This window comes from Cydia strobilella, chromosome 14, assembly GCF_947568885.1.
Source record: "Cydia strobilella chromosome 14, ilCydStro3.1, whole genome shotgun sequence".
NCBI classification, from domain to species: domain Eukaryota; kingdom Metazoa; phylum Arthropoda; class Insecta; order Lepidoptera; family Tortricidae; genus Cydia; species Cydia strobilella.
In genome coordinates this window covers 15772984-16051005 of record NC_086054.1, presented here as the reverse complement: position 1 = coordinate 16051005, position 278022 = coordinate 15772984, and the positions used below count along the sequence as shown (strand labels likewise).

The 278022-nt window shown below is 39.0% G+C and overlaps 10 protein-coding genes, 1 long non-coding RNA gene and 1 other non-coding gene across 15 annotated transcripts; 9 read left to right on the top strand and 3 right to left on the bottom strand.

The window, feature by feature from the left end:
* Positions 1-2634: 2634 nt before the first annotated feature.
* On the top strand, positions 2635-7023 carry LOC134747275 (uncharacterized). Its single transcript, XM_063681894.1, has 2 exons — positions 2635-3565; positions 4966-7023. Exons 1-2 carry the CDS (start codon positions 2685-2687, stop codon positions 4970-4972), a joined length of 888 nt encoding a protein of 295 aa, XP_063537964.1. The 5' UTR covers positions 2635-2684; the 3' UTR covers positions 4973-7023.
* Positions 7024-48253: 41230 nt separating this feature from the next.
* Positions 48254-50454, top strand: LOC134747171 (uncharacterized). The gene is made up of 2 exons (XM_063681751.1): positions 48254-48714; positions 49726-50454. Exons 1-2 carry the CDS (start codon positions 48376-48378, stop codon positions 50452-50454), a joined length of 1068 nt encoding a protein of 355 aa, XP_063537821.1. The 5' UTR covers positions 48254-48375.
* A 67317-nt stretch (positions 50455-117771) lies between these two features.
* Positions 117772-119301, bottom strand: LOC134747242 (splicing factor C9orf78). Its single transcript, XM_063681848.1, has 2 exons — positions 118657-119301; positions 117772-118258 (listed from the first exon to the last, which is right to left on the bottom strand). Exons 1-2 carry the CDS (start codon positions 119063-119065, stop codon positions 117774-117776), a joined length of 894 nt encoding a protein of 297 aa, XP_063537918.1. The 5' UTR covers positions 119066-119301; the 3' UTR covers positions 117772-117773.
* Positions 119302-120173: 872 nt separating this feature from the next.
* On the top strand, positions 120174-135224 carry LOC134747295 (malate synthase-like). The gene is made up of 8 exons (XM_063681917.1): positions 120174-120599; positions 121181-121439; positions 122577-122904; positions 126238-126412; positions 127624-127732; positions 130077-130331; positions 131192-131325; positions 133456-135224. Exons 1-8 carry the CDS (start codon positions 120358-120360, stop codon positions 133571-133573), a joined length of 1620 nt encoding a protein of 539 aa, XP_063537987.1. The 5' UTR covers positions 120174-120357; the 3' UTR covers positions 133574-135224.
* A 3939-nt stretch (positions 135225-139163) lies between these two features.
* Positions 139164-149626, bottom strand: LOC134747241 (AN1-type zinc finger protein 2A). 2 transcript variants are annotated; one of them, XM_063681846.1, is made up of 7 exons: positions 149385-149626; positions 149165-149207; positions 146289-146475; positions 145601-145755; positions 142593-142722; positions 142245-142362; positions 139164-139730 (listed from the first exon to the last, which is right to left on the bottom strand). In XM_063681846.1, exons 1-7 carry the CDS (start codon positions 149437-149439, stop codon positions 139540-139542), a joined length of 879 nt encoding a protein of 292 aa, XP_063537916.1. In that variant the 5' UTR covers positions 149440-149626; the 3' UTR covers positions 139164-139539. The 2 variants fall into 2 exon arrangements, with proteins under 2 accessions (XP_063537916.1, XP_063537917.1); XM_063681847.1 differs by lacking the exon at positions 139164-139730 and having other exon boundaries at positions 140459-142362; positions 149385-149618.
* A 2494-nt stretch (positions 149627-152120) lies between these two features.
* On the top strand, positions 152121-160078 carry LOC134747268 (probable pyruvate dehydrogenase E1 component subunit alpha, mitochondrial). The gene is made up of 8 exons (XM_063681884.1): positions 152121-152325; positions 152435-152509; positions 153120-153288; positions 153453-153676; positions 154444-154615; positions 155553-155702; positions 157123-157298; positions 158247-160078. The coding sequence occupies exons 1-8, from the start codon at positions 152272-152274 to the stop codon at positions 158430-158432; spliced, it is 1206 nt and encodes a 401-aa protein (XP_063537954.1). The 5' UTR covers positions 152121-152271; the 3' UTR covers positions 158433-160078.
* Positions 160079-160857: 779 nt separating this feature from the next.
* LOC134747267 (uncharacterized) lies at positions 160858-168714 on the top strand. 2 transcript variants are annotated; one of them, XM_063681882.1, is made up of 9 exons: positions 160872-160996; positions 161656-161724; positions 162038-162082; positions 163100-163349; positions 164195-164358; positions 165068-165166; positions 165668-165847; positions 166443-166661; positions 168554-168714. In XM_063681882.1, the coding sequence occupies exons 1-9, from the start codon at positions 160934-160936 to the stop codon at positions 168695-168697; spliced, it is 1233 nt and encodes a 410-aa protein (XP_063537952.1). In that variant the 5' UTR covers positions 160872-160933; the 3' UTR covers positions 168698-168714. The 2 variants fall into 2 exon arrangements, with proteins under 2 accessions (XP_063537953.1, XP_063537952.1); XM_063681883.1 differs by lacking the exon at positions 161656-161724 and having other exon boundaries at positions 160858-160996.
* A 3387-nt stretch (positions 168715-172101) lies between these two features.
* LOC134747251 (DNA topoisomerase 3-beta-1) lies at positions 172102-201238 on the bottom strand. Its single transcript, XM_063681860.1, has 15 exons — positions 201088-201238; positions 200720-201009; positions 199946-200165; positions 190654-190900; positions 189797-189914; positions 189197-189279; positions 187867-188003; positions 186689-186876; positions 185408-185524; positions 181675-181830; positions 180021-180275; positions 178083-178270; positions 174587-174739; positions 174064-174244; positions 172102-173184 (listed from the first exon to the last, which is right to left on the bottom strand). Exons 1-15 carry the CDS (start codon positions 201176-201178, stop codon positions 173029-173031), a joined length of 2580 nt encoding a protein of 859 aa, XP_063537930.1. The 5' UTR covers positions 201179-201238; the 3' UTR covers positions 172102-173028.
* On the top strand, positions 176362-176509 carry LOC134747504 (U12 minor spliceosomal RNA). Its single transcript, XR_010128339.1, has one exon. It is a non-coding gene; the product is annotated as a U12 minor spliceosomal RNA (small nuclear RNA).
* Positions 201239-201956: 718 nt separating the features above from the next.
* LOC134747279 (NEDD4 family-interacting protein 1-like) lies at positions 201957-217501 on the top strand. 2 transcript variants are annotated; one of them, XR_010128307.1, is made up of 7 exons: positions 201957-202137; positions 202245-202344; positions 206137-206273; positions 206626-206764; positions 207823-208008; positions 209029-217202; positions 217408-217501. XR_010128307.1 is itself a non-coding variant. In XM_063681900.1 (6 exons), the coding sequence occupies exons 1-6, from the start codon at positions 202117-202119 to the stop codon at positions 209130-209132; spliced, it is 687 nt and encodes a 228-aa protein (XP_063537970.1). In that variant the 5' UTR covers positions 201957-202116; the 3' UTR covers positions 209133-217501. The 2 variants fall into 2 exon arrangements, 1 of the variants encoding a protein (XP_063537970.1); XM_063681900.1 differs by having other exon boundaries at positions 209029-217501.
* A 3099-nt stretch (positions 217502-220600) lies between these two features.
* LOC134747290 (multidrug resistance protein homolog 49-like) lies at positions 220601-272591 on the top strand. Its single transcript, XM_063681913.1, has 25 exons — positions 220601-220758; positions 249313-249483; positions 250106-250151; positions 250643-250836; positions 251130-251274; positions 251655-251755; positions 252568-252739; positions 253276-253400; positions 254466-254655; positions 255192-255413; positions 256188-256429; positions 256944-257031; positions 257485-257693; positions 258209-258387; positions 259095-259351; positions 260712-260863; positions 261287-261401; positions 261702-261951; positions 262719-262914; positions 265140-265302; positions 265781-265870; positions 266033-266137; positions 267424-267633; positions 267806-267952; positions 268553-272591. The coding sequence occupies exons 2-25, from the start codon at positions 249329-249331 to the stop codon at positions 268787-268789; spliced, it is 3990 nt and encodes a 1329-aa protein (XP_063537983.1). The 5' UTR covers positions 220601-220758; positions 249313-249328; the 3' UTR covers positions 268790-272591.
* Positions 224859-272591, top strand: LOC134747301 (uncharacterized). The gene is made up of 2 exons (XR_010128311.1): positions 224859-224999; positions 269093-272591. It is a non-coding gene; the product is annotated as an uncharacterized LOC134747301 (long non-coding RNA).
* Positions 272592-278022: the final 5431 nt, after the last annotated feature.

Here is a 278022-nt window from a genome sequence, read left to right as displayed (position 1 = left end):
ATTTTTAGTTTTTAGTTTTTTTTTTCTTTTTATAATTATTTGACGACATAAATATTTGCGTAGGTTTTTAGTACTTAGATGTTTAGTAAATTTTAGTTTATATAATTATATAGGTACAAGCATCTTTTGTTTTCATGGCTTGTTTGTTTTTCTATTTAATTTGATATCTATAGGTAGTCTTGTAGTCTTGTGACATCCCGGTTACTGTTAAATTAACTTATTTTTATGAATTGGATTTGTCATTTTGATGCGGTTGTTATACTTCCTTGGATATTTAATTGGATACACACTTTAATTTATTTGACACCTTTTTTTAAATAATTTGTTGTAAATGGTTTCAACATTTTTCTGCATTTTAATTAAAAGGTTGTAGGTCTTTTATTGTAATTTTAGTTTTTAAAATAAGTAGGATTGACATTGTTATTGATTTTATATTTCAACTAAGTTTTTTTTTAATTGTAATTTTATTTCTATTGAAAATATAGGTGACTTAGGTATTTGAATACTTTCCATGTACATGATAATAAATAACACTGTATATTTGTGACATTTTTAATAGATATCGATGAATGTGAATAGTATTTGTATTCCTAATAATTTTACACAAGATTTATTTTAAGGCTACCTATTTTTGTATGTTGTCTTTTTTCGTCGCCTTTGGTTTGCATTTTTTATTTTTATGTTTTAATTTGTTTGTGGATTTAACGCTATTTTCCATTTTATTATTTCTGTGAACGGTGTATTTGTAATAAAGTTAGATGCAGGCTCCCAACAAATTCGCGGTGTCCCCATTGTCCTAATTCTCCGCGCACCTTTACGGACCATGGGCTGAAAGTGCATATAGGGCACATACACAAAAATGTTCCCCGAGCGACGCTCTCCCCCTCACCCTCTGTTGCGGTGCAGCAGCATCAGCAGCGGGTTCTGTCGGCCGACAGTGGTAGTACTCCGGGCTTGGACGACCTGGCTACTTATAGAAAGTCGGTGCGGGTGTTGCGTCACGTCCCTAAGGGAGCGCGGAATCTAGCGGCGGGTAAATTGTGCAATGTGATCGATAGATGCATCGATGCCAATGGCACGTCGGAGTGGTTCGAGTTGCTATCCTTTGCCTATTCCGCATTGAAAGCGCCAGAAGCAACCGGTCCGGGTAACTTGACCACAAAAGTGAAGCGTAACATTGAATCGGTGGGGGTCATTGACATATTATTTGGCGAAGCCGAGTCGGTGTCCTCGAGACCTTACTCGGTCCTTAGAACTATCGAGTCTAAAGTTTTCGAGGGCGATCTCAGGGGTGCAGTCAGGGTGTTGATGTCGGATGATGCGGTGGCACCGTCGAGTCCTGAAACCCTTGCCAACTTGCAATTAAAGCACCCTGTCCAATCCCGGCCGTTGTTGTTCCTACCGGAGCCGGACAGATCCTGCCCACCTCTCACAGTCAGGCCGGAGGAGGTTGCACAGGCTCTAGGATCATTTAACAGTGCTTCTGCGGCAGCTAAATCCCTTGGTCTGCCCTTACATATACGGTGCGTCCTTGTGCGCGCTGTCGAAGAAAGATGGCGGTTTAAGGCCAATCGCTGTCGGCAGCGTCTTCCGCCGTTTGATTGCCAAGCTTGGTTGCTATGCTGTGCGAGAGATAAGATAAAAGAATTATACAAGAGTAAGAAAACTTTAGTGAAGTGCTTAATAAAATGGATAAACATCTGGACAAAGAAAATTTAAACAAAAACCAGACAAAGAAAGCGGGATCAAGGATTCCTGTACCCCTGGCACCTTTGCCAACTTTGCCGGGCCATTTGCTGAACAAATCACGCCAGAGACCTCCGATGAATACTTTATCTGGCTCCAGTGGACTCACCCATAATGTGCCCTCTTCAAATTTGTTATGCGAGGCTGGCCCAAGCAATTCAAAAACCAAAGGACTTGACACTACATTTGTCGTCAATAGACCAAAAAGTTATTTTCAAATGGACACTACATTTGTCGTAATACACCCTGTCGCACGGGGTTGTGAAGATATCGACGATTTTGTCACTTACCAAGAAGAGGAAAGTGTTATTATTATTAGCAGTGATGAAGAAATTCATTCGCCCGAAACGGATAAAGATAAAGATGGCCTTGCTAATAAGAAGCGAATATCAGAAAGTGCCCCTGATTTAGTTGCGAAATCAGACATGGCAAACGTGGACACAGAATACATGGAGGATATTCTATCCTACCGACTGCGCCATGTAGTAGTGTAAGCTTTAATTAAACGCCGGTTCGTATGAACACTTGTTTTATTTAATAATTAGGTTTTTCTTACATACAGTTCTTATCGTTGCGGCAGCTTCTAAGTAAGAGAGCGGGGTCACCCATTTGACATTAGATATCAATTTTTAAAAGATGCGTTCGGAAACGTTCTATACTAATGCATTTATTTCGGATACTATTACCACTGATATTACATCTTCCCCTTTCTTTTTTTAAAAATTTCATACAATCTCTTCCCCCTTTTCTTTTTAACTAACGCTGCATTACAAATGAAAATTGATGTGTATTTGTATATACCTATACGTAGTTATAAGGCGTTTGCGCCGACTGCTTAGCCAGTAATAAACTAGCTTGCGAACTAGACGGTTGTTTCACTCATACATCTCAGTGGCGAACGAGGATTCTGAAGTACCCGCGCTAAGTGAAAAAGTGACATGACGTTTTTTGGAAATTTAACGAATTTCGATCACAAAACTGGCGAATGGCAGATATTTCACAGCAAATTAAAGCAATTTTTTGTGGTGAATAAAATTTTGCAGGAAGGGGACAAGCGCGCCCTTTTATGCACTCACTTAACGGACGAAACCTACCGCTTGTTACGTAACTTGGCTCATCCAAAGGAATTAGAGGAGCTCGAGTTCAAGGAGCTAGTGAAATTACTCGACGGCCACTTCAAGAAGAAGCAGTGTACGTACGCTGATAAGGCCAAGTTTTATGCTGCGACGAGAGTACCAAGCGAGACTTTAGGGGACTGGGCGGCGCGATTAAGAGGATTGGCAACTTATTGCAATTTTGGCGCGGCTCTGGAAGCGAATTTAGCAGATCGTTTCATCCTAGGCTTGGGCTCGGGGCCCGAGCGTGATAAATTATTTGAAAAAACGGCTACCCTCTCGATGGCGGAGGCTCTGGAGATTGCAGAGAAAGCAGCGGTCGCTAGGGAAGCGAAGACGGAGTTGGCGGCATCTTTCAAAGAAGAGCCCGTATTTTATGGGGCTAGTGGAAATGGGCACGGCCGAGGCGGCTGGAACAAAGGACATCGCGGCGGTAGCAACAGCGGTGGCGGAACCCGGCCGGCCGGAGGCGACCAGAGGCAGCGAGATGATTTCCGATGTGCTGTTTGTGGAATGAGAAACCATGATGAAGATAGTTGCCGTTACAAGCGTTATCGATGCCAGAAATGTGGAGTTATAGGACATTTAAAAAAAGTATGTAAAAGCAAGCATTCGCGCGTGAACTGCATCGCCACTGAACTGGAGGAAAACGTGACCGTAGGAGCTGAGCAGTGCTGTAGGGAGTGCCAAAACTTTAATTTAAGGTACGTGCCTAATATTAAACCAATTGTCTTAGATGTGATTTTAGAGGGTAAAAATTTGTCCATGGAACTAGATTGCGGTTCAGGAGTGTGCGTCATTTCAGATAGTTTATATTACGAGACCTTTTCTGAGTACCATTTACAAAAATGTGACCTTAAGATGTGTTTTTACACCGGCCATCAAGTCTCGCCACTCGGTTGTTTCCAAATAGGGGCTACCTACAATAGTAGAACCGAGAAAATTAATATATTTGTTGTAGTTGACGGTGGCCCACCCTTGCTTGGTCGAGATTTTATGGCCGCCTTTGACTTGATTGTAACAGAAAAAACAAACCTTAATAGTATTGGTAATAATAATGATGTACAACGATTGTTAGAACAATATCCAGACGTTTGGCGCGATGAGCTCGGTTCATTTAACAAGTTCAAGGTCACCTTGCGTCTTAAGGAAAATTCCTACCCAAAATTTTTTAAACCACGGTCGGTTCCCTTTGCCTTAAAAGCCAAGGTAGAGGAAGAACTGGATAGGTTAGTAAAGTTAGGTATTTTAGTTCCTGTGAATTACTCAAATTACGCTACCCCTATAGTGCCTGTGCTTAAAGAAAATGGAAAAGTTAGGATAGCTGGAGATTTTTCCGTGACATTAAATAAGGATCTGGTAATTGACAAGTACCCCCTGCCTCGAATAGAGGAGGTTTTTGCCAAGTTAGGTGGTGGCGAACACTATAGCAAAATAGACCTTAAAAATGCATATAATCAGTTTATATTGGATGACTCATCGCAGGAACTCACGACGATAAATACCTCGATAGGATTATTTAACCCTTAAATGCATAATGATGTATATATGCATCGTATATTTGATGGTCCGTGGCTCAATATGCAGCTATCCAAAATCACATTTATTACTTTTATACAGCATGACACATCTATTTCAATTTATTAAAAAGTTATACAAAAAATCATGCATTTAAGGGTTAAATATACACGATTAGTGTACGGCTTGGCTAATGCGCCGGCGATTTTCCAAAAATCTATGGAAACCCTTCTCACGGGTATTGAGGGCGTGAGTTGCTGGCTTGATGACATTTGTGTAACAGGGCCCAATAAACAGGTACATTTGGAAAGGTTAAATTTGGTTTTAAATAAATTAAACGATGCGGGGCTGCGTTTACAAAAAGAAAAATGCGAATTTTTCAAAACTAGTGTCACCTATTTAGGTTATGTTATTAATAAAGACGGCCTACAGACATGTCCCACTAAGGTTCAGGCCATTTTGAACGCACCAGAGCCGACAAATGTGACAGAGGTGCAGTCGTTTCTAGGCTTAGTTAATTACTACAGAAACTTTGTTCCTAATGCATCGGCGTTAATGAGTCCCTTACACGAGCTGTTACGTGCAGGAACTGAATGGAAGTGGGGAGAGCGGCAGCGGGACGCCGTGCGCGCGGTGCGCCGCGAGCTGGCCTCGGAGCGCGTGCTGGCACACTTCGAGCCCAGCGCGCAGCTGGTTCTCAGCGCGGACGCCGGACCCGGGGGCCTGGGCGCTCTATTGGCACAACGAGCCGCCGACGGACAGGAGCGACCGCTGGCGTTTGCATCCCGCTCCCTCACCTCCAGCGAACGTAACTATAGCCAGATCCAGAAAGAGGCGGCCGCTTTGATCTTCGCTGTAAAGCGTTTTCATCAATACCTATACGGCCGTAGCGAACCTTTTATTCTAAAAACCGACCACAGACCGCTAGTTTCCATTTTCAATCCCCAAACCGGAATATCAGCCACTACAGCCTTACGTCTTCAGAGGTACGCTATTATATTGTCGGCGTATAATTATACTGTGCAATATGTTTCTAGCCGTAATAACTTAGTAGCAGACTATTTTTCCCGCGCGCCCGTGGCGGACACGTACAGCGATAGTGATAAGGAATTCGATTCATTATGTGCACTACATTTTTTAGATTCGGTTTCATCGGCGGTCACCGCGCATGATATTAAAAGGGCTACCGAGGTCGATTCAATTCTTCAAACGGTAATTAAATATATGGACAAGGGTTGGCCGCGTAAAATCAATTGCAAATCGGTCCAACCTTATTATAATTGCAGAACCGATTTACAATTTCTAAATGGATCCTTATTGCGGGGGCATAAAGTCGTAATTCCAGTATCACTTAGAGGACGCATGTTAAGCGAAATGCATAGCACGCACTCAGGTATTGTTAAAATGAAATGCGCGGCGCGCAGTAGGATGTGGTGGCCGGGTATCGACCAGGACATCGAGCGCTGCGCGGGCGCGTGCCAGGCTTGCGTGGCGCTGCGGCCGGCCCCGCCGCGGGAGCCGCCCGCGCCGTGGCCGCGCGCGCCCGGTCCCTGGCACCGGGTACACATCGATTATATGACGATAGGGCAAAGGGTATATTTAATTGTGGTCGATTCTTATAGTAAATGGGTGGAATGTCTACACATGCAAAATGGCACTAGCACACAATCATTAATAGCGAAATTAAAATACATTTTCTCAGTATTCGGTATACCTAAAGTTTTAGTATCGGATAACGATGTAAAAATTAATTGCGCTGAATTTAGGTCATTTTGTTCTAACAATGGTATAAAATATATGAATTCGCCTGTCTATCATGCCAATAGCAACGGCCAAGCCGAGAATTCCGTTCGCACATGTAAAAAAATGCTAAAATATATTTTAAAACAAGATGTAATACCACACGTAGTACATGAAAAATTGTTAAATTACTTGTTTGACTATAGGAACTCTGTGCACTGTACGACCGGGGAAACTCCGGCCAAACTTATGTTTGGAAGGGAGCTGAGAACTCGTCTTGATTTAATATTACCCTCAGACAGTACCGCGAGCGCGATTGATAACGACACAGCAACAGCTGTTTGCACACATAAGCGAATATTTCAAATTGATGACATAGTTTGGGCTCGGTGGTACAGTGCAAGGAAAGAAAGTTCCCAACTCCCAAGTTAGGTCAAATTAAACAAAAAATAGGTAATATGATGTTTAAAATATATGTAAACAAATACGATACGACCTGTATAAGACATGTGGATCAGCTTTTAAAATATAAAGGTCAGGCTATCGACAATTTATTTGAAGGGAAAAATGACGTCTCGAACGATCCTATACCATTGCCCACATTTCCTTCCCCATCTATTTCAAGCAGTATGCCAATATTACCTACCGATTCAGCGGTGGATAGTTCACCTCCCGCTGAAATAGTTGTGGAGGAAAGGAGTGCAGATGAAGCTGGGAATGAAGTGTGGGCAGAGTGCGAGGGACAGACAGGTGAGTGCGGGCCGTCTGCGCACGAGCCCGCTGTCGCCGCGCCCCCGTCGTCGCCGGCGCAGCTGCCGAGCGCGGCCGCAGCGCGCGATCCTAGTACGCCCGCGCCTGTCTTAGACGAGGGCCAAAGGCGATATAATTTGCGCCCCAGAAAAAAGGTAGATTATAAATAAGATTTATAAGCTTTAGTTAGTTAAAACATATGTATCAATTTAGTTATATACTTACATTTAGTTTTCAATACTTATGTTACCTACTCATTTAGTTTTAAAATAGTGGTGAAGGGATGATGTGTATTTGTATATACCTATACGTAGTTATAAGGCGTTTGCGCCGACTGCTTAGCCAGTAATAAACTAGCTTGCGAACTAGACGGTTGTTTCACTCATACATCTCAACAAAATTTAAGTTTCAACTACCACTACAAATATTCTTAAGTTTACTAAGTTGTCTTAAAAAAATAACCAGAGCCCGACTTTTCTTAAATACTACCTTATGCCTAATAATGTAAGTATGCTAAAATACACAATATAAGGGTCTATGTAGCCACACACTCAACCAGTTGCATAGCGCCGGAAGACTACCAATCACCCAGGTCGAACATGATACGAAGTTCTAGTGTACCTAACATTATTGTTATCTATAACCTCATAGGACCTCAGTCCATTGTTTTTAACAATTTGGCCTTGTAGCCACTTATTACTATTACATTCTTTTTTAAACCAGACTTTCTGGCCAACAACAAAATTATTTTTCCTTTTGGTATTAGCATTATAGTTTAGTATATTTCTAGAAACAGTCTTATGAAACTCACTTTTAATATTAATATTCAGTCTTGGCATTAAGTATTTAGATGTGACTGGTATTTTATTTTTCTATTCATTAACAATTCAGCTGGTGAAAATTTAGTGCCACAAACAGGAGATGATCTATATTGTAAAAGCGCTAATCTGTAGTCTGTGTTGTCCTCCTGGCATTTGATAAGCATTTTTTTAGCAATTTGTACAGCCTTTTCAGCCATACCATTCGACTGTGCGTACCTAGGGCTAGTGTAGGTAAATTTAAATCCGCATATATTAGCAAAATTTTTACATTCTCGTGAGTCAAACGGAACATCGTCAGAGACTATCTCACTTGGTACACCAAATATACAGAAAATATCTATTAGACTACTTATGACAAACTTGGCGCTTTTATTACTTATTGGTTTTACTTCTAGCCATTTAGAAAAATAATAATATATCACAAGATACCTTTTATTTTTATACTCCATTATGTCTGTTCCTAGTTTTGAGAAAGGCAAGTCTGGGATGTTGTGACATAGTAGTGGCTCTTTTGTGTTGTTGTTTTGATATGTTTGACAAACAAAACACTGCCTTACAAAATTATCTAGATGTTCATCAATTTTGGGCCAATAATTTATCTTCAGCTTAAACATATTAACGGTCGCGCTGGTCGTGCCGAAGTGCAATAAGATAAAAGAATTATACAAGAGTAAGAAAAACTTTAGTGATGTGCTTAATAAAATGGATAAAAATCTGGACAAAGAAAATTTAAACAAAAACCAGACAAAGAAAGCGGGATCAAGGATTCCTGTACCCCTGGCACCTTTGCCAACTTTGCCGGGCCATTTGCTGAACAAATCACGCCAGAAACCTCCGATGAATACTTTATCTGGCTCCAGTGGACTCACCCATAATGTGCCCTCTTCAAATTTGTTATGCGAGGCTGGCCCAAGCAATTCAAAAACCAAAGGACTTGACACTACATTTGTCGTCAATAGATCAAAAACTCCTTTTCAAATTGACACTACATTTGTCGTTTTACACACTGTCGCACGGGGTTGTGAAGATATCGACGATTTTGTCACTTACCAAGAAGAGGAAAGTGTTATTATTATTAGCAGTGATGAAGAAATTCATTCGCCCGAAACGGATAAAGATAAAGATGGCCTTGCTAATAAGAAGCGAATATCAGAAAGTGCCCCTGATTTAGTTGCGAAATCAGACATGGCAAACGTGGACACAGAATACATGGAGGATATTCTATCCTACCGACTGCGCCATGTAGTAGTGTAAGCTTTAATTAAACGCCGGTTTGTATGAACACTTGTTTTATTTAATAAATAGGTTTTTCTTACATACAGTTCTTATCGTTGCGGCAGCTTCTAAGTAAGAGGGCGGGGTCACCCATTTGACATTACATATCAATTTTTAAAAGATGCGTTCGGAAACGTTCTATACTAATACATTTGTTTCGGATACTATTACCACTGATATTACATCTTCCCCTTTCTTTTTTTAAAAATTTCATACAATCTCTTCCCCCTTTTCTTTTTAACTAACGCTGCATTACAAATGAAAATACAAAATTTAAGTTTCAACTACCACTACAAATATTCTTAAGTTTACTAAGTTGTCTTAAAAAAATAACCAGAGCCCGACTTTTCTTAAATACTACCTTATGCCTAATAATGTAAGTATGCTAAAATACACAATATAAGGGTCTATGTAGCCACACACTCAACCAGTTGCATAGCGCCGGAAGACTACCAATCACCCAGGTCGAACATGATACGAAGTTCTAGTGTACCTAACATTATTGTTATCTATAACCTCATAGGACCTCAGTCCATTGTTTTTAACAATTTGGCCTTGTAGCCACTTATTACTATTACATTCTTTTTTAAACCAGACTTTCTGGCCAACAACAAAATTATTTTTCCTTTTGGTATTAGCATTATAGTTTAGTATATTTCTAGAAACAGTCTTATGAAACTCACTTTTAATATTAATATTCAGTCTTGGCATTAAGTATTTAGATGTGACTGGTATTTTATTTTTCTATTCATTAACAATTCAGCTGGTGAAAATTTAGTGCCACAAACAGGAGATGATCTATATTGTAAAAGCGCTAATCTGTAGTCTGTGTTGTCCTCCTGGCATTTGATAAGCATTTTTTTAGCAATTTATATAGCCTTTTCAGCCATACCATTCGACTGTGCGTACCTAGGGCTAGTGTAGGTAAATTTAAATCCGCATATATTAGCAAATTTTTTACATTCTCGTGAGTCAAACGGAACATGGTCAAAGACTATCTCACTTGGTACACCAAATATACAGAAAATATCTATTAGACTACTTATGACAGACTTGGCGCTTTTATTACTTATTGGTTTTACTTCTAGCCATTTAGAAAAATAATAATATATCACAAGATACCTTTTATTTTTATACTCCATTATGTCTGATCCTAGTTTTGAGAAAGGCAAGTCTGGGATGTTGTGACATAGTAGTGGCTCTTTTGTGTTGTTGTTTTGATATGTTTGACAAACAAAACACTGCCTTACAAAATTATCTAGATGTTCATCAATTTTGGGCCAATAATTCATCTTCAGCTTAAACATATTAACGGTCGCGCTGGTCGTGCCGAAGTGCAATAAGATAAAAGAATTATACAAGAGTAAGAAAAACTTTAGTGAAGTGCTTAATAAAATGGATAAACATCTACACAAAGAAAATTTAAACAAAAACCAGACAAAGAAAGCGGGATCAAGGATTCCTGTACCCCTGGCACCTTTGCCAACTTTGCCGGGCCATTTGCTGAACAAATCACGCCAGAGACCTCCGATGAAATACTTTATCTGGCTCCAGTGGACTCGCCCATAATGTGCCCTCTTCAAATTTGTTATGCGAGGCTGGCCCAAGCAATTCAAAAACCAAAGGCCTTGACACTACATTTGTCGTCAATAGACCAAAAAGTTCTTTTCAAATGGACACTACATTTGTCGTGATACACCCTGTCGCACGGGTTTGTGAAGATATCGACGATTTTGTCACTTAAAAAGAAGAGGAAAGTGTTATTATTATTAGCAGTGATGAAGAAATTCATTCGCCCGAAACGGATAAATATAAAGATGGCCTTGCTAATAAGAAGCGAATATCAGAAAGTGCCCCTGATTTAGTTGCGAAATCAGACATGGCAAACGTGGACACAGAATACATGGAGGATATTCTATCCTACCGACTGCGCCATGTAGTAGTGTAAGCTTTAATTAAACGCCGGTTTGTATGAACACTTGTTTTATTTAATAATTAGGTTTTTCTTACATACAGTTCTTATCGTTGCGGCAGCTTCTAAGTAAGAGGGCGGGGTCACCCATTTGACATTACATATCAATTTTTAAAAGATGCGTTCGGAAACGTTCTATACTAATACATTTGTTTCGGATACTATTACCACTGATATAACATATGTAAAGATGTATCATTCATTAAGAGTCTTTTGTCTGAGATTTTGCCTAAACAAATTAATTGTACTGTATATAATGACTATCACAGTGCTCAAAAACTTTTACAAGCTAAGGAATACTGTCATAAGCGAACAAAACACATCGACATAAGGTATCATTATGTTAAAGATTTAATATCTAAAAATGTAATTAAAGTAGAGTATTTGCCTACAGACAAAATGATTGCCGATGTGTTGACTAAACCATTAGGTAGAGTTAAGCATAATGAGTTTATCAAAGCTATGAACGTTTGTTAAGACTTAATTCGAAAACTAGAGCACATAAACCAAATTATGATTGTACTTTAAATTTATTTTATTACTAGTATATGGTAGAGTCAATATAAATTTGTTTGAAATGTACATTCAATGTTAATTTGTGACATTTAATGTGGTAGAGCCAAATTTTAAGTTGTTTTATATTAATTGTAAGCTTGTAAGAAGTGTTAATGATAATAGTATATGCCATGAACCCCCAGATTTGACCTCTATAATAAGGCAGCTGTCTGAATCTTGTTCTTACAAAGGCTGATAGCATTCTTTTGTATATTAGTATAATATGAGTATGAAGACTATGAAGTGCACTACTGAGTCACTTATTTATTTTATTGTATTAATGCAGCTAGCAAACTGACTGCCTCTCTTCTGGATAAGGCTACAGAATTTTTGATTAGCAAAGGAATAATAAAAATGACATGCCAATGCTTAAGCCTCAAAAGGGTTCAGCATATATTATAAATGTTTGGTACAGACCTTAATCTAAAGAATTTATTCCAGCAGCTTCCAGAATATTGTTATTATTTGTAAACAATATGTCAGCAGTTAATTAGCATACAATACTAGAATAAGCTAGTTGATATTTATGTATAGTAAGTACATGACACCGGACCACGTCCATGACTGTGACAAGATGCATTAAATTTGATCCAGGTATATGGATTTATGGATCTCTTGTTAGGTCAATCTCAGGTGTTAATGTCATTATAAGAAATTAATTAGCTATTAAAAGACATTTCATGTATTATCATCCCACGGATGACGTGTTTCTGGTCATATATTTAATTCCATTTTATTATTGAATAGTCGGTTCTCTTACTTGTCCCACGGACGAAGGGCTTCTTGCTATGCAATGAGCATTGTAATTGAAGTCATTTTAAAAAGATCTGACCCTCGTTCCACGAACGAGGCACAATGTCGCCACGCGACATGTGGATATTTTTAAGCCAACATCTCCCAGAATGTCCCACGGACAAAGAGAACATAACACCATGTCGTCACGCGACATATGGATATTTACAAGTCAACCCTTAAACAATGTCCCACAGGGACATAGACAAACTCGTCACACGAGAATGTATAAGAACTAGATAAAAACTTTGTATAGGTATTTTATAATAAAGTGAGGTTAAGTACAAAAACTATTGTATCAGACTTCCACGTTTCCCCACGGGAACACTTTTAACACCTTATAGTAGCAAGAATTTGGAAAATGAAGACGGCTTCAATTTGTTATGCAGAGCCCGGTCTCGGGGTGCACACAGCAGAAGGAAATGGTGCGATGGTGAACAAAAACCACGTCGTCCTTTAAACACTGATGTTTTACCATCGTCCACAAAATGTTAAAGGTCAGATACATTAACTTATAAATCTTATAATATTAAGAGAGTAAATCTAGTTACGTTGTACATCGAACGGTCTGATATCGAAGAACAAAGAATGACGAGCGATAAGTTGCCAGAGTCAAAATTAACTAAAGACGCCCATGTATGAGCATGTCACAACTAAAGTGTGCCATTGACTTTCCAACACTTCCCCTCAAGGGCACACTGTTATCTTAATAATAACCACAGTAGACAAATTTTTCAAAAAGAAAATTAATATAAAACAACTTAAAATTTGGCTCTACCACATTAAATGTCACAAATTAACATTGAATGTACATTTCAAACAAATTTATATTGTCTCTACCATATACTAGTAATAATATTAAAGTACAATCATAATTTGGTTTATGTGCTCTAGTTTTCGAATTAAGTCTTAACAAACGTTCATAGCTTTGATAAACTCATTATGCTTAACTCTACCTAATGGTTTAGTCAACACATCGGCAATCATTTTATCTGTAGGCAAATAGTCTACTTTAATTACATTTTTAGATATTAAATCTTTAACATAATGATACCGGATACCGCCGACACTTTTTTGGCCTTACAGGCAAAACATCCCCCAGGTCCCACCATCCCACACTTTTTGGACCCACCAACGGCAAACCAGGCCTCCATACAAATAAAAAACAGAGACGTAATCGAAGGTATTTCTTCATTCAAAATCGGTTCTGCTGCAGGCTTGGATGGGCTCTCACCCCAACACTTAAGAGACCTTACATCTCACTCCGTGGGTGATGCTGGTAAGCGTCTCGTCGACTCCCTTACTAAATTAATCAATCTTATGTACACAGGCCACGTGAATCCGGAAATAGTTCCGATTCTATACGGGGCAAACCTCATCGCTCTCACCAAAAAGGACGGAGGGGTAAGACCGATTGCCGTTGGCTGTACTATCAGACGTCTCGCCTCCAAAATTGCAGTCAGGTATATATTTTCAAAATTAAAACCACTTTTTCAACCTGTACAGCTCGGTTTCGGCATAAAAGGAGGTTGTGAGGCAGCCGTCCATGCCTTACGTACTTACCTCTCAAATTCATCCTGTGACATGCTGGTCAAAATTGATGTTCGTAACGCTTTTAACTCAGTAAACAGGGACACCTTGCTGACTGAAATAAAAAACAACATACCGGAAATTTACAACTACCTCTTGCATTGTTATGCTGACCCTACAAATTTGATCTACCGCGAAAATGTATTATCTTCTGAAGTCGGTTATCAACAAGGTGATCCTCTCGGGCCGGCAATATTCAGTTTGGCTATTAATAAAATAATTCAAAATTTAAAATCAGAATTTAATGTCTGGTATTTAGACGATGGAACCCTGGGAGGCGACCTCGAATCCGTACTGTCAGACCTCTTGACTATAAAATTAAAAATTCAAGAAATTGGCCTAGAGCTAAACTATAGCAAATGCGAACTTTTTGTTAACAACGCCTCTCTAAATTTTCCGGATATAATACAAAAATTTGACCTGCTTACGCCCAATATTAAAGTATTAGACGAAAGCTCTCTTTGCCTCCTAGGGTCCCCCATCTTTGAAGATTCCATATCCGAATTTCATTTCCGATACTACTTCAAAATTATGAAAGTCGTCTTCTTGAAATTAGTCCGCATTTCGCTTTAGCCATAATCAAATTCTGCCTTTTTATTCCAAAATTAATGTACGTACTTCGCTGCTGCCCCTTTTCAAAATTTCTAAATTCATTAACACCCCTGGACGACTTGATCAAAACCAATTTGGAATCTATTCTAAACTTGCAGCTTAGCGAAGAGTCCTGGACCCAGGCATCCCTTCCCATCCGCCACGGCGGATTAGGAATCCGCAAAATTTCAAGTGTTTCTAGCCCGGCGTTTTTATCTTCCGTTCATAGCACAGCAACTCTCGTGGGAAAAATCCTAAGGGCCTGCCCTTCAAACTACGTGATTGCTGGCTTAACGGAGTCTAAAAACGCTTGGTCAATTGCCTGCCCGGGTAAGGATTTTCCAGAAAATCAAAATTCGCAAAGGTCCCGGGACGACATTCATTGTAAAATCATTTATGACTCTCTTTTAAGCCGCAGTTCAGGTTCAGCACGCGCCAGACTGTTAGCAGCAGGTGCCAAGGAATCCGGCGCCTGGCTACACGCCTTCCCATTGCTACATACACCGGTAAGAAGGTACCGACCTTCCTGGAACCGCACACTCTGCGCGTTGCTGCCTGTCTGCGACTCGGCGTCCGGGTCTGTGCCCCACATAGGTGCCCCTGCGGCACTGACGTCGACGCCCTCGGACACCACGGGCTCTCCTGCCAAAGGAGCGCCGGTCGCTTTTCTAGGCACGCCGCGCTTAACGATATTCTCCGCCGGTCTCTTGCCAGCGTCAACGTGCCAGCTCTTCTCGAGCCTGCTGGTATTGTAAGAGACGATGGTAAGAGACCGGACGGAATGTCACTGGTTCCGTGGAAGATGGGACGGGTGCTGGTGTGGGACGTCACATGTGTAGACACCCTAGCCCCGTCTCATCTCCACGGCACTACTGCAAAAGTTGGCGCGGCGGCAGAGTCGGCTGAGAAATTAAAAAAGACAAAATATAGGGGTCTCGGCCCCGAATACGATTTCGTACCTTTTGGGGTCGAGACCCTTGGCCCGTGGGGTCCGAATGCGTCTTCATTATTTAAGCAATTGGCTTAAAAAATTATAGACGTCACTGGTGATCGTAGAGCTGGCAGCTTCCTCGCACAAAGAGTAAGCATTGCAATACAGCGAGGAAATGCTGCCAGCATCTACGGCACCATGCCGCGTGCCGCAGGGGATTAGTTTTTAGGTATTTATTTTAAGATTAGTTTTATTTATTTTTAGTTTTATTTTTTTAAGTTTTATATGTATTTCTGATAAAATGTCCGATTAAAAATAAATAATTATTTATGATACCCTATGTCGATGTGTTTTGTTCGCTTATGACAGTATTCCTTAGCTTGTAAAAGTTTTTGAGCACTTTGATAGTCATTATATACAGTACAATTAATTTGTTTAGGCAAAATCTCAGACAAAAGACTCTTAATGAATGATACATCTTTCTTTCTTTCTTAATATCAGTGGTAATAGTATCCGAAACAAATGTATTAGTATAGAACGTTTCCGAACGCATCTTTTAAAAATTGATATGTAATGTCAAATGGGTGACCCCGCCCTCTTACTTAGAAGCTGCCGCAACGATAAGAACTGTATGTAAGAAAAACCTAATTATTAATTAAAACAAGTGTTCATACGAACCGGCGTTTAATTAAAGCTTACACTACTACATGGCGCAGTCGGTAGGATAGAATATCCTCCATGTATTCTGTGTCCACGTTTGCCATGTCTGATTTCCCAACTAAATCAGGGGCACTTTCTGATATTCGCTTCTTATTAGCAAGGCCATCTTTATCTTTATCCGTTTCGGGCGAATGAATTTCTTCATCACTGCTAATAATAATAACACTTTCCTCTTCTTGGTAAGTGACAAAATCGTCGATATCTTCACAACCCCGTGCGACAGGGTGTATTACGACAAATGTAGTGTCCATTTGAAAAGGACTTTTTGGTCTATTGACGACAAATGTAGTGTCAAGGCCTTTGGTTTTTGAATTGCTTGGGCCAGCCTCGCATAACAAATTTGAAGAGGGCACATTATGGGTGAGTCCACTGGAGCCAGATAAAGTATTCATCGGAGGTCTCTGGCGTGATTTGTTCAGCAAATGGCCCGGCAAAGTTGGCAAAGGTGCCAGGGGTACAGGAATCCTTGATCCCGCTTTCTTTGTCTGGTTTTTGTTTAAATTTTCTTTGTCTAGATGTTTATCCATTTTATTAAGCACTTCACTAAAGTTTTTCTTACTCTTGTATAATTCTTTTAGCTTATTGCACTTCGGCACGACCAGCGCGACCGTTTATATGTTTAAGCTGATGATGAATTATTGGCCCAAAATTGATGAACATCTAGATAATTTTGTAAGGCAGTGTTTTGTTTGTCAAACATATCAAAACAACAACACAAAAGAGCCACTATTATGTCACAACATCCCAGACTTGCCTTTCTCAAAACTAGGAACAGACATAATGGAGTATAAAAATAAAAGCTATCTTGTGATATATGATTATTTTTCTAAATGGCTAGAAGTAAAACCACTAAGTAATAAAAGCGCCAAGTCTGTCATAAGTAGTCTAATAGATATTTTCTGTATATTTGGTGTACCAAGTGAGATAGTCTCCGATCATGTTCCGTTTGACTCACCAGAATGTAAAAATTTTGCTAATATATGCGGATTTAAATTTACCTACACTAGCCCTAGGTACGCACAGTCGAATGGTATGGCTGAAAAGGCTGTACAAATTGCTAAAAAAATGCTTATCAAATGCCAGGAGGACAACACAGACTACAGATTAGCGCTTTTACAATATAGATCATTTCCTGTTTGTGGCACTAAATTTTCACCAGCTGAATTGTTAATGAATAGAAAAATAAAAACTAAATTACCAGTCATCACATCTAAATATTTAATGCCAAGACTGAATATTAATATTAAAAGTGAGTTTCATAAGACTGTTTCTAGAAATATACTAAACTATAATGCTAATACCAAAAGGAAAAATAATTTTGTTGTTGGCCAGAAAGTCTGGTTTAAAAAAGAATGTAATAGTAATAAGTGGCTACAAGGCCAAATTGTTAAAAACAATGGACTGAGGTCCTATGTGGTTATAGATAACAATAATGTTAGGTACACTAGAACTTCGTATCATGTTCGACCTGGGTGATTGGTAGTCTTCCGGCGCTATGCAACTGGTTGAGTGTGTGGCTACATAGACCCTTATATTGTGTATTTTAGCATACTTACATTATTAGGCATAAGGTAGTATTTAAGAAAAGTCGGGCTCTGGTTTTTTTTTAAGACAACTTAGTAAACTTAAGAATATTTGTAGTGGTAGTTGAAACTTAAATTTTGTATTTTCATTTGTAATGCAGCGTTAGTTAAAAAGAAAAGGGGGAAGAGATTGTATGAAATTTTTAAATAAAGAAAGGGGAAGATGTAATATCAGTGGTAATAGTATCCGAAACAAATGTATTAGTATAGAATAGGGTGGTCCTTATTTCTCGATTTCTGAAAAGTGAATGGGGCACCTCTTTAAATTGTTATTTAGCATGAGTTATTTCCACACAATTTTTTTTAATTTTTTTTATTTAGTTTTAGAGGTCGCTACCGAAGGTCAAAGTTTTAAAAAATGTAAAAAAATATAACAATTTTATGAATCGAGCCAACTATTTATTCGTGCGTTTTTGTTATAAAATTTTGACTTGTTAAATGAAATCAAGTGCCGTTGCCTACTAGCGATGCACTGACGCGTCCTCCACCCCCCTCTCACACCCCCGCGATGCGACCGCGTGGGACGATCTTCAGTCCATTTTCGTTATTGTGAGAGTCTGCACGTAATCCTCAAGCGTATCGTTGTGAAGTATTGTAATGGCGTCTACAAGCAGTGGAATACGCGTCTCAACGCGAAATACAACTAACATCTGGCTTATAGGCCAGTTAACACCAAGTTTGAAGCAAACAAAATTGCCGTCAATACGTGAAGTGCTAAGTTTGTTTTTTCACTTTAAAACCGATGAAAAAAAAACTATAAGAGAGTCTGCGACGGCGACCGCCCATTCCGTCTTGACCATATGGGAAAAAGCTGCAATACCAACAAGATTAAAGAAACATGTAATAGCCAAAATTGAATACCACTTTAAAGAGTGGCAGAAACTTAAAAAAAATAAAGAAAATGCTTCAAAACGCTCCGCTGTAACAGAAAAAAAAGAACAAGAATGGCTAAACCAAATAGAACAATTATTCGACATTGCGCACGCGAAAGCCTTAGATATGATGACTATCGAAGAAGATAAACAATTCTTACTGCAACAACGCGTTAATCGGGCAGGCATTATGACTACAGTGGACAAAAAAAGTTTACAGAAAGAGGCTCAAAATTTAAAGAAAGAAGCAAACCTAAAAAAACGCCGCAAACGCGAAGAACAAAAAATTCATGCTCTGCGAGGAATACATAACTTTTCATCTACATCTAGCAGTGAAAATCCCACGCCAACACCTGACATGAACGACGAAGCAGGGCCCTCAACACTTCCAACACCGCCACCACAAAAGCGAGGAAGAAAGCTTTTGATTGATCCCCACGTAGCGGCGAGTCTTGATGCCGCTAAATTAACTGACAGGAAAGCCACTATCGTCTTAGCATCTGTTTTAAAAAAAACTTGTACAGAACCTCAAAAGTTCAACATTAATCGTTCTTCGATTCGCCGGCAGCGGATAAAGCATCGTAAAGTCATAGCAGAGTGTCTAAAAAAAGAATTTAAGCCCGATTTGCCCTTAACAATACACTGGGATGGTAAACTTATTGAAGATATAACAGGACATGAAACGGTGGATCGCTTACCAATATTAGTGTCTGGGCATGGAGTAGATCAGCTGTTGGCAGTTCCTAAACTTGAACGCGGAACCGGTGAAGCATGTGCCTCTGCTGTTCATGAAACAGTACAGACATGGGGATTAAGTGACAAAGTTAAATGCTTATGCTTTGACACAACGGCAGTTAACACTGGACTGCGAAACGGATGCTGCGTTATTTTAGAACAAAAAATGGAGAAAGATATGCTTTGGCTCGCCTGTCGCCATCACATAATGGAAATTATGTTAGAAGCCATCGCAAATCAAGCCCTTGGTCCATCTAGTGGCCCAGAAGTTTTGTTATTTAAAAGGTTCAAAAAGAATTGGACCCATATTAATCCTAAGGATTACAAGAATGTTATTTCTGATCCCGAGTCTGCCAAATATGTTGAAAATATCTCTTCAGGAATGATTTCTTTCGCACAGGATCAATTGCGTGAATACCAACCGCGTGATGATTACAGAGAGCTATTAAATCTCACAATCATTTATTTGGGAGGTATTCCCGACAGTGGAGTCGCATTCAGAATGCCTGCAGGCCTTCACCGTGCTCGTTGGATGGCAAAAGCGATGTACTGCTTCAAATTATTTATGTTTCGGCATCAATTTAAAATGACCAAAAGAGAAGAAAAAGCAGTAAAAGATATTTGTACTTTTACTGCCGTCATATACGTGAAGTATTGGTTCGAAGCACCTGCTGGGCAATGTGCACCACGAAATGATTTGAACCTGCTGAAAGACCTCATAACATTTAAAAATATTAATCTGGCGATGGCCAACGTTGCTTTGAAAAAGGTTTTAGGTCATTTATGGTACCTAAGTGAAGAACTTGTTTCATTTGCATTTTTCGACGACAAGCTTCCGATTGAAGTAAAGAAAAAAATGGTGATGGCACTAAAAAATGAAGGGCTGGAGTATTGTCCCAAAAGAATAAGCCTAGACGCCAAACATATCATGGAAAAAGATATTGAAGACTTTGTGACAAGTAACTCTTTAAGGTTCTTCCAAATACTTGGCATTTCATCACGGTTTTTTAACAAAGATGTTGAAAATTGGGAAGGTGACGAAGACTTTAAAGCGGCAAAAAAAATAGTACAATCCATGCGGGTGGTAAATGACATCGCAGAACGCGGAGTGGCATTGATGGAGGAATACAATAAGCTATTAACAACTAATGAAGACCAAAAACAGTATTTGCTTTTAGTAGTAAAACAATTCCGAAAAAAGTACCCCAACGCCCAGAAATCCACCCTTTTATCGTAATTTGTTATTTATGTTGTTGTTGTGTTATGGATACCTGATTGTGTAGTTGATTCAGATGTCCATTTTAGAGATTATAACTGCAATCTTTAACACTTCAGAGTTTTTTTTACAATAAATCTGATTTTGCATGTAATACGTTTGTTTAATTTTATTTCACAAAGTTCAAGCTGCGGTAGCGACCTCTAATTATTGTCCAAAAATTATGAAAAAAATACTCTTACCTATTTTAATGTTAAATAATCAAAAGAAATGGTGCCCCGTTAAAAAATCGAAAAAAAATTTTTTTTTGCCATATAAGGACCATCCTAGTATAGAACGTTTCCGAACGCATCTTTTAAAAATTGATATGTAATGTCAAATGGGTGACCCCGCCCTCTTACTTAGAAGCTGCCGCAACGATAAGAACTGTATGTAAGAAAAACCTAATTATTAAATATAACAAGTGTTCATACAAACCGGCGTTTAATTAAAGCTTACACTACTACATGGCGCAGTCGGTAGGATAGAATATCCTCCATGTATTCTGTGTCCACGTTTGCCATGTCTGATTTCGCAACTAAATCAGGGGCACTTTCTGATATTCGCTTCTTATTAGCAAGGCCATCTTTATCTTTATCCGTTTCGGGCGAATGAATTTCTTCATCACTGCTAATAATAATAACACTTTCCTCTTCTTGGTAAGTGACAAAATCGTCGATATCTTCACAACCCCGTGCGACAGGGTGTATTACGACAAATGTAGTGTCCATTTGAAAATAACTTTTTGGTCTATTGACGACAAATGTAGTGTCAAGGCCTTTGGTTTTTGAATTGCTTGGGCCAGCCTCGCATAACAAATTTGAAGAGGGCACATTATGGTTGAGTCCACTGGAGCCAGATAAAGTATTCATCGGAGGTCTCTGGCGTGATTTGTTCAGCAAATGGCCCGGCAAAGTTGGCAAAGGTGCCAGGGGTACAGGAATCCTTGATCCCGCTTTCTTTGTCTGGTTTTTGTTTAAATTTTCTTTGTCTAGATGTTTATCCATTTTATTAAGCACTTCACTAAAGTTTTTCTTACTCTTGTATAATTCTTTTAGCTTATTGCACTTCGGCACGACCAGCGCGACCGTTTATATGTTTAAGCTGATGATGAATTATTGGCCCAAAATTGATGAACATCTAGATAATTTTGTAAGGCAGTGTTTTGTTTGTCAAACATATCAAAACAACAACACAAAAGAGCCACTATTATGTCACAACATCCCAGACTTGCCTTTCTCAAAACTAGGAACAGACATAATGGAGTATAAAAATAAAAGCTATCTTGTGATATATGATTATTTTTCTAAATGGCTAGAAGTAAAACCAATAAGTAATAAAAGCGCCAAGTCTGTCATAAGTAGTCTAATAGATATTTTCTGTATATTTGGTGTACCAAGTGAGATAGTCTCCGATCATGTTCCGTTTGACTCACCAGAATGTAAAAATTTTGCTAATATATGCGGATTTAAATTTACCTACACTAGCCCTAGGTACGCACAGTCGAATGGTATGGCTGAAAAGGCTGTACAAATTGCTAAAAAAATGCTTATCAAATGCCAGGAGGACAACACAGACTACAGATTAGCGCTTTTACAATATAGATCATCTCCTGTTTGTGGCACAAAATTTTCACCAGCTGAATTGTTAATGAATAGAAAAATAAAAACTAAATTACCAGTCACATCTAAATATTTAATGCCAAGACTGAATATTAATATTAAAAGTGAGTTTCATAAGACTGTTTCTAAGAATATACTAAACTACAGGATAGGACTGGAGTATTGGCGCTGTTATCTCGATAACGGTAAGACTTTTATAGTGTACACTGACCATTCTGCGTTAAAATGGTTCTTATCTCTAGAAAATCCCACTGGTAGATTAGCACGTTGGGGAGTACGATTATCTGCGTTCAATTTTGAAATGAAGCATCGCCGCGGAGTCGATAACGTTATGCCTGACGCTCTTTCTCGCGCTGTCCCAGTCAATGCTATTTCTTTAACCAATTCTATAACTAACACGAATGATGATTGGTATAAACGAATCTACAACGGTTGCCTTAATTCCCCGAGTAATTCTTTGTTTCGGCTATGTAAGTCCAAATTTGATCAACTTACTTCGGAATTTGATTGGAAAGAGGTAGTGCCAAGCGAATTTCGCGAACAAATAATAGAAGAAAATCATTCTGAACCAACAGCTGGACATCTTGGCATATTTAAAACTTATCGGCGGTTAGCATTAAATTATTTCTGGCCTGGCATGCACCAGGATGTCGTTAAGTTCGTGGGCTCGTGTTCTGTTTGTTTGTCGTACAAATCACAAAATCATACGACCTTAGGAGAAATGGGACGTCCGAAACAGTGTTCACGTCCATTCCAAATGATTTCTGTAGATTTTATTGGCCCGCTACCCGTTACACGCAAACAAAACAGCTACATTTTTGTCATTACTTGCTGTTTCTCTAAGTATTGCGAGATATTTCCACTACGTCGTCGTGCGACTAGCGATGCAGTAGTTAACATTTTAGAGGAAAACATATTTTTGGTCCATGGCGTTCCCCAAACCATATTCCTCGATAACAGATGCTCTTTTTAAACGTTATAACGTTCCAAATGTGTACTTTACACCAAGATACACTCCGCAAATTAATCTCGTGGAACGCTACAATAAAACAATAGTCACGTGTTTGTCTACATTTGTCCAAAACGACCACCGGACGTGGGACACTTTTATTCCCAAAATTAAGTTCGCCATAAATAACTCTGCGAATGAATCGATTCGTGGTTATACACCATCTTTTATTGTGTATGGTCGTGAACTTGTGTGGATCTCACTATACAGATAATGATCTAGGTGACGAGATATTGTTCTTACCTCGCGATGTTTATGTAGAAAACCGTGGTTGTTTGGTTTCTGTGTTTAATGATGTGCAGGCTTTCATTGTGGCAGGCACGTGTAAAAAACACGGCTCAGTATAATTTACGGCGGAAACCTGCTGATTTTAATGTTGGAGATATAGTCTTAAAACGCACGTATATCTTAAGCGATAAAGACAAGTACTTTAGCAAGAAATTAGCGCCTAAATTTATTAAGTGTCGTATAATCGAAAAGAGGTCTCCTCTTGTGTATGTCTTAGAGGACATGAATGGAAAAAATCTAGGGGTCTGGCATATTAAAGATATTAAACTAGCCAGCAACCTTAGGTAAACGCAAGCCCTGTAGATAAGACCTTGTTATTAGTATAAGTCATATGTGCAATATATCACAAATGCCTTTTGTATGAAAGGACGCGTTGTCAACTTTAAAAGTTGCATTTGCTTCTATGTTTGAGATGAAGTCTGAAAGGAAATTGTGAGAGATGATCGAATGAAAGTGTAATGCTAATACCAATCCAATCGGGTTTTCTTTTAGAATAAAACGCTTTCGTTGGAGAGGGGGGTAAGTGTCGGCGTCCTTTGACATCCCCGCAGGCGGCGATTTCCGAGTAATACCACTGTATTACTCGGAAATCTGCACGTGCGCCGCGCGGTCGCATTTACCTATTATAGTAGATATATAATGTCTGGAGATGGTAAGTAAATTAATAATTTGTTTTATTTTATTTATTATGTACTTATATTATATACGATACAGTGACAATTTTTATTCCCTGACCTCCATTAAATTTCCCTGACTTTTCCATGACTAGCGAAATTCCCTGACTTTTCCCGGTTTTCCAGAAAGTGGCCACCCTGTTATATCTCTTAAACGGTTTATTAGATTAAAGTTATTTTTAACCTAAAATAAATATTTTAACAGGCACTACAAATGCAACGTTTCATAATGTTAAAAAATGATATTTTTTTAAAGAAATCGAATATTATTCAACATTTCGTGCGTATGCAGCTCGAAAAAAGCGTGGCCGGCAGTCGTGTGCTAGCTTTGAGACGAGGAGGGTGTGTCGCTCGTCGCTCCGTGCCTTCCTTGTACTCTGTATGCTTGTGCTGAGCCCAAGTGCAATAAAATTGGAGTTATTGTGGCCAAAGACTAAATAACTGCAGAAAGTTGATTTGGTTCTGACGCGCTTTAGCGCGCCTAACGCGGTGTTTCGCAGCCTATTATAACGAAAATAATGACAATATTTCCACTTATGTTTGAGAAAGCTTCATTTGAAATATAAAAATAAAAGTTTTCTAACATGCGCGGACATATTGCCATTTTAACGTTTTGAATAAAGTTCGATTCCTAACAAAACAATAATTAATTGATGAATATAGGCTATCAATTTACGTTGTATGTAGATATTTATTTATTTATTATTATTATTATTTTAAACTTTATTGCACATAAAAGTGTACAACAGGCGGACTTAATGCCATTATAGGCATTCTCTACCAGTCAACCATAGGGCTAAACAGAAAAGCGTCAAGGTGGGTGCACTGAAAGAAAAAAACCAATAAAGAAAAGTAACTTTTGAACGAAGTAAAAGTAGTAAAATTTCTACATGCATAATATAATAATATGCTTAATATATGAATAAGCAAGGATAAATACATATACATACAATTGCACGTGCGTTAATGGTTACCGAACGACTAATACCTACTATGCCTGCCTTAGCAGGTGGTTATAAAGCAAACGTTTGAAAGTTAACTTGCTTGGAGCCTGTCTGATCGTCAGAGGGAGCGAATTCCAGACGGATTGCTTGTACGGTGAAGGAAGAACAGAGAAAACCACTATGGATATTTATTCATTTTTAAGTTGAATTTTTTTTAACTGTGTTGGGAGATTGGGTAATCAGCAAAGAGGGCTAACGCGTATGAATTCGCCGCTAGGGGCGCAAGTGTAGATGGTGGTCTTTTCCATAGTTCGAAATGTCAAATGTCACTTTAATGACTGACAGCTGTTCTTTAGTCTTTTGGACCACCATCAACAGAGGCGCCAACTGGTAAGCAAAAAAACGATAGCTCTCATCGATTGGCGGTGGTTGATGATGGAAACGAACAGTGACAAGTAAGAGTCAATTGATATTCTTTTATAAGGTAATCATAAATGAAAGTACGCATAACCCAAATATAAACTATTTATAAATCATGACCCTTACAATTGATTATGCCGCTTAGTAAAAAGACCAAAACGGCCTGTCGTATTTTTTTGGCGAAACTATGAATTAAGGAGAAAGGAAAAAATCAAACGTACGATACCACCGCAACGATAATACGAGTACCTAAGCTATAATGTAATGTTCGTATTTTACAATGTTCAGATACGAATAGACCTTACATTTCGTGGAGGTGGTAAATTATTATAATGGTAAATATTACCTCTTTAATTCAGAAACTGTATACTTACTTACTGTAACGGTCTAGAGCGTATTTCTTCTAAATGGGTAAACAAAAAAATTATGAAAAAAATATTTAGGTATGAATCTTTATTTATTGTTCAACAATACATACATACATTTAACATTTTTCTTGAAATTTATAGTTTTACCGTAATAAAAATAATACAACGGGCCATTTTGCGGCTAACTTTGGTTATTTCTACTTAACGGCTAAATCAATTAAAATTATTTTTAAACTAACAATAATAATGTTTTCAAGAGCTGACGGTCTTTCCACCGCGACGCAATAGAACCAGCCGACGATTTGTATTATTAACAATATCATCTAAATTCTAAACTACCATCTGACAAAGTATAATGAAATTGGATGCGATGACTGAAAAGATTTTTTTTTTACATATTCATGTGACCAGCTGACCTTCCACCGAGATATAACCGACTGACGATTTTTTTATTTATATTAGCATCTAAACTATCATCTGACAAAGTATCATGCGGGAGGCGATGACAATTTTTTTGCTTGTTTCGCTGGCTGCCATTCCTCAACCCACCAACGGAGCGGCAGCTGACGTCCACGGGAGTTCATCATACATAGCCGTTTACCACTATATCGGAGTTATTGTGGCCTAAAAATAAAAAAACTGCAGAGCGCTGATTTGGTTGTGGCGTGCTTGTAATTTAAATTTCCCACGAATGATATTCCCACGTAATGTTTGAAAAAACTTCGAACTTCGAAAAATAATACTAGTTTAATACTAGTTCCCAAAATTTTATATGTAGGTAGACAAGGTAGTAGGTAATTAATTTTATAAGTTAACTATAAATGGCATTATTTATATTTATTTATTGCGGATAAAAAAAATGACTATAAAATAAACACACTGTACGCCTCAATTTAGTACATACCAAGCTCTAGCTATAAATTTGAATCAGTCGAATTGACTTAGGTATTTATTTGTAAGAAACAGATAAAACACAAATTAACTAATTGAGGCTCACACAGTATAATGCACTAGGGAATATATTTTTATTATAATTTACGACCTCCACTAAACGCGTGATCTACTCATACTCAAACGACAAAATATCTGCAAAAGATACACAAATACGAGTATAGCGCCAACCGCGCGCCTCTGGGCTGTAGCTTATTCTTTGAACCTCGTTGTGGTAAATTCACGTACGATCGCAGTGAGCGGGGTGCGGGTACAGAGACGCTGAGACGCTCAAGGACACATCAGCGACTATCGTCTTAACCTCTTGGCCCTCATCTACCGTGTGTGCTGTCTCTGCTATTCAACCTGTGCCTTAGCCACTCTTATCTGCCGCCTGATTTGTTGGAGACTCTGGTGGTGCCCGTTATTAAGAACCGGACAGGTGATGCTGCGGATGGGTCAAATTACAGGCCTATCTCCCTGGCTACAATTGTGGCAAAAGTGTTTGACAGTGTGCTTAATTCATATTTGAGAACCTATGTCAAACTGCATGACAATCAGTTCGGATTTCGACCTGGGCTGTCAACAGAAACAGCAATCCTTGGCTTAAAGCACACTGTCAAATACTACACAGATAGAAAGACGCCGATATACGCCTGTTTTTTGGACCTGTCCAAAGCCTTCGATCTCGTCTCCTACGATATCTTATGGCAGAAATTACAGAAGTCGAAGCTACCACCAGAGTTCATTCACCTTCTTAGGCATTGGTATCTCAATCAAGAAAACCGTGTGAGGTGGGCGGGTGAGCTTACGGGCTCGAATGGGCTCGAATGTACGACAGGGTGGGTTAAGTTCGCCAATATTATTCAACTTATATGTGGACGCGCTGATCGAGCAGCTTAGCAGCACTCATGTCGGCTGCCATGTTGATGGCGTGTGCCTGAACAACATCAGTTACGCAGACGACATGGTGCTGCTGGCGCCCTCGGTTGGCGCGCTCCGCAAACTTGTCTCCATATGCGAGTCCTATGCCTCCTCACACGGTTTGATTTACAATGGTAAAAAGAGTGAGGTAATGGTTTTTAAGTCCGGTAACAAATGCCCCTCACATGTGCCCCCAGTTCGACTCAACGGGATCGCTCTCGAGAGAGTCTATAGGTTTAAATACTTAGGGCATATTGTTACCGACGACTTAAAGGACGATGAGGACATGGAGAGAGAACGTAGAGCGTTGTGCGTAAGGGCGAATATGCTGGCCCGAAGGTTTGCTAGATGTTCAAAAGCGGTCAAAATAACTTTGTTTAAGGCGTTTTGTTCATCCTTTTACACAGGTAGCCTTTGGGTCAGCTATACCCAAAAATCGTATAACGCTCTACGAGTGGTGTACAACAACGCCTTCAGAGTACTGGTTGGGCTGCCTTGGTTCTGTATCGCCTCCGCCATGTTTGCGGAGGCTCGAACCGATGGCTTTGTAGCAATTATACGCAAGAAAGCGGCCTCATTACTGCGCAGAACCAGGGATAGCACAAACAGCATTCTAAGGATGATTGCTGATCAAGTTTGTTGTCCAATAATGATAACCTTAATTAAATTAATTAAATCTAATATAACTTTTAAGTATTAACATAGTTTTTAAGCCTTATAATATGTAATACTAACAATGGGATCATGTTATCTTGAAAATCAATAATTAAATTGAATTGAATTAACATAATATGAATGACTTATAATAATTATTGCTGTTTATGCGATTACGCTTTAATTGGATTTATATTTCAGCCGAGACTCGCCTTAACAAACAGACAACCGAAATTCAAGAATCAACCCAATTAAATGAAATCACCGTGTCATCAATCATCGCTAATAACATACTCGTGAACCTGAAAAGCATACAAGACACTTTATTGGACACCATCGCTAACGTCATTTATGGCAAATTCAACATTCACCTCTTGACACCACAACAGTTGAAAGATGAGCTGAATATCATCGCCGGGCAGATGCCAAAGAATTTGACTCTACCCTGCGAAAACATCAACACCGACTTACCCAAACTATATCAATTAATGAAGGTGCGAACAAGAATGACCCGTCAATACCTTATCTTCGAAATCAAGATTCCCTTAGTTTTTCAAGATGTGTACGAACTATTTAGATTAATATCAATTCCACGTCAAGTTGGAAAAAAGATGATCAAAATACAACCCATAGCAGATCAAGTGGCTATAAATATCAAAAAGGAATCGTATATACCTATGTTGGATGAAACCGTAAATAAATGTTCGCACTACGATTCTAATACTCTTATTTGCAAATAAAAAATAATAATTATCTTTATGCTGCCAGTGAGTTCAAGTAGTAGCTAACGTTAACGGTAGATTTTGTATTGTGGTAACAGTGTACAAACGTCATCGTCACTTACTGATTTTAACAAGGCCTCAGGCTTGGCCTGGTGGAACCTATAAATGATATAAAAGAAGGATAGGTCGCCAAGCGCATTCATATGTCAGTATGTATGTTATGTTGTTAACCACTTTTATTTTATCTTCTTTCATGGTAATTTTGAAGGAGCGCGAGAGAAGCGCCATGCAATTAATTAATGTATATAATTCATATCTAATTCATTATTTTAATCATAATTAAAATGGAAAAAATATTATAAATAATTAAAATTTAAGTTATTAATAATTAAAATTTAAAAGTTATTATTATAGATAGCTGTAAATGTAAATTTACTACTTATAAAAAAAAATGTTTATAAATACATTAGTAGATACTATTTGCATGTTATGTTACCTGTACCTGCTATGCAGTTAAATTTAAAAAAAAATAAAAAAAAAATTAAGTATTGTTATGTTAAATTGCATGAAATAAAAGGCTATTATTATTATTATTATTAATTTTGAAGGAAACTTTTATTCTATTAAGTCAATGATTTTAGTTAGATAAAGTAAATTGGATTCAACTTTATTTCTTTAAGTTTCAAATTTGAAAGGCTTGTAAGGGCAACCTTGATTTCAATAATTGATTTTATTAAAATAAATAATGAATGGAATTACTAAAAAATTAATAAAACTAAATTATTATAAAATAAAATTATTGAGGTAATATTATTAAAATTTTAGATTAAAGGAATTTAGGTTATATAGGTTTGTCTCTGTACGTTACAGGCTTAGACAAGACTAAGGCTTAAACAAAACATCAAAATGGACGACATTCTTTTAAGAAGGCTTAGGCTCATTAACAACAAACTCACTACGGACTTAGAAATAATTCCTGATATCGTAAATTCAGAAAACTTAATGCAGGCTCAAATTGCATACAGTAAATTGGAAGCGTCTCTGAAAAGGCTTGGCAGCGACCTGATAGAATATTTCAGACTAGCTGCGAGTCCCGCGTCTGATGAAATCTGCTTAATGAGTGAATTACAACTTCAAGCCGAGGAGACTTTAGCGGAGCTTAAGGTGAAGATCGACCAAGTGACTTTGACGAACAAACCTTCCGAGAAACTAACAGAACCGAACTCCTCGTGCCGACTTCCTAAACTTCAACTGCCGGTGTACAGCGGGGACGTACTAGCCTGGTGTGAATTCTGGGACGTCTTCAGAAGCAACATCGATTCAAGGAACCTGCCTGAAGTTGACAAGCTATCGTATCTTAAGACTTCAGTGGTAGGAGATGCCAAGAAAGCCATTGACGGACTGTCAACTATTAATGCCAACTATGGTATCGCAGTTTCGATATTGAAAGAGCGGTTTGGCAAGACGTCTCATTTAATAGATGCACACTATGCTGCACTATATAAGATTAAGATGGCAAAAGGCTCCGCTGAAGATTGCAGGAAGACATTCAACGAAATTGAGAAGCATCTTAAAATTTTAGAGTCGTTAGGTGAAGACATTAACCACAATCATCTACGATTCATGCTATTGGAGAAATTTCCTTCGGAACTAGTATACGAAATAAAACTAAAAGTTAATGATGAATCTATACAGGAACTCAGAGGCCAGTTAGATAGAATTATCACCGCTAAGGAGGATTCAGAAAGGATCTCAGGCAGGAAACGCCCTCATGAAAAGGAAGATAGTACCGTTGGAACTCTTCATATAAACGCAAAACGTGCGAAATACGCAAACCAATCCCAGCACCTCCACCATTGTGGCCGCCTCTCCCCTAGCCGCCTACGGTATATAAATGAGACCGTAAAAAGGGGAAAGGCGGCAACAAATATATGGCTACTTTGGGTGTAAGAGGAATAGAATGCTTAGCATACATACCTTCATATTCTATGAAGGATTCTTCATCCTCGCTCTCTCTCTGGACCTCTGCTCTACTCCAGGGCCAGAGGAGCCTCAGTCTATGCTTCGCTTAATTTATGGAGGCTGTATTATCGCACCGAGATCTGTGGGTGAAATTGCTCTATGAACAATTAACCCCACACATAAATATAACATCTTTACTAGCGAGCCACATCTTACCCGGCCGGATGTAGGATATATCGGCCACCAATGTAGCCACCCTTCGCAAAGGGTGTACTTAGTACTTGCGTAATACGTGCTGATAAAGGAATACCTAGCGACCGTAGTCATCTCTGCACTCCTGCACAGGATAAAGGAGAACTTAGCACTCAAGGCCACAGAACTCCTAAAGCCGGCCACCACTGTGGTCACTCCTACATATTGATAAAGGAGACGTCAGCAGCCGAAGCCACCTCTCTCCTACATAATCTATAAATTACCTAGTCCGCCTTACCTAAGATGGGCTCCACACAACTTCCACTGCGGAGACCGTAGCAAGTTGTACTCACACAAACTTATTGCTTCCACGGATAAGGAAATAAGGAGATAATCGTATAGAGAAACCATACCACCACTGCGAGCCACTAAGCAGATAAAATACTTAGCTTTAGATGATTCTGGACAGCTGTAGACTTCCTCACTTTATATCACTTTCGAGAACTCGCGCGCCTTGCTCGTTCACACGCGCCATATTGTCTTTTACTGCCTCAACCTTCACATCGGATTAACTTACCACAATTCCACCTAGAGGGCGCTGCTCGGCGTTGCCGCAAGGAAATTCGTCTTGGGCGTTATAAATTCGCGTCTGTCGCGACAACAAGGTCCAATTTATCAACTAAAGTCTGACTCACACCTCTGCATTGCCGATCAAGTTTCAAACGAGTGCTCCGCTGACTCTGACACTTGCCGCAACATATGGACGGAACTAAAGCACTATGAATACATACCTATTCTTTTGTTGTGACGACTGTACTGCGAGAATCATATGCGGACAGGAGGTCAAGGCCGAGCATTTAAATAAGGCAGGAATCATAACCCTTCAAACAGAGTGCGTGTTGAACGGAGACGCCTTTACCATATTTCCATAGAAGAAACTTTCAAACGACATCAAAACACATTCGACGTGCCGTCAATAAACAACGTTATAAACTTAACAGTACCAGTCTTTCAAGGCGAATCAAATGCGCTCAAAAACAATGACAAGTATTTCAAGGTCATCAAAGACCAAATCGAACACATGAAGAACGAGGCAGCGCTATCAAGATACAAGATATCAGACAGAATAAACTATCACTACGTTCATCATTGTGTTAGCAGCGCTGTACGTGCGCCGCTGCATTCGACGCCGTCAACTCGTCGCGCGCCTCACCCCTTCGTTCGCCGCCTCCGCTGCCGCCGCCGCCCCCCGGGAGAGTGGTTGCAGACCAACCTCGATATCATCCACGTCGCGCAGCTCCGTTCCATCAGCGACCGAGCACAATCACAGTGGACAACCCCCTGAGGTGACAAGATCATCGCGGCGCGGCAACTGCGCTCAACTCCACAAATACTTCTATGTTTAGGGGATTTACTTCTATCAAATAATTTTATTTAACTTAAATGTTATTTCACTCTTACGATCAGTTTTATATAAAAATATTTCAGCATCTCTTATCAACTTCTCATCTCCTGGCGGGGAATATGTACAATGCAAGTAACGCACATTTCACGCGTCAGCATTTAACATAATATGCAGGGGCGTATTTACCCTAGGGCCAAGGGGGCCATGGCCCGGGGCGGCAGGCCGCGAGGGGGCGGCGAAGGCTTTTACGGGCGCCCTTTATAATCAAACTTAGCAATATTTTTTATTATGACATTGAAATTAATAAACAAACGAACGCTTCAAATCAAACCCCACTAATTACTTAACACCAACAAGTACCTAAACTAAACGACATTTGCGTTCAAGAATTATTAAACATACAATACATTACTTATGATTTACTTACGTAACTAAAATAAAATGTTACGCGATTTACGCGGCAATGTATATAACATGACTTTGTTTTATCTACGGCACTAGACCAATTCTTTCGAGACGCGGGGCACACGAACAGCGCAGCCGCAGCGCATGCGCGAGGCGGCGCGGGCGGCGGGGGTGACGTAAGTCATGACGTGATCTCGCTTGTTTCGTTTCAAATTAGCGCATCAAATAATAGTATTTTATACAATCGTGATATAATACAGAGCTTTTCAGTCGAGTACCGCGTTTAAGCAACGAAGCTTGCTGAGTTGCTTAACTAAGGTACGAGATTGAAAAGCTTGATTATATCACTATTGTATACAATACTTTTTCTACGAGACAAAAAAATGATACTTTCCACTAGTAGAATCATACCACCAAACCAAACCAAAACCAAAAGTATACAGCTAAGATACGCGAGCTGCCGCGACCCGTGATACCTTCATACTCGTACTCGCCCGGCCGCGGGGCCCGGCGCCCCCGGCGGGTTGGACAACGACACCTCCTAGTAATCATGAGGCCCTGGTACCTGCTCCGCGCTAAATTCAATTTTAAGACAGTTTTTTCTCGATTTTGGCCACCGTAGCCTATGGAGACTAACGAGCAACGCTAAGCGGTTTTCGTAGGGTATGGATGTTGCTATATGTAGGGTGTCACATGCGCGTTTCTGACTTATGAAGCAATTGTATCTACTACAATATAAAATAAAATGTTTTTGTTGGCCAACCAATCACAAAGCAGATGCGACGCAGCAGCGTGTTTAAGTAGGCTAATTTGCATTGAATCGAGTCTCCTTAAACAAGAAATTTTATCGAAATGTATGAAGTTCCATTTTCAAAATTTTTATAATTGACTAAACCGTATCGATAAAATTCTTATGCTTGAGTCGGAAGTGCCATAGACTATCCAACGTTGAAAAGAGTGTAGCATCTCATACCTGGGTCCTAACTCCCAGTTCTTACTCCCACGGGCTGATGCTCTGGATTCTCCAATCGGCTATAATTCCTTAACGCTTTTGCCTTCTCTTCCTGTCTGATTCTCGTCTTCCAAATTACTCCCTGAAACTTTTGATTTAAAATGTTTACTTTCTGGCTACCATTTCTAAATTCTTCCTAAACTCCTTCTACCCTAATACGGCCCTGACCCGTCCGGTTACTTACCTTGCTGTTTTTCTAATCATTTCATGTTTTTATAATGATTTCAAAGCTAATCGACCTAAAATTCACTATAAATTTTCCATTGACATATTTCTTTCTTTGTTTTGACTTTATCCGTCAAACTAATAATTTACTCTAAATTCTTTAGCATGAAGTTTAGGTCGTATAGTTTTCAAGTAGTTTGTTCTAAATTTTACCTAAAAATTGTTACTGGTGAACAAATATTTTCAAATATTTTCAAAATTAATAACGAAGTAAAGAAGAATTCTAGAAAATGTTATTGCTAGCTATATAAGCGGCCCAGCGGACATCTGAATTCAGTTTGCTTCTAGTTCCCAATAAAGGAACGTCAGTGGTAAGGGTCCGTGCGGGGCCAAGCCAGGCCCCGCACCATCAAGAAACCCTCGCTCGCGCTCATTAAAAAGTTACCTGTGTTCCTGGCGAAGTCTGGCGCTCTCTGCACGCGCCCAAGTCCGGTGGTGCTTTGCGGTTGCTCTAGCGGAGCGCCTCGTCTCCTAGGCGCGCGCTATCGGCGCGCCTCGCCTCAACAGGCGCGTGCTGTCACCGCGCCTCGCCCGCTATCGGCGCGACTCGCCTCAACAGGCGCGTGTTGTCACCGCGCCTCGCCTCTTCGAAGAGCGTGCTTATCAGCGCGCCTTACCGTGCGCGCGCTATCAGCGCGCCTTACCCAGCGAGCCTTACCGTGCGCGTGCTACCAGCGCGCCTTAACTGTGCGCGTGCTGCCAGCACGCCTCACCTTTGCGCGTGCTATCTGCGCGCCTTACCTTTGCGCGTGCTATCTGCGTGCCTTACCCTTGCGCGTGCTATCTGCGCGCCTTACTGTGTGCGTGCTACCAGCGCGCCTCACCTTGCGCGTGCTATCTGCGCGCCTTACCTTTGCGCGTGCTATCTGCGCGCCTTACCTTTGCGCGTGCTATCTGCGCGCCTTACTGTGCGCGTGCTACCAGCGCGCCTCACCTTGCGCGTGCTATCAGCGCGCCTATCCGTGTGCGTGCTCCTGCCTTGCGCGTGCTACTAGCGCAACTATAAACGTATTTTTATTCTTTTTATAATTTAAACCATCTGTTAGCGTGTCATATTTAGACTATAGCCGATAAATAAAGAACCTACCCCTGTTATATCTATCCTTTCCTTTCTACCTCCTCACTCCCAGCTCCGTTACTCACTCCTCCAATATACGTGGAGGAGGGAGTAACGTAACAGTTTTGGCGCCCAACTTTTAAATTTACCGGCTTTCTTAACCCACTAAATTCTAAATTATAGACAGCATCCTTGTCTTTAAATCTTAAATAACTTTTCGGCCTTTTTCTGTTTAATTTTCAATTTCTTTAGTCAATATGGCACGTCTTTTAGGTTATCAGCTAAATTAGACTAGAAGCTACTTTTTTTAAATCACTTTTATTTCTAAAGATGTATTTTTTATAGGTCTTTAACTTTATAATAATTGTACTTCTTTTACTCTTCAGCTCAGCCCGTCCTCCTTCGCCCTTTTTTTTCTTCTTCAAGCTCGTTTTCATTCTTCATTAACTGCCATTTTCCATTTCTTTCATTTTGAGTGAGTGTGTCATCTGTAAATATTTCTTCATATTCTCGGGTGGCTTAATAAGCCAGGTGCCCTTCTTTTTCTTTTCTTCACCCTGCAGAGCGGTAGTCCAACTCTGAAGAAAAAAATAAGCCTTATGGTCAAACACTCTTCTTTTTTACTCTACTGTGGTAGGTCTACCCCTACCACAACCTAGAAGTAGGCTCTACCCCTACTCTCTATTCTCGTCGGCTCTAAACCGACTAGAACTTGTACATAAACTTATCTTCGCGGAGCGGCTGACTACTCCCTTAAAATAAGCCTTAGGTCGTTCATTATTATCTTATTATCTTTTCCAGTGGAGCGGCTGACTACTCCCTTCTATAAAGAAGCCTCAGGTCATAGCGAGGACTTCTTAGGAGTGTGCGTCATAGAGCGTGAACCACATCCCCTTCCTTTGCCAGAGACTTATGAATGCGTGATTATGACAGGAGATGTATGAGTGCAGGGAAGTTCCTCGATCTATTCATCTTCTTCTCCATTATATCACTCATCCTCTCATTCCATTTATTCATCCCCATTAACGAGCTTGCTCTTTCTTTCTTCTGACTTACTGACTTACCTACCTACTTACTTACTTACTTACCTGCTTACTTAACTACTTACTTCCTTTACTTTCCCCTAAAACTTATCTCTTCACAAAAAAAAACTTTTCCGTTTAAGATTACGACAAAGTTTTTTTTTTTCCGTGGTTTTTGGGGTAATGTAGCATCTCATACCTGGGTCCTAACTCCCAGTTCTTACTCCCACGGGCTGATGCTCTGGATTCTCCAATCGGCTATAATTCCTTAACGCTTTTGCCTTCTCTTCCTGTCTGATTCTCGTCTTCCAAATTACTCCCTGAAACTTTTGATTTAAAATGTTTACTTTCTGGCTACCATTTCTAAATTCTTCCTAAACTCCTTCTACCCTAATACGGCCCTGACCCGTCCGGTTACTTACCTTGCTGTTTTTCTAATCATTTCATGTTTTTATAATGATTTCAAAGCTAATCGACCTAAAATTCACTATAAATTTTCCATTGACATATTTCTTTCTTTGTTTTGACTTTATCCGTCAAACTAATAATTTACTCTAAATTCTTTAGCATGAAGTTTAGGTCGTATAGTTTTCAAGTAGTTTGTTCTAAATTTTACCTAAAAATTGTTACTGGTGAACAAATATTTTCAAATATTTTCAAAATTAATAACGAAGTAAAGAAGAATTCTAGAAAATGTTATTGCTAGCTATATAAGCGGCCCAGCGGACATCTGAATTCAGTTTGCTTCTAGTTCCCAATAAAGGAACGTCAGTTGTAAGGGTCCGTGCGGGGCCAAGCCAGGCCCCGCACCATCAAGAAACCCTCGCTCGCGCTCCTTAAAAAGTTACCTGTGTTCCTGGCGAAGTCTGGCGCTCTCTGCACGCGCCCAAGTCCGGTGGTGCTTTGCGGTTGCTCTAGCGGAGCGCCTCGTCTCCTAGGCGCGCGCTATCGGCGCGCCTCGCCTCAACAGGCGCGTGCTGTCACCGCGCCTCGCCCGCTATCGGCGCGACTCGCCTCAACAGGCGCGTGTTGTCACCGCGCCTCGCCTCTTCGAAGAGCGTGCTTATCAGCGCGCCTTACCGTGCGCGCGCTATCAGCGCGCCTTACCCAGCGAGCCTTACCGTGCGCGTGCTACCAGCGCGCCTTAACTGTGCGCGTGCTGCCAGCACGCCTCACCTTTGCGCGTGCTATCTGCGCGCCTTACCTTTGCGCGTGCTATCTGCGTGCCTTACCCTTGCGCGTGCTATCTGCGCGCCTTACTGTGTGCGTGCTACCAGCGCGCCTCACCTTGCGCGTGCTATCTGCGCGCCTTACCTTTGCGCGTGCTATCTGCGCGCCTTACCTTTGCGCGTGCTATCTGCGCGCCTTACTGTGCGCGTGCTACCAGCGCGCCTCACCTTGCGCGTGCTATCAGCGCGCCTATCCGTGTGCGTGCTCCTGCCTTGCGCGTGCTACTAGCGCAACTATAAACGTATTTTTATTCTTTTTATAATTTAAACCATCTGTTAGCGTGTCATATTTAGACTATAGCCGATAAATAAAGAACCTACCCCTGTTATATCTATCCTTTCCTTTCTACCTCCTCACTCCCAGCTCCGTTACTCACTCCTCCAATATACGTGGAGGAGGGAGTAACGTAACAAGAGTAAGGTTGTAGTGTTGCATGTGAAGTTGTAATACACAGATTATACTCGACGAGTAGAAAAACGTATGTTTTAGTTTGCCTCGGTGAAAACTTATCTACCGGTTATAGTACTTTTAGTTATTGACGTGAGAGGGAAATTTTGCGGTTTGTGATTGACTTGTTTGTTACTGAAATGGATGGGAAAAGAAAAAAACTGAGCGGACACGCATATCGAAAAATAGTTAAAGAAAAAAAACACAAAGAAAAGAAAGTCGTCAACCAAACACATAAAATTGACAGCTTCTTCAATAAAAATAATGCCGAAGTATCAACTTCAAATTTGTCTAGTTTCGAACAGGACCTAGCAGAAGTCACGACAGACGCGGTAAGTATCTTTAGCCCTTGAATTAGTAATTTATTTTATTTCAGTCTGTTAGAACGTATTTATTCGATCTTGAATAGAATCAAATCGAATACAAATATGATACCTGAAAATATTTTTGTTATTTTATATCCATTTAAGTCAAGGTATATATTACATATTATGATATTATATTACCCAAACTGCAACAAACTTCATGGGTCTTTACCTTATTAGTAGACCTTATTACGTGTATACCTTATACGTGTAGACCTTATTACGTTGCAACAAGGTTCATTAATAAATAAATAATCTTACTTACCTACATAATTAAATTAAAATCTTACTAATGTCACTAATAATGGAGAGTTTGTGATTTATTTATTAAATGTTTGCTTACTCAACTTCTGCGACGTTTCACTTACCTAGTTTGGTATAAGCGTAATAATTGCATTATTTTTAATGTCCTAATAAATACTTGAACAAGTTATTATTTTTTATATTCGGCAAACACGCAACGTCGTTTTTGCCGTGAGGTGAGGTGGATGGAAGGCTTATACATACTCGTACATAATACATCGAACGCAAGAACGCAACTGCTTATTTAGCGTAAGCTTAAAGTAAAGAAGAGAGAATCTCGGGTCCGAATCCAGTTCAGTATACACGTAACAGTCGTGTCGTAACACATTATTGTTTTTTATTGAGCTTACTATGGAGCTCTTCGTAGTAATCTGTAATGCCCCCGAACCTGGTAGGTAATGGTCTATTTATTTGACTGACTGAACTGACCACTGATCCATTAATCACAGTGCATTGTTAGGGCTCTTTCTTTTTCTTATTTGTATTAAGTGTAGATCTAAAAACAATGTTTATCTTTAATTTCTTGCAGAATGTGATGGAAGGGGGAAATAAACATAATAATAATTTAATATCACCCAATTTAACAACATCAGATGAAGTTACTACTAATATAACTAACAATACTAACACTGCTGCTGATCCTGTGACTGTGATAATCCAGCATCCTCCTCTGCATGCACAAGCTATTTAAATTCAATTGCTTCGCTGTCTGCACCTTTGCATGAAGATTACGTTTCCGTTCCCGATGTTTCCACCACCAGTACAGTTACAATCGAAAATGATCCTGCTCTGTGGCAAATTACGGAAGGCTTTCGCAAAAAAACGGCTTTAAACAAAATATTGAAAATGAGGATTTTTCTAAATCTAAACGATGGGCTGATGATCGGAATAGGTATTTGAGTAAAGATGTGTTTAAAACCAATCTAATAAACGGGGAAAGGGTTTCCAGAAGTTATTTGATTTACTCAAAATCACTGGGGTCTGTATTTTGCGGCCCGTGCCGCATTTTTGACAGCGGGAAAAGCCCACTTTGTTCCCAACAAGGATTCAGTGATTGGAAACACGCAAATGAAAGAATCCATAAGCATGAAACTAGCTTGGGGCATAAAAACTGCGTTTTGAAATTAAGACAACGGGCAGAAACAGACGGCAGAATAGATGCTAAATTGTGTTAGCAGTTAGAAGATGAAAAAAAATACTGGCGAAATGTGGTGCTTAGAGTAGTTGTAGCAGTTAAATCGCTAGCTACGCGTGGACTATCATTCCGCGGAAAGACAGATAAATTTGGTTCTCCAAATAACGGAAATTTTATGATGGTTTTAGAAGCAATTGCTGAATTTGATCCCTTTCTGGCAAAACATATACAAAATTTGGGCAATCCTGGAAAAGGCAATACATCTTATTTGTCTTTTGCGACATATGAAAAAATTATTAAAATAATGGGAGCTAAAGTCACAACAACAATAATCGAAGAGCTCCAAAGGGCTACTTTTCCTTCAGTGTCGATTCAACCCCCGATAACACGCATGTAGATCAGCTTATATTAATCCTGCGATTTGTTAAAGACAATGGAGATTCAGTTGAACGATTTATATGTTTTCTACCTAACACTGGTAACAAAGGAGGGGATATGTTGCTGAGCGTAACGGAGATTTTCGAAACTCTGAACATTGACATAAACAATTGCAGAGGTCAATCTTACGACAATGCTAGTAACATGTCTGGCCAGTATAATGGTCTCCAGGCCAAGATAAAAGAAAAATGCGCATATGCGACATGCGACATACGTGCCTTGCGCGGCACATTCGTTAAACCTCGTCGGCACATCGGCAGCTGAATGTTGCCTAGAAGCTACTAAGTTTTTCGGGTTGCTGCAGAATCTATACGTTTTTTTACAGCGTCAACGGAGCGCGCAAAAATACTACAAGATTTTTTGACCGCGCCCGAAAATGTCACTTTGAAGAGCTTATCCCAGACGAGATGGTCAGCAAGGGACGATGCTTGTTCCAGTCTTAACAAAGACTGAAATCAAGTGCTAGCGGCCCTTGAAACCATAAAGGGGTCTGGCAACCAAACCGCTTTGTTGAAAAATGAAGCTATAGGGTTGATTAAACAGCTAAGTTCCCTGGAAACGGCCATCTTGTCAGAATTTTGGGGAGCTATTTTGAAGCAATTTAACATAGCTTCAAAAGTTCTACAAGGGGTTGACTCGGACCTGGAGGTTGTTTCTAACCTTTATGACTCCTTGATTCATTTCATTCAAATTAAAAGAGAATGTTTTGACGAGTTCGAAGAGGCGGGTAAAAGGAAATCAACCGAGGAATACAAGCAGAACCAAAAAAAAGTTATCAAAAGGAAGAAACGTGATGACGAGAGTCGCGAAGGAGAAGTGCTACTACAGGGACGTGACCACTTTCGAGTCAATACCTTTTTCCCAATTTGTGACCAGTTGTTAGCCGAGTTGAGGAGGCGCAAAACGTCATACGACGCAGTGACGGCTAATTTTTTCTTCTTAGGTAAATTAGACACAATGTCCGAGGAAGAAGTTAGAAGGAGTGCCATAAACCTTTATACAGTATACCCGTTAGTACAGTATACCTCGCGGTAGACCTACAAGACGAATGTGTTTTATTAAAACATTTTTTTACCGCCTACAAAAATAAAATGAGCCTAAGGCAACTAAGCTTACTCATAAAAAATAAGGGACTTAAAGAAGCATTCCCATATGTAGAAATTGCTTTACGCATTTTCCTTTGCACCGCAGTGACTAATTGCAGCGCAGAACGATCATTTTCTGCACTCAAAAGAATAAAGAATTATCTACGTTCCACTATCAGCGAAGAGCGCCTGTATAGCTTAGCTCTTCTTAATATAGAAGCTGAGCTGACAAACGCATTAAATTACGACGGCGTCATTGATGATTTTGTCAACCAATTTGTATATAAGAAAACAATGTAATTATGCATGTGAATAAATGGTTAATTTTTAGTTTTCTCATTTAGTTTTTATTTCTCACCCCAAAGGTACTTGTTGCAAGTTTTTTTTCTTAAATAAAATACTTTTTCGTCACTTAAGGGGGGCGGCAAATCAAAATGGCCCGGGGCGCCAAATCTGTAAATACGCCCCTGATAATATGAATGACTTATAATAATTATTGCAGTTTATGCGATTACGCTTTAATTCGATTTATATTTCAGTTTACGTACATACGTGCTCCTAGCTATAGGTAGTACTCATTATATACCTTGGTTATAAATAAAGACATACCTAAATCAGTGTTTCCATCAAGATATCAATCAACCATCAAGATCAAGAATCATATCAGCTCAGATGTACAACCCGTACACTGATAGTTGGTTGTATGGGGACCACTCGCGATCCAAGGTCAAATGCCCCCTCGTTCTTGTTAGGATCGTCAGTATAAACTGCAAGGTGGTTACCTTGAATCTGGTCGTCGTCGTAGAACTTTCAAATGATACTTACGTAATAATCTACAAAATTTTCGTTAAATAAAAACAGCTAAAAAGTTATAAATAAATAAAAAATATTATAAAAAAAAACAAAAAACCCGACTGCACACTAAAAAGAGGAAAACAAGCCCCACAAGAATGTTGTTTAATCAAATGCTAAAACCAGGCTATGGAATACCGTTTAAACAATATAAAATGCACTATGAAATGTGTTCGTAATCGATAGTAAATAAAAACTTATTCTAAATACTAACTAAATATAATTTATAAATGTTGATGGTAATAAAGTGTAGGCATAGAATATTAGGTATTTATAGGATTCGAATAACATGTTGTCGCGAGTGCTGGGCACCGCGATGACGTCTTCTACCTTAAATTCACCGCTGGCAACCCTACCAGAGAGTAGCGTGTCTATGGTAAGTAGACCAGATCAAATCTATGGTAAACGGTATCTATGGTGTGTAAACCAGATCTAGTCTATGGTAGACTAGTCTCGATGGTCAGTACCATTTCCGGACACGTAGCTAATGGACAGTCAAAATTCGCCGCCGTAACGTGTGGAACAGTAAAGTGTGCTTGTGAGGTTACCGAGATTCATCCTACGAAGCAGGAAACCACATGGGCTGGTTTCCCTTAAGCTGAGTATTCTCCATTGTCGATAATCTGCCTTGTTCTATATCATGACCATGTAATCCGAACACGTAACGTAACTAATCCATTTTGCCACTTGTTTCATGACTTGATACCCTCCATGGTAAAGATAATGATTGATGATAATCAAGCCGTACAGGTATCTCCCCCCATAGGTTAGGCGGAGAAGAGACAAGTGTTGAAGGCCCGTGCGGCTTTGGCCCAAAAGGGGGTCTGGTTTGATGGCCCGTACGGCTTTGGCCCTACGGGGGTCTGGTTTGATGGCACGAGCTGCTTTGGCCCTAAGGGGGTCTGGTTTGATGGCCCGAGCGGCTTTGGCCCTAAGGGGGTCCAGTGTATCGGCAGCCCGTGCGGCGTTAATGCCTCGATAACTCGACATACTGAAGGGTATGATCTCCGTGAACTTACTGATATGCTGACAATACGACAACGCAGTTCCCCTGACATTACTGACCTAACGAACCTTATTGGACGCATGTTCTTTGCTTACATCTTATCATGCCAACTAGAACTAGTAGCTCTGTTAGCTTCACCCAAGATATCCCGAGATGCTCAGTGATAACGGTGATGTCATAGATCACTAAACATAAACAAGCATAAGCTAATCTAATCGAGCATCTAATGCTCGTGATAATTACCGTACTCTTGGCTGCATTAGTACAATGCATGAGCTTGGAGTTACCTTTAGAAAACTTTATTCCACTATTCAAAAATGAAACATTCCACCATCCTTTAGAAAGGCATTTTCGTTTTAGAGAAAATACAAGCCTCACATTTCACACCTATCCTTCCCCACCAGATTGTGACAGGGTTCTAACAGTGAACACCTCTCTAGTATCCGGCACAGTCTCTATTTGGAAGATATATACCTCATCCAATCTAGAAAGAGGAGCCCTCATATGGAAAGAAGAGATCAACACTCGAGTCTCATGGGGCTTCTTTAACAACTATCACTCATCTATCTTGAGTAGAAGGGTAATCAGTTTGATCGATCCTCCCAGCAACACCACCTTAAATCAAGTGTTCAACCAACCTCTCGGAGCTGCTGTTGAACTTGACGAACTAGATACATATGGAAGGTACAACTGGCAATATTGTCATTATGACACAGAGAAAACATATCAAATGACTTACGGCAGTAATACTAGGATAACACGCTCTTATGACGGACGTATAAGCAACCCTCCAGGACTATGGGTACGTTTGGCACCAAATCTTTACTATGATGGCAGCAGGTATCTGGGAGTATGGGCGGACAAGAACGACAAGAGTTGTCCATTCAAAATATATGAAAATCGAGCTGCAGTAATTTCCCAGACTGAGAATAAAAACTGGTTTATCTCAGTCCCTTCAATATCACTACAGTTTGACCTAACACCCAACCCGTACGACATAAAGTGGACATTTCAGAGTAAGAATTATCAAATTATGAAAACATTGGGAGGGTATCTTATCTCTCTAGATATACCGGGATATAATTCATTCTTGGATTATTCATCTGGAAGGAAAACAATCTGGAGAACTAAGAGAGAAATATTGAGCACCCCCTTTATGGATCGGTATGAAAGATTTATGAACACCAAACAACGATCAAAACGAGCTATAGAGAACTGGGAGTTCTCTGACACCTTAAAACCGTCTACTGACTATGCTCAGCTTAGATATGAGACCCAATATGTAATCAAACAATTGAACACAGGTTTTGCGACTCTACAGCTCAGCATCTGTAGGCAAATGTTTAAAGGAAGGGCACTGCTTGACGGTGGAAGCATGAGATCTTACATTACAAAGGACTTCGCAAGAAAATTCAACTTGCTAACCATAGAAAATAGTCATCTTACTATATTTATTTTTGGTTCCAATACACCTCAAGAAATAGAAAGTCCTAAAGTCAAGATCTAGATGGTGACACAAACCGGTGAAATTGTTTCAATTAATGTCAACGTTGTTCCTGTGATTGCAAGAGGCGTTCCATATCTAGGACCTGATCGCAGATTATGGAATCCGGACTACAAGTTAGCTGATGATGGATCCTTCGGTGAACGGATAGACCTCTTAGTAGGTAACGACTACTATCTATCTATGTTATTGCCCGAGATAATAGAATTGAAGAAAGATCTCTTCATGATTAACACTAAATTTGGATGGACTTTCGGTGGAAAACCAAAGACGGAAACAGATAATAACTTGGAAATCATCACATATTGTCAGACTAACTTGGATATAGGAAGAAATAAACCTGATTTACCATTAGAAGGCGTAAACCTAAAAGAACTGTGGGATTTGGAAACAATTGGCATTGTCGACTCTCCGAAGGAGAACAGAGAGGAAGAAGAAGCCTTGCGTCACTTCAACAAGACGACCCGATTTGAACATAGCAGATATCAAGTCTCGTGGCCGTTCACTACCTACCACATCACTGTGTCAAACAGAAGAATAAACCTCCGCGCATAGTATACGACGCGTCGTCTAAAATCAAGGACAATAAGAGTCTAAATCAGTGTCTTTATTGTGGTCCCTTAATGCTGGAAGAGCTAACAGGAATATTATTGAAGTTTAGATCCCATAAAATAGGTATTTGCGCCGATGTAGAGAAAGCGTTCTTACAAATAGGTTTACAAGACAAAGATCGTGACGTAACTAGATTCCTTTGGTTCAAGGATCTAGAAAAACCAGTAGAAAAGGATAATTTAATTCATATGAGGTTCTGTAGAGTCCCATTCGGTGTGATCAGTAGCCCGTTCCTACTGAACGCCACAATAAAATACCACCTATCTAAATCAACGTCTTCAAAACCTATGCATCCGGTTCATTTATGGCTTGCGAAAATATGATCACGTCTCCTACTATCGTTCGCAGCTCAAGTGGCTTCCTATACGTTTGCGACGTAATTCCCACATTCTAGCTCACCTATACGGTATTCTCTTCAACCCCTCTACCCCGCTTTACCTGAAGGAGCGCTTCAAATACCTCTCTTCTTTAAGATGCTCCCAGAATTATCTGCTTACCCAAGTTTCTTCTTCTTCTAAATTCTATAACGATTCTTTTACCTTCCAAGCGATTCGGTTGTGGAATGCTCTGCCGTCGGAGCTAAGACGAGCTAAATCACTCCCCATTTTTAAGGCTCAGCTCAAAATCCACTATCTGTCCCTTCCTCAAACTCGTTAATTATTAGATTCTGTCTGTCTATCTGTATTGTGTGATATATATATATATATATATATATATATTTATTGTATATATTACATTTATGCATGTATTGATATTGTTATATATTTAGTTGTGCTGATATATATTTTTTTTTCCTGTACTCGTTCTCCATTTATTTTTGCTACCCTTATACATATTTCTTACTTGCGCTAATTTCTACTACCTGAAAGTTGTCTGGAAGAGATCGCTTTTAAGCGATAAGACCGCCTGTTGCTGCTTAGTTTTTTATGTTAATTTGCTGTATTTAATCATGTTTCATTGTGCACAATAAAGAATATTATTATTATTATTATTATTATTATTATCAAGCTTAGAGAATATACAACGTGTTGCTCATGACATCTACGTGGATAATATGGTAACTGGCACAGATACTGTAGAAGAGGCTATAGACTTGTATAGCAATACAAAGCAAGACTTTCAACAGATGTCAATGAACTTGCGGGAGTGGAGCTCCAACTCACGTGACTTCACAGAACAGGTTCCAGACAGCTATCAAGATAAGATAGTTAAGGTACTCGGACTGGACTGGAACTTAGAATCAGATACACTTCACCTACGACTGAAGGAACGTGAGTACCCGAGTACAAAGAGAGGAGTTCTACAATGCATCGCATCAGTGTACGACCCTTGCGGGTATGCAGCACCCTCCACACTATAATTTAGAATCATTTCATTTAGAATCATTTATTCATCAATTGTGCATTACAGGCAATGAATACAGGTGTTATAAACAATTTGTTCTCTGTAATATGTCTTGCGACGTACAATTATTTTGGTTACCTAGCGCATGCAATATTATTAGAAATGTCACTTTATTTAAAATAAAAATAATCAATAAGTTGTAATTAATAATTTAAAATAAATAATGATTAATGGGTAATTATATAAGTCAATCATTCATTTGTCAAAGTGTCCATCAGAAATTCATCAATATTCTAATAACATTTATCTTTTAATATTTTTTTTAGCCTAATCTCAAATGTCGACAGCTGTTCATTTCTGAGCAGATCCGGTAATTTTTTAAACAATTTAAGGGCTATTGTGTAGATGGTATTTGTATAAAAGCTTGTTTTTGAAATACAATTTCCTGGGGGAAGAATTTTTAGCGTATTTGTAGCTGGGCGAGGATGAGTATTTACATGTACAGTGAATCGGTCCATATATTGTTTTACAAATACACATGCTTCGTAAATATACATAGAATGGAGTGGTAACAGGCCAAATTTCTTAAACAAAGGTCTACAGCTTGTCATTTGGTTAACTTTAAACATACGAGGGGCGGCTGATAAGTTCTAAGCCTATGGTATTTCGAGGTCGTATATGCGTTTATGGTACTGGCCACTAGAAAGGCCATTTAAAAACGAATTATTAAAAACAAAATCATGTCATATTTGTTTGAATTTTTCTTGAGATATTCAACGACAAAGTTCACCATGTCTGAATTATCAACAAATATTACGAAAATTGAGCACCGTGCTGTAATTAAGTTCCTTACAAAAAGTGCTAAATAACCGCAATGTATTTTTGAAGAAATGGCTAGTACTTATGGTGCCTCTGGACCTTCTTATGCTACGGTCAAAAAGTGGAGTCGCTTATTTAAACTGGGTAGGGAGTCGATTGAAGACGATCCCCGTTCAGGGAGGCCAATATCGGTGGTGACTGAAGAAAATGTAAGAAAAGTCAGAAAATTGGTATTAGAAGACCGGAGAGTTCAGGTTTGGCAAATAGCTGATACTGTAGGCATTAATAAAGAACGGGTTGGAGAGATTTTACATGAACATTTGAACATGACTAAGGTCAGCGCTCGCTGGGTACCAAAAATGCTGACGGCGTTCGATAAAGAACGTCGTGTTGAAACTTCCCAGGCATTTTTAGATCTGTGCGGAGTTGGCATAGATGAAGTTTGCTCAAGAATAGTAACTGTTGATGAAACATGGATCAGGCAGTATGATCCGGAGTGTAAATCTGAATCCATGCAGTGGATTGAAAAGGGTGAAAGACCACCGAAGAAGTTTAAAGTGCAAAAATCGGCTTCTAATGGCAATTTTACACAGGGTCAGTTACTGACGTCAGTCGACTGCCGAGTCAGTGCTGACCTGGCACTGCCATCGTATAAATTGATTTCAAGTCAGTCGCGTCAGCACTGACTTCAATATTCCCGCTTCATATTTTCGGCGTCAGTCCGCTCCCCCCGCCACCCGCGCCAGCGCAATTGAAGCCGTGTAAATGGCGAAGTCAGTCGCTGCCACTGTATTGTACGGGGACCACGCTGCGTCGCACCACTCGCACCGCATCACAAAATGACGCGAAAACTGAGCGACACGGAAAACTTGAAGCTTATTCAACTATACCGCGATAATGAATGCCTGTGGGATAATAAATCACAAAATTATAGAAATAGAGAAATGCGTGCAACATCATTACAGAATATTGCACGAGTATTGAATTTAGAAGGGTTTGGTCCTACCGAGCTCAAAAATAAAATTAAAAACTTGAGGGCAACTTACTACTTGGAACTGGATAAAATTAAAAAGTCCTCAAAATCAGGCGCTGGTGGAAATGTGTATATCCCAAAAGTGAAATGGTTCGAAGAAATGGACGCTTTTATAAGAAATGTATCTATACAAAGGAAAACAACAGTAAGTACCCACAATATTTATTTATTTTTAGTATAAAAATCACACAAAACTTACACACTTAATAAATTCTGTTTAACTGCCACGGTACACTTCCATTCGTCATAAAGTATTCTTTTAATAAATCTCCTCTCTTTCGCATTTACGGAGTGGTTACCTCTAAGTTGATCAGTTATACTTGTTAATGGAGTTATTTCCGATCTCCAAGTACCTGGTATTGTTTGTCCTTCAGAGTCCTCTCTGTCTACACAAGTAGGTGTTATGTAGGAGTTAGATTTTTTTTGCAACCAATTATGAAGGGCACAGGATGCACAGACGATTGCATCAACTGTTTTCAAACTGGTGGGAATTGCTTTTTCAAACACACGGAATCTGGAAACTAGAATTCCAAAAGCATTTTCCACTATACGCCTCGCACGAGATAGTCTGTAATTGAAGATTTTTTCACTGGTAGACAGTTGCTTACCTGGATACGGTTTTAGTAAATAAGTCTTTAACGGAAAAGCGGCATCGCCAACAATTACTCCGTCCACTGGCAGTAATCCATCTTCTAAACGGCGATAAATGGAAGAATTTTTAAAGACTCCCCCATCAGAAGCGCTGCCATTCGCACCAACATCGATGTATGAAAAACAGTAGTTATGGTCTACAATAGCCATCAAAACAATACTATTTGTTTTTTTATAGTTGTAAAATTTACTTCCACTATTTGGTGGAGCTTTGATAAGAACATGCTTTCCATCAATTGATCCGTAACACGAGGGGAAATTCCATCTGGTGTTAAATCCGTATTCGATAATTTTCCATTCATCCTCTCCAGCTGGAATCTGCAAATGAAAAATAATAATTGTATTAAACAAACAATAAACAATAAAATATTTTCTCTTGTAGTAATGTGTGTGTAGGTAGGTACCTACTTTAGGTACCTTAGGTACACACATCTATACTAATAATAATAATAATACATAATAATCGATTTAGGTACTCGTTAACTAACTGATTACTTATTTTCAGGATAATTCTGATACTCCCAGAAATATTCCTGTTTCTGGTGATGATGATGATGATGAAGATGAGATAAGATCAGAGAGAAGACAGCTTAGTAATGCTGAAAATAATAACAATGGGAATTCACCAGCTTCAGAATCCGGGCCGACCACACCAAACTCCAATCAACCGCAAAGACCGAGGTCAAAACGTAGCAAACTGTCTCAGATGTCCGAAATGATAAAAGACATAAAAAATGTATCACATAGTATCAATATGCCATCAGACGAAGAAAATGATTGTGATATTTACGGAAAGCATGTGGCTTCTCAGTTAAAAAAACTCTCTGAGGAACAATGTATAATAGCACAGGAAGAAATTCAGAGAATAATATCTAAGTGTAGACTGGCAGATCTAGAAAAGAGAAGAAGAAACGTGAATATCTACCCAAATACACAATTTTCTATGAGGGCCACTACTAGTACACAGCCTCAGCAGAACCGTTATACTCCTAGTCCAGCTTCTACGACAAACAGCGGCAACAGTAGCTCCTTAGGATTTTATCCCACCCAGTCTACACAGACAGCTGTCCCCAGTAGTAGCTCTATGGGAGTTTACTTTTCATCGCCAACTGAAGGTCCAAGATATGTAGATCCCAGTCAGGTGCTCATCAGTGTCGCCCGTCCTGATGTTGAGTGGGAAAGCGACAATGCAAGTGCAACTAATGTTATTGATTATGCTTTTGATACAGCTTAGTACCTACTTTTGTCTGGATTATAATGATTTATATGTGATTGTTTCTTTTTTGATACTTTAGTACTTTTTCAATAAATAACTTACCTTAATCTGTGTTTTCAATGACTCATATATTGCCCAACACACTTCCGGTATTAAATTAGAAATAGATGGTATCGATACACGATAAAAGTGACTGAGATTTCGAAACGACATGCCAGAAGCCAAAAATGTCAGCGTGATTTCGAGTTTCACTTTGGCTGGCAAGGCGTCTCTCATAAATGTGTCTTGACGCTGAATGGAGCTTGATAACACCATAAGCAATTCGTCGAAGTTGTTTGACGTCATTCTCAAAGCCAGTTTATATTCCCGGGGATCTTCAATTCTCAACTGGTTTAGCAACATAGCAGAACCTCCATGTTTATCTCTGTCATCTATCCATTTTCTCACCCAAATTCTTTTCTGTTTGGATAATTCTTCTTCTAACATACCAGTTACTTCTTGCATCATGACAAACGTAAATTTTCTCAACAAATTATTTAGTTTTATTTTTTGCTGTTTTCGAGAATTCATTTTTCCGCACTGACTTTACAAACGTGTGTACACCGAAAGAAATATCCTCGACTACTGACCAAATACTGACTGCGTCTAAATAGCACGAGTCAGTTTTCGGCGCCAGCACTGACGTCAGTTACTGACCCTGTGTAAAATTGCCATTATTATGTTCATCTATGTAATAAGTTCAAAACTAGTTAATTAATTTTAAAGTGTAATATTATCATTTTTTACTAAGTATTTTGTTTTCTAATTATTAATGACATTTTTAAAATCCACTACATGAAAATTACAGTTTTTATTGTCATATAAGCTTGTTTGGATACCTTTGGCCTGGGGTGTATACACCGTGACCCTTAATAACCCGAAAGATTTAAGCTAACGATACTAGCCTAATTAGAGTATATAAAGTTATGTAACATATAGTCCTAAAACTCATAATTAAGGAGATATTAATTATTTACAACAAATCAAAAGTTAAAAAATCTCCAGTGTAACACACCTTAAGGGCGTGAGCATGACGTAGCCACCTACTTCTTTTACACGTAGATGCACTAACTGTATGGTTGTTAGCCAGTTTCATAAAGAAGTTTGGTATCTATCTACAAAAAGTTTTTACTACCGAAAATATTTTCATCACGAGATAAAAGGATATAACATGCAACTAAAATGAATAATTATAATATCTAATCTTACACACTTCAATCTCAAGTAGCTTTTTTGTTATCACTGAGAATAGATATAATTAGGTTTGTTCTGTTCTAAGTCGCGAGAGTGGTTCTTCTTATAACTGGCTAGTTTGAAATTGATTGTCACTAAAATGACACATTACAAATGATAACTAATTGTCACGCAAGATAAAATAACATTGAACATTTTATTGACTGTAATAAATAATATTCGCTATGCCGCATTATCCTTCGGCTCATTTAGCAGATATCCACTTTGTGTACGGATTTTGTGATGGGAACTCGCTCCAGGCAGTCGCCGAACACCGAAGACGATACCCAAACCGTCGTATACCTCACCATTCGACTTTTGCGGATGTCCATCGACAGTTTCGCGAAAACGGGCTTCGAAAAGTTCACAGAGAAAGGGCTATAAATCTAGATGAACAAGCAGAGAACAGAATAATGAACATCATAACAAAAGACCTAACTTTGTCATCAAGAGCTGTAGCAAGAATGGTCAATGTTAACTATCAGCTCGTATTAAGGCTATGGAAAAGGTACGGCCTGCATCCTTTTCACTACAGGAAAGTACACGGAATCATTAACAATGACGGGCTAGGCTAGAGTTGCCTTTTGCCAAAGGATGAATCAGAAATTAGTGGAAGATCCTGGATTTCTAAATAAGATATTCTGGACAGATGAATCGTTGTACACGAGAGAGGGAGTTTTTAATTCCCATAATCAGCATATGTGGTTAGAAGATAAACTTTATTAGGTGCTACGACATTCCCCATGCGAAAAGGGAAAATTCATACCAGCACAATTTTTCCGTAAACATGTGGGCTGGCATTATTGGTAATAAAATAATAGGTCCCGTCATATTTCCAAATAGATTGAATTCTCACAACTATTTATTATTTCTAAATAATGAATTAAACGACCTGCTAGAAGATGTCGATTTGGAAACCCGACGAACTATGTGGTTCCAGCACGACGGATGCCCGGCCCACTTCGGCTTGGATGTTCGTAATTGGCTGAACCAACAATACCCCGTGAGATGGATCGGCCGTGGGAGCGAAGTTTTAGCATGGCCTGCCCGATCACCGGATTTAACTCCGCTAGATTTCTTTCTATGGGGAACTCTGAAAGATAAGGTTTACTCAACACCTGTGAACTCCAGAGAAGAGTTGTTAATAAGAATTGAAACGGTTTCAGAAGAAATCAAGAACACTTATGTTAACTTGAATCATGAAATCCGTTCAAGATTGAATATTTGTGCTGAAAACGGCGGTACACATTTTGAAAATCTAACTCATTAAATTACTCGTAATAAAAATGCGTAACTGTTTCATGTTGTTGTTTATTTTACTGTAGGTACAGGTTAGCATGATCGCTGTTACAACAAAGTCCCTTTCCTGTATGAGGTAAGAGGTAAGTATGATGTAAAAAAATAAGTAGTATGATTTCCTTCGAATATTATCATGCCTAACAATTTATGGTTGTGATTGTTAGTTAAAAAAAAAGATACCTAAGACACAAAGTTTCAATAATAATGTAAGAGCACTTTAATGTCGTAGCACCTAATAAAGTTTGGATAGATAAGTATTTGTGGTATTTTGTGGTGCCAATAAATAAAAATAATTTCAACACAAACATCGTGCTAGACATAACTTGACACTTCTTGTCATTCATGGAATACAAGTCACGCCATTCGCCTTTCGTCGCATAATTTCGGAGCGATTCGTGAAGTGTCATGCTCGCTCTCTGTTCTTCAACTTGAGATTCCCACCTAAAGGCTTGTTCACAAAGAACCGGGCAATTAATAAGATTTAATTCGTACTGAAATAGTAATTTAATTAAGACACATAATTAGACCCATGTGGATATAACATTATTTACTCGTACAGTCGTCAAAAATATGTGGTTTAAATCTTTCGGGTTATTAACGGTCACGGTGTATAACCTCAAAGTTTTTTTAAAGTAGGTCAAGTTGTTCGTTTTTGTCAAAAATTGTGATACTTGACTGGAGGAAGACTATGAGGAAGACCCTGGACGACCTAGCAAAAACGGCGGCGGAGATCCCAAAAACAATTGAGGGTCTTCGGCCGACCGTGACGGGCACTTCACACCAGCCACCAAGGGACGAAGAGCTGACAGAGGCCATCTCCAGGCTAACTCAAAGGATTGACCACCTCACAGAATCCACCGAAGATCTGAGAAGCCAGCGACACCTCGAAGCACGACAAACCCCAGCAAACGAAACCATGACGGAAATAGGGGAAATGAGCTCTAACATAAAAACCTTGACGGAGGAAATAAAAACCGAAAAGGAAAGAAGCTCTGCCCCCACCTCAACCCTAAACACCGAGCTGGCACTGGCCGAACTCAGGCAGTCGGTCAGTGAAGTGAGCAAAGAGGTGACGCAAAAAATACAATCACCAGCCTACGGTCCCAGGACGTACGCACAGGCTTCGGCGCTGCCCAAACAGGCACACACCCCAAATCACACCGCAATAATATCATCGAAGGACCCGACCAAAACAAGCGATGGCGTCCTTAAAGAACTGGATAAAGCGCTAGACGTGCAGAACAGCGGAGTACGGATCGAGAGGGTGCGGAAGGCAAAAAACCAAAAGGTGGTGGTTAATTGTGCCAGCGACAGAGACCTGGAGCTACTCAAGAGGGCAACGGAGGGTAAACTCAACGCGGAATACCCGCAATTGAGAAACCCCCTAATTTGCATAAGGGACGTCCTAAGCTACCATAAGGACGAAGACCTGCCGCAAATGTTGCTCTCCCAAAACCGACACCTTCTGGGAGGCCTAAACGTGGACCCCTCTCACATGAAACTTAAATACCGTAAAAAAGCTCAGCAGAGGTGTCACATGGTGTTTGAGCTGGACCGACTGCAAAAAGAGGTGTTAAGACGGAAAAGACGTATAAGAAACGCCGCCCCAAACAGAAGGCAGTACGTAGTCGACCAATACCTAGAGGTAAAGGAAGAATACGCAGCTAAAGCAATGGAGGCTCAGACGGCTAGCTGGAAAGAATTTTGTACCACGCAGGAGAGGGAGACAATGTGGGACAAAATCTACAGAGTTTTGAGGAGAACGGCTAGACGTCAAGAAGACACGTTGCTTAGGGACGAACAGGGGAACACCTTAACACCGAAACAGTCGGCCAAACGACTAGCGCAGTGCTTCTATCAGGATGACCGCAGGGAAGAAGAGTGCGACCATCACTGGTGCACCTGGAAGATACAGAAGGGGAAAATCCAGCAGTGGAAACAGACCTCGCTGACGACGATCCCGAACCCGAAAAAAGCACCTGGGTCGGACGGACTCACCGCGGACACATGCGCAGAAGCCATCCAGAGCAACAAGGAAGTATTTTTGTGTCTAGCGAATTCCTGCCTAAGGCTAGCCTACTTCCCCAAAGCCTGGAAGGCCGCACATGTCTGCATCCTGCGGAAACCCGGAAAGGAGGACTACACCCACCCCAAATCGTACCGACCGATTGGTCTCTTGTCGGTACTAGGGAAAATCCTGGAGAAAATGCTGGTGAACAGGATAAAATGGCACATCCTCCCGACCCTGAATGAACGCCAGTACGGGTTTATGCCACAAAAATCGACAGAAGACGCCCTCTATGATTTGATGAGACACATAAGAACAGAAGTAGAAACGAAAAAACGCATCGTACTACTGGTCTCACTCGACATAGAGGGAGCTTTTGACAACGCTTGGTGGCCAAAGTTAAAAACCCAACTGGCAAAAAAACGCTGTCCGAGGAACCTTTATCACACGGTATGCTCCTACTTGGAGAACCGAATGATAAAGGTACACTACGCGGGCGAGGTCAGCGAAAAGCCAACCACAAAGGGATGTGTCCAGGGGTCTATAGGCGGTCCAATTTTCTGGAATATAATTCTAGACAGGTATACAAGGTATAGAGCTCCTCAAGGATACAGAAGCCCATTGTCAGGCGTTCGCAGATGACGTCACCTTAGTGTTCTCCGGAAACAACTCAGGCATCATAACGGCACAGGCTGAACAAATACTCCAGAGGGTGGTCAAATGGGGCTCCGAAAACAAGCTAATCTTCGCTGCGTACAAGACCGCAGTGGAGCTCGTCGACGAAGACAAACTGCTGGGACTCACCATAGACCGCAAACTTACCTTCAACACACATGTAGCAAAAACGTGCCAAAAGGCAACGGATATCTACAGACAGCTGTCGTGTGCAGCAAGGGTGTCTTCTTGACTTTACATCTCTCGTCAAGATGTAAATTGTTAGACTGCTTAGTAGTTTGACATGTTGGTTCTCTTTCACGAGTTTCACGCGTAAAAAAGTTCACAGTTTTATAAAAGTAAATAAGTTAATGAGTTGTATTTTAAGTAATATACTTAATGTTTATTTTATTGCAATTCTTATTAACCACACAAACATTGCAATATATGAGTAATCCTATTCTGAACTTTAATAAGAATAGTTCTTATTATTTCTAGGATACTCATACCGTAACTTGAATCAATAGCATAGAATTTAGAAGTAGGTAAATTAAGAGTGGAAAAAACCTGCCTCATTGTCTGGCACAAGACAGTGAATTTTTCCACTTTTAATTTATATAGAACCTTAATATAGCATCGTTTGCAGACGTTTCTGCTTGATACAAAAACAATTTAGATTATAGTTGTCGTTTGACAAATAAATAACGAAAACATGTATCCCTATTCTACCGATTATAGCAAGTTTTACCGTAACATTTTTTATTATAAGATTTTTTTTTATGAATTATATGCTGCTACTCTTTCCAATTGATGTACTAAAATAGTTAAAATACATTTAAAACACTGTTAATAACAGCAAAATGTTGTTAAAACAATAGGAAAATAAAAACATTCATACTCAAGTCAAAAACGTGTTTTTTTTATAAATACTCATAATGAATCCCAAATAAAGAATATAAAAAAAATACAAAAAGTTCTTTTCTCAGCGAGGATTAGAACTTATAACATTAAAAAACACAAAAAGGCAATGGAATCGAACTGAGGATTCGAACCTGCGACGTATGTGTCGATCGCAGTTTACCTTAGCATGTTACCACTTGACCAAGATGCTACATATGTCATCAGACGAAATTGTTATACCGTTTTGTGTACACAACCAAGCACTGTTCTTAGGGGGTATACTTAACTCTGACGCAGACTGACAGACGGCAGGAGGTACCTGCTGATCCGGCCGCAGATAAAGAAGCTCACCAGAGGCTACCTTTCAAACGCACCAGCTGACCTCGGCGCTCCCGAGACGTCCCTACACGACCGACCCCAGGGCCTGCAGTACCAGCTTGCCACGTCAAGGGAGTACCCGCCTACGTCAGCGAAAACAGACAGGCTATTTTTTAAATTAACGGACCACTACCACGACCTCCCTCGGGTTTTATTTTCAATATATTTTTCTTTGTTTGAAAGCGTTTGGGATTTTAATTCAAATTCTCGTACCCTAACCGCTTCATACATGGAAGCTGATTCAATGCACAGCAGTATTGTAAGTGCAAAGAAAAACAAGGACGTACTCTATGATGGATTGGAAAAACATTTTTAAGAATGCTGGATTGAAAGGAGTGTACAAAGACTACAAAGTTGGCAAAAAAAAGGTAAAAGAAATATCCCTATCACGTAAAAGAATTTAAATACCTACAACGAGTTTTACGATCTAAAACCAGGGACCGAATACCGGTATATTATTTTATATATTGCCAGTTCGGGCAGCAACCTTAAGAAGCTTTTCAACTCAACACGGAGCAACCGGGTTTACCACACAGAGAGATCCTACTAAAATAGGGGAATATTTCATCGAGCTTCGCGTCTACAAAAGTCGCGAAGCGGAACGCTTAGTGAAGGAAGAGCGCTTCAGCGCTGGCTCTCACAGGGAACCATCACAACGGCTATCAAAGATCTTACTAAGACCAAACACCAGGAAGAATGGGACAGTCTGACGGGTCTAAAGCACTCAAAGCTGTTTATACAAGGGGTAGACTCTGGTTGGAGCAAAAAGCTTTGGAAACTTAGCAAACGGCAACTCCAAATAATAACGGGGGTGTTTACTGGCCATTACGGGGTCAAGGGAATCCTGGCCAAGATGGGGCACGCTGACAACACCGATTGTCGTATGTGTGGCGAAGAGGAAGAGACAATAGAACACCTTATGTGTGAATGTCACGCCCTCGCCAGACAAAGAATGGAGGACTTTGGAACAGGCTACCTGGTACCAAAGGAATTCAAAAAGCTACCCATAAGGTCCATCATCCGGCATATGGAGATGGTGGGGAAGGCTCTTGAGTAGCGGACGGATCTTTCCTAGGGGGTAACTGCACAAAAGATCCCTATGGGTCGAAGTGTATCCGTAAGGGCCCCCGAAACTATAAGATAAGATAAGATAAGAAGGAAGAGCGCTGGAAGAACGCCCTCACTACGACAAATACGGCCGTGTGGAGGGCAGTCGCTAAATTAGTGCAAGTGGGGAAAGAAGACTTCGCTAAGATTCAGCCCATAACGTACCCAAGTGCTCAATAGTAAAAAAATCTTACATTGCTAGCATATCTATTGGGATGAATTATACTCCCTTAATATTACTAATATCCCATTTATTCCATGTAACCAAATTATATTTAAATCCTATTTATAATCTCAATTATATATAACACATGTGACCTCTTCTTATTTTATTTCACAGCATAAATTGGCTAAAGGAATTAAGGCAAAAAGACAATAACATAATAAAATAAATAAAGATCATGAAATAAAACTATGAAAACGGATTATATCGGATTATGGGTGTAGGGTTGGAGCCGGCGTAGTTTTTATCGCGTATATATATATATATATATATATATATATATCTTTACTTGAAAAATAATTATAGTGTATAAATAGCCTTATGAACCGATTTTGCATGTACAACCAGCCTTAAAGTTTGTAGTCTATGATTGTTCATTATTTTAGTATGTGGGTATTTTTGCACTTTGTAATTTTTTTCCTCAGTCACCCGTTGACCACGAACGCTGTAAAGAGTTCGAAACGTCGGGATGTATTATAAATTCAATATACGCGATATAATCCGTTTTCATAGTTTTATTTCATGAGTAACTATCGCGGTAACCGAAGACAATATTAAATAAAGATCATTTCAATCATCTTATTATAATCTCCATGATGACCATGATAAACGGACCATGGGTGTTTTATCTTATTTAAAAGCATAAATTGACTAAAGGAAATAAGGCAATAACGAAATAATAAATAAAGATCATTTAAACATATACATAATTATTAAATAGATTTTGCAAATTTCATTTGTAATACTAAGTAAATATGTTTTGCAACGAGTGCAAAATTAATGTTTCCAATTTTCCTTCTTGTCTTTACTTGATAGAAACACTGCGTATTAAAATAAGAGTAAACTGTACTTCAATAAAACAAGTATTATCTTAGGTAGAGGAAAACTAGAAAATCTGTATTTAAGAAAACTATTCGGTTCGTTATACTTAAAACTACATTGCTTTACATGGAAGAAATTTGCTTTATATTAAGAAGTCTTTTTTTCTGTGTAGTACAAGTACGTAATATCGAATTTTATGAAAACGTATGGGATGATTTTTTATTTTATTTTTCATTTTATCAAAAAAAAGCAACACTTTTACATTGAAAACAAAGTTTTACTGATGATAAAATTTTAAAACCGAGGTTACCTTATGGCCTATGGTGAAGACATAAAAAAGTTATGACTGTGTCATGCTCTAAAAATTCTCGTATCATTCTGAAATTTTCGGTGACGTTGCAAGTGGCGGTATTGTTAGTTTTTGTTATTGTTGATTTTGTTGTTGCTGTTCTGTTGTTTTGTTATTTGTTTCTGTTATTGTTCTTTTGGTATTTATTATTGTGTTTGTGTGTAATAATGGACCATGTTGCGATTCCAATTACCGACCTGGCGGCAGTCAATGTGGCAACCGACATTGAATCTTTTGTGGTCATTGGCCGGACCCTGGACCTGGTGAAGCCTGGAGTTCGGAGTGTTCGGACCCAACTGTACGTGAATGACAGCTTCTTTTATGAATGTCGCAACATCAAGATGTTAGACGCGTTGCGCGCCCGACATCAGGATGTTGCCGACATCCACGAGGTGGGTCGAATTCCGTCTTTTGGAGACGAACTTAGAGGTGGTCAGGGTCCTGCTTATGGTCACCAAAGACCAATCTCGGATGTAGTTCCAGGTTTTTTACAACCAAGTCGTTGTGCCCACCGTGTCAGACCTCCCGCCGAGGTCTGTCACGAATGAAAACTGTGGCAATTTGTTCTCAAACAAGAATGTCAACGTTTTCCATTGCGGTCTCTGATTGGGAGGTGTTGCGGCGAGGGGCGATGTTGAGGTTTGAGGTCGCACTACTCGCACTTGAACATCCAAGCGACGTACTTTTATGTCTGTGAGCACGGGCTCAAGGCTCCACCGTAGGCGGTGCTCGAAAGGTTGGCAACAACATGCAACCTTTTGAAGCACGAGCCTTGAGTTCGTGCAACTGCATATGGGTGCGACAATAGACCCAGCGTTGCCAAATTCGACCGTTCTCCATGACCTCAACGAAACTAAAAAACTGCTGGGGAGAAATGAGGGGCGGCATGGTTCTGTAAAAATAAAACCACATGGCGTGGCTCGGGACATTTAGTGGTGTGAAAAGTGCGGTGCGGTGTGTCTCGTACGTGCAAGCCAGTGCAAGCGTACGAGAAAATCAGCCACTTAATCCCGTGCCACGAGGACCAAACGTAAACGTCCCTCTTCGCGTACGTACTGGCTCAGTGGTACCCGGGTAGCCCTCAACTGGGACAGCGCGCTCGAGCGTGGCTGCAGCAACTGAAACAATTTGTCGACGCCCAAGAATGTGCCGGGGATTTAAGCATATAAATTGTGTCAGAATTTGAGGGCGAGGACATCCCCGGCACAGAATTATTCGAAATCGAGTCTGGGGCGGAGAACTCCATCGGTGCCATGGTTAGGACGCTGGTCCAAAACCCGTTGAAATGGGGAACTGGGCGGAGTTCGTGCAAGACACGGGGGTGGACTACCTGAATCGGCTGGAAGCGGCGGTGTCGGCGGAGAGGCAGAACTGCTGAGTGAAGGACAACCCCCAAAGGTACGACGACGAATTTATCCGGCCATTCTTGACAGCGGGGTTCATAAAAAACAGGTTCCAGTGTCGGAAGTGGTGGAGGCAATAATGAAGCCAGAGCGGCTCATTGTCCAATTCGCGGTGGCGAACGTGCCCCACATAACAGAGGAAGAGGTAAGAAAGTACGTTGAGCGTACCATCGACGTCTTCCCGGCGTATTTCTTGGGCAAAATGTACCCACACCCGGTCAAATATGTTAAGGTCATAAAAAACCTTAAGAAAGTCGTTGCCAAAATAAGTTGACGGCGACGGTACTGCAACAGAGACTGAACCTCATGCAGTACAAGAAGAATTTCGTGGCTAAGAGCACGCAGACCGAGGGCACAGTAGGTACCAATGATAATACCGGCGGCTGTCTCCCAGGCCGAAGACGATCCAGCCCTGGCTGAGTTGGTAAAGTCCTACCAGCTGTTAGGCCAAAAATCGCCCACGCCCCCCACGTCATCAGCTCCAGCTTCTTCGGCTCCTCAGAGCAAAACCCCATTAAAGGTGGTCGAGCCGCAGGTAAAATGCCCGAAATTCATGGACGCACTCACCGCCTTGCTGCTGTGGCGAGGTACGAGTATATGTACACGTATGTATAGGTATAAGTAGGAACTAAGTATATGAGTAACCATATCATGTAATGTGTTAGGTTTTAAGCAGTCAGTAATAAACGACACGTCGAACAGATTGGTTGTTTGCCTCACTTACGTCCCACCGATACCCCCCACTTCAGATGGCGATCCTGCCAGAGCTTTCCGCCTACTAAGGACTTATTACACGCGGAAAGGATGACGCAATCGTATCCCTACACTCGCGCAGCGGTGTCGCGTCTCATTTATAACGAAAAATACGGCAAACTATACGAAGATGGGAAAGGAGTGCTCTAAGTGCATTTGTGACAACAAGGAGGTGATTGTTAACCAACATGGCAGCGCCAACGATGCCGGAGCTGAGATAAGGAACCACACAAGCGTGAACAATATTCTACTATCGGTGGTGCTGGCGCTTTGCGGGGCAGGCGTCCTTTACATCATATACAGGCAATATAATAAATGCCACAAAAAGTTGGTGCGGAACGAGTTACGTGAAAACGCATTTCGGAGGATTCGTCTAAGGTTGTCAGGGCGCGGAGATCGTGCCAACGGCGACCACGTCGAGGACCATGAGGTACCGGTACCGGCTACTTAAAAATGAGCGTAAAAGGATAGGATACTTCAAAAACTCGGCGGTATAGTTATGTAAGTTTTCTTGTTTAAATTTAGAATTAATAGTAAGTATATTTTATGGAAAACCTTGATTTAGTATTTGAGAGCTTAAAGAAAATTCAAGTAGCATTAAGAAAATTAGGTCAAAAAAGGCATTTATATCCATTAAATGTAAGTGAAAAAATTAAAAATGCCAAAATATTTTATGACCAATATAAGTTGATTCTCGCTAACTTGAATAAAACAGACTTAAGTATAGAATATGCAGAATATACACTAGAAAATTTAATAGTTAATATAGAATGTACTTATAAGAAAATTTAATCATATCAGTGTTATGTAACACCTGACTGTTCTAAAAATAGCTGTACGATAACCACTACCATGGACAAGTTCGAATTAAAAACGGCGGCGACTTTGTTACCTGTAATGGACGGTTCAGAGGACGTCACAAATAACTTAATAGATGCAATTAGTATGTACGAAGGGTGTCTGAAAGAAAGTAGCTGCAAGCAGTTATTAATTAAATTTTTTCTTGCCACAAGGTTAACAAAGTCCGCAAAATTGAAACTTAAATCACAGTATGGCACTTGTGAGGATTTACTTGCGGAAATGAAAAAGTATTTGCTAACTAAAAAGTCAGCTAATGCTTTATTGATGAAACTTAACAGTGTTTCGCAGGGCGAGATGTCTATCTCACAATACGCAAATCAGATAGAAGATATTTTCGTAAACTTGACTATCTCACAAGCCAATACCAACGAAAAAGCCTGTGAGGTACTCAAACCAATAAATGAGCAGCTAGCTATAAAAAAGTTTCCTGACGGATTGCGGAATAGACGTCTCAGTACAATTGTAGCGGCCCGGGACTATACAGACTTCAAGGATGCTGTGCGTGCTGCACAAGACGAGGAGACTGCACAGCCAGAGACCAATACGATGCTGAATTTCAGAGGTAGGTCTTTCAACAGGAATCACTTTGGCTTCGGATATCGCGGATATAAACCATATAGAGGTAATTTTAACACCTCAAACCGAGGTTATCAGCAGTATAGAGCTAATTTTAATGGTTCAACACGAGGACATCATCAGAATCGAGGTAACTATATTATGCCTACATATAATAGGTATCAGTCTCGCGGGAGCTACGTGAGATCGCGTTCGAATCGCGGTCGAGTTTCTCGTGGTAGGGGACATGTACTTACCACAACGCAGATGAACAATGAAACTACACAGCCGAATACAAGTGAGTTTTTTCGTGCCTAAACACACACATATATTAACATTTGACGAAAATGTCGGATATGTATTTTTCAATACAGTATATAAACAATGTTCGTGGTTCGTGGGAGCTACGTTATCAGCAATCAAGTCCGAATCATTATCGGAACATGCTATTATATTTAATCAAAACAATGAGGTACGCGGTATAGGCGGTACATTACATTCCTACGGATATACGTTCATTGAAATACATACTCCTAATGGCTACGTTATTAACCATAAATTTCACATTTTTGACAATTTACCAGTGCAATCAGATGGAATACTTGGGTTTGACTTTTTAAAGCAACATAGAGCAAACATTGACTTAGATAATTTTCAGTTAACATTAAAAAATCAAGATAAATCGACGACAGTACCGATTTACAGATCTCCAAAAGTTAGCCGCGATTATTTAACAATTCCCGCTCGAAGCGAATCTATTCATTATATAAGTTTAAATAAAAAGATTTCTGAGGACTGTGTCGTATGCCCACAGGAATTACAAGAAAATTTGCTTCTAGCTGGATTAATAGTAAAACCAAATAAAAATGTAATACCTATTAAAATTCTTAATACTAGCCATAGCAACATAACAATTCCAATATTTCAACCAACGTTGTACTTATTGCGCGACTACAACATGTGCTTATTTAGCAAGTGCGACTCAAGTTCCGTTCGGGCTAAAGAGTTGTTATTGTTACTGAAACTTGATCACTTGCAACAAAATGAGCGTGGGACTATAGAAGCCATTTGTTCTAAGTATGCTGATGTATTTCATTTACCGGGTGACAAACTAACAAGTACTTCTGTGTGTGACCATACAATAACGGTTAAAGAGAATAGTAGTCCAGTGTATGTAAAACCTTATAGGCTACCTAAAACTCAACAGCAGGAAATACAAAGACAAATAAAACGAATGCTTGACGATGACATAATCGAGGAAACGCGAAGCGAATGGTCTAGTCCTATTTTGTTAGTTCCGAAAAAGGGAGAAAATAAAGATAAAAAAGAGTGGAGATTAGTAATCGACTACCGAAAATTAAACGAAAAATTAGAAGACGATAAATTCCCCTTACCGAATATTACGGAAATCTTGGATTCACTTTCTGGTGCTATATACTTTTCACACTTAGACCTTAGCTAATCTTATTATCAAGTCAAACTTACCCCAGATTGTCGTAAATACACAAGTTTCAATACAAATTCAGGACAATTTTCCATGAAAAGGTTGCCAATGGGTTTACGAACAAGTGCAAGTACTTTCTCTAGAGTAATGACAGTAGCAATGTCTGGTTTAAACTTAGAAAAGTGTTTTGTGTATCTCGATGACCTTGTAGTATTTGGACGTAATTTAGAGATCCATAACAAAAACCTTTTAGACATTTTCGAACGGTTGAGACAAGTAAATTTAAAACTTAATCCTTATAAATGCCAATTTTTAAAGACAGAACTTCTTTACTTGGGTCACGTCGTATCAGCCCAGGGCGTTTCGCCGGATCCTGAAAAAATTAAAACAGTAAAAGACTACCCAGTACCAACCAATGTAGATGACGTCAGACGGTTCGTGGCGTTCTGTAACTACTATAGAAAATTTATAAAAAATGTTGCTACTATCACGATACCATTAACTAATTTGTGTAAAAAGAATGTTCCTTTTAATTTCACCCAAGAATGTCAACAAAGCTTTGAATATCTAAAAAATAAACTGATTTCACCACCTATATTACAGTATCCTGATTTTAGTAAACAATTTATTTTGCAAACAGACGCGTCAGGTATAGCGATAGGAGCAGTTTTATGCAACGATGACATGAGACCGGTGGCTTACGCCAGTCGGCCATTAAACCAAGCTGAAAAAAATTACCCAACGATACAAAAAGAGTTACTTGCTGTCGTATGGGGTATAAAATATTTTAGACCATATCTATTTGGGAAAAAATTCACAATTATGACAGACCACAAACCACTTATTTACCTCTTTGGGATGAAAGATCCATCAAGTAGATTGTTAAAATTCCGATTACTATTAGAAGAGTACGATTTTAATGTTTGTTATGTAAAAGGCAAAGAAAATGCTGTCGCAGACGCGTTATCGCGTATAAGGTAGTAATTACTTCAAACGAATTGAAGGACATGAATAATCAAATTATCACAGTAATGACGAGAGCACAGAGTAGAAGAATACAAGAAGCGAATAAGACAGGAATTGAGCAATCCGATCGCCAGCGGTCGCCATCGCTGCCACCGCCGCCGCCACCAAGCACGCAGCCAACATTGGCAGGATATTTTAAGGCATGCTCATTTGCCAAAAAACTCCCCGATGCCTGGGCCCTCCTTCGCTCAGATGCTTGGGTCCTCCTTCGCCCAGATGCCATCACCTTCGCCGCCACCGCCCAGCACTGATTTTTTAGGCCCTCCTCTGCCCCAGTACGCTCCTCCGCCCCCACGTCCACCTCAAAAAAGCCGTTCACAAAAGAGAAAGACATCAAAATTTAGGCTTTCCTCTCAAACCCCTACAACTTTGAAAGGGCCAAGGGGTTAATGGGTTTGGGAGGAAGGCCAAATGTTTGACCAGGTGCTGCAGATGAGGTCAGCGTGAGTCTAATAAACCGGCTAATAAAATAAATTAAGCTACAAGCTAGCGAAAAATTATTCGCCTAGCATTCTGGCGGCGAGCTACGGCATGGAACTCGAGAGCAAAAGCATTTGTAAAAATGTTTAAAAAATCGAAAGCCTCTCGAGTTCCCCATCTCATCATCCTCCTAGCGTTTGTTCTGGCTTTAGACCTTCCAACCCGGAGGAGAAACTGTCCCTTCGAAACAGAGTTGAGTTACTGCATAGGTACACCATGTCACGTGGAGACAATGACAGCGGTATTTTTAAAATACTTATTTTTCAAGCGTTTCCTGCGTTGATACACACTTTGGCACCCTTCGCTGGATCATCTTCAATATACCTACAATAGGAAAAAAAATATTTTTATGCAATGCAAATGTTTAGTTTAATGTTATTGCAAGTAGAAACACTACCATATAAGTCAAATATAAAGGAAAAAGTGACTAAGGCCACCATTGCCCAGGGCTGGAATCGAATAATAGTTAGCGTGGGTTATTTAAACAGACGTTTAAAATAAAAATTAGGATAGTGGTTCGCGTGACAGTAAGATGGTTGACAAAACCGGCCCAGGGGGCGAGGCGAGGCCCTGTCGAAGAACCTGCAACTTCAGGACATATTGGTACCTACCACAATCCGCCGAGGTCATGGCAATCTCGGTGTCAAGCCGAATCCCAGCAGACTTCTGGATTGACCAGCCAAGGGTTTGATTTATCCGGACGGAGGTTGTACTAACACCACAGCGGATAGGTGACGATTCAAAATTTGATTGGTGATGGTGTCCAAGCTGCTACGGAGATTATACTTCGGTTAACAGAGGATTTTTGGAGAAAATTTCTGTTAGAAATTGTTTCTACAGGCTAAAACTATAACATACGTCCGTTTATTAACGAATCCTTGCGCACTCAGTTAGTTGAAGCACTGGTTCTGTCCAAATTAAATTACATAGACTTAGTTTATGGTCCACGTCTCCTATCAAAAACTAAAAGAGTTATTCAACGGGTACAAAGTGCGTGTGCTCGATTCTGCTTTGATATTCCGCCAAGAGCCCATGTCACTCCATTTTTGAATAACCATAATATTCTTAAAATGCTGCCCCGTCGCAAGCTTCATCTAGCATGTCTTCTTTTTGGTATAGTAAAACACAAATCCCCATCATATCTATTCGAGAAGTTGTCATGGATGTCCACTCGTAGGTCGTTAGGGGCACGATATTGCAGTGTTCAGTTGGTGACACCGCGACATGCTTCAGCAGCTTTTCGTAGGAGCTTTTTATACATGGCCAGCCGCTGCTGGAACAATATACCTCCTCCCCTCAGGAACCTACAAAGTATCATAAGTTTTAAAGCCAAACTTAAACTATGTATACTTCAACACCAGCGGCAGCAGGAAGTTTTTAGAAATGACACAAGTTTCATCCAGTGGCGGTACTTCCATACAAGCTCAAAAGCCGGGCTTGCCTTAGTTACCTTACCGAACTTACGTAGTGATAAGATCAATATATTTAAATTAAACCGCGCGCCAAAATAACTCGTAATGCCCGTATTATTAAATTCAAGCCACAGCGCTCAGACCGCGGCACAGAATAACTAATAGTACTACCGAAGTACCGACCGCGGCGCGAGTGTTGCAAATTTTTGCCGTGGCGCCTCTTCTGCGCGAAAGCTAGCTCGCTCTCGTCGGCTTGCAATTGAGGCCTCTTTGTCCCGCCAATTATCGGAAGAAATATCAAAACATACTCGTAACATGCGCGTTGACAACAATCGTAGTGTTTTTCAGAGGTTAGTCGATATTGTGTGCCATTTAGCACGACAAGAACTTCCGTAAAACCGTATAACTTTGCCGTTCGGATATAGCTTTACTCACCCCGTCACATTTCACAAAAACCGTAATATCCCAACACTAGCTGAGATGTACACTTTTTTATAATCTGTGACTCAAAGCCAACTATGAAGCGGACAACACTAGCGGCTGACAGGCCCGTACCTGTCGTCAGTTACGCGTGAGCAAGCTTTGAGTACGTACGTGTTTTTTTGCGGGCCAAACAGTACTCGAAAACTTTAGTTGTATCTCGGAAACGGAAACTCGTACAGGTATGTGTTTTTGACTGTGATTATTATGTAGTTAAATAACGTCATGGGTGGGGCTTATAGTTAATGTTTATTAGTTTTGTAATTATGGCGATGGGCAATGTCATAAGCAGATTTTCGGCCACTGAATATGACTTTGCCCGGCAAAATTGGACCCTTAGGGTTGCCACCCAAGTTATTTTAAACAAGTTGGTTTTTACTTTTCTCCATGCAGCACGTGCCTTGGTGCGTCCGAATTTGTCTGAAAATGTAGGTAAATGTTCGTATGGCAGGCAGGGACCGGACAACCCTTTCCGCGATAAAACCCTTTCAATGGGCGACACTTAAACACGGCTAACACATTGAAAGACTTTCCCTTTTAAACTGCAAGCCCATTCATACCCTTACCTTTGACTAACCCTTACCGAAAAGCTAACCAAAAATAAGGCTAGCTCTTAATAAGGGTTACCCTTATCTTTAAGCGCTTTTTATAAAGGTTTCCCTTTGCGTGAAAGAGACAGGATTAGTATATATCTACGGTAGTGTATGAAAAGAAAAGAAAATACGTGCCTAGTCAAAGAACGCCACCGTCGCCGCCAACGATCGCTCGGATTCGAAGTAATGTGTGTTTTATGAACAAGGTAGACGACTTAAATTAGCACGCTTATATGCTAAAAGGGAAGCCCTTTATAAGGCTAACCCTTATAAGCAATATGCAAGGTGTTGGTGAGCTGATGATAAGGGTTTTGTAAGGGTATTTGGGCTACCGATTACTCAAGTGTGGTAGCTTTATATAAGGGTTTTTAAAAGCAAAACAAAGGGTTTCGTCTGGCAAAGGGTATGGTGAGTTAAGCCTTATGCAATACCCTTATAAAACCCCGATAAGGGATAGCGGGCCGGTCCCTGATGGCAGGTTGATCGTACGGAACGTTTCGACCCGAGTAGGGTCTATCTTAACTGCACGAGTAATTATTAGGTGTTTACCGACCTATGAAATTGTCGTCTGTTATTATTTATACTGCGAAAAAAGTGATTCTAAAGCTAAATGATATTTTTGGAATGTTTACTTACCTTCTTAATTACAATAATTGTTATCATATTATTACCAACTTTAATTGCTGAGAACTTGTAATATAGCTACTCAGTTCATATTTAAATACATTTATTTAAAAAAAGTCAAAACAATTTCAGTACAGACATAATCACCATACCTAATTATAATGCATTTATTTTTAGAATGGACAACTTGCACAGTCCCAGTTGAAAAAAAAGAACTAGACGAAAAGTAGGCCTGAGAAACTATAAAAATTATACAGACGACATGCTAGATCTTGCTGTTGACATGGTGGATAAAAAAATCTTATCAAGTCGAGATGCTGAAAAACAGTTGGGTATCCCAAGACGAACCATATTAAATAAAAAAAAAAAAAAAACAAATGAAACCGGTTGGAGGGCAAAAAAAGTTATCAGATAAAGAAGAAGAAAAACTTGTGAAAGTTTTGATTGCTGCTGGAGACTTTGGTAGCCCGATGACTAAATTAGATTTAAAAATGGTGGTCCACAAATATTGTGAAAAAAATTCGTGCGACATATTTAATGGAAAATTGCCTAGTAGCACATGGGTGGCCAGTTTTCTGGAAAGACATAAATCGAAACTGACGAATCGAACCACAAAATATTAAAAAAGTAAGAGCAGAAAAGACTATTAAAGAAATCGAAGACTATTTTGAAAACTTAGATGAAACGCTTAAAGATGTCCCTCCAGAAAACATACTTAACTACGATGAGACGAATTTAAGTGACAACACGGGAGATACAAAATGTATTTTTCGAAGAGGCATAAAATACCCCGAGAGGATCTTAAATACATCTAAAAGCTGTATTTCCATAATGTTTACTATCTCTGCAGCTGGATACTGTCTGCCAACGTATGTAGTATATAAATCAACTAATATATATTCTGAATGGGTTGAGGAAGGACCTACTCAAACAAGATATAATTGCACCAAGTCCGGTTGGTTTGATTCTGCAACATTCGAAGATTACTTTAAAACAATTATATTGGAATGCGCAAAAAAGTTAAATGGACCAAAGGTCATCATTGGTGATAATTTAACAAGCCATTTAAATGTCGACGTAATAGAGCTATGCCAAGAGCATAATATACGATTCGTATTTTTGCCACCATAGTGTAGGAAATAAAGGTAGTGGACCCCGCAGTAATTCCTCTGCCAGAAAAAACTTTACAGTATGATAAAGTATCAATAAATAAAGAGTATTGTATAAATTTCCAAAGAATAATAATAATAGGATAGATATTGTTCTATCCCCCCTCATATTGAGAGTATAAAACAACAGTTCATCGCTAAGAACAGTAGGCGATTTACGAGTCCGCGCAATTGAGATTTGCCACTTAGCGGATATCTCTCCAGTATTACGTACTGGGGTTTGAAGGCCGGGTGTACCTCCTGAGAGGGCATAAATTGTAACTTCCGGCAATAGGCAGAAAACAAAACAAGATGGACAACAAGGTTGGTCCCTCTAAAAAGAAACAAAAACCCCGTGTTAATAACAACAACGCGACCAGCAATGAAAAGATTTATAGGACCAAAGCCTATACTTACCTAGAAAGGACGGCAAGTTGGTTAGAGTACCAGGCGCAACACCGGTTGAAGGAGTAAGTGTTATACACGGCCCTCCGCCACAAGAGAAGCTAGCAGCCCTAAATAAGAAAATGCCGGCGCCAAAGAAAGTATCCTTGTCAACCGTAGCAATAGTCTTATTGTCAATCCTGTTAGACAAGGTCGCTGGCCAAATCCACTACAAAATATCTACTAATCCAGGATGTTTTGGTGATGATACTCAATGTTGGTGGCTGACGTACGGTTGGAACACACCTAAACCGTGTCAGAAATGTCCCTACGTTGACAATCACAAACATATAATCATAGGCGCAACTGGCTACTCTGGCAACACCAAAGACACTCTTTTGTATATAAACATGACTACCAAAGCAGTGAGCAACGACTGGCTTTCAATAAGTAAAATAGCACCTTTTAAGCAAGGAACTCTGCTACATTATCTCTACGAGAGCAGCGGTAATGCTGAGAATTCAATAAGCGAACTGCGTATACAGAACGCTAGGCTAAATGATAGTTTAACAAACACAAAAAATGAGCTGGAACAAATGAGAAAACTAAACGTAGATCTAAACGCGCGGCTTTCATTAGCGGAACTGGGGATCAACTCAGTGCGCGAGGAAATGCAACATCTTGTCTTAGACGCCGTCAATAATTATATGGTGAACCAGCCAACGGTGGACATCGAATATGGTGTGCATGCGGCAGAACTGGGACCCAAAATAAGACGTAAGCGTGAGGAGACCCCTATTCCCGTCGATCAGTACGTGTTGGACGATCAGATAAATAAGATGGTTGAGCAGCAGTTTCCATCTGAGCTCCCTAAAACCACTTCAGAAAAACCTCAATCTAGGAAAGCTGCTAGCCCACCCAAGATGTTGAAGATCAAGCTAGGCACAAATGAAATTAATGACGTGTAAAATACTAAATTTTATTAATAAATATCTGAATCTGAATCTGAGGATTTAAGTAAATACCTAAAGTCTAAAATCGTTAATATCTTTTTACCGAAAAATGCTCTGTTCAAACTTTCTTCACCGGACATATTCATGTAACGTATTGCAACAATATATGAAATATCCAAAAAAATATCCTAGCAGAAATACCAATATTAATAAAATATTTTTTTTTGGCGTGCCTTGGACCTGAAAATTGCTCAGTCTAATTTTTTCACTGGAATGCCATTTTATTGCCGTTTTATACCTACAAAATGAAAATCTAAAAAAAATACCATGTAACTATACTACTTTCAGAAATTGCCTTTTTACTCACTGTAGAAAATTTCTCTGTCCATTTTATTTATTGAATTAAGTTCACAGTTTTCTTTCCATTCAACTATAAAAACATCCAAAAAAATATCGAGCTTATTAAAACCTAAACATATCGAAGCAGTGTGGTAGGGAGCGGGGTGTACAAGCGGGGTGCGGGAGCGGTACCGGCCGCCGCCCGCGCGCGTCGCGCCTCGCCCGGTGCTGGCGGCTTGCTGCTTCTCTATTCATTCACGTATCGCCGAGGTGAAGAGGTTACTGTTTTCTTGTCTGCGGTCGTACGGGAGCAAAGTTCGTTATGGATATTGGTATTTTGTGCAACAAAAACCTCGCTGGCTTGGGAACTGTGACAGTGAAAAAAAAAGGTGTGGAAAATATCAAAAAGTGCAGCATAAAGAGAAACGACGGATTAGTGCATATGCTCGATAAAGAACAGCTAGTCGTACACGTCTCTTGCAGAAAATCATACATTAATGAGAATATGATCAAGTCATATTTGAAAAAGAAAAGACTAGAGTCACAGGGACAAGGTTCTGAATTTGATTATAAGCTGAAATGTATTTTCTGTAACCAAGATGCAAAGGAGGACAATTTAAATAAAGTAAGTTACCATGTCATAAAATTACTTGTGGTATTTTCTATAAAAAGGGACCTTATTGTCGATGGCGCTTACGGCATTATAAACGATGCTCCGATATAAATACAATGCCGCGCGACGCTGTGCGGCGTAAGCGCCATCAACAATAAGGTCCATTTTCATAGAAAATGCCCCACTTACATTGTAGGTATTATTTTGACGCGCGGGTCGCATCGCGGATCTAGTCCACTCTGAAACTGCAAAGTAGGTAGGTATATTTTTCTGTTGTGTGTCGCTGTGCTGTTTCTAAGTTGCTACTAGGTTCATAGCGGACTGGATCCGTGACGTGACGCAACCTGTACCAATCTAAATTGTTATCGGTTTTAGGTATAAGTACTTACTAGAATGTACTGATGTACTTACGTCTATAATATTAATAACTGACCACGGGGAAATTCAAAAAAGTCATGGACGGAGCGCTATTATCTATGAGGCAACTTTTTAACGCGTTTTAAACATCTTATTTCCTCTAATCTAATGGAGCTGAAGTGAAGACATGATATCGAAGTAACTATTTAGTAATCTGCGATGATATTCTAGTTGGAGCACAGATTATCTAATTGTTCTTACGAACAGATACTTATCTCTCAAAGAAAACGCAAATACCTACCGTTTTGATACCTACACAAAAATACAATGGCCTTGACCATTGACCTTCAGCACGCCGCTTCCCACACCGCGCGCACCGGCATCGGCACAACGCTAGGGTCGCGCGCGGATAAATACCTATCTACTTAAACAGCGGAGTGAAATAAAATGAAATCTAAATCTTAAATTATGTATTTTAATCATTCATTTGCAACTGTTTCACTTTTAAGTATATTTTTAGGGTTCCGTAGCCAAATGGCAAAAAACGGAACCCTTATAGATTCGTCATGTCTGTCTGTCTGTCCGTCCGTATGTCACAGTCACAGAAACTATAAGAACTATACTGTTGAAACTTGGTAAATAGATGTATTCTGTGAACCGCATTAAGCTTTTCACACAAAAATAAAAAATAAAAATAATAAATTTTGGGGGCTCCCCATACTTGGAACTGAAACAAAAATTTTTTTTTCATCAAACCCATACCGTGTGGGGTATCTATGGATAGGTCTTCAAAAATGATATTGAAGTCACTTCCAAAGTGGTAAAATGTGCCCCCCCCCCCCCCCTGTAACTTCTAAAATAAGAGGATGATAAAATTGAAAAAAATATATGATGTACATTAACCATGCAAACTTCCACCGAAAATTGGTTTAAACGAGATCTGGTAAGTAGTTTTTTTTTAATACGTCATAAAGATTAGATGTATCCCTAGGTTTAAGATATACTAATACATAATTTAGAATTAAGTTTTACTAACCACATTATGAGTGTAACTTACTTGAAATAAATGAATTATTATATAAATCGTAAACCGCAATTTACCTTTCACTCACGTTTCGCATAAAAATACATTGTTAAAATTATGTAATGTACGGAACCCTCGGTGCACGAGTCCGACTCGCACTTGGCCGGTTTTTTTCCTTCTCTAAGTGATCTGTTATTAAACTTGATTGTGGCTGGTGTTAGTGTAGGTTTCAGTTAATGAGAATATGTCTTTTGCGACAGTAGGTATAGCGACTATAGATTCTATAGATAGAAGATACCTACATACTTAGGTACAAGTATAAATTTTAAATTGATTTATCATACTAACATTACAACTTGCCATAAGGTATATACCTACAGCATAGCGTTAAACGTTAAATAACTACATATAAGCAAGTTCCAATAATTATTACATTCCGTTTATGCGTTAGTGTTTGCGAAATACCTACTCATTTTAAAAGGTCATATGTCCCTGCAGTAACCGCAGTGTTTACGCCGTTTTATAAACCGCGTAATGAACCCAGCCAGAATTAGTTTTCAAACTTCGTGTAATTTTAAACCAGATAGAGATTAATGTTACACAATAAAGAAAAATAATAGAGAACCCATGAATATAGGCAATTAATTATAAGATAACCAGAGCATAAATGAGTAGGTACTTTCCGGTGTAAAGTTAAGAACTTACTGCCGTTAGAATAAACATTTACCAATAGAACTTAAAAGTTTGCTACCTATTTCAAATAGGTAGATATCTAACTATAAATTTGTCGTAATAAACACTACATATTAAAGAAATTCAATAGTACCTACGTAACTTGTAACTACCTATCGTAAAAATTGACAGTGTGGCCCGCGGTGACGCGTGTGCGTGAGCGCATGTAGCTGTCGGCGCAGATCGTAAAATCGGGCATATCGAGATATTCCTAGGCATATCATGAAACGCCGCCATTTCATGATCTGACTAGCGAATACCAGCCATATCGTTCAAACCTCAACGTTTGACGATTTGCCTGGCGACGTTTAGGCATATCAAATAAGTAGGGTGTGATATTCCTAGACAGTCATGAAACCCCGGCATTTCATAATCTGCCTAGCGACCACTAGCCATATCGTGCAAACTTCAAGGTGTGATATTCCTAGACAGATCATGAAACGCCAGCATTTCATTAGTATACTATTACAGCTATGGAAGAAATTTACACATTTATACAAAGTCACTACGAAGAGTGTCAATTTACGATTGATGACTTTAAAGGTGCAGTGTCAGGTGTGTCCTAATGAAAGGACGATAGTAAAAAAAATTAAAGAAAAATATGGCGATCAAGTTATTGTCTCTAGTTCGGCGGGAAAACCTACAATTTTCTGTTTTGGAAGTTCGTTTTATAAAGTCCTCCATGATGCGTGGTATACAGCCAAATGTGCAGACGAAAAAGAAGAAAAGCTTAGAATTGTTAAAACAGCTGCCTCTATAATATTAGAGGAAATCAGAACTACGCCCTATGACACGTCACAATATCCACCACCAGATCGATTTGTTGAATCTGCCAAAGATGATATACCAGAATGTTTGTATACGTTATTAGAACAACTGATAGTAAAGAGTAAAACAGATACTGCCGCCGCCTCGCGAAAATGTATAGCCATAGCACACGCCATTATAACGGCTTGCCGACCACGTTCATTCACATCTTCTGTTTTACTTGGTATCGCGGCATTAATTGATCAAAAATATGCAGCAAAATCTCTTATTGAACTACTATCATCTCTAGGTTTCTCACTTTCTTATCACGAAGCCTCACTTTTTAAAATTTCAGCAATTGCTCATAATTGCCACACTACTGATGAAAGTCCAGAGTTTTGTCAGTACATGTTTGATAATGCAGACCATAACGTGAATACAATCGATGGACGCAATACGTTTCACGTGATGGGTGGAATTAAGTGTAATGCGCCACCAGCAAAGAAGAATGATTCAGAAGAGTGTATTATTCGGCAGAAAAGTATTCCTTCCTCTTTTGTGGTTGGTAATTTTGGATACGTACCGCTTGAGTATCCTGAAAGTGCTGGGAAAAAAGGTTTAAAACAAATTTTGGTTCGCAATTTTTCTACTGAATCAGACATAAAAACAATTTCTGTCCTGGAGTGAACTTCTATGGTTGTTTTCAAAAAAGCAAGGGTTTCAGAAAGAGTCGATTGGGCTTCAAAACAGGTTGTGTACTAAATATGATTTTCTAACATCAGAAATAATACCACTGCCCTTCATAAACAATCCTCCATCGCAGTATGAGACAATTTATACTTCGATTCTCATGGCAGTTAGTAACTCAAAGGCTAAGATGCTCAACTCTACGATCATAACTAATGATCAGCCTTTGTATCAAAAGGCAAAAGAAATTACGAGTTCATCCGAAGACCCGCGTTTAAAATCTGTAGTCATCAGACTTGGAGGGTTTCACACACTTATGAGCTACATGGGAGCGATTGGATATATAATGAATGGCAGTGGTATAAAAGAGTTATGGTCTACAGTTTATGCACCAGCATCTGCCAACACAATGTTAACTGGGCACGCATATTCTCGTGCTGTCAGAGCTCACACATTGACACATTTATCATTGGCCAAACTACTTCTAGATAAGACAAAATATGATGACGAAGACGTCCTAGCCTTAGAAGACAAAATTTTGGATGAAACTGATGAAACTGTCTCCGATGACTTAATGCCATTAGTGGAAAAGTTTGATGACACATTGGAAATAACAGCTGCAAATGGTCCGACTGCAAAACTGTGGGTTTTGTATTTTAAAATGGTCGTAGTCCTGAAGGAGTTTATTGAAGCTGAAAGATGTGGGAACTGGAATCTACACTTAAAAGCTTTAAAAAAAATGCTACCCTTTTTTCATGCTTCGGGCCACTTCTCATATTCCAAGTGCGCTACACTGTACCTGCAGGATATGGAAAATTTACAAAATGTTCTCACTCCAAGTGAATATGACAAATTCACGAAACAAGGATGTTTTACTGTACGAAGAAACAAACATTTCCGATGTGGAACTTGGAGTGATATGGTGATAGAGCAATCACTCATGCGCTCGATGAAGAGCTCCGGAGGCTTAACACGCGGTCGAGGTTTATCCGATGCTGTTCTCGCAAAGTGGATCTTGGCTGCTCCGATATTGAGTAGTGTCTCAGCTTCCGTTGAAGAATTTTCTGGTAATAAAACATTTTCATCCAGTGAACAACATTCACAACTTTCAAATTCCCGAACAAGACGCGATTTGTGTGATCTGGAAAAATTTGATGAATGGTTTAAGAACCATGATCCTTTCCCAAAGTTGGACAAAATCATGTCTTTAAGTTCAGGTATCACAGGCGACAAAGACATTAACTGTCATGAAGCACAAGAAATTGGACTAAAAATGATGGCAAAGTCCGAAGGTAACAACTTTTGTGATTTATCATACTCTAGAAAGGATAGAGTTTTGCCTTTGGCAACAGTGAGTTCGTCACTAAAAGTTGATAATACACGCATTGCCGTGGAACCTGATATGCTGTTTAGAAGAATAGCCTTCGCCAAAAAGTCACAAGAAGAACTAAGACAGTACTTACAATATGAATTAGCACCAATTCCATTATCTTTATTTGATGTGAATGGTATGAGAAAAACAAAAAAATCTAGCTTCTACGATTTTTTTCAACCAATCGATGATCAACCTGCAACTGAAAATAAAAGATATGTTGTAGACGGCGGATACCTTTTACACAAGGTTATATGGCCGAAAAGTGTAACCTTCTCAGTAGTGTGTGATAAATACGCCAAATATTTAATCACGCATTTTGGACCAGATTGTGTAGTAGTATTTGACGGCTATCCTGATGCAGATGATATGAGTTTAAAAACAGCAGAACGTCAACGGCGTATGAACCGTCAAATGTGTCCAGATATAGTTTTTGATGCAAATACGATGATCAACTTCGCCCAGGAGAAATTCTTGAACAACGAAAATAACAAAAAAAGATTTATTCAGCTTCTGATGAAAAAACTTCAAGACAGTGGAATAGAAGTCAAGCAAAGCGTTGAAGATGCAGACCATCTTATAATTACTACTGCACTGGATAAAGTCGAACACTGTGATGCAGTAATAATCGTCGGAGAAGACATCGACTTACTGGTGATACTCACAGGAGTTGAAGATAGCAGAAAAAACTCTGTATTCTTTATGAAGCCCGGAAAAGGAAAAATTGAAAAACGTTTATATTCAAGTAACGCTTTCATTGAGAAAGGCCTAACCCCTCATATCCTTTTTATACATGCTTTTTCCGGATGTGACACCACCTCTGCAACTTTTCGTCAAGGAAAAAAAAAGTTGGTAGACATTTTAAAGAAGAGTGCCAGTTTACAAGATCTGTGTGAAACGTTTAAGGATTCTAATGCTAGTAAAGAAACAATCACCAAAGCTGGAGAACGAATAATGGCGTCTTTATACACAAGCAGAACAACTAAAATGCTTGGTGATCTCCGCTACGAACTGTTTGCTCGATCGGTAACAAAAAGTAGATTCAATCTTGCATGCCTACCTCCGACATCTGGTGCTTGTGAACAGCATGCCCTCAGAACTTACTGCCAAGTGCAATCTTGGCTTGGCATAAACAAAGAACCAAAAGATTGGGGTTGGACTTTTGCAGAAAAGTTAATTCCAATCCCTACCCTCGAAAGCCCCGCACCTCCAGAAATATTGTCCGTTGTCTCATGCAAATGTAAAAATACATGTGGAAGGAACTGCACATGTAAAAAAGCGGCATTTAATTGTTCTGCTATATGCGGTGACTGCAGTGGGAAACCTTGCACCGGTGATATAATCTTAGAAGACTCGGATAGAAGTGAATCGGAATCGGACGAAAGTCCCGCACCTCCAGAAATATTGTCCGTTGTCTCATGCAAATGTAAAAATACATGTGGAAGGAACTGCACATGTAAAAAAGCGGCATTAAATTGTTCTGCTATATGCGGTGACTGCAGTGGGAAACCTTGCACCGGTGATATAATCTTAGAAGACTCGGATAGAAGTGAATCGGAATCGGAAGATGATGACGGTAATGAAACGTATGAAGACAATAAACAAAACGAAATTGACCTTGAACAGCCAACTACATCTAAGAAAAAAAAACACTAAGGTAGTAAAGAAAGTAAAAAATACTATTTTGTGTTTTTATAAGTACGAAATATTAAATATCGGAGTAAATATCGTATCAGCTGATTGACTTTTCTATGGTAGGGCAATTTTTTTTACATTGTAATTGTGTATATGTAAAAAAATAAGGGGTTATTGCAATAACACCATGATTTAAAGCTTAAAGCATTTTATTTTAAGCCCTTTAAGGCTTAAAGCCTTTTCAGCATTTTTTATTACACCCTGTATGAACACAAAAAATATAAATATAAGTAGAAATATATAATTCTGTATTGTATAAAATATAAATCTTGTCAATACAATATTTTAAAAATATTGTTTGCTCCTTGGCAAATACATTGCTATTTTCCGAGGGGCCTCAGTCTTAATTCGACCCTGATTTAGCCGTCAGCTTAATATTGTTACTTACCTACTATTTTACTTTCAAGATTTTTACTTTTTGATTATTTAAAGCCTGTTTAATTACAAAATTAAAATAAACATCGTTTTGAAAAGATTGCTACTTGTTTCTATTTTGACCTGCCTAATGCCTGCCTGTCTGTCTAGTAAGTATAGTATCTACCGTACCTACAAATTAAGTAGGAGGGTATGCGGTATATGGCGGTATGTCCAGTTTACATATTTCTATTATTTAAGTCAATTTATTTAATTCGAGCCGTACGTATGTAATATTGTTGGAGTTGCATAATATTCATAAATGTCATTCTATGTGGGCGTCTAAAGAAGGTAGCTGGCAGTGACTGGATGCACAAAACCGGAGATCGTGCTTTGTGGCGCACCTTGGGGGAGGCCTATGTCCAGCAGTGGACTGCAATAGGCTGACGATGACGATGATAAAGTATCTTTCAGCTTATAGTGCAAGTTTCATCAAAATTGGTTCAGTAGTTTTAAAGATCTCGACGGTTAAGTTTTAAGATATCGCAATTTATTAATGATAAGCATACGATAAGTAATCTTTATTACGTGGCAAAAATTCTAGTAGTTGTGTTCGATGTCGGTTGTTATTTGTTATTAACGTCTTCAGCATGATATGTGGCATTTTCTATAAAAAGGGACCTTATTGTCGATGGCGCTTACGCCATTATAAACGATTCTCCGATATAAATACAATGCCGCGCGACGCTGTACGGCGTAAGCGGCATCGACAATAAGGTCCCTTTTCATAGAAAATTCCCCAGATTATTCTAATCAGTTACATGAAACTACGTAAGTATATATTATTCGGTACAAAGAAAACGCAAAAAATCACTTAATGTAGTGTAAAGAATCAGACACCAGTGACAACGACAACTCCCTTCTTAAGTGCGGGCGGTTACGCGGTCGGGTCGTACTAGTAGCACAAGCACGCTAATCTGCACTTAACTGCTAAAGGAAGACGGTACATTATTGCGTAACCGCGTGATGGATTTATCTTCGCTCCCAAAATTTTGGTGTTCTGGATGATACATCTTTTGGATATTTTGGATTTAAGTGTATACGTGACTACTTAGTATATATTTAAAAAGAAATCAGGCTGAGAAATTTTTCACTCTCAGTTTTCAATAGTTCTAAATTACATAAATGTGGGTATGCATTTTTTTTGGATTTTCTTACCCACTACGCCAAATTATATTCTAAGATCATATAAGAAGAAAAAAATGACGGAGCAATTTTCAGATGAAAATTAAAGTCAAAAAAAGGAATTATCATTAAAAAAAAATTGTCATGTTTGACAAAAGTTTTGTATTTTTTTCTAGTAACACGTACTGACGTACAAATAACTTATTTGGTAAAATAATTTTGGACGGAGGAATTACTGGGTTCAATATATAAACAGATTTGTATTTTTACGTATAAATACCTAACTTAGGAGTGTTTTTTTTTTTGGATATTTATATGTTTAGTTTCGGCTCATACTATACAATAACCAAGCAAAATTTCATCGACTGAGGAATTAATGCATGGGTCTCCATACAACAACTTGCTTCATTTCCTACACTACCAAACTCAACTCATCTTACTCAGCCACTGGACGTCGCATTTTTTGCTCCGCTTAAAAGAGAATGGAAGAAAATCTTGTTAGCATATAAGATCCAGAATCCAGCACAGACTACCTTAAACAAAAAACATTTCCCAAAACTTTTGAATCAGCTCATGCAAGTAATAAAAATTAAAGAAAAAGAGATAATCAAAAGTGGCTTTAGAGCAACTGGCGTTTTTCCTGTTAACGCAAGAAGCGTTTTAAAGAGGATCCCTGAATATTCAAATGAACAAGAGTTCAGTGTAGAATCAGCTCTCATAGATTACCTGAAAAAATCAAGAAGCCCCAATCCAATGGCTGTAAAACGGGCTAAGAAACTGCAAACAGAACCAGGGAAATCCGTGTCTCTTGATGATATTTTGAAGCCCAGATCAGAAACACCAGATACAGAGCACAAAAAAACAAACCACAATAAAACGTAAAATCGTAAAAAAACACGAAAAAAATAAAATTGTAAAGTCAGGAAACATTATAATAAGAGAACTGATAGACAAAACAGAGACAAAGGCTGCATTTAAAAAAAATCAGAAAGATATCGCCAGGAATTCAGAGTTTCAATTGAATATAGTGGATGATATAATTAGTGAATTAGAGTTATCTGAATCCATCCAAGAAAAAGAACCACTGTCAGCGATTACCGACAATAGATGTGACCCAAAAGCGTATAATCCAAAAAGTCTAAATGGATTATGTGTAAAAGTCATTAACAACTTCCTAACCAGCAGCTCATAGTTTTGATACACCACGTCCAGACATCGTTCTATTGAATAATAACTTAAAAAACGACCCACAGAATATACGTTTCTGTGCGAATAGTACTGATCATTTGCCTAAGGTTTTACAGGGTCATATGTCACAAGAAAATAAAGGATGCTCAAGTACTTCTAAAGTCATAATAACATCTGGTGAAAAGGTTGACATCAAAAAGATATCTAAGCTTATCCGGACCCCTAAAAATAAGGGAATCAATTACATAAATGGGCCCCCAGTAATTTTAAATTCGCTTCAAACAAAAATAGTGGGTAAAGAAAGTGGACACAAATCTCTGGCACGAAAATATAAAAAAAATAAAAATGCCTCATCTACCCACGAAGCCAATGATAAAAAAATAGATGTGTAAACACCGAAGGAAAAAAATGTAAGCCGACACCTATTAAAGAAAAAAAATCTAGGAAAAACTATAAGTTACAAAAGAAGTCGAAGAAATATGTAGAATCAAGCTCTGATGACTCTGATTTGCAGATGAGTTTCGCCGAGTCAGATAATTCTGATTGTAATAATTATGAAAGTTACATCATGGAATGTCTTGGAGAAGATCAGGAAGAAAAAGAAAATTTCGATCCAGATATTGTCAATGTACCATTTGGTATAAGTGATATCGACTTTTGTGATGGCGAGACAAATCATTTCAAGGAGAATGACTGGATTGTGGTCAAATTTGTAACAAAAAAGAGCGTTAAACACTTTGTCGGTCAAGTATTGCAATTCGAGAACTCTATTCCTACTGTTAAGTTCTTAAGAAAAGTTAATAATACGAAGGGAAACAAACTGATCTTTACGTATCCACACGTAGAGGATGTTTGTAAAATTAAACACACGGATGACATAGTTTTTATGCTACCCCAACCAACTGTCTCCCGACGCGGTCAAATGACATTTGACGTTAAATTGAATAATTTTAATATACAATAGTCACTTACCTCCAATTGAAAGCTTACGAGTACCAAATACTCATTTTTGATTACTATCACATTTTACCTATCCCGACAAAGCCAGGGTTGGTTGGTATCTAATTGAAAGGTAATTCGATTTGCTTAACGTTATGTTGATCATGAGACTTAGTAAGTGCGGGTAATAATTTCATTCAAATTAAAAAATACAATACGATTTGTTATTATGATTTCAGATTATTGTTTCTTGCCTTATACGAGTAAAACTAGACATGATTTTTTTGTGCGTATGTTTTTTGTTGATGTATGTACACTTACTCATGATTAGAATTACAGTAAAATACTTACTCTAAATGGGTTTGTTGCCATTCTCTCAAATGAGCCCAGGATTCTTTTCAAAATGATAGATCTCAGATTCGATGGAATAATTATTAGGTATGTGAACATTCGAGTAAGAAATCATAAATTTTAGATTAAGACGAGTACTTAGTACAATAACAGTTGCAAATATGATCTCAGATTATTGTTCCTTGATTTACATACATAACTAGTAAGTAACGTGATTTTTTCGTAAGTTAAATACTTTTTTTGTTGATTTATGAGTAACCTACACTTATGTAGAATTACTGTAAAATAATATACCAAATGTTGTAGTTTAGATTTAAAAGAGTGTTGGTTGGCATACTATTAAATGCGTCCGAGATTCTTTTTACTTTCAAAATAATTAATATAAGACTGACAGATACTAAGACTCGTTTGAATAACGATTATGTGAAAATTCGATTACTAATCACAAATTTTAGTTTAAGATTAATTTGTGCAATAGCGCTTGCAATTATGATCTCAGATTTGGTATTGTTACTTACTCGTACCTGTATAACTAGTTACGTGATTATTTTTGGATGTGAAATATATTCTTGTTGATTTATGCATAATGTAAGGTGTCATTAAATGGACTTTGCAAACTATGTAAACAAACTGCGATACTGAAATTGTCACTCTTGATAACTTATGATTATACACTAATATTTAATGTTAAAAACACCAAATGGTGTAGACTCTGATTCGAAAGAATGGTGGTTGCCAAATTGCTAGGTGCACCCAGAATTATTATGTGGGTACACATTTCAGATACTTTATTAAGATTATTGAGGATTAATGATTAATAGTCACAATAATATAGGTGAAAATTATAAAAAAAGTAATTGTTGTTTACATAGAAGCTAGGCCGTGCGGGGTTACACTTCGAATACATTTTACTATTCACACAGGTAACGCCGTGGTATAAATATAGTCTTTAAATATAATATAATAAAACCTGCGTCTCAAGAACCTCTATCCATTTGGGGAAAACCGTTAACATAATTTTCCGACTTTGTTTTATTGTTATACAAAAGATAGACATTATATACGTATAGATATATAATCGGAGTAAGGTAAGTTATGTAATAAAGATAACCCTAGATTATTCTCATATTAAACGGTACGCAATTCATTTTATCCCAGAAAATAAGAATTTAAATTGTTCACAGTAACGGAAAAAACTGTGTGCTAAACTCATAACTCTACCTTCTAACCTGGTGTAGTCGGGTAAAAACCAAAACTGACAACCCTAGCACTAGGAGATTTTTGTATGGAGAGTGCAAGATTTCTGTTTGTGACTTTGCCCAGTTCAATGTTGTGAGAGCTATGTGCTTTAGGGAAATATTATATAGATGAAACTAAAATATAACTATTCTGCATTATAGTCCTTAGCTACGCTAACCATATGGTTGAAAATGCCAGAGCAATAAACACTTCCACAAAATGGGCAATGACGTAATTTTTTAATTTTTTTGGCCCGGCACTTCGATTGCGATTTTTACTAATTACGACGCTTGTTTTTGAACTAGTTTCCGGACGTATGTAAAAAAGGGCCTACAAAATTGTTTATGTTACAAATAAGTTTTATAAAATGACACGATAAACTAGTGAAAAATACAAAAGTTTCCAAAAAGCGGGCAAAGTTATACGGTTTTACGGTTCCTTTTAGAGGGCACCTCGCCTCGACACGCTAGCAGATGCATTTGAGTCCGAAGAGTGAAGATTGGGCAAATGGGCAGTTATTACGAAAACGTATCTTTCGGCTTGCCCTACTCCAAAACTCTAGGCACGCCACTGGTTTCAACTAGTGTAATATAATTTTAGTCAAATAGTTATGTGCTTACTATAGGTATATTATATGCTTTACCAGTGAGCAAATCAATAAGCAAATAATATACCTGTTTTATGTCCTATCCTCACAGACGCTCAAAGCGTCCGTATTGTTGTCATCATTTCCACTTCGTCTATTGTTTGTTTTACGTTGTATGTTTGTATTTCATCTTGTTTGTAGTGTTATCGAGTTTATTTCATGTAATTATCACGAAAACGATTACTGTTTAACTCTCGTATCGGTTTTGGATCACAACCCTAATTTCTTACAACTTCCGTGATATTTAGGGCAACACTAATAGTCCATTTCCGGTAGCAACAACTCGTTCTCGTTACTTTCGGAGAGAACTCACGTTGTCCTGTGCTCCGTTGTCGAAAACTACCTTAAAGTCGCTTTTTAATTTCAATTTATTCAATAAAGATAACATGATCTTAATTTTTGTTAGTATTTTTAGTAGTAGTTTTAGCCTTAACTATAGGTAAGTATAAAACAATATAAAATCAGTGCCAATCACATGGGTGTTGTGGAAAAATACAAAGCTAAGCTCGTAGGCTGGTCCAGGTAGAGGGTAATTCGGTAAGACAGCTGCACGATATTCCTAGACACCAAAGCCGCCCAAAGCTAGCCTTATTCTCAGCAAACCTCGGATTAAAGGTAATGTGATTTGTGCACTTTCGATTCATATTTACTTGTTCCGCGAGTTCTTATTGGAATATAGTATAATAGTATAAACGTGTGTGTAAAATTCGTGTAAACATTTTTAGCAAATACAGTCCATTAAAACCAAATTTTATCGTTATTGCACCCAAAAACAATTACACATTTTTTTAAATGTTAGTATTTTAATTTTTGATTATTTGTATATTGTTTCTTTTTCTTTTTGTATTTTCTGTGTAAGTTAGCAGGGTTTGGTAATTTACTGTCATGCTGTTTAACTTGTTTGATAAAAAAAAAAAATATATATATATATATATATTAATTTAATAGGAAATTCATCTAACAACACTTGTGCGTCATGGCCTTCTAAGTCATCATGACATTTTAGCGCAGGCGCAGGGACGTCACCGCAAAGTGGATGCGTTCGGTGATAGATAAGGCCGTGTTGTACGGTTGCGTTCGTGGCCCACAAATGGTCTCGCCGGAAGACCAGCGCTGACTTTAAGGTTAGCATTATGCTGAGGCGGGAGCATTTCGTGGTAAACTAGGTATATACTTTTTTGTTTTAAATATACTTTTTCTTTGTAATTTTCTTTGTATGAAATGTAGATTACTATGAATAAATGAATTCTATTCTATTCTCAAATTGATTTCGTCTAACTTTCATTTACACTACTTCAGTCATAAATATCTTCATGGATAACAGAATTTTGTGGGTGACTGGGAAAGCTATTGCTGATCCAAAGTATGTGGAAGCAGCTATACCATGGGACTTAGTATTAAATGGAAACACATATAGAGTTGAATCTCACTTCATAAACAAAGAGGAAAGGCCTGCAGAAGCTATTGGATCCTGCTTGCCCTTTCGAGTATGCGAACAAATTAATTGCTTGCTATGTTGGAAATATGTTCGCGCAGTTAGATGCTGGAATTGGTGGACCACCCTGACATTCTCACTCTTTGCTCCAGCTCTGATACTGTCTTTATTTTTTGTAGTAGGGAAGATACTCATATCAGTGGGCATTGTCAAAAGGACTGTGCTTGGTATATTAAATGCATTATGGATAGGATTCTGTCCCTTCCATTTCTTGTTTTTGTATATGCTGAAGCATCTCAAGAAAGGAGCTTCCTCTATGAGCAATGTCCATAAAAGGATGGTGGATCACCATGGTGAACTTATTAGAGAGTCATCTCTATCTTCCGCCACAGGGAGGCTTACTGGGATTCAGATAGATACTGGTAATGAAGCTAGACCAAGCTCCTCTAATGATCATTTGTATAGGAACTCTTTTGCCAAGCACAGAGCGACTTCTGCTAGACTGCCTAGTCACCTTAGGCTAATGAATCTCATGACTATAAGCGTCTGCATCATATCTTGCTTAATACATGGAGTGGAAACTTGCTCTAGAGCTTCAGTGCTTAGTGTTCCAGAGGAACACTGTGTCAAGGAATCAGGGAAAATCAAATGCACGGTCGACACTAATTCCTTAATATCTGTAGGGACTGGTAAGCAAGAGCTCTGTTTCCTCATGAAGGACAAGGAAGGAAGAACTATATCGTCTGTAGTAATAAAAACTGAAGGGGTCTCATTAATGTGCTCAAAGACTAGCCTATATTATGTGTTCAACCCATCAATCAGACTCCTGTCTCACTCAAAGTGCTATTGGGCAGGTAGGTGTTGGAACGGACCAGATATAGAGTGTCCAGCTTTCCTTAAGAGCAAGTTGAAACAAGATGAACTCTTCCCCTCATCCATAGGGAAACTTAGAAGACCCTTGTGTCTCCCTAGACCAGGTTGCATTGCTAATGGATGCCCTATGTGTAGTGATGCTTGCTTGTTTGGAGCAGTGTTAATTGATAATCCTAGTAGAGAAGTGTTTAGAGTAGATAGCTGCTCTCAGTGGTTATATTCTCTAAAGGGATCCATCATAACCATGTCTGGAGATCTGGAGGTTACTCAGAAATTCAGTTTACAAGGTTCTACACCTCAAGACATGTCAGATATATCTCTCTCACTAAGCTCAGTCTCCATGCCCCCATCTCCTGTCATAAACAAATGTTTCATGAAGGAGGGGTCCCATTCATCCATGGTAGACTGTCAAAGTAGAAATTCGCTGGTGCCCGGAATCGTTGGAGAATGTAGATGTCCTAGAGCAACAGAAGCTGCCAATCCCACTCCAGAATGTCATTATTCTGACGAATTAGTCATAGTGCATAGAATGGGTCAGACATGGTTGTCCAAGTCCAACTTCATTAACATCAGTAAGCTCCATGCTGACAACCTCCTCCCTAGATCTTTCGGCGAATATCTAATTGAATCCTCTGGAGATCAGTATGTAGCGTCCGTTCCATCCAGTTCTTTGTTGCAGCTAAACATGAAAGCTACTGGCTTTAAAATTGAGTACAAATCTTCTGACTGATAGTTAAGAGTGTGTCTGTTAATGGATGCTTCTCATGTTCTGAGGGAGCTAATCTCAGTGTGACAATAGATCATGTAGAGAATGCTTCTCCTACAGAAACCATCTCAGTTGATGTGACTTGTGCTACAGCAGGATTCTCCACCCTCCTAACATTCTCATCTGGCTCTAGGTCTGTTTCTCAGATGATCAACGTGGATTCTTCTTCCATAAATGAAGATTGCATTATAGTGTGTGGATCTAGAAAACAATCTTATTCCTTAATGTCAAATCTCTTAGAGAAATTTGATTCTGATCCTCGACAGTCTCATACAATTGTATTGTCAGAGGAAGCAGGAGTAGATCGTCCTATGGATTACATGCAACTCTCTGCCACTATGCTATTCATGGCAAAGAAAATAGCTATGATCTTTGTTGGAGTGGTTGTGGCTATTCTGATTGTATTGACTATAATCAAAGTAGCAATGGGTCTTATAAAGAATAGGGCTAAGGCAATTTTATGAGGTGCACTGGATAGCATCAAGCAAAATAAGAGTCACACATAGATTTTATTATGGTGCACTCCTACTATAATCAAAGTAAGATTAAGTTAATTAGAATATGTATTTACTGTATTTAGTGTAAAATAGAATTAAATAGACACATAGATATAAATAGACCCGTCAATGTCTAAAAATAATTAATATTTAGTTTATAAAAATAGGTTTATTAATAACTGTATAGTTTTTAATGTTGTTTACAAGGATGCAGATTTTATTCGTGCAAAGCGTAGTGTGTGTTATACTGTATATAAAAAGAAATGTATCACTCTCCAATATCAAAAAGCGTATACTTGTCGCTCTCTGCCAAGAAAACGGTACTTGAAGCTTTTATTGTTGTGCACAGATCTGCGTATTATAATTTGGATGCAGATTTTATTCGTGCAAAGCGTAGTGTGTGTTATACTGTATATAAAAAGAAATGTATCACTCTCCAATATCAAAAAGCGTATACTTGTCGCTCTCTGCCAAGAAAACGGTACTTGAAGCTTTTATTGTTGTGCACAGAGCTGCGTATTATAATTTTATATATTTTTTCCGATGTAAGTTATAATTTTTTTCTTTGCCAACACAGTCCGATATTCAACACAACCCGCTGCCACATGTGTGCCCTTAAGCCCTTTAACCATGGTAACTGTAATGTATTATACGTCCTTTTTTTATGAATTAAAATAACACGAAAAAAAACATACAATTTGACGCTAGGGTTATTAAACATACGATCGTTAAACACTGGCCGCGATGAATTCATCGCAGCCATGGATGAACATAAACCAGACATTTTAGCACTGAATGAAACATGGCTGCGAGAGGGCGAAGAAAAATATATACCTAAAGTACCTGGTTATACCTTAAAACACAATCCACGCCCATATGGGTCAAAAGGAGGCGGGGTGGGGTATTATATACGTAAGAACCTACAAACTCGAGTCAAGCAACACCCGTCTTCCGTCCTCGAACAAATGTGGTTAGAGTTACAAATTAAAGGTATGGGACGAATCGCTATCGGCACCGCATATAGACCGGAATCTGTGTCGGTTGACAATGCCATTGACGCTTTAAACGAGTCGCTTGATATGTTCGCAACCTGTAAACATGTGTTTCTTTTGACTGACTTCAATGTAGATATAAAAGTACAAGATAGGCCTAACGTAAAAAAGCTAAAAACATTTTTAACTCAACGAGGTTTGGAACAGCTCGTTAATGAACCCACCAGAATCACTAAGAACAGCTCATCTTTATTACAGACAGTATTAATGTGTGTAAGGAAATATATGTCCGCCACAACCCCCAACTCAGTGACCACGCAATTATTCTGGCAGAACTGAGAATCTCCAAGCCAAAACAAGTACCTAAATATATTTACAAACGACTGTTAGCTAGGATTGATATGACAAATTTCAGGACAGATCTAGAATACGTACCTTGGTCAGAAATCATATTCGGGACCTTAACGGGAAAGTGAACAGATTAAATAACTTACTCACAAGCTTGTTTGACAAGCACGCGCCTGTTCGTAGACTGCGTACTGATTGCAAATCACACCCCTGGATCACTGATAATATTAAGAGTATGATGCACCTACGCGATAATGCGTTGAAGAAAGCACAGAGAACAAAAAAGGAACAACACCTAAAATATTACAGAGAATTACGTAACTACACATCAGGGGCATTAGAACGGGAAAAAGCTGCGTATTTTACATTCTATGTAAATAACAATAAATCTCACCCGAAACAAATGTGGAAACACCTCAAGAACTCGTGTTGTCTGGATGACGGCAATCTTTCATCGATCCCCCAACATTTACGCAACCCTGACGAAGTAAACAACTTTTTCCTAGCTGTACCTGGAAGCCCAGACACCAATCGCGAAATGCAGGCCTCTTTTCACAGTCAACTAATTGATAAACAGTTCAATATTGAGATATGTACAGAAAGTCAAGTACGTAAAATAATAAAATCCATAGAAACGAATGCAAGTGGTCACGATGGTACGACGATAGATATGATTCGCCTAACGCTGGATGCCACTCTGCCTATAATAACTCATATTATTAATACATCCATCGCAACCAATACTTTCCCAGAGTCTTGGAAGCTTGCCAGGGTTAAACCGATCCCAAAATCAAGTAGGATTGAAGTGTATAAGGATCTACGGCCAATAAGTATTCTCCCTGTACTCTCTAAAGTTATAGAAAGAATCGTGTGCGAGCAACTATCCAAGTACCTAGAGGAAAATAACGTACTACCACACATACAATCAGGTTTCCGCAGTAAACATGGAACGGCTACAGCCATGGCGAAGGTCACAGATGACATTATTGCTGCATCTGATAAGGGAATGGGTTCTGTTCTGGTGTTATTGGACTTCTCGCGAGCTTTCGACTGCCTCAACCCAACATTACTCATTTCTAAAATGGCTCATTATGGCGTATCTCCATCGTCCTGCAAATGGTTCCAATCATTTCTCACGGACCGTAAGCAATATATTGAAATAGAGGGGGATCAAGGAGAGGTGCTGAGATCAAAAACGCGCGTAATTGGCCGTGGCACACCCCAGGGATCTATTTTAAGCCCTTTACTTTTTATTTTGTATACAGCCGATTTAATCAAAAATATTAAGTACTGCAGTGCACACCTATATGCGGACGATACCCAAATCTATCACTCCTTTTCACCAAGCAACCTCGAGGACTCTGTGAGTAAAATTAATGAAGACTTAGAAACAGTGGCTGACTGGTCGCGAAAAAACAATCTCGTTTTAAATCCTACTAAATCACAGTTTCTGGTAGTGGGGAACAAATGGCAATGTTTAAAAATTAAGGAACAAAGTCCGAAGATTATAATCGGAACCGAAACAATACCCCGTGTAGAGAAAGCTAAGAATTTGGGCATAATAATGGATGAACAGCTTCGGTACATAGAGCACGTTAACTTAAAAATTAGAAATGCTTTCTATCGGCTTAAAGTACTATATGGGATTCGTAAGTATCTTTCCATAAAAGTCAGGGAAATCCTGGTTGAATCACTAATACTTTCCCAATTCAATTACGCGGACATAGTATATGGGCCGAGACTCCTGGTACAGACGAAAAAGTCCATACAGCGTGTACAAAATGCGTGTGTTCGATTTTGCTACGACGTTCCCAAAAGAGCGCATATTACCCCGTTCTTAAACGAAAGAAAGCAGCTCAATATGGACAACAGGAGGAAACTGCACCTAGCCTGCGCGGTTCGGAAAGTATTGGAGTTTCAGAGACCTTGCTACCTGTTTGAAAAACTAAAATGGGTCAATGATACACGCAGCAAATCGCTAAGGAGATGCACGAAACTTGCGATACCTACACACAAGACTGCATTCTTTAAAGGGAGCTTTAAATTTGCTGCTGCAAAGATTTGGAATGACCTGCCGCCACCCATACGAGAACCGATGGGACTATTAAAGTACAGGCGGTTAGTCAAAATGTATTTAGTTGATATGCAGAGCAAATTTTTTTCTCCCTCCTAAAGGCACAAAATTTGGCAAACAATTGGCACTTACGCATTCGCACGCTTAACTCATACCACTCCGACACACACACACACACACACACACACACACACACACACACACACACACACACACACACACACACACACACACACACACACACACACACACGCGCGCACGCACACATACACACTAGATATGCGAGCCGCGCCGGCTAGCCGCCGCCATAAAGAGGTGGCGCGCCGCCGCCGGCCTTTTCGAAATTCGCGCCGCGACAGCATTATCAAGCTCACCCGCGATTGGCCAGCGCAAAAAAATTTAAAAGCCGTACGGTACCGTTTACCAGATTTAGAAAAAGAAGCCGATTCCCAAGTGCAATACTTTCGTTTACTTGAAAAGCCAGCGCGCACTTTCGAAGATGATAAAAATGACCCTATTTCTGATGAAGAACAGGAACAGGATTTATTTACCCAAAACGATGGACAGCATCGGGTTGGCGGGTTGGATAATCCAATCCAATTAAACTTGGATCACGTTCCAAGTATTAAATTAGCAACACCAACACGTTGGCATAGCGTACTTGAAATGCTCAAGAGCATGATCCACTGCTGCAATCGCAGAAAGCTTGCACCTTGAATGTGGCATTGGTTTTCAAGTCCGAAATAAAGGATGTGTTGAATTCTATCCCAGAAGACGAAACCTTTATCATAATGCTGTCCTTGAAAAGCAATATGATGAAGCAAGTTGACAAGAGGTTCCCTACAACAAAAGCAACCATAGCAACAGCTCTGCTAGACTACGGGTTCATGGGACTGACGGAGATAGATGTGTATCTTGAAAAGCATAATATGACTCGTGCATCATTTCTGGCTGGGTATTTTAAGGATATTGTGGAAACCAGTGACAGCGAGACTACTCAAGCAGTAGTTCCTAGCACTAGTACTGTCCCTGTCCGTAAAACAAAGGACACAAGCTCTTCTCAGCTGTTGTTAAAGTTAGCCAAGAAGCATTGCTCTTACAACAGTATTGGCTTTCAAAACGAAGATGCAATTGATTAAGAAACGTGGAAATATCTAGCAGCTGACGGTCCCACTGAACTTGATGATGTCGACCTGCTATCTTTTTGAAAATAAAAAAGAACAACCTCTTTTCCGTTGCTGTCAACTTTGGCTAGAGCGATGCTTTGTGTCCCTGCCACAAGCTCACCGAGAGAGCGGGTATTTTCTGTTGCGGGACTAGTGCTCACGGCAAAAAGATCACGCCTGATGCCCCAGCGTGTCAATAAAATTATATTTATCCACGATAATTATCGTGTGTGCAAAGACTGCTGCAGTGTGTGCAGACGCAGACGACTAAATAATTTAAAAACGTATAATTGATTCATGTATTCTTTTATTTTTACAACAATGATCAATCGTTAAGTCATCAACATCATTCGAATATTGTTTATCATAGTCAGATTGTCTAAACTGTTAGTATGGCTTGATTTCAGCCTAAAAGTTAGATTAGGGTAGAAATCAAAAACGAGCCGCCGGCTAGACGCCGCCGCCGCGAAAATTTTGCCGGCGCGCCGCCGCCGACTGTTTCGCACCCGGCTCGCATGTCTAATACACACACGCACGTCCATGAGCACACAAGTTTTTTAAGTTTTTTATTTTTTTATTTTTTCTACATTGGTCCGATTTATGTTAGTTTATTTTTTTGTTTTACTTCTAATTTGTTTATTTCTTACTTACTTCCTTTTTTTTAATTTTATTATTACGAATTGTTAAGCCAAGCCAAGCACGGTAATTTGTTAACCTGCGACCGACCGATCTCAAGGGTCCAATCTGAAAACCAGCGCCAGGCCCTCTATTTGGAGTGCTTCGCATATGCTGAGATTGGAGCCCATTGCCCAATCTTTAATATTAAATGTTTTAAATTTCTTATTAAATTGTACCTATTTTTAGTATTTAAGATTTATATTTGTACTTAGTTCTTAAGGTATTTTTTTTTGTGGCAATAAATGTTTTTCTGATTCTGATTCTGAAATAATAAAAATGTAGTCTGTAAAAGGTGGAGTACAGGATATGTGTAATACAAAATTACCATTTTTAGCCGTCCAAACTTTACGAAACTTGCAAATGAGACCGACAAAATCAGTGCTTTACGCGCGTTTACCTAAACGTCCATCAGAAAAAAAAAACATTAGTCTGTTTTAAAAAAATTGATCTGTAAAGCGGCAAGATGAGAAGACGTGCTAATAGAAACTAGTACTTGTTATTTCTATTAAGTAACAAAAGGTGTACAATTTCATCGACTAAATCTATCAATTTTACATTTTTGCGACTAAAATCGAAACGGGCTCTTAATTATACGTCTGGTTTTAGTGGTTAGGTACTAAGATATTTACGTTATTGTAGTGTATACTAGATATAGTTATGTACGTAGCATATATATATATATAAGTAAGGACCATTTACTCTGAACACTCGTTGTTTCTACTCAACTCCGAGGTGAGGTGAGAACGTGAGGGATCTTACATGACGACCATGCAATATACGGTGTCGCGCGTGCGTTTAGTCACCGAGTGATATTGAGGGCTCAACTAATTACAATGTAAACATAGCTCAAGTGGTCAATCAATAGAACGATTAAATAACGTAATGCTGCGTATCACGGGTAAATGGTTACGCTGTAACCTGTGTGTATCATGGGGGCTACAACATCAAAAGAATAAGTTATTATCGCACAAACTGCGGCCGTAGGTGACGATAAGGCTTCTGCGGGCACCAACGAACTTCAATTCCACGCAAGTACCACTAATATTATCCTGGGAATAATGCTCGTCATATTCGTCATTAGATGAGGCCACGCCCTGTACAGAAAGTGAGTTTCATGTGATATATGGGCCTTTGTAAAATGGTTTACATTCGTCGGCTTCTTTCTCTGAGAGCGGTATGAAAGAGTCCTTTTGTATGTTCATGGCAACATACTCGGAAATAGGTATAATACTGATCATTGCTTCACCTTGCTGTTGTGGTACAGGTATCAGGTGGTAGATTTCGTCGAAGACGACAACTTGTGTATCAAGGATAAAAATCAGTCAAATTGCAGGAGTTTTTGGGAGGAGGATTGGAGGTTTTTGGGAGAGGAATGACGTGGGCATACTTCCAGGATGCCGGAAACGTGCCAGTGGATAGGGAAAAATTAATGATGTTGGAGATGATGGGTGAGATGAAATCCGCCACGAGCATAAGCATATCCACACTAAGGTTATCGTCACCGACGGCTTTCGTTTTAATAGATTTCAGTATTTTAAGTGTCTCTTGCGAAGAAATACAGCCTACATCAAAGGGAGCTAAATTAGAGCTGGTTGAAGTAGCAGCAAGAAGCGATAGGGTAGAGCGTTTAGTTAAGGGGTCAAGAGTAACCGAAGAAGTACTAAAAAATTGGTTTATACCATTTACGTCAAGAAAACTAGAACCAACCGATTGAGTTTTGCCAACCCCAAGTGTTTTTAAAAACTTCCACAACTTAGCAGGGGGACATTCCTCAATGGATTGGTGGATGTAGCGGCGCTTTGACTCCCTACAGACCTTGTTGCAGCGGTTACGTAATGACATATACTTCTGGCGATTACTATCCGAGGGGTTTTGTCGAAATTTTACTCGAGCTCGATCTCGCTTGGCTTGGCAGCTTGATTTCCGGCGTGAGCCACGGCGCAGGGAAGTGTTTAACGCGCGTAGGTTTCAACGGCGCGTGTTTGTCAAAGGTCCCAAGCAATATGTCATTGAAAGCCCTCACCTTCATATCGATATCTGCGAGATTCTCTAGCCCTTGCCAATCCGCACTCGTTAAGTCGGCATAAAAGGCTTGCAGATCCAGGTCACGCAGATTTCGCCGCATTATGATTCTATGCTTCCGTTTTGGAGGACGGATTCTGAATGCCGCAAAAATTAGATCATGGTTGGAGAATCCGGGAGCATGAAATTGGCCATGAAGAGAAACCAAGCCTGGAGAAGAGGTAATAATTAGGTCCAATAAAGAAGGAGGTCCATTATGCGGAAAATGTGTGGCCGTGAGCGGTATAACACTGAGGTTCAGAGAAGTGACAAGTGAATGAAGCTTAGAGGAGCGAAGGTCATTTTTAAGGAGGCAGGTGTTGAAATCGCCCATGATAATGCTATGGTTAAACTGGGGGGTTAAATCAACTAAAACAATATGCAGAGCATCAAAATAATTTATATTGGAAGATGGGCTGTAAAAAACGCCAAGAAGGACTTTGGTGTGATGCAATGTGGCTTCTAAAAAAAGATGCTCGGAAGAGTTCGAGTAGACTGATGGTGACTGCGAGACTATCTGACAAGCAATGTTACTTTTAATATAAATAGCAACGCCACCACCGCGGACGGTTCCCGATCCACCCCCACTAGTGCCGGTCCGGTCGTTCCGTATCAAACAGTACCCTGGCAATGGATAAAGCGTAGAAGGAAGAGAAGGTTTTAACCACGACTCAGAAATGAGAATTGCATGAATATTCTTATTGGAGCTAAAGGCTGAGAGCAGTTCAGGGTAGTGTGCCGGCACACTCTGTGCATTGATGTGGACGACGTTAAAGTTTTTACACGAAGAGTTAAACGTATATTGCAAGCGTTCACCCAAATCAGGCAGATCTGACGCATCACTCAAAGAATCATAAAGGCTTGAAGAAGAAAGAGAAAAAAACTCGCTGTCTAAACTAGCATTAAAAACATCTGACATTGTATATGGTTCATTACTATCTTATAATGTATATATAGTGTATTTTATATGTAAAATTATTCAAAAATATATATATAATATAATTATCACTATTTAGTACTATTAGTAACTCAATACTAAACCGCCTCATTTGCTCGCCAGCAGCACTTATAAATTATACAAATAAACACAAACATATAATAAAAACAGAAACAAGCATAGAATTCACATTAGAAAAATAACCAGAAACTAAAATATGCAGAAAAATACACTTTCACGATGCAAAAACAAAACGCTGAATACGTCAAAGTCAAATGTCATTGTGACAGCACGGCAGGGTAGGTTATAAAAGCAGGCTTTTAAATCAACTAGAAATTTTAAATGTACCGCTGCTAAAACTGAAGTGATTTCTTAATGTACCGTTAAAAAAATAAAGATTTTGATCTGGTGACGTCACAACAGAACGGAAATAAAACAAGAGTAGATTGAAATTGACACAGATAGAGCCGACATCGGAGCTCGCAGCAAACCTCGTTTGGCGTGGTGGTCTCGGCGCTACCACCGCCGACGATGCCTTCCCTCCTGCCGCCGCCTGCGTCTCAGTCTGCACTCCTCCGACGACTTCAGCAGCACTTGGCGGGGCCGGCAACGCTTGCAACTCGGCCAGCATATCAACTTTACGACGTACCCCGTCGTGGCACTGCACCACTATGCGCCCATCACTCGTCCAGCTGCCCTTAACACCGTACTGCTTGCGGGCCTCTAGAAAAACTGCATGCCGGGTGCTAGTAAGAAACTCAGAAAGAGTTCTGCCTGAGCCCTTCAACAGCTTCTTAGCGGCCCAGACTGCATCTCTAGTCTGGTTGCAGCCAAACTTAAGAAGGATAGGCCGTGGTTTCGGCGGTATCAGATTCCTGCCCAGCCGATAGCATACCATCAGCCTGACTCCCTCCACCTTTAGAGTCTGTTGGAGAATGTCCACCACTGTCACTAGTGTCTTCACCTTGTGCTTCGGGTACACCATGAAGCAGAAGTATATTGATAGATAGATAAAACGTTTATTTGGATGCTGCAAAACACACAATTTTAGTGTAAAGTATAAGTAGGTACATTGCAGTCAGAACAAAACTTAAGTACTAAATTAAATTAACAAAAAATTTTTTACTTAAACACGAAATATTAGTTTTTAGTAGTTAGCTGCACTCTGTTCGATATTGGTTCGAGAACGGGACTCCATCTCTTCAAGGGTTCTCAGTTCAAATTCCATTTGGTCCTGGAGAGTTGAGACAGCTTTCCACACATGTATCTGTCAGGAGTTGACACTAACTGCGACCTTTGAACTTTAGTATAGGATACTGTGAGATGCCTAAATTTTGAGTAGAGAGTAGTGATAACTGCTGTGGGTGCAAATGAGGTGCAAAATATCACATGTAAGTTATTATTACATTAATACAATGTAAATTACTATTTTTTTCCAATTTTAAATTAAAGCCCTACAATTTTGACGTGTTGTTTGTTTGGCTACCCACACAAATTAAGTGGTGTATATTTATAGTGTTTGAACGAATTAAGTCAACGAATATGCATCATAAGTATCATAACTTATTCCATTTTCATTTTTCAGATGTTAGAGACTTCTGTTATTGCGCGGCAATTGGATTTATAATAATTCCAACTGTGAGAATACAGTGCCAAGATACAGCTGGCAAAAAAAAAACCATAAAGCCAAGCATTCAAGAAGCTATGAACAGTTTCATTCTTCATGCAAAGGTAAGCAATACACGCCGCCTACGAAAATAGACATACCGCAATTATCTTGCCTGAGTACAAGCCTAGACAAATTGACAGACACCTCAAGCAATTCGTCTGTCACCCTAACAAGCTCACTCGACAACAATACGTCGACCGAATTAGAGATCAAGTTGAGCGGAAGATATATCAAGATGCTGTCGACAAGCTTGAAGCAGGCTATGGGTTCGGCACTCAAATATTACCATTCACAAAGATAAAGAAGCTCTCAACTGGCAAGAACAAAGCTCCTAGAATGATATAAGGTAGGGATATTAAGTTTAACGTAGAATATGGTAGATGTATAAAACTCATAGAAGATAAGTGTGGCAAAAGGGTACAATTTGCAAATAGTTTATTACTACCCCCAATGTAACACCACTACTCACGCCTCCTTCGAAAATAGACATACCCCAGTTATCCTGCCTGAGTAAAAGCCTGGACAAATTGACAATTGTGTCAATACAATTCCCTTCAATAAGTAATTCGTAGCTATAAACGATTTAAAAATCCTCCTGTCGCCGTAGTAAACAAAAGGCGCTGCATCTGTGACCATTCGGGAATCCGCTTACAAGAGCTGCTAGAAAGTCTACAGGTAATAATCGACCTGCGTTTTCAATTTTTCATTTTCGCATTAAGCCAACAGGTGTTGTAAAAAAATTGATAATCGAAGGATATCTAAACATTTTTCAAGCTCTCCATCTCCACGGTAGTAAGAAGTTCTATTACTACCCCCAAAGTAATACCACCACTCACGCCGCCTACGAAAATCGACACCGCAATTATCTTGCCCGAGTACTGTAGCGGAGTGACGTTTACGAACGCACTCCTAAAATTATGTTATCTATGGCTGTCACTTTGACAGCTCTCTTACCTATATCCTATAGCTTGACCACAACCGCTGTGCCGCTCCTTAGGTATGCGAGCGGCGAGACGGGGGGGCAGAGCAGCCACTGCGCTCTGTCATTCCGCCGTCGTCGCTCGTGGCGGCGTGTAGTGTTATCTGTTGCGGGCTGTCTATGTCAGACGCACATGAGATAGAATGTCCAAAGATGGGTCGTGCTTTATCTCGAGATGTTAAAGCTGTCATTTTCAAAGTGGCCGAATATTTTAGGAAAAGAAAAGCAGACAAAGATAGTTTCGAACATGAAAGTGACGCAAATATCGCCAAACTTGTGGCCGAAGCTACTGGGTACTGCCAAAGAACCGTAAGAAATGTAATATCTGTAGGAAATTCATCAATTGAAAATGAGGGCCAACCGAAATTTAATTCGCCCAAAAAACCGAAAGTTATAAAGAAAAAATATGTAATTGATGATTTTGACTTGGGAGTGATCAGGAGAAAGATTCATCAGTTTTATGAGATCGAAAAAACAGTGCCAAGTATTCGTAAGTTACTGTCAAGTTTGAGACAAGATGGTGTTTTGAATTGTGGACGAGAATATTTGAGAAAACTTTTACACACAATGGGTTACCGGTTCAAAAAATGTAGATCGAAAAGACATCTTCTTATAGAGCAGCCTAATATTACAGAGTGGCGGAGGAAATATTTGACAGAAATAAAAAAATATAGAAGTGAAAACCGCAACATATATTTCCTAGATGAGACATATATTAACGCCAGTCACAATGTTAGCAAATGTTGGCAATCATCGTCGGAACTTGGAATTCACACTGACATCGGGAAAGGACGACGCTTGGTAATCGTTCACGCTGGAAGTCGAAATGGCTTGGTCGAAGGTGCATTGACTATATTTAAATCCGATGCTAAGACTGGCGACTACCATGGAGACATGAACGGGCCTACTTTTTATAAGTGGGTGGATGAAAAGTTGAAAGAAACTGCTGCCGAATTCTGTAATTGTGATGGACAACGCGTCTTACCACAGCGTTCAAGTTGATAAGAAACCGACCATGACAAACCTCAAAAGTGAAATGCAGAACTGGCTGCGGCGTCACAATGTTGAATTTCCGGAAAAAATGAAAAAAAATCAACTGCAGATTCTTATAAATGCCACTCAAAAAGAGCCTGTTTACAGAATCGATGACCTCTTAAAAGCTCATGGGCACACAGTCCTGCGTTTACCTCCATACCATCCAGATCTGAACCCCATCGAATTGGTATGGGCTGATGTTAAAAACAATATAGCGCAAAACCATATTCATTCTTCTCTAGATGAAAAGATAAACGCACTGAATTTATTATTTTCGGAGTTCACGGCAGAAAAATGGCAGAGGTGTGATGACCATGTCCAAAAAAATGAAAACGATTACTGGGATCGCGACAACCGTTTCGACAATATTATTGACCCCATAATAATAAATTTGCAGGATGACAATGATTCAAGTTCCGGTAGCGAAATGGAAGATGAAGATAAAAGTGAATCTATGTCAGAATAGTCACTGTATTCATTAACTAGAAGCTTATGTTTTTTTGTTTTTCGAACTGATTCTGTTTTAACTCTCGAAACTATTTATTTTTCCGATAATTACACATTAATTTGACTTATATTGGTTTTTTTTATTTGTGCTTACCTAAAAATCGTATTGTACCATAATAAAAATTGGATATAATAAGTATGTACCTATACAGAGCCAAAATATTGTACTTCGGTATCTTCAGATCTATCCGACACGACGACAGACTCTTGTGTGTCCGTGATCTTTCCTGCCCGCACCCCGCCTCCCCGCGCATACCTAAGGAGCGGCACAGCGGTTGTGGTCAAGCTATAGCTAGGCGGACGTATTTGCCGAATTAGAATATATATAAGAAATAATATTAAGAAGCTACTTACTACTAAAATAAATACAAGAACAAGATCATCAAGTGTTTTATTGAAGATACTACATGGCGCAGCCGCAACGGAGACGAACTAACGAAGATTAAATAAGATTAATAAGGTACACGTTTCAACCCGTCCGCCATTTACCGGTACATCATGGGAAAAGATGATGAAATAATACAAAATAAAGAAGACCTTTTACAGCTAAAAGTTGACAACATGTGTGCGGTGGAGTATAAAATGCCACCGAGCTTAAATCTCGACAATATAGAAGATGCGTGGCCACAATGGCAAAAGTTCAAATTGTCGTTCAAGAACTTTGTGTTAGTGGCGGGCTTCGAGAAGTTGTCGGAGGCTAGGAAAGGAGCTATTTTAATAAATTGCATAGGACAACAAGCACAAGAGCTTTACTTCAAGGTGTTGAAGAAAGAAGAAAAAGACAAGAAATAAAACTATGAAAACGGATTATATCGCGTATATTGAATTTATAATACATCCCGACGTTTCGAACCCTTTACAGCGTTCGTGGTCAACGGGTGACTGAGGAAAAATTACAAAATGCAAAAATACCCACATACTAAAATAATGAACAATCATAGACTATAAACTTTAAGGCTGGTTGTACATGCAAAATCGGTTCATAAGGCTAGTTATACACTACAATTATTTTCAAGTAAAGATATATATATACGCGATAAAAACTACGCCGGCTCCAACCCTACACCACGGACCCGAGAAGATTTAATTCCCTCCTAAATTGTAGGAGGGTATCCCAATATGGGACCGGCAACAACACCGGTGGGTTTTGTTGCCGGTCCCATATTGGGGACCACGAACGCTGTAACGGTTCGAAACGAACGTCGGGATGTATTATAAATTCAATATACGCGATATAATCCGTTTTCATAGTTTTATTTCATGAGTAACTATCGCGGTAACCGAAGACAATATTAAGAAAAAGACAAGTTGGACGAAGTCATTCAAATTTTTGATGATTACTTCAAGCCAAAACAATTAAAGTAATGGAAAGTAGGGATGTGATATTCATATTGGAATTGGATATATTTGACAGGGCTTCCCGTCAACTTGTGCAATTAATGCTGTTTCTAGATTCAATTTAAGTGATTATTGTCAGCTGCTAGCTCACCTTCATCTTGCAAATATTGTGAAACACCTGAAGACAAAAATACTTTCATGACAGCGTACTACGGCCTACTAATGACACTTGCGGGTCACGGTAATGCCCCCTAAACGCCTTCAATCTAAGAAGAGGGTCGCACAATCGGAATCATCGTCGTCTTCTGAACGGGCTGAATCGCCTGGATCACCTGAAGACAAAAATACTTTCATGACAGCGTACTACGGCCTACTAATGACACTTGCGGGTCACGGTAATGCCCCCTAAACGCCTTCAATCTAAGAAGAGGGTCGCTCAATCGGAATCATCGTCGTCTTCTGAACGGGCTGAATCGCCAGGATCAGTGTATTGCTGATTTGGAGAAGCGCATATCTGATTTGCCAATTGGTCCCGAAAGTCAGCAAGAACTAGCACGTCTAACAGGAGAGTTAATAAAGCTTAGAGAGCGTCGTGACACTACTGAGAAGAAAAGAGGTCGTCCTCCCAAGAAATCTGTTCGAACAACCGGGGAAGTTCCTCCCTCACCTGCATTGAATCCGAGAGTTAGGACTCCAACACCAACACCTTCGATTCGTCCGATTGGGATAGACGCAAATTCTGAGGCTGTCATCGCAAAATTGTCGACTATAGAATCCCAAAGAAGTGTTCCGAGACCTCCCAGTCCGATACCGGGCCTGGTCGTTGAAGCTGGTCCATCCTCTGGTGATCTTACTGTTCGTCAAGAACCGCGATCTAGATTGATAATGGCTGGTCTCTCAGTTGAGCAGGAAGAAGCTATTCGAAATTTGGTCGGAGAAGCGATTAGAACATCTAACAACGCGTTCAATGAGTCTCTTTCGAACATTAATGAAAGACTTGCTCAAGTGACCAGACGTATATCTGAGGCGCCTATGATCCTTGACAACTCGGGTTATGTTAATTGGTCAGAAAAACATGATCGATTGAGGACCAGTAAATTTCTAAGTCAGTCGGATATAGTGATAGCACTGGATGATTGTATGGATGAGCGCTTTACCGTATCGGCTGGTAGAAACGCGATTCGATCTAAGTTTCCTGGTCGAGGTTTCGCTCGTGTTAGTCGCAGCGATAGATTCCCTGCAAATGGGATTTATATCGACTGGACGAATCCTGTTATTTGTAATTACGTCACTCGGATATTGAATGTTCTCGACTATGGTGAAAAGACTCAGGATCAAGAAAATGCTAATGTTGTGGCGCGTAAGTATGCATCGTGTGACGATGCCAAGGTTTCTTTCTACACCACCATGCAACAATTACGTGCCTATGTCGATAAATGCGAAATGGACGATCCCGTTAGAGGGTCGTTCACTCGTAATCATTTCGAAAATCATTATTCTTTAACTTGGAAATGATTAATTGCATGTAACATATGATTATAAAAATAATAAATCTTTATGTGTTAGATTTAAGTCCTTGTTTAATTGTTTCTTTAATTCTTTCTTATGTTTCAATTATTATTAAAACACAAAAAAAATATGAAGTCATTAATACATATAATCTCAACAAACGGAATCAAGAAGAGGGCGAATCTTTTGACGCATACTACACGGCAATCCGAAAATTAGCGGAGAACTGTAACTTTAAAGACAAGAAGGACAGGATGATAAGAGACAAGATTGTCAGAGTACGGGACCAAAGGGTACAACAAAAGCTGTTGGAAGTCAAGGACCTAACACTGGACAAGGCGGTTGACATCTGTCGGTCTACAGAGCTGTCCAGGGAGTTTGTCAAGACGCTCAACAACCCGGAGGTGCATGCGGTCCAGTCTGGCAGGCCAGCGTTCCACGGGCAACAGCTCAGTAAAGCTAAGTATTATAATAATAACAACAGAAGTTGATCCCAATCTGCAAATGTTAAACACAGTAGCAGCACTAATTATAACAGTCAGTTTTATAAGTGTAGAAAATGTAATACTGAACATGGGCCACGGCAGTGCCCAGCCTTTGGCAAAATTTGTTCTAATTGTAACAAACCAAATCACTTTAGAGTAGGTTGTACCATTTCTAAACCGTAAACGAAGGGTTCATTATGTAACTCAGGATGGTGACAATGCCTGCAATGATGTTCAGAATTTGTGACTAGTATATAAAGTATACTCCATCAATCTTGATGACAAATTGACCAGACTTTATAAGCACTTCAAGCAATTCTTCTGTCACCCTAACAACCTCACTTAACAACAAAACGTCGACAGAATTAGCAATAAACTTAAGCGGAAGATGTATCAAGATGCTGTCGACGAGCTTGAAGCGGGCCACGGATTCGGCAGTCGAATATTACCATTCACAACGTTAGAAAAACTCCACTGGCAAGTACAAAGCCATAGAATGATGCAAGGCAGAGATATTAAGTTGAACGTAGAATAAGGAAAATTTATAAAACCCGTAACAACCAGTCTTACGTTAGAAGACATACTAGCAGCCAAAGAACACAACCGCAAAATAGGGGCGCATGGATTAGTGGGAGTAGGCGCGACAACGGGCCGCCCGTTACGGGCGTGACATTAAGTATTTCCAAGCTCTCCTATATAGGCTGAATTGTGGGGTGCGACACGGGGGGGCTGACATCGCCCAAGCTGTTCAGTCTCTACGTTAATGGCCTGATTGGTGAACTCAGCAAGACCAAAGTTTGGTGTTCGATTGATGGTAATTTTATCAATAGCATAAGTTACGCAGACGATATGGTCTTGTTGAGTCCATCAGTTAGTGCACTTAGGAAGCTGCTCGGGACTTGTGAAGGGTATGCGGTCGTCCATGGCCTCAGGTATAAAATGTACAAAAGAGCGAGTTCTTAGTATTTAAGCCAAAGGGGGGGTACCGTGGGTACGGTTCCACCGATGTACCTGTACGGAACGGAACTAAAACGAACCTCGCAGTTTAAATACCTAGGGCACTGGGTGACGGAAGACCTGTCAGACGGCATGGATATAGAGAGAGAGAGAGAAGATCCATGGCCGTTCGTTGTAATATGCTTGCCCGCAGGTTTGCACGAGGCAGGTAAAGGTCACTCTTTTTAAGGCCTATTGTCAGAGTTTCTACACGTGCAGCCTGTGGGTAAGTTATTCTATTAGTACCCTTAACACACTGAGGGTACAATACAACAATGCATTTAGGATGCTGATGGGGCTGCCGCGCTATTACTGCAGTGCTTCAGGTATGTTCACGGAGCCCAGGACAAACGGCTTTCATGCCATTATGCGTAAACGTGCGGCATCCCTGATGCGACGCGTGTGCGCCAGCCCCAATAGCCTCCTACGTGTAGTGGCCAGCAGGCTGGATTGCCCGTTCCAGCACCACTGGATGAAATTACATGTCCGATGACAGCGGGCAATCTAGACTGCGCAGTTGATAGGTTAGGATTTTTAGTTTTAGTTTTTTGTTTTAGCCTTAAGTAATACTAACATTATCCTTGTTTTGTTTTTGTTTTGTTATTTGTTAAATACTAACCAATGTTTATGGATACCTAATGTGTCTGAAATAAAGTTTCAATTCAAATTCAATTCAAAATGACATTATTGCACTCGAAAATAGAAAAAGGCTAGTAGCAATAGTAGAGACAATATTGCTATGCGGGCGACAAGAGATGACATTAAGAGGAGACAATGAATCAGGTGCTATAAGACTAGATGAGCCCACACACAACGATGAAAATTTCCGAGGACTCCTACGATACCGTGCTCGATCTGGCGAGGAAGCACTTAACCACTGCCGATCCATGTACACGTCAGCGCAAATCCAAAATGAAATTATTGAATTATGTGCAAATGATATTCGTCAACGTATTATAAATAGAGTCAACGACAAAGAAGACGGCTACTTTACTGTTCTTGCTGATGAAACTCAAGACGTATCGCGACAAGAACAACTTGGATTTTGTGTACGCTACGTTGATTTTTCATCCGGCAAAGCTCTAATACGCGAGGACTTCCTCGATTTCGTCCACGTCGAAGATCTAACTGCGCAAGGTCTAGCAACAACTATAATTTCTAAATTATTATCCTATAAATTAAATATGGACAATCTGATTGGACAAGGTTTTGATGGAGCTGCGGTCATGAGCGGACGACTAAAAGGTGTAAGAACACTAATTGCAGAACAATACCCAAAAGCTCATTTTGTTCACTGCGCCGCACACGTTTTGAACTTAGTTTTGGTGCATTCTTGTAAAATCCCCATAATTCGCAATTGCATCGGAACCATAAAAAGCGTGATCAATTTCTTCCGGTTATCTCCACTTCGGGATCATCTTTTTAAAAAAGCTGCCGATGAAATTGGTGCATCCCACTCAACTCTGATTTCTCTTTGCGAGATACGCTGGACAGTCGAAAGATTTGTCGAAATGTTCCCTGTTGTTCTTGACACTCTTGATGTAGGTAATTAAAAACGGTAAATCTGGCAACCGAGAGGTGACCACATAAGCTTGTTACTTAAAACTTGCACTAGAAAATAATATTCATTATATCACTCGTCATCCTAAGAAAAGTATTCTCATATACAACTAATTTGAGTAAAGCACTGCAGAAAGTAAATGTCGATTTAGTTGATTCTTGTAACCATGCCAACACAGTCAAAGAGACTTTACAAAAAAATAGAGACGAAGGTGAGTTTTCTGCCCTTTTTGAAAAGGCAAAAATACTAAGCCCCAGCGGTGAAATAGTGGCTCCTCGGACAACTGGTCGCCAAACCCACCGCAATAATGTTCCAGGAGAGACTGCGGAGATATACTATCGACGCAATGTATACTATCCTTTCCTGGAACATTTAATAACTGAATTAGACGCGAGATTTAAGCCTCACGAGAACACTATTGGAACATTACAGAAGATTTTGCCAATGAAGACAAATATTGACAACAGAACAAAAACGGAACTCTCAAAAGTCGCAACAACATTTCTTGGTAAAATAGAAGAGAAAAAATTTAAGTCGGAATACGAACTGTGAGAGACAGCCGACCCGCTGACCGGAACCCTACACGTTATTTAGTAAATGATCCTAAGACATAAATTATAATTAAATTCCTTAAGTTGTATTCGATAAAATAAAGATCTTGATCACAGTAGGTAGCCTTAAGAACTAGGTAGACTGTATTAAGCCTAAGTTGTAATGTTATTTAAGATTTAGTAACAATTTCAAATAGAACGTTTAAAATTCAGATCCTTTCGTTTCGAACTTGAATTTTCCCAGACCCAGAGCTAGAGCTATCGTAGATGTAACTGTAGGAGAGCGTCGTCTACACGAACTATGGCGCAACCACTGGTCGTCCCTGGAGCCTGAAAAAATTAGGGCCAATTGACCAGTGCGACCCAAATTTATTTCCTCTAACAAGAAAGTTGCTGCTGATACTAGCCACGTTGCCAGTATCAACAGCAACTGCCGAAAGAAGTTTCTCAACTTTAAAAAGGTTGAAGACCTATCTTCGTAATCGGACAGGACAAGAGCGCCTTACTGGGCTAGCGCTTATGTCTATCCATAGAGAAGTAGCTTCCTTAATAGACGCCCATGACATAGTAAATGAACTAGTTTTAAGAAGGAAACGATTAAATATAATTATATAAGTACGCTAATAGTGTCTTTCAATTTGCATCAATTAAATCTGTTGACTCTACCGTGCCACTACATTTTTGAAACTGCTGTATTTGTAAAAACATCTAAATTTATTTAAACAAGTGTTACAAATATTTAACAGATACCTACCGCGCTGACAACCTTTGCATAGTATTTTCTGGCACCGCACTGCACTAATGCGGAAAAGTGTGTTTTGTCTGGCGAGCAAGATTTTTAACAAAATTCCTATAGCTCTAAGAATGAAACCATTGCACTTGCATTGTTAAATGACTTGATTAAATTATTAGTTTCCAAGCGCTTTTATTCGTTGCCAGAGTTTCTTGGTGACACTTTAAATTAGCTTGTAAGTAATTGTATACATTTTATATTAACACGTTCGCTGCGATATAAGGCTTAAATGCCCTATGCATGTACTCCCGCTCCGTGCGGAGGCGAAAAACGGTGAACTTCCCCTGGTGCGGGGGGTGTATAAATGAGTATTTCTATATGTACAAAAGAGACAAGTATAGGTTTGACTTTAGGACTTTAAGGGCTACTAAATAAAGCATTAAAACTGTGGTAAGGTTTTTCGGCCTGATAACGCACTGATTAATATTTTTTTTCGATTCCTTGCGGGTAATAGGCCGTAAGGCCCGACATAGATCACAAGGCCTCTCCACCCTTTTCCGCACTGTTGTAGTGTAGGTGATAGAATAGTTTACTTCCGATTAGTGTCGTGACATCATTAGCGGGAATAGACGTAAATACGATAGTGCACTATTCGAGTCTTTGTTTACGTTTTTGTGATAGTTCATGGTGTTTGATCATTTATTATGTCTCGGTCAAATAAACGGTGTAGAAGAATGCTGGAATTATCGTTTCAGCGAGATGAAAACACAAAATTCTGATGCGGACAAATCGAGACGGAGAAAAGTGTTTGTGAAAAATAATATAAAAAATAATGACTCGCAGCAAAATCGATCCGAAATAAACATCGTCCATCCTGGGCCAAGTAAGGAACCGGAAACTGTTCCAGAGCTACAGCGGAACTACGTGAGTAGAGGGACAGCGAGCACAATTAAAATTACCGCTCCTAAAAAACGCAAATATAATGTTCCAGAGCCTAATACCAGTCGACTTTCTCCAATTAATTTGAAGCCGTTATTTCAAACCGATCTAGAAAATACCCCTAAAGCCCGAAAAGTACAACTGTTGAACGAAGGTGACAGAGTCGATTTACGTGAGCCCTAGTACTGGTAACACCTTACAAATTTTAAAAAATGCTGATCCGTTACCAATAAACAACCCACAAACTCAATCCATTTTCCGTTCGCCGGCAGTCACTAATAACGCGTCGACGTTGACAAGCAGGTGTAGTTCCGTAAGCGATATATCGTGTGCAAAATCTCTTCCGTGCCCGTTAAACAAAGAAGCAATTGATGAATTATTAGCTGGACCATCTTTTGAAGACCAACAAAACGAATCGTTTTTGGAAACCAGCTCTCATAACATGAATGCAGCCTCTCCAGCCCAATCCTCAAATCTTCGCAAGACTGTTCGTAGTCCGTTAAATAATGATGCAATTGATAATATAGTAGCTGGACCATCTTTTGAAAACCATCAAAACGAATCGTTTTTGGAGACCAGCTCCAATAGTGTGAATGTAGCCTCTCCAGCCTATTCCACAAATCTTGATAACTGCTCGTAGGATAGGGGAACCGGTTGACATATTAGAACCTACCAATGAAGACCACTCGGACACGGATGAAGATTTTAACCCAAATCTAATTAGTTCTCAATCAGATACCTAGATAGATATCATAATCAGATATCTAGATTTTTTCAGGCTCCAGGGACGACCAGTGGTTGCGCCATAGTTCGTGTAGACGACGCTCTCCTACAGTTACATCTACGATAGCTCTAGCTCTGGGTCTGGGAAAATTCAAGTTCGAAACGAATGGAGGCGATGCAACCAGCAGGCGAGGGTAAATTATTATCCTACATCTCACGAAGACTGGCGAATGAATGGTTTTGAGCGTCAGACTTGTCTCCATAAAAAAGGGTCGCACTTTATTGAGATTAAAGTTTACAAATGCGAGGATAATCGATATTAAATAATAAAACAGGTATAATCTGTACACAACACAATATCAAAATTTCCCTATTTTCCCTTCATGGGTGAATATTCCCAGGAATGTTTCCAAGTGTATTTTTCCCATAGTATTTCAGAGGAACAACGCGACCAAGTATGTACTGTTTTTCTTCAGAGAGAGCAACTATGACGATATGACAAAGACTGCTAAGGAATGAAGCAGTCAGAAGAAAATAGAGCTTAAAAGGCAGTTTTACCCTAATTTGTATTAATAAGTTTATTAATCAATTTAAACAGCTCGAGACGGCTCGTTCGGTGAAGCTTAATCGCAGCGAGCGGAGAGTAGAAGATCAAAACGTCAATCAAGACTCAACGACTGAGAAATACCAAGAAAATTGTGTGTACCAACAACATTTTTTCAGTGAGAATTTGAATCTGAAGGGAAGAGGTATAAAATCATCAGTTAGGTAGTAGGATCGCTGCTATCAGGTTAGATTAGTACATTAAGGTTTAGCACGATAATTTTGCGTTAAACGGAGCTAAGGTATAGTTACTCATACGCCAAAGACGATTTTTGCTGGATTTTTTCATTATTATCAATATAATCGTGCGAGCATTAAAACGATATTCAAAAAACGATGATATTCAGTTCAAAATAAGTAAACATGGAAAGTGAAATATGTAGATATCGGGATAAGTCGCCCTTTACTTTCGCAAACAAAAACTGCGCATCAATTTGCCCCATTTATGAAACAACAACGTATTTAAAAACACTGCCTGCGGAGACAACTACTTCAGAGGCACTTTACAATAGACAGAATCTAACTGCAACATGTTTCTGACCATGATTTTCCGATGCTGTCAAACTACGGTAGCCTTCTTTTATCAGATTGAACCAGGATAGAACACGTCCGTGATGGACAAAGTGAAGGAAGAAAACTCAATAATAGAGATTTCCGACGCACCACTCGCCTCAAAATAGAGTTGGAACTTTTGCTTCCAATCCTGGAAAGCCTGTTTGATATTGTTCCCTGTAAGACTCAGGGGCGCCGGCGGCCTCAACATGTCCATTTTTAGTTTGCGATAGAAAATGGCGTCCCATACAAGTTTTGTTTATTTGTCCCTTAAGTTTTTTATTTGACATACCGTTATATTATTATCCTGTCCTCAGCGCCATGATAATAGTAATTTATTTATTATATTTTCAGTTCGAAACGGAAGTTTTTTTCCCTTTATCCTCATCGGAGGAGGATTCGCTGTCACCGCCGCCTCCAAAGGCTGGCATTAACGAAAAATAGAAAAAATCCAAGCCGGTTAGATGTGAAGCCGCACGCCACTGGTGCTTAACTATTCGGCGCCAATAGCGACGACGACGGAATGTAGGCGATGCAACCAGCAGGCGAGGGTATATTATTATCCTACATCTAACGAAGACTGGTGAATGAATGGTTTTGCGCGTCAGCCTTGTCTCCATAAAAAAAAGGGTCGCACTTTATTGAGATTAAAGTTTACAAATGCGAGGATAATCGATAATGAATAATAAAACAGGCATAATCTATACACAACACAATAACGAGAGTATCTCGCCGCGACATACACCTCTCCCTCCCTACCACCCCTGTCCCTCTTTAATTCAGACATTTAGTAACAGACAGGTTGTCTATCTCGCGGCGAGATACTGTCACGACAATCATGTGCTCGGCCTACTGAAATGTTTCCGGGGGGTATTTCCCAATATTTCACAGGAACAACGCGACCAAGTATGTACTGTTTTTCTTTAATTAATTAATTTATTTATTTATTTGGGAAACATACAGCACAGGGTAAAAGATATTGTTAGAACATAGGCCAAAAGAGTTTCCACTTATAGTTAATACAAAATTTAGAGAGAGCAACTATGACGATATGACAAAGACTGCTAAGGAATGAAGCAGTCGGAGGAAAATAGAGTTACTCTAATTTGTATTAATAAGTTAATGAATCTATTTATTTATACAGCTCGAGACGGCTTGTTCCGTGAAGCTTAATCGCATCAAGCAAACAGGGTTCAAGAAAACATTTGTCCGGGACTATAATGTAATTTAAATACAGTGTCTCAAGCAAAATGTTGGTTTTCAAGCAGAATTGTTAAATAGTATGGATGGAGTTTAAAATACCCCTTAAAGAGTCGCACTCATTGAAAATTACCGCCAAAGCTCAAAGTTTTCTATATGAAGCAAGGAAGATCCAAGATTTAGCTACATGGAAGTAGCAATTTAATAGTAATTTATTTATTATATTTTCAGTTCGAAACGGAAAAGACTGCTAAGGAATGAAGCAGTCAGAGGAAAATAGAGTTACTCTAATCTGTATTAATAAGGTAATGACATTAAAGCTCTCCAAGGGGCCTCTACGTGTTAGATCAATATCCCCACGCAAGCCTATCAAAAGACCGGGATTTATAGGCCCGTGAAATCCACAAGGTAATGAATCTATTTATTTATACAGCTCGAGACGGCTTGTTCCGTGAAGCTTAATCGCATCAAGCAAACAGGCTACAAGAAAACACTTGTCAGGGATATTATAATGTAATTTAAATATAGTGTCTCAAGCAAAATGTTGGTTGTCAAGCAGAATTGTTAAATAGTATGGATGGAGTTTAAAATACCCCTTAAAGAGTGGCACTCTTTGAAAATGTCCGCCAAAGCTCAGTTTTCTATATGAAGCAAGGAGGATCCAAGATTTAGCTACATGGAAGTAGCAATTTAATAGTAATTTATTTATTATATTCTTTATTATATTTTCAGTTCGAAACGGATGAGTTTTTCCCTTTATCCTCATCGGAGGAGGATTCGCTGTCGCCGCCGCCTCCAAAGGCTGGCTTAACGAAAAATAGAAAAAATCCCAGCCCGAGCTCGAGCAAGCCGGTTAGATGTGAAGCCGCACGCCACTAGTGCTTCAACTATTCGGCGCCAATAGCGACAACAACGGAATGGAGGCGATGCAACCAGCAGGCGAGGGTAAATTATTATCCTACATCTCACTACTCGAATTTATCTGGCGAATGAATGGTTTTGAGCGTCAGACTTGTCTCCATAAAAAAAGGGTCGCACTTTATTGAGATTAAAGTTTACAAATGCGAGGATAATCGATATTAAATAATAAAACAGGTATAATCTATACACAACACAATATCAAAATTTCCCTATTTTCCCTTCATGGGTGAATATTCCCAGGAATGTTTCCAAGTGTATCTCCCCATAGTATTTCAGAGGAACAACGCGACCAAGTATGTACTGTTTTTCTTCAGAGAGAGCAACTATGACGATATGACAAAGACTGCTAAGGAATGCAGCAGTCAGAAGAAAATAGAGCTTAAAAGGCAGTTTTATCCTAATTTGTATTAATAAGTTTATTAATCAATTTAAACAGCTCGAGACGGCTTGTTCCGTGAAGCTTAATCGCATCGAGCGGAGAGTAGAAGATCAAAACGTCAATCAAGACTCAACGACTGAGAAATACCAAGAAAATTGTGTGTACCAACAACATTTTTTCAGTGAGAATTTGAATCTGAAGGGAAGAGGTATAAAATCATCAGTTAGGAAGTAGGATCGCTGCTATCAGGTTAGATTAGTACATTAAGGTTTAGCACGCTAATTTTGCGTTAAACGGAGCTAAGGTATAGTTACTCATACGCCAAAGACGATTTTTGCTGGATTTTTCCATTATTATCAATATAATCGTGCGAGCATTAAAACGATATTCAAAAAACGATGATATTCAGTTCAAAATAAGTAAACATGGAAAGTGAAATATGTAGATATCGGGATAAGTCGCCCTTTACTTTCGCAAACAAAAACTGCGCATCAATTTGCCCCATTTATGAAACAACAACGTATTTAAAAACACTGCCTGCAGAGACAACTACTTCAGAGGCACTTAACAATAGACACAGAATCTAACTGCAACATGTTTCTGCCCATGATTTTCCGATGCTGTCAAACTACGGTAGCCTTCTTTTATCAGATTGAACCAGGATAGAACACGTCCGTGATGGACAAAGTGAAGGAAGAAAACTCAATAATAGAGATTTCCGACGCACCACTCGCCTCAAAATAGAGTTGGAACTTTTGCTTCCAATCCTGGAAAGCCTGTTTGATATTGTTCCCTGTAAGACTCAGGGGCGCCGGCGGCGTCAACATGTCCATTTTTAGTTTGCGATAGAAAATGGCGTCCCATACAAGTTCTTGATAGTAAACACGTTTGTATTATTTATTAAAGCTATAATTAAATACAACAGCTTAGCCATGACCTAGCTGGAATCATAGAGAGAGAGAGTTGTTAAGACTTGCCACAGATACTCAAAACCACAGATAGCATATCTGACAATGTATTATTGCCAACATCTCTGTACACAGTTATTGAATAAATATCTTATCTTATCTTCTCATCTCTGGAAACGTACTATGCTTGAAATTGAATGAATGAATGAATGTGTCTCAAAAATTAGAATTTAACTCCTAGTGTAAACTTTTAGAATAATCCCTTCAGGAATGTGCTTGATAATTTAAGTAGAAAATAGAAAATTAAGCCCGTTATGTAAAATGTTTTTGGTGACAATAGATTTGGCGTAAAGGCAATAAGTTTGTTTTCTTTCTGTTTACACCCGCCTAGAGATGAATCTTCTCTTCTTCTTCCTGCCCTTATCTTACGTTATGTGGGGTCGGCCATATTTTCATAAACTATCTGGAGTAAAACTGTTTCTGTGTTCTCTGCCTGGCGCCCGCGGTAAATCTTTAGTTATTTTATATAAACTTTCTTTTAGGGAATGTTTCCCATCATTAGTCTTTACTTTTTTTCTATCTTGGCAGAATAGACAGACAGTTTAAATTTTTATGGAGAACGTGGCGTGGTGGCCACCTGACTGAGCCTTAGTCAGATTGGAAGTGCGACAGCCCCAAGAGGTACGTTACAATAGATACATTAGGACTAGATATTAAAAATTACATCAGTAAGTCAAATTCCACAATACATAAGTTAGATTTATTTGTTAAAGACCAATTTGAACTATATTCAGATTGAATAAGCGAAGAAGACTAAAGTACAATTGAACAAATATAATATTAATTTGTATTATTTTAACATGTATTAAAGCCATGGTTGGATCCACTTTTGAAAAAATCAGTGAATGATTTATTGTCAAATTATGTTTGATATTTTTATTATTTTGAACATGTATTAAAGCCATGGTACCCTCCCCAATCCTTCTCGTCAAGCCTGAGCCGCACAACACTCAACAGGCAGTCAAACTTTGACTATCGCTCAGCGCGCACGTTTCTGTTCTCGACGCTCCAAAAAGTTGCAAGTTTTCCAAAGTGTATATATATTTTTTTCTGTTATTTTCATAAAGTTTTATTAATGGATTCCAGTTATTCAGGTAAGAATTTATATATTTAGATAACATTATATTTGTGACGTCCATCATTTTATTTGGGCCAGTTAAATATGATCTTTCACAAAATTAGAGTTTTGAATGATTCACGGTTTCACTAGACTTATATTGACCGGGATATAGACTGTGATTACCTTTGCGACCGGACCAACAAGTGTGAATGCGACCGTTGGTAACGTTGAAAGTGAACGCAGCCGACGCGCAAGAATGAGGGTAGACAGAGCGCTGTCTACACAACTTTGACACCCACCCGCTATCTTCAGTCACCCGTGAACATGATGCATGTAACTGCGTCGAAATATCGGGAGCTCACAAATAATACAAAAAAGGTAATCACGGTCTATATCCCGGTCAATATAAATCTTTCACAAAATGTTGTTTTTTTCATAGATTTTGATTTTCAAACGTATTTTTGTTATACTTTGGGGTGCGTCCCTGTAGTGTATTACATATATATTTGAACAGAATACTTATTACTCTTTATGATCACAAAATTAAATTAAATTAAATTCTTGTTAAAAAAATTAGCCGCAAACGCCGGACTTAGACGCTTTCAAAGATAACCTATGAAAAAAAATCGCCTTTTTTAAATTAATTAAAATTTTGTTTTTATTACAGGTGAACCCATTGCTTCCGGGAGAAAAGTTCTCACTCGAAAATATATTTTTGAGCAAATACCACAATTTACTAACTTTCCGAGTGAAAAGTGCGATTATTATGAAAATCATCTTGTGCTGAACAACAAAGGAGCTCAAAAAATATTTGAAACTATGTCAAATCACAAATCAAACAAAGGTGGTTGAAAGCAGGCAAAACGAAAGCCAATTTTTTAAAATTCGTCGAGTCTTAGTTTGAAGGAACTTCGAGATTCCAGTAGCGTCCTCTAGAACACGTCAGGCCGGCCATGTAAACCTTTTGGGGAATTACTTCGCGATGCTCGCTTCGCCAAACCTGAACAAAAAGAACTTGAGGCGTTCTTGAACTTCAGCACCTGGGACTGGGATTCTTAGTCAACCAATACTATTTCAAGATTTTAGCACAAGAAATTAAGAAAGCAAGAAGCGTAAGCCATTTGAAATGAGCATGAAAATTGCCTACAATTGTTTCTCTTGCCCCAACTGACCTTATTCAAATTAATGTCAGTAAAATGTTTAAGCCACAAAAACATGATTTTTATCCCAATATTTTCCAAAAACAATAGCTTAAAAGCTGCACATTATACGTTATTTATTTCTTGACAAGACACGAGCGAAGCAATGTTCGTAAACCAAAACCACCAAGACCAGTGATATCAGAACGAAATATTCCCCTTTTTTAACTTCCATGACATAATATTGCTAGCGAGGATAAACCAGAATTTTTGTGAAAAAATATTAACATGATTTAATTTTTTTTGACAGAAACGCCAAGCAGGATTGACTGAAAGAGGGACCATTTTCTGCATAGAAATTTGTATGCAGAGAGGTACGTTTCTCTGCAACTGACCATCAATCGATTCAATTTTATTTATTTCACAAATGACTGTACGAAAATAAATCACCCGATGGAAAGATTCAAACAAAAACTACCCAAACTCAAGTAAAATTCCACAAACACAAGAGACAATCATCTTATTAAGGCTATGAAGCAAGTTTCTGACTATAGATAGTTCTGTCACAAGACTTTTTTTTATATTTTACAATTGCCCAAAAAAAATTGTATTTTCATTTTGCATTTTCAAAAGATTTCTTTTTTTTATATTTTTCAACAGAATTAACTGCCATAAAAAATAGTTTATTCATTTCGTATTTTCACAAAACTCCTTAAAGTGGTAAGAAAGCTCGAAAAGTTAATTTTACCAGAAACAAGGAAGGAGAAGAGGATAATTTGACCCAACAAGAACCATAAACATCGAATTACAAAGGCGAAACCTAAAAGACGTAGTGAAATATCAATTTGATTATCATTGACATGGTTGCCACCACTATCAGCAGTAAAAAACATTATATACGAAAATTGTTCAACCTTGAAATGACCTTGCTACACACATTCATGTTCTTCAAGTTTAAGTGTGTTTTTTAATGCCAGGAATAGTTTTTGTATAGGTTGTTGTATAGTGTACTTGTATGCCAATTATTTGTAAAGGATTAAAAAATAGGTCTGGAATAATAGTCACTTTTAGTACCGCCTAAATTGTTTCTTAAATCTCTCATAATGGTAATCATCAGTCGCTCTTTCACCTTTAGCTTTCTTAACAATTTTATCTACACTCTCATCTATAGCACTTGTAACAGTCTTAGGAGCCTCCGGTTTCTCAGCTTTGCGTTTCTTTACGTCATCTATATTAAACCTATTGTGCTGTACAAAGTTTACAGCCATATTCGTGGGGACGAATTGTGAAGGGCTATCTTTTTTATTCCGTCGCTCCCATAATAGTTTCATTTTAGCTTCTTCCGTGGCCTCAATATTTTTAATTTTGGCATCAATGCCCAAGTCAACCTCAGGGATGCCGCTGAGCATTTGATTTGAGAGCATTTCTTCAGATCTGTGTGTGGAGGAGACACGGAGGTGCTCAGGCAGGGATAACAAGGCAGCTTCTTCAGGAGATAAATATTTGAGTGAGTCATTGTGTTCTGAATCTTTGTTGTCACTGTTGCATCCCTCTGCAACAAAAAAATAATGTTACTGACAATATAAAACAAAGCTTAACACAGTGTCAGGGGCGTGGCCTTGTGTTAAAGTATAGGAAAGGGGGGCCGTTCTACAGCTGTGACTGTTACACATGTAGAAATTATAATCGTAGATACACAATAAAAGAGAAATGAGGTTCGCAACTGTCAAAGGTTTGCATAGATGGCGCCATCATAGCTTGCCCCTTTTCTATGAGACTTGGCTTAATTCTAGGGATTGACAGAGCAAGCTATGTGGCCCCATCTGCTAAATACTTCTACCGGCCAACCCAATTGTTAAAAATCAATGATTGACAGAGCAAGCTATGTGGCCCCATCTACTAAATACTTCTACCGGCCAACCCAATTGTTAAAAATCAATAACATCTTACCTTTCCGTTTTGCTAGCTGCTCGTCAATATATTTCATCATTTCCTCATCTTCATCTCGTTTGTTGGTCTCGGCAGAAAACTGCGTCCCTATTCCAGTGTCGTACGCATCATCCACTTGCTTAACCTTTCCACTCTTCAGCGCTTGCATATTCACCATGCCCCCTGCTTTCACCTTAAACGGATCCTTGCATGTCACTTCTTCATCTAGGGTAACTTTCTGACCCGTAGCGAGCGCTATGACGTTGACCCCGTTGGGACGCTCTCGAAGCTTCTGTAGCTCCTTGGCCTCTTCTAATTTTGCCAATATCTGCTCTTCATCGTCGGATTCTTCATCTTTAATACGCTGTCGGAGGTTCCGCTTCTTGATCGATTTAAATTTTACCTCGGGAACCTCGCCTGCTGACGCCATTACGCGAGCCTCGTGTATTGATTTCGATTCTACATTATATTGAGATATTGACGTATAATGGTGTTTGTTGCTGTTACAGCCAAATATTACGTAAACAGAACATGCGCTTTCTTTAGTTTAACCGAAATAAAATATTTTACTTCGTTTCACTTGGCAAACAAGACAAAAAGTAAAATAAACGACCACCACATTCACCTTGCTTCGAATAGTTCGAATGCTTCGATCTGGAGTATCTATCTGGACGCCATATTGATTGACGCTTGACGCCGACGCCGACGGTGCGGGGAGTGCGGGATGCGGTGAAGCTGAAGTCATAGATGGTAGGATCCTATAGGTGAGTTATACGCGTGCGACCGTGAAGGACAGAACATACGCAATGAGACAAATTTGAAAACACGTTTTTACATTCCTGACAACATACCAATAACAACCTACGTAATTTGGTCGGGTTATTTGTTAGTTGGAAATGACCGAACGGGATAGTGTTATGTAAGTATCTTTCAGTAGGAGTAGCAGAGAAAGCGCTGTTATTGTTTGTCCTTGTCACGAGCTTGTCACAGTCACATTTTTTTTATTCCCCACCGTAAATTTAGTATGGTTTATGGTGGCGGTGGGCTACAAAATTATTTTATAGACAGAGAGAATCATACTATCTTTGTCTTACACTAGTACCAGCACCCAAAAGAAAAGGATGAGTAGTATTTTTTGTTCTTATTTACTGACAAGATTTGCTTGATCAACCATAAATACCTTATTGTTAAGTCGTATCGTATCTCCACACTCGTGCGCGAATCGCGGCGCGAAGCCGGAATGCGAGTGTGGAGTCTAGTTCGCTTATCAGCGATTCACTATTAGTTATTCTGTGGCGATTCAGCGAAATCGACCACACTCGCGTTCGCGTCTTCGCGCCACGTAGTCTGGAGTGTTCTTTATCGTTGATATTTTCGTGTAGAGGATCTATTTTGTTTTCAAGTCTTGACATGGCAGTAGGCATGACGTATTTGACTTTGACATTGCTTCGATTCGACAGGGTCCGAGTCGGACTCAAATACGTCATGCCTACTGTCATGTCAAGACTTGAAAACAAAATAGAACCTCTATCCGACAGATATGACAGGAGCAGGAGATAAGAAATCTAAAAAACTGATAAGAGTGATAAGGAAACAAACTTTGACCTTCGTAAGTTCGTCATGTATTTACTTCAATATAAGTTGTTGTTAAATGGTGAAAGACTTTATAACACCGGGCTATTTCACAAGAATTGGTTGTTCCTGTGATAACAAACATACGAAATGGCAAACGTTATTCTTCTTCAATCGCCGCCACCAAAGTTAGAAGATGTACAAAAGAAAGTGTTTAGCGATGGAGCTTTAGAGTTTTTGGCTAATTTACACAAGGAGTTCGATGAAGAAATCAACCATTTGTACGACAACCGACAAAAAAGGGCGATGGACTTACAGTTACTAGACTTTAAGAAATCACCTGAAAGGTTGGACAGATCGTGGACTATTGCGCCGTTGCCGTTGAGACTTCAGTAAGTAAAACTTAAATAAGTAACTAACTAATCAGTATTAATTATCCCTAATCATGTTATGTATTATGCCATTACCCTTGTGAGGATTTGTTTAATGTTAACATTTTTTTGTGGTGTATCCTCTCTTCTCAGCATGTTTACGTCCACTGCTGGACATATGCCTCTTTCATGGCTTTCCAATGTGTTCTGTACGCCGCGCTTCAATGCCAGGTTGGCCCTGCTGTCATTTTGATGTCGCCCGACCATCTGGCTAGCGGTTTTCCTTCCCTTTGACTTCCCAGTCAAGGTTTCCAAAACAGTCGCTGGCCCCATCGGTCGTCATCCCTGCGACCGACAGATATGGCTGGCCCATTTCCACTTCAGTTGTGCAATTCTTTTGGTGATGTCGGTCACTTTCGTGCATTGGCGAATGTCCTCATTCCGAATTCTGTTTCGCAGGGAAATGATGTATCTTATGTAGTACATTACCTCCATAGAATAGTCATTTGACTCGCAGTATTGTGCGATGAAAATGAATATCCTGATATATAAATAAGTAAAGCCATAAGTTTTGATAATCAAAACAACAATATTCTTTCTAGAAATCGTCATTTAGATCTCGGGGATGTATCTCCCACCAATACAGCACATTTTGTCTCCGCACTCGAAACCGACGTCCAAGGCATCCAAGTGGACTTTGATGATGGACATTGTCCGACATGGCGCAACCAGCTCATAGGCTACCAGAACATCTACTTGGCAGTGAACGGGAAGCTGCAGGGCGCTCCGATGAGCATCAGTATGTGCCCTGTGCTTATGCTGAGGCCAAGGGCTTGGAATATCATTGAGCACAATATACTGGTAAGTGTTGCGTCAGTAAATAATAAAAACGGTCAAGTGCGAGTTGGACTCGTCCACTGAGGGTTCCGTACTTTTTAGTATTTGTTGTTATAGCGACAACAGAAATACATAATCTTTGAAATTTTCAACTGCCTGGCTTACACGGTTCGTGAGATACAGCCTGGTGACAGTGGAGTCTTAGTAATAGGGTCCCGTTTTTACCCTTCACGGAACCCTAAAAACTGCTGATATTTATAAAAGCCAAATTCTTATCCATATTCGTACGACTTTTGCATCTCTGAATCTTTTATATTTAATAGGTGTGGCATTTAAAGGAACAATAGTTAAATGTGTGTCAATGCTGATATCATTCATATCATATAATTTATTGAACCTTTATTGCACAATACAAGAAAGTAAAAAAGGCAAACTTAATAGCCTTAATGCATTCTCTACCACTCAACCATTGCTCCCTCCTACACACATAACAGCATGGTTACGAAATTCATTGCAGCCGTAGTGTGTTCTTTAGTTTTTAGGGTTCCGTGCCCAAAGGGTAAAAACGGGACCCTATTACTAAGACTCCGCTGTCCGTCTGTCTGTCACCAGGCTGTATCTCATGAACCGTGATAGCTAGAGAGTTGAAATTTTCACAGATGATGTATTTATGTTGCCGCTATAACAACAAATACTAATAAGTACGGAACCCTCGTGCGCGAGTCCGACTCGCACTTGGCCGGTTTTTAAGATATATTGTATAATATGTATGCTAGTTTTTAGGCATGGGGTCAATAATTGCCTGAAAATTCAAAATTAATTTTATTTTTATTTTATAAAAACATATATATGATGCAGGGGATGGAGTCACCCGGTAAGCAAATAAATGCCTGTGTTGGGAGGCACCACTCTTCCCTAGGTTTATAAGGTTTACAAAAATACTTGAGTATAAAACCTTTTACTATTTCAAACAAAATAAACAAATAAGTAACTCAAGTACTACAGAAAATTGGACATATTATTTACAATTTTCAACAAATAAAGATTTTCATTTCATATTATTGCATCCATCAATAATTCCATCTTCCTAACATTGCTCCGACATTTCGCCACAGCTCCCTGGCAAAGCCCGTAAGAAAGTTAAATACATATTATTTTCAGATTGATGGCAAAGAAGCAATAGGACCACTTGTAGACTTTGCAATCCTTATGTACCACAACGCTAAAAAACTTCATGAAGCTAACAGCGGACCATACTTCTATCTATCCAAACTAGAGGGCGCAGGTGAAGCCAAACTATGGAATAGCGTATTCGTATGGGCGCAGAAACAGTTAGACATTCCTCAAGGAACTATAAAAGCTTGTGTTCTGATTGAGAATATTGTTTCCACATTTGAAATGGAAGAGATCCTTTATGCTCTGAGGGAACATTCTTTGGGGCTTAACTGTGGTATCTGGGATTATTGTGCATCTATTATTAGTAAATTCGGTAAGTGTAGTTTGTCAAAGGACTGTCTCATTTCAAACATAGACAGAGAGAATCATACTATATTTGTCTACTAGTACTAGCACCCAAAAGAAAAGGATGAGTATAGTTTTTTTTGTTCTTATTTACTGACAATTTGGTTTGACTAGGGAATGCTAACCGGTTTTTAATAGGGTATTTGACAACATTAAAAATATATAACGAATTGCTGTCATCCTGAAAGATAATAAACTAATAAAGTATATTTCACTATATTTGAATGTAAATTATTTTTAGTTTTTGGAATATAAACGAAAGAAAATTTAATATTTTTTGAAAGTTCATCAGGGACGTGAACGCTCTGTGATTGGTCAACGCTCGGATGACGTCACACGCGCGTAAACATTCTTGATTGCCTTGAGTGTTTTAACCGTTTTATTTGTATTTAGTTAATTTTAGTTATTGTTCCACAGTTTTCGGATATATTCCGATTTATCCGTATATAGCACAATATTCATAAGAATCTCAAAATGGAGCCGAAATATGTGAAAGCTGATAGCGGCAACCTACCAGACATAGACGCATCAATGGTTGCACTTTACTTTAAAGATAATCCATAATGTAAAAACAGCTATGTGAGTATACGTAGAAATTGTTTATTTACGAACATTTCGATTTCGATGATACGAATACGACGACGATATATATATAGAATACGATGACGAGAATAGTATCTCCATACTGCACTGCTACTAATGCTGAAAGAGCTATGTTATGAGGTTATGTGAGGCCCCACTTCATCGATCTAAAAATACTTACCTTAACATCAATATACATTTTGGAAACATGTAAGTTTGTAAAAAAATACCCTCAATTTTATACCAAACATTCAGACATACCCCGACGCTACACCAGCAGGTTTGAAAATAAGTTGGTGCAGGTTATCCCCTCGAAACTAAAACTACATTCAAAAAGTCCTAACTCGATGGCAATAAAAATATTCAATAAAATTAGTAACGAAATAAAAAACACCAAGTCCGACAATGAATTCTTTAAAAAATTAGCAGAACACCTGATTAAAAAAGCCTATTACACATTAAATGAATTTTTTCACGACCAATAATTATAATTAATAAAGTACCCGTTATATAACCTTGTACAAAAACCTCGTTCTCCTCTTGAATAAACTGTTTGCTGTGCCCTACAGGGTGTCATGTTGTACACGATTCTATGTTAAGTATAGGTTAAGATACAATGTGATATGCAATAAAGATTATGAGTATGAGTATGTAGTAATACATTAAATACCTAGATCTTGTTTCGTTAAATACAACAAAATCCGCTGCTTTAACTACCATATTTATTTACAGTTAAATATTACTTACATCGAAGTGGTCTTCACACATAAAAACATTTGTATGCGCTAAAATGCTCTTTGGGTCTCTTCGCGCTAGTTTTAACCACATTTTTCTTTTTTTGGGATTCGTTGGAACGGAAACAAACAATTTATCTGGACTTTTTATAGTCGTACTTGAACATTGCGGCACTATACACCATTTATATACCATTTTCAGGGACCGGACAACCCTTTCCGCGATAAAACCCTTTCAATGGGCGACACTTAAACACGGCTAACACATTGAAAGACTTTCCCTTTTGAACTGCAAGCCCATTCATACCCTTTGACTAACCCTTACCGAAAAGCTAACCAAAAATAAGGCTAGCTCTTAATAAGGATTACCCTTATCTTTAAGCGCTTTTTATAAAGGTTTCCCTTTGCGTGAAAGAGACAGGATTAGTATATATCTACGGTAGTGTATGAAAAGGAAAGAAAATACGTGCCTAGTCAAAAAACGCCGCCGTCGCCGCCGACGATCGCTCGGATTCGAAGTAATGTGTGCTTTATGAACAAGGTAGACGGCATAAATTAGCACGCTTATATGCTAAAAGGGAAGCCCTTTATAAGGCTAACCCTTATAAGCATTATGCAAGGTGTTGGTGAGCGGATGATAAGGGTTTTGTAAGGGTATTTGGGCTACCGATTACTCAAATGTGGTAGCTTTATATAAGGGTTTTTAAAACCAAAACAAAGGGTTTCGTCTGGCAAAGGGTATGGTGAGTTAAGCCTTATGCAGTACCCTTATAAAACCCCGATAAGGGATAGCGGGCCGGTCCCTGACCATTTTACAGTGAAATAATCAATTCAATGCACATAAACCATAAGATTTACTAAGGTCATTGACTGAGTTTACTCGCGTGTGACGTCACACGTGTCACGTGATTAGCCCCTTTGCAAAAACAGCGTTTAAGGCGCGTTCAAAATAAATAAACTTTAACATTGATTTTTTATATTTAATACAGGAAATTTCACGGAAATATCAATGACTGGGTAATTATTAAGTCATAAACAATCATAATATTGTCTTCGGTTACCGCGATAGTTACTCATGAAATAAAACTATGAAAACGGATTATATCGCGTATATTGAATTTATAATACATCCCGACGTTTCGAACCCTTTACAGCGTTCGTGGTCAACGGGTGACCGCTGTAAAGGGTTCGAAACGTCGGGATGTATTATAAATTCAATATACGCGATATAATCCGTTTTCATAGTTTTATTTCATCATAAACAATCAATTAAAACCATTTTCAAAAATTAGTCAAATAGCCTATTATATGGAAAAACCAATTAATAGCCGGTTATTAACCGAAATTTCATACAAATAAAAACCGGTTGGCATTCCCTAGGTTTGACCAACTATATATATTTTAGCTTTTAGTTTTACTTTTTTATTTAGGAAACATACAGTCACATACTAATACTTATGTTTAAACTTGCAGATATAAAATTAAACCTATAGTTCCATTAAATAAAAAATGTTCGGCACTGCCTATAAATAGGAAGATACACAAAAGTAACAATTGGATACACAACTAGTAAAGTACCTAGGTAGTAGGTATCTACCTAAGTATCAATCATGCTTACAAACATACATATTGTTGGTCAAGCAGATCTTGTCAGTAGAAAAAGGCGGCAAATTTAACTTATAGAAGATTTTTTCTTAACAATTTTTATTTTAAATGTGTTTAAATTGCTGTGATGTGAAACACTTATCAGCTTATCACATATAACTATTTTTTTAAAGCACTTTATTTTATCTAGTTATTTTTATGAGTATTGAACACTAACAAAATTTTAGTGGAAACTACTAAAAATGTCCCCAGTGGTATCAACCGAGAAATAAATACCAGTGGGAACAGGTAAGAAAAAAAAACGCAGTTGTTACCACTGGTATCGACTTGGTGGTGTAGTGAGAATAACCTTTACGTTACTAATGTTATTTCAATTGCAGGCAGTCGCAAAGAATTCCTGCTCCCCGACCGTAACAAGTACGTGAACATGTCCCGGCACTTCCTGAGCTGCTACCTGCGCCTAGTCGTGGGCACGTGCCACGCGCGAGGAGCGCCCTCCACGGGGGGCATGGCTGCCTCTATGCTGAAACCTGGTGCCACAGCTCAGGACGGAGAGTGAGTGTTTCTTATACAGTAACAAATACGTGAACATGTCCCGGCACTTCCTGAGCTGCTACCTGCTACTAGTCGTGGGCACGTGCCACGCGCGAGGAGCGCCCGCCACGGGGGGCATGGCTGCCTCTATGCTGAAACCTGGTGCCACAGCTCAGGACGGAGAGTGAGTGTTTCTTATACAGTACCAAATACGTGAACATGTCCCGGCACTTCCTGAGCTGCTACCTGCGCCTAGTCGTGGGCACGTGCCACGCGCGAGGGGCGCCCGCCACGGGGGGCATGGCTGCCTCTATGCTGAAACCTGGTGCCACAGCTCAGGACGGAGAGTGAGTGTTTCTTATACAGTACCAAATACGTGAACATGTCCCGGCACTTCCTGAGCTGCTACCTGCGCCTAGTCGTGGGCACGTGCCACGCGCGAGGGGCGCCCGCCACGGGGGGCATGGCTGCCTCTATGCTGAAACCTGGTGCCACAGCTCAGGACGGAGAGTGAGTGTTTCTTATACAGTACCAAATACGTGAACATGTCCCGGCACTTCCTGAGCTGCTACCTGCTACTAGTCGTGGGCACGTGCCACGCGCGAGGGGCGCCCGCCACGGGGGGCATGGCTGCCTCTATGCTGAAACCTGTCGCCACAGCCCAGAACAAAGAGTGAGTGTTTATTCTTCTTAATAGTGTTATCACTCACTTATTCTCTTACTTAGGAGCCGGGGGTCCGCTCGGCAACGAAATCCCAATATTTGGCACAGGTATTGTTATTAATTGGAATAAACGATTTAGAAAAATGGATTATATCTATCAGATTATCCTTGTCAAGTAAGAAGTATTTAGTAGTTGATTTTACTTTACCGTAGAGCAAAATAACCGATTTGATTTATGCAGCGAAAAAAAAAGGTGTTTATTCTTCCCAATAGCACAGGGCGGACACGCTATAGGTACATCAAAAATCACTTGCGTTTCTGTGTGAACGGCACGTGCTTAAAAATAGTACTGAGCGGCCGGCAAACGGCCGTCAATCTTCTGTCGCGGGGCGAGGTAATTCGAGTCGGGGCGGGGCGGTGCGTGGCCGTTCTGTATGATAATACTATTACTTATTCTGTGCTAATAGTTGACTGTTTGTGATATTGGTCTAGCTGGTTTTGTATTTAGGATACTGATATGCTGAACTGTACAATAAGTAAACTTTTCATAATTGTTTTTATTTGTTTAGATCCAAAGAGATAATAAACAAGATTCTGGATTCAAAGCTTAAAGAAATCGAGGCAGGAGTCGATGGTTTCATGGTGTATGACTCGAGAGTTGTGCCCTTCGTAAATGAGGTAATATACATATGTATTGGAACGAAGTTTTGGAACGGTTTTCTTCACGGTGTGCGGGGGGGGGGGGGCTAGGCGAAAAAAAGTGTAAGATTTTGCCGTCACTAGTACTATTTAGTGCGATATATGTAAATGTCAAATATTAGCGTCACAAACCATACTAGTGCGATATATGCAAAACGATTGTGTCAAACACGCAAATTATAAAAACTGTAATAGATGTCATATATTAAAGAAAGTCACGAAGCCCTCCAGTGGTGAAGGCAGGATTCGAACCGGCGTCTTTAGCTATCGCGGCTAACGCCATGAACCCCTAGGCCACCCCGCCACGGCGGTGCCCGTCCGAATTTCTCGACTAAATGCCATCTTAGTAAGACTAGGCGTCTTTGACCAGCTCTAAGGGCAAGCAGTGCGCGCTTGCACCTCCTAAACTTACTCCTTACGGACGGGCACCGCCGTGGCGGGGTGGCCTAGGGGTTCATGGCGTTAGCCGCGATAGCTAAAGACGCCGGTTCGAATCCGGCCTTCACCACTGGATGGCTTCGTCACTTTTTCTTTAATATATGACATCTATTACAGTTTTTAATTTATATATAGTAGTGTGACTACTTAAAAAACACAAATCAAAATATTTAATAAAATAATTTGATTTGTTCCCAAACTTGTTCACGCAAATTATAGTTTGATTCAATTATATTTTTATAGTTTCTACTATTATTGACTTTTGTTTATTTACTTTTGATTTTTCTATCTTCACACAGATAAATGTGGATTTAATACTCGCTTTTATATACTTGGAATGTACCTGTAGCTCTGTAGGTACCTAATTTATGAATAAGGTAAAAAAATAAATGTAGGTAAGGTATTATAATAAATACAAATCGTATTCCAAACACAAAAAATTAAGGTATAGAAACCATGATTCATATACTTAGAAATAGAGTAAATGTGCAACCAAGGTTAATCAATTTATTTTTTATAGCTAAACTTGTTAAGGCTTAAATAGCTCATTGTGTCCACTGAATTATTATATAGGTAGTTTTTGCCTAGAGTAATAAGGAAATGATTTGCCTTTCAATGTAATTTCGACATTTTTAAGGGTCCGTACCCAAAGGGTAAAAACGGGACCCTATTAATAAGACTTTGCTGTCCGTCTGTGTCTGTCCGTCCGTCGCCAGGCTGTATCTCATGAACCGTGAGAACTAGACAGTTGAGAATTTCACAGATGATTTATTTCTGTTGCCGCTATAACAACAAATACTAGAAACAAAATTAATATTTAAGTGGGGCTCCCATACAACAAACGTGATTTTTTTTCCGTTTTTTGTTTGCCGCACTTGGCCGGTTTTTTTTTACTGTTCGAATATTGAAGTCTCGAAAACTACTTCATTATACCATTATCGAGCTAGAGAAAGATGGAGATATATAACTTAGTTTACGATTTCCGCCAACCGGATAAAAAATGTGTTCGGGTAAATGGGGTTGGCAACTGTCAACGGTTTGCAGAGATGGCGCCATCATAGCTTGCTCTTTTTCTATGAGATTTGGTTTAAAGGGCTGGCATCCAGGGCATTAAAAAAACAAAAAATTGACACAATTCTAGGGATTGACAGGGCAAGCTATGCTGGCGCCATCTGCTACTTATTTCGACCGGCCAACCCCATTACAATTCGACATCTTTGACAAATAAAACATCTGACAAATTGACCGTAGTTCTGTAGAATGCGACCAATTTTTTTTGTCAAAGTGACTTACACCCTATAACGCAGTGGCTTTGGTCGCTTTCTGCATTGAAAAAAAAAAACCGGTTCCGTACCATTACGCAAAAAAACGGCAAAAAAATCACGTTTGTTGTATGGGAGGCCCACTCAAATATTTATTTTATTCTGTTTTTAGTATTTGTTGTTATAGCGCCAACAGAAATACATCATCTGTGAAAATTTCAACTGTCTAGCTATCACGGTTCGTGAGATACAGCCTGGTGACAGACATACGGACAGCGGAGTCTTAATAGGGTCCCGTTTGCCTTTGGGTACGGAACCCTAAAAAATGGAGTTGGTCGTTTTCTGCATAACTACGGTCGAATATTCTTCGGAACAAAAAACTGGTAACCATACGTCGCATTAAAGCGGGCATTTTGCGGACAAGTCATTTGGTAAGGTTCACAAATCAATTTTCGAATTGTCAGAATAAAGTATTTGTACTTAATATATGGTACCTAGTATTTGTATGTACAAATCCGAAAGTTGATTTGTGAACCAAATGTCTTGCCCGCAAAATGCCCGCTGTAGTGCGACGTATTATGCTGGTAACATTAGGACGCGTTTAATTTTATTATATTTTTCAGCTTTGGAACAAAAACAGTCCAACCCCCAACCAGATATCCAAGCAGCTGTCCCTAAATATAACTGCTGAAGACCTTCTAACCATACCCAGCGGAGGAGTCACCATGCAAGGGTTGAAACATAACGTGGCGGTCTCCATACTGTTTATATACTACTGGTTGGCTGGCGTTGGACATTTCTTCTATAGTGGCAATGTGGAAGATTCGGCCACTGCTGAGATTTCTAGAACGCAGATTTGGCAGTGGATTCGGTTTGCGGTAAGTGAAATTTGAAATTAAAAATGTGACGTTTTAACCAAAATATTGTCGAAGGGGTCAAAAATAGGCAAAATATAATCACATCTACCCTAGCCAGGCCTATGGAACTCTCCGCGCGAGCTTGGATTTATACCTACAAATCGCGTCCCCTTCACGGTACCAAGCCACTTGGTTGCCACACGCGCTAACGCACACACGTCACCGCCAGAGATCATACGAAAGAAATATGTTCGCAACGAAAAAATAGGTCAGCTTGTAGTGTGAGTGGATGCAGGAATACCAAAACAAATAATAAATCATCGTTTTTCGGGTTCCGTACCCAAAGGGTAAAAACGGGACCCTATTACTAAGACTCCGCTGTCCGTCTGTCTGTCTGTCACCAGGCTGTATCTCATTAACCGTGACAGCTAGAGAGTTGAAATTTTTACAGATGATGTATTTCTGTTGCCGCTATAACAACAAATACTAAAAAGTACGGAACCCTCGGTGCGCGAGTCCGACTCGCACTTGGCCGGTTTTTTTTACTCTTCCGGCAAATGAGGAAAAGTAAGTTATTATTTTTACAATAGTTACAAGCTACGTAGGTACAACTCAATTGTTTTAAAGATGTAGGTAATGTTTTTTACGACACATTTATAGTTAGATATCTACCTAAGATACCTAAGTATTTGAAAGAAGCGTCGGCAACCCTAGCGTTGTGCCGGCGCGCGCGGTGCGGGGAGCGGCGCGTTGAAGGTCACTCCATTGTATTTTTGTGTAGGTATCAAAACGGTAGGTATTTGCGTTTTCTTTGAGAGAAGTTCGTAAAAACTTATATAATCTGTGCCCTAGCCGCAACTAACGTTTAATTTTGCTTTCAGCCTTACCTAGAAGACGACCCGAAGAAGCAAGTGACAGCTGAACTGGTAGAGATTTCCGCCGCGAGCTTCGCTGCGCACGCGCACAAGAACCTCTGCCGATCTAACGCTGAGAAGAAAAGACTCACAGCGGCGAGGTAACTGAACAAGCAATGTTTTAAACATATTGGGCATTTTCTATGTAAAGAGAACTTATTGTCGATGGCGCTTACGCCGCACAGCTTCGCGCGGCATTGTATATATATCGGAGCATCGTTAATAATGGCGTAAGCGCCATCGACAATAAGGTCCCTTTTTATAGAAAATACCACATATTCTTAAGGTGGGTCTCTATTGTTTCCCATATAGATTTAAGTCATAATGTATTGTTTGTCCACATTTTCGTTAGTCATAATTTGGTTTTTCTTAGAAACGGATTGCCATAAAACAAACCTAACCTATCTATGGGATAACCTAAGGACAATCCTGAAAAGTTAACGGTTTCAGAATTATGACATGATAATATGGGGCATTTTCTATGAAAAGGGACCTTACTGTCGATGGCGCTTACGCCGCACAGCTTCGCGCGGCATTGTATTTATATTGGAGCATCGTCAATAATGGCGTAAGCGTCATCGACAATAAGGTCCCTTTTAATAGAAAATACCACATATGACAATCATTACATTATGACTTTCAATAATTATGTCAAACAAAGGTACCCCTCTTAAACAAGGAAGGGTATATTCCCATTTGTCCACGTACAACGTGGGGACAGGCGAGAATGTTTCATATGCACCTATTCCCGTCTGTGCCCGGCAAAGACAACTGCGTGTACACCAAAGGAAATAATGGGTAAATTCGTACACGTCTGGCAAGCTTTGGTAGCTCAGTTGGTTAGAGCGATCGAACCGGTGTTCCGAAACGTCGTGAGTAGTCATGCGCAAAATGTGTCACTAAAAAGAAGATTGATACGCATCTTTCATACGCTGTGAAGTACTTCACTCTTTTAGTTCACTAGTTCAGTTTAGTTCAGTAGCTCAAAAGATTCATCTATATCAATAGTACTGGTTTTCTATCTCTCATTCGCGGATATATTGAGTTGAATGAAGGATTCGATTGATAATTTCATTCAATATGAATCACTCAAATAAACGAATTTATGAATCATGGTTTAAACGTGGCGTCCTTGTCACTCTCTAAGCGAATGAGCAAGTAAATGAAAAGATAATTAAACTGAACTGCTGAAGTAAAGAACTAAATAAATCCTAACTGAACTAGTGAATGAAAGAGTGACATCAAGTGAAGTACTTCATTTGAATCTTTCATTCGCGAACTACTCATGTCTAGTCGTGAGTTCGAATCTTGCCCGAAGCGGTGATGTCCATTGTTAAAGTTCCGTACCCAAAGGGTAAAAACAGGACCATATTACTAAGACTCCGCTGTCTGTCCGTCTGTCACCAGGCGGTATGTCAACGAATCGTGATAGCTAGACAGTTGAAATTTTCACAGATGATGTATTTCTGTTGCCGCTATAACAACAAATACTAAAAGCAGAATAAAATAAATATTTAAGTGGGGCTCTCATACAACAAACGTGATCTTTTTGCCGTTTTTTGCGTAATGGTACGGAACCCTTCTTGCGCGAGCGGCGACCCCGACTCTCACTTGGCCGGTTTTTTTAAATGTGTAATAAATAATAGCTCAGACAATGCTTATTATATATTATTTTAAACGTTAATCTTCTATGAAATTATGACGTTTAAATAACACGCGCAAAAATAATAGAGTATATTAGAGTTGGTCAAAGGCGCCTAGCCTTTCAAAGATAGCATACACCAGAGAATTTGGGACGGGTACCGCCGTGGCCGGGTGGTCTAGTGGTCAGGACGTTAGCCGCGTAAGCTGCAATGAAGACGCGGGTTCGATTCCCGCCTCGGCCACCGGTGGACTTGGTCACTTTTTCTTCAGGGTATGTTATCTATTTCAGTTTATAACACTTGCGCAGTCTGGGCTATCAAAATCGCTGCAAATTTAGCTTGGTCTATTTTTTTAAACTTTTACCTATAAGAAGTTAAATTTAAAAACACCTTTAAACTTTCACGATTTTTTTAATACTACGTCGGTGGCAAACAAGCATACGGCCCGCCTGATGTTAAGCAGTCTCCGTAGCCTATGTACGCCTGCAACTCCAGAGGACACTCATTATTATTCACAACGACGGGACTTGCATGCGATTAAGTCCCGTCGTTGCGAATAATAATAAAAACACCTTTGTTTACACACAGGTACATGAGCATGGAGTTGTTCCTGGCGCGGAACCCGCCGGAGTTCATCACGAGCTTCCTCAATGATAACCACAAGTTCCGGACGCTGCATAACAAGGCGCTGCTGAGCAACCTTTAACATTTACTTATCCTCCTAAGTCCTGCGGTACCAAATTTTGTACATAATAAAATTCACCCGTCAGTCCCAGCATTAAGTAAGTTACTATAGCAATAAACACCGATAGTACATATTTCGGTACAAAATTTTTAGATGCCCCCCGCTTTCAAATTTGAATGCTCGCGCGGAATATTCTGACAGTCCATAGAGTTGTAAATAGTCCGTTCAGGACTGACAGCAAATATTTATTATGTGCAAAAAAATGAACATGAGGCCTCTAGGACTATGACGTTTAAAAAAAGCTGGGACTTAGGAGGCTATAGGTAGACAGGGGTGCGAAACTCCTAGCTTCGCGCAAACTCGGCTCCGTTCGGCTCAGCATTGCTCCGAGTATTGGCACAACTTGACGTCCATTTGCGTGCACGACCACAGATAAGATAATGACCTGAATTTTGACAACCCTAAATAGCCGAAATGGATAAAGTCGTCAATAGAACTTGCAAACAATGTCAAACAAACTGTTTTACCTTCATTACTTCGTAATCTCGCTTTTTAAAAGGACAACCATCACCTTATCAACAGTCTATATACTGAAATATTTTATTTATATAAATTTTTACTTAAATTAAATGTTAATTATTAATATTTCAGCGAAAATAACCTTCGTAAAAATGTTAGGTTATGTGTCAAACGCTAAGAAAATCTGTCATGTTTGTTTAGATTGTTTGCAAGTTCTATTGACGACGACTTTAGTGCCATATATAGAAAGGGACATCAAAGGGTCATGAATCATGATTCGACCCTGAACCGCTGTCAAACTTCGGTTTTGTAGGAAGTTTTCTTTCTGTACGGTAGTACTATGTATTATTAATTCTGTGCTATGGGTGTGTATGTTGCAGGTTTTCAAAAAGTCGGTAAAGATTCACGCAAAATTCAGGAACATTTTACAAAAAATATAGGAATTTTTAGTTTAGCGACCGAATGGGCACCACAGATCACCCGAGGCAGAGGCAGGCCAAAAAGATGGCAAGACTGGCAAGACGACCTGTGCCCTGTTTATCAAAAGCTTGTAATACAAGCGGAACTCACTTTTTGACAGCTTTTGTTAGAGAGGGACTTCCACTTGTATTACAAGCTACAAGCTTTTGATAAACAGGGCTCTGGACTCTTTTTGTGGCGATTGGCGGGAGCATGCACAAAGCCGCGGTAAGAGCGTGCGACTTGCAATCCGGAGGTCACGGGTTCAAACCCCGGCTCGTACCAATGAGTTTTTCGGAACTTATGTACGAAATATCATTTGATATTTACCAGTCGCTTTTCGGTGAAGTAAAACATCGTCAGGAAACCGGACTGATCCTAACAAGGCCTAGTTCGCCGTTCGTTCGATCGCAATAAGGCCTAGGTTAACCTCTGGATTGGAAGGTCAAATGGCAGTCGCTTTCGTAAAAACTAATGCCTACGCAAATTCTTGGGATTAGTTGCCAAGCGGACCCCAGGCTCCCATGAGCCGTGGCAAAATGCCGGGACAACGCAAGGAAGATGATGAAGTACTCTCTAGTACCATAACATAAATATGTAGTGTATACATGGTGTAGTAAAATGAAAATACATGTTATGAAATTAAGCTTCACCATAAGTATTGTACAGTCGCCATCAAGATATATCGGAGCGGCCGAGGTGCTCAAAAATATCTGAACACGCACCTAGCGCCTTGACAATAGATGCGTGTTCAGATATTTGTGAGCGCCTCGGCCGCTCCAATATATCTGATGGCGACTGTACCTATGAGTTTACAAATGAAACTAGATTTATGATTTTTATTTTATATAAAAGGTTGGGTTGGCTAAGGGATCACAAATTAGATCTATTCCAGTTATAGGTGCATCGATATTACCATAGAGTAACTTATACTAGAGCGGTACTGTCATAGTAAATTTTGTAACCACAGTAAATTCACTGCCATCTATCGACACACTTTAAAACTAAAAATGAAGATTTATAAAAATACGATAAAATGTATTTAAATATGGATAAATGATTTTTTTTATTGGCATTAATTATTTTTATGATTTTGGCCCATGTTCTTTCACTGATATGCGTAAAAATTGTTAAATAACAAACGAAACCGTCAACGCCATCTATACGACAGTAGGCCAAAGCTAGTAGCGCCCTCTGATCGAGAGTCAAATTTTCTTGATTTTCGAGGCACGTTTTTTCCTTAGACTGTGTCCATCTATTACGGAGGTATATCTATCTTTGATATTACTGTGATATTTATAAGCAATATTTAAGCCAAATGACAAATTATTTTTTAATAAAGTTATTTTTTCGCTATTTGTGGTTTTATTTTTATCACTATCTAGTCTGGTTGTCGGTATTATACATTTAAGCCCCATCTCATTAACCCGGGGTTAAGCGGTTAAATTAACCCAGTGTCAAATTGTACTGGTAACCATGGTAACGCCAGGTTTAACCGGTTAATGCTGCAAGTGGCCCTAAAAGGAGGTAAGGAATAAAAAACAATTCAGTTAACATTGATGTATGTATTTAAAAAATATAGATCTTGGAAATTCTTAGCTAAAGTGAACACAGCAAGCAAAGGTGTTTCTGAAAAACAACTGTACCGAAATAGGTTGTTATAGCAATATTTAACTAATATCAACTTTTTTAGTATTTACATATGGTTTAAGATCCAAGCATAAGGAAGTGTTACAGTCGCCATCAGATATATCAGAGCGGCCGAGGTGCTCAAAAATATCTGAACACGCACTCTAACGCCTTGACAATAAAGGCGTGTTCAGATATTTGTGAACGCCTCGGCCGCTCCGATATATCTGATGGCGACTGTACCAAGTCTCTTTAGAGATTTTTTAGTGATATAATTCGTTTTTCTAAAATATGACAAAATATATCCACAGAAATATGCATAAGATTGAAATATGCACATGAGTGATATTTAATAATCATAACAGTTATTGAATGCCTCATACTTTTGCGTTAATGCTAAATGCTAATAACGATCTATTTAGGTTCAGTTTTTTTTTTACATTATTGTGATTTTGGAAAAACTGAGCAAATCCGTCTCAATGAGGGCTATCGTTTTTTTGCTCACCAGTTGGCGCCTCTGTTGATGGTGGTCCAAAAGACTAAAGAACAGCTGTCAGTCATTGAAGTGACAAGTGACATTTCGAACTATGGAAAAGACCACCATCTACACTAGCGCCCCTAGCGGCGAATTCATACGCGTTAGCCCTCATTGACAAGCATGTCATAATATGTCAAAACTTTTAATAGACAAAACTTTACTGGATAGCAATTATTATTTTATAATATTATACTTTTTTAAACCTTGAGTTTTTTAAGTTTGGCGAGTGTTTATGAAAATAAAATGTTATTTCATTGTGATTGACATCTGTGCATATTATTTATAGATTGTAATAATGTGGTACTTACGTCCCACAATAAAAAAGGAAAAATATATTAACATTTAAAATAAAAGTTATAGTCAACACAGATTTTTTACAGTCTAACCAACTTTTTGTGACAATACAGTAAATGCATAGTCTTTTTTTGGAACTAAATATATAAAATGCAATAATATAAGTTACATAAAGTTTGACATGAGCTTAGTAACTATTAAATATTATGAGTAAATTATACTAACACTAACGTCTAATAAATTGAACAGTAAGATATGTTTAAAATAATCATAGAATTTATAATTGAACATTTAATAAGTGCATTGTCAGGTAAAACAATCACATTTACAATCAACTAATTTCACACTGCCTCGTCCTATTGTCTTATGTTAGAACGAGAAAACTCACCAACACAGTACGTACTTCCTTTTATAATTAGGAGATAGATATTATTATGTGATGATGCAGGGGAAAAGGGCCCGCTTTGTTAATAAGGGCGATTTCTCATAATCGTAATTTTTGCACCATATTATATAAAATGTTCATATTAATATTATGCTGAAGTAGCGCTTATCCATTTAGGCATATCATTCCTCAAAGTACAAGCATAGTGGGATTAGTGAGACAAACTTTGACATATGTTAGGTAAAATCAAACCTCATGCCAGTGTCATAAACACTTAAAATGTTTTTTTTTTTACATAAATTTGCCTGTTATAAGCCATACTTATTATAGGCTTACATATGTGACCCTTTCAAGTAAAAAAAACGGGCCAAGTGCGAGTCGGACTCGCACACGAAGGGTTCCGTACCATTACGCAAAAAACGGTAAAAATATCACGTTTGTTGTATGGAAGCCCCACTTAAATATTTATATTATTCTGTTTTTTGTATTTGTTGTTATAGCGGCAACAGAAATACATCATCTGTGAAAATTTCAATTGTCTAGCTATCACGGTTCATGCCTGGTGACAGACGGACGGACAGACAGACAGACAGCAGTCTTAGTAATAGGGTCCCGTTTTTACCCTTTGGGTACGGAACCCTAAAAATAACTTACACCCGTCAACCTTATCAACAACTAGTAATGAGGTACCTTTTAACTGAAAATGCCACAAAAAGGTTTTCCTATACTTACTACTGGACCCAATAATGTAGGTTTTCAGATAAATACATGATCAAATATCATTGTTCATTGTCAGTCATGCTACATAAGTAGACTTCCACTTCGTGTTTTAGCATTAGAAAAAGACCACGAAAAATTAGACAGCAAATCTTTCTTCCTCGCGTTATCCCGGCATTTTACCACGGCTCCTGGGAGCCTGGGGTTCGCTTGACAACTAATCCTAAGAATCGACGTAGGCACTAGTTTTTACGAAAGCGACTGCCATCTGACCTTTCAACCCAGAGGGCGAACTAGGCCTTGTTAGGATCAGTCCGGTTGCCTCACGATGTTTTCCTTCACCGAAAAGCGACTGGTAAATATCAAATGATATTTCGTACATAAGTTCCGAAAAACTCATTGGTACAAGCCGGGGTTTGAACCGGCGACCTCCGGATTGAAAGTCGCACGCTCTTACCACTAAGCCACCAGCGCTTTTTACATATTTGCTGTCTAAAAATTAGACAGCAAATATGTAATAATAATATAGCATTTATGTTCATTTACATTATTTTGGTTTCATAAGTAATAGTTACTATTTTTAAAGCATTTTTCATTAAAAATACACGTCAAGATCGTGTAGTCTTTTCTAATGCTAAAAAAATGAGGTATGTCACTGTGCCAGTGAGGGCTAACGCGTATGAATTCGCCGCTAGGGGCGCTAGTGTAGATGGTGGTCTTTTCCATAGTTCGAAATGTCAAATGTCACTTGTCACTTCAATGACTGACAGCTTTTCTATAGTCTTTTGGACCACCATCAACAGAGGCGCCAACTGGTGAGCAAAAAAACGATAGCCCTCGTTGTTTGGATTTGAGCCATTGTCAATAGAGGTGACAGAAGGGTGCCATCTGTTGGGCATTAGCATAGCAAAAGTAAATTAGTCAAATCCTGATAATCTATATTGGACTGAAAGAGGAAATTTTATTTAAGAGGCCCACTGACTATCAGTCCGCCGGACGATATCGGCCTGTCAGTTAGAACAAAAATTTTACAGTTCCGAACAACTGACAGGCCGATATCGTCCGGCGGACTGATAGTCAGTGGGCCCCTCTCCATACAAGATATATACAGTGGTAAAGTCGAGTTCATAAATATGTATACATGTTTTTACCTTATAAGGTGAAGAAGTGTATACATATTTATGAACTTTACTGTACTACGTAAACGATATTGGACCTAAAAATCTTGAAAGTTAGAGTAATTAAGCATGCTGACAATGGCGACAGGGGCGCTGTGTGACAATTGAGAATTAACAGATATTTGACATGAGAACATTTTTTTTGCTACGGCATGCGCTGGGCATGACTGACTATCTCTACCATGGAATGCGAATACACGAATGTTACAACAAGATAAAAAATCTGAATAATTATACAAATCATCATCGTACGTGTTTCTTCTAGATTCTAGACGAAGATTAAGAACGGCAACATATACGTCAAACTAACGAGAACATATAAAGTTATAAACACAGCGCCTATAATCATTAAAACGTCGCAGAGATTTCTAGTGTTGGGTTGGGGGCCGATTGGGTCTCGTGTTTCGCTGCGACGTGGAGGTCGATTCGGTCCCCTAGCTTGACTTTGACTGCCTAAAGCTGTTAGCAATACAATCCAGTTTTAGTATGTACAGTAAGCTGCAGAGATAACTGATCCCCTCTGGATGGGGGAGTCAGTTATCTCTGCAGCTGCTAGTGTACATTGTGGCGAAAATTCAGGGGTAACCAACCTTTATTGCATCGAAACAATGTTATTGATAAAAAGTGACTGGTTGCATGGGAACTCCTGGCATAGTTAGTCGGGCCTTTCAGGTATATAATGAGAAAAAAATACGTTGTCAAATGGATCAGGTTCAGGACCATTGTGAATTTAATGACTAATTTATAGAATGTCTGAGTATGATTTGCTACTATAAATTAGTATAAATAACCTGTAGTAAAGTAAACTAAAATTAAATAGAGTTAGACCAAGAAAAGTCTGCAGCGATTTTGAAAGCATATGCAGTGCTTCAAGTGTTATTTTGAACGTCAAACTTCTATGAAATTATGACGAATAAATAACACTTGCACTGCGTGTGCTATCAAAATCGCTGCACACTTTTCTTGGTCTAATTTTAACATGTTTTTTTTAAATTGCAGTATAATAGGTTAGTATTTTTTTATCACTGGACATTGCTCTAATTATTTAAATAAGTATAATGTTAAGGAACAGGCAAAGCTAAGCATTAAGGGCCCATATCGATCGCCTAAGATACGCAACGCAACAATCGACCGATCGACATGAATCGATGATCGATTTGTGTGATCTTTTATAATAAATACACAAGTGAAGTGGCGTACCTTTACTCTTTAAACATCGCAAAATTGATCAACAATACATACAGATTCGAAAACAAAGCGTACATAAATAGATTACAATTTTAATTCGGTCTTAAATAAGATATATGCAGAGAAGGGTCTTTATGCTACATGCAGTTGGAGCATAAGGGCCCTTTTCTGATGGAAAGCCACATATTTTCAGGTACAATTGTAATATTTGTAATACATAATAATAATCACAGCAGAATGGTACATTTTCAGGTACAATTGTAATATTTGTAATACATAATAATAATCACAGCAGAATGGTACATATACGTAGGTTTAGCGCACCCCTTCGCTTTAATTTCGTGCAAATAAAATCTTACAATATGACGTAAATTGTTGTCATTTAAAAAACGTACCAGTTATAGTTGGTCAAACCAAATTGTGAGTAAAGAGGAACAAAAAAAAACTATACTTATCCTTTTCTTTTGGGTGCTAGTACTAGTGTAAGACAAATATAGTATGATACTCTCTGTCTATGTTTGAAATGAGACAGTCCTTTGACAAATTATACATATATCTTACAAGCAATTTGATCTCTTTATAAGTATTAATTTATTACATAAATATATAGGTATTTGTGACAATTAAGTAATATTAACAATAGTTGCGCATGCGATTCGAAACTGGCGAACGGACAAGCAATTCAGAAAATATCTCATAAGAGACTGGTCATTTTAATCACTTTTATTACAAAAAAAAATCACTGTCATTATTGTAATTACCCGGCTAGATTTTACAGACCACTGACAGTCACGTACAAGCTTTTCCAATTCCACTTCTGAGAGGCCGATTCGACCCCTAAACACGTTCGCGGACTGTGAGTTACGCCATAGGCAAATGGAAACAAAAAACTACGCGAATGCTATAGCATTCGTGTCCGCGAATGTGTTAAAAGACTACAGCACGAATCTTTCAAATATCGCTCAAGCTTTCTTAATCCTTCAAGTGGCATACGTCATTTTTGAGTTGTTGGTACTTTCATGTTATTTTAATTAATCAAATATCAAATTTAATTGACGTAATTGATCGGGAACCGGTTTCTGCCACTTGAAGGGTTAACCAATTCTCGCCATATATTAACCTTTCGTATGCCTTGTCCCGTATACGTAACACACAATTTGGACTGTAATTTACGGTTTCAAGGTTATTATTTCAGTTGCAAATTTTGGACAAATGCATACGAAGGGTTAATTGTCTCACAGAGCTAGTTAAGTTTAGGACCGTAGGAGATGTATTAGGCCTCCTATGAGACGTATATAACAGCAATTATGCTCTCAAAGCTCTTACCCAAGCAATTAAATCCCTTGGAGATCTGTTAGGCCTCCTATCAAACAGCACAACACTACTCTCTCAACACGCTCGTTCTATCCACAAACCCATCCCACATTAATATAAGCTAGTTAATAAGTCTAGGACTCTTGGAGATGTATTAGACCTCATATTCGTTACAACACGAATGATGCTCTCAAAGAACCCATCCCACATTATTCATAAGCTACTTTAAACTCTCGCGTTTTAAACACATATTTAATTATACGAACGGGTCTACCGCTATAAGGTAAAACCAATGACGCATTAGACCCGTTCGTATAATTAAATATGTATTCATATTCATAAGCTAGTCAATTCGTGGAGCCAAAGAGACCTCCTACGACACGGTACGCCTCTCACATAAGCTGATAAAGTGTAGGGCTGTGGGGATGTATTAGGCCTCCTAGGAGACGGTACAGCGCGAGTTCTGCTCACCTCCGACGCGGCGGGCGAGCGCGCGCGCGACGGCCACGTCTCCGCTCGCGCCCGCGCCGCCCAGGGAGGAGCTCTGCAGGGACAGCGACAGGGCGTGTGCTAGGGCTTCATCTTCCGACTGGAATAAACAAAAAAATATGTAATAAATAAAATAATATCTTAATAAACGTCTATTTTTATCCCCGAAATCATTTCTTAAGGGTGTAAAAAATGGGGTGGAAATTTATAGAGTGGACCAGTTAGGGGATGAAAAAAAGGATGGATTTAAAAGCAGATTTGTTTAAAAATTTAGGTACCCAAATTACTAATTCCACGCAGACGAAGTCGCGGGCAAAAGCTAGTATTTACCATATTGCCTTGTACCGCCTGCACGTCTTGTAGAGTGGCGACGCGAGCGCGGCCCGGGTTGCTCGCTATAGGTGTTTCAAATTGGAACTTATTCGTTTGACCGCTTTGTAACCTCGCCATGGCTGCCTCACTGTTGACAAAATAAAAATACATTTATAATTTTTTTATTTTATTTAAGATTGACCATAATTGTTATTTGATGTATTTGGGTAAAAAAAGTGCCTACGCCAATTCTTGGGTTTACTTGCCAAGCGGACCCCAGGCTCCCGTGAGCCGTGGCTAAAAATGCCGGGATAACGCGAGGAAGATGATGATGTTTTTTTTATTTATTATTTAACAGGACCTTTACACTGTACTGTTGTACAAATGTACATATCGGCCCTATTAAGTCCGCTTCTTATAGTTGCTCTCTCTGCGTCTCGCTGCGTCGCGCGCCGCTTGCGTCCAGTCCGCGGCCTTATGGGTTCTAAGTCATTCAAAAAGAAAAATGTTTAAGGAAGCTTTAAAAAATAATTTCATATCCTGATATAACGATACCGCAGTAAATCTATGGATCGCCATTATCGAATCGCCATAGTGTTTTTATTTGTGGTTGTGCCCATTTTTGTACAGTGGGCGGGACAAAACGTTGTATGTCGCGGGTCGCTGGTAACCGCGCTATAAACACCGAAATACATCAAATTCAAGTTATGCTTAATAAATATATTATAATCATTTTAAATATTCACTTAAGCATTTGGATTTTTTGTGGTTGTAAACTCGGAAACTATAAGAAGCGGACTTAATAGGGCCGATATGTACAATAGGGTGTCCCGAATTTTTTTTTTTTAGTTTTCACTAACGCAAGACCTCTCAAAAGTTGCGTAATTAAATGTAGATTACAAAAATATACTTAAAAATGGTATACAAGTACGGCATTAGGGTTCTACAGACGTTCAAAGTTTTGAAAAAATTGCATTTTTTATTCTATATGAAATGTTTCACCTTTAGCTAATTTTTCAAAACAAATAACCTTTTGTTTTATTTAGTTGTATAACATACTTGATATTATTTTTTGCGTGAAATGAAATGTTACCATTGCATTAGCATTTGTCACGTTTTAACTTAAAACTACCCTCAAATTTCAACTTTTGTCTAGTACGTTTATGACTTGACTCGCGAGCGTTTCCTTTCTGTCGAAGTTATTATTTGAGTTATAAAAGTACAGTTGTGTTCATTAGTTTCGATTTATAAGTATAAGTTCAAAACGTAGTGGCACTAAATGTGCTATATTGGCATCTTTCAAAAAACTTGATGCGCGACAGCTAGCAACCATAAAGGACGTCATTCGATTTATTTTGTTTGTCAAAAATAACCTGAAATCGAACTGTAATGAAAAGATTCATCAAATTCAGATGTATATGCGATTGTTTCTGAAGAGATCCATAATATTTGGACCAAAGCTTCGGTTCCAACTGTCACGAAGGAACGAGTTATTCAATTACTGAAACACTATTTCGTAAAATACCAAAATTTGAAAAGATATCCCAAAATTAATCAAAATGATAGTTTTAAAAGCAGTTTTAAAGTTGTGTTTAATCATCTGTGAAGCTTTTTGATGTTGCTGCTTGTAAATGCACTTCATTTGAATCTCTTACTACTCTTAATCCATCCGAAGAAATGAAATTGCTTGTCAACTTCTCGGTTAAAGTATACGCACCTATTTAGTTCCTAATAAAGAAAAATCCGTCTTTTATAGATGGATCCAAACATATTTTCCAAATAGTTATTTATTCTCGATTTTTTTCCCGAAAATCTGAGATTTGTTGTGGATTCATTCTTTTATCGAGAGAAATTCTTTTTTTGCCCATGCAGAAAACTTACTACTCACTAGAAAGATATCACATTCGGGACCTTGCATTGCAAAGAATAATAAATGCCAGAGAAGCTGAAAATGGCACTAAACGCAGGATATTTAGACCACCTAAAATAAACTTTTCTGTTACTGTTTACACCGATATTATTATATGGCGAGTGTAATGTTTCAGCACCACCAGTTCTTCGACATGTCTCTAACGAGGATCTTAAGATCATGACGACAGATAAGTTTACTTAAGCAGTTGACTGTCACACAAAATCTGTAGAAAGATGTATTAAAGTGGTAACAGAGGTCTCACAAAGTGTAATAGACGCTACTTCTAGAGATGGCTTAATTAGAAACAAGTTGCTGTCTCGTGCAGAAATGCCTCATTCTGGACACAAAAATTAGTCTAAATTCTAAGGGTTTGTCATTGATTATAATAGCCATTTTGTTTATTTTAGTTTATTTCTGTTACTTTTGACAATTCTATACCCTTTGACCATTCTTTTGTATTATTTTAGACGTACGGTATATTTCTGCGAAATCGAAAAAATAATAAATATTCAAAGGCTGGTAGAGCCCTCAAGATAACACGTAATTCAATTTTTTTTTAATTTTTCGTAATGTTTGTAAATTTATGCAACTTTTGACACCTCTTGCATTAGTATACGACAAAAGTTTTTTTTTTCATACAACGTCGGGACACCCTAATGGACACCACTCAGCATATGCTCTAACATATAGGTATATGCTACAGCGCTGGTCTTCCGTGGAGCCCAGGGCAAGAAGATAGCTCAGAACAGTAAAGGCAGTAACTAAAAACAATATACAAGGAAATTTTTTAAAGTAGATGTGGAAGTGAGTGGTTTGGTAATATGTGAAAATATATATAAAAAGGTGTAAGTCAAGCATGTATTTAGTTTAATATATAGTGGAGCATATATGCCTTAAGGCATTAGGTCCGCCATTTGTAAGTACCATCATGTATTGAGCAAAAAAGATTAAATAAACATATATATACATAAAATCGAATAAATAAATAATAATTAAATTTATTAAATACAATAACTAATAAATATTTGTGAGTTGGTGCTTCGTAGTTAGTTGTAAATAGGTTTTTAGAGAAGGCATCGATCGACGATTAAAGATTTGAACGAAGTGTACTTACGCCGCACGTTTTCTCTTAGCCGCCAGTGGGCCCTCGCAGGCGTGGTCCGTGAAATGTCGATGCTTCAGACAGTAATTAAGAGTACACTCGCCGCACACTACTGGTATCATCTCTCTCGTCTTGCAACCTTTGTAGGCGCAGCGGTTTGTGTAAACCTAAAAAAAATGGTTCAGTGAGCTGTAGACCTCCGTAAAATCCACCTTAATAAAAAAATTGAATCGACACAAAAAGTCCATATCATTTTAAAACTTGCTTACAAAATTTCACGAGAATCGAGTGAGAAATGCGGCAGAAGGACAGCAAGAGTTGTAGAAATTAATTTAGTAAACATATTATTATGATAATTTATTCAGAAAAACCGGCCAAGTGCGAGTCGGACTGGCCCACCGTGATAGCAAGACAGTTGAAATTTTCAGAGATGATGTATTTCTGTTGCCGCTATAACAAATACTAAAAACAGAATAAAATAAATTTTATAAATTTTTTAATTTTTTTAATTTTATTTTATTAATTTTTTTATTTTTTTATTTTTTCCCATACAACAAACGTGATTTTTTTGCCGTTTTCGCGTAATGGTGCGGAACCCTTCGTGCGCGAGTCTGACTCGCACATGGCCGGTTGTTTTAATATTTAGCGGATTTTTTTTTCTGATATTGATTGCATATTTATTTTATCCTCAATGTTTTACCTTTTTTCTCCTTTCTTTAGCTGGGTCAGACTGGCATTGGTTGTCTATGTGTTCGCTAACGGCCACATCTGGTCGCTCCCCGCGCTTCCCCGGCACGGGGGCCCCGCAGAGCGGGCATTCAGGTACTTGGACATCTCTAGTGTTCGGCGCAGGGCAATCATGGTTTATGTAGGCAAAGTGGTCTGAGCTGAAATACATAATGTTAATGAGGGTAAACACACAAAGTTTAATGCGGATGGTACTGAAATCTTTTAAAAAATGTATCATTACCATATCAGTTGCCATAACTGCCTGCCTGCTTATTAAATAATAATAAATAAATAAATTACACATGTCAAATTTAGACTTTTTTTGAGTTCCTGACAGTAGGAATAACTTATAATCTGTGGGTTTTTAACCTTTAGCTTTGCTATTTCACAGTATAATAATGTACTCTACATAACTAATGATATTCTGTCATCCGTTTTTAGGGTTCCGTACCCAACGGGTAAAAACGGGACCCTATTACTAAGAGTTCGCTGTCCGTCCGTCTGTCACCAGGCTGTATCTCATGAACCTTGATATCTATACAATTGAAATTTTCACAGATGATTTATTTCTGTTGCCGCTATAACAACAAATACTAAAAACAGAATAAAATAAATATTTAAGTGGGGCTCCCATACAACAAACGTGATTTTTTTTGCCGTTTTTTGCGTAATAGTACGGAACCCTTCGTGCGTGAGTCCGACTCGCACTTGGCCGGTTTTTTTTGGGTTCCTGACAGTAGGGATATCTTATAATCTGTGGGTTTTTAACCTTATTAAAACAATAATTTAGCTTTGTTATTTCACAATATAATAATGTGCTCTACATAACTAGTGTTATTCAGTCATACTACTCATACTTTTTTACATGCAAAACAATGTTTAGTATGTGGGTATTTTTGCACTTTGTAATTTTTCCTCAGTCACCCGTTGACCACGAACGCTGTAAAGAGTTCGAAACGTCGGGATGTATTATAAATTCAATATACGCGATATAATCCGTTTTCATAGTTTTATTTCACAATGTTTGAATGTTAATGTTTTAATTAATATGGATTGTCGCAAAGTAATGCCTAAATTAATAAGTTATTTATAATATTGATTGTCAATAAGCCTTATGTGTCATAAAAACAATTATTCGCACAAATATAATGATATAATTTCACTGGGAAAAACATGTGCTTATGCAAGTGTATGCAAGGACATAAAAATATGCATTAAATGTTTGTTTTGTTATCTGACAGTAACAACCAGTGTGAAGTTTTTATCATAATCATAAAAATGTTTACACATTCATTTTTTATTTAAAACAGGGTATTTAAAATTCTGAATACACAAATATTTACTAGTATAAATCAATATTTACTAGTACAAGAATTTCATACAATTGAATATTATGTACATGGAACTAGAAGGGTTAATTATTATATTTATTATTCACAACTTAATCACGTAAAATTTAGTTTTAAATTTACCTTCGAAACACTCCGAAAAACTCGCGCGCCTAGAAGATGTTGATGTCAACTTTATCCAGTTTTCTCCGAGACCACAGGGACAACGCCATCCTCGAAACGTCGTAGGTAAATTTAAAACGTAAAATTATTACGTGATTAAGTCCCATAGTTGTGAATAATAATGAGTAAAATCGTGAAGGGTTAATCACCCTCCATAGTCTTCTTTAGGAATTATCTTTAGTGGTTGGTGTCCTCAATCTACGAAGTCACCCTTGTACTTATGAAATTTGTTGAAATTTAACTTTAACATTAAATTAATTTGATTAACTTAAATTTAACATACACAAGTCTAAAAAGATGCAAGTCACTATTGCTCATGGGGTCTTATTCATAAAGTCATAAGGTCGTATTCATAAAACTTTACAGGCCTTATTTAGTTAAATTATGTTTTATCCCTTTCTTACAAATACATAAGTCGAAATACATAAGACATGTAATGCGTATGAATAATGCCATAAGTCAGTAGAAGAGACAATAATAAGGGGTCATCCATTAATTACATCACACATTTAGGGGGGGGGGGGTCAAGAAAATGTGACACGTTGTGACAAGGGGTAGGGGGAGTCACAAACTTTGTGATGGCACTTTAACTTATTTAGATTATTTTATACGCTGTACAGTTAAATAGCAAGTTTTTGGAATAATAATTGTTTTTCCTAATTGTTTTGGGTTATAAAATTACTAATATTTCTTTTGCCAATACTTAATTCGATTTGCCGATCTCATTGAAAAAATGTGACATTACACCAGGGGGGGGGAGGGGTTTGCCAAATGGCCAAATGTGACCAAGTGAGACAAGGAGCCCCCTCCTCAATCAAAAAACCTCGAAATTCGTGTGACGTAATTAATGGATGAACCCTAATGAATCAGCAACAAATTGATTCCTCATTGACACATTGATTGATGAACAATTTTTTATTACCATGATGGTGGCAAACAAGTCTGCCTGATGTTAAGCAACCACCATGGATTTCATGAACAAAAATAGAACTATATACACAACTATATACAGCAGGGGCCCGTTTATCAAAAGCTTGTAACTTGTAATAAAAGTGGAAGTCCCTTTTTGACAGCTTTTGTTCGAAAGGGACTTCCACTTGTATTACAAGCTACAAGCTTTTGATAAACGGGCTCCAGCTCTAGGCTATAATTATACTGAGATTTATGAATTAAAAAATACAATTTCACAAATGCAAGGCCAAAGCGTTCTCATTAATTTGTACTAAAAATGCAACATGATGCAAAAGGAAGTAAGTGTAACCTTAAAAGTAACCAAAAAATAATTAACTACATATTGGAAAGGAATGCTGTTATTTTAAACTAGTTAATAACTTACCAGAACGATCCTAGACACGCTCCACATTTCATGGGCAAGAAATCTGTAAATTCAGAATATCCTTATAACATTTACAGCATAATGTAAACAAGGTATTTTAAGAATTAAGTAGAAATGTTGCAAATCACGCATAGTAAGTTACGGTAACTTGTAGAAGTAAGTTACACTCATTTATACTGCCAAGAAAATGCCTAAACTTTAACATATTGTTATCACTTACCCAGTCTATTACAAGTGTTAAAAGCACAATTTCGTCCTAGGTGTGGAAACTCCATAATAATTGTTTTAACTACAACACTTCACAAGCACGGAAAGACCACTCCGACACTTCTACGAGGAATAAAGTGATTAAACTGTGCTACCCGTTGCAAAACTAATTTATACGTTCAATGATAATGAATTCGTCATCACATCATTTCTCAATAAAACGACATTTTCGCATCATTTTCAGACTCCTAGTTTATGAAGGTAGCTTTGACTGGCACATGAGTTGACATGACTGTCAGTACCAAGTCTGAAGCTTAGATAAAATATTTTTGGATAACTAAATTAAATTTATCTTATCTTTCATAACATAACCAAGTTAACCAACTTTTTTATTATGCGATAATCAAATCAAAACTAATCAACAAAAAAAAACAGTTTAGCAATAGCTAGCTTTAGTAACAGAAACATGTCGTCGGCCTAAATCGCAAACCTCGTAACTCAATCTGACCAAATTTTACAGGAGGCACAAAAAACTTCATTACCAAAAATTTTGCATGAAGACTTGCTTAGTATTTTCTTTAGATAATGTTAAGTTAAATTTAGCCATCAGATTGTTAAAAACTATTTTTTATAAATCACCTGAACCTGGAAAATTTGGAGTTACGAGTTTTTCTTGAAAATTTCTAGAAAGCTAATCGGGAGTTAAGAGTTTTGCTATAAAAATCCGTAAAAATAGAGGATAATCTTTCGATCTCAACAAGGTAATTGTGGATTAGAAAAATAAATAACTTGCAAATAAAAATATATTTATTAAACTTAAAAACAGAAAAGCCTCCTCTGAATTGCAGCGAGTCGGTACTGTCGGTAGTAGGATCCTAGGTATAATGCTTGTCAACTTCCTCGAGAGAGGGGCTTTTCTTGATGCTTTCGTTCTTCAACCATTCTAGGGCATTTATTTGTATGATGAGCACAGAATAGATATTTGTTCCTGAGTCATGGGTGTTTTCTATGTATTTATATATTATATATATATAGTTGGCTAAGTACCCATAACACAAGCCTCCTTGGGCTTACCGTGGGACTTAGTCAATCTGTGTAAGAATGTCCTATAATATTTATTTTTTTATTCAAGAAAAAGCCCCAAAGGAAGTGGACATGATGGAGTCCAGATACTATGACAAAAAATGAGATCAATTTCACCGTAACCGACAAAAAGCATATATATATTCAGAGACGTCTCAGTGATCAACAGGTTCAACGCCGGTAGTGATCACCGACTTGTTAGAGGCTCTCTGAATATCAACTATAAGCTCCAGGCTCCGACTTCCGACCTAGGCTGCTCTAAACTATTGTAGGATCTGAAGCATTTCAGCCGAACCTGGAGAACCGATTCGCTGCCGTGGAAAGCACAAATGCCGTTGACATAAATCAGACCCTCAAAACTGTGGTTGGAATCCTCAGGAAAGAAGGTATGAGATCTTGCGAAGTACAGCGTAAAGCCGGGAGGTCGAAGCTTTCAGAGGAAACCCTCAGGCTCATGATGGAACGACGGGAAAGACCCACCTGCCAAATGGCAAAAGAAGAAGGAAGGTGGGTGGGCCCTCCCTGGGTGGAAGAAGTCTTCACAGCGACGGGCTCTAAACAAGAAGATCGGCAAACTAGTACGACGTGACTTTCAATGCTCTAATACACGCTTCATTGAGCAAGCAATCGGGGGTCAAAAGTTTTTGTTCAGTCCCTTGGAAGAAGCCACCTGACGAAGTTGACCACAACAACTGATGGGCTGTTGTACCCTCCCGGTAGGGGATTCTCTCTGAAATCAAATCTACGCTTCGCACGCATCTTAGTCAGATCCCGAAATGAGAATTCTAGAATTGATCCACACACATTTTATGCGGCAAAGCTTCTGGTTTAAGATAAGCGGTTCTCATCACGATGAGCGGATTTCGTGGCTTGAAAAGCGATTTTTTTGTGTCCACAAGGTGCCTCCAGAGGCAAGCTCTTGAAACTAGTTACCAGCAGAAAACCACGTAACTAATCTTCATAAGTAAAGATCCACGCGAAGCAAACCTCGTATGTCCATGGCACGCAACCAAACAACATTTTTAATAGTCTAATGTGTTTAAATATGATAAATATCTATCAAGAATAAACAATCAGTAAAATCGTACAACCTTATTACACATACCTGTTATTCAGCACCCGTTTTCTTCCTAAATATTTACACAAAACTGACGAGCAGTCGCAACACCATCGCAAACTGTACTGACGGGAGTGGCGGCGGGGGAGATACGAGGTATTTTTTTGACAAAAATGACGGTCGGGAGTTGCGAGGTTTTCTATTTTGCTTTTTAAACGTAAACGGTTTATTTTTGGTATTTAAGAGTTTTGCCGTTAGATGCGTTCAGAATAGTACTATCTAAAAGTGTCAAAACATGATTTTCAAAAAAAATGGAGTTACGAGGTATGCGATTTAGGCCGACGATGTGTCAGTGTGACAGTGAATAGTGAATTTCGCTTGACATAAGATATGACACAAACATATTCAAGGTTTATTTAAAACTGATAGAATTTAATTATTCATTCATATATTTAATTATTTCGATATATCAGAAAACAAATAATCATACATAAATTAATTTACCTTGTTCTTGAAAAACTGTGCATTTAGATTCAATTATTATTTTATTAAAAACACATAAAAAATAGCGGTGATAAACGTGTCACAAATGTGTGACCTTTTTGTCCTGAATGACATCTGATCTGTCAACTCTTCACGATCAAATACGTCGGGGGTCGGCCTGTGTTTTAAGAAGTAATATCAATTAAATTGAATAAAAGTGGTCCTAATTGTGGATCACTGATTTATACTGGGCTTTATCAAAAATTTAGTGACCAAAATGAGTAAGCTAATTCCCTCTGCCGCTAAACTTTTGTCCGGAAACACAATCACAGTAAGTACTTTTTTCGTTACGAATTTTTGGCTTTCTTTTCTGCTAACATGATCAGCGAATACTCGGTAAAAGTTAATATTGATGATCTCATTATGATGTTATTTTGTAGAAAGCGGCCACCCCGGTTGTAACTACTACGAAAGCAAAATACAGCACTAAAAGTGAAGCTACGTTTGAGATTAAGGTAAGCTTAAAAAACAGTTATTGATGTATTGATACAAATCAGATGAACCTATTGTATTGTGTCAAGGTCAAAGTTAGTATTTTTGAAGTAAGTTGCAGCTGAAGTTAAAGTTACTTTCACTATAATTATACATTTCTTATGTAACCTAACCTTCAAACTTATTTATTTTGAACTTGTCGTTATCTTTCCGTATCACATGTCTAATGTCTGATGCACTAGATATATGACATTGTGAATGCTATACTATCTTGAGTTCCACATTGTGTCTACTTTGTTGTTAAAACAATGTTTCCTTTTTTAGGGTTCCGTACCCCATACCCAAAGGGTAAAAACGGGACCCTTAGAAATGTAAAGCTATTAATTCTGATTGAGGCTACAAGATGGTAGATAAATTTTGTGGCCAAAAAGGCAATGCGTGTGTTCCCTATGAAAATGAATGAACACAATATTCTTAACCCGTTCCGTACCTTTTTTCAGGAGTCCGTGCTACCACTATGGGTTCACAACTTGAAAGTGAAAGCACACTTGGACGACTTTGTCATATCATTTTGTATGCGGACAGTGAATGTGTTAACTGTGCAGTTAATTTTATTTATTTTGTAATCTCCAGCCCTACAAACTCCACAAATTGGACAAGGGCCCAGCTCAATCAGCCACCCTCACATCAGAAGATGCCCTCAAGATTTACAAGCACCTTGCCACGCTACGGAGGATTGAGACTGCCGCCGGAAACCTGTATAAAGAGAAGATCATCCGTGGCTTCTGCCATTTGTACTCAGGTGGGTAAAGATAAATTAACCTCCTAAGCTATGGCTGGCGTACACGAAAAAAATCCAAAATTTGTCAGTGAAATTTGAACCTATAATGTATGAAATAGAGTTGGTTTTGTTTTAAATTGGAACAAAACAAATTAATGCAACAAAAACATGTTTTGAACCCTCAGGCCAAGAAGCAGTAGCGGTGGGCATGCATCAAGCCATGCGTGACGTGGACTCGGTGATCACGGCGTACCGCTGCCACGGCTGGACGCACCTGCTGGGCGTCAGTGTGCTGGGCGTGCTGTCCGAGCTGACGGGCCGCCGCACGGGCTGCTCACGCGGCAAGGGTGGTTCTATGCATCTGTACGGAAGAAACTTCTATGGTGGAAACGGAATCGTGGGAGCTCAGGTCAGTATAATAATGTATATTTTGTCTAAGACTTTAAAATATTTGTTAATGTATTGTTACAAAAAAAACATTGTTTGTTGCAAATGTTTTTGTTGACTGCAATAAATCGTTACCGTAAGTTCGGGTTAATTTAGCCCCCCAAGGTACTTTGTTCACCCATGAAAACCTATTTTATTGAATTGAGAATGTGTTAATGACAAAACTAAGGAATTTTGACATGCTATAATTCTTAAACTAGTTATATTGAGAATATATCTAAATCATGTTATGCTCTATACGTCACTGAAAAATCAGGGCTCTAGCTATCACAAAATTACAGTATGTTGAAAATAGCCTGAGTGGCTTCGAGAAAAGGATGGTACGGCCGTGCTTCTTTGTTTTGATCGACTTGGCGGGGGCACTGCCGTGCCCCCAGATCACATTTATAATCGGTTCTAACGCGAATTTATTTTGTTACCTTTATTTAACGACGTTTCACACAAATCTCTGTTTTGACATTTTGCTGGGACGTCAGTTAGCCGCGACCACGACCAGTGAAACCTGTGTCGAAACGTCGGTAAATAAAAGTAACAAAATAAATTCGCGTTAGACCCGATTGTAAATATGATTTAATCATCTTCATATACTTAAGAGTAAGTCTCTTGTCGGTGGAGCAATTTCCATGTTTCGCGGTCCTCTGCTTTCTCTTTGACAGCCTGGTCAGTGTTTTGCCGAAACTCGACGATTGGCACAGTTGACATTAAATTTAATTATTTCTATTTATCCAGGGCCCCCTAGGCGCGGGCGTGGCGTTCGCACACAAATACAAAGGCGACGGCGGCGTCTGTTTCGCCCTTTATGGCGACGGTGCCGCCAACCAGGGCCAGTTGTTCGAGGTGTACAACATCGCCAAGCTGTGGGACCTGCCCTGCGTGTTCGTCTGCGAGAACAACGGTTACGGTAAGAAACCTGTTAAGTTGCCACTACTTAACACGAAAAATTCTGCATTGGAAAAAAATACAAAAAAATATATACAATTTTCGGCTTACAACTTACAACATAGATTGTACCCGATAAATTGGTAACTTTAGGATGTCATCATAACCGGTTACCAAAGATGCGTAAAATCTAAGACAATTTCGTGCTTCGAATTTGACAGGTAAACGAGATGGCGCTGTACAGATCCATACATTTTGCTGTATGGATGGTATAGAAAGGATCGCAATCTCTTATGGCAGAATTGCTGTAAAAGTGACCGCGTTAAGCTTTAAATAATAGTTCCTAATCTCTTCGGTGGCGCTAGTTAGGCTCTGGGACATGAGTATAACATGAACCATATAAGGCAACAAATAACCCGACCAAATTACGTAGGTTGTTTTTGGTAGTATTTCGGTATATGGTGGCGCCGCCTAATTACTGTTTTTTGATGGACACTTTTCATACATAGAGATTTGGCTCCTTTATACAGTCTCCATGATTTTGCTGTAACTCTGATTGTCAAAAGTTGACGTTTGACAATTCAGTGACCGCAAAACATATAGCACAGTACAGCGCCATCTGTTTTGGATGTCAAATTAAGGGGTACGTTTTTTTCTTAGACTACCTCTCTATTACAATCAATTCGCTTTGCCGTTTACTTTCATATAACCGGCAAAGCGAATTGCCGGCTATTAATGCTATATGCTATTCAATCATTGCTATATGCAATGATATTCGTACTTCTTTAACCGGTTAAATGAGCCAAAACGTGTCCGTTTTTATAAGTAAGAAACCGGTTAAGTATAAGTCGTACTGTAAGCGGTTACTTCAATTTGAATGCAGCAGATGTAACAACAGGATTTTTTGTAACATCTGCGTAACATATTTCTATGTATTAGGTTTTTTTTTTGTTTCCCAGGCATGGGCACAAGCGTGGACAGGTCCTCGGCGAGCACGGAGTACTACTCGCGCGGCGACTACGTTCCCGGAATCTGGGTCGATGGCATGGACGTACTGGCCACTAGGGAGGCTACGCGATATGCTATCGACTACTGCACCCGTGGGAAAGGTAAGATAAAATCACAAGTTGTTGTCCTAAGTCGCCCTAATAAGCTCTATCGATTTACAACATAGAGCACATAAGACAACGTGCCCACAATCTGGGTTGATGGCATGGACGTACTGGCCACTAGGGAGGCCACGCGGTATGCGATCAACGATTGCGCCACGGGTAAGCCAGGCAACTGATTGATATAAAAAACACAACACACAAAAAAATCAAACGTAACATCATTTATTTTCAGGCATTTAAGGCCCCTAGCATAGTATAAACAGGTCACGCACACATACAAGTCGCGCGCGGTGCGTTTGTATGAAGATAACATACTTTGCCTTGTTTAAACTATGACAAAACCTGCCGCCGCCAGAAAGTGCGACATTTATGTCCGTTGTTAATTTGCAGTTAAAATATTTCGCACTGTTTACGCGTCTTAATATTACTCGTACTGTTACAAACCAGGGCTCGAAACCGGTTTTTATGAAAAACCCGAAATAGCCAAATATTTTTTATTATTTTATGCTCTTTACGTAGGATCATGTATTTAGGTGACAACTTCGTATTATCAGATTGTCCCATTAAAAAGGAAATAATAAACTAAAGAACGAAAAATAACGTAATAATACCGGTGTTTTTGGTATGAGGAAAAAACCGGTTCCAAGCCTTGTTACAAACTACTATCAACTAAAATTAAATTAAGTCAAAAAGTCAAAATATTCTTTATTCAAATAGCAACAAGCACTTTTAAATTGTCAAGTTTTACAAATATTACCTTAATCTAAATATAAGAGCAATTTATTGATGCAGTTATAGCGAAGGTGCTGGCTATGTAGGTCCAGAAGGTTTGTAGCAGAAGTAACCACTTGTCTGTGTACAAGAATTGAATGAATTTATTTACAAAATGCACGGTTTATATACAAAAATGGTGGAAAGAATGAAAGAGACGTATTTACATAGAAGAGTGAGACAAGAGATAACCCCGCGCGGGGCGCGCGGGGGAGGTACGCTGGTACGTGCCGCAGGCGCGCGCGGCGCGCCTATAAAACTGAGTGGCCCGCCCTCGCGAGTCCTTTCGCTCGCCGGCCGCTGTGGAGTCAACATCGCGTCGTCGGTCCGCCGTGCCTCGCTGCGCCGCTTCGCGCTCGCTGCTTGGAAACAAGACACGACGAGTCCGATGAAGATGCTGCAGGCTCCTGGTTGCGGATATTCAAACTGTCCTTCTCAGGGCAATCTAAACTGCTCTTATCAGAGCAATTTCATGTTTCTCTGCTTAACCGCGGAGTATGTCAATCGCACTGTTTCTCAGCCTCAGCACACGGTGTCAATCGATGTATATCTTCATTTGTGTAGTGTGTTCCCACACAGTTATTATTATTCTTAAAAACATTGAATTATTATAGATATGTCAAACTTGATAATATTTTTTGTCCAGGCCCGCTAGTAATGGAAATGGAGACATACCGCTACTCCGGTCACTCCATGTCGGACCCGGGCACGTCGTACCGCACCCGCGACGAGGTCCAAGAGGTCCGTCAAACCCGCGACCCCATCACGTCGTTTAAAGAAAAGATTATCAACAACCAACTTGCGACCCCCGATCAGCTTAAGGTATGTTTTTATCCTGCTGAGGTGGTCTTCAAATTAGGACATCGCTATGTACAGTCAGCAAAACTATTAACTGAGCACCCCTTCATACAAATGTGTATATCTAATAGTTTTGCTGACTGTACGTACATAGCGAAGTGATATGGTTTTTTGTTTAATTTTGCATAATTTCTGATACCCTTATAAAGGTTTTATAAGCAGTAACAATTTTGAGCTAAAATGTATTTTGATTAAATTTTGACACCATTTTGCCTGTAATATATATAATATAATATATTCCACACAAGAATATACAGGTAGTAAGAAACAAAATATACATTTAAAATATTAGGAAATAAAAATTAAATTATACATGTGTGGATTAAATTTTGTCACTATTCTGCCTGTAATATATATAATATAATATATTCCACACAAAAATATACAGGTAGTAAGAAACAAAATATACATTTAAAATATATATTTTTTTAATAGCCTACTTTAGTGTCCCACTGCTGGGCAAAGGCCTCCCCTCGTTTCCTCCACTCGACCCTGTCGTTTGTAGTGTCCCGCCAATCCGGATAAAATGCGTCCAAGTCGTCCCGCCATCTCCTTTTCGGCCTGCCTGCACCCCTTTAAAATATTAGGAAATAAAAATTAAATCATACGTGTGTGGACCCCTTCTGGATAAAATTCTCCCCGAAAGTGTTCCATGTGTCTCTGTCTGTGGCTGTATCGAACCACTTTTGCCCTGCTGTCCGTAATATTTGTTTTTTTACGGATAAGCGCATTTTTGCGTGTATAGTGATTTATATTGAGTATATTAGATTTTAAACTTGGTGTATATTTACAATATCAAACCAGTTATTATATTTTTCATCAACAAATGAAACACCCGGTCTAATATAACTTATACCCAGTCTGAGACGGTTTAAAATGCTAATTATCTAACTGTATATCATAATGTTTTAGGAAATCGACGCCAAAGTCCGGACAGAAGTGGACGAAGCGACGAAGCAGGCCAAGTCGGAGCCCGAAATCGGCGTCGAGGAGTTGTCCGGAGACATCTACTGCAACAACGCGGAGCCCTACATCAGGGGGCTGCACCCCGACGCGCCGCTCAGGCACGTCGAGGTCATGCCTAGGATGCGCAATTAAACCTTCAAATACGTAATCAGTTGGGCCCAGTGACTACAAGTTCGTCTTTTTAGCATTAGAAAAAAGGTAAACAATCTTTTTTTGAAAATTAGTAAAAAGGCTTTAAAAAAATTTAGTCCGTAGCGGCAACATACTTGCCATCATACTTAATACAAAAACGAATCTCTGCTATAAGAATGACGGTTCGAAATCGAACGACTAGAAAGTAATGTCAAATCAGGCGTGGCTCACTCCGCGATTTCGTCGCGTCGCTACAAGGACACGCGGTCCACACCAATTTTGGTGTCTAGCCATAGTAGTTGCCGCGCACCGCTACGGAACGGACGCCTGCTCGCGCTTGCGGTCATATCTGTCGTAATAGACGCATTTTGTGAAAGAGTGAACCTTCTGTATTATTTATTCTGTGGTCAAATGGTTAAATTGCTTATAAAAGCAAAATAATGTAAAATATCGTATATGGTTTATAATTGTTAAATATTTTTCAAAAGTGACTTTTAATAAAGAAGACACGTAAAGATCGCGTACCTGCTTTCTGATGCTAAAAAAACGAACATAAAAAGTGCGGAGGAAGGGCCTCTGACCTACGCCATACAGGCTATACTCCATGGCACATGCCCCAACTGACCATTTAAAATGGCAAAGACTCACTAAAGGTGGATTGCTTCAAAGTTGCCGTCCTTTAAAATGGTTTAATATTAACCGGTTAGTAGAGTTTTATCTAACTGTTGTTTTTAATTTCTATTTTTCATTCAACATTTTAAGGTTAACCGGTTTTGAACCGGTAAAATTTTGAAGCAACCGACGTTTAGCAAGTCATTGTCACTAGAAATATCGCCTCCGTACAAAGCCGAGTTAGATTACGACGAATTCAAATCTTAAGCATAATGAAAAGTATGTTCATCGAATTTTCATATACGAAAACCATTTTTCAACTGAATTTCTACTATTTTTATTAATTTTTTAAATAATTTATATTTACTTTTATGTTTACTGCGAAGTTTAGTCCACGTTTAAATAATTTAATGGTAAACATATGTGGTATTTTCTATAAAAAGGGACCTTATTGTCGATGGCGCTTATGGCATTATAAACGATGCTCCAATATAAATACAATGCCGCGCGACGCTATGCGGCGTAAGCGCCATCGACAATAAGGTCCCTTTTCATAGAAAATGCCACATATATCAAATAAAATCGTAAATAAATATCGGCTTTTTACCTACGCAGATACTTTTTGATGGCACTTTATTGTACAAAGCATTATTTGTAGAAGAATTTTATAGCAAATGTGATGAGTAAGTGATGAATACCGAATAAAGTTTCGTAAATCTTTGTTATTGTATATATGTATAAAACCATATGTATATTTAGTTGGGATTGAAGATCTAGTGCTACATTTTAGACATAACTCTGGGTTACCGTACTTAGAAATAGTTAAATAATCAACGAATTATTAAACATAGCCTACGTTATTTTATTGTTTCCTACGTTATGGTGAATAGGACAATAGCATTTTTATGATTGTATCCACCGTAAGAACTGCCAAAACGTATCATCAATTATCAAGGAAAGGCACATGATTATTTATTATGTTGCACGTGTTGATATGTCTGTAAGGGTAATTAAATTATTAATAAAAAAACTATAAATAACTTTGTCATTTTATTATTAGTACAGTTGAGTTCATAAATATGTATACATTTTTTCACTTTATTGCAATGGATTAAGGTGAAGAAATGTACACATATTTATGAACTCGACTGTACTCGTACAATATGCTAACCAGGGACCACGCTTAAATTGCACTGACTTGACAGTGACAATGCGTAGGTACCTACATAGACATGGTATATACAAGTAGTTATAGACATGAAACCGAGCGACCAGGGGTAAGAGAAAGACATATTCATGTATTAACAGTTTCATGTATGGCAGCATAATCCCTTTTCTCTTTCACTCTCACAAATTTCGGTATTTCGCCATCGGCTCCTTGCTATGATGCAATAACCCGACCATGAAAAAATGCCCGGTCGGTGATAAAGACAAAACATGGCACTATTTTCTCTTTCCTCTTATAGGAATCGCAATAAGAGTATTTTTCTCTATTAAAGAGTGTACCTACACATATCCTGGGAGCCCATAGTTGACGTAGCATTTGGCATGAAAACTTAGCGTTTTCCAACTCTATACGCAATCATTTGTTTGCACTCAATTAGGTGTAATTTATCCTTTTGCAAAGACTTTTAACCGGTTTTATATACATAAACCGGTTTAATAATTCGGTTTCGCTCCTAGTGAGTATTATATTCTTTGAATTCTTTGGTTTCGCTGCAATACAATTGTCACAATGAGGTTCTGATGCCGCGCAAGGGACCTTGTTGTGTTTTATGTTTTTTTTTCATTGACAATAATGAATGACATTAAATTGACACTTTCATAATATTTCAAACAGTTTATTTATAGTTTAATGCAAAATAATTTAAATATAAATTTCAGATAAAATGTTAGGTAGATGCAGCAAACAGTTTCATAACAAGTTCAAAGATTTTGTAAAATATGTTTTGGTGAGTATAATCCGTTTTCATAGTTTTATTTCATGAGTAACTATCGCGGTAAACGAAGACAATAGACTTCGAATTGAAAAGTTGGAATACTAAAAAAAATAGAAATTAAAATTTAGAAAAGTAGATAAGTGGGATGAAGATTGTTTAGACCAAGTATGTTTTATTGCCCTATCATAAAAAAAACCATTAGATTCAAATAACATTCATCGGCGCACTTTATTTTTCACCTACTATACCTATATAAGCTTAGTTATTAATAAATGAAATATGAGGTGTTTTCGGGTAGGTAGGTAATTTCGAATCACTTTTGAATGTCCGAAAATCACTCCTAATACCATCACATTAGAGTCGATTTTCGAAATACCTTACAATCGGAGGTGATGACATAAGTGAATCTTGAAAAGACGATCGCGTTTATTTTATTCTTTTTTACGACTAGAAAGCGTTTCCAACGCGGTCGCCTCGTGTCCAGCGCTTCATGGAGCTGATATCCGTATATCTAACCCAGGCCATCAAACCGTTCCCCGTAAAGCCATCAATGATCGAAAAGCCATTGACGACCCAAACATCGTGTCGCCGCTCAGCCGGTTGTGTATTGAGGCCTGGGAATTATAGAAGAATAATATAGGTATTTATTTCTTTTGTTTATTTTTTTACAGAAAGAAAATTTTCTAAGTAATATAGGTGCGTATTTTAATACGCGTTTGTTAAGTGGCTATGAGATACAGGTTGGTAAAAATGTATCTTCTTTAATACATATTGTATCTTTTTTATATAGTTTGATAGGACCAATGTATCATTTGAGTAGGTACAATACGAACCATATGTGCTATTGTTTACTCAATATAGAATTTTTCATTTTACTAAAAATTGATTTGTTTGATTGATTGATCATTTATTTGTCAATATGGGTTACAGAGGTCTTAAAACTATTTACAATATGTAATTACATAGGATCTCCACATTGTGCCTACAAACTGGCATACAAATTAGATTAAACTAGCCTAAGTCCATGCATATTATATTAACTATTTGTTACAGAAACCGATCCGACAATATGCTGCTGAAGCCACGGTACCAATTTCAGTATGTAAAGTTTCATATTCTTTGACTTCACATTTTTAGTTTCTCCAGAAACAGATATAGGTATCATCAAAGATAGATATAACTCCGTAATAGATAGATACAGTTTAAGGAAAAAACGTGCCTCGAAAATCAAGAAAATTTGATTCTCGTTCAGAGGGCGCGCGGGTACTAGTTTTGGCCTACAGTCGTATAGATGGCGTTGACGGTTTCGTTTGTTATTTAACAATTTTAACGCATATCAGTGAAAGAACATGGGTCAAAATCATAAAAATAATTAATGCAAATAAAAAGAATAATTTATCTATATTTAAATACATTCTATCGTATTTTTATAAATCTTCATTTTTAGTTTTAAAGTGTGTCGACAGATGGCAGTGAATTTACTGGGGTCACAAAATTTACTATGCCAGTACCGCTCTAGTATAAGTTACTCTATGGTATCATTCATGAATAAATAAATAAGACTGACGATGTCTAATACAAAATCGCGTTCTTCCAATATTCTTGCTATTGCCAGATATCGTCACTAACGCAGCAGATCTCAGTTCCATCCATTTTGTTTGGCGTTTAGACAAAATAACCAAACTACCCATCAATAGATGGCGCTGAACTGGAGGAACGCGTAATAGTATAAATGAAAAACTCGCTTCCTGCTGTCTGTCTGTCCCTATGTATGCTTAGAACTTTGAAGCTACGTGACGGATTTTGATGCGGTTTTTTTTTAATAGATAGAGTGATTCAAGAGGAAGGTTTATATGTATTACATAGTAGGTATAACTAGCTCCAAGTGCGTTTCTGATAGTTTTGCTTAGGCACTGAATATTGATCGCTATTATTCGTAGAGCGTAAGTAGTAATTCTACAAACGTGTGTCGTTTTGAAGCACGCTGTACCACATTGTCGTTCGCCATAAGGATGCTCTGACAGGTTATTCGTATAAAGATACCAAAACGTCATTATGGTAAGCGACAAAGTGGTACCTTTTGATTGAAAACGTCACATATAAACCCTTGTTCAGCCCCCAGAAGTTCATTGTTTCGACGCAAGCATAATACCTACCGAAGTAAAAATCACAAAGGCAGAAGCTCTAGAATTATACGAGAACATGGTCCTCATACGGCGCATGGAGACTGAGATCGCGAGTTTGTATAAAGAGAAGAAGGTGTTTGGGTTCTGCCATCTCTACGCTGGCACGGAGGCGGTGGGCGCTGGCATAGTCGCGAATATGAAGCCGGTGGATAATCTGATCACTTCTTATAGATGCCATGGTAAGTGGTGTTAAGTTTTTCAACGATATAAAAAGCCGATAGACGAATTTTTCTACGAATTTCCGTGTCAATATTGCTAGGTCAGGGGTCAAACTTTAGAAGAAGAGCCAAATGCAGTAGAAATCACCCGTTTTAGGAATCTGAAAGAGCCGCAAACGTTTTCTGACTTGGTATAAGAGATTGATGAAGAGCTGCAATTCTACTTCCAAAGAGCCGCGAAGGAGTCGGGCTATAGGGTACATGTCGCACACGGTGCGGTAGGTACAATCGTTTCTTAAGATAGTGGCAAGGGTGCGAAACTCCTCGCTTCGGGCAAACTCGGCTCCATTCGGCTCAACACCGAGCAATTATTAGGGTTGGCACAACTTGACGTCCCTTTGCGTGCACGACCACAGATAAGATAATGACCTCAATTTTGACAACCCTAATTTGCCTAAAGGGATTGTTATATTATTATATTACTTCAACCTCAAAAATCATTTATTCAAGTAGGCTTAATAATAAATTAATAAGCACTTTTGACAAGCCATACAAAATATAAGTACCTAAATATTACAATCATTAATTAAAAAAAAAAGAACAGAATTATTATTATATTAAAAATAATACAATTAGAAAGGGACATCATGGTTCAACCCTGAACCGCTGTCAAACTTCGGTTTTGTAGGAAGTTTCCCTTCTGTACGGTAGTACTATTATTTATTCTGTGATAGTGGGGTAGTCTGGCATCCCTAGAGGGTTGCGACAGTAAAGTAATGCTTAGGACATAATTGAATGCAGTAAAATAACGGCTAGTTTTAGTTGTTTTTTACACATTTTATTTTAAATTCTTAACTTTGCTACAGCATTCGCCATGATGTTTCAAAACAGACAGAAGAAGAACGGGCCGTATACAGTGATGTCGGAGCTTGCAGGCAAAGCTGACGGTGTATCGGCTGGCAAGGGAGGTTCTATGCATATTTACGTGCCGCCGTATTTTTATGGCGGCCAGGGAATTGTAGGCGGACAGGTAATATGAGGACGATGGTTATATGTGAGACCACGTACCTACCAAAAATCTCCTTTACATTTCGCCCCTAGTAATTAAATACTCAAAATTTGGTAGGTACGCAGATTTGACATTACGTAGTTTCGTCATCAAAATTCTGTTTAGGTCGACTCGTCGTGGTATTCTTTCCCAAAATCTGGGCTAAATAAATGATTTACCAAATTTTGTCTACTTATCCTTACCAAAGATAGATATAACTCCGTAATAGATGGATACAGTCTAAGGAAAAAACGTGCCTCGAAAAAATTTGATTCTTGATCAGATGGCCCTACTAGTTTTGGCCTACTCTCGTATAGAGGGCGTTGACGGTTTCGTTTGTTATTTATAATTTTAACGCATATCAGTGAAAGAACATGGGTCAAAATCATATAAAAATAATTAATGCAAATAAAAAAAACATTTATCCATATTTAAATACATTTTAACGTATTTTTATAAATCTTCATTTTTAGTTTTAAAGTATGTCGATAGATGGCAGTGAATTTACAGTGGTTACAAAATTTACTATGACAGTACCGCTCTATCTTATTATATCCTCTTTGTCCTTACCTACCTATCCTTAGCAATTAATTTTTTATCGGATCCAAGACAGCAATATCTTGCCAGCCTAAAACCTTTTTTTGAAACATGAAATATTTTTCGAATATGGGTGCGTTTGTCTTGTCTATAGGTACCACTCGGCATCGGACTGGGTTTTGGACATATGTACTCCGACGACGGGGGCGTAGCCTTCGCCCTGTACGGAGACGGGGCCTCCAATCAAGGACAGGTGAACCTGAATACTCTGCCTTATAAGATAAAGAGCAAAATCAGAGCCAAAAAGTGTTTCTTTCTCTTAATGAATCCATGCATGCATTTATGGTACATTAATTGCGTTAGTGGCGTCCATCTAATGACACTAATATAGCAGCTATTTGACACATTATTTATTTCATACTTAGTTGAAATGCTATATAAAATCAAAATTTGGGTCCACAAAACTTCACATTACTGCCACGATGTCGGCGAATCATTTTTAGGGTTCCGTACCCAAAGGGTAAAAACGGGACCCTATTACTAAGACTCCGCTGTCCGTCTGTCTGTCACCAGGCTGTATCTCATGAACCGTGATAACTATATAGACAGTTGAAATTTTCACAGATGATGTATTTCATAACAACAAATACTAAGAAGTACGGAACCCTCGGTGGGCGAGTCCGACTCGCACTTGGGCGGTTTTTTTTAATTATTTTCTTGCTAAACTTATCAAAAAACCATGCTTGTTATCCAGGTATACGAGTCGTTCAATATGGCGGCGCTACTAAAACTACCAGTTGTCTTCGTATGCGAGAACAACTTATACGGTATGGGTACCGCGGCCAAGAGGTCTTCATCCAGCCTGGAGTACTACAAGGCGAGCAGGGCCATCCCCGGGATCAAGGCGGATGGCATGGACGTTATTACTACTAGGGTATAATATGACCATCTCTCAACCATTCTTTTTTCAGGGTTCCGTACCCAAAGGGTAAAAACGGGTCCCGTTTTATTACTAAGACTCCGCTGTCCGTCTGTCTGTCACCAGGCTGTATCTCATGAACCGTGATAGCTAGATAGTTGAAATTTTCACAGATGATGTCGCCGCTATAGCAACAAATACTAAAAACAGAGTAAAATAAATATTTAAGTGGGGCTCCCATACAACAAACGTGATTTTTTATGCCATTTTTTGCGTCATGATACGGAACCCTTCGTGCGCGAGTCCGACTCGCACTTGGCCGGTTTTATCTTAAAATTCAATTGGTAGGGAGAGGTTGACGATCAGCTTTCCACATTTCTGTTCATTGAATTCATTCATAATTAGCGAGACGAAAAAGTTGTATCACACTTTTAATCCCGATCCATGCTATATATTGCTAGACCTCTATGGCTAGACCCCAGAATTGGGGGCGGCCGCATGTACTTGTAGCGGCGCGACGAAATCGCGGAGTGAGTCACGCCTGCTTAAGGTTTTAAGGCACTTTCCCTCCATGGCCCATTCATTCTTTCCACACTGTATTTCTTTCCAGGAGATAGCCAAGGTAGCGAGCGACTACACCCGCGCCGGTAACGGTCCAATACTTCTCCAATTCGAATGCTATCGCTACTACGGTCACTCCATGTCGGACCCGGGCACGAGTTATCGTACCCGCGAGGAGGTGCAACAGGTCCGGCAGTCTAGGGATCCCTTAAACCATCTCGAGGCCACGCTCACGGACACACAACTCGCAACTGATGAAGAGATTGAGGTAAAGATCATTTGGGGCATTTTCTATGACAAGGGACCTTATTGTCGATGGCGCTTACGCCGCACAGCGTCACGCGGCATTGTATTTATATCGGAGCATCGTTTATAATGGCGTAAGCGCCATCGACAATAAGGTACCTTTTTATAGAAAATACCACATTTTAATATGCTTCTTTGACAGCGTTGGCTGTTCCCGTGAATGCGTAGTTTCAATTTAACGTAGGTAATATTACTAAGCGCATATATATATATATAATTCACTGCAAACATTTATATGTAAACGTAATTTATGCTATGATCTTTATCTTTATCGAGCAGGCGCTTAGTTCATTTTTGCATACTTTGCGTACTGTCTTATTAACTGTATATAAAATTTGATATAAATAAGAGACTCTGTAAGCTAAATAATTATAGAATTATTTTATTTCTTATATGTGCTTATTATTATTATATTGAGGAGGCGTTGATGGAAGTGGGAGAGGAAATTGGGAATGCAAGGATTAGACAAGGAGTACGACAGGGGTGTCCACTTTCACCTTTAATATATACATAGAATACGCTATACGAAAAATCGTTGAAACAGACAAGGGAGGGGTAAAATTCAATGGGGAGAAAATACATTTTATACGATTTGCAGACGACATCGCGGCGTTTGCAGAAACTTCAGCTCAATTAGAACATCTAATGTTAACAATGGACACAGTATTTAACGAATTAGGCTTAAAGATAAACATAAAGAAAACTAAGACCCTTACAACTTCAAAACGCAAAACTAATCATCCTCCAATAGTTCTCAACAACATCCCAATTCAGCAGGTTGAAAGTTTCAAATATTTTTTTTTTTTTTTACTAGCCTAATTTAGTGTCCCACTGCTGGGCAAAGGCCTCCCCTCGTTTCCTCCACTCGACCCTGTCGTTTGTAGTGTCCCGCCAATCCGGATAAAATGCGTCTAAGTCGTCCCGCCATCTCCTTTTCGGCCTGCCTGCACCCCGGCCAGCACCATCTATGGTGTTCCGTGGGTCCCACTCGGTAACCATTTTGGCCCACCTTTCAGGGTGCATGCGGCAGACATGCCCAGCCCAGTCCCACTTAAGCTTCAAATATTTAGGTAGCTTAATTACCAGGGACTCCAGGTGCACACCAGACATCGTTTCAAGGATTGCTATGGCAAAAAAAGCTTTCAACCAGAAGAAACAATTATTGAAATCCCGTTTATCATGCAGAAGCAAGAAGCTACTGATTAAGGTGTACATCTGGAGTATAGCCCTTTATGGAAGTGAAACGTGGACAATGACCCTATATAAGAGATAGAAAGAGAATGGAAGCATTTGAAATGTGGTGCTGGAGGCGAATGGAAGGCATTAGTTGGAGAGACAGGATAACGAATGAGGAGGTGCTAAGAAGAGTGAGTGAAAGAAGAGCTATTCTGAACACTATTGCAAATAGACGCGGGAAAATGATTGGACACTTAATACGACACGACTACTTCTTTAAAACTATCCTGGAGGGGCGGATAGGAAGGAAGCGGGGTAGAGGAAAACCCAGACGCAGCTTTTTAGATCAAGTGAAAGAAAAAGTAGGGGTCGTGTCGTATCAAAAAGTCAAAGAGAAAGGGATAGGGAAAGCTGGAAGATACTCCACCGACAAGAGAATAACTCATAAGTTAATGATGATGATGATGTGCTTATACTGTGTGTAGTAATAAAAATGCTTGGAAGATGCTCCCCAGCAGGGCCACAAGAGATGCGATTTACACCGAAAACTATTAATATAGATTTTTTTAAATGGTTATACAATTTTATATATTTAATACATTATATTGAAATTCAGGAGCCCTGATGTGGATAGTGCCTCCAATCCCTGATAACTTTATTTCTCCCTTTTCTCGCCAGGAAATTAACAAGAAAGCAAAGAAACTGTGCGCAGAAGCAAAGAAAGCAGCCGAGGCGGCCCCCGTGCCGAACGTAAAGGAGCTATACACAGATCTCTATGTGAAATATCTCGAGGAACCGAGAAGAAGGACATGTGTTGGGTGATTTTTATGACATTATAATAAGTTCTGAGACAGTGGCGTAACTAGGCGTGGCCGTCGCCCACGGCCTCGCGCCGCAAGAAGGGCCTCGCGCGAAGCCCCTTCGGGCACAGTGGATGATAAGGGCCTCGCAGATACGATTTCGTCCACGGCGAGATTAGTTCACAGTACGCCACTGTTCTGAGATATACCTAATCCAGTCAATGTTCCGATGTGAATCCTAAAAAAATGATTTTCAAAATTTAAATTTGTTGTAGGTAATGTATTCTTATATAAATTGTATTTTTCATATTTATAGTTTGAAAGTGGATATTTTTTTACGTGTTTATATGGTGTAAGTGATGTTATATTTTGATATATTTCTTGTTTTTGTTATTGTTGTAAATGTGAATAAATTATACAATGTGAAATTTAATTTAATTTTACTATTTTTTTATAAGGGCAGACGGTCTGATTGGCAAAATGCATTCATGGGGCAAGTGTATCTAGATCTACACTGTAGATTAGGTATACAGCCCCCCAGGTAGCATTTAGACGTCATTATGACGTCCGTTACGTCATTATGAGGTCACTTGTACGTCGCTGACGTCATTTTGCTACCTGGGCCACTTTCAGAAAGTTGAAGTTGCGCGATTGCTTCCTTGTAGAAAAATATTTAATTTGGAACTAGATCTTATTGAAATACGTATTTAATGGTTGTACCTTGTTTTGGAGAAAATCGTTTCATAGAATGTAATGTTTCGCAGAATTTTCATTTCGTAGAAAACATATTATTTCACAAAGAGTCGCAGTTCCAACCTAACCTACTTTTCTGTTAGACCTAATGTGTTTTACACAATGACGTTTTAGCTGTACCTAAAAAGTTAACGGTTTTTGAAGAAAAAAAAAAGTTTCTATGAAATGAAAATTCTGCGAAACATTACATTTTATAAAACAATTTTCTGTGAAAGAAGCGGACACCTTATTTAATTTTTACTTACTAAGCATTAAACTTGTCAGTCGCCTTCCATCACAAAGTAGTGAACTTTCGTAATTTTAATTTAATTTAATTTTTATTCATAGACCAACTGAGATCATTGTTGTTAGTACACATAAAGCTTAAATATATGGTTAGTATTATACACTAGTAGTAGTCGTAATAGTCCGAGTTAAGAGGTAAACTTAGGGTCGGTTGCACCAAACTCTTTGTCATCGTTAAAGAGTTTGCTAAATTTTATTGTATGGAATGTTTCATAGTAAACCGCCGCGGCGCGCCGGGTGACATTGATCAGTCTGTCAAGTGCGGATGGTGCAACTGGCACTTATAACCGGTAAAGGTATAGTATGAATCTTATCAAATTAATTTTCCAGCCTAAGACGCTAATCTGTTAAATAAAAGCCATTGTTTCTTTTATGTGAGCGGTGGGCTCCCATTTTGAGCGCGTGGCAAAGCAACAATGTCGTTTAAGAAGCGGCTGTATCGTGGTGGTTTTAAGTGTCAAATCTATGTACGTGTAACATGTTTAGGTAATGTAGGATGATCGACCACCTCAATGAAGGCGAGCGTCATATTACATAGATTTGAACCTTAAAACCACCACGATACAGCCGTTTTTTAAACGACATTGTTGTTTTGCCACGCGCTCAAAACGGGAGCTGACTGCACATAAGAAACAATGTCTTTTGTTTAACAGATTAGGTCTTAGGCGTAAAATCATCATTTGAGAAAATCCATACTATACTTTTATTTATTTACTAGTGAATCAACTATTTCTTGTTGTTATTGTGTCTCGTCAGCCAGGGGACAATATTAGCACAGTTTGTTAGACGGAATGTTGTATAACGATCCACCAGGGGCGCAGCTAGAGGATATGGCGCCGGGGCAACTGCCAAATTTGCGCCCCCTGACGACTGACAAAAGTTTCCCTGCTGCTGCCTTTTGCCCATTTTGGCGCCCCCCCCTTGGATGGCGCCCGGGCACTTGCCCCCTCCGCCCCCCCCCCCCCCTAGTTACGCCACTGCGATCCACAAACGTGCTTATTAGTGGTAGGTGGAAAGGCCTTATATGTACCACAAAAATGCATGTTTGGTTATTTTAATTACCATAAAATCGGGGTTTTAAAAGTGACCCAGGAGAACGTAACCATTGCAACGAGTGACAAGAAAAAGTTGATTCACCCACTAATGTTACAGGATGGGATTCAAAAGAAACTAATGTAAGTTAGAAACATATTTATTTAACTTAAACTAGTATAAAATAAATACAAAATGTACTAAGGTATAACAATTAACTTAGACTTGATAGAAAATTCATTATTACAGTTATCCTCCTGTCATTGTGTCAAAATTTTGACAGTTAATTTAATTTCCGTTTAATTAAATCTAGTTTTAATGAAAGGTTGATTGGGACCAAGGAAAGGGCGAATACTAGTACGATAATTAGGAGCTTATACTTAATCAAATTTTAGATTAATAAAAATGCGAAACTTAAATAATCTACAATTGCACATATGGGCAGGGCTCGGAACCGGTATTTTTTAAAAACCCCGAAATAGCCCAATATTTTGTTTTTTTTATGCTCATTACGTAGGACTGAATCATGTATTTAGGAAACAATTTTGCATTATTAAAACGTCCCATTAAAAATGAAATTATAAACAAAAGCGAAAAAGAACGTAATAATACCGGTATTTTTGTATGGAGCAAATACCGGTTTTCGACCCCTGCATATGGGTCAAAATTCTTTTCGTTCTTGTTTTGTCCTCAAAAAATTTGTTGGAGTGGAGCTTTTTGTCTGGGGTGAAATTTATTTTTAATTTTTATCAAGAGAATTATAATCTACAGCTAGAAAGACATGCAATAGCACTCAACTTTTTTTTATTTATTTGATAAAAGACAATAATAGAAGCGTGACAAGAGTGGTTAGAAACAAGACAACGAAAATAATTTTAACCCGTAAAACAAGCTGTGGTATTATGATATAGTGTAAAACTTATTAGAATAGATCTGATTAATTATTATCATAAATATTATTAAGGCCGGTTATAAATTTAACTTTTGGAAAGAATTCAATTTACTCCATTCATATCCAGAATTAGAAAGAGTTAAATAAAATGACGAAAGTGTCTTTTTTTAGGCATTTGTATGTAGTAACATGATTGAGAACTTTAATTTATAAAAAAAAGTTCAAGATCATTAAATATGCGTATTACAAGCAAAAGGTACCCCATTGTCGCTTGGCATAAGGACGCTCTGAAAGATTTTTGTATAAAGATACAAACAATTTTCGTCCTTATAAGCGACAATGTGGTACCTTTTGATTGAAAACGTCACGTGCGTTTGTAAATACTTTTTTTATAATTCTGGATACACGTTTGACGTTACTTACTTTTTTAAATTGATCATGTTTTCGAGTTCGTTATTGTACAGTCGCCATCAGATATATCGGAGCGGCCAATGTGCTCACAAATATCTGAACACGCCTCTATTGTCAAGGCGTTAGAGTGCGTGTTCAGATATTTTTGAGCACCTCGGCAGCTCCGATATATCTGATGGCGACTGTAGTAGATGTGTAAACTGAGTGGTCTTATGTTATGATTATGACGACAGACTGCCTCAACCACTAAACGGACCACATAAGACAATCGAGATCGTAGATTTATTCCTACAATTTACATATTTGTGACGTTTTCAACCAAAAGGTACCACATTGTCGCCTGTCGATAAGGTTGATTTCAAATTGGAGCTATATGGAAATAGCGCCTTATTGACGACCGACAATAAGTACCCTTTTGGTTGAGGATGGCACATTTGTTAAAAATGAATAATACAAATTTGTCGATTATTATGTTTTCTGGTACACAAACTTGTTCAATCTACAATCTTGTCACCTGTAATTGTAAGTTTTATGATATAGGGCCCTGGTCTAGCAGATTAATACATGATTGACGCGACAGTATCTCGCGGCGAGATAGACTACCCGTTCCTCTTTTATTAACATAGTTAGAAAAAGACGGGTATACTGTCGCGCCAATGATGTCAGTCCGGCTGGGGTCGGCAAATTTTTGAGAAGAGCCAACCGCAGTATAAATCACCAGTTTTAAGAATCTGAAAGAGCTGCAGTTGTTTTCAGTGGTGTAAGAACTCTAAAGGATTTGCCACACTGGATGCGTTCTGCCGGCAGCGGTCAGGTCAAACTTCAACTTCAAAGGTTGCTGTCAATGTTGTTCATCGGGTTTGACCTGACCGCTGACCGCAGAACGCATCCAGTGTGGCAAATCCTTAAATGTGATCGTTTAGGTCGGTTGTAGAGCCACAATCGTACCTCCAAAGAGCCTTGGGTTGTTGACCCCTGCCCTAGACGAAGTAGGCGGCGAGCTGCGCCATCTTGTCCTTGGGCGGCTTGGAGCGGTGCTTTCCCCGCCCCGCGCCCCCCGCCCTGCCGCCGCCACCCCCGCCGCCGCGTCCCCGCCCCGCCGGCGCGCGCGCCGCCACCGCGCGGTGCTTCTCTAACTATACGACAAGGGAACACATTACACGCCAGCCATGCGAGACCCGCTTCGGCTTAGGCGACAACCATAGGTTGGAGCGAGACACAGCGATCGGAACTTTCGTTCCCACCTTAGCCGAAGCCAGTTGCGTAATGACGTGGCTAGCGCGTTAGTCTAAATAAAGATAGATATAACTCCGTAATAGATGGATACAGTCTAAGGAAAAAACGTGCCTTGAAAATCAAGAAAATTTGATTCTCGATCAGATGGCGCCACTACCTTTGGCCTTTGGATAGATGGCGTTGACGATTTCGTTTGTTATTTAACAATTTTAACGCATATCAGTGAAAGAACATGGGTCAAAAACATATAAAAATAATTAATATAATAAATGCAAATAAAAAAAATCATTTATCCATATATGTATAAATACATTTTTTGATATTTTTATTTTTAGTTTTAATCGTGTGTCGATAGATGGCAGTGAATTTACTGTGGCTACAAAATTTACTTTGACAGTACCGATCTATCCTATTACATCCTCTTTGGTCTCAAATAGATGATACGTGACAAGGTTGCCGAGCCCCCCGGGACCCGAAGCCGGGACGTATACGTATATTAAATATATTAAACCGGGTCACTCACGTAAACAGGGTGGCTAAAAAATAAGTGCATTACCGTTGCCAGGGAGGTTTTGGGATTATACTGAGTATTTTTTACTATGGGACTAACCACTAAATCGCGAAAAAAAAAATTTACCCACCCATAGAAAATGGACCAGCCAAAATGTATGAAACACCCAAATTTATTTTAACGATTAAGTACAGTCAGCGAGAAAAGCTTGTAACAAAAATGATTTTTAATTAAAAAACTTATATATATTTCAAAATATTGTACGTACCTGTGAACTGAACGCGGGCTCGCAGTAGAGACAGCCAGTCATCTCGGTAAGAGCGGCCGGCAAGGGCGTCCTTTCCGGCCGGTACTCGGCCGTGACCAGCTGCGCGCCGCACAGAGAGCATTGCTGCTCGCACACAGACACGCGGATTGCGTCTTCGAACACGTTTATTATTACGTCGCATCTGAAAAATAAGGAAATGTAAGTACATTTGGAATTGAAACTTTTACAAAAAAAATACCGATGGTGAAATTTTTAGTATGCAACTTTTAGGCACCCGTATTTTAATGCCTTTCATTATGTAGCAATCTCATAAACTACTATCATCTCATTTGCGGGAGAAAAGTTATACAAATTAGACGAGGTTATAAAACCATTTGTGAGTGAATTGTTCTACGTATGAAAAACATAAATTTTCATTATTAGAGTTACTTACAAAAAAGCATACGAATAAAATTTGTAGTTGAGTCAACCTTTTTAAGTCCTTTTCTCTTTAGTCACCAACAAGTGTATTAATGATACGGACCTGTTGCAAGCGAGCTTCCATTTTGGCGCGGCGGGGTCGAGCACCAGCACGCCGGCGTCGCACTCCACGCAGCCCGACACGCCCGTCGAGTTGACGCCGTACGCGCACGTCGGGTGCGTGCACGAGTTGCAGCCGAACCCTTTCTTCATGTCCCTGTAACAAGAGGTAGCAATATAAAAAATAATTGACAATTTTAAAGGTGCTTAGAAACTAAAAAAAATCATAAAAAAACCGTTATAGCTTGTATGTAGCCAAGTAGAAGGGGCCTATAACTACTATATAATTATAGCGAGCTGCCAAATTGCATGCACATAAATTAATTGATAAAGTGGTCATGCAATTTTGCGGCTTGGTGTAGATTAAATAACGTTATTGGGCCTCTCAAATATGAAAACACAAGATAATATTAAATAATAAATAAACATATATAAACTGTTGTCTCGCCGCTATCAAGCAGTGTGTTCCAGACAACCTTTGCAGAGCAAAGAAAAGGAGAAAACAAAAACATAAACTTTATAAATATGTAAAATACACTTTTCTCAAAAATGCAATGAAATATCGTCCTTATGTGCGTCAAAACAGGCTCCAAAGTGTCACGTTTCGGGCGGAGCAACTCGAGAGAACTGTAAAGGAATTTCATACAAAATTGAAGGCCTAGGCCCGTTAGTATTTTTTTTTTAAATTTTAATGTAAACATGGAGTCTGTGTTCATGCGAATAGGCTAAATAGCTGAATTTTTTTTCAGTCGTAGCGAAAAAAAAAAAAAAAAAATTTCGTTCCCCTCTAGGTGACCCTTAATTTATATTGAAAAAAAAAAAAAAAAAAAAAAAAAAAAAAAAAAAAAAAAAAAAAAAAAACTTTATAGGGCTGTATCTCCTAAACCATGCGTCATAGCGCAAAAATAATAAAATTTTCGTTCCCCTTTATGAAACCCCAAAGTAATGTACAAAAAACACAATGAAAAAAAAATGTATAGGGCTGTATCCCCTAAACCATGCGTCGTAGCGCAAAAATAATAAAATTTTCGTTCCCCTCTAGGTGACCCTTTATTAATATTAAAAAAAAAAACCAAAAAAATATATCCAAAACCGTGCGTCGTAGCGCAAAAATAATCAAATTTTTGTTCCGCCTCGATATTCCACGCACTGAATAACCTATCACATTACGACATGAAACAATCATCATCATCATCATGTTTGTATTATAATTTCATTGCATGTTTGAGAAAAGCACTATACATACCTCGGCGTGAAAAGGGGTTGCCGGCCTCATAGCTAGCCGGCCTTATTCTATTCGGCCGGCAACCCCTTACTTTACGGCCTCTGTAGTAATGTACTATTTTTAATTAATCCAACTCTTATTTCATTATTATTCGCGTTCGCATAGAACTGTCAATTTATTCCCGTTATTTAACAAAGACATTACCCTTCTTTACGTCGCGCTGCGGGTAAAAAACACAACTAGCGTAAATGACTTGTCCTACAATTTGTTAAAGACAATAACGACGGATCAGTGTTAGGGCCGATACAGACGGACTGCGATCCGACTGCAATTTGTATGGGAACTGCACCGACTGCACGTCAACTGCAGTTCCCATTCCCATACCTCTGTACCGGCCCTTATGGCGCGAGTGAACCGTTATAACTTATAACACACGTTTAGCAAAGAATAAAGTTTCCCCAATTTCCCGCTAGATGTCTCTGCGCGTCAGTTAGATGGCGCTATCGTTGTGCTATCGTAGTTTCATGACCCGTAGTTCGCGCGAACAGCTCCTCGTGCCTCAATCTAATGAGTAAGGAAATTATTGGGCCTTGATGACATCTCGGCTATGCCCACCGGGCGGAACACTTTTTGAAGGGCAAAGGTCGTCCCCTTGAGCTGCGCGCCTACTTTGCGCGTGGTTCGGGTGAAGCGATCTACCTGGTATCATTTTAAAGTTAATAATGGGCAAAAAGCGATATCAAAGATCAAAGATAGATATAACTCCGTAATAGATGGATACAGTCTAAGGAAAAAACGTGCCTCGAAAATCAAGAAAATTTGATTCTCGTTCAGAGGGCGCTACTAGCTTTGGCCTAATGTCGTATAGATGGCGTTGACGGTTTCGTTTGTTATTTAACAATTTTAACGCATATCAGTGAAAGAACATGGGTCAAAATCATAAAAATAATTAATGTAAATAAAAAATATCATTTATCCATATTTAAATACATTTTATCGTATTTTTATAAATCTTCATTTTTAGTTTTAAAGTGTGTCGACAGATGGCAGTGAATTTACTGGGGTTACAAAATTTCCTTTGACAGTACCGCTCTAGTATAAGTTACTCTATGGCGATATCTATATCGATATATTTTTTTGTAATATAAATCGATGACAATAGCTATTTATGCAACAAGTGCGGAAATCATCTTTACGCACGTGTATCATACAATGTTTTACTATGCATTGTGCGAGTAAATAAAAAAAACATATAATGGCAAATAAGATTAATTATTAAAAAATTGAAAACAAAAAGCACTAGTGCGGAAAAGTGCTCTTTTCCGCACTAGTGCGAGAGAGTAGCACCATATGTACTGTATAAAAAAAAATTAAAACAAAAAGCACTAGTGCGGAAGTAGTACTTTCCGCATGATATAGCTCCGAAGCAAACGCACTCTTCGAGCACATGCATTGTAAATTAAATATTACACGCACACACTTTTTTTCTATTTTCCATGTTCCATTTTCTTCAATCCCTTTTAATTTTATAGTTTTGGTTCTAAATTGGGTATTCGCTCCGTGCATGACTGTGGCGTCGCTCTAGGGTGTGTAAGTGTAGGTAATATTGCTTATTTGAAAGTTGGCAGCTGTCAAATAATATGAAGATGCAGTGGCGGATTTGCAGTGTCTGCCGCCCTAGGCCTCAGGCCTACTTACTACATACTAGCCGCCCCTTTCTCAGCAGTCTCAGTGTCCACCATATAGGTAGAATGCAGTGCCGCCCCTAATATCTCTAGCTCTAGGCCCGGGCCTACTTCGCTTTAGGGTAGATGTCGTCTCACGAAAGTTATTTTCACAACGTCGTGCGTTGGCGTCGCTTGTATATCCCCCACAACCAACTTCGCACATAGCCAATATCAAAGAGGATAGAATATGATAGAGCGGTACGGTCATAGTAAATTTTATAGTTTGTAAATTCACTGCCATCTATCGACATACTTTAAAACTAAAAATGAAGAGTTGTAAAAATACGTTAAAATGTATTTAAATATGGATAAACGATCTTTTTATTTGCATTAATTATTTTTATATGATTTTGACCCATGTTCTTTCACTGATATGCGTTAAAATTATAAATAACAAACGAAACTGTCAACGCCCTCTATACGAGAGTAGGCCAAAAGTAGTGGTGACATCTGATCGAGAATCAAATTTTCGTGATTTTCGAGGCACGTTGTTTCCTTAGACTGTATCCATCTATTACGGAGTTATATCTATCTTTGCCAATACGAACCTGAAGGGAGGGTGGTTGTAGCAGTAGGGGCAGAGCGGGAAGCTCTTGCCCTTGGTGCCGGTAGACCAGGACAGTAACTCGAAGTCGTCCAGCGGACACTTGAGCTCGCGGTAGATGCGGACGGTTCCGTTCTGGGGGAGGCCGTACGTGTCGTCGCAGTGCGAGCAGTGGAGACGGGTGGGTTTTGCCTGGAATGTGAGATTTTATTGTTTTATCTACACACATATCATAAACCATGGAGACTGTATAAAGGAGCCAAATCTCTATGTATGAAAAGTGTCCATCAAGAAACAGTAATTAGGCGGCGCCACCATACACCGAAATACTACCAAAAACAACCTACGTAATTTGGTCGGGTTATTTGTTGCCTTATTCTGTTCATGTTATACTCATGTCCCAGAGCCTAACTAGCGCCACCGGAGAGATTAGGAACTATTATTTAAAGCTTAACGCGGTCACTTTTACAACAATTCTGCCATAAGAAATTGCGATCCTTTCTATACCATCCATATCATAAACCCTCTATGATGCCTTCAAAATCCGTAAATAATGGCCAACATTAAGATAAACTGTTTTCTTACAGCAATTTTTTTATCTGTGAAAATGTTATTATTGCTAAATGTATTCAAATTTCGAACCTCTCTGAAAAACAAAGAAATTTGATTTGACCTCTATTCTAATATCAGTCGAGATGACGTTTTATTCGAAATGAAATGTCAATTGCATACAAATTTGACAAATCTCGTTTGTTAGTTGGTATCGAACGATATGGCAATCGACCCCCACTCTAGTTTGTCTCTGAATTTAAAAAAAAAACTACGGATGCGTGACATGCGTGAAAAAAGTTTTCTTTGCCGCCATTTGGCGTGCAGTTTATCTTTTAATTAGTTTATAAGTAAAAAATAATTTGTTTTGTTGTTTTTAAAGTAACTCTAGCAAGTTTCGTGTAATGTGCGATAAAAATATTTCGGAGACGCCACCTCATATCCGCGAATTCCGCCAGAGAGCAACTATACCCCAATGTTGGCTGTAATATGAGGTTAGTGAATATATCATAGAAAGTTTATAATATGTAATGTAATATAAGATGTAATTTCTTTACTAAACCTAAATTGTGATTTATCTTGTATAGATTAAGTTTTTATTTTTATATAATACTTTAAGCTATATGTATCACCTAGTATTAGCACAATGTCAAAACTTCAGCGTGGGAAGATGTTAATTAAAAATTGGAATTGTCTCAACTGACTCCACAAGACAGGCCTAGCCTAGTGTGGAGATCATGGGTTAATAAAACAATGTATAATTTTTTGGTAAATAAACTATTTTTATTTTTATTTATTTTTTTATTTTTATGTGTGTAGATAAAGCAGTGTATGTAACTGTACATAATTAGGCATTAAAACACTCGTGTGATTATATTATGAAACTCACCACGTTCGTTTCATAAACCCACACTCGAGTTTTAATGCCTTTCATTATGTAGCAGCCACATAAACTACTATTATGGCTTCTCTACACTATTGGCGATGATAGATGATGACTGGCGGGCACGATAGTATCACTAAATAGTATAAAACAAAGTCGCTTTCCGCTGTCTGTCCGTCTGTCCCTATGTTTGCTTACATCTTTAAAACTACGCAACAGATTTTGATGCAGTTTTTTTTAAATAGATAGAGTGATTCAAGAGGAAGGTTTGTATGTATAATTTGAAAAAGTTTTGTGTAAATGAGTTGAACTACCCGTACGAAGCCGGGGCGGGTCGCTAGTATAATATGAAACTCACTTACCTTTTTTATTTCATATACTACCATTACTTTTCATATTGGCTAAATGGTTTTCCCTCAAAGGATCAGACTAATAAGTACTGGAACTTTCTTTCATTGGGTGAAATATAAAAGTGAACTCTAAAAGCATACAAATAAGTCTCAAACTTACCTGTATATATCTCATATAGCGTCGACACTTTCCACATCTACTCAAGGCTTTTCCACTCGCTTTTAACGATGAAAAATTAACTTCAAACAGTTGATCCATGCCCTCAATGGAGCGGACGAAATACTGGAACTTTCTTCTGAATATCTCGGTGGTGTGGGATAAGACTGCTTGGAAATCGGCTCGCCCGATTGCGATGAGGTTTAGTTGCTCTTCGACGGCTGAACGCATGGTTGGTAAGACGAGTTCTGGGTCGATCTGCAACGAACGTTAGACATATACAGGATGGCTAAAAAATAAGTGCATTCCCGTTGCCAGGGAAGTTTTAGCAACTTTCACTATGGGACCAACCACGAAATCGTGAAAAAAAAAAGTACCCTCCTATAGAAAATGGACCAGCCAAAATGTATGAAACAGCCAAATTTTTTTCGCGATTTCGGGGTTGGTTCCATAGTAAAAGTTGCTTAGTATAATCCCAAAACCTCCCTCTTATTTTTTAGCCACCGTGTATAAGAACAGTCAATAGGGTATTTGATTGTCAACTTGTCAATCTAAATCAGATTATAAAAACTATGAAAACGGATTATAACGCGTATGATGAATTTATTACGTTACGTCCTCAGTCACCCGTTGAACACGAACGCTGTAAAGGGTTCGAAACGTCGGGATGTATGATAAATTGATGAGTGAATGAGTTTTATTTCATGAGTAACTATCGGGATAACCGAAATCTAATCAGCTTCTTTTTTCGAACTGTAAATACGATTAACCACTATGGATTTCATATGAAACACAAGCATGTGACATCAGGGTTGTAATTTTTTTATATGCTAATCTATTTCATTTTTATCCAGGTTCAAAAGCTTCATATAGACCAGCCTAGGTTAGGGTACTAGGAAAGCCACAAATGTAACTTATAGACCAGGGGACGGCAAACTTTTGAGAGAAAGAGCCAACAGCAGTAGAAAATGTAGAAATCACCGGTTTTAGGAAGCTCAAAGAGCCGCAAATGTTAATTTCAGGGATCTAAGGACTCAAGTGTTAAATTTTTGAGTAACTTGAAGAGCCGCAATTGTACTTTCAAAGAGCCGCATGCTGCTCGCGAGCCGCGGTTTGCCGACCCCTGTTAGTTAGGCTTAGAACGCACTGTGGTTAATTTCTTGCGGTTTCAGTCTAATTTCTCGTCTTTTAAGTGCGTGCGCTTGTGAAGCATGCCGTACGTTACACTCTTTGCGGTTCTGAAACCGCAAAAAATAATTACAGTGTGTTCTCAGCCTTATAGTCTTTGTTTTAGTCTTAAGTTTAGTTCGTTCTGGTGTTGGTTTTTTCTGTAACTTTCGTTATAAATATATTTAAAAAAGGCGGTAATTAATATTTTGTTTGTCTTAATTTTCTGTTTAATAATGTTTGTATTTTTATGTCAATGTAAATTTTATTTGTGTGTCGTTGGCGTACGTGTCGCCATTATTTTTAGATTAAGCCAGGTCCCCACAGAAAACCAGCGCCACGGTTTGCCGCGGCACTATGCTGAGTGGGGATCCTTTTTGGCGTCCAAATGTTTTTTTGTCTGCATGCTTTTCTTTCTTTTTTATGTACTATGTTGTGGCGTCAAATAAATGTATTTTCTTTCTTTCTTTCTTCTTTATAGAGGATTTACCTTCTGATAGCCGTGCACGAGCACGATGCCCAGGTTAGTGGGCACGAGCCGGCGCCCGCTGCCGACCGTCACGTAGTTCCTCTGGCAGATGTTGTTGATGTGCACGGGGATGGACGCGTCCGTGCCGATGCCGTGCTTCTCCATCAGAGTGATCACCTGACACAAAATACTAGATTGGTTACAGTTTGGCAAAAAAGAGTAGAAATTAAAAAGTGGCAACACTGTAGTGTCGTTCCGTTTTTTTTAGATTGATTTGAAAGGGACGACACTACAGTATTGCCACTTTTTAATTTCTACTCTTTTTTGCTAGACTATACAAAGGGAGCAAAATGACATATTTACGGCGAGGGCGTACAACTGAATACTAAACGAAGCGAAGGATTCTATAATAGAAACCCGAGAGTAACGAGGGATTCTAAAGTAGAATCCTGACCGTAGTGAGGGATTCTAAAGTAGAATCCTGAGCGTAGTGAGGGATTCAAGTGTGTTACGCCCAAGACGGAAATAATTTTGCTACCATGTGACACATACTGCTTTTCACATCACCTATGAGGTAATTATGATGTTACAAATATTATTTAGGCTAAAAAAATAATGTGCAAAAATGTGAAAATTGTGTCTTAGAACAGAAAAGTGTTACTTTGATCCCTCCTAGCAGGGAAGAAAAACCCCTTTTTTTGAAATGGTGATGTAAAAATAATATTGAACTCTTTATAGGGCACACTTAGATATAGCAAAAATGACCACCCTTTAACATAATCTTTTTGTATTTTTTTCTAATGCAAAATTTTTAGTAGATGCCACGAATATTCCGCAACTTTTCGGTATTCGGCCTATTTGGCCACTATGCCGAATATTGCCTACTATTCGTCCGAAAACCAAATATTTGTTGCACCTACCTAAAAAAGAAAAATTACACAATCAAAAAAAAAAAAAAACTAGGTATACCTATGTATTATTTAAAATGTATTCTTCTAAAGTTGTTAAAATTCGAAGACCCTTTTCTGAGCATTTATTAATTACAAAATATTTTATTTTTATCATGGGTCTGATTTGGTTGACTCTAACTATGTTCACTCATTAATTCTGTTCAACAAAATTTGATGGCAAACAGTATTCGTAATAATTGTGATTCAAAATGCTCGAATATTCGGCACTCCGGGCATCGGGCATTCGGGGCATCTCTAATTTTTAGGACTGAAGTTCTAAAAACGAGACGATGGGGCTTTTGTATCGTGTTTTTTTAAATCTTGGCCGTTTAACTGTTTTATGGCAGTCGAAAGTAACTAAACAGAAACTTTGAGGTAAGTAACTCATTTTTCATTAGAATCTACAGGTTGAGCTAGTATAGTTTGAACGACCTCTTGTACTTCGTGTCGTAGTCAGAAGGAAAGGTAGAAGTAGGATGCGACTCGGAATCTCGAAGGTAGAACTTACTTCAGATTCAGTAAGGTGGGGCAAGTCAGAGAAAATAACGTAGTCAAAGATAGATATAACTCCGTAATAGATGGATGCAGTCTAAGGAAAAAACGTGCCTCGAAAATCACAAAAATGTTATTCTCGATCAGATGGTCTACTCTCGTAAAGAGGGCGTTGACGGTTTCGTTTGTTATTTAACAATTTTAACGCATATCAGTGAAAGAACATGGTTCAAAATCATAAAAATAATTAATGCAAATAATTTTTTTTTATCCATATTTAAATACATTTTATCGTATTTTTATAAATCTTCATTTTTAGTTTTAAAGTGTGTCGATAGATGGCAGTGAATTTACTGTGGTTACAAAATTTACCATGACAGTACCGCTCTATCATATTCTGTCCTCTTTAGTAGGCCGTAATTCAGATCGGGTATGATAGAACGTACTCGTACCTCGGACTCGGTGAGGTAGTCAGGCGGCGAGGTCTGGCACTCGACGAGGCGGTGCTCGTGCGCGCGCAGCATGTCGTCTACTGACAGCAGAGGCACGAACTTGTATGATAGAACGTACTCGTACCTCGGACTCGGTGAGGTAGTCAGGCGGCGAGGTCTGGCACTCGACGAGGCGGTGCTCGTGCGCGCGCAGCATGTCGTCTACTGACAGCAGAGGCACGAACTTGTATGATAGAACGTACTCGTACCTCGGACTCGGTGAGGTAGTCAGGCGGCGAGGTCTGGCACTCGACGAGGCGGTGCTCGTGCGCGCGCAGCATGTCGTCTACTGACAGCAGAGGCACGAACTTGTATGATAGAACGTACTCGTACCTCGGACTCGGTGAGGTAGTCAGGCGGCGAGGTCTGGCACTCGACGAGGCGGTGCTCGTGCGCGCGCAGCATGTCGTCTACTGACAGCAGAGGCACGAACTTGTATGATAGAACGTACTCGTACCTCGGACTCGGTGAGGTAGTCAGGCGGCGAGGTCTGGCACTCGACGAGGCGGTGCTCGTGCGCGCGCAGCATGTCGTCTACTGACAGCAGAGGCACGAACTTGTATGATAGAACGTACTCGTACCTCGGACTCGGTGAGGTAGTCAGGCGGCGAGGTCTGGCACTCGACGAGGCGGTGCTCGTGCGCGCGCAGCATGTCGTCTACTGACAGCAGAGGCACGAACTTGTATGATAGAACGTACTCGTACCTCGGACTCGGTGAGGTAGTCAGGCGGCGAGGTCTGGCACTCGACGAGGCGGTGCTCGTGCGCGCGCAGCATGTCGTCTACTGACAGCAGAGGCACGAACTTGTATGATAGAACGTACTCGTACCTCGGACTCGGTGAGGTAGTCAGGCGGCGAGGTCTGGCACTCGACGAGGCGGTGCTCGTGCGCGCGCAGCATGTCGTCTACTGACAGCAGAGGCACGAACTTGTATGATAGAACGTACTCGTACCTCGGACTCGGTGAGGTAGTCAGGCGGCGAGGTCTGGCACTCGACGAGGCGGTGCTCGTGCGCGCGCAGCATGTCGTCTACTGACAGCAGAGGCACGAACTTGTATGATAGAACGTACTCGTACCTCGGACTCGGTGAGGTAGTCAGGCGGCGAGGTCTGGCACTCGACGAGGCGGTGCTCGTGCGCGCGCAGCATGTCGTCTACTGACAGCAGAGGCACGAACTTGTATGATAGAACGTACTCGTACCTCGGACTCGGTGAGGTAGTCAGGCGGCGAGGTCTGGCACTCGACGAGGCGGTGCTCGTGCGCGCGCAGCATGTCGTCTACTGACAGCAGAGGCACGAACTTGTATGATAGAACGTACTCGTACCTCGGACTCGGTGAGGTAGTCAGGCGGCGAGGTCTGGCACTCGACGAGGCGGTGCTCGTGCGCGCGCAGCATGTCGTCTACTGACAGCAGAGGCACGAACTTGTATGATAGAACGTACTCGTACCTCGGACTCGGTGAGGTAGTCAGGCGGCGAGGTCTGGCACTCGACGAGGCGGTGCTCGTGCGCGCGCAGCATGTCGTCTACTGACAGCAGAGGCACGAACTTGTATGATAGAACGTACTCGTACCTCGGACTCGGTGAGGTAGTCAGGCGGCGAGGTCTGGCACTCGACGAGGCGGTGCTCGTGCGCGCGCAGCATGTCGTCTACTGACAGCAGAGGCACGAACTTGTATGATAGAACGTACTCGTACCTCGGACTCGGTGAGGTAGTCAGGCGGCGAGGTCTGGCACTCGACGAGGCGGTGCTCGTGCGCGCGCAGCATGTCGTCTACTGACAGCAGAGGCACGAACTTGTATGATAGAACGTACTCGTACCTCGGACTCGGTGAGGTAGTCAGGCGGCGAGGTCTGGCACTCGACGAGGCGGTGCTCGTGCGCGCGCAGCATGTCGTCCACTGACAGCAGAGGCACGAACTCGTCTTTGCCGAAAGCCTGTAAACGTAATGATTAGCACCTTAAGATAATGACTTAAGGCAGGGGTCGGCAACAGGCGGCCCGCGGGCCGCATGTGGCCCGCGAACCTCTCACTTGCGGCCCGCAAGCCTCCCTGGCTATTTTGTATGTAATTTTGACAAACGACAATACCTGATAAAGTCATAGATATTAGCAAAGTGCGGCCCGCGTCAATTTCGTTAACTGCTATGTGGCCCTTGGCTGCTAAAAGGTTGCCGACCCCTGACTTAAGGTTTATAATCCTTAGAGCGATTAATACCTATAGCAAAAAAAACCGGCCAAGTGCGAGTCGGACTCGCGCACGAAGGGTTCCGTACCATTAAGGAAAAAACAGCAAAAAAAATCACGTTTGTTGTATGGGAGCCCCGTTTAAATATTAATTTTATTCTGTTTTTAGTATTTGTTGTTATAGTTATAGCGGCAACAGAAATACATCATCTGTAAAAATTTCAACTGTCTAGCTATCGCGGTTCATGAGATACAGCCTGGTGACAGACAGACAGACGGACAGCAAAGTCTTAGTAATATAGGGTCCCGTTTTTACCCTTTAGGATGAAGGTTTCTCTTTTTCATTTCCCCAAGGATTTCCATAATGACCGCTCGCACACTGTTCTCATCCAATGGTTCTTTGTGATCTTAATCAGGTCGTGTCCATTTTTTATAGGGGCTTTTTACGTCCATTGGTTCGCAGTGCAGATCCTTTCTGTGCCATTAGGTTTTAGTAAATAATAAATATATATTTATGCCCTTGACTAGTACCTGCCAATGCATGATCTCGGTGTAGCCAGCGTCCACCAAAGTGTTGCCAGTGTAGCTGAACGTCTCCGTGACTATCTTGGAGGTGATGGTGGTGCTTAGGTACTTGCAGTCGCGCGATAAAGTTGCGATAAAATGTCGCGTCACATAGTAGATGCACCACATTCCGTTTTGAGAAAAATCTTGACTCCTGTCTTTTGAGGTAAAGTCAAGGTATTATAAACATCGATGTGCCAAAAATATATATACACGACCTTATTGACAATATTGACCAATCAAGACCATAAATTAAGGTAGTGTGTACATCGATATTTAATACCTTGACTGTACAGAACTTTTTGTTTTTTTTTCAAAATGGCGGAGTCATGGGGGATTATAGGTTAGTACCTGCCAATGCATGATCTCGGTGTAGCCAGCGTCCACCAAAGTGTTGCCAGTGTAGCTGAACGTCTCCGTGCCTATCTTGAAGGTGATGGTGGTGCTCAGGTACTTGCAGTCGCGCGATAAAGTTGCGATAAAATGCCGCGTGATATAGTCGTAGATGCGCCACATGTCGCCTTCCAGCTCTGACTCGGCTGTAGAAAAAGAGATAAAATCACTACTTTTTAAATAATGATTTTGTTATGTCTGTAACCATACTCTTGAGTGGTTACTGAATAGCCGGCCCGGGTCCACACAGAGCGAGCATACGAGCGAGGAAATTGCCTCGCGTATGATCGCTCCGTGTGGACCCAGCTAATGACTATGAGGCCAACCCCGGAAAAGCGATTTTATTAGATTTTTCATACATTTCCGTAAAGAGAGTTTGGGCATTAGTTTTCAATCTTGCTTAATGTGGAACGTAGATTTCACACATATCGTTGTTTTTTGCGATTTATTGGGTTCCTTGCAATGTTTTTGTTTTAATAAAACAATAAGTAGACATATGGCAATATCATATCTAATAAGCTATTTCTATTACTGACAAACAACTGGTTGTATTATCAAATTAAACCATGTCAAACATAAATCCCGAAAAACTCATTACACACCACTCCAAGGGCGAGTTTGAACTCACAATTCAGGCTTACCACTCAGAGGGCCTACAGACAACATCGACTCATCGAAAATCGTTTTCAGCCTCTCTATCTTGCACATTCGAGCGTCTCTAACGATTTTTAGATGTAGGCGGTAGGCCATCAGATTTTAGCAGTAAGAACAGTGATACTGCTCTCTTTATTGTATGATTTAGCTTTGATTTTAAAACTCTTGGGCCCGTACTTCGGCGCCCCACTTGTTGGAGCTCTGCTGCTGCCGGAGACATAGAATAAGTAATAGTATTGTCATACAGAACGGCCACGCACCGCCCCGCCCCGACTCGAGTTACCTCGCCCCGCGACAGCAGATTGACGACCGTTTGCCGTCCGATCAGTACTATTTTTAAGCAACTTACTCACACTATGAGGCATGACGCATGTACAGACGTGCCGTTTACACATGCGCAAAGTGATTTTTGATGTACCTATAGCGTGTCCGCCCTGTGCCGGAGGGTGCCCCTATAGGAGTAGAGATACTGGTCTACTTACAGGCGGGCCGCATAGGAGTGATGGGCGGGTGGTCGCCGGCGTCGTGGCCCTTCTTGGGCTTGTTGATCCCGGCGGACACCAGGGCCCGTACTTCGGCGCCCCACTTGTTAGAGTTCTGCTGCTGACGGAGGGTGCCCCTGTTTGACAAATTATTACGACAATAAATTAGCGTGTCTTCTTCTTCCTACCCTTATCCCACGTTATGTGGGGTCGGCACAACATGTTTTTCTCTTCCATTCTCCTCTATCTTTCGTCACCTCAGCACTCACTCCTTTCTTTCTCATATCCTCTTTTACACAATCCATCCATCGCTTTTTGGGTCTACCATACGCTCTCCGTCCATCAACATTCATCCCTAACATTCTTTTGCCTATATGGCATTCATCCCTCCTCATCACATGCCCATAACACGCTAACCTACTACTTCTTATCTTCTCCGTTACTGGTGCTATATTATAAATTAGCATGTATGGAAAATAAATTAAGTTTTTTTTTTCTGAGGATGCTAATTTAAGACTATAACGAATCTTAAAATATTAAATATTAAATCATTTTACGGTTTAGACTCACTTGTTTTAGTCACTCGCGCGACATGTCTTAAAATGTTATTAACTCATCAATAATTGTTTAAGATTAGAATGTTTTTGTTCCCTGTTTTTTTTTAAGATTAGAATTTATGTTACCTCAAAAGTAGTGGTAATAAATCATAAAATTTTATTATAATTACAGTACATTATTACACAACACAACAATAAAACGTTACACAAATTACTCTTACTCTAAACTATACTACAGCAACCATAGAAACTAATAATAATTAATAATGTCACATCTCAGCCGTACAAATCGTCCCGCGACCCCCCCGATGCAAAGGTGCCCATCCCGCTCGCCGCGTTGCCACGTTGAACCGCGATGGATAACCTTTGCATCAGGAAGGACCCAGAGCGAGGATCCAAACCTATCTCCCGCATGCGTCTCCCCACTTCCCCGAAAAAGGCCTTGGCCTTAGCACAATGGTAATTAACTTTTTATTCAGAAATGCTAGGGTTCCTAATGTTCCTATGATATCTAATATTGCGGTACCATAATATGTAAACGACACTATAATTCAGTGCATAGTTACTCAAATTTTATTTTGAAGGAAAAAGTTGCCACTACTTTTGAGGTTATAAAACTTCTAATCTGAAAAAAAAAACGTGCTATAATAAAACCCTCTCGAAACGCCCACAATAGAGATTAAAAAAAGCTAAAGAAAATATTACAATAAAATCTAAGGAACTTAGCAAGTCTAATCTCTAGACTTAAGAGGGTAGTAATGCGCGCGACTTACATCAAATCAAAGTTTTCAGGATAACTCGTGGTTTCAGTACGCGGGTACGAGATGTAACCTTGAGTGTACAAACGCTCAGCTAGCTGGGAAAAAAGAGAACTTTAAGTATCTTAAACTAAACAGCCAGAGCGCATATCGTCGCTACCCAACCTCATATCTGCAACAATCATTTGATGGAAATGTCGCTTTTCTTTCATTCGGAATACGGGTGTTTTTGTCATCAAATTAGTGTTGCAGATACGAGGTTGAGTAAGTATAGCGGCGATATCAAGACCTAATGGGGTTGGCAACTGTCAAAGGTTTGCAGAGCTGGCGCCATCATAGCTTGCCCCGTTTTCTATGAGATTTGGCTTAAAGGGCTGGCATCCAGGGCATTAAAAAAAACAAAAATTTGACACAATTCTAGGGTTTGACAGGGCAAGCTATGCTGGCGCCATCTGCTAATTATTTCGACCGGCCAACCCCATTGCTCATGCATGAAGTTTATATTTGAACGGATAATTTTTTATTCGGATGTCTGTTACCGTTATATCATGTTACAATTGCTTAAAATAATAAATACAAAAGTCGATAAAGGATTATAAAATGAACAATGGTCACCTGCATGGCTGCATGTGGAGACATTCCTAACCCAGCACTGGCCACTCGCATTAACTCCACGGTATTTAGAGCTGTTGGTCGTGCCTTCACTTTCTCCTTAGCTTGGACTTGTATAACTCTGAAACCAGCAACGATATTACATAGCAGCCTATTCATAAGCTGAATTAGAGCTCCTTCCCCCCCATTTTGCCCTTTTCTACCATTCGGGTGTAGGCCTTCATTTTGCGCCATTCGTCATGGTTCTGTACTTGGAGCCACTGATTCCCTGCAGTCCTCTTGATGTCGTCGTCCCAACGCATCTGGGGTCTACTTTGAGGACGCTCTTCTCCCCGTGGGAAGACGAGTTTAGGCAGGTGGCTGGAACCTTGTGGAGAAGACAGGCTCTGGACAGGGACTCGTGGAGGAATATGGGAGAAGCCTATGCCAAGAGCAACAAGACAAGATGTCGGAGAAAGGTTAGCAGTAAGCAGTAAGTATTACTGCAATGTTATACCACAAGAGAGCAGCACTATCACATCACATAAACTATTGAGTTATACAAACTATGCCTTAAACAGTTTTTTGAGAAGTTTCACTATGACATTGATGCATCAAGGCGGTTTGTTTACGGAGGCCTACTCGCTAAACGCGAAAATCGTAATTTCTTTATCTGGCCTCTTTATCAGTCGAATTTGCAAGAGTGATAGAGAGGTAGATAACGAAATTTCGAATTTCGTGTTTCACGGTAGGCCCTCAGTATGTGGTAGAGACCCTCTACACAGAGTTTAGCGTAATATTCCCTATAGTTTAATTTGTGCCCTAGTTGTATTTGTATCGTATGATAAAGGTTAAGAATCTGAACTTCTAAATAAACTTACTGAGCTTCCTTAATCTCCTTGATCCCCGACAAGAACATATTAGCGATGTCCTTATCGAAGCTCCTCACTCTCTTCCATTCTAGCGGCAGTTCTCTCCCTTCAGATGTCGAGGCAGTTACTCGCAGCACCCAGTATGTTTCTGGCTTAAATGTCTGGATTTCATCGTGGCGCTGGACGCAGAAACCGAGGGTTGGGGTCTGGCATGGCCCGTAGGATATTAGGGAGGCGTCTAAGTCACCGTATCTACCTGTAATATAGAAATAGTATTAGTTCATTCTGTATTTGTATTTATACTAATAATAAAATGTGCAGTTTTCTAATGGGTTGCGTAGAGTGTGCATGGAATCTAAAGTCTTCATATAAAATAAATAAATAAAGCCATTATTACTGACTTATTTTTTCAAATAAAAAAAAACATCTTTATATATATATTTCACTTATTCTAATTTGTGTTTCTGACATCCGGGACGTTTTCATTGTCAGTTTCTTTGGCAAAGGCCTCCCCTAGAATTTGCCATAACTCCCTGTTCATGGCTTTCCTTCTCCATAATGGTCCAGCTATTCCTCTAATTTCGTCCTCCCATCTTTTCCTTTGTCTTCCTTTTCTCCTTTTCCCATCATCGTAGCCGGAAAGACAAATGGTCCAAAGATATCACTGTCTGGTACCCCCGTGATGGGAAAAGGAGGAAAAGTCTTCATATACTCATGGACAAATTTTGAGGAATGCAAATAAAAAGGTTTACAGCATAGAAAGTAATTTCATAATTAGTGATTATTATTATTTTTGTGTTCCTCTAAATTTGTCCATGAGTGTAGATATATGGTACCTCCTTACTACCATCAGGCAGGCTTAGCCTGATACGAGTAAATCGAAAATTTGCCACTGAAATTTGAACCTTGAACCTATAGTGCAGGGAATAGAGTTGATTTTGATTTGTTTCAAAATTGAACGAATCAAAATAAATACAACTGTTCCAATTGAATATGATTTAAATTTCATGGAACTGGAAGGACATAGATATGCTGGAGAAGGTCCAACGAAGTTTCACGAAACTGCCAAGGCAACTTAAGAACAAGCCATATGAGGAGACTTAAGGAACTGAAGCTCACTACTCTTAAACACTGCAGAGAAAGTGGAGACTTAATAGAAACCTACAAAATATTGTCTGGGCACTATGACCTCAAGGATTTTCAAGAGATGTTCAAGCGCAACAACAACACCCGTCTGAGAGGTCATCACTTAAAGTTAGAAAGGCATAGGTCCCACAGTAACCCATACAAACACTTTTTGAGCAACCGAGTAGTGAGAGCTTGGAACAAGCTCCCCGAAGATGTGGTTACTGCACAAAATGTCAGTCAATTTAAAAATAAATTAGACAAGCAGACCTCTACATCTACCTGTCAATGATAACTGGATATAGGCTGGACCATACCGGTTTCGCCGGGGGCGCAGATGTGGCAATGAGGGTTAAAAAGGCGACATGTGTAACATTATTCTCTAATAAAGGTAACCTACTACCAACATTTAGTTGTAGGTAGACGACCCTAAAAAGTTGACACTGTTGACAGTTGATTATTCGATATAGAGGGTGGATGGAAAAAGGACGGGCATCCGACTTAAAAAGAGTTCAGTCGTGTCAGGGGTTCGAATCCTAACGGTCGATTGTAAAATAATACTTTATTGATCATAATATAACAGTGAATTATTAAACATCGTTTTATTCGTGTTATTTCGTTATACATTCCAATAAAAAGTGTGGCAGCGTATCAACTTCAGAAGACGGGATAAAAACACAGGCCCACGAAAAGGTAAATTACCGTTAATTCGGTTTAATTTTTTTTCACTTCCCTTTTAACGATTGTTCATAATAAAGGGTATTTATTTGATTTACGACAATGAATATTAAAATGTTAGTCCATAAAGATGATTCGACCATAACCGAAACCATTGTAGGTCCTAAAATGAAATGAATTACATAACTTATAACCACTATTCAATTATTACTTCACTGGGAAGTTAGATTTGTTAGTTACAATTATAAATAATTATTATAAATATATATAAAATAGAACGTGTGTGTGTATAAGGATGAATCGGGTCAAAATAAAGTCTACACGTTAACTGTGACTTTACTGTATTGGGGTCCAATTTAAATTCATTTCTGATTATCGATTTAGTTTGAAATTTGTCTTGTTGCACTCGTTTTGGAATACAAATTCGTCATATCATTATTTTGTATTGCTACAAATGGATTTGTAAGTAACAAATTAATGTCAATTGAATGCAAAACCTATAAGTAAGTAAGTGAACAAATAGGGTATTCTCCTACTATATAGTCAAATCGGTTTCCTTTTTAAAACTGTCAAAACTATTTGCTAATATGGAATTTATATGAAACATCACACAATTACCTACTTTTTATATTTCTATCCGATTTAGTAAATAGAACTTGTGTTTAAAAATAACTGCTATCTATGTTTTTCTAATAATAATCTGGTGCATGATGAGAAATAATTTATTTTTAAATACAGTCAAATACCCTATTATGCGATCGGAGTTTATCAGTAGGTAAGCATACAATATGTCACTTCCTACTTGATTGTTGTAAACGTAGGCTTGCAACCGACGTAGGTATATACATACCTAATCACAAAAATGACACACTTTGCTATTGGCGTACATAGGAAAAGACGCTTATGGGTGAAATCTGATAAAAACGCGGTAGTGTTAGGTTATTTCCTACGCGATAGTTTTATTAATAAAATTTTAGACATTACGGTGTTGCCAGCTTTTGCTCTTACTGTATTACCTAAATAAGAAAGCATTGACCTACAAATGTAATGTGTTAAATGGTTGAATTATATACTGTGTCCAAATCAAACTAAAAAGAGTCACTACATGGAATTTTAGTTACGTTCTTTTAGGTCACTCCTTCAACTCTAGTTATATGGCAATTAAACTAAACAAAAAAAAATGCATTTCACTACTAATTATTGATAAATTGCATAGTACACAAGTTCGTTTAAATATGCTACAATTGACTCTTAGTTGACGAGACATAATGATAGCAACAAAATATATGACCCACACAACAAAAAAAAAGAGGTGCTGTATTTGTTTTGGAAAAAAATCTATCATATTATTATTATGTTAATTTATGTTGAATGATCCCATGTTAACGACGAAGTGAAAATTTTATTTTTTTTGATCTTAGTAACAATAAAGATCATTACAAACAAAGTTATACGGGTGTCATTAATCGATCTCAAAATATTCCTATTTGATGAACAAAAATATATATTTGGTCAGCCAAAATGTATACTTTGTCAGAAACTTAAGGTTAGCAAGTAATTCTAAACCAGTTCGCAAATAATGTCATACTGAGCTGCTCTAAATTGATTTGGTTGTCTAATTAATTATTTGATCGGCAGTAAGCGATCCACCATTAGTCAAATTTTGCTAAGCAATCAGTGGGTAAGCGGATTATTTCATTTTGGATTACAATTTAACTGATTCGCAAAAGTTGATAGCAGATTATTTTAAATAATAATATTGGTCATCATTTAATTACCTCCCAATTGATATTATTAAATTAAATTAAATTTATATGTATTATATTATATTTGTTATGAACATTGAGTCATTATATTATTTATTTTCCTAATCTAGTTCGTTGAACGACAAAGTGGCTTCTTAAAGGGAACGACTAGAATAGTTATTCTAGTTTTATTAGGTCGAGTAGGATTATGATATCATATACAAGTGTGGTTGTTACAAGTTTCAGACAAAGACGAATTATGGAGGGTGATGATGACAATGGCCAGCTAGGGCAACCAACTCCAAGCAGTCCTGTGCTACAAAGGCCAAGGGCTGCTACTGCCGGACGCCATGCGCCAAACGAGACTGCCGGTAATCGAGAAGATAACAGGTCAGAGAGAATCCGATCTACCTCTAGGCAGAGTCGCCACCGTAGCCGCACCGGTAGCGTTCGAACGGCTAGGAGTCGCAGCCGTCAACGAAACCCTAGTGTTGGGTCAATTGTTCGAGGGCACAGTCGGACTCGTAGTCGTAGTTCTCTGCGCAGCGAGAGGCTACGGGAGGAGGTGGAGCTCAAGAGACAGCGCTTACGTGTTCTAGAAAGTCAACTGAGGATCGAGCGTGAACGGCCGGAACTTCAGGAACGCGCACGTCATAGAGATTCGGAGCTACGCAATTGTAGACGGAGCCCTGAAGAAGGTGAGGGAACCAGGTTCACAGACCTTGCTATTTGGAGACGGACTCTGGACAGGAACAGCATGGAGACCGGGAGGTCCATGGAGCTCCGAAATCGGAGACGGAGCCCAACAAGGGACAATGAGAGTACCGGGAGGTACGTGGAGCTTCGTAATCGGAGACTGAGCCCTGGAAGGGACAATGAAAGTACCGGGAGGTACATGGAGCTTCGTAATCGGAGACTGAGCCCTGGAAGGGACAACGAGGACAGGTATGACTCAACATCTCGGTTTTTTGAAGAGTTTTTAAATGTTATGAAGAAACAGACTAATGAGCAAAATAACAGCTTTCCTGTATTAAACAATGTCATTCCGGACTTTGACCCATTGAGTAGAGAACAACCAATTACGGTTTGGCTAAGCAAAGTGGATGAATGCGCTGAAATGTATAAATGGAACGATAGACAAACTATCCACTATGCTTTGCCAAAACTAACTGGTCATGCTAAGTTATGGTACCAAGGGTTACCATCCCTGAAACGGACTTGGCCCGAATGGAAAGTAGTTCTAACGGAATCATTTCCTGCAACCGAGAATTATGCAGACTTATTAACAGAGATGCTAGCTAAGAGAGCTCGTTTCGGCGAATCCTTAGAATTGTACTATTTCTCGAAAATAAATCTATTGAATCGCTGCAAAATTTTCGGTAGGGAAGCTATAGATTGCATTATACATGGTGTGGACGATAGGGGGGTTAGGGTAGGCGCTCAAGCGGCACATTTTGAGAAGATAGAACACGTTTTGCAATTCTTTAAAACCCTTAAAGTTCAGAACAAAGAAATTACCACGGATCTGAAGATGGATAGAAAAGTTCCTAACAATAATAACACGTTTAGTAGACTAAATTACAGAACTAGCGGTAGCGACGCGACCCCTCCTAAACCACGGCAAAGTTCAGATAATGTCGTATGTTTCAATTGCAACGAGAAGGGGCACCCGTGTTCTAAATGCCCAAAACCCATTGTTAAGTGCTCGTACTGTCATTTGTTAGGTCATGCTATTAATGATTGTCCCAAAAAGGCCACTAAACCTGACGTGAAGGATAAATTAATGTTATGAAAGTTCTCCATGTAAACAAAAATAATAAGATCTGCGTGATTCATTAAATGACGATACCAGCAGTAAACATAAGATGGTAATTGAAATCAATGGCAATCCAATAGCATGTCACATAGAATTGGATTGTGAGACTAGACTACCCTTTTACGTAAGTCAGACGCGGAAACTTTAGGACTACAGTGGGCAACAGTAAACGATACTGTTTTGAAGGGACTAGGTTTAATACCATACATTCCTTTAGGGCATACTGCAAACAATAATAAAGTTAGGAATGATAGTCAAAGTCCGACAGTGATCCGCGAAACGGTCCTAACTAGTGATGGGTCGCAGGTAAGATACTTGTTACCAGTACTTATCCATTTGGGAATATTACCAGTAAGTTACTAATATTACCGGTAATATTAACAAAAGCTAGTAACATACGAAATCTACGTTTTTGAGACTTGATTATTCTTTTATTATTTATACATATATTAATTGGTAGTAGAATGGCACCATTTTACAACTATTAAAGATAATGCATGGAAAGCCTCAGGGAGTATTAAGCGAGGTTATAGAGGAAATAGATAGAGATGTAATATAACCAAACTAAGAAGAAATTAGGGAACAAGCAAGAGAGTCAATAGAGAAAAACCAAGAAAAGAATAAAGAAAGATTTGATAGGAGTAGGAAGAAGGGTACATAGTACAAGGAAGGAAATCTTGTTAGGGTAGTCAGAGCTATAGTTGGAGGAACAGGTCAGTCTAAGAAACTTGAGTCTAAGTGTCAAGGGCCCCATAGAATATAAAAAAATGTTGCCTCATGACCGCTTTGTAATTGAAGACACAACCCTCTTCGAAGAAAGGTAGACGTTACGGAGGTATAATAGTCTCGCTTGATAATATATCCCCGTGGATGGGTTATGATAATGATCCCACTAGTAAAAATCTTCTACTGATAACAGTTCCTCGGAAGAGTAGATTTAGAACAGACGTTAGACAGAATAATTAAATGGACTAAGGTTGATCACCTTTAGGATAAGATGTTGAATCAATACCTGAAATCGTTTGGAGCATGATTAAAGTTATCATGACTGAACATGGCTCATAATGAGTCATGTCTGAATGTTAAAGACGGATCTTTAACATCTTAGCTGTAAGACTGATTTGTATGCTGAATCTTAAACGTTGTTTCCTTTTGGTAATGAACTTAGAGCTAGTTTAGTTATATAGTAAACAAAAAGGAAGCATCGTGAGATGTATTTGATTAAAATATATCTGTTGTTGTTAAGATGAATGATGTATAATCGAGTAATTTTTGTTTTCACTGAGTTACCTCTTGAACGAAGGGACTCGTTTGAAATCGGATGGCCGACTGTAACATTATTCTCTAATAAAGGTAACCTACTACCAACATTTAGTTGTAGGTAGACGACCCTAAAAAGTTGACACTGTTGACAGTTGATTATTCGATATAGAGGGTGGATGGAAAAAGGACGGGCATCCGACTTAAAAAGAGTTCAGTCGTGTCAGGGGTTCGAATCCTAACGGTCGATTGTAAAATAATACTTTATTGATCATAATATAACAGTGAATTATTAAACATCGTTTTATTCGTGTTATTTCGTTATACATTCCAATAAAAAGTGTGGCAGCGTATCACATGCGACAATATTTCTAAAATAATTAAAGGTCTAAATGATAGAAAAAGCCCTGGGTATGACAAAATTCGAGTCATGGACATTAAAAAAAATTGTATTAAAATAACACCAATACTTACTCACTTGATTAACACCTGCCTTGCCACATCGGTATATCCCGACGAACTCAAAACGGGTATAATACGCCCTATTTATAAAAAAGGAGCGCATAGTGATTGTAATAACTATAGACCAATTACTATATTGTCGTGTATCGATAAGATAATTGAGAGATACCTCGGTAACGAAATCAGTAACTTTTTGACTCAAAACAATATAATTAACAGTAAACAATACGGTTTTCAAAAAAATCGAAGTACCTCTCAGCTACTTCGCGACTTCAACAATGAAATCAACGAGCACATGCATGAAAAAAGGCATGTGCTCGTTGTTTTCATTGATTTCAGCAAAGCTTTTGAAATGCTAGATTATGAAACGTTATATTACAAATTAGAGCAGAGCGGTATACAGGGTCCTCTAGTTAACTTGCTGAAAAGCTATCATAAAAATAGACATACACGAGTAAAAATAAACAATACATACAGTGACGAAATAAAAACCGAAAAAGGCACGGCGCAGGGATCCATAATTGGCCCAACGGAATACCTGCTATATGTTAATGATATGTGCAACATAATAACTGAGGGCTCTGTCTATCAGTTCGCGGACGACACATGCATTATCACAGCCGACCGTGACATAGCTGCCGCAGAACGCATAATGCAATCCAACTTTAACACCCTCTGCAAATGGGCGCACGATGTCGGTTTAGTAATTAACGCCCAAAAGACCAAGATAATGCATATTCGTTCAGCTCACAATAAAACTACTCATAAAATTACTGTATTTGCACACCAACATAGCTGCCTGCACCAGCATAATATCACAACGTGTAACTGTGAAAAAATTGAAGTGGTCACAGAGCACATGTACCTTGGGTTAATAATCGACCACAGATTCAACTGGGGACCACACATTAATTATGTGTGCGATAAGTTGAGAGCCATCCTAAGTAAAATGTCAACATTAAGATATAAGTTACCGTACAAAACCCTACGTATGTTGTACTTAGCCCTTGCTGACTCTGTGATCGGTTACGCTCTGAGTACTTATGGTAAAACCTATAAAACATATATAGAAAAAATATATAACTTACAAATAAGATTATTGAAGACACTTGTACCTAAGCATATCAAAAAGAAGTACGAAACAGACTATTCCCAACTTTTCAAATACTGTAATTTACTCCCAGTTCAAAATATGTGTAAACTAGCCATACTAACAGAAGAATATCACCATGTTACTAAACTAAAAGAACACAAAAGATGTACAAAACTAAGATGTCTACAGAACCAAAACAAATATTGTATACCCAAATATAACAACATATATGGCACTAGGCTGTACACATATATATTACCTAAAATATTGAATGATCTGCCAGAAGTTGTTTTTGCTAAATATTTAAATGGTAAACATATAAAAAATGTCGTTAAAATGCACTTATTAAACTTATTAAAAACTAACGACACAAGCTATGTATACTAAGAATCATATTTATGATAAGATATAGGATATAATATTGTTTTTCTTTATGTTATTCTCGAACTCCCCATCGGCACACAAACCTCCATAAGGTTTTGCCTACAATGGGTCTTGTAATGATCTAAAAAACTGTAATTTGCTTCCTTATTCAATAAATTAAAAAAAAAAAAAAAAACAGTTGTCACAACTGCCTGCCTGCTTACTGAATAATAATAATAATAACTAAAGAAGTCCTATAGGTAGGACCTTGGGCCTTAGGAGGTTAATTTTCACAAAGTTTGTAGGAGAAAAGGTAAAGCATTAGAATAAATTTCACAGAATAATATTATTAACCTCCTGAGGTCTGGTTTTCTCTTTAACCATTTCAAATTCTTTTCTAGTAATTTGTTTCTGAACTGTAATTCTTATTGTAGAAAATGCGTTTTTGGTTTAAGTATGATGGCACGTATGTTGTGTGCTACGGACTTAAGGGTTAAAGAAAAAAAAAATAGTCATATCATAATGGTCTGTTTTTCTTTTTCAATCAATCAGACCTGACTTCAAAACATGAAACATTGTTTATTATGTCCTATTTTTGGGACACTGGGTGATTTTTTGTTCTAAAAATAGATAGAGATAGATAGACATATGTATTGCAGTCACACAAAAACCATGTTGCACAGTCAAGGAATTTCTTTTCTGTGCCACTTTGTGCCTTATGACAGCCACAATACATAAGACAAAAAAATGTTTTCTTACCTTGAAAGTATTTAGTCTGAAACCGAGTGAAAGCACATCCGATACGTAAATCAAGCTCCTGTCGAGCGTCAACACTGCGGGACTCATTCTCATTAGGCCGCACCAGACTCAACATGGCCGCTTTAATGTCTTTATCCGTAATAGCGGAGAACCGGGCCCTATAGGTCACATTTGGAGAACAGATGTCTCCTTTCATGTAAGGCTGTACACAACTCATGACCTGAAATAAAAAAAAATGTGTCTGATAATACTAGATTCTAGTTAGAAATTTTAAGCAAAAGTATTAAAGCAGCAAACACATGTAAATTAGGTTTTGACCAAAAATTTTATTTTTAGTACAAGCTTTCATCGCTGACTGAGGTTGCCTTGTTTTACCACAGAGTTCCTATGGCCACCTCCTGTCTCCATTATCAGATGAGCTTGATGGTACCATAATATTGCACTGTCACCCGACTCACATATGTTTGCAAATTTTTAGCTTCCTCGAAAACAGGGAAGTGGGTCAAATTTAAATTGCAAGATTTGATTACAGATACACAGACAGGACAAAAATACGGGACCGATGAAGCTAAAAAAAAGCTTGCAAAAAGACTAGTCATTTTCTTTCACAATTTTTTTACACCTTACCATAAGCAGTTATGCTGCAAACTATAATTTTTTTTTGAGTAAATTAAGATGAATTGTGAGAAGGTTTAACAGCACCAAATATTTTGTTATCACGTGTATTACAAGTACGGGATATAATGGCAAAAACCGTAAAAATGATAAACAAACCTCAAAACAAATATTCTCGCCCTCTTTATCGCAATCCAGCCACAGCACAAGGTAGTCACAGCCCCTAGACTCCTGGGCTAAAAACGCCGGAATCCGCAAACGCGGCATCGCTTCTTTTTTCTCCGTGCTACAGCTGAACAGTTCCACTGGGTCCACCTTGTCCCAGTTGTTGTATTTCCCCGTGAAGTCCAAACTCATCACATGACCACATACAGAGGTCATTTTATAATGCACCGGCTCATTTTTAAACGTGCCATTCCATTCGTGAACAGCACATGCAGAATTTGATCCTAGAAAATAAGATTTTATTAGTAAATTGCTGGACTAGTCGTGCGTGAGCGTACAAATAGAGACACATAGTCACATACCTTTATTAGTGGTACATTTTCCATTACTCAATATATTGGCTAAGTTCTGAGCCAACGATGGCTTTTCAGCCACCATTAATACAGATTTCATTATGTATTAATTGATAAACCTAGCTCCCACATTGATAATCATCAAAATAATATGCCGATCAAATTAGATCCGCCATCATTTGATTTTGACAATTTTGACATCCGTGTTAATGGGAGACATTCACTATCCTGCTGATTATTTTTTTGCCAAAAACGCCATATTACTGCTTTAAATGTTATTTATTAAAATAAACGTTTTATCTATTTACTTTGCTAGTTTAGAATAAATCATGGACTGTAAGATCGTTTATGTGGGATACAGTCTGGCAAAAAAGAGTAAAAATTAAAAACTGGCAACACTGTAGTGTCGTCCCGTTTTTCTTAGATTGATTTGAAAGGGACAACACTACAGTGTTGCCACTTTTTAATTTCTTCTTTTTTTGCCAGACTGTATATTCAGCAACCTTGAGTAGAGCTTTCTGCAAGATAGTGAATGGTTGTAGCAAAAATTCCAGTTTATTTGAGGTAGCAACACGAAAACAATATTGACATTTTGCTTTCCACGTTCTAAAACTTGTTACTACTTTACTTGATCAAAGATTTCTAAATAAATAGAAGTATTTAATAATAAAATATATTTTTAAAAACATGAAAATAATAAAATTTAAATCAATTACTACCTTCAGTCTTTATAATATCAGACCTCTTTCAAAAATATGCTAAAAAACTCAATAGTTGCGTGTTAAAAAAAATCCTGACTTACAATTTGAACGACACTTCTCCTGAGTTGAGTATACACACCATAAACATAGTATATACAACACACACACACAGACTACACAGAGTACATTGAGGTGTTTAGCTGATTATTTTACGTCGTTTTGTGATTGATTAAAATATTAAAGTCCTAAAACTTCTAAAATAATTCAAAAATATCTACTTTTAAGTGTATTAGCTCGAAGTATTGTTCTAGTTTCACAGTAACTACCGATTTGCCGCATGTTCGACGATAACAAAATGGTACGTGAACATTGGTGACGATTGTGATTGTCTGATTGTGTGTACTAGTTTATTTATGTAACTTATTTGCGTTCATTATGTGACGTGAAATGGTTAATATTTTACAGAACCATCCTCAAGGGGATAATATATGCCCGCCGGCGCATTTAAGAGTCATATTACCAGCGTCAATAGACTCCAATATGCAGCCACATTTCATCGATATGAGTAAGTATTTACGAATTTGTTTTGTTTTTCTTATCAGTGTTTTAGTACTTGAGTTGATAATGGTTGTAATAGATTTTCCAGGAGATACGTTTTAGATAGGTATGCATTAGATATGAATCACTGTTTATAGTTGGTCAAACCAAATTGTCAGGAAATAAGAACAAAAACTATACTCACCTTTTTCTTTTGGGTGCTAGTACTAGTGTAAGACAAAGATAGTATAATTCTCTCTGTCTATGTTTGAAATAAGACAGTCCTTTGACAAACTATAGTAAACATTGTCCCTTTCATGACGGAGAACAATTCAATTCTACAGACCGTAGCATAAAATAAAATAACGTTCAAAAAGCGAACTTGTGACTGTTTATTAAGGTTGTAAATCAGATTTAGTTATGGCTTGAGAAAAATATTATTGGTGTACTTTACATAATAATAATAATAATAATAATGAGAATCTCGTGAAAGCCGAGAAGGACAAGTCCAGTAAGTACCTAGACTTGGCTCACGAGATAACCGCCATGTGGGATGTTGATTCGACGATCATTGTCCCGATAGTCGTTTCAGCGAACGGTCTCATAGCGAAGAGTCTCGACCAACACCTTGAGAGACTCTCGCTAGGTGGTTGGATCAAGGGTCAGATGCAGAAGGCGGTGATCTTGGACACGGCGCGGATAGTCCGCCGGTTCCTCTCTCTGCGGCCCTGACCACCGGCAGCTTGGGCCCTGCCCCGCTGCTGGCGGCACCCTAGGTTAGGTTTTTTATAATTTGTTTATATGTATTTTGTATTGTTTTGTAAGTGTTTTTATATTTTACTTTTATATGCATATTATAAAAAACCTAACGTAAGAAAAATAATAAATAAAGAGAATAATAATAATAAAAGACGTTTATTCAAGAAGTTGTAACATAGGTACATAATAAAAGTACACGATAATGCTTACAAACTAATTGAAAGGGAAGGTGGCTCAGCTGATGTCTGTGCCAAAAAGGCTTCGGGGCACAGCAGCCCCAAAGGTTTTCAGCAACGGACGCTGTTATTCTGCCACCGCCGTAATTGTATCTAGCTAAGGACAGTATAAACATTTACACTATTACATATAGGACATGATAGCAAAACCGAGCAATGCGCAGTGGACAAAGAAGTGCTAACTAAAGTGCTAAATTTAAATATCTATTGAGCAGGTCACTCAACCAAAAGTGTACGTTACTTCCTTTTGGAGGTCCAGTAAATAAGCCTTGCAACGTAGTTTGAAAACCGCCAGGGACTTACAGTTAACTACTGGTGGCGGCAAATTGTTCCAGCATTTAGACGCAGCATAACGAAAACTTGTTAACGAAATAATGTTATCATCCACACCTCGGGTAATTCAAGAATTTAAATAATGAGGGCTACCGCATTTAATTTTGCCCCTAGGCCGTTAGTGTAGATGGAGGTCTTTCAAAATGTCAAATGCATGGAAGTTTGGGGGGTTTCAAGCTTTTTTTATTGGGAATTTTCACTCCTTATTCATAATTGTGGTAAATCTTTGTCCATTTTTGATTAATCGTGGTAATATATAATAAATTAATAAATCATAGTGGTTTAAAAAAGTGCCAAGAATGTATTGATGTCATAAAAACAAGCATAGAAGAATTTTAAGATCTGTTTTTCTGGACCTAACATCTACAGTGGCGCCAACTGGTGAGCATAAAAACGGTAGCGCTCATTGTTTCTATTTAAATGGTTGCTGAAGATAAGGGCTCTAAGGTTTGACACTTATCTGTAGTACAGTGTTATATATTTGGGTACCGGAGGAGGATGGTAATTAATTAATACGCATCACTACACTTCCAAACACTTGGATATATTTATTTCATTTAAAACTACTGCTACTACATGTTAATAGGTAAACCGATATGACGGAAGAGAGTGAGTCATTGAACGAACATGTTAACGCACTCACAAATATTTAAATCAAGAATACTGAATATACTACATACAGTAAATGCCCAACTTACTCAAATCGCTATACTAGTTGTATAAAAAAGGTGATACATATGTTAGGGCACCAACCCATCATCTTCACAATTCTTCTTCAGTCGGGCCCTCAATACTGAGGATCGTGACAACATCAGGTTCTCATGTCCTTCTGTTAAAGACCAGGTTCATCCATAGGGTCCATAGGGTTGTGTTCTTCACCAAGTGCATTGCCTCATGCAGTTTTAATTGCATAGGTGCCGTAGCTTCACAGTTATAAGAGCTATATTGACTATAAAGTATAAAAAACATACATTGCTAAGGTATAAGTCTGTAAAGGTATGTAAGGTCAGTTAAGAAGTTGCTTGTCGGTTAGTAGTTCAATGACTTGAAGGTCTTTTCTTATTTATACAAGAAATTAAATTGCTAATGTTCAGTTGGTTAATCTTTTTCTATGATTTCACTCATGGAGACTTTATAAAGGAGCCAAATCTCTATGTATGAAAAGTGTCCATTAAAAAACAGTAATTAGGCGGCGCCACCATACACCGAAATACTACCAAAAACAACCTACGTAATTTGGTCGGGTTATTTGTTGCCTTATATGGTTCATGTTATACTCATGTCCCAGAGCCTAATTAGCGCCACCGGAGAGATTAGGAACTATTATATAAAGCTGAAAGCGGTCACTTTTGCAACAATTCTGCCATAAGAGATTGGCATCCTTTCTATACCATCCATAATTTCACTATAAAATTACCAATAAACGTCATGTTGCATGTTTGCATGAGTCTGACCATGTCAGTTTTCATGCCAGGTGCATGCATTGTCAAGTATGAAGCTGCTTGTAGGGATATGTATTCATTCTAACTGCCAAATTTGTGCAAAGTTAGCGTGGCCAGAGTATTTTATTGAATGTATGTATTGTTACAAATAAGGATGGTCAATTTTTGTATACTGGTTTTTTAGGCGTTCTTTACACTGGACGTGGATCCTCACGCCACTCCGGTGTGCGAGAGGGATGCCCCTTCGTAATGTGTACAGCGCTGTCCCCACAGATTTAATATATACGCTAGATGACGCAAATACCACGATTTGTATTAAAACCAAGCGTGCCGACTTCTTCATACAAAATTTACGCATAATATAATTTTAAAATGACATCTGTGATAGGAAATATGTTCTTGCCTTTGGGTGTTCGCGATTATTGGGCTGTTGCAGTTAGTTATCATGCAATGAAGCATTTTTTAAGTTTTCACGGACGTCCGGCTGCAACAACTGACGCGCGTGGACTGTACAGAGCGACGGTCAACCTCGACGCTTGGTCGGCGTTCGGGACACGCGAAGTAGATGCATTTGCGTTTTCTGTCCCACTCAGACACCTGGAGTGGCGTGTAGATCGGCATTAGTGTGATAACCGCGTTAGGCTGTTATCTATGCGTCACCCCGATCGGTACTTCCATTGAAAATTAAATCAATTCAGTTCGAAGCACTAGTCATGTCTATGTTGTTATACAATGATGATATTGTCTCCCTGTGTTATGACGAATAGGAAAGGGTGCGGTGCGTAAGCGTCATCCTTACGTGAGCTTGACTTTTTGATACGATTACGAAATTAACGAGTATTACCTCACATCACTGGTGCTCATTACTCATTACCTTCCACCGCCGCCTCCATTTAAGGATTTGCCACACTGGATGCGTTCTGCGGTCAGCGGTCAGGTCAAACCCGATGAACAACCTTGACAACAACCGTTAAAGTTGAAGTTTGACCTGACCGCTGCCTGCAGAACGCATCCAGTGTGGCAAATCCTTTAGAGTTATATATGTTTCAGACAACACACAAGACATACCCCCGCCGCAGGCCGATTTCTCGGCCCCGCCGCCATACGATGTGGCCGCCAATTCGAAACTGCCCACATACGAGGAGGTGCAGAGAGAGAAGCAGATGGAAGGGGAAGGGTTACCACAGGTATGCGTTACTGTCGTATGTATGTATGTATGTTAATTGACAGTTTCATGGGCGTCGCCAGGTGGGATCAAATTTTCAGCCTAACTATCATCTGACGAAGTATCAAGCGAGAGGCGATGACAATTTTTTTTACGTGTTTCGGTGGTTGCCATTCCTCAACCCACCAACGGAGCGGCAGCTGGCGTCCACGAGAGTTCATCATACATAGCCGTTAATCACTATACGAGTTTTCGCCCGGGAGGCGATTGGTCAGCAATAAGTCTTGAAAATGAAAATGAAAAATTATTTGTTTAGGTAAAATATAAATAATTTTTAATTTTCATTTAATTAATAACTTTATATTGTTTCACAGATCCAAGGCCCCCTACCGCCTCCCCTGCCTACGTTCGCGGCGTTCGTCACAGTAGAGCCTACAGAGGGCACAGGCGAACAGCTGGACCCTGAGAACAGCCTGCTTGGCACTGATGTGATGTTCCTCACTTCGTTCTTCGGTGAGTCAGTTATTCATCTATTTTCAGTGTTGGCTGTAACGTTAATGCAATTAACCATTAACCAGTACAAATTGAACCGTAAACTGTAACCGTCCGTTACGGTTTACGGTTCGACTTGTACTGGTTAATGGTTAATTGCAATTAACGTTCGGCCAACACTGTCTATTTTCCCTTTGGAAGAGAGTAACAACTTTTGTTTAACTATTTTGTGAATCTATTAGTAACGTATAGTAAAACGAACTACGATTGAAAGGTGAGTTGATCTTTTCTTTTTGTATTAAACCTATGCTATGTTCTATTTGTATGAAACCAATTGTATAAACAAACTTTTAGTTTATACTAACAGCTGTTAGTTTGTATAATCTCATGCTTTAAATTGTGAAAGAAACTACACATTCTTCAAGAAAATCAACCCTAATGTAATCACTTATAAGGTTGGAAATAAATTATAATGGTTAGTTATAGCGAATGTTAATAAAACCACTTAAAACAATTATAGCTGGTAAATTGGCAATGTATCGTGCAAATATTCGTATAAAGAACATTTGTGACGTTTTTAAGTAAAATGTACCACTTTGTCGCTTACCATAGCCAGGGATGCGAAACTCCTAGCTTCGGGCAAACTCGGCTCCGTTCGGCTCAGCATTGCTCCGAGCAATTATTAGGGTTGGCACAACTTGACGTCCCTTTGCGTGCACGACCACAGATAAGATAGACTTGAATTTTGACAATCCTAAATAGCCGAAAGGGATAGTGCCATATATCAGAAAGGGACATCATGATTCGACCCTGAACCGCTGTCAAGCTTCGGTTTTTTGCATCAAGGTGGTTTGTTTACAGAGGACCTACCGGGAAACGCGAATTCGAAATTTCGCTATCTGCCTTTTTATCGCTCGTATATACAAGAGTGACAGAGATGTTAGATAACGAAATTTCGATTTTCTTGTTTCGCGATAGACTGATTGTGGTAGTGGCGCCCCCTACGCAGAGTTTCGCGTTTCCCTATTATGTTCTTATCAAGTATTGAACGTAACGACGGTTTTTTTTATAAATTTCAGTGGCATTCCTATTCAACTGGATCGGTTTCCTGCTCCTGATGTGTTTCTGCCACACGGTGGCGTCGCGCTACGGCGCGCTGGCCGGCTTCGGTCTGTCTCTGGCCAAGTGGACGCTCATCGTGAAACACTCCACCGAGCTCGCCAGCCACGAGAACTCTTGGCTGTGGTGGCTCATCATGGCCTTCGGTAAGATATGGTGATGATGCTCTGAGGTGCCCCGCTAAGGCGCGCTGGCCAGCTTTGGTCTGTCTCTGGTCAAGTGGACAGTTGGACACTCATCGTGAAGCATTCCACCGAGCTCGCCAGCCACGAGAACTCTTGGCTGTGGTGGCTCATCATGGCCTTCGGTAAGCATAGATAGATAGTCTGGACGGACGGATGGAGGGACGAACGAACGGACAGACAGACGGAGGGAAGGACGGGCGAACGGACAGACGGAGGGACGGATGGATGGACGGACAGACATACAGACAGAGTATTTTTATTAGGGTTCCGTACGCAAAGGGTAAAAACGGGACCCTATTACTAAGACTCCGCTGTTCGTCTGTCCGTCTCTCTGTCTGTCACCAGGCTGTATCTCATGAACGTGATAGCTAGACAGTTGAAATTTTCACAGATCATGTATTTCTGTTGCCGCTATAATAACAAATGCTAAAAAGTACGGAACCCTCGGTGGACGAGTCCGACTCGCACTTGGCCGGTTTTTTTGTTTAAGATGACTATTGTTGTACGTATACAACATGTTAGTCAGTTTGTGTTTATGGGCCTTAGTTAATTTCCGAGCGTAAGCGAGGGCCGACATATGTCGAGGTTCAAATGTGCAGTAATGCCCAAGTTATACTCTGCTTTTCACTTCGATTCCGAGAAAAATAAACAAAAATGTGACATATTATTAATGTGATCGTCTGAGAGGTCATCACTTAAAGCTAGAAAGGCATAGGTCTCACAGTAACCCATACAAACACTTTCTGAGCAACCGAGTAGTAAGGGCTTGGAGCAAACTCCCGGAAGACGTAGTTTCAGCACAAAATGTGAACCAGTTTAAAAATAAATTAGACAAGCATAACACTACATCTAATACTCGTTCATGATATATATCTTTATGATTACTGGATACAGGCCATATCAGTTGCCATAACTGCCTGCCTGCTTATTAAATAATAATAATATTTTACCTTATAAATGAGTAAAAGTTTTTTTTTTCAGGTATCCTGATCTGCGTGCGCGCCATCATCCAATACCTGAACATTAAACGCGGTTGGCGTCTACTCTCCGGCACGGCTCAAGAACGGCTCCTATTCTTCTACTGATCTCCTTCACACCCACTTACGACTACATATGCGAGAGGGAGACGACTATGGTTAGTTAACCTTCACTAGGCCATATGGTTCGCGCCAATTCCAATCTCCACTTCTACTGATCTCGCTCACATCCGCTTACGACTCTACATGCGAGAAAGAAACGGATATACCTTTCCACATCTTCTATAGATCTTTTCATGTGCGGAAGGGAGACGGTTATAGTTCTTGCTGTTTGATCTACATTTAACTAGGAGTAAGAGCGTGTTTTCCTCTTTTATTAGTTATTCCTCGCACGTACTATGCGGGAGAGAGATGGCTATACCATCGCCCACACTGTTAACCCTTATTACATAAGGCATAAGGTCCACTGATGGATATGTTGCTGTTTGTACATTGTTTTTTTGGTTGGTACTTGGAGCGTGTATGAGAAGAAAATTTAGAAAAACCGGCCAAGTGCGAGTCGCACTCGCGCACGAAGGGTTCCGTACCATTACGCAAAAAACGGCAAATCACGTTTGTTGTATGGGAGCCCCCCTTAAATATTCATTTTATTCTGTTTTTAGTATTTTTTGTTATAGCGGCAACAGAAATACACCATCTGTGAAAATTTCAACTGTCTAGCTGTTCATGTAACGGTTCATGAGATACAGCCTGGTGACAGACGGACAGACAGACGGACAGCGGAGTCTTAGTAATATAGGGTCCCGTTTTTACCCTTTGGGTACGGAACCCTAAAAAGTAGTCTTTTCAGAATGTCGCAGGTTTGTTCTACAAACGTTCCCTTTCACGCCCACTGACGTCTGTGTGTACGGAAAAGAGATAAGTATATGACTGGATGCACTCATATTTTTACACGGTGTGAGTAATCTTCTAGCGTACTCCCTCGCACTCGCTGAAACCTTCATTTGTGGAAGCAAGACTGCTATGATTCGATATCGTTTGTAAAACCAGGAACAGCTTTGATTTTAAGTGTATTTCTGGTTACGCATTAAAAATCAAGTGACGTTAATTCTGAAAAAGTATGGTCGCATTTTTTTTGGTTAAAATACCATATTGTGTAAAACATTTTACATAATGTCAATATCGGAGGAAAATGGGGATTATGTTAGTATGCACTTTTTTCTTAATAACAATGTGTTTAAAAACTGTAACTTTTCTGTATATTAAAGAAAAAGTGACGAAGCCCTCCAGTGGTGAAGGCCGGATTCGAACCGGCGTCTAACGCCATGAACCCCTAGGCCACCCCGCCACGGCGGTGCCCGTCCGAATTTCTCGACTATATGCCATCTTAGTAAGACTAGGCGTCTTTGACCAGCTCTAGGCTTTTTTTTTTCTTTAATATATGACATCTATCACAGTTTTTAATTTATATATAGTAGTGTGACTACTTAAAAAAAAACACAAATCAAAATATTTAATAAAATAATTTGATTTGTTCCCAAACTTGTTCAACAATGTGTTTGTCAATAAAATTTCATCAATAAATATTGATCAATAAGTATTGATCAATAAATATGGTTAAATCTTCGTGTTATTGTTGTAATGTAGGCCAGTATTTATAATGAACCAAGGATGTATGTACAAATTGAGTGTATTCAATTTTGAACTCTATTGAGGTAAAGCTAGGTATGGTTTAACTGTGAATATTTGTGCCATTTTCAACCAAAAGGGTACTTACTGTCGGTTGTCAATAAGGCGCTATTTCCATATGGCTTCAATTTGAAATCTACCATCGACAAGCGACAATGTGGTACCTTTTGGTTAAAACGTCACATATGTCTATACACTTATGTCTCTTTGACAACAATACGTTGTTGTTATGCATCACATTCTATGGTAAGTTAGAAAATATCTCGATATAAGTGATTGTTCAATTCAAATAATTTAATGAATAAAAATAGTGACTGCTATATCTACGGATTAATTAATATCAATGAAATGAACTGAAATGAAATTTATTGATGTATGTTGAGAATGGGTTACATATTCAGCTTAAATTGCTACTAAGTAGTCTCACCAAACTAACTTTTCAGGCGTCCAGTACATTTAAGGACGACACACAATCACATTATATAATATGATTTATTCGGGAGTTAATTTTAATATCCGCTTTCAATGCATGCTGTTGTGTGTTTGACCTTAACTCTGATACGTGTATGTAGTCAAAATCACTTTAGAATTTGAGTCGTTTTCAAGCAAAAGGTACCACATTGTCGCTTACCATAAGGACGAAAATTGCTTCTATTTTTAGACAATGTTGTACCTTTTGCTTGAAAACGACACATTTATTTTTATTTTTGGCATAAATAAAAACAAATTTTCATTCCATTTAACGTTTTGAGTACGAAAAAATACTGAATGGCAAATCGCTGAAACCATGTAGAACCTCAAGTATGGGAATTTAATAAAAATCACATTTGATACGATTTCCTGCCTAATTAACTGGTCCATGCAACTTTTTATAATTTTTTCACATTTAATACGCTTTACCGTTCGACGTGGTTCCTTCAAAATCTTGTTAAGGGTCTCTGGCAAGCTCGGTTCTCCATACGTTTGTAGTTCCGCTCTCATTTTAAAACGACTAGCTAGATTGCTCTGAAACTGTACTTACAATAGGATAAGGTATATCCATGTCTGTAATTAGTTAGCTTCAGATACCAAAGTAAAAAAATTACAGCGAATGTAAGTTTTTCATACGAAACTTGTTTTTGCTCTATTTCGTTTGTTTTATAAACTGGAGCTATATAAACTAACTACAGGCAGATATAACTCTTGTCATTGTATGTGCAATGTTTAATTACAATCCAACACGTAGTTTTATAATGAGCACGAAATTCCGTTTGTATGGGAAGGTGAAATTCGGCTGAGCTTGCCTGGGACTCTTTTAGTCATTTTATGGACGATAGAGGCAAGGTGATAAGGAGAAAACTCTAATATGGGAAAACAGTTGCAAAACTGTCCAGCTGTCACTGTCAGCTATAAATAACAGTTCCAAATCTCTCCACAGTGGCGCTAGAGTAGCTATGAACTTAGCCGTTATTGACGGAGTGCAGTGCGCTCTCAATGATTTGAATTTTAGGGTTCCGTACCCAAAGGGTAAAAACGGGACCCTATTACTAAGACTCCGCTGTCCGTCTGTCTGTCCGTCTGTCACCAGGCTGTATCTCGTGATCTGTGATAGCTAGACAGCTGAAATTTTCACAGATGAAGTATTTCGGTTGCCGCTATAACAACAAATACTAAAAACAGAATAAAATAAAGATTTAAGTGGGGCTCCCATACAACAAACGTGATTTTTGACCGAAGTTAAGCAACGTCGGGCGTGGTCAGTACTTGGATGGGTGATCGTTTTTATAGTTAATGGTACGGAACCCTTCGTGTGTGAGTCCGACTCGCACTTGGCCGGTTTTGTTTTCATAAAATATTTAAGGTTTTTTGACGAACCATTTTTATACATACAGAGTGCTCTCCTTACCTTAACCCTCCATAAATCATTTCCTTACACTTCAATACATTTAGGTAGGTATAGTTGGTCAAACCAAATTGTCAGTAGTGTTACTAGTGTAAGACAAAGATGTATGATTCTCTCTGTCTATAGTCGAAATGAGACAGTCCTTTGACAAACTATATCTTGTTATTATTGTAAATCGCTTGCGTTTTTTGTCGATACAAATTTAGCAATTACTAATAAGAGAGTTATTTTTATATTGCAAAACAAGTTTTTGCTAGCACCGGGTTTTTACTATTTTATAGAATTTAGCTTATTCCGTCATACGGGTGTTTCCCACATCCTTCTTTGTGCTCATAATATAACTATAATAACTTTATAAATAATAAGTTTCGAAATAATTGACTGGTTTAAAATGGTTGCGTCTATAGACTAAATACGTCAATCGCTTAGGTACTGTCAGACGGGTGTACGATCACAGATTTTAATAGGGAATATTACGAGAAACTCTGCGTAGAGGGCGTCACTAGCACAATCACGGGGCCTACCGCGAAACACGAAAATCGAAAGTCCGATTTCTGCCTCTTATCACTCTTGCATATTCGATCGATAGAGAGGCAGATAACGAAATTTCTCCATAGCTAATTCAGGCCAGTAACGCGTTTATGAATAACGCCAAAAGAATTTAATTACTGACCCATTTTGTACCTTGTCACAGTGACAATAGTATGAGGTCTCTAGCGACTTTAATATTGATTAATGATTGTCACTGACAGTGACTCACTGTGACAAGGTACAAAGTGGGTCGGAAATTAAATTGTTTGACTACTTTCGAACGCGAACTATATAAATATAGTTGGTCAAGCAAATCTTGTCAGTACAAAAATCCGGTAAATTTAAAAAATGTAGGCGCGAAGAGATATTGCCCCATAGAAAATTTGAATTTCGCGTCTTTTTCAACTGACAAGATTTGCTTGACCAACTATACATATACATATATCTTTTAGAAAAGAATTCCAGGGTGGCAGATGCTTTTGGCGCGTTGTTTCATTTTATATCTGACTGTGTACAGATTGATTTTCGTCGACGTGATGTAACCAACCAATGGGGTTGGTAACTATCAAAATTTTGCATAGATGGCGCCATCATAGCTTGCCGCTTTCTCTAGTTTTGTTCTATGAGATTTGGCTTAAAGGGCTGGCATCCAGGCCAAAAAATTCAAAAAAAAATTTTTGAGGCAATACTAGGGATTGACAGGGCAAGCTATGCTGGTGCCATCTGTAAAATAATTCGACCGGCCAACTAATTGTTTAGATACAATATTTTGTGCTTTATAGGACTGATATGATAACAAAATTCTGCTTAAGTACTATTTTGCTACTGTTTTGTATGATGTGACGTAAATTACTTTTTTCAAATGGGACAAGCATTATTATGAAATGTACATTTGAGAGAATTGAAAAGGGGTTTTTTTTATCCGTTGTGACCCGATGAGACTGTATCATTGTACATTTTTAACTTGCAGTTCGTAAACGACGTCCACGAGGTTGTGGACGATGTAGATACAGTCACTCATGTTACTCTTCGAATGCCGCAAAAATATGTATTCGCACGCTCATTACGGCCCGGCCACGACATCGCGCGGCGGCCATAGGTGGGAACGAAAGGTCCGGCGCTGTGTCTCGCTCCAACCTATGGCCGCCGCTCACCGCTGCCGCCGCCGCGCGATGTCGTAGCCGGGCCGTAAGAGCGTCACAAACCTGACACGATCTTATTTGTAGCCATAAGGCTCTATCAATAAGATCGTGTCAGATATTTTTGCGGCCATCGTTGTGTACCTAACATATTATCGCAGGTACTTGAATATATTTAACAGTTTTGAATGATACACGGTTAGTTTATCATATCCCGGGATATGAATCTTAACCGGGATCGGGAGCTCGAAAGCAATACAAAAAGGTAAACACGGTCTATATCGCTGCTATACTTACTCAACCTCGTATCTGCAACACTCATTTGATGACAAAAACACCCGTATTCCGAATGAAATAAAAACGACATTTCCATCAAATGATTGTTGCAGATATGAGGTTGAGTAAGTATAGCGACAATATCCCGGACAGTATAAGTATGTTGAATTTATTTGCTTGGTTTTTAAACGCAATGCGATATCTGTCGATAAAGGACAGATTACCTAGAAGATTTTTTCAAGATGATATGCTAATCCGTTTTAATACGAATAGTATTGTTTATATTTATTGGCTATTGTGTAAATATAATGTTTATCATAAAAACGTTTCTGTTGTATTTTTTTAATTAATTCTGTATATATATACACTTTCAATTTGAAAAGACATTATTGAATGTTTTAGTAAATTTTACTGATTGATATTTTAAGATTTTTAAATTCCAGTTAAGAATTGTGTTGCTTTTAGTATTCAAACACAAGTATAGCTAAGGTTTTAAACTAAGCACCAAACTTGCTAGATTGCGAATATATGGGGCATTTTCTATGAAAAGGGACCTTATTGTCGATGGCGCTTACACCGCACAGCGTCGCGCGGCATTGTATTTATATCGGAGCATCGTCTATAATGGCGTAAGCGCCATCGACGATAAGGTCCCTTTTTATAGAAAATACCACATATGAGTTTTAAATTTAATATTTTTTAGTGCAATAATGTCTAATAGTTCACTATATAATATAATATTGCTTATATAATGTAAGTTAAGATTTATTTAGTTATAGAATAAAAGGGTGAAAACAAATTTATTTTTAAACGAATTATCTTATTATTGACTTTAGTTTAGAATAATATGTGACTACAAAAGGTCCTAAGAATATATGACATAAATTATCATGTCATAAAATATTTTGTGCTCAGATATTGTTGTAAAAAATAAAACTAAATGAAAATGTAAATTGGCATTATTAAATATTCTTTTATTTAATATTTGGAATATTGATTCACACTGCAAGGCGCTGTCAAGATTCTACACAAATGTTTAGGCGAATACGGTCATAAACACATAACTCAATATATTTAATAAGAAAATCCTTTATTCACACTTAGCGAGCTGCAAAAGTGCATGGCCACTATGAATGAATCCTATTCATAATGTATCCATGCCATTTTACACTTTTACAGCTCGTATATTTACACCCTTTGTACTTGTGTAGGACAGTCAGCAAAACTATTAGCTTAGCACATGGAGACTATATAAAGGAGCCGAAATACTACCAAAAACAACCAACGTAATTTGGTCGGGTTATTTGTTGCCTTATATGGTTCATGTTATACTCACTATTATTTGAAGCTGAAAGCTATGGATGGTATAGAAAGGATGCCAATCTCTTATGGCAGAATTGTTGCAAAAGTGACCGCTTTCAGCTTTAAATAATAGTTCCTAATCTCGCCGGTGGCGCTAGTTAGGCTCTGGGACATGAGTATAACATGAACCAACAAATAACCCGACCAAATTACGTAGGTTGTTTTTGGTAGTATTTCGGTGTATAGTGGCGCCGCCTAATTACTGTTTTTTGAGGGACACTTTTCATGCATAGAGATTTGGCTCCTTTTTATAGTCTCCATGCTGAAAGCGGTCACTTTTGCAACAATTCTGCCATAAGAGATTGGCATCCTATAGGTTAGCAACCCTGCAACCTGCATGCATATTTTGTATGGAGTTGTTTACAAAGATACAAGTCGCTACGTTACCAATCATTTATTTCGATATGTGACAGTTTCTTATATAGGTTCTATGAAATACTAGCGTTATCTAGTTTGCGTCGGGAACAACGACATCTTTGAGGTAATTTGGACAACAAACTAAAGCTTGTAAACTAAATATCGGCTTGAACAGGAGTGCTAAGCTAATAGTTTTTCCGATTTTACGACCACACTATGCGTTTTCATCCACATCTTACGTCTTCAGCTTTTAATGGGGTTGGCAACTGCCAAAGGTTTGCAGAGGTGGCGCCATCATAGCTTGCCCCTTTTTCTATGAGATTTGGCTTAAAGGTCATTAAAAAAACAAAAATTTGACACAAATCTAGGGATTGACAGGGCAAGCTATGCTGGCGCCATCTGCTAATTATTTCGACCGGCCAACCCCATTGATAAAGCGGACTGGTGTGGTGTGAACGTGCAGTCAAGGGCATAAATATATACATTCCCAAAGTTTCAAAAATATGTGTACGCTCCTACACCTTAAACAATAAAGTTGTGTTCACATATTTTTGACCCATTTGTCTGGATCGATATTTTTGCCTTTGACTGTACCGTTACCTTATATTTTGGGAGTGCGTTGCAGTGAATCCAGTGTTCATTATTAATATAAATTAATTTTTAAAATACTTAGTGCAGTTCCATGTGTTGAACTGAGATACTAAGGTCATAAAGCCGTTATTTGCAAAGCTTATTGTAATAAAATCTCAGAAATGTTACTTGAACCATAGATAGATACTTGTACCCACTACTAGTGTAAGACAAAGATAGTATGATTCTCTCTGTCTATGTTTGAAATGAGACAGTCCTTTGACAAACTATATATAGATAGCCGGCCTTAGTGCCTCAGTTTGCACACAATTTTACCATTGAATATTTGATGTCAATTTGTGGATAGGGAGCGTGCATACTGTAGGGGGCAGCACAGGAGACTTCAGATTTTTGGCGCGAGGCGTAAATGTGTAGTTTATGCTTCCAAAGTAGCCCACAAGATGGCAGCACTTGCTTTGGATTGAAGTGTCAATGTACATGTGATGTACATGTTTATGGTTCTGATTCAGGCCACAAGATGGCAGACCCTCCAACGCGCACGGTCCCTATAGCGTAGTTCGAAACTCTTGTAAATATTCCTCTCTGTGACACGCTTCGGTTTGTATTGTTACAGTGTCGGTATTCACTTTGAATAAAAAGATTTATTTGATTATTTTGTTTCTCTTTCCCTCTCGTTACAATGGGTAGTGGACAAAGTCTGATTGGGTAATCCAAAGAAAGACTTTACAAAAGCGACTGTCATAGCAAAGACCACAATTAAATATACCATAGAAGATGCAAATGCATCTACTTCGCGTGTCCGAACCCGACCAAGCGTCGAGGTTGACCGTTGCTCTTGACAGTCCACGCGCGTCAGTTCTTGCAGCCGGACGTCCGTGAAAACTTAAAAAATGCTTCGTTGCATGATAATTAACTTCAACAGTCCAAAAATTACGAGCACCCAAAGGCAAGAACATATTTCCTATCACAGATAAGTAATTTTAAAATTATATTATTAAAAAGTCGTCTCAGTCGGTTTCAATACAATTTGTATTTGCGTCATCTAGCGTATATATTAAATCTGTGGCAAAGACCTATACGGAGTTACCGTATAAGATAAATAAAGTCTACGGAAAAAACGTGCCTCGGAAATCAAGAAAATTTGATTCTCGCACAGATGGCGCTACCACCTATACCAACCTTTGGCCTATTCTCGTTTAGATGGCGTTGACGGTTTCGTTTGTTATTTAAAATTTTTACAACATATCAGTGAAAGAACATGGGTCAAAATCATGTAAAAATGAAAAAATCATTGATCCATACACATATGTATACATATGTATACACATTTTTTGATATTTTTAGTTTTAATCGTGTGTGTGCGATAGATGGCAGTAAATTTATTGTGACTGCAAAATTTACTATGACAGTACAGTTACTATCTTATATATTCTCTTTGGTCATAATAGATATGATGCCGTGGACTGGACGCAAGCGGCGCACTGTGGGCTAAAATTCGGCTCTCATTGACATAGAAACCAAAGATGTTATTGTTATTTTTTTTTATTGATATAGATCTTGGCCAGCATTGTTATGAGAACTTGAATTTGGGACGATTTGGCATAAAGTGTCGAGTTATGTTTTTTTTTTAAATGAAGCAGGAACAAAAAATGAATTTATTTCAAAAACTGCAAAACGAACCGTAATATCCTCGCAGATGGTTATACTACGAATTATTTGTGATTTTTTTGGCATACTACATAATAATATTTTTCGTCAAGATGTAATAGTTATTTGTTATACAAGGGTGCAAAGTTGTATTTTACCCGCGAGTGTTTCAACACACGAGAAGTAAAATACATTTGCGCCCGTGTGTAACACAAAACTTTTCACCTCACTATAGCGAGGAAAGTGCAACATCCACAGGCGTTAGATCATCTTCATCACTGGAATCACTCATTTCTTTACGATAATATAACAGAAAACTCTGGAAGTTGTGTATTTTTACGCGAGTCAGTGAGAAAAGGTTTTAAGTAAAAAAAATGTTGACAATGTTGACATTTCTGATGTATGAAATGTCAACAAACGTTTCTTATAAATTTGGTATTTTTTTATTAGATTCTCAAACCATTTATTTAATGATAATTAATATCGAACGAACCATTATCATGAGCGTTTTACGTTTTGTTATCTGTCAAGCTACTTAAACACGCTCCATCCAAGGTCAATTTACTTTCCCCACTAGTGGATAAAACGCGTTTTTCCCCGCTTGTATTGAAGGATAAACGACAACTTTCCGAGCTAGTAAGGGGAAAAAAGAAATAACGTGTCGGGGGCGTTCAAATATTACGTAACGCAATTTTCGAAGATTTTTCCCCGCCGCGCCGTAACGTTTTCCTGTACCCCCTCCCTCTCCCCCTACCTAAAAGTTACGTAAAACCAAAGTGACCATTTTTACCTAAAAGTCACAATTATGTTTAGGAAAGCATAATCATAAAATTGAAGAAATGTGCGACCGTGTATTAGGAATGTTATAGCATGAAAGTAAAGGAAGCGAAAGAGGATGTCAAGATCGTAGCAAGTTGAAATCCGTGGTCTCAGATTATAATGATATTTATTTAAAAAAACATGTTACGTAACGCCTTGTTCCAACCGCCCCTGTAACGCATCGTAACGTTTTACAAGACCCCCCTCGCCCCCCCCCCCCCCAATTGCGTTACGTAATATTTGAACGCCCTTCGTTTGCAGATTACACACATAAACAAAAAAAATTTTTACCGAAATTCATATAACCACAGGAATGCGTGGTTAAAATATGGGCCCACACGGTGTATGGTATACAATTACATATCTACATATACCTAAAGTAGTTTTAAATCATGAATTTATTTCTTTACCAACATCCTGAGATAAGTTGTATAGTTAGGTAGGTACCTATTTATTTTTTAAGTTCACGTGAATAAGTTCGTTTTGTTTAGTACTAAGTATAGTTAAAAAAAAAATCAGACCATTTCGTACCTTGTCACAGTGACAATCAATATAAAAGTCGCTAGGGACCTCATACTATTGACACTGTGACAAGGTACGAAATGGTACTAAAATTCAATTCCTTGACCGTACCTACTGTTTGATATTGAAGGTAGGTACTATGACTTTTTTATACTCGTATGTTGTCTTTAAAGGGTAACAATGGGATCCTATTACTAAGACCGCTGTCCGTCTGTCCGTCTGTCTGTCACCAGGCTGTATGTCATGAACCGTGATAGCTAGACAGTTGAAATTTTCACAAATGATGTATTTCTGTTGCCGCTATAACAACAAATACTAAAAATATAATAAAATAAATATTTAAGTGGGGCTCCCATTCATCAAACGTGATTTTTTTGCCGTTTTTTGCGTAATGGTACGGAACCCTTCGTGCGCGAGTCCGACTCCGTCTGTCTATCTGTCCGTCTGTCCATCTGTCCGTCTGTCTGTCACCAGGCTGTATCTCATGAACCGTGATAGATAGACAGTTGAAATTTTCACAGATGATGTATTTCTGTTGCCGCTATAACAACAAATACTAAAAAGTACGGAACCCTCGGTGCGCGAGTACGACTCGCAATTGGCTGGTTTAAAAAAAATAGCACTTTATTGTAGCGATTATTACAGAAAATATTCATTATACCAAAAGTGGTTTTTCAAGCCACCTTTTCTTCAACCACGGAACCTTCACAATGCACAATAACTGCATAGGTACTGCAGTGCACGGCCGTCGAGCGTGCCAAAATTCCCTCAGTTCGTTGCCAACAACTGCCCTAGGTTGTCGCGGCTGTCCCCGCGCATGAGCGGGTCGTTCGAAAACACGTCCTTATGACGGAGGTAAACGATTGTGTACCTACGTGTTACAAGTGTTATCGGGATAATAATTTCTATAGAATATTAGGTAAGTAGATAGAATAAGTTTACTTTATATAGTTGGTCAAGCAAATCTTTTTACAGGTTTTTAAAGGGTCGGCAACGCGCGTGTAATATCTCTGGTGTTGCAGGCGTCCATAGGCTACGGTAACTGCTTACCATCAGGCGGGCCGTATGCTTGATTGCCACTGACGTGGTAAAAAAAAAAGTCACTATAAAAAGAATTCCATTCGCATGGAGTCGAGAGGTTTTAAGTAGTCTGTAAGTTGCTAACGCTGTCTGTCTGTCCGTCTATCACCAGGCTGTATCTCATGAACCGTGATAGCTAGACAGTTGAAATTTTCAGATGATGTATTTCTGTTGCCGCTGTAACAACAAGTACAAAAACAGAATAAAATAAATATTTAAGTGGGGCTCCCATACAACAAACGTGATTTTTTTACGTAATGGTACGGAACCCCTAAGTCCGACTCGCACTTGGCCGGTTTTTTACACTTGAATTCCTATAAAAGAATACAGGACGCATTATAAAAAGGGAGTCAGACAAACAGACGGTCTTATCGTTTAAGTGTAATATCTTTCAGACAACATATGGGGAGCCGCTACCACTTAACTTGGGTTTTCTAACAGAGGTTAGCTTGCTTTGAGTCTAAAACTAGACCTACGTAGTTAAAGTTTTAATTTTTACTTATTGAGAAATTATACAAAGCTGCCAGACACAGTCAAACTATGAACGACATCGTAGTCAACCATTATTAGGTACAGTCGCCATCAAATATATCGGAGCGTCCAAGGAGCTCACAAATATCTGAACACGCCTTTATTGTCAACGCGTTAGAGTGCCTGTTTAGATATTTTGATCACCTCGACCGCTCCGACATATCTGATGGCGACTGTACAATAGATAAAATTTAATAATGATTTATGTATTGGCTGCGTATCAAATTGTTAAATTATCAATAGACGTATCGTATTGTGTGTATTTTATTGTATATTCTATTCGACTTTACATAATATACTGGTCGTTGCAAATAAAAATCTCTTATCACTATGTCTAAAATTGGTCCAAACATGTAGAAAACAATAATTTAATTTTTGTCATAACTATATTGTGTGTATGTCGGCGGCAGATCGTATAATCGGGCATATCGAGATATTCCTAGGCATATCATGAAACGCCGCCCTTTCACGATCTGACTAAGAATAACCCAGGCATATCACGATCTGCCTAATAAAAAAGGCGGCAGATCGATCATACCAATTGCATTCGTTGATATTCCTAGCTTAATACCGGGCGCATCGTAAAATAACATGAAACGCCGGCATTTCGTGATCTGACTAGCGACAACTAGCCATATCGTGCAATCTTCAAGGGTTTCAAGTGGAAAGATAAATATCAATTATAAATTAGAATTATATTGTATTAAGCGACTATATTTTACGGTTTTACAACAAAACAAAATGGAAAAACTAACGTTGAGGTTTGAACGATATGGCTGGTAGTCGCTAGTCAGATCGTGAAATGGCGGCGTTTCATGATATGCCTAGGAATATCTCGATATGCCCGGTTTTACGATCTGCCGCCGACATGTATACAATGTATATACCTATAAGTATGTACCTATTATAAGTTAAGTTAAACGAATTGTTTTTTTTTTCTTTTTTTTTTAAAGGGGTTTCGTCACTCTGTGACGATGTCACCCCCGTACTGAGATCTTTAGTAATAATGTAGTACTGCAATAGATCAGTACGGGGGTTACAAATTGGGGTTATACGGATATTTATTTCAGTCAAAATATTATATAACATGCGTAGTAAAATATACTACTTATGGTATAAAATTATAAACTAAACTTAAAAAGGCCTAAAAATTGGGATAGAAAGTTGTCAAATCGTTGTTGTAAGATGTTTTTATCGTGTATAACAAGTGTTATTTTTTGTTATTACGAGCATATAACCGTTTTTCATTCGAAAGATCCTGATTGGTCCTTTTTGCCCATAATCTTGTACGGTCCAGAAATACGTAGAAACTTTTCGGGAAAGTAAGAAAAATCCAACTAGGGAACAAATCAAATTATTTTATGAAATATTTATATTTTGATTTGTGTTTGTGGACTTGGTCACTTTTTATTTAGTGTATGATATATATTTCAGTTCATAAGTAAGAAAAATCGTTTATTTTCTATTTAACGTCAACCGGGGTGAATAGGGAAGGCTGGGGTGAATCGGGACAAAACATAAAATGTCATTTAGGTACCTGACAATTTTTAAAAAAATACCCACACAAAATCTATCATTCGATTGAAAATCATAGTGACACAATTTGTGTTGGTATTAAGAAATTGTCAGGTAAACCACATTCTCAGTTTTGTCTCTATTCACCCCGGTTGACGATACGTGTGCATCACCCTTAAACAGCTGTTAATAAGTACCAAGCCGTAAATATATCATTAAGTTAATTCATTCACCCTTCCCTGACGTCACTAGTTTGATGACGACCGCCTGGCTGGCTCGGTGCCAACATTCCTCCCTTTAGGTTTTCCCAGTTTTGGCAGCGAACGGGTTAGCGACATAGTGACGTCAAATTGGCAAAAAAATGTGCCGTTTTCAAGCAAAAGGTTACCACATTGTCGATAAGGTTGATTTCAAATTAAAACTATATTGAAATAGCGTCCTATTGACAACCGACAATAAGTACCCTTTTGGTTGAGAATGGCACAAATGTAGGATCCGATATTACTGTTACTGAACCGGTGAGCTCCATCTTAGGCCCTGTCTTCACTTTCCATCAGGTGTGACTAGGGCCAATCGCTGATCAGTTTATAATAAAAAAAATAAAAAATAAACTCAAGAGTAAACGAAACCGCCGCCGAAAAGCCGCTATCATACAAACAAAGTTACGCTCTCATTTAAAAACGACATGCTTAAATCCCATGAACATGTTACGTAAACATAATGTGACGTTCTCAATCAAAAGGTACTAGTGGTACCTTTACAAATATAATCAAGAAGAGATGGAGCATTCCGAGATTACTCCGATAGTTATACGAACTAGGTTTACACAATTACAAATATTTTAATGTAAAGGACGTATATTTACGCAAATCACATTTCAAAATAAAATTTACTACTCAAATGTATCTTTTAAAAATCTAACATGTTGCCAACTTGCCAAGACGAGAGTGCGAGAGTAATGGCTAGCAGTGTCGAAAAGTTATCACATGCCCCTATTTCACCACGGTTACAGGTGTGACAATTGTCGACATCACTGTTGCTGACGTCACAGGCCTCCATGGGCTACGGTTACCGCTTACATTCCTGTTTGCCACCATCATTGTACTATTTAAAAAAAACTATTATATCGTAAACATCAAACATCAACATCAAACATTTATTCAGCAAATAGGCCACAGGGGCACTTTTACATGTCAATTTTTACAAACAATAAAATTAACCCAAAATTACATAAAACAATTTCATAAATATAAATGTTAAATTACACAAGAAAAAAAACTAATAAAAACTATACAAATAACAGAAGTACTAAAATTGTTTAGAGATGTAAAAGTCTGTAGGTGTATATATATATATATATACCTATACATGTTACCCAATATTGTAATATGTAAAGGAAGGGATATATTTTTTAAAACAGTCTTAAGTGTACAAAGTGTGTTTTAGAAAATGCGTCTTTCCATGACAGAAGGGTCCTTATGCTTCAAGTGTAATAAGAACGATTCCATCTGAAATTCCAATATAAATTCTGATTAAAAAACCTTATTGCAGAAGCATAAGGACCCTTCTCTAATGAAATGGCACAAATATATCCCTTCCCTGTACTACAGTCATTTATATTATTATTTAGAAAAGTATTCTAGGACGACAAATACTTTTTCACCTCAGCAGCTCGAACAAGCCTACTTTCGTCACTCCCTGGAGTGAGGAAAGTGCGACTTTCCTCACTCCAGGGAGTGAAGCAATGTAGCTTTTTAATTTAGTGAAGGCCATGAACGTACGGTACGGTACGGTACGGTACGGTACGGTACGGTACGGTCCGGTCCGGTCCGGTCCGGTCCGGACTTATACTTTTTTTTCTGTTTATTCTGTGTAATTCGAAATACATTTTAACCTTTAATATGTTCTCACTTCTAAGGTGAAAAATTATGTGTGCAACACGAGAGCAAAGTTATTTTACATCTCGTGTTTTTGAGTCCCTCGCAAGAAAAACCAACTTTCCTCTCTTGTTGCACAAATAACTATTGGCGCGTTGTTTCATCCGCTAGCGCTACTATTGCTACTAGACTAGTAGGATTTGGTTCGATTTTTTTTCGTAGCACAGGAAGCCGTAGCCGCTTCTACGACGTAGGCCTCTCGCGTAGCATTCAAAGCGTTTAGGAGGAATCGCGTAGATTTTCCGAACTATGGCATGAATTACAATGGCATACAATGGTGAAGTTAGATCGATTTCGTCTTCTATATTTTTAATAGGGGGTATTACTACAATGTTTTGCCACCAGAGTGCAGCACTAGCCCCTTTAGTAAACCATAGAGTAACTTATACCAAAAACCTATGTAACTCCGTATAAGATGAATAAAGTCTAAGGAAAAAAAGTGTGTGCGTGTAATTTTTACGCGCGATTGAAGTAAAACTGCCTTGACGATGACGTTTATCGCTATGTTGGCACTTTGACGTGTGTCCTATTGTGCGTGTGTCACTACTGAGCGTTACTTTCGTCAGGAAGAAATCTAAGTTACCCTCTAGTCGCGCCTAAAGAAGTTTTACTTCTCAAAACGTGCCTCGGAAATCAAGAAAAAATTAATAAAAAATAAAAATATAAATATAAATTCGCGATAGACCCGTTTTTAAATGTGATTTAATATGTGTTCAAACCGCGAAAGTTAAATGTTATATAGGAAAAAATGATTCTCGGACAGATGGCGCCTACACCAAGGCCGGTAACGCGCATGCATTGTGTTGCAGTATCCATGGGCGCCGGTAGCTGCTTACTCTACCTACTACTACTACCGTCTACTCGTTTGCCTCCTATGTCATAAAAAAAATTGTTATTTGTTATACAAGGGTGCAAAGTTGTATTCTACCCGAGTGTGGAATTGAACGAGAATGGATTCTAGGGTAGAACTACGAGCTAGCGAATGGATTCTATGGTTGAAAATAGAAAATAGAATCCTGAGCGAAGCGAGTGGTTCAGAAGTAGAATCCTGAGCGTAGCGAGTGTTGCAACACACGAGATGTAAAATAACTGCAGCCGTGTGTAACGCAAATCTTTTCACCTCACTAAAGCGACGAAAATACTACATAGTACATAGGTACAAGAAAAACAGCTAAAATATGTAAAATGAGCCTTTATTTTAACTACTAGGTACACTCATTTCAATATGAACATTCTCTTCATCATTGAAAATGTACTCCAAATAGTACTTTGCTTTTTAGAATTGGCTAGTTCGAGGTTCGAGGAAATATGACAATAATACCGTTTCGGAGAACGTTTTAATTATGCCTCCATTCATTGAATAAATCGAATGCTTTGACTTATTTATTTTACTCGCAATTATTTGGATAACCAATTAATTTTGCAGTTTGTACGGCTTACCGCAATTCTGCTGGCGTCAATTGTAATTAGTCTTAGTCAATTTTGAGTCACTCATATTTATCATATTTATTATATATATTTATTTATATTCAGAAAACTCGAGAATTTGCGTATAAATTGCAAGATTTGCTCGAAGCACCGATGCCAGAATAGTACATTGTGATACAAGTGTGCTAAATTGGTCATTACACATGAGGCGATATTGTGCGCGCGAGCTGTAAGTGAGCGCGCAATAAGAAAGCCGATGTGTGTAATGACCAATGCACACGCGTTTCATACGACGTTTTTCAACACACTTGCACACAAAAAAAGAAACTTTCATATTATTCAAATTTTAATTGTTAAAACAGTAAGTCTAAAATCTGTCATACTGCCGGCCGCCCCTCGCCCCGGCCGCGGGCGGGCCGGCCGGGCCGCGGCAGGCGGTCGGGCGCGCCGGTGCCCGCCAGTCCGACCAATTAAAGAAGGCTCCGTTTCCATGCATATTATTAGCAATCAGTTACCTACTTAACTCAGTTAGATAATATAATGAAAAAGCACGTTAAGCGTTATATAAGATACTTGAAAAGTACGCGTGTTTAAGATCTAGGATTATGAGCCAAAAATCGGTGGAATAAAAATACCATGCGGATGCGTTCCGTTTCATGCGTTTTGAGATTGCAGTATTACTTATGGTGCGTTCAGAATAATTAAAATGGATGGATCAAAATAAAATTTCTTGCAAGATTTTAATGTAGTAAAATTGTTTGCACTATATGTTTTTAAATGAATAGAATTCAATATAAAGTTATTTTTACGCCAACACCACCTGATTTGATCAAACAATTCAATCAGATGGGCGAAAATTGTCATGTCTGGACTGGCCTGTACATGTTATTATGTTTAAAAAGGTAACTATATCACGTTCGGATTTCAAATATTCTTTGCTCTCTTGTGGATAAAATGCGGTTTTGCTGTGTTTTTAAAGAACAAAAAAGGGCTTTCCGAGCTAGTGAAGTGAAATAGTTATTTACGATACAAGTGCGGAAAAGAGGAAATTCGAAACGAGTGGCGATAAATTAAAACACGACCGCAGGGAGTGTTTTTAATCGACACGAGTTGCGAATTACCTATTCGCACGTGTATCGTACAACGTTTTACAGTACATATGGCCCTTTAAACTTTCGACATATGCACCAAATATGCTCATTTACGCACTAGTGCGAGAAAGCAGCACCATATGTACTGTAAACAATATTATTCACCGTTATGCCAAATTGGCAGAATAAAAAAATAAATGTTTAACTAAGCAATAGAGGTATGAATATTTAATAGGCATGTAACAAACAGCTGATTTTCCCCCATCGACGCATGGTGGCGACATCTTGTCGCTCCGCGAGATTTATTACGACGAAATTAAGTGCCGAGGCACTCGGGACTAAACTACTGGCGCACTGGCGCATATAAACTGTGTCGTTTTCAAGCAAAAGGCACCACATTGTCGCTTGCCATAAGGACGCTCTGACATGCAGGTTATTTGTATGTAGATACAAGCAAATTTCGTACTTATGGTAAGCGACAATGTGGTACCTTTTGACTGAAAACGTCACTGTGTCGTTTTCAAGCAAAATCGTAAGCGACTATGTGGTACCTTTTGATTCAAAACGTCAACTACTAACTAGCTTACGGACGGTTAGCTGACACGTTTATAAATATAAATAAGAAACAAACCCCGTTATTACGGTGCCGTAGGTTCGGAATACAGTTTTTGAAAAATCGTAGCGCTTTTTTAGATCACAATAGGTACGGTTGCCAAAAATTAAATTTGCAAGTTCAGTTTAAGTAACTTCATCGATTCCAATATTTCCAATCCTGGTTTTTTGACTCACTCGGTAGAAAAGAAATCACGAGCATAGGTTTAAAACGCACTTTAAAAATTCGTAACAAATTTTTGTACAACACCTAAAATTATGAAAACTGCTTCTAAAAATGAGCAATATTTTGTTTGAATTGAACTCATCGATTACTTTTTTTGTTAAAATTTACAAAAAAATAACGCACATCTATCTCGCTCACGCTTGTACGCTCAGTGATAACTTCGCCCAAATAATAAAATAAGAATAAATAAAAACAATATATGTAATTCACAATAAATAGGGATGCGTAAAAATAGGTTTGAAGTAAAAAAAAAAAACCGGCCAAGTGCGAGTCGGACTCGCGCACGAAGGGTTCCGTACCATTACGCAAAAAACGGCAAAAAAATCACGTTTGTTGAATGGGAGCCCCACTTAAATATTTATTTTATTATATTTTTAGTATTTGTTGTTATAGCGGCAACAGAAATACATCATCTGTGAAAATTTCAACTGTCTAGCTATCACGGTTCATGAGATACAGCCTGGTGACAGACAGACAGACGGACAGACGGACGGACAGACGGACAGACGGACAGTGAAGTCTTAGTAATAGGGTCCCGTTTTTACCCTTTGGGTACGGAACCTGAAAAAGCTTTACAATTTACCTAACTTTACCACCCGTCCTCAACTTCGCTTAATTATTTTTACCTATCACATTTTTTTTATTTGTGTTTAAATTACTGAAAAAGATTATCCCGTCTAAAGGGTCAAGCGTAAAAATTAGCTTTAGATTACCAATACACATTCGCGGACACGAATGCTGCATTCGCGTAGTCTTTTGTTTCCTTTGGCCTATGACACATGACGTCACTAACCGTCCGCGAACGTGTTAACTCTGCGATGTCTACAGGAAAGACGCGAACACGTTAAGCATAATGTACTACAAAATATGTACCACTTAAAAATACCGTATTTACTTGCGAAGCTTACTCCTCCCACCCTTGTGTTACGCAACCCACGTGACTTGCCTGAACGTGAACGGACGTTACGTAACAATGCACCTGACAAACATATCAATGGACACTTTCCACTACACCCCGACTTACGGAAACTGTACTCTAATATGAAGTAATAAGAGCGAACGCGACCGCAACTGAGATTTAAAGAAATACGTAGTATAAAACCCAAAAGGGTTTGAGAAGAATCTCGTTTGGAGTTGTAAAATGAACTCTGTTACACAGTTTTAAGACTCAAATTGCAATGTGAATGAGTATAAAATGTGACGTTTTTATTGTCGGGTCAGGTTATAATCATAAGGTTGATTGTCGAATGTTTAATTACAAGAATAGTCGTCTGGCAGTTGCTCTTGGCTAATGACAATGTCCCATTATAGCTCGGGATTCAGTCTGGGCCCTTGATCTAGATCTGGTGATGTCTGGATTCATTAATAACTATTTGATTAATATTGTCTTCGGTTACCGCGATAGTTACTCATGAAATAAAACTATGAAAACGGATTATATCGCGTATATTGAATTTATAATGGAAATAATTGTAGTGTATAACTAGCCTTATGAACCGATTTTGCATGTACAACCAGCCTTAAAGTTTGTAGTCTATGATTGTTCATTATTTTAGTATGTGGGTATTTTTGCACTTTGTAATTTTTCCTCAGTCACCCGTTGACCACGAACGCTGTAAAGAGTTCGAAACGTCGGGATGTACCTATATTATAAATTCAATATACACGATATAATCCGTTTTCATAGTTTTATTTCATAACTATTTGATTAACTAAACCTACGTCAACTTGATAATTCTTCCCCTTCTCTTCTCAGAAACTTTTTTTTTTACTTTATTTAGAACACAAACAGTCACATATACAAATGGGTTTGAAGTACAAATGTACTTAACATACTTAAGAAAACAGACCTGGAGGTTCATTAGTAAGTACATAATGTTAACATACACACTAAACAGCAAAGATAAAAAGGAGATAAAAGAAAAAACATGAGCCTACGGTTGTCCTACCGGAAAGCCGGAAAGTTACATTTATACATTTACTTATTTATATTTATACTTGACATATTAAAACAACTTATGTCTAAGTTTCATTCTAAGACTAGACAGGGAAGTGTGAAAAGGATCAATGTCATGTAGGTGACACGTGTAGAAACTTGACTGAGAAATGGATCGCAATTGCGAACTCCAAGAAAATCGGGCAAGTGCGTGTCGGACCAGCACAGCCATAAAAGCAAGATCAGATTTTTTTTAAATCGCACCGATAATATTCAAAATATTTTTTTATTTTATTTTAGTATTTATTCAGCTTTTTTTTCTGAAAAACGCCTGGTTAAGAGTACTGTGACTCTTCGGTATAATAGTGATAGTGTCTGGGCAACATGTCTTAAAAGGTTTTGTTTAAATAAAAATGCATTATGAAATATACCTATCTCCTGCATATATATATATATATATATATATATATATGCTTGATCAAATTGTGTAAAAATAATAGTACATTTCGATGCTAGTGCGGAATGTATGTCATTATTCCACGAGTACCGAGATATCGAGGGACGAGCGAAGAATGACATTTCCGCACGTGTATCGAACGACGTTTTTAATACAGTTGCGAAAAAATAAGAAAAACAACAAGTAAGGAATTCGAAACTTTTATATTATTAATTCTGTGACATCATTGACATTGACATTATGAAGAGGTGTTTTTTTAACTGGGTGTTATTATTATTGAACCCACTTCAATGAGTTTTTTTTTAAATGCATGTTCTATCAGACAGAAACAATTGTAAATATAAAACATTGTACTATTATTACCCAAATATCGTTAATTACGATTATTTGTGTATCGTAAATTTATAAAAACAATATCGAATGTTGCCTTTGGAAACTTAAAGCAGAAAGAAAAAAATGCCTCTTCTTTGACAGGCGTTCCGTTCCATTCAGACAACTTATTAAGAACGGTTTTTCAATATTCAATATAAAAAAGAAATAGACGTGTTATAATGATGAAGAGGTAAGTAATAAAATATGAAATATGTATATTTTTCGTATTCTTACATTAACAGTAGGTTTTTATGTTGATTACTACGTTTAAAGGAAACTAATATTAACACTCATCAATAAGTAGTCATGAATTGGAACAAGAATAAATTTAAAAAAATTGGAAAAGTAAAAAGCACTAGTTCGCAAAAACCAACTTTCCGCACGCTAAACAGCTACGTAAAGTAGCACTTTTTGAGCAACTGTATTAAAAAAAAAAATTTTTGGGTGCATAAAGCACAACAAGATACATACATACATAAGATACATACATTGGTACTACGTAAACGAAATTAATAACCAGCTTCAATCTAAAAAAGGCCCTTGAGGCATTATACCCAGGATACTGGCGGCATTTCCTCGCTGTATCGCAATGCTGATACGTTGTGCGAGGGAGCCGCCAGCTCTTCGGTCACCAGTTACGTCAACCAGACGCTTCGCGATTCCTGCAAACAACTTGTGCGCGCTGGGACCCCACGGACCTATAGTTTCAACTCCAAATGGAACAAAATGGTACTGTGGTGAGGCTCTTATATTTATTACCTACGTTTTAAAATTTCGGCGCTCTTTTTTAAATTAGCATCCCCGATCTCTTACTTTGTAGTTGCTTGAAGAAGTTTTACTCCTCGTACAAACCGCTGGCCGAAGCTTAAATTCCTATCTAGATACATCTATTCTAGGTCTATCTATTCGTAGGTTGTTTCTTGACCTCCAGAGTTCAGCGGGCGGTCAAGGTCACCAAACAATCGGAATGGGGGAATGTGTTTGCTTACAGATGATTATGTTCGGAGCCTGAATAAATGACTTTTATTTCTAAGTGATGGTTCAGAGGATTCCGTACACTTTCTGAAGAGAAAAAGGGGTGTAAAGCCAGGAAATTTGATGGAAACAAAGAGTATCTATTGCGCCACGCATGGGCGTCGCCAAGCCCAGAGCCCAGGGCCCGGAGAACAAAATTTCTAACTAAATGTATGCCCCTCTCCCTTCCCTTGGCCATCGGCCATATGAACTGCTCCTCCCTAGCCTATCAGCTGTCGACGCCCTTGGCGCCATGCAAAACTTACAACTACTATACGGATACAAGAAAACTATACTAGTTTTAACATTGACATATTCGCTCACGTCTACGTAAATTACTTTCTATACATCTCGCTTGCACTAATATGCGAGTACGAGCGAGATGCATAGAAAGTAAGTTACATAGACGTAGCAAATGTGTCAAACTGTCAATGTCAAAACTAGTGGTACGGTGGTAGTGGTACTATACTAGACATGTTTTCTTGGTTCTTGATTGAAATTTTGCTACCCCCTCTGAAGGATTAATGTAATTTATGGAATCTAATTAGGTACGAAGCCTCCGCTGTCTATCTGTACGTGTATCGTTCTGTTATTGCTAAATTGTTCTTGTTTGCTTTCTGCTATTTTACTTATAGGCCAGGAAATAAATGCCCCAAAAAAGGTATAGAGAGAAATGCAAGGAACACAATTTTTAACTTCGTAGCTTTGTTTGGACTAGTTAGGAGATGAACATATCAAAAGTCCCCGGCCTTAACCCTGGTGCTGGGGGGAGAGGGGGGTTTGAAGGTTCCATTTTTCGGTTTTTCGATTATATCTCGGAAACTATGCGTCTGAGCGACTTGGCCACTTATACAAAATGTTTTTTTTTTAATTTGTTACAAGTTTTATTCAGTCAAGTTTTTCGATATCTTGTATAGTTTTTGAGATATCCGCTTTTCAAGGTTTATTTAGGGCTCTCATTTTTATCTTGATTATCTACATCGGTGAAGCTGCTAGGCCGGGTTTGGGATCGTTTTCGTATAAATCGGGGGTGCTAAATTCATTTATGGTATCAACAATACACCTTTCCGAAGTAATAACATATAAACTTTAAACAAAAAACTATATTGGCCTATTAGGATGAACCAAAAATGGCATACCTACGCATTTAGAGTGAGAGCACAGGTGAGAAGCTGTTTGTGCGCATCAAGAAATAATTATAATTTTACACGAATACCATAAAGGTTACAGTGGGTTCGTTCATTATCATTATCAATCACACGAGTTACGAAATCCATATTGCCCATGACATCCATAACGATCAACTGACACCCTTCTCCCTATATTTTGCTTTTTAGGGTTCCGTAGCCAAATGGCAAAAAACGGAACCCTTATAGATTCGTTATGTATGTCTGTCTGTCTGTCTGTCCGTCCGTATGTCACAGCCACTTTTCTCTAAGAACTATACTGTTGAAACTTGGTAAGTAGATGTATTCTGTGAACCGCATTAAGATTTTTACGCAAAAATAGAAAAAAAAAAACAATAAATTTTGGGGGTTCCCCATACTTGGAACTGAAACTCAATTTTTTTTTAATTTATAGGTTTTCAAAAATGATATTGAGGTTTCTAATATCATTTTTTTCTAAACTGAATAGTTTGCGCGAGAGACACTTCCAAAGTGGTAAAATGTGTCCCCCCCCGTAACTTCTAAAATAAGAGAATGATAAAACTGAAAAAATATATGATGTACATTTCCACATGTCTATCTTGACTGAATGTATAGTGGGAAGCAATGTATATAAATTAAGATCTTATGTTACCATATGTTCATTGTGAATAAACGATTTCATTCATTCATTCATTCATGCAAACTTCCACCGAAAATTGGTTTGAACGAGATCTAGTAAGTAGTTTTTTTTTAATACGTCATAAATTTTAAATCGTAAATTGCGGTTTAACTCACGTTTCACATAGCAAATACATTGTTAAAATTATGTAATGTACGGAACCCTCGGTGCGCGAGTCCGACTCGCGCTTGGCCGGTTTTTTTAAATGGCCACAACAAGTTATACAAGTTCTGTACTTTAGCAACAGCTTTTGTGAACTTGTAAAGAGCGTCATTCGAACTTTAAAAATCGGATATCGACTTGATATTTAATTTCATTTCATTTATTTATTTCATTTATTTAATATATAATATTAGCACTAACAGATAAACCTTACATGCTAACATTCAAATTACATTTATATTTATATTTACATTTTAGCTTATACACTATATTTCATAATTATTTTATTTTATTTAGGTAGGTTAATTTATTTATTATTTAATTTATTAGACTTAAGGTATAACTATGTTTATTGTACTTATATGTTTAGTGTATATGTTTGGTAGGTAGACTAGTAGTTAACAGTATAATTGTATTAAAAGGTAATAGAGCTTTTAGTGACTAGTGTCTCCAGGTACCGGCTTGATGCTATCAAAAGTTTTGATACTGGGGTAAAAAAAACATCCAGGGAGCGTCGCTGGTCAGGATATTGTTTATAAGCGTCAGAGCTAGGTGCAGGGGGAGGAGGAAAGATATTAAACTGGATAGATGCCATGTCTCCAGTGCCTAAGGCTGGGATCGAACGAACGTCTTATGCATTCGCGGTAGACACTTTAAACACTAGGCTACCCGAGTCACGGCGGTATCAGTCGAAATTTCGCGAATATGCAGTCCCACCAAAAACATTTCATGTAAAACGTTGCCAAGACGATTATATGGCTCGCACTGTCAAAAAGTTATCAGATCTCATGTAGAGCCAAGCTTCTAACTCTACAAGCCCTAACTTCACAATCTCTACACCTTAACAGTCAGAATATGTGGCTTAGCCGTTCCGTTACTACAAGAATATATACGGTGGCTATAAAATAAATGCATTCCCGTTGGTAGGGAGATTTTGGGATTATACTGAGCAACATTTAGTTAGTTTGGGACCAACCCCGAAATCGTGAAAAATATGGCTGTTTCATACATTTTGGCTGGTCCATTTTCTATGGTAGGGTAAATTTTTTTTTCGCGATTTTGTGGTTGTTCCCATAGTAAAAGTTGCTCAGTATATAATCCCAAAATCTCCCTGGCAACGGGAATGCACTTATGTATTTTAGCCACCGTGTATATAAAAAATAAATAAAACTAATAACTTTATTTAACAAAAAAATCTATTTATGAACTCGACTGTACGAGCAAGATGCATTTCGTGTCAAATCAAATTGATATCAGATAAGTACAATTGCCGCTCGGATTATGAAATATAGTAACTGTGAGGAATAAGATTGAGTACCGTAATTACTGTACATTAAATGCGTATGAGTCACTGATAGCGATAGTTAGCCCAACCAATAAAGACTTTTATAATATTTGGAATTTTGCCATGGAATACCGCAAAATTCTTAACCCGCACGCATCTTATTTGTTACATGAATATAGGAAGTGTTAACTTTTTAGCACTAAAGGGCTACTTGCACGTTCAAAGGTTACATAACTAACTCGGAGTTAATCGTTTAAAGGGGTCCACTGATTACCAGTCTGCCGGACGATATCGGCCTGTCAGTTGTTCGGAACTGTCAAATTTTTACTCTAACTGACAGGATGATATCGTCCGGCGGGCTGATAATCAATGGGCCACTACTCCGTCGCTTCTGCCATACATACATGTACAGGCACATTGAAAAAGCGCTCCGGCGCGGCCCGACTCCAGGGGCCCGTTTCTCAAAAGCTTGTAACTTGTAATACAAGTGGAAGTCTCTTTCTAACAAAAGCTGTCAAAAAGTGACATCCGCTTGTATTACAAGTTACAAGCTTTTGAGAAACGGGCCCCAGCCGCTAGGTGGGAATCGTGCATTAAAATTTAAAATACATACGCAATTATTTCGTCCTGGTTCGTGGTTCTGAAGGTTGCCATAATTATTAATTTTGCTCTAATAAGCACACCCAAATTTGATATACATTTTATTGATAAAATAATACAATACAAAAGACAAAAACATCGACATCAGCGGCGCGGACACCGACAGGAGCGGCGGCGGCGGCGGCGTCGGCGTCTGCAGCTGCGGCGTCGGCGTCGACGCCGGCGTCGCCGTCGGCGGCATCTGTCAGACGGCTGCAATTGCGTATCTTCCGGCTCCTTCTGCTCCTCTACTCTACGAGCACTCGTTACATCCTCATCTCTTGACCTACTCACACAAAAACGGGAACCTTTCCTCTCTAAAAACCCAAAATTCGTTCCAGCCTCTAAACATGTGGTCACGTTACGCGTAATAAGTGGAGCTATGCTGGTATTATGAAACTCCTGCTTCAAATGCATTAATATATCCATAAGCTTAGCTCCATTTCTTTTCTTCCGTAGGAACTGAGTCAGCGCCTTGCCGGTCGGCGTACAGGTGTCATCCAGGTCTATGGCGGCGTCCACAAACGTCTCTTCAGCCTGAGTGCTCATTTTGCTGATTTACATTAGGATTTAATTTAAATGTGTAGGTAAATTAAGTACAAAAATTTGCAATGGCATTTTGCCATTCGTCTTGGCGTGACAGACAGAAATGAAGTAGCGTTGTTCTTTTTGTGAAATATGAATTTCGAAGACAGGAGAAAGAATATTAGCATTCAAATTAGCATTTCTAGCCAGTATTTATTGCCAGCCATAGGCAAAAAATTTAGTAGTTACGTTAGTGACGTAAAAGTTAAAAAAAAAACAAATTATAGGTACTTACTTTACTCTTTGGAGTATGGATGGTATAGAAAGGATGCCAATCTCTTATGGCAGAATTGTTGCAAAAGTGACCGCTTTCAGCTTTAAATAATAGTTCCTAATCTCTCCGGTGGCGCTAGTTAGGCTCTGGGACATGAGTATAACATGAACCATATAAGGCAACAAATAACCCGACCAAATTACGTAGGTTGTTTTTGGTAGTATTTCGGTGTATGGTGGCGCCGCCTAATTACTGTTTTTTGATGGACACTTTTCATACATAGAGATTTGGCTCCTTTATACAGTCTCCATGTACTTACTTTACTCTTTGGAGCAAAGAATAGCAAAGTTATGGATGGTATAGAAAGGATGCCAATCTCTTATGGCAGAATTGTTCCAAAAGTGACCGCTTTCAGCTTTAAATAATAGTTCCTAATCTCTCCGGTGGCGCTAGTTAGGCTCTGGGACGTGAGTATAACATGTAAGGCAACAAATAACCCGACCAAATTACGTAGGTTGTTTTTGGTAGTATTTCGGTGTATGGTGGCGCCGCCTAATTACTGTTTTTTGATGGACACTTTTCATACATAGAGATTTGGCTCCTTTACATAGTCTCCATGAGCAAAGTGAAGGAGTGTCATTTTTTCATCGAAATTTGACATTATTGATGACATTTCCACAAGTTGTCATTTCAAATGCCATGAAGATGATGCAGTTATCTTGGCAGAAAAAAATATTCAACAGGGAATTGACTCTTGTATTGGTTGCAAGCATCAGGAATCGTTCAAATGGCCAAATTCCTCGGCTCGACGGTCGACGCGTCCGCGGCCATTTACCTACTGTGTTCGACTAGATGTGCTACCATGTGCTTTAAAACCCGTTTTTAGGGTTCCGTACCCAGGGTAAAAACGGGACCCTATTACTAAGACTCCACTGTCCGTCTGTCTGTCTGTCACCAGGCTGTATCTCATGAACTGTTATAGCTACTAGGGCCAATCGCCGATCATTTTATAAAAAAAAAAAAGCTAGACAGTTGAAATTTTCACAGATGTATTTCTGTTGCCGCTATAACAACAAATACTAAAAAGTACGGAACCCTCGGTGCGTGAGTCCGACTCGCACTTGGCCGGTTTTTATTAAAGCTTTTTTCTTTCGAATTTTGCCAATTATCATTAATTATTTGTCGAGTTTTGGATAAAATGTTACTGATTTAGAGCTTCTCCTTCTGGCCGGGTTATAACGAAATACCTAATTTAGTTTTTTAGGAAATGCGGTGAAATTGCGCTCATAGGTACTATTCAGAATAAGGAACTCTATCTATCCACCAAATGATATCAAAATCTTCAGACATTTTCATTTTGAATTACCATTTGGGGTGGAGACCCTCGGGTCTTGGCGAGCGAAGCGTCTCACTGATGCTACGGGTGACCAGAGGGCTGGTTACTCCTTGCCCAGGGAATTGGCATCGCCATTCAGCGCGGCAATGCTACCAGCCTTCTGGGCACCTTACTATCCGGCGCCGAGCTAGCTCCCATTTTTTACTTGTAAATATGTGTATATGTATAGGTAGACATTTTTAGTTAATTTATTTTAGTATTATTTGTTTTTATATTTTTATGTTTGTTTTAATAATATTAAATTGTTTGGTATCTACATATTAACTACTGTTAGTTGACAAGCAACTTTAATTTGTTTGTTAGAAGTATTAGAACAAATTAAATTATTTTCAGAAAATACTTTAATTTGTTTTTATTTCAAGTAGAAACATAGTAGTGTCTATATAAATTATACCCTGTTCGATTAACCTGTTATGGATTTCTGTGGTCCGAAATAAATGTTTTCATTTTTATTTTTATAAATTGAAATAAACGTCATATTACATGATCGCTGAGAGGATGGACAGCCCTATCCTCGCTCACTGGATGTCCGTGCATGTGAATTGTAATTATAATTATACTTTCTACTAACACACCTAATATAAGTTACTACTAACATAATATGGATTATTTGTATCCGAAATAAATGCTTTCATTTCATTTCATTTCATTACTAAGCAAAAGTGACCAAGGCCTCCAGTGCCCCAGGCTGGAATCGAACCATCGTCCTCTGCTTCAACCACAGACCTAAAATTTATGCTTATGCTGAAGTGTGGGAAAGGGAAGCCATCACGTATATGAACATCCCATAAGTGCGAAAGAGTCAGACTACAAATGAGAAAACGTAACCATTTTTGAGTGACAGGCGGCCCAACTCGACCGGGAGCGCATTGCCGTATTTTTTTATCTTGAAAATAAAAAGAAATCAGGAAGAAAGCGTACAATAAAGTAATGTAGTGAAGATGGTGTCGTGTAGTGTGCCGGATTGTAGTATCACAGGGCGAAATAACCCAGGCAAACATTCATTTCACAGGTAATTATGATATTCCGAGCAAAGTTTTCTTAACGATATTTTGTCAAATTAACAGCATAAAAAGTGTAAAAAGCCGGTTTATACAATTAATTATAAGTTTTTCTTCAGTTGTGTGCTAATATTTTATCATATTAGTCAATAATTTGGAATATTTTGTGTAAAAACTTAAACTGTTACTATACGCTAGGGCTTGACAAAATGTTCATATGACTGTATCGATAACTTGTCGGTATAATAGGTACAATATATATTTAACTATTTTTTCACATCATTAAGATATTAGCCTTTATAACCGAGTTAAAATAATAACGATTGTTATAACACCTTTTTTGAAGGTGCACATGTTTAGCGGTAAATTTAAACTTCACTTTCCAACACAGTAGGTACTTACTTACATTTTAGCCACTTTTCCACGACTTTGCCGCCAACACAAGGAAACACAAGACAGCGTATACTTGCACACAGCGTATACACACCCAATCCAACATGTCAGTAGAAAAAGGCGCGAAATCAGGGGTGCGAACCTCCTAGCTTCGGGAAAACTCGGCTGTTCGGCTCAGCATTGCTCCGAGCAATTATTAGGGTTGGCACAACTTGACGTCAATTATTTCCATCTTGGGCGTAACACACTTGAATCCCTCACTACGCTCAGGATTCTACTTTAGAATCCCTCGTTACTCTCGGGATTCTATTATAGAATTCTTCGCTTCGTTTAGGATTCAATTCATTCATTTTATTTTAATAAGAAACATTGAAAGAGTAGTCGATAAAGCAGTCAAACACCGATAGATTATTAATATGTTGTAACTTGACATCACTAGTTTTGATCTCACAAAGACAATTTACGCACACACTTGCATTTAATTTTTGGTCGCACTTTTAAAGCCTGACAGTTGTTCTTTGTCATCCTAGTTCTGTGGCTTCGACCTATGCCGCTGTGGCCCGGTGGCTGAATAACACAGGCGCCTGCCGCGATATCAGAGTACGCTGGTTCTATTCCAGCCTGGGGCACTGGAGGACTTGGTCACTTTTTCTTAGTATATGACATTTTTTTCAGTTTAATCAGTTTGTTACGCTGGCGGTCTTTTTGTTTTTTGTTATCGCTACGAATAGATTTTAGTGTAGGTACCTACCGCCTACCGTGTATGATGGATCTTTGATTGAGGAAACTAATTCTTATCGGCCGTTGTGATAAGGGTCCTTCTATTGCCTTCAGCCAAGGGCCTGACACTTTGATAGAGCAAGATAGTCTTATTGCGACTCCTATAAGAGGAAACAGAAAATAGTGCCATGCTTTGTCCTTATCACCGACCGGGTGGCATCATAGGTAGGAGGCGATGGCGATATACCAAAATTTATAAGATTGAAGGAGAAAAAATCTTATGCTGCCCAAATTTTATATGAATATTGTTTCTCTTACCCCCGGTCGCTCGGTGGCGCGTCTATAACTACTTGTATATACTATGTCTATGCCTTCAGCGGACAGCGGATGGAAGTGACATTGATATTTCTTTCACAAGAATAGAATGGAACGAATGATGAATGAACAAGAACAAGGTAAAAAACTTAGCTATTGCTCTTCTTGTTTGTAGTACAGTCGAAGGCAAAAATATCGATACAGACAAATGACTCAAAAATATGTAAACACGACTTTATGAGGGCTAACGCGTATGAATTCGGCGCTAGTGTAGATGGTGGTCTTTTCCATAGTTCGAAATGTCAAATGTTACTTGTAACTTCAATGACTGACAGCTGTTCTTTAGTCTTTTGGACCACCATCAACAGAGGCGCCAACTGGTGAGCAAAAAAACGATAGCCCTCATTGTCTAATGTGTAAGAGCATACACATATTTTTGAAACTTTGGGAATGTATATATAGGGTGGGCCAGTGATAAATTCTCTTTTCGTCTCGACATCTTTCTTTAAAATGCATTTATTATTGGCCCACACCCCACCCTATATATTTATGCCCTTGACTGTACTAGTAAAACACTATTGTACAAAAAATAAAAATAAAACAGGGAAAAACACACATTACTACAAAGGCGCACTTATTCCTTACGAGGCCGGTGTCGATTTTAGTCGCAAAAATGTAAAATTTATAGATTTAGTCGGTGAAATTGTACACCTTTTGTTACCTAATTGAAATAACAAGTACTGGTTTCTATAGCACGTCTTCTTATCTTGCCTTTTATCAGATCAATTTTTTGAAAACAGACTCACTAAATTAGTAAGTTTAGGTAAACGCGCGTAAAGCACTGATTTTGTCGCTCTTATTTGTAAATTTCGTAAAGTTTGGACTGCTAAAAATGGTAAATTTGTATTACACATATTCTGTACTTGACCTTTATCAGATTACATTTTTGTTATATGACTTAGAGTTCGAGGAAATGATAGTTAAACGAATTCAATTTTCTCCAGAAATTACTTCAAAACAAGTGTCAATTTCTCTGAAAATCGACTTAATTTCAACGTAATTTTGATACTTAAACAATCTACAGCATTTGCTGAAACTATTCTTATACATCATTTTGTATAATTTACCACCATAATTTTTTGATGATTATTTAAAAACTGCCCCTTCTCTTCATATATAACCGGTGACGCACGCTCGCGACCTCATTATTAAAAGGCAAGATGAGAAGACGTGCTAATAGAAACCAATACTTTTTATTTAGATATTACGTAACAAAACTTGTATAATTTCAACGACTAAATCAATCAATTTTACATTTTTGCTCCAAAATCGCCTACGGCCTCTTAACGGGATCTCCTCCAGTTAACCTAATATTTGAAATTTGTAATATGCGAAAGATTTGCACACTCATGGCTCACTCTTACTTTGCTAACAATTGCGATTAAACCTGTCCACTTTTATAATACATTGTCATAAGTGAGTTACGAATACTAACATAGTTTTTAGGTTTTAGTTTGTAGAATACTACCAAAATGGATCTTGTTATCTAAATAAATAAAAGTAAGATAAATAATAAATAATAAAAATAAAATAATAATACTTTATTTCCTTGCTAATGTTCCGTCGAAATGTTAACAATGAGAAAATTTCCACATGGACATATTCAGCTTTTCTGACTTTTCTTCAGTTCTTCCACTAAGCATAAATTTTAGGTCTGTGGTTTCTTCAGTGCCTTTTTTAGTGCTAAAAAGTTGATTTTATTAATCTAACCGGCGTAGTGGTAATACCGGTAAGTATTTTCCCGTTTGGATAGGTGCAAACAACACCTGACAGATAAGGATTAGTAAACATTGTGCTAAATGTGACTATCCTTAAGATTAAGACCTACTTAACGTATTGGTACTTAGGGATTTGTTTGTACAAAACTAATTTTAACTATCCTTTATCCATCTTTGTGAACGTAGGCTACTTTTTAACAGATTCAAAAACAAGGCTTCTGTACAAATAAAGGACTTATTGAGTTTAACAATTGAAATAGTCATAGTCATTTATTTATAATATTTTAAATATTACATGTGAATTTATTTAGGCATTAGGTATTTAGTTCTTATATAACATTCAAATCTATTAAATAATCAGCTTAATTAAAATATCAGGATAGGTATAATTACAATTAAATTATTAAATAAGATACATTTCATTATTGTTATAAATAAATAAATAGATGGCGCTATACGGTGCCATATGTTTTTTGACAATTTCCATACATTATTTATATAAGTTTCAATTGGCGTTTTTTAGGGTTCCGTACCCAAAGGGTAAAAACGGGACCCTATTACCAAAGAGGTAAATTTTGTAACCACTGTAAATTCACTGCCATCTATCGACATACTTTGAAACTAAAAATGATGATTTATAAAAATACGTTAAAATGTATTTAAATATGGATAAATGATTTTTTTATTTGCATTAATAATTTTTATATGATTTTGACCCATGTTCTTTCACTGATATGCGTTAATATTATAAATAACAAACGAAACCGTCAACGCCCTATAGACGAGAGTAGGCCAAAACTAGTGGCGCCATCTGATCGAGAATCAAATTTTCTTGATTTTCGAGGCACGTTTTTTTCTTAGACTGTATCCATCTATTACGGAGTTATATCTATCTTTGCTATTACTAAGACTCCGTCTGTCCGTCTGTCTGTCTGTCTGTCTGTCTGTGTGAACCGTGATAGCTAGACAGTTGAAATTTTCACAGATGATGTATTTCTGTTGCCGCTATAACAACAAATACTAAAAAGTACGGAACTCTCGGTGGGCGCATCCGACTCGCACTTGGCCGGTTTCTTATAAACGATTGACGATCTTGGCCCCAGTTTTTTTTAAATTTAGCATTTCATATTAAAAACCTTTCTTTTGTGCGGAATAAAGCTGCATTCTCATAACTCTGTGACCTTTAACCTTTGCGTACAATACAAAAGCGTAAGAGTCAGACCAATCTGTCCAATTTCTGTATTCCATCTGTCCAATTTCTTGGTCCAACATGCATTGTGTCTCACTCTTTTATTAAGCAAAATGTGAGACGCAAAATTGGACCAAGATTTTGGACAGATGGAATGCCATCTTTAGACGGATTTTACGCATTCTCGCGTTGAATATCCCGACCGCAATGCGGACGTGTGAGGCGCACTTTAATAATCGATGTACTGTCGCCATCAGATATATCGGAGCGCCCGAGGTGCTCACAAATATCTGAACACGCCTCTATTGTCAGGGCGTTAGAGTGCGTGTTCAGATATTTTGAGCACCTCGGGCGCTCCGATATATCTGATAGCGACTGTACTTCACCACTTAGCCCGATCAATGGGGCGAGTGATTTAACCAGTAACCTTAAAACTGACGACGCAGACGCAGTACTAACAAACTATTAGAAGGCACGTTTATTACAACCAACAACTCCAATAGGGAACACATCAAATTATTTTAGCCTCCTAAGACCTGCGGTACCAAATTTTGTACATAATAAAATTCACCCTTCAGTCCCAGCATTAAGTAAGTTACTATAGTAATAAACACCGATAGTACATATTTCGGTACAAATTTTTTAGATGCCCCCCGCTTTCAAATTTGAATGCTCGCGCGGAGTATTCTGACAGTCCATAAAGTTGTAAAAAGTCCGTTCAGGACTGACAGCAAATATTTATTATGTGCAAAAAAAATGAACAAAAGGCCTCTAGGACTATGACGTTTAAAAAAAGCTGGGACTTAGGAGCATGGAGGCTATATAAAGGAGCCAAATCTCTATGTATGAAAAGTGTCCATCAAAAAACAGTAATTAGGCGGCGCCACCATACACCGAAATACTACCAAAAACAACCTACGTAATTTGGTCGGGTTATTTGTTGCCTTATTTATATGGTTCATGTTATACTCATGTCCCAGAGCCTAACTAGCGCCACCGGAGAGATTAGGAACTATTATTTAAAGCTGAAAGCGGTCACTTTTGCAACAATTCTGCCATAAGAGATTGGCATCCTTTCTATACCATCCATACTTAGGAGGATAGAGAGAGACTTGATGCTGTCATTTAGAGTTGTGCATGCTCGTTCACTGAAAAGATCGCTTCTAACTAGTACAATCCAAGTACAATCTCACAACTGTACTAGTTCGGTTTTTTAGTACAGTAGTACACAGAGAGCCGACGTTTAGTTTTAGTTCGGTCGGATGAGTCGGATCACTCGGATCGCTTTGCTGTCATTATCACTCGGTCCTCGCTCCCATTCTGTTTTGTTCGCGTGTACTGTACTAAAACGTACTAAGAGCAGAATCATTAGGGAATAGTTCGGTCTAGTACAGTGGAGGGAATCGTGTCTTTTTGATTTTAGTACATGTACTACACAAGCCTACTGTCATTCTGATCCCGTAAAGGATTCGTATAGGAGGTGCAAGCACGTACTGCTCGCCCTTTAAGTTGGTCAAAGGCCTATCCTAGCGTTTTAAATACTCGAGAATTTGGGACGGGTACCGACGTGGCCGGGTGTTCAAGTGGTCAGGACCGTAAGCCGTGTAAGCTGACGACGCCGGTTCGATTCCCGCCTCGGCCACCGGTGGACTTGGTTACATTTTCTATATCACCTATAATGACTTATGACGGTTTTGTGGTTGGTCCCATAGTAAAAGTTGCTCAGTATAATCCCAAAATCTCCCTGGCAACGGGAATGCACTTATTGTTTAGCCACTCTGTGTTTAAACAGCCCACGGTGTATAGGTATATACATATATCAGTTAATAATCAAAAATTCATTGGTGTAAAGAGTACTGTAATATTGTAACTGTAACCTGGTTGACTGGGGTACATATAATGAAGGGTTAGAAACGGCGGCCGCATGTCTGAATAAAATTGCTGTTTCATCGAACTGGTAATTAACTCGGATTTTAACCCTTTAATACACGTTATAGGGTTAGACATGACAATACAAAAAACCGGCCAAGTGCAAATCGTACTCGCGCACGAAGGGTTCCGTACCATTACTGGAGGAAACCAATAAAGGAGCCAAATCTCTATGTATGAAAAGTGTCCATCAAAAAACAGTAATTAGGCGGCGCCACCATACACCGAAATACTACTAAAAACAACCTACGTAATTTGGTCGGGTTATTTGTTGGTTCATGTTATACTCATGTCCCAGAGCCTAACTAGCGCCACCGGAGAGATTAGGAACTATTATTTAAAGCTGAAAGCAGTCACATTTGCAACAATTCTGCCATAAGAGATTGGCATCCTTTCTATACCATCCATACTTCTATAATTAATGACGTATAAATAACACTTGCACTGCGTAATATTTATTTATTTAATACAATTCTGGTTAAACGGCATTACAGCAAACACCAATGCGCCGAGAAACTTAACCTAACAGAATATGTGATCAAAATCGTAGCAGACTTATCTTGGTCTAACTTCTAACTCTTTACTATACACCAACTCTCAACCTTTCAGCTGTCAAATAATCTGTCATCAATATTGTTGTCATGTCGAATCAATAGCAAAACTAAATCATGCTCAGTATTGGTTGTAATTAATCTTAAATGTTTGCATTATTAGTTATGAGACACAGCGGTATAGCAAATGCATTGAAAAGGATTTATCATATTTATTATCCTAGGACCCGTGAAGGTATCTACGCCTTTATTTATTTATTTTTTTGGGTCAGGCTACAATAGGTACCCATATAATTATTTACAACGACGGGACTTAATCGCGTAATACTTCCGACATTGGACAGCTATGAAGACCTCAAGATCCTGATGACGCCGCCTCACAACCGCAGCAAAACAGTTTCCTCTCTGTATGCCACCTTGCATGCCTCTGTACAGTTCTGTACATATGTATTATATCCTTTAAATATCTTGTAAATATTCATGCCTGGCACTCAACTTCTCTCACTCTCTCTCTCTCCGCTCGCCGCTCTGGCTCTGAGCAACTGCGCTCGTCACACTGGCTCTGAGCAGCTCCGCTCGCCTGTGACTCTGAGCATCTTCGCTCGCCACACTGGCCCGAGCACACACCTGGTTTCGCTGCACGCTTCATACGTCGTCGCTGACCCCTCCGCTCAAAGGGGGGCTGATGTGGCGTCTCCTCTAGCTGCCACTGTCGACGTCATCTAACAGATGGCGTTAGGGAGCTAGAACGCAATTAGCTAGAAACCTACATCGCGCTTACGAAGTTTCAAATGTCACTTACTATATATACTCCTTCTGACTACCTCTCAGTGGACTTCGGTCCCCAGGCATAACACCCGCCTGAAGAGAGTACTCTCTATTGGCCCTCTCTCTACACATACTACAGTTTAAAACAGGTACCCATGTCACAAACACCTTAAGGTCAAGGTGGAGACCAACATATAATTTTTTTAACAGTATTAAATTGTAAAACGGAACTTAATCTCGTCAGTCCCCCATGTGCCCCGGTGTATGGTCCCCCGCAGCGGTCGCGGCACGCATAAATATGCTCTACAATTATGTTATAGACCCTATAGCCTACCGTTTCAGTGATGCGGTCAGCAAAAATGTATAATTAGTTAATTACTTTTAGTCCCAAAACTCAGCTAACCTTTACTAAAAACCGGCCAAGTGCGAATCGGACTCGCACACGAAGGGTTCGTACGGAACAAACGGCAAAAAAATCCCGTTTGTTGTATTGTATGGGAGCCCCACTTAAATATTTATTTTTCCCCTCACTAGCTCGGAAAGCCGTCTTTTATCCTTTAAAACAAGCGGGGAAAAACGCATTTTATCCACTAGTGGGGAAAGTAAATTGACCTTGGATGGGGCGTGTTTAAGTAGCTTGACAGATAACAAAACGTAAAACGCTCATAATAATGGTTCGTTTGATATTAATTATCATTAAATAAATGGTTTGAGAATCTAATAAAAAATACCAGATTTAGCTTTATTTAATGTTTTGAAGTCATAAACCTTAAAATTCCATAATAAACGTTTGTTTTTTAATAATTATGTTAAATATAATTCTGTTAAGTCGATGCAATTTCAAAACGCATCATTGACATTTCATACGTCAGAAATGTCAACATTGTCAACAAAAATTTTACTTAAAAACTTCTCACGTAAAAGTACAGAATTTCCAGAGTTTTTTTGTTATAATATCGTACAAAAATGAGTGATTGCAGTTGATGAAGATGATCTAACGCCTGTGGATGTTGCACTTTCCTCGCTATAGTGAGGGGAAAAGTTTTGTGTTACACACGGGTGCAAATGTATTTTACTTCTCGTGTGTTAAAACACTCGCTACGCTCAGGATTCTATTTTAGAACCACTCGCTTCGCTCGTGGTTCAACTATAGAATCCTTTCGCTTGCTCGTATTTCAATTCCACACTCGCGGGTAAAATACAACTTTGCACCCTTGTATAACAAATAACTATTATTCTGTTTTTATTATTTGTTGTTATAGCGGCAACAGAAATACATTATCTATGAAAATTTCAACTGTCTAGCTATCACGGTTCATGAGATACAGCCTGGTGACAGGCGGACAGACCGACGGACGGACGGAGTCTTAGTAATAGAGGGTCGCGTTTTTACCCTTTGGGTACTGTTAGAGAATTTGCTAATTCTAACATTTACTTGATAGATGTCTTGATAGTAATTTAGAACACGAAAGACGATTTCTTGAGATAAACTTGATTTATTATAACTTGATAGGTGTGCACACTTATAGAATAGCGAGCGTGAATTGTGAATGAATGAATAATTTCGAAACCTCTATAATAATGCAATTGCTGATGGGGCAAATGAACAATATGATGCATTTGCAATTTACTTGTACAGGTACGGAACCCTAAAAACACCACGCAACTTCTTTTTCATTTCTCATGGTCTGAAAGTGGGTCGTTGTTGTTCTAAAAAGTATGGAGAAAATGATACGTTTCTGCTATTTATAGAGCATTGTACTTTCTAATTGTACGTTTTTTTACGATAAGCTATTAAGTTTGGTCTGATAATTAACTCCTCATTCCATAAATAACGATATTTATACCTGAATTATTTATTGAAAGTACCCTCAAAAAATACTACAGAAGTTTATACTTAGCCGTGGTTTCCTCGTATTCGAAATGAAAAGTAGAGTGAAAGACTATTGACTAGTGAAATACTTTCGGACTTCTCAACAGAAATGGGCCCCTTTCATCACTTACCATCCATCTGAGATAAACAATGATAGATCTATAATTATTATCAAGAGCAGCCAATAACATAGCAACACTTGAGATCAGGCGATGACTTAAAACATATCTAATTTCTTACAGTTTAAATTATACTAACTTGAACTATTCAATGATAAAAATACCGTAAAATAAAATCGACAACAAAATAAAAACCGGCCAAGTGCGAGTCAGACTCGCGCACGAAGGGTTCCGTACCATTACGCAAAAAACGGCAATAAAATCACGTTTGTTGTATGGGAGCCCCACTTTAATATTTATTTTATTCTGTTTTTAATATTTATTGTTATAGCGGCAACAGAAATACATCATCTGTGAAAATTTTAACTGTCTAGCTATCACGGTTCATGAGATACAGCCTGGTGACAGACAGACGGACAGCGAAGTCTTAGTAATAGGGTCCCGTTTTTACCCTTTGGGTACGGAACCCTAAAAATCAGCCCGGGAAATGTCCGCCCAATGACAGTGACTAAAATTCCGTTTTATTACAGAGCGGTTGACCCGAGAATGAAACGTGATGAGTCTGTAAGGAGCATCAGAAGATACTCGGGCCAGCGGCGTGTGAGCGCCCAGGGGCCCGCGTTGGGCATCGGCTGGCGGCAGAACTCTCTTACTATCAGCACTCTCGCCCAGCAGAACGCTTACTTGACTGAAAAGCTACAGTGAGTATGCGATACAGAGAGTAACAGAGGAATTTTCGAAAAAAAAACTCATTTTTATCAGTAACAAGACTACCACTCGGCAGCAGAACTTGCTCTCTCGATAGTGAGCTCAAAATCTAAATCGCAGAATTTCATTCACATGAGCAGTCGTAATCACAATATAATACAAATGTGGTATTTTCTATAAAAAGGGACCTTATTGTCGATGGCGCTTACGCCATTATAAAAGATGCTCCGAAATAAATACAAAGCCGCGCGACGCTGTACGGCGTAAGCGCCATCGACAATAAGGTCCCTTTTCATAGAAAATGCCCTAAATATCTACATAACATGTACAATAAAAATCTCTATCAAGGAAAATTATGTAGAGAACTGAGAATACAGCAATCTCACTCTTTATAATATTACTTTTTTCTGATTTATTTAAGTGTAACTATTTTTATTATAACACTTTAATCTCTCGCGTTTTGAACACATATTTAATTATAGAACGAACTTACCGCGATTTAATTTCATTGTTTTTATCATAAATTCCGACGGTTTAGGTGTTGTATTCACGGAAATGTGGATTAAATTGCGGTAGACCCGTATTCGTATAATTAACTATTTTTATTGTTTTCAGAGAAGAAGAACCGGAATACGGTCAAGCGACATCTTTTACCCAATTAGTAAGTATTTATTGATATGATTGCAACAATCTGGGAATCCTAATAATAGGGGTTATTACTGCAATTTTCTGCCACCAGAGTGCAGCATTAGCCTTTTTAGTAAACCATAGAGTAACTTATACATACTCTGCCTTTAACGGATTTTTGACAAGTTTTCAGAGATAATAAAATATGACATTGATGCATCAAGGCGGTTTGTTTACAGAGGACCTACCGGGAAACGCGAATCCGAAATTTCGCTATCTGCCTCTTTATCGCTCGAATATGCAAAAGTGACAGTGATGTTAGATAACGAAATTTCAATTTTCTTGTAACACAATAGACCCTTCAGATTGTGGTAGTGGCGCTACCTACGCAGAGTTTCGCGTAATATTCCCTATCGAAGTTTGAGCACAGGAACTTTTAGATTAAAAAACATATTAATTTACACACACAATAAAATCCCGTCCAATGCGTGTAGATTTCGTTTAAACTTGCTTTTCTTTTTAAAGTTCAGATTCGCAAAACCATGGGAGCTCTTCCTCCTCTTCTTGGGCGTTATCCTGGCGAGCCTGAACGGCTTGTCGGTGCCGGTCGGCGTCATCGTGTACGGCGAGTTCACGTCGCTGCTCATCGACCGTACCGTCATGACCGGCACTTCAACGTCCACGTGGTCTATTGCGCTCTTCGGCGGTGGACGAGTCCTGTAAGTTGTTTATTTGAACGGCTTGTCGGTGCCGGGCGGCGTCACCGAGTACGGCGAGTTCACGTCGCTGCTCATCGACCGTACCGTCATGACCGGCACTTCAACGTCCACGTGGTCTATTGCGTTCATCGGCGGTGGAAGAGTCCTGTAAGTTGTTTATTTGAACGATCGAACGAAACGCAACCGTGTGTATTGTGTAAGTGATAGAAAGAGATGGCACTTTGGCTACGGCGCCAGGTCTTAAATTTTATGTATTCTAACGCAAATGTTATAGCAAAGTATTTCATCAACAGCACGGATGCGAGCCCTGAAGAGAACCGTAAGGCGCTGGTCGAGGACTCTCAGGCGTTCGGCATCGGCTGCGCTACATTCGCGTTACTACAGTTCATCGTGGCAGCTATAAGCGTCGATCTGTTTAATTACGTGGCGCTTAAACAGGTCAGATTATAAATTTAGCTTCACTGCGTATATTTGTATACAGGTTGACTAAAAAATAAGTGCATTCTCGTTGCCAGGGTGGTTTTGGGAGTAACAGTAGTACTGAGAGTTCCGCTACTTGACGCTAGATGTAGACTACGAAAATAATAGTCTTTTTGGTAACAAAACTTATGTATGGAGTGAGCCCTCTGTCTTTTTAATTCTCTTTGCTCATAATTTTTTTATTTTTTTTATTTAAGGTTTACCAACAATTGTTGACATCGATACATTAATAATGTACTAAGCTAAAACATGTAAGGAGTGGTGTCACAATTACTTACAGGTAAACACCGCATAATGGACACTATGGCTGTATGTATCTAAGTTACCTGTGTTTCCAGATTGTCAGAGTGAAGGAGAAGTTCCTACGAGCTGTACTTCGCCAAGATATATCTTGGTATGACATGAACACGACCATGAATTTTGCAACCAAAGTATCAGAGTAAGTTATACGGAATATTCATATCTCACTCTATATTTCCTTTTAATTATCACATAATCAAAAAAATCAGTAATCAATCTGGCTTTCCAACAGAGAAGGGTGCTTCATGTCCAATTAGGACCTTTCTATCAGAATTTCTGTTGGAATTTCAGATAAAAAGGACCTAAGGACCCTTCTGTGATGGAAAGCCATAAATATTTATATTATTAAGCTATAATTTTATAGTATGAATTTTCTCAAATGATTTTTACGCCTAAGACCCTAATCTCTTAAACAAAATGCATTGTTTCTTTTGTGTGAGCGGTCGGCCATTGTGTCTGAGCGCGTGCCAAAGCAACAATGTTGTTTAAATAGCGGCTGTATCGTGGTGGTTTTAAGGTTCAAATCTATGTACTTTATAATATGAGCGCTCGCCTACATTGAGGTGCTCGATGGTCCTACATTAACAAAACATTTTACATGTACTTAGATTTAAACCTTAAAACCACCACGATACAGCCGCTTTTTAAACGACATTGTTGCTTTTTCACGCGCTCAGACAAAATGGCCGACAGCTCGAGACCACGAACGCTGTAAAGGGTTCGAAACGTCCGGATGTACTATAAATTCAATATACTTACGCGATATAATCCGTTTTCATGTAGTTTTATTTCATTAGTGTTCAGGATTGCTCTCCTTTCACTCACTCTTCTTAGCACCTCCTCATTCGTTATCCTGTCTCTCCAACGAATGCCTTCCATTCACCTCCAGCACCACATTTCAAATGCTTCAATTCTCTTTCTTGACTTACCTATTATTCGTAAATTATTTAGCGATGTAGAAAAATACCGCGACGGTATCGGCGAGAAGATCCCCATGCTCGTGTACCTGGTGATGTCGTTCGTCACCGCCATCGTCATCTCACTGTACTACGGCTGGGAGCTAACGCTCGTGGTGTTGTCCTGCACACCTATCATCATCGCCACCACGGCGGTGGTCGCCAAGGTTGGTAACTGATCGAAAAACTTTACTCATCTTCCTCGCTTTTCCCTTTTTGCCACGGCTCATGGGAGCCTGGGGTCCGCTTGGCAACTAATCCTAAGCCGTTGACACTAGTTTTTATTAAAGCGCCTGCCATCTGGCCTTCCAGCCCGGAGGGTAAACTAGGCCTTATCGGGATTAGTCCGGTTTCCTGACGATGTTTTCGTTCACCGAAAAGCGACTGGTGAATCAAACGATATTTCGTACATAAGTTCCGAAAAACTCATTGTTACGAGCCGGGGTTCGAACCCGCGACTTTCGGATTGAAAGTCACACGCTCTTACCGCTAGGCCACCAGCGGTTCGTATCGTATACCTCACTGTAAAGTCTTAAAGAGGGGGTAAAGTCAAATCGTAGTATTAAATTGAATTGTTACGTGTTTTAAAGAAGGGCAAAAGTTTTAAAGTTGTAATTGCAACCACCACGAACTTACTAATTTCGGCATAAAACAATATAGGACAACCTATCTTTTGCTATAACATTTCTATGTACTTCCGCAGGTCCAATCGTCCCTGACGACGCAAGAGTTGAAAGCGTACAGTGTGGCTGGTGTTATTGCCGAGGAGGTGCTTTCGGCCATTCGGACCGTCGTCGCTTTCGGGGGCGAAGCCAAGGAAATAAAAAGGCATGTCGTTTACTTGATGTTAATTCATTGACATAAAGTATTAATTTTAAACTAACACAGGACTTCATCGTATAAAAACTTACGTTCATTTATGGCCTAACGTTTCGAACGTGACGTTACGTTCGTGGTCACAGGCAGACTGGCGAGGAATTGTATCAACATCTTCTTGCTGCGCGGGTTTTGCGAACTAACCGCACTCGATCTTGATCTTGAGTGTTACTTTAAAATTATGAGTGAAAATCGTGTTAGTTTAAATCAATATTTAAAATATTAAGCCACACAGACTCAAACAAAATTCGCCGAAAATATGGCTCATGCCATTCTGGATGATCACAAAACTGAGTGTAAAGTCACTCTGGGGCACCCTGGAGCGCCATTTGCGAGTATGCCTGGGTCAAACCAAAGATAGATATAACTCCGTAATAGATGGATACAGTCTAAGGAAAAAACGTGCCTCTAAAATCACGAAAATTTGATTCTCGATCAGAGGGCGCCACTAGTTTTGGCCTACTCTCGTATAGAGGGCGTTGACGGTTTCGTTTGTTATTTATAATTTTAACGCATATCAGTGAAAGAACATGGGTCAAAATCATATATAAATAATTAATGCAAAAAAAAAAATCATTTATCCATATTATTTTAACGTATTTTTATGAATCTTTATTTTTAGTTTTAAGGTATGTCGATAGATGGCAGTGAATTTACAGCGGTTACAAAATTTACTATGACAGTACCGCTCTATTTAATTTAATTTAATTTATTTAAGGATCACCAACGGATAATACATCAACACTAAGCGCTCTTTAAACAATTTGTAGGTTCCTTTTCTAGGTAATCTATTAGGTATGGTAAAGTTTACAGATTTTAGCAACTCAGGACAGCATATACCTCTGCAGTTAACTAGCTTATGAAGGAACATCAACTCGGAGCAGGACAACAAGGAACATGAACTCTATCTTATTATATCCTCTTTGGTCAAACTATGGAACACATTTTTTTCTTAGACTTAACATCTTTGATTGTGATTCGGTTTTTAAAATTTTACATAAGAAATACATTTTTCAGATATGAGGTTCTCCTCGAACCAGCCAAAAAAACGGGAATGAGGAAAGGCATGTTCTCTGGCATCGGCAGCGGGGTGATGTGGCTGATCATATACGCCACCTACGCCCTGTCATTCTGGTATGGCGTGTGGCTGATCCTAGGGAGCAGGCTAGATCCAACGCCGACGTACACGCCTGCCGTGCTGATGATAGTAAGTAGATCGTTTCCACACAGTTTTTCCGACCCTTAGCTATGTTGTGCAAGATGATTAGGCTTCTATTGACCAACTTTTCTATGGGACTAACTTTGAAATCATAATGACTAAATATGTTAGTAGGGGCTTAATTACATCACACGTTTAGGGGGGAGGGGGTCAAGAAAATATGACATGTTAAAATGTGACATGTTGTGACAAGGGGGAGTCAATCACAATCACGATAATCGTTTTTAATCGTTAATTTTCTTTTCGATTCAGTTTTGAGTTATAAACTTACTAATATTTTTTTTGTCAATAATATTTAGATAAAATATTCATTCGTTTTGCCGATTTCATTGAAAAATTTGACGTCACACCATGGGGGGGGGGGGAAGGGTTTGCCAAATGTGATCAAGTGTGACAAGGAGGGGGGAGGGGTAAAAAAACTTCGAAATTCGTGTGACGTAATTAATGGATGAACCCTAGGTATGTCATACGAGAGTTAAAATTCATTTAGGTACTTTAAATTTTTAATTCCCTTTTGCTTCTAGATATTCTTCAGTATCCTCCAAGGCGCTCAGAACGTGGGTCTGACCTCGCCCCACCTGGAAGCTATCTCGAGTGCCCGTTCGTCGGCTGGCTCCATTTTTGAAGTGCTGGACAGAAAGCCGGCCATAGACAGTCTCTCTACTGAAGGAGCGAAACCTGAGCTGGGAGGGGACTTGGAGCTAAAAGATGTGTATTTTAGGTACCCCGCAAGGTCTGATGTCAGTGTAAGTTATTAAGTTAACCTATAAATCAATTTCGATAGCTGACTGTCTGTGGTACAAAATGAATTTTTATGGCTAATAATTTCTCTATATGTTTGGGCTATTACCTACTTGTACATAGGGTTTGCACGACGGATCCGAAATGTATGGAAAGATTCGCGGATCCGGATTGCAAACCCTACTTGTACAGTTAGCATCAAGAGAGCGCTGGTGGCCTAGCGCTAAGAGCGTGCGACTTGAAATCCGGAGGTCGCGGGTTCAAACCCCGGCTCGTACCAATGAGTTTTTCGGAACTTATGTACGAAATATCATTTGATATTTACCAGTCGCTTTTCGGTGAAGGAAAACATCGTGAGGAAACCGGACTAATCCCAACAAGGCCTAGTTTCCCCTCTAAGTTGAAAGGTCAGATGGCAGTCGCTTTCGTAAAAACTAGTGCCTACGCCAATTCTTGCGGTTAGTTGCCAAGCGGACTCCAGGTTCCCATGAGCCGTGGCAAAATGCCCGGACAACGCGAGGAAGATGATGTACAGTTAGCATCAAGAAAGCGGATAAAACGACGCACCATAACTATCTCCCACCCCGGAATACTTTTCCAATTAGAGATAAATCTGTACAATTCGCAGTCACAAGTTATCTGTTACAGTCTAATTGTTCTACATATAGAGACATATCTCTTTTTTAAGCTGTTTAACCTTTGTAGATTACTTATCTTTTATCTATGTATACAGTTATTCCCCACCACCAAAAACCTTAAAAACCCCGTGTGCTTACCAGGTCCTCAACGGGATAAATCTAAAGATCAACCCGAACGAGACCGTAGCGCTCGTCGGGTCCAGCGGCTGCGGCAAGTCCACAGTCCTGCAGCTCCTTCAACGGATGTACGACCCCGATTCAGGGTCCGTTACGGCTTCGGGCCATGACCTCAGGAATATCAACGTGAGGCATCTTAGGAACCATATTGCTGTGGTGGGACAGGAGCCAGTGCTGTTTGCGGGTACTATTATGGAGAATATAAGGTTAGACCATTTTGTTAACGCCTTGAACTTAGTGAAACGTGCTAGGCCGAAGAACGAGATGCAGGAGAGCAGAGGCCTATCGCGAAAAAGAAAATCGAAGACTCTTTATCTGCCTCTCTATAGCTCGAATAAGCAAGAGCGTTTAATTCCCGGTAGACCGAATACATACAAATAGTTGTTACGTGTGTTTAAAATGTCCTGTACATTTTTGGGTCGGTATTTAACGATGGCACCTAGCGTCAGTGTTTACTTGCTAGACTAAGGGCCAGTTGCACCAACCACAATTAACAGACTGATCAACGTCAAGCAGCAGAGAACTATGAAACTTCCCATACAATAAAATTTAGCGAACGCTAAAACGGTGGCAGACGGTTTGGTGCAACCCGACCTAAGTAATGTATGGTGAATTCTCATTAACAGATGAAAATTGGCAGCGTCAGCAAATTGTCCGCAAGAACCACTGTAGCGGGCATAAGACGTTTCCCTTGTTTTTCACCGTCAAATTCTGTTCCAGGATGAGTAACCCCTCGTGTACGGACCAGGAAATATACGTAGCTGCAAAACAAGCATACTGCCATGCTTTTATCAAGAAACTGCCGGACGTAAGTCTCAATATGCATGCATTACTTCGTTTCAATTATAAAAATCTATTGGTTTCAAATTAATAGTGCCTCTCCATTGGCTGCCCACCATACAACACTTACATGTTTCTCCCACGCCCAATAGAAATTTAAGTGAGGTTTTTATCCCACCGGTGATGCTTATGGCTACTGGCCACATAGAGAAGATTACGTGATCCCGCCGGTAATGCTCATGGCAGCGAACGTGTAAATAATAGGAGGTACCTAATCGGTAAGCACTATTCTATACAGTGCTGTTGAGAAATTCTCGGATTTACCTATCTTTATTCACACCCTCATATTACCGAGTTATAACATCTAATTGTATCTGTCAACATTGCATTTTACAGTTACTATTCCTATCTTGGTCATTTTATTCCGTTTGAATTTGATATAGTTCTGTGGTTTGAATCTTTATTGATTTCCTATTTACAGGGCTACAACACACTAATCGGCGAAAGAGGCGCCCAGCTATCCGGAGGCCAGAAGCAAAGGATAGCCATAGCTAGGGCTCTAGTGCGGAGGCCTAAGATCCTGCTGCTGGACGAGGCCACGTCGGCGCTGGACTCGCACAGCGAGGCCAAGGTGCAGCGCGCGCTGGACGCCGCGGCGCACGGCCGGACCACCGTTATGGTCAGCCACAGGTATGTTCAGCGAAAGTAATTAGAAGGAAATAGAGGATAGTCAGGCTTTTTTTGAAGTTGCACAATTTTTTTTAAATTTAGAAATTTGACCACCGTTGTATATATAGGTAAATTTAAAAAAACCGGCCAAGTGCGAGTCGGACTCGCGCACCGAGGGTTCCGTACTTTTTAGTATTTGTTGTTATAGCGGCAACAGAAATACATCATCAGTGAAAATTTCAACTCTATCTATCACGGTTCATGAGATACAGCCTGGTGACAGACAGACGGACAGACGGACAGATGGACAGACGGACAGACGGACAGATGGACAGACGGACAGCGGAGTCTTAGTAATAGGGTCCCGTTTTTACCTTTTGGGTACGGAACCCTAAAAATAATATTCGACGTCAAAATAGCGGGACAACTATATTGAAGTGTTTTATTTATTACAGTCGTAAGCTTGTTTTAATCAAATATACATACAAATATACCTGTAAGTAGTAAGTTATTGACCAGCGTTATTTTGCACACAGATTGGCCACCGTCCTGAACGCGCACCGCATCATATTCATCGACAAAGGCGAGGTGGTGGAGGAAGGCACCCACGAAGAACTGTTGAAGCTAAAGGGCCGCTATTATCAGCTGGTACTCATGAACGAGCCTAGTATGGCGCCGGGTGCTGAGGATCAGGCTGGAAAGGACCCGGGGAAACGTAAGTTAAGGCGAGACACACCAGGGGGCGTAGCTAAGATAACAACCATACATTGACAAACGCCAAACGAAAAGAAAAACATTTATCTAGATGAAAAATGCTAGGAAAAGCCTTGTGATTATTTCCATACATTATTTAAGTTTTGGTTGGCGTTTTCTATCAAGAATTGTCATTTTGGCTAAGCCCCCTGATATTCCAATCCAGAGAGGAAAGTAGTCCTCTATTCTGGTTTCTTCACTATATTCATCAAAAAGCGACTGATAAACATCAAGTGAGGTTTCGTAATCGTACATAAGTTCAGAACTGTCAGATACGCATTGGTGAACTTTCTTCCGCTCCACGCTATCTCCGGCTTGAAAATCGCACGCCTTATATGACTATGGTATTTTTATTATGTTATAGTAAGTGTGCATGAATTGTAGGGGCAACACCCACCCCCTCCCCCCTCCCCCCTTCCCTGGGCCCCTGTTTATTGGCGCGAAGTGTAAATAGTTTAAGCTTCCAATATAACTCACAACAAGATGACAGAATCTACAATGCACAAGAAAACGTACGTGAACTGTAGAGGGCAGCACTTGCTTTAGCCTGAAGTGTCAACGTACAGTTTACGTTTCCGATTCAGGCCACAAGATGGCAGACCCTCCAACGCGCACGGCCGTATTACGTTTACGATTTACACTGTTTTTCAAGAGTTTTCTTGTTCACAGACGCCAAAGTCCGAAGACCAAAACTCGAGAAACTAGCATCAGTGGAGTCGATACAAAGCACAGCTTCGCAAGACTCAGGGTCGGAAGACAGTCTGCCGATGGAAGAACAAGGTCCTAAGGAGTATAAACCTTCGACCTGGCAGATCCTGAAGCTGTGTGAACCAGAGAAATGGCTGATGGTGGCTGGGATAGTCGCGGCCATTGCTGTTGGCGCGTCTTTTCCAATGTTCGCTATATTGTTTGGTGAAACTTATGGGGTAAGTTGATTCAGCTGGGATTTTAGGGCAAGCACTTAGAGATAAGCGTAATAGAGGTGCAGCTGCAACAGGGGCGTAGCTAGAGGATTATGGCGCCCGGGGCAGTTGCCAAATTTGCGCTCCCTGACGACTGACAAAAGTTTCTCTGCTGCTACCTTTTGCCCATTTTGGCGCCCCCCTTGGATGGCGCCCGGGGCACTTGCCCCCTCTGCCCCCCCTAGTTACGCCACTGAGCTGCAATGCACCAGCAATAGAGATGCAGGAATCTTCTTAATTCTTCGCAACCTAACTTGTGTCTTTTGTAATGATCAAACTTGTGAGGGTCTATTTTGCTGATTGAACTTCTGAAGACTTGTGAATTAACTTAAGGCATTATATTCTATATTAATTGTGTTTTTTCGATCACATTTTGGCTAATTGAAAATCGTCCACACGGGGAAGACATACCGTCGCTATACTCAACCTCATATCTGCAACAATCATTTGATGGAAATGTCGCTTTTCTTTCATTCGGAATACGGGTGTTTTTGTCATCAAATGAGTGTTTCAGATACGAGGTTGAGTAAGTATAGCGGCGATACGTTCCACCGATTTCTGTTAGTGTTAGTACGAACAGCAACGTTATTAAGATAAAGCTCAGGACCATTGTGAAATTTGATATATGTATGCGATAACGATAAGAGCGTTTTTACATTGTCCGATCCGATATCGGATGTAGGATCCTCATACGCATAGTGACCGCGGACGCGCCATCTTCAGCGGTCAAGCACACTACAACAAGCATTATGCCTACACATATGCACACAAACAAATATTATCTATCCGACAGCTGATTGGAGTGCTCCGACATGGCTGAATTTATCGGAAGCGCCTTTCCGATATCGGATGTCGGAAGGCGCCTATGACAAAAACAGCTGCAGGAGAGTGCCATTGGCATTAAGTCCGCCTTTTTCGCGTTATTTATCGTTTTTCAGGGTTCCGTACCCAAAGGGTAAAAACGGGACCCTATTATTAATGAGTCCACTGTCCGTCTGTCTGTCTGTCACCAGGCTCTATCTCATGAACCGTGATAGCTAGACAATTGAAATTTTCACAGATGATGTATTTCTGTTGCCGCTATAACAACAAATACTAAAAAGTACAGAACCCTCGGTGCGCGAGTCCGACTCGCACTTGGCCAGTTTTTTAGTAATAATGATTTATTAAAAGCATAAATAAATGTAGAGAAACACATATATCTTACATTTTACTTTCTTTGGACATCCGATATCGGACAATGTGAAAACGCTCTAAGGTTAAGGCTATTGTTATTTATTAGGACAAAGTGCTTTAAGTCTTTAATAAAAACGTGTTGTTGTAGTTGTTAGAAAGCACCAACGAGCGCTACGTAATGAGTGAAACCAACAAGATAGCGTTAATGTTCATTGGCGTGGGAATCCTCACGGGCGTCGGCATATTCCTGCAGATCTACATCTTCAACGTAACGGGCGTGCGGCTCACTGCGCGGCTAAGGTATTTTATACAACAGAATAGTAGCGTAGTAAACAAATAAGTCAGCCTATATTGGGACATTTTCTATGAAAAGGGACCTTATTGTCGATGGCGCTTACGTCGCACAGCGTCGCGCGGCATTGTATTTATATCTCAACGTTTATAATGGCGTCAGCGCCATCGACAATAAGGTCCCTTTTTATAGTAAATACCACATATACGTCCCACTCCTGGGCACAGGCCTCCTCTCATGCGCGAGAGGGCTTGCGCTATAATCCCCACGCTGGCACAATGCGTGTTGGGGAGTTCACATACACCTTTAATTTCTTTGAGGATGTATGCAGATTTCCTCACTATGTTTTTCTTCATCGAAACCCGAAACCACTAGGGTAAATATCAAATGATATTACGTACATAAGTTCAAGACCAATATTTTTATTTCAGGGTTGCAGCATTTGCCGCTATGTTAAAGCAGGAGATTGGATGGTTCGACGACTCGGCGAACGGCGTGGGCGCTCTGTGTGGTCGACTCGCCGGCGACGCCGCCGCCGTGCAAGGGGTATATTACTTTCTTTATTTTTTTATTCGCGCATCGTTGATATTAAATACAACCTACATTATGTAGCGAAAATTCATACTTAAATATAATCTTTATACACTGTATAAAATGTGACATGTAATTTATATTATTAATAAATATTATGATTATGATTATGGTTGTTCAGTGACCTGTAACCATCAGAGTATTCCAGGGTGCAGATACCCTTTACAATACCAATAATAAAGTTTAATATCTGCTAATAACAATTTTAAGATACCTAATGTGGTTTTACTAATTTCCCTTAATTTATTTCGCCAGGCGACCGGCACCCGAATCGGCGCTCTAATGCAAGCCGGTGCAACAATAATCATCGGCATCGCGCTCTCCATGTACTTCACGTGGAAGATGACCCTGGTCTCGCTGGTGTCCGTGCCCATGGTCATCGGCGCCGTGGTGCTGGAGGGCCGCGTGCTGGCCGAGGGCATAAGCATCATGCTGAAGGCCTCGCAAAAAGCGACTACTATAGCGACGGAGGCCATCTCTAACATTAGAACGGTGTCGGCGTTCTGTAAGTGAATCTTTTAGCACCATGTCGGCGTTTTATAAGTGAATGTTAGGGATGCTTGGAGTCTATTTCGTAGTGAGGGCATAGGCATCACGCTGAAGGCGTCGCACAAAGCGACTATTATAGCGACGGAGGCCATCTCTAATTTTAGAACCGTGTCGGCGTTCTGTAAGTGAATCTTTTAGCACCATGTCGGCGATTTGTAAGTGAATGTTGGGAAGCTTGGAGACTATTTCGTAGTGAGGGCATAGGCATCACGCTGAAGGCATCGCACAAAGCGACTATTATAGCGACGGAGGCCATCTCTAATATTAGAACCGTGTCGGCGTTCTGTAAGTGAACGTTTTGAATTGTCCACTGTTTGTCCCGTACATGGAAACTAGTTCTCGGTAGATGGCGCTAATAGACTAAGTATAATATAAGGGTTTGTAAGGGACTCACCACCATGTACACCTGCAAAAGTGCATGCAAAGGTTGCAGCTCGCTGTACCTCTTAATAGAGTACAGCTGGAAAATTTATATATTTCCAGACCAGCGTCGCCGGTCAACCGTTACAGTTAGTCGAGTCGATAGGTATACGATTGTCATTATTGGCTAGGCCCCCAGGTTTCCGGAATACGCCCTGGGGCCCGTTTATCAAAAGCTTGTAGCTTGTAATACAAGTGGAAGTTCCTTTCTAACAAAAGCTGTCAAAAAGGGACTTCCACTTGTATTACAAGCTACAAGATTTTGATAAACGGGCCCCTGCTCTAAAGAAATCTGGTCTGCAGGTGGCGAGGAAGGCGTGATCCAACGCTACGTGGAGGCGGGTCGGGCGGCCGCGAAGACCGCTATTAAAAGCGTTCGCTGGCGCGGCTGCGTGTTCGCCTTCGGGCAGACCGCTCCCGTCGCTGGCTACGCTCTATCGCTGTGGTACGGCGGCGTACTCGTTGCCAACCGAGAGGTGCCGTACAAGGATGTCATCAAGTAAGTTCTAATAATAGAAAAAAAACCGGCACACACGTGAAGTATATGATATCTAGTTGTAGTGTAGGGCTGGATGTTAAATTACCAATTGCAAGGTCATCATCAAGTCAAGTAAGTTTGCCCTCGGGCAGACCGCGCCCGTCACCGGCTACGCTCTATCGCTGTGGTACGGCGGCGTACTCGTTGCCAACCGAGAGGTGCCGTACAAGGATGTCATCAAGTAAGTTCTAATAATAGAAAAAAAAACCGGCACACACGTGAAGTATATGATATCTAGTTGTAGTGTAGGGCTGGATGTTAAATTACCAATTGCAAGGTCATCATCAAGTCAAGTAAGTTTGCCCTCGGGCAGACCGCGCCCGTCGCCGGCTACGCTCTATCGCTGTGGTACGGCGGCGTACTCGTTGCCAACCGAGAGGTGCCGTACAAGGATGTCATCAAGTAAGTTCTAATAATAGAAAAAAAAACCGGCACACACGTGAAGTATATGATATCTAGTTGTAGTGTAGGGCTGGATGTTAAATTACCAATTGCAAGGTCATCATCAAGTCAAGTAAGTTTGCCCTCGGGCAGACCGCGCCCGTCGCCGGCTACGCTCTCTCGCTGTGGTACGGCGGCGTACTCGTTGCCAACCGAGAGGTGCCGTACAAGGATGTCATCAAGTAAGTTCTAATAACAGAAAAAAAAACCGGCACACACGTGAAGTATATGATATCTAGTTGTAGTGTAGGGCTGGATGTTAAATTACCAATCACAAGGTCATTATCATCAAGTCAAGTAAGTTCGCCTTCGGGCAGACCGCTCCCGTCGCCGGCTACGCTCTCTCGCTGTGGTACGGCGGCGTACTCGTTGCCAACCGAGAGGTGCCGTACAAGGATGTCATCAAGTAAGTCCTATCGGCAGACACGTGAAGGATATGCTATCTACCTATGTAGTGTAGGGCTGGATGTTAAATTACCAATTGCAAGGTCATCATCAAGTCAAGTAAGTTCGCCTTCGGGCAGACCGCTCCCGTCGCCGGCTACGCTCTATCGCTGTGGTACGGCGGCGTACTCGTTGCCAACCGAGAGGTGCCGTACAAGGATGTCATCAAGTAAGTCCTACCGGCAGACACGTGAAGGATATGCTATCTACCTATAAAGTGTAGGGCTGGATGGTAAATTACCAATTGCAAGGTCATCATCAAGTCAAGTAAGTTCGCCTTTGGGCAGACCGCTCCCGTCGCTGGCTACGCTCTATCGCTATATGTGGTACGGTGGTACGGCGGTGTCCATGTTGCGGTTTTGCAGTTTTGTTTATTTTCAAAAATAAAAGAATGTTTCCTTTAAGCAAAATAAGCTAACTTAAGGTTTTAAGGCACTTTCCCTCCAGGGCCCATTCATTCTTTCCACACTGTATAATATGTGACGTTTTCAACCAAAAGGTACCACAGTGTCGGTTGTTGATAAGGTTGATTTTTAATTCAAGCTATATGCAGCTGTTGCTGCGGCCGGCCGCTCGCACGTGTTACGCGAGGCACGCACCTACCACGCGTGCTTTATCATTGCTCCATTTAATGCTCACTCAGTATGTAGACGCTGACATGTTCGCCGATCGTTTAGCACATTTGTGCAGAACTGCTAGGCAATTTTTGAATTTTTATAATTTTAATTGACTGTCATGACATTTTATTTTATATGTTGTATATTTTATTGACATTGTTTAATATTATACCCGTTTTTTTTTGTTTCCTAGCGTGTAAGTAGTAAATTTGAAATTAGAATTTGTTTTGACATTTTTATGCGCATGTTTTTATAAGTATTTATGTTGAGGTTAGTTTTAATTAGTTTCCATGTTCCTACTCATATCTGTACTCCTAGCATGTAAGTGAATTGGTTTTAAACTGTAAACTTACATTGTTTCCAATAAATAAATAATAAATAAATAATAACGCCTTACTGACAAGCGACAATAAGTCCCCTTTTGGTTGAAGATGGCACATATATTACGATCCTTCGTTGCAAATCTTCAGAGTATGTTCCATGTATTAAATCACTTTTACAATCGGGTCTATCGCGAATTTATTTTGTTACCTTTATTTACCGACGTTTCGACACAGGTTTCACTGATGCGCACACGTCCGAAGATCGGTAAATAAATAGAATCGCGATAGACCCGATTGTAAATGTGATTTAATATGTGTTCAAAACGCGAAAGTTTTAAATGTTTTATGTTCCATGTTCCAGGGTATCAGAAGCCCTCGTGTTCGGCTCCTGGATGATGGGGCAGGCGCTGGCGTTCGCGCCCAACTTCGGGGCGGCAGTGTTGGCGGCCGGTCGGGTCTTCCAACTGCTGGAGCGCAAGCCGCTCATCGACAGCACACACGCTCCGTCCGTGCCCGAAGACTATGTGAGTAGCCATCATTATTAGTTGAGGCCAAGGCAGGTTGAAATAAAGGTAAGTTGAAACAAGTCCATTATTTAAAACTTTCGCGTTTTCAATACATATTAAATCACATTTACAATCGGGTCTATCGCGAATCTATTTGTTTACCGATCTTCGGACGTGTGCGCGGATGTTGTGAGTGTTGCGTGTCGGACTATTGAGAATAATTAACATTTATCTGTAGTGGGGTGGTTTGAAAATGTGATGTCTACCCCAAACTTTAAATACACTTTTCGTCGGTTAGTTACACAAATCTCTGTTTTGACATTTTGCTGGGACGTCAGTTAGCCGCGACCACGACCAGTGAAACCTGTGTTTGTCTCAATACATCATCCTGCCCAAATCAGTACTTTACTTCAATCTGAGCCATTGAACTGTTCTTAAATATTCAAGGGTTTAACAATAGCGATCGTCTAACAATGAATATAATTATTATTTGCAGGTCGCCAAAGGAAAGATTCAGTACAAGAACATAAGATTCCGCTACCCGACCCGCATGGAGGTGGAAGTGTTGCGTGGACTTTCACTGGAGGTATCTTTCGCAATTTAATTTAATGAATTACTTAATTTTGTACAGCAAATTACAGACGTGGCTGCTCCGTTTGGTTATATCCTCCTAGACTGATACCATAAAGAACTTGTCATCTACCCCATTGGCAACTTTTTGACACTATGTATCACAATATTTTTCTAGATCCCTAGTGGCAAAAGGATAGCGCTGGTGGGCCCGAGTGGCTGTGGAAAGTCTACGTTGATGCAACTGCTGCAGAGATTATACGATCCGGAGGACGGGATGGTGGTACGTTAATATAGTTCAGATTTTTTTATAACGTCCCAATGCTATGAAGAATTTTAAATGACATTCAGACATTTAAAAAACCTCTTAACTTACCTATACCATTAATATAGTATCTAACATGAGGGGTGGGGAAAATGATCGAACTGCTAATTATGTTTGTAGCCTCCTGAGACTCTGAGACCCTGCGTTTTGTACACATTTTTAGGGTTCCGTACCCAAAGGGTAAAAACGGGACTCTATTACTAAGACTCCGCTCTGTCTGTCTGTCCGTCTGTCACCAGGCTGTATCTCATCAACCGTGATAGCTAGACAGTTGAATATTTCACAGATGATGTATTTCTGTTGCCGCTATTACAATTACAAATACTAAACAGAATAAAATAAATATTTAAGTGGGGCTCCCATACAACATGCGTGATTTTTTTGCCGTTTTTTTGCGTAATGGTACGGAACCCTTCGTGCGCGAGTCCGACTCGCGCTTGGCCGGTTTTTGTACATATTCCATACTCTAATTTGAACTATAATTGAGTGCCTAAGGGTTTCATATTCTAAAATAAAACAAATGATTCTGGGTCTGGGGAGACTGCGAAACATCCTGATGTGAGCGCTTTAGTGACGTATAGCCGACCCAGCATAATTTCCGCGCAATCAAAAAAGTCACTATTTTTACTGTACTTTTCCCACTGAGGCGTACCGAGAAAGAGACTATACTGCCAGCCTCAGTATCAGTATCTCAACCCCTGTAATAGGTGTCGCTGTATGGTGCGTTGGGGTAATATATATATTACGATCCTTCGTTACAAATCTTTAGTAACATTTTTGCCAGTGTAGGTATTTATCTTTCGGGTCAAAGTACTACTGTCGTCATGATCCAGGGTATCAGAAGTTTTCCACGGGTTTTTCATCAGGGGTAAGACAAAAAATCGTCCGTATGCCGAAACATTACAGGCGACATTTCATCTTACCCCGCATGAAAATCCCGTTCAATTTTACCCCAACGCACCCTATTAATATTTAAGGCTGGCGTCCACTAGGCTCGCCGAGGCGGATCGCAATAATTCGCCTTCTATACATTTACTATGAAACTGCGTCTATTGACGAAGAGCCGCGGCGCGTCGAATCGAATTTACCGTTCATAGTAAATGTATATAAGGCGAACTATTGCGATTCGATTCGCCTCGGCGAGTCTAGTGGACGCCAGCCTTTAAAGTATTAAGAGCCCAGATGATTAAATCTCAACTCTCAACAAGATTGTTTTATACCAGTTTCCACTCATTTTCTTCTAGTATTTGGACGACTACAGCGTCACCGCAGATATGCGCTTGTCTACTCTCCGCCGCAACCTCGGCATCGTCTCGCAGGAGCCAGTCCTCTTCGACCGCACTATAGCGGAAAACATTGCATATGGAGATAATACGAGGACAGTTCCGATAGAACAGATAGTGCAGGCAGCTAAGGAAGCTAATGTACATTCATTTATTGCTGCTTTACCTAAGGTATGTACCGAGATGCCACGTGGTCAAAAGGTCGCTGATAATTCGCAACTCGTGTCGATTTAAAACACTCCCTGCGGTCGTGTTTTAAATTTATCGCCACTCGTTTCGAATTTCCTCTTTTCCGCACTTGTATCGTAAATAACTATTTTACATTAATTTGATGTAATTGCAGGGCTACGAAACCCGTATTGGCGCCCGGGCTTCACACCTCTCCGGCGGTCAGAAGCAGAGAATAGCCATTGCCCGGGCACTGGTTCGCAACCCACGGGTCTTATTACTGGACGAGGCAACGTCAGCGCTTGATACGCATAGCGAAAAGGTACCAGCCATGCGTCACAATATTGACATGTCACATTATATGTAGAGATGCACCGGATACTCATACTCATTTATTTATACCCAGGTAGCAAAATGACGTCAAATGACGTCATTTTGCTACCTGGGTAGTAATATTTCATATTACACGTCATAATTGGATTTACATAATATATTCAATACTCGAATACTATACGGATATTCGGTTACTAGAGTATTCGGCCTATCCGGCCCTTATTATAATATCCGGCCGCATACCGGATAGTGACCCTCTATCCGGCTGGGTACCGGATAGTAACTGCTTGGTTTCGCAGGAAACAAACAGTCACGGTCATAATCGTACTCGTTTATTATTTCAAAACAATGTCAACATTACACTCATTTGCACGCGCACTCATTTCGAACCTAGAAATGAGTGCTCGCGAACGTTCACTACGAAACAGCTAGTTCAAAACCTACGAAACAGGTTAAAGGTCCCTTTTTAAAGTGTTTCCTATAAATAACTCGTAAACGGTAGCCCATACCAAAAAATAGTCTTTTACGTAAATAATCTGTATTAAATTTCCTACACCTCAAATGTACTTTCAATAATGAATTTCTGCAGATTGTCCAAGAAGCCCTTGACAAAGCGAGCGAAGGTCGCACCTGCCTCATCATCGCTCATCGCCTCGCAACCATCCAGAACGCGGACATGATCGTGGTGGTCGACCAGGGCGTGGTCGCGGAAAAGGGCACGCATAAGGAGCTGATCGCGCTCAAGGGGATCTACGCGCGGCTTTATGAGCTGCAGGTCGGCATCGTTGAGGAGAGCGAGGAGAATTTAGCTGGTGAAACTGCATAAAATGCTGGGCATTTTCACTTAAAAGTGTACCATTTACTTTTATTCGGAAATCCATCAACTTTTGGGTTATTTTTACTCAGAATCACGAGGAAAAAAAGTCCCCAAGAAAATGTCAGTTTTGTAACGCATACATTCATTTTGTATGTACCGTTACAAAACTGACACCCAACATTTTTATAAAAAACTGGGTACACTTTTTTTCTTGGTCTTTCAATAGTACTCGTGATTCTGTGTCTAAATATCCCAAAAGTTGATCGTTTTTGGTACAATTTTTTCTCAAAACCCCCTGATACTAAGTGCAAGGTCTGAATGGACGCTCGAGTTGGGCGTGCAGCGGGGCGGGGCGTGCGGCGTGCATATTAAACAAGTGCAAACGTAGAGGAGCGGCCTTAGTGCACGCTGCTCACATCACTTGTGAGCCCGACGCCACGCTGCACGCCCCGCTGAACGCTCCGCTTCGAGGCCTGAGCCTTACACTAATGGTGATGAATACAGCCTACCACGAGGCAGCTTACTACTTAATTGTTCAGTCTACTTTTGTGTTCTATTGAAAAAGCCTGGGATAACTGATTTTGTCTCACTAAATAAAGTAATTGTACTTTTTTACCTATTGTAAGATCAAAATAGTAAGTTCTTTCAAAAAACGTTATTTGTGGATATTTGTATTGTATGTTATATTATATCCCTATAATAGTTCGTATTCATTTTTAAAGTGGCCATGAAATATTGCGGCTGGGTGGACCTAGGGTACCTATTATTTATAAAGTTCCTACCTATCCTACATTCCTATAGTCATTCCCTAAACATTTTGGCGGTATAATAATTATTTACCCTATGTCTTTATTAGCTGGTAAAGCAAATGATTGTACTTATACTAGAGTCTTTTGTTTCCCATAAAGTTTTGTCGTAATGTATTGTTTGTCCGCATTTTCGTTAGTCATAATTTGGTTTCTCAGAAACTCGTAACTTTTCAGGATTGCCATAAAACAAACCTAGCCTAACCTATCTATAAGATAACTTTACGAAAAAACTGAAAAGTTAACGGTTTCAGAATTATGACTAATGATAATCTGACCATCATTACATTATGACTTTCAATAATTATGTCAAACAAAGGGATCCGACTTATACTATGATAAAAACCGTGACTTTCACGAATTGGATAAAATGGTATTGCTTTATTTCTTAAAATCATATATCCGAGTAATGTTTTGTAGGTACATAAGTAGGTACCTACCTACGTAGTGTCATGTTCTAATCCCACACTCCCTATATTCATTCCCTTAAAAATACGTATGATACGTACCTACGCTGCATACTTATTTGACTTCCCCTTCAAACAAATTTCTATGCAGGGGGGTCAGATCTCTGCAGCTGACATGTACATCTTTTCAGAACAATCGTGTTTTTGCCTTTGCCTTACCTGTGTTTTTGGATAAAATATGAGAAGGGGCGTTCCAGAGAAGTGTGGAGAGTACGTGGCGCAATTTTTTTAACACTTCTGATAAAGTTAAGAAGCCGATATTTGACATGATAACGTTTGATAACCTAGCTTAACCCTTAAATGCATGATTTTTTGTATAACTTTTTAATAAATTGAAATAGATGTGTCATGTTGTATAGATTGAGGGAAAAATAAAGAAAAAAATCATAGTATTTAAAAAAACATATATTTTTTACGATGCATATATACATCATTATGCATTTAAGGGTTAAATTCAACGGTATATAATACAGATTTCTGCAGGTTGGTAGCTGCCATAATATGCGTCACGTCTCCTACAGAATAGACCATTTTGTGAAATGCCCCTGAATGCCTTTAATTATGGTACCTACAGTGTTTGTGCTTAAGAATAATGTGTTTTTGAAATGTTACTTACATATAAATTATATCATCATTGTGAAAATTATTTATAATGTAATAATGCCGGTATGCCACCTTTTCACGGCACCCATCTTGAACCAATTTTGAGTGTCAACTCATCAACTGTTTGCGATTGACTGTACATAAGTGTTATATAGTTTGTAAATATTCTGATATATTTTTTAACTCAGTCGTACTTGTTTTTAGTTGTTTAAGTCAGAAAGGGAGACGTTTCATTTCTGATTACAACCTAGGGTGAATTAGGGCACTACTGGTCATTTTCCCTGATTCGCCATTTTAACGAAAATGGCGATGGAAATTGACGAATCAAAGATTTTGATGGCATTGACAAATTAGTGAAACTGACAATTAACGAAAATGGCGAATCTCTCCCTAAGGTGAACTCCCTGGGTGACTGCTATAGTTATTGCCCCCTCCATAGTTATTGGCAACTCTTAACAAGCCAAATAGAAATAAAGAAACAAGGCAAAAGTCTTATTGTTAAGAGTGGTCAATTACTATGGAGGGGCCAAGAATTATAACAGTCACCCTACTTATTAATACTTAGACACTTTTTTGCGCTTAAGTATGTAATAACGAAAATCGAAAATTATTGCTTTTTTCTAAAAGTTTGTCACTGTCAAAAATTATATATTACGTAGCTCTGTTTACAAAATTAAATATAATTGGTCAAACCAAATTATATATTATTTATTAAGTAAGGAAACTAATGTTCGGAGTGAGCAATGAACACAAATTGTATAGGATTTAAAATTTTATGAAATAATATGTTCTTTTTCATTTCCTTTCTAAACAAAAATCGCTGAGCTCTAAGGCGGTTAATTTAATATGACATAGAACTATATCCATATTCTTCGAATTGTGTAAAATCATGAAAAATGTTTTCATAAATAATTGTATGCATTTTCATAGCTGTAGGTGTGTTTGACAAGAACAAACTTGATAGTTTTATAACATAGCTCCGTGTGACACGTCGTGCTCAAGTATCAAGTAAGGTGGTCAAATCTTATCACATTGGATGCTTAATTGCTTATCCGCACTCCACTCCGGTGTGCGAGCGGGACATTCGCTATACAGGGTGAAATTTTAACTACCGTTCATACTCTGCGTAGTGACTTTATAGGTCATACCGAGCAACTTTTATTATAGGACCAATGCCGACATCGCGAATAAAATTTTGGCTGTCCCATAGAAATCAGCGGCTGATGTGATCATCAGCCGGAATGTATGAAACAGCCAAAAATTTTTCCGCGATTTCGGCATTGGTCCCATAATAAAAGTTGTTCAGTATGAACCTATAAAATCACTACGTAGAGTATGAACGGTGTGGTTAAAATTTCATACTGTATACAGGCTGGCTAAAAATAGGTGCATTCCCGTTGCCAGGGAGGTTTGGGATTATACTGAGCAACTTTTACTATGGGACCAACCACGAAATCGCAAAAAAAAATTACCCTCCCATAGAAAATGGACCAGCCAAAATGTATGAAACAGCCAAATTATTGTAAACTCGCGCGCCTAGAAGATGTTGATGTCAACTTTAGCCATTCTTCTTCGAGACCACGGGGACAACGCCGTCCTCAAAACGTCGGAGGTGAATTTAAAACTTAGTTTACGCGATTAAGTCCCGTCGTTGTGAATAACAATGAGCCAAATTATTTTTCGCGTTTCCGTGGTTGGTCCCATAGTAAAAGTTGCTCAGTATAATCCCAAAACCTCCCTGGCAATGGGAATGTACTTATTTTTAGCCACGGTGAATACGAGCATACCTATAGCGTTGTCTCGCACTTACACTGGAGCGTCGTGAGTATATGGTTCAGTGTGATAATCGCGTAATGACGTTGAAATATTTTTATAACTGTTTGTTTTGTAGCATTGTATTGTAACTCATTAGGTATAGTAATATAAATTATATATTTCTTCTTGTTTTATTGAAACCCTTTAGGGCCAGTTGCACCAATTTACATTAACATACTGGAGCGGTATTTGACATGCGTTAAGTGACGTTTCGTGTTGAACTTCAGTTGAATGGAAGAAATCGTGTGTTGTCGAATAGGTAAATTTGACATTAGCAATACACAGTTAGGTGACAACGAAACCAAACCGAACCACGCCGAGTTCAGAGCCATTTTAAACCGTATAGTAGTAAGAAAACAAAGTTGATTTTTGTTGCATAATTTTTTCAATGAATGAGTTTTGGTTGTACCAAATGATACTTTCCACAGTTGATGAACAAATGATTCATTCCACTGTTGAACTGATGTTGAAGCCGAAACTGACAGTTGTGCATCTCGAATAGGGCCCCTGATTAACGTCAAGCAACAGAGAACTATGAAACTTTCCATACAATAAAATTTAGCGAACGGTAAAATGGTGACAGACGGTTTGGTGCAACCGGCCCTATGTCTTTACTCTTTAGAACCGAAGTTTGATTGTGTCAGAATCGGTATGGAGAAAAGCATTATCGACCTTTTAAGCAGGAACTTAGGCCTAGAAACCATAAACTTCTCGCAGTTCCGGCAACGCATACTGTAGCACGCCAAAACTCCTCTCATTCGAGGTATTCAAAAAAGGAGGAACGGAAAGGAGGAACGGAAAGGAGGAAAGGAGGTATAAAATTTCTGAACTCGCTTCAGTTCAGTTCATGTGATTTATGTGCATTAATAAAATAAAATAAAAATGTATATTACCTACACGATATAGGAAAAACCATATCTGCCAGTGGCAAGCAAGGCAGACAACCTGCTTTCATTTATTTATTTATTGCAGACAACATTGGTCCATATACATAATAAGCATAACACAATAAGACAACAGTTACAATTATAATAAGAATTAAAATAAAATTATGTTAAAATTAATAATAAATAAATCTTGACATTAAAATTTAATTGATTGATCATAATAATGGATACTGGTACTAATAATAATAGATTGATTAAATTCTGATTAAAAATAATACTAAAATTAAGATTAAAAATTAATAGTAATTCATTATGCGCAGTCAAAATAGTTATTTACGATACAAGTGCGGAAAAGAGGAAATTAGAAACGAGTGGCGATAAATTAAAACACGACCTTTTCGCACGTGTATCGTACGTTTTACAGTACATATGGCCCTTTAAACTTTCGACATATGCACGAAAAGTGCTCATTCCCGCACTAGTGCGAAAAAGTAGCACCATATGTACTGTAAATAAATTTTCTCAAACATGCAATGTAATATTGATATTACGTTCTTTATATTAGGCTGGGAAGTATCACGACTCCGGCGCGCCTAGACGAGGGGCCTGTAATGAAATTTCATACAAAGTTGCAGGCCTAGGCCGGGAAGTGGCTCTTTTTTAATTTCCATTTCACATATATTTGTGACACAGCATCATGGCATTCAGCCAAAAAAAAAACTATAACCAATATTTGCTTATGGTTCGGAATGACATTCTGCCAATACCATTTAAAAAAAAACAATAAACGATAATTAATATATTTTGCAGTTTTATTTGTATCGAATTTACAAAAATATATAAATAAAACATTATTAACAAATTCCAATAATATTGAATTGCAAATTTACCTACAAATACAGATTTAAAATATAGTTGGTCAAACCAGTTTGTCAGTAAAAAAGAACAAAAAAACTATACTCATCCTTTTCTTTTGGGTGCTAGTACCAGTGTAAGACAAAGATAGTATGATTATCTCTGTCTATGTTTGAAATGAGACAGTCCTTTGATAAACTATATTTCATTTAAATATTAGCGGTAAAAATGTCTACTCAAACACGCGTTGGTGTTTTTTTAATCGTTTTGGAGGTAAAGTTGAACATTTTTCATTGTGTATCTGTAATTCTATTTTTTTGGATTTATTGTGCGTTGTTTATTGTATAATATGAGTTCCGACGAAAATATTAAATGAATACCTGTTAATTATACTCCATGTTTAAGGCAACGATGTATGTGAAGCATAATATCAACATAAAAAACGATGTAATCTTAGTTATGTGGCTACTAACACTACAGTCAGAAGGATGCAAGGCGCAAAATCAAAGATACATAAATATACCTTTGAACATTTGTGTAATAAATTGATTAACTACATGTGTAAAATATACGACACGTGTGATAAAGATAGGTACAGGTGGTAGTTATATTTTGTGCCTAGTTTACTTTTAGTTTCTTTAGAATTAAAACTTTGATTTCGTGGAGATTTCTTTATTTATTTCATTGCATGTTTGAGAAAAGCACTATACATACATCGGCGTGAAAAGGGGTTGTCGGCCTCATAACTATCCGGCCTCACTACGTTCGGCCGTATATATGCATTCGGCCGGCAACCCCTTACTTCCCGGCCTCTGTAGTAATGTACTATTAAATGTCAACGCTAAATTTACATTAACGCTTTGCTTTGCTTTGCTGCTTTGCTGCTGCATTATGTGCGAGTCGATGGGCAAGTGGAAGTATTGCGAGACGACGGCTGGTAGTTAGACCATGCAAGGAAAGTCTGCAGATTCTGACAGCACACGCAGTGCCAGTGTTATTAATACGTCATAATTTCATATGAGTTTGACGTTTAAAATAACACCTGCACTGCGTGTGCTTTTAAAATCTCTGCAGACTTTTCTTGGTTTGACTCTAGTCGTATTTTATGAAACTGTTTTGGTAAAGTTGTGTACCTTAGCTAAGTTGACTAAATTGTGAGTGATTTATAACGTCAGACTGTATAAATTTTGTTTATAAATGAAAAGCGAACAGTCTAAATGGGGCTTAAAGCTTCTTGAATGCGAATTTAATCAATCCGTCCGTCCGTCCGTCATTGTGGTTGGTGCAACTGGGAGGATGATTCGAATTTAATAAGCTTTAATGTTGCCTTACATCATATTTTCATATAGAGAACGTAGATTTAGAGTAAAACGCAAATTTCTCCAGGATGGTACACATTTTCCAAGATGGCTGCGATTCCTCGAGGTCCTCAAAACTCAAATAGTGTGGTCATGATAAAGTGACCTTTAATTAACATACATACCAAATTTTAGGACTGTTCTAGAGATTTCGAGGTTAGTCCTAATCCGATTGTGCTATTCATAATTTGTTAAACTTTTGAACTGGTTTTGATACGACCTCGTCTTGGCGATTGGCGCGCATCTCACGCACGACTTTCACTTCTATTCTCATGCACTAATGAACGTGTGCGATCTTCAAGGTATCAAAACCATTTCAAACCCATAACAAATTGTTAAAACTGGGCGGGTTCTCGGTTCGTAGTCGCTTTCCTCTACAAAGCGTGAAAACGCTGGGATCGGCTACGAGCGTAGCGCTACGAAGACGTTGGCAGTGAATGTGTTAATGGCTTCAGATATAAATAAAACAAAGTTGTATTGAAGTCTTCATTTTATTGTGAAGGTTCTCACCTAGTATTATGTATACAGTACGACATAAGCTTACATTTTATTACTGTATTTCTCGTTACATTAGTGTTATGATAAACCTTACTCACTTTTCTGTTTGCAGTTCTATAAGAGCAGGCAGCTATCTGTTAGAGTTAGAGAGTAAACCATAGCCAATCTTGCTCGAAGAACGAGTTTCATCCTTAACTACTTCATATGTGTGTGTTGGTCTAAAATTATGGGTTAAAATTTCGGTAGTATCGGATAGAGCAGAAAAATGATAACTGTATATCTTGTTCAGATGTTATAATCTTTACACAACTTTGAGAACAAATCAAATTATTTTATTAAATATTTTTCACCAGACTGGAGGGCTTCGTCACTTTTTCTTAAATATTAATATATGACGTCTATTTCAATATTATTTATTGTAATATGTAGGTATCTCAAAACGTCACAATAATTGTAGCGTGAAATGACAATTGGTTTCTCGAATCGAACTGTAAAAGATAACTAGTTGAGAACTAAACTATAACGTATCTATAAAACAACTTAAAATTACCATCAACCTAAACAAACAGAAATACAATTTATTTCAATTTAATGTTATAATCTTGTTTAGGATCCTGATCAAATACAGAAGAAAGGGTAAATTGGCAAAACACGTGGAAGGTCGTAAGCTCAAGTCTCCTCAAAACTCAATAGTGCAAATGATTCTGTTTCCGGAAAAAATGCAAAGTGACGGTCAAAGTTAATGTGTACCCAACTAAAGGGACAAAAAGAGTTTTGAATGATTCACGGTTAGTTTCACTAGACTTATATTGACCGGGATATAGACCGTGATTACCTTTTGTATTATTTGTGAGCTCCCGATATTTCGACGCAGTTACATGCATCATGTTCACGTAACGACACCGTGAGTGTAGTGTGTTTGGACAGACCAACGAGTGTGAACGTGACCGGACCAACAAGTGTGAATGCGACCGTTAGTAACGTTGAAAGTGAACGCAGCCGACGCGCAAGAATGAGGGTAGACAGAGCGCTGTCTACACAACTTTGACACCCACCCGCTATCTTCAGTCATCCGTGAACATGATGCATGTAACTGCGTCGAAATATCGGGAGCTCACAAATAATACAAAAGGTAATCACGGTCTATATCCCGGTCAATATAAGTCAAGTAAAGGGACAAAACTTTAGGGATCCGGTTGCCCATAATTATGTCCCTTGTTTGTGTATGATAACGAACCTGAGCGAATTTTTAATCAATTTTTTGCATTTTTTCGAGAGCGATTTCCTGTTCTATTTTATTTTATTTTCTACAGGGCACAATCGGGGTTTCAAGCCCCGATTTTTGACCACCATACACAAATAAAAGTTAACGTCTGCTATTGCTAAAAAAAAGCGGTTTTCTTTGTCTGTGAACTGTCTTCGGCTTTTGAAGAACTGCAAGCAAAACCGTGAGTACTATATGTTTTAGTGTTATGTTATAAACTTGCCTCGTAGGAGCGAACATTATGTTGTAGCAAAAACTCGACTTGACAAGTCTGACCGTTGAGGTTTGGCCACGATTATCTGTTATGTTATAGTTATTATTAGGTTTGTTTTACGCTACAGAAAATGCGCTTTTCGACAAGCACGAATATATCTTAAATTTTGAATAGGTATCTTATATTTAATCAATGTATCTTTGGTACAAATCAATATTATAGTATAACGTTCCTTGCGTTTTAGAAAATGCTTTTTCGATGATTATATGTCTCACTAATGCTCGGATTTTTATTGAGCGATAACTCCATATTGAAAAAATTAAGCAGGATTTACTTTTCACATATGTTTCATGTTTCGACAATTAATGTAAGGCTTAGTGCCTGATTAATAGAGAAACTAACCAATCTTAATATTCTTAAAGTAACAATGTTGTGCAAATATAACATCTTAGAAAAAATATCTAAATTTTAAATA

Bases quoted from the DNA above. Each gene is read 5' to 3' on its own strand.
- LOC134747275 (XM_063681894.1), top strand. From the start codon at position 2,685: ATGACGTTTTTTGGAAATTTAACGAATTTCGATCACAAAACTGGCGAA.
- LOC134747171 (XM_063681751.1), top strand. From the start codon at position 48,376: ATGACGCGAAAACTGAGCGACACGGAAAACTTGAAGCTTATTCAACTA. The intron at 48,715-49,725 runs GTAAGTACCCAC...ACTTATTTTCAG, and splicing joins CTATACAAAGGAAAACAACA to GATAATTCTGATACTCCCAG.
- LOC134747242 (XM_063681848.1), bottom strand. From the start codon at position 119,065: ATGGCGTCAGCAGGCGAGGTTCCCGAGGTAAAATTTAAATCGATCAAG. The intron at 118,259-118,656 runs GTAAGATGTTAT...TTTTTGTTGCAG, and splicing joins GCAGCTAGCAAAACGGAAAG to AGGGATGCAACAGTGACAAC.
- LOC134747295 (XM_063681917.1), top strand. From the start codon at position 120,358: ATGGCAAACGTTATTCTTCTTCAATCGCCGCCACCAAAGTTAGAAGAT. The intron at 121,440-122,576 runs GTAAGTGTTGCG...TATTATTTTCAG, and splicing joins TCATTGAGCACAATATACTG to ATTGATGGCAAAGAAGCAAT. The intron at 130,332-131,191 runs GTAAGTGAAATT...TTTTGCTTTCAG, and splicing joins GGCAGTGGATTCGGTTTGCG to CCTTACCTAGAAGACGACCC.
- LOC134747241 (XM_063681846.1), bottom strand. From the start codon at position 149,439: ATGGAGTTTCCACACCTAGGACGAAATTGTGCTTTTAACACTTGTAAT. The intron at 146,476-149,164 runs GTAAGTTATTAA...TATGTATTTCAG, and splicing joins GCGTGTCTAGGATCGTTCTG to CTCAGACCACTTTGCCTACA. The intron at 139,731-142,244 runs GTGAGCAGAACT...TATTGCTAACAG, and splicing joins GCTCGCCCGCCGCGTCGGAG to CTTTAGGCAGTCAAAGTCAA.
- LOC134747268 (XM_063681884.1), top strand. From the start codon at position 152,272: ATGAGTAAGCTAATTCCCTCTGCCGCTAAACTTTTGTCCGGAAACACA. The intron at 152,326-152,434 runs GTAAGTACTTTT...GTTATTTTGTAG, and splicing joins TGTCCGGAAACACAATCACA to AAAGCGGCCACCCCGGTTGT. The intron at 153,677-154,443 runs GTCAGTATAATA...CTATTTATCCAG, and splicing joins ACGGAATCGTGGGAGCTCAG to GGCCCCCTAGGCGCGGGCGT.
- LOC134747267 (XM_063681882.1), top strand. From the start codon at position 160,934: ATGTTAGGTAGATGCAGCAAACAGTTTCATAACAAGTTCAAAGATTTT. The intron at 162,083-163,099 runs GTATGTAAAGTT...ACCCTTGTTCAG, and splicing joins AAGCCACGGTACCAATTTCA to CCCCCAGAAGTTCATTGTTT. The intron at 163,350-164,194 runs GTAAGTGGTGTT...ACTTTGCTACAG, and splicing joins CACTTCTTATAGATGCCATG to CATTCGCCATGATGTTTCAA.
- LOC134747251 (XM_063681860.1), bottom strand. From the start codon at position 201,178: ATGAAATCTGTATTAATGGTGGCTGAAAAGCCATCGTTGGCTCAGAAC. The intron at 189,280-189,796 runs GTGACCATTGTT...CTTTTTTCCCAG, and splicing joins CTCCACATGCAGCCATGCAG to CTAGCTGAGCGTTTGTACAC. The intron at 178,271-180,020 runs GTAAGTTTGAGA...CTCACATTCCAG, and splicing joins GCTATATGAGATATATACAG to GCAAAACCCACCCGTCTCCA.
- LOC134747279 (XM_063681900.1), top strand. From the start codon at position 202,117: ATGTTCGACGATAACAAAATG. The intron at 202,138-202,244 runs GTACGTGAACAT...AATATTTTACAG, and splicing joins TGTTCGACGATAACAAAATG to AACCATCCTCAAGGGGATAA. The intron at 202,345-206,136 runs GTAAGTATTTAC...TATATGTTTCAG, and splicing joins GCCACATTTCATCGATATGA to ACAACACACAAGACATACCC.
- LOC134747290 (XM_063681913.1), top strand. From the start codon at position 249,329: ATGAAACGTGATGAGTCTGTAAGGAGCATCAGAAGATACTCGGGCCAG. The intron at 249,484-250,105 runs GTGAGTATGCGA...TATTGTTTTCAG, and splicing joins TACTTGACTGAAAAGCTACA to AGAAGAAGAACCGGAATACG. The intron at 262,915-265,139 runs GTAAGTTCTAAT...TCCATGTTCCAG, and splicing joins CCGTACAAGGATGTCATCAA to GGTATCAGAAGCCCTCGTGT.